The sequence below is a fragment of the Euleptes europaea genome, chromosome 8 (assembly GCF_029931775.1).
Source record: "Euleptes europaea isolate rEulEur1 chromosome 8, rEulEur1.hap1, whole genome shotgun sequence".
NCBI classification, from domain to species: Eukaryota; Metazoa; Chordata; class Lepidosauria; order Squamata; family Sphaerodactylidae; genus Euleptes; species Euleptes europaea.
This window is the reverse complement of record NC_079319.1, coordinates 11789091-12077448: the sequence shown is the minus strand read 5'-3', so window position 1 is coordinate 12077448 and position 288358 is coordinate 11789091.

The following is a 288358-nucleotide window of genomic DNA, read 5'->3' as shown; positions in this document are numbered from 1 at the left end:
ACGCTAGCGGCCTGAACTCTGAACATCTGTGTTGTGCCAATATGCATAGAATCATAGCGTTGGAAGGGGGCCATAGAGGCCATCTATTCCAACCCCCTGCTCAATGCAGGAACAGCCCAGAGCATCCCTGACAAGTGCTTGTCCAGCCTCTGCTTAAAGACTGCCATGCTGGGGAGGAGGCCCAAGCTATCCCGATCTCATCAGATCTCAGAACCTATGCAGGGTCGGTACTTGGATGGGAGACCGCCAAGGAAGGCTTTACGGGGAAGGCAATGGCGAATCACACCTTCTCACATGCCTGGAAAGCCCCTTGCTGGGATTGCCATAAGTTGGTTGCGACTTGACGGCGCTTACGTACCTACTACCAGCAAGCTTCTTCATGATGCAAAATGTGTATTCTGTGCCTTGAGTATGCAAAGGAGAACTCTGACAAATGCAACTTTCCTCACCGTTGCAGCAGAAAAGCTGCACGTGCCAAACCTCTAGGAACAGCAGCCACATTATCGTTGTACCAGGGCAGCAACTTGGCAAATGTCAGAAGAGCACTGCTGGCCAAATAACTTGTACAGAAGGGACCACTCGAAGTGCAGCCCTCTCCCGTTACGGCTGCAAAACCCTCTGCCCTCCCAGGAAGCATCTTGCATGCGGTGAACATAGAATCATAGAGTTGGAAGGGACCACCAGGGTCATCTAGTCCAACCCCCTGCACAATGCAGGAAATTCACAACTACCACCCTCCCCCCAGTGACCCCTACTCCATGCCCAGAAGATGGCCAAGATGCCCTCCCTCTCATGACCTGCCTAAGGTCATAGAATCAGCACTGCTGACAGATGGCCATCTAGCCTCTGCTTAAAAACCTCCAGGGAAGGAGCGCTTACCACCTCCTGAGGAAGCCTGTTCCACTAAGGAACCGCTCTAACATGCTTGCGTTGAAACCGCTTCAGCCCAAATCCAAAAAGAATCCCTCTCCATCCCGTTTCTCAACGTCCCCCATTTGGTGGAGCCGATTCTCAGCTTATTGATTCTCACCGCCTAAGATGAATCGGTTTCTTTTCCTCTTTGGGGGAAACGGTGGGTGTGGGTGGGTGATTGACAGGTTGCTTTTTGGACCTGTTCTCTAGGATCGCTGCCCGCCCTTGGCGGAGTCGGAGCGGCCGTTTCCCTCCCCTCCCTGTGATCTCTGTCAGCTTAGCCTGCTGAATTTCCAAGGGGAATCCTGAGAGAGCTGCTACCAGCTGGCAAGGGTTCCTCCTCTCTGCCTCCCCTCATTGGTATTCCTGGCACAGGGCGCGTTTGACAGACCACTGAGAGGAGTGTAAAAATAACCCAGCCTTAACTGCTAGCTGCACCACGTCGGTGTTTTCCTTCCTTCAAAGGCTGGGTTTTTTGTGTGGTCGGAATGGCTTTGTTTTCAGAGGACTTCTTTTTTTCCTTATCCTTCTCTTAGGGCATACCCGGCGGCCTGCTTTTTGCCCCTTATCTTCCGGGGTTCGTGGCCGGTCTGGAAATGTGCCCTGACTTTAGAGAGTCCATTTGAATATTCAGCAAGGCCTGCAGTAGATTCCCGGATACGCTTTCCGCCTTGGCTACTTCCAGACAAGCTAGGTTTCCGCATGCAGGGAAATTTTAACATGACTAAAGTTCTCAGCATGCAATCCAGCAATGTTTAGATTGTTAGACTAGGATCTGGGAAGCGCAGGTTTGAATCCTCCCTCCTCTGTGGAAGCTGGCTGAGTGACTTGAGTTACACCCGCTCAGCCTAACCTACCTCACAGGGTTGCTGTGAGAATTACGAGTGAGGCAGGGAGACTGGTGTAAGCTGCTTTGAGTCCTTACTGGGAGAAAAGTAGGGTATGAATAAGTACAGATGAATAGAATTCAGACGTGCATGTTCCACCAAGTATGTTTCAGGTGAGTCGGTGGCCATTAGGTAATACCCTCTGTGCCCTGCTGTGGGGTGGCAGTTAGGAAAGGGGATGGACTGTACTACTAAAGGCTGCAGGTGGGAGGATCACATTTGCGAACACTGTCCTGTGTAAAAACTCCCTGTAACTAGAAAACCAGCACAACAAGTTAAGAGGGGGTGGAACCTTCCTCCTTGCAGTGCTAGTTTTCTGTTTGCAGGGAGTTTTTTTAAAAATTAGATGCTTATACCCTATTTCCTCCCCCACACACACACAATGGGAACCTACAACAGCTTGCATCTTACTTTCCTCCATTTTATCCTCACGACAACCCTGTGGGGTAGGTTAGGCGCAGAGTGTGTGACTGGCCCAAGGCCCCACCGTGAGCTTTCATGGCACTTGTGGGAATTGGAACCCGGCTCCCTCCGATCCTAGTCCAACACTCTTAACCGTGATACCATTCTAAACCAAAACCCACCACTTCCGGTCTGAAGCAGTACAGTCCATTTATGACCACTGAGCCACCTTCTTTCTCTCATGTGTCTGGCCTTAGTTTTGTTTTACTGTTCAGGCATCACACATCAGCATCTCAGGTGATGATCTTAATGTTCAGTGTCAGGGAGGGGCCATGGCTCAGGGGTAGAGCATCTTATTGGCTTGCAGAAGGCCCCAGGTTCAGTCCCCGGCATCTCCAGTTAAAGGGACCAGGCAGGTAGGTGATGGGAAAGACCCCTGCCTGAGACCCTGGAGAGCCACTGCCGTTCTGAGTAGACAATACTGACTTTGATTGACCAAAGGTCTGATTCAGTATAAGGCAGCTTCATGCGCATAGGACTGCACATCTGCCCAGAAGACACTCAATGAACAGCAGTTGCAGGTAAGTGCAGCCCTGTTTTCTGGCTGGCTCATCTAGGGGAAGAGGGTCCTAGTGCCTTGAGACACTGTCAGCCTAACCTACCTCACAGGGTCGTTGTGAGGATGAAGTGGAAGGAGAGGGGAACGACGTGAGCCATTTGGGGTCCCCATTAGGGAGAAAGGAGGAGTATATTTTGAAAAGTAAATAAGTAAGTAAAAAACAAATGCCATCCTTGATCTCGTATAACACAAGTGAAAAGTCGGCTAAATTATAGTGGACCAGCCATTTCCTCCTTCTGCTCCAGCAACAGGCAAGTGTAGGGGTAGCAAACTCAGAGACGCTATCAGGGTTGTTGATGCTGCTTATAGGGTAACAGCAAATTACTTTATATAAGCAAGTAACTGTTGTGGCTTAAATAAAAATCCATATCCCATCAAACCATGGGAAGCTAACAACCAATTCTTTAAATCACAACCATATGCAAATGACAGCGGTTTAAGAAAGTACATCCAATGTCTTCCTGTCTACTGGGGTTGCCAACCTCCAGGTACTAGCTGGAGATCTCCTGCTATTACAACTGATCTCCAGCCGATAGAGATCAGTTCACCTGGAGAAAATGGCCGCTTTGGCCATTGGATTGTATGGCATTGGAATCCCTCTCCTCCCCAAACTTTGCACTCCTCAGGCTCTGCCCCAAAAATCTCCAGGTATTCCCCGACCCGAGGCTGGCAACCCTACTGTCTACCAATGGCTAAAACACCTTTCTTGTTCAAAAGTACCTTTTTTCAGGGCTTTCCCAAAGCTAGAAGGTGTGCCCTGCAGGCTTCCTCCAGAATTCTGTTCCAGAGAGCAGGGAGGATTGCTGAAAATGTTCTCCGGCTGGCTGAAGAGGTTCACACATGTCAGGCAGAAGGCACAGGTAGGAGAAGTTGCTTCCAGGAGCTGAGCAGGTGGGATTGCATAGGCAGAGAGCCGATATTGCAATAGTAGCATTGTGTTGCCCTAGCTCCTATGCTGCAGGCGGTACTTTGGATAATTCTTGGATAATTCTTGGAATAATTCACTACCCTTTGGATAATTCTTGGAATTAGTGTTCACTACTCACATTATGAGAAGACAAGAGTCACTGGAAAAGACCATCATGCTAGGAAAAGTTGAGGGCAGAAGGAAAAGAGGAAGAACCAACAAGAGATGAATTGTCTCTATAAAGGAAGCCATGGCCCTCAGTTTGCAAGATAGGATGTTTTGGAGGACTTTTCATAGGGTCGCCATGAGTCAGAAGCGGCTTGATGGCACACTCTGGGGTGCATTTAGACACCAAAGTCTAAGGCACAACAGGAGAGACGTCTCTCAAGGGAGTTGCCTGTGAAGACGAAGAGTTTCATACCCAAAACACATAAATCTGTCCACATCCTGCCGAGGGTTCCTTCCTTCCCCACAAGAAGGGGCTCATACCCAAAATGCATTCGGCTTTCCACACCCTGTTGAGGGTTCCTTCTCTTCTTATTTTCTCTGCTTTTTGGACTTATTCCCATCTGCATTCACGCGCCAGAATTTTGCGCACTTTTGGGTATTTGGATTGTGAACAGACTTCACATAATCGCAGGAAAGCGAAGCCTGTGGAGAGAACCTTGGAGACCCTGTTTGCTGGAAAGGGGGCATTAAAATATTCTGAATGAAAAAAATAAATTAACTGGAAACCTTCCCTGTTTTTGTGGTGGCAAAAGCACGTGGTAATCCCCCCCAGGGTTTCAACAAGAATGGTTGCCCTCTCTTTGTATCTGCAGTTCACTGTTGTCTGCATCTCCAGGTACTTGACACCTTGATCTGGGTATGTGTGTAAAGTACTGTCAAGTCCCAACTGATTTATGACAACCCAGTAGGGTTTTCAAGGCAAGAGACTAACAGGTGGTTTGCCGTTGCCTTCCTCTGCACAGCAACCTTGGTATTCCTCAGTAGTCTCCCATCCAAATACTAACTAGGGCCGACCCTGCTTAGCTTCTGAGACCTGACGTGATCAGGCTAGCCTGGGCCATCCAGATCAAGACACACCTTGATCTACCTCTCAGGTAAACCAAATTGTTTGAAGAAGAAGGGTTGGTTTTATACCCTGCTTTTCTCTACCAGTGTGGTGTAGTGGTTTAGAGCGATATTTTGGAGCAGTGGACTCTCATCCGGAGAACCAGGTTTGAGCGGCAGAGGCTAATCTGGTGGACTGGGTTGGTTTCCCTACTCCTTACACGTGAAAACAGCTCGATGAGCTTGGGCTAGACACAGTTCTTTTAGAGCTCTCTCAGCCCCACCTACCTCACAGGGTGTCTGTTGTAGGGAGGGGAAGGGAAAGTGATTGTAAGCCGGTTTGATTCTTCCTTAATGTGACACTTAAGTGGTAGAGAAAGTCAGCATATAAAAACCAACTCTTCTTCTACCTTTAAGGAATCTCAACGTGGCTTACAATCTCCTTCCCTTCCTCTCCCCACATCATTCTCCCTCAACCTAAACTACTTCGTAGGATTTCTCTTCTGTGCAGATGGATGTGGTACCTTCCATTAAGATAGTTTCATCTGGGCAGCCGTGTTGATTTGCCGGAGGAGAGCAAGAATCGAATCTAGTAGCACCTTAGAGACAAGCAACATTTCCAGGGTATAAGCTTTCGAGAGTCAAAGAGGTTTGCCGCACTAAGTGTCCCAGATGTTTTCTGGGCCTTTTAAACCCCACATTTTCAGCACTCACCGCACCTCCCACCCCCGGTTTGGTTGTGGAACCATTTTCAAAGCGCCGAGTAATCGTCCTTTCCGGAAACCTTTTCTGGCGATGTTTTTGAATGCTCTGTCTCCATGATGTCTTCTCCACAGGTGCGAAGGGCCGAGAACGTTGCTGCGAATCCCAGCGGCATCACCCACTTTCCCCATGCCCTCCAGTTTGTCTCAGTTTCCAGGCGGCCATTTCACTTCCTTCCGTCTCCTCCATAATTTATTTATTTTTTAACCGAACATTTGAGTCTACCACTGGGTGGAAAGGGACAAAAGGACGAAGGGACAAAAGGACGTTGGGCCATTGGCACAAAAAGTACAGCTGCACGATGTCTCAGTGCTCCCCTGTTCCTCCGCCCCCCCCCAAAAAAATGTTCTGCTCACCCTGGTGTGTTGGGGAAATGTTAGGTATTGGCGCTTGTGTTGAAAGTGTCAGTGGGGGAAAGTGCGGTGAGGATTTCCCTAAATGGTTTAAAGGGGTGGGTGGCAAGGACGCACAAATTTATTGGTGCGAGAACCCGCATTGTATCTGACACAAGGAGCTTTGACTCTTGACAGCTTATTCCCCGGAAAGCTTGTCGGTCTTTAAGGTACGTCTGGACTCAAATCGTTCTCTTCTTCTGCCGACTAGCATAGCTACCCACCTGAAACTACCTTGTAGGGGGTGGTTGTGAGGATCCAGTGCAGGACTGCACCACGTACGCTCCTCCTAGAAAGTATGGGATAGAAATCCAATGTAAATAAATGCTATCACATGCTCAATGATGTGGCCCTGTGTAAGCTGTGGGAATGTGTGGTCAGATGCTGAAAATGAGAACAGAAGAAAAGCCATGCTGGACCAGGCCAAGGTCCATCAAGTCCAGCAGTCTGTCCACACCAGGGGCCTCTAAGAAGTCCACAAACAAGACAACTGCAGCAGCATTGTCCTGTCTGTGTTCCACAGCACCCAATATATCTGGCATGCTCGTCTGATCCTGGAGAGAAGAGGTATGCATCATGGCTAGTATCCATTTTGACTAGTAGCCATGAATACCCTCTCCTCCATGAACAAGTCCACTCCCCTCTTAAAGCCTTCCAAGTTAGCAGCCATCAACACATCCCGTGGCAGGGAGTTCCACAATGTAACTATGCGCTGTGTGAAGAAATATTTCCTTTTATCTGTTTTGAATCTCTTGCCCTCCAGCTTCAGCAGGTGACCCCACGTTCTCGTATTATGAGAGAGGGAGAAACGCTTCTCCCTGTCCACTTTCTCCAAACCATGCATCATTTCATAGACCTCTATCATGGCTCCCCTTAACCGCCCATAGTAAAGGAAGGGGAAATGTTTGCTGGCGGAGCAATTGCACTCTTCGTATGACAAGCATCAACATAGGATTCAAAGGTACATTGACTGGCGTTTAACTCTGTTTACCAAGTCCTTGGAGGGCACAAAGGGTCACTTCTCTGAAGGCCGTGCGGGAGCAGAGAACAGGCGCATAAACACACAGAGACCGCACAGGCCTGTCACATTCCTTCATGAAAGGACCAAGTGTCTGCGATTGATGAAAATTTGACAGGGGTGCGGGGAGGAAAGATGAAAGGAAATAAACCCTGCTGGTTTCCCCCCCCTCCTTGTCTTGCCGTCTCTCTCCGGTGCCTACGCGTGCAACGGAGATGGCGGTCGCTTGCGAGAGCTGAGGCGGACGGGGAAGGAGGGAGAGGGATGGAAGACATCTTTTGAATGGATGCCAAGGTTGATTTAATTAGCTGCATTGAATTCATTAGCTGCTTTTTTCCTCCTAATGACGTGTCTGCTGTGAAGCGCAAATTAGAGGAGCTGGGAGCTGCTGACGGAGCCGCGCAAACGCTGACCTGCCAAAAGGCCCAGCAAAGCAGAAAGATTGACCTAGTTTTATCGACTCTGAAGGGATCGCCTTTTAAAGCTCTCCTCGGATAGACGCGCGTTTTCTCCCTCCTCTCCTTTCTTTTTGCTCAGGCACACCAGCCCTTTCTCTGCTTTTAATCTCCACCACTGCCTGAGGCAAAACCAGAAAATCCGCATCTCTGATCATCAAATGCAGCTAGGTTCCCCCCCATGTAGAGCTTACCGCATAGAAGCATAGAGTTGGAAGGGATCACGAGGGTCATCTAGTCCAACCCCCTGCACAATGCAGGAAATTCACAACTACCTCCCCACACACACACACCCAGTGAACCCTACTCCATGCCCAGAAGATGGCCAAGATGCCCTCTGTCTCATGAACTGCCTAAGGTCATAGAATCAGCATTGCTGACAGATGGCCATCTAATGCGCTGGCGCATAGAGTGTCTTTGCAAGTCAGCGGGTTGCGCTACAAGTTCAGGCACTGCCTCTGCAAAGCAGCCCTACTTCGACTGAGCCTGATTTCTTTTGGGGAGGGGCTGTGGCTCAGTGGTAGAGCGTCTGCTTGGCTTGCAGAAGGTCCCAGGTTCAGTCTCTGGCATCTCCAGTTAAGGGGACCAGGCAATCAGGTGATGTGAAAGACCTCAGCCAGAGACCCTGGAGAGCCGCTGCCGGTCTGAGTAGACAATAGTGACTTTGATGGACCAAGGGTCTGGTTCAGTATGAGGCAGCTTCATGTGTTCATGTGTTCCATCTCAAGCGCATGACAATGTTTTGGGCCGTTCCTAGAAGGCCTGTCCTGAGTTATATCTGCACCCAACAAAATGTCACATGCAGCATGCCCATTCATCTATCTACCTATACATTTTTTTCTTTCTCTTCCTCCAAGGAGTGCAGGAGGACATACACTGTTCTCCCTACCCCCCTTTTGCCCTCACAACAGCCCTGTCAGTTAGGTTAGGCTGACAAGTCAACTGGAGAGCCAGCGTGGTGTAGTGGTTAAGAGGGTGGTTTGGAGTGGTGGACTCTTCTCTGGAGAGCCGGGTTTGATTCCCCACTCTTCCACATGAGTGGCAGAGGCTAATCTAGTGAACAGGATTTGCTTCCCTACTACACACGAAGCCAGCTGGGTGACCTTGGGCTAGTCACAGCTCTCTTTGAGCTCTCTCAGCCTCACCTACCTCACAGGGTGTCTGTTGTGGGGAGGGGAAGGTGATTGTAAGCCAGTTTGAGCAGGGCCGGATTTAGGTTTGATGAGGACCTAAGCTATTGAAGGTAATGGGGCCCTTTATATGTCCAGAGTCCTTTGTCAACAACAAATTGTCGCTGTTTTTTGTGTTGAATATATGCTATATGGTAATTTATGGACCTAATAGGTATCTAAAGCCATTTGCACATAACAAAATATGTATTTTATCAAAGTAATTGTTGATTTTGGAAATGTACATCCAGTTTTTTTTCCTTTAATTTTTTTGGGGGGCCCCAAGAGAGTGGGGCCCTAAGCTAAAGCTTGTTTAGCTTATTCGTAAATCCGGCCCTGGGTTTGAGTCTCCCTTAAGTGGTAGAGAAAGTCAGCATATAAAAACCAACTCTTCTTCTTAGCCATCTGGAGAAGAGGAAAGGGGGGGGGGAGTGAACTCTCCTCAGTTGGGGCTTTGTGGACCAGTAAAGGGCAACACCTTCTCGGGGCAGACGCGACTTACACAGAAGAGCTGTTCCTAAGGGCCCATTATCGCTTCCTTTTTGGGAAGGCGGGTGGCACAGATGCCGGAGAGTTTTCCCCCAAACGCTTTGAGGTTTTGCGGCTCGCTTTACGAGCTGCTTCTTACAGGCGAGGTGGTTTTTCCCCCTTTTCATTTCTGACTTGGTCTGTTGACCGTCTCGTTCAAACGCCTCTGCCTCAAGCAGCCCTCTTTATTGCGTATGACTAACTGTGGTGCGGCGGCAGCAAAACAGCCCGATGGGGTGGCCCAGGCTTTCGCTACTGGTGCAGGCCTGATACACATAAAACACGGACGGATGCTGAAAAGCAGTGACGCCTTCTTGCGAGAAAAACCAAGGCCAGTTTTGTGTTCATGCACCACTGTTGTTTCTGCTTCTCAGACTGAACTTTTTCAATCGTAACCATCAAGGAATGCGCTTGGAGCTGTTCTCTTCGACACGTAGGGTTGCCAACCTCCAGGTAATGGAAATCTCAAACACTTATGGCAAGAAAACAATTACAGACAAAAATATGCTGTGAGGTCTATTCAAATTATAAAATGCACACACATTAATCTGTACAAAATCACAAGTGATGCAATAACATGCAGTACATGTGTAATTCCGTTTGGAGATGCATCAACTCGTCCGTGAAGCTCTAGGTCCTTGAAGATATGTAAGACTCTAGGTCCTGTAAGCTGCGTAGGTGAAAGCCAAAATAGATCTCCGGTAAAGTGTCCTATTTCGCAAGCTGCTTTTTCATTATTGGCAGTCCCCAGAAGCTAAACAACCAGAACATATGTTCCAGTGCAGGCACATAGCCTTCCTGTAAACCTGGATGGCAGGACAGCCTTACTGGCGCAGAGAAAGAAGACCTTTTGGATATTTGGAATAAGAATCAGTTTCCCATTGTTCTTAGGACTATTGGCATTTGAATGAATGAACTGCTGATGAAGCTGTCCTTGAAGGCGGTGAAAACGTTCGGGACATCCGGACCACGTTTCGATCTTGTTCTTCGATTCTATGCTTCCAATTGACTCTGAAAAGCAAAAAAAAAAAAAGATTTTGATATAGATATTTATATTTACCTTGAAACCCTGGACTTTGTTGCCTTGTAAAACATTGTAGCGTTTGTATTTAGCTACTTTGTGTAAACTCGTTCCTTGTATACTGTTTATATTTGTAAGTTTCCTTTGAAAATTACTTTCACTTGTTCACTTATACACTTTTCGAGCTTGGTATTATTCTTTCTACAACCTCCAGACAATAGCTGGAGATCTCCTGCTAATTCAACTGATCTCCAGCCGATAGAGATCAGTTCACCTGGAGAAAATGGACGCTTTGGCAATTGGACTCTATAGCACTGAAGTCCCTCTCCTCCCCAAACCCCGCCCTCCTCAGGCTCCGCCCAAAAAAACTCCCACTGGTGGCGAAGAGAGACCTGGCAACCCTATCAACACGTGTGGGGCTGAATATATTATGTGCCACAAATATGGGGGAAATCAGATTTTGTTTCAGGAAACACTGAATTTCGGTCCAAGAAGAGGAGGAGGAAGAAGAGTTGTTGTTGTTGGTGGTGGTGGTGGTGGTTTTTATATGCCGACTTTCGCTACCTTTTAAGTGAAATTCAACCGGCTTACAATCTCCTTCCCTTCCTCCCCCACAACAGGCACCTTGTGAGGTAGGTGGGGCTGAGAGAGTTCTGAGAGAACTGTGACTAGCCCAAAGTCACCCAGCTGGCTTCATGCGTAGGAGGGGGGAAACCAACCCGGTTCATCAGATTAGAATCCGCCGCTCTTAAATACTACACCACTCTGTATAAATTATACAATTCAGAAAATTTGCAATATGTTTTCATTTTGCATAATTTATTCTGCCTCTACTGTTTGGTGGGGGGGGGGGGGCTCCAGGAACTCTAGATGAAACCCAGTCCCTTCCAGCACCAAAAAGGCAATCCTGAACAAACTTAGCCATGAATTTAGAAGAGTGTAACTGTTCAGGATTGCATTTTTAGAGAGCCAGCGTGGTGTAGTGGTTAAGAGAGGTGGTTTGGAGCAGTGGAGTCTGATCTGGAGAACCGGGTTTGATTCCCAACTCCTCCACATGAATGGCGGAGGCTAATCTGGTGAACTGGATTTGTCCCCCCACTCCTCCACACGGAGCCAGCTGGGTGACCTTGGGTGAGTCACACTCTTTCGACCCCACCTACCTCACAGGGTGTCTGTTGTGGGGATGGGAAGGGAAGGTGGCTGTAAGCCGGTTTGATACTCCCTTAAGCAGCAGAAAAAGTTGGCATATAACAAACAACTGTTCCTCATTGCACGATGGTCTTCATAGACACACGGGGACTGTCTGGGGCAGAGCATGACCTCTGTCACTGAGCTGTTGGTCTTTTTTGAAAGACGCTTCCGAAGATCTGGGGAAAGATGTCGCTTGCAGACTGGATACGCATAGCAAAACGGACATTGTGGTGAGGGAGGGAATGGATTCTGGGTTCTATATATTACGCCTTTGTTAGAGGCCAAAAAACATGCCCCAATACGAATAATTTGTTTCTTTAAAAAACATATGCGGTCTTCGTAGCCTTGCCTTCGCACTGCCAGGCCTGCATCCCGTTCTGTCGTAACTGGTTATGCGCCATGTGTATAGCCATCCCTCGGGATGTGCCAACATAACTGGGGCTCAGCAGGGGACACGGTGTCTGCATTCCTCTCTGAACAGCCTCCTTTGCGTCCGATGGGCTGCATCCCCCAGCGTGCTGAAGGAAGGAGCCGAAGAAAGCTTGGTGTTAATTATGTTCTTACATTAACGACGGCTTCGCGAAAGCTTGTCCTTATTTTGGCTCCACAGCGCTTCCTTGTCAGAGGGGTCCAGTGAATTAACATATTGTAGCCTATCACCACTCGGGTAATTCCACACGCGGGACGCCTGCTGCCCAGACACAAAAATATCCTTCACCCTCTTTCAGACCGCACAATAAAATATCACCAAATACCCCTCGCTCGAGCAAAGGGCAGAGAAGAGCAGCATTGCTCACAGACGTGGGCCTGTTTACGGCTTTTCTAGGGAAACAGGCTGTCCTTGAGAAAAACTGATTAGCAATGGGAAATGGTTGCGTTCAGGAATGGGAGAACTTCAGCTCTGGAAGGCTCAGATCATTAAGTCAATATTCTTTGGAACTGTCGCTATATGTCCCTGTGATGTGCCTGGCCGCCTCTGAACAGCCAGCGGGATGTAGTGAAAAAGAAGAAGAGTTGGTTTTTATATGTTGACTTACTCTACCTTTTTTTTAAGGAGTTTCAAACCAGTTTATAATCTCCTTCCCTTCCTCTCCCCACAGCAGACACCTTGTGAGGTAGGTGGGGATGAGACAGTTCGGAGAGAACTATGGCTAGCCCAAGGTCACCCAGCTGGCTTCATGTTTGATTCTCCCTTGAGTGGTAGAGAAAGTCGGCATATAAAAACCAACTCCTACTCCTCCTCCTCCTTCTCCTCTTCCTTCTCCTTCTTTTTCTCCTCCTTTTCCTTCTTTTTCTCCTTCTCCTTCTCCTCCTCCTCCTCCTCCTTCTCCTCCTCCTCCTCCTCCTCCTCCTCCTCCTCCTCCTCCTTCTCCTCCTCCTCCCTCCCAGGGTGTTTGTTGTGGGGAGGGGAAGGTGATTGTAAGCCAGTTTGAGTCTCCCTTAAGTGGTAGAGAAAGTCGGCATATAAAAACCAACTCCTCCTCCTCCTCCTCCTCCTCCTCCTCCTTCTCCTCCTCCTCCTCCTCCTCCTCTTCTTCTTCTTCTTCTTCTTCTTCTTCTTCTTCTTCTTCTTCTTCTTCTTCTTCTTCCCTACTGTCCCATCCCCCTCCGGTGTCCAGGGGGAACCTGGCAACCCTATTGCCACCATAGCATCCAAATCTTCACTATGTGACCGAAGGAAAGCTGCAGCAGCCCCTTTGTGGCCTGCTCTGTTGTCCGCGGCAGCCCTTTTGGGGCTCTGCTCACCACACCGCATCAGAATTCCAGAGGTGTCCACAAGCTCAAAAGGGGGGGGCGGCGCTCTGGCTTAATACAATCAACTGGTTGGGACATCCAATAGACCATGCAAAAGGATTTGACTTGTAGAAATCTGGAACCAAGCAGAGATCAGAAACTATGGTGAAGTAAAGCAGAAGTATTGACACGACACATTAAACAAGGGGGGGATATAGTAGGAACCTACTTTCAGCAACAGATAGAATGAACTACATACAGTCCCTAACCCATTACCCTGATTACCCTGAAAGTTGAAAGGAAGAAAGTAGATTCCTTTGAAATGTGGTGTTGGAGGAGAGTGTTACGGATACCGTGGAGCGCCAAAAAAACAAATCAATGGGTTCTACCTCAAATCAAGCCTGATCTGACCCTAGAAGCTGAAATGACTAAACTGAGGCTGTCATACTTTGGTCACATTATGAGAAGACAAGAGTCACTGGAAAAGACAATCATGCTACGGAAAGTTGAGGGCAGCAGGAAAAGAGGAAGACCCAACAAGAGATGGATTGACTCAATAAAGGAAGCCACCGTCCTCAATTTGCAAGACCTGAGCAAAGCTGTTAAGGATAGGACATTTTGGAGGACATTGATTCATAGGGTCGCCATGAGTCGGAAGCAACTTGATGGCACTTAATACACACACAGCCTTTACCCCAAACTTCTTTCTATGCATTCTCTGGAAAGTGGAACTCTTGAGGACAGAGATACACCATTAAAACAGGAATTATTACTCTTTGGCCTTTAGCCACACACTTTCAAGCCTATCTTCACAATCTTTGGGATTTCTTTTTCTCCAAGTTTCTAGTCCTTAAACTGCCGCAAACTGTGTCTTTTGCCTTTGCTCCGTATTGAGCTTCTTGAACACATGAAGCTGCCTTATACTGAATTAGACCCTTGGTCCATCAAAGTCAGTATTGTCTACTCAGACCTGCAACGGCTCTCCAGGATCTCAGGATGAGGTCTTCCACATCACCTACTTGCCTGGTCCCTTTAATTGGAGTTGCCAGGGATTAAACCTGGGATCTTCTGCACGCCAAGCAGAGGGTCTACCACTGAGCCAAGGCAAAGCTGAGCTTTGCTTCCCTGGGCCTTCTTCCCAACTCAGTTGCTTGTTTTCTCGGATCCTTTTAGGCCCCAAGAAATTTGCAGTGGCTTTTTTAGCTGTTTGCTTTTGTTTTAGGAAAGGACTCTCCCCCCCCCCCCCTCTATTTCCATCATCTGAGCTGGCAATTGGTCATTTCCTGTCTTTCTCCCGGCAGTCTAATCATATTATTTTGACTGTAACAAAGACTTTGGGCAGAATTCCATCTTTGCCTCCCCAGACGTTCTGCAACTTCGCCCAACACGATATACTGATGTCTGCTCTGTGCAGAAAAGCTGCCTGCGCAGCCCAGCGTCAGACGAACAATGAATCACAGTGTGTGCATTTAACTAGGGCACATGTCCATCCTTATAGATGGCATGTTTGTAGGTTCTTACAATGGATTTTCAAAGTGTATTAGAAGTTACATGAACACATGAAGCTGCCTTCTACTGAATCAGACCCTTGGTCCATCAAAGTCAGTGTTGTCTACTCAGACCGGCAGTGGCTCTCCAGGGTCTCAGGCAGTGGTCTTTCACACCACCTACTTGCCTAGTCCCTTTAACTGGAGATGTCTGGCATTGAACCTGGGACCTTCTGCATGCCAAGCAGATGCTCTACCACTGAGCCACAGCCCCTCAAGTCAAAGAGGGCAATTAACCAGGATGGCTAAATACAACCTCCATATTTAGAAGAAGAAGAGTTGGTTTTTATATGGCGACTTTCTCTACCACTTAAGGAAGAATCAAACCAGCTTAGAGTCACCTTTCCCTCCCCACAACAGACACTTTGTGAGGTAGGTGGGGCTGAGAGAGCTCTAAGAGCTGTGACTAGCCCAAGGTCGCCCAGCTGGCTTCATGTGTAGGAGCAGGGAAACAAATCCAGTTCACCAGATTAGCATCCACCGCTCATGTGGAGAAGTGGGGAATCAAAGCTGGTTCTCCAGATCACAGTCCACCACTCCAAACCACCACTCTTAACCACTGTACAACGCTGGCTCTGCATATCTCTAAAAGCCCTGATCTGGATAGCCCCAGGCTAGCCGGATCTCATCAGATCTCAGAAGCTAAACTGGGTCAGCCCTGGTTAGTATTTGGATGGGCAACCTCCAAGGAACACCGGAGTCGTGATGTGGAGGCAGGCAATGTTGAACCACCTTTGAACGTCTCTTGCCTTGAAAACCCTACAGGTTGGCCAAAAGACAGCTTTGACTTGATGGCACAAATCTCTCTAAAACCTGGTTTTGCTGGTGACAATTATGTGGAGTGAACGTCATATCCAGTCTTTAGGGATCTCTCTTTCTGACCTAAAGGATCATGGCTTTGGCTTTCTGGAGGCAACACCCATGTGGGGGACAGGATGCTGTGCTAAATGGGCCTGTCCAATCCAGCAGCGCTTTTACTATGTGTATGAAATGCAGAATTTGAATTGCCAGTGTGGAAAGTGGTTGAATATTCAGTCCTATGTTTTATATGATGTTGGTATAGCTTTGGTCCAGCCGCTGGGGCTTTCCGTTTGATCGTCCACATAGTCCCTGAACTGGGGTAGTCAACCTCCAGGTGGTGCCTGGAGATCTTTTAGAATTATAGAAATCACTGGTTGAACGTTGTATCCAGTTTTTCGGAATCTCTCTTTCTGACCTAAATGATTGTGGGTCATCGGCAGCTCTTTCTTCAGTCCTGAGTAGGGTTGCCAGCTCCGGGTTGGGAAATGCCTGGAGATTTGGGGGGCGGAGCCTGAGGAGGGCAGGGTTTAGGGAGGGGAGGGACTTCAATGCCATAGAGTTCAATTTCCAAAGTGGCCATTTTCTCCAGGGGAACCGATCTCTATCGGCTGGAGATCAGTTGTACTAGCAGGAGATCTCCAGCCACCACCTGGAGGTTTTATTGTATTACAAAATCGACACCTCTGTGTACACAAGTGGTTACTCAAAAGCTGACACAGAAAAATTCAATAATGAAGATTGCAAAAGACACACCAACATTGATAACACATAGTGCTCATATCCAACAGTGCTGGTTAATCTAAATGCTCAGTACAAGCTGATGATTCTTTCTCTTCCCAACAGATGTGGGTAAGTTCCTGAGCAGGAACCTGTGAAAGATGGTTGCGGAAGGACTTTGGTGTATGCAGTAAACAACATAGAATATAGGTCCTTGAAGGGGAACTGAAGAAAATGTGAAACGATCGTCTTCCTCTTCACGTTTGGATCTTCCCGTCCTGGAGAAGAATACTTACCCACATCTTTTGGGAAGAGACAGAATCATCAGCTAGTGGACTGAGCATTCAGATTAACCAGCACTGTTGGATATGAGCACTATGTGTTATCAATGTTGGTGTTGTTAATGTGGATAAGAATATAGTGTGTGTCTTTTGCAATCTTTGTTATTGAATTTTTCTGTGTCACCTTTTTCATAACCACCTGGAGGTTGGCAACCCTAGTCCTGAGCTGCTTGCAAAAACTGGATTTCAGAAGCACTACAATAAGAGCAGGTAGAGTATGCTCACCTCTATACCTAGGTCTAAACTTGCCACAATCTCTCCCAATGTATTTTGATTTTCTGACAATCCCGTGGTACAGACTATTATTTATGTTGGCTGGACTAAATGCCATGCTATCTAGGGAGTTAACGGGTCATCTAAATAGGGTACCATATTGTGAAAAAGTATACCAATGTGGTTGTGGCCAGATAGACACTCTTCAGCATTCCTTGTTGAGTCTGTGTTGGTCATGGGAAAATTCCTGGGGAGATTCCTGGGGAAAACATGGACCCCCCATGATGAAAGACAAGTGGGATATAAATCTACATTTACATATATGCCCATAAATGCAGTGGAACCCATTTGGGACTTCTCCGGAATACCATAATACATAGGGTTACCAACCTCCAGGTGGTGGCTGGAGATCTCTTGGGATTATAACTGATCTCCTGGTAACAGAGATCAGTACACCTGGAGAAAATGGCTGCTTTGGAAGGTGGACTCTATGGCATTATATCCCACTGAAGCCCCTCCCCAAACCCTGTCCTCCTCTGGCTCCACCCCCAAAATCTCCAGGTATTTCCCAAGCCAGAGAAGAGAACATTAGCTTGAGAATCAAAATGACTAGGTGGGGCAAAGGAAACGCTGCTTCAGCTTTCTGTCCTGAGAAACTGGATATCACGACCCTGAGAGAAGAAAAGCATTTAGCTTGCGATGGGGGCAGAGCAGTCGACTCTACAGACCGGGGAGTCAAAGGGAGAGGATGCCAGATTCGGAGACGCAAACATGTCTGTGGTTCAGCTGATACGACGTGCTTCAAAGTCAAAGGGGAGCTTTCAAGGGGACACTGTGCGCTCAGAAATGCTAATTTATTTGAAGGGAAAGCTTCACACAGCACAGCCCTCACATGGCTTCCCGCAAAGGCTCAGTGGTTATAAACATTCCAGACATACCAGAGCCGTTTGTGTCAAGGATGAGCGGCCCTGTATTTATAGCTAGCCCTTGTGCCTGTGGCCACTTTCTCCTTCAGATCTGTTTCCTAAATCCAAAATCCTCCTGTGTCATTGAGAGGCCGTGGACTGGCAGATTTATTCCCCCTTGTTCTCTCATGGGGTTTCTGCTGGCCCTCTAATCCTGGTTTCTGGTGGCATTTGGCGGGGCGGGAGCCATCCTAAACCACTCCGTGACTTCCTCTTTAGTTTTCATAGAATCACAGAGTTGGAAGGGGCCATACAGGCCATCTAGTCCAACTCCCTTGCTCAATGCAGGAGCCGGCTAAAGCATCCCTAACAAGTGTTCGTCCAGCTGCTGCTGCCAGTGAGGGGGAGCTCACCACCTCCCTAGGTAGCTGTTTCCACTGCTGAACTACTTTTACTGTAAAATACTACTAATATACATCCGGTACCTTTCCGCCCTCAATTTAAAACCCATAATTGCGAGTCCTATCTTCTGCTGCCAACAGGAACATCTCCCTGCCCTCCTCAAAGTGACAGCCCTTCAAATACTTAAAGAAAGCCATCATGTCCCCCCCCCCCAACGTCCTCTTCTCCAGACTGAACATTCCCAACGCCTTCAGCCTTTCCTCGTAGGGCTTGGTCTCCAGGCCGCTGATCATCCTCATCGCTCTCCTCTGCACCTGCTCCATTCTGCCCACATCCTTTTTGAAGTGAGGCCTCCAGAACTGCACACAATACTCCAGGTGCGGCCTGACCAATGCGGTGTACAGAGGGACTATGACGTCTTGCGATTTGGATGTTATGCCTGTGTTGACACACCCCAAGAGCGCATTGGCCTTCTTTACCGCTGCATCACACTGGCTGTTCACATGTATCTTATTTAGTTATATTTAGTTTTGATAAAAGCGATGAGGCTGACAGATGTCACAGTTAGGACCCCTCGATCGCTCACCGGTTCTACTCATGTCCTATGTGCGAATGGCAGTTTTTCATCAGACCGTTTGTTTGTCAACCCATTTGTGACTGTTTGTCAGGCTGCTACAACTGTTCTTTCCTAATCGTACATGGCAATGCGGCTGGCTTGTTCCATATGTGCATTCTCATACAGTGCAATGGAGTTTTCCTCTGCCTGCTCCATGCTGGGCCACTGTTTCCCATGGCACGCAGTTGGACCCTGATGGCAGGCAGTTGGACTCTGATCTGGAGAACCGGGTTTGATTCCCCACTCCTCCACATGAGTGGCGGACACTAATCTGGAGAACCAGGTTGGTTTCCCCACTCCTACACACAAAGCCAGCTGGGTGACCTTGGGCAAGTTACAGCTCTGTTAGAGCTCTCTCAGCCCCACCTACCTCACAGAGTGTCTGTTGTGGGGAGGGGAAGGAACAGGTGATTGTAAGCTGGTTTGAGTCTCCGTTAAGTGGTAGAGAAAATTGGCATATAAAAACCAACTCTTCTTGTTGTTGTTGTTTAAATAGGGAGTTAAACCCGTCACAAATCATATAAATCAATTGTAAATAACATGCTGTGTGTTCTTTTTCAATCCTATCATTCAGTATTTGTCTCAACTGACATGTCTGTTTGGATCGGCACTGTTTTCACAAGAGGCCAATGCAAACCTGTTCAGCAGAACCTCACAGATGGTGGGGACCAGAAGAAGTACGAGAAGAATTGGTTTTTATACCCTGCTTTTCTCTATCAAAAGGAGTCTCAAAGCAGCTTACAATCACCTTCCCTTCCTCTCCCCACAACAGGCACCTTGTGAGGTAGGTGGAGCTGAGAGAGTTTGGAGAGAACTGTGACTAGCCCAAGGTCACCCAGCTAGCTTCATGTGTAGGAGTGGGGAAACAAACCCGGTTCACCAGATTAGAGCACGCCGCTCATATGGATTAGTGGGGAATCAAACCCGCTTCTCTAGTTTAGAGTCCGCTGCTCATGTGTAGGAGTGGGGAATCAAACCTGCTTCTCCAGATTAGAGTCCGCTGCTCTTAACCAATACGCCACACCAGCTCACCATCAGCCATGTTATGTTCGATTTGTTGAACCCATTTGCTGTTCAATTTGTGGCATCCCCGTTTTGGCACAAAGGCGGGCGCTTAAGTCATTTGGTGCCAGACCTGAACAGACACTGTGACAACCTCACGTCGGATGGGGGCAGTAAGTGTGACTGCCAAACACGCTAACAGGGACATTTGTGGCATCCCTATCCTCAACAGCAGTTGCCCTTCCTGGTACGTGAAAAACTGATGGGAGTTACTGCCCCTGGGTGTGGTCTGAAAACACAGGACGTGGCCTTCTGCCTGAAGCTAAGCAGGCCTGTGTTTGGGCAATCTCTGGATGGGAGACTGCTTTGGAAGCAGCCTTTACGTGTGCTGCCTTGAGCTCCGTGGTGGGAGAAAGGAATTAATAAATAAAACGCTTTGGCTAGGGCATGCCTCCCCCCAGTCATAATCCGCGCTGTTTAGATTGTCTAGTTTCCTTTAAAACTGATAACGAAATTCTGAATGTCTAACAGACATTCCCCGTAAGAAAGCTGGAATGCTGCAGTAGTAGAAGAAGAAGAGTTTATTTTTATATGCCGACTTTCTCTACCACTTAAGGAAGAATCAAACCGGCTTGCAATCACCCCCCGCCCCGCAACAGACACCCTGTGAGGTAGGTGGAGCTGAGAGAGCTGTGACTAGCCCGAGGTCACCCATCTGGCTTTGTGTGTAGGAGTGGGGAAACAAATCCAGTTCTCCAGATTAGCCTCCGCCGCTCATGTGGAGGAGAGGGGAATCGAACCCGGTTCTCCAGATCAAACTCCACCGCTCCAAACCACCGCTCTTAACCACTACACCATGCGGGTAGATCGTTTCAGAGGGTAGCTGGGTTGGTTTGCACGGTCAGAATCAAGAAGAGTCCAGCTGGCCTCTGGTTGGCCACTGTGTGAACAGACTGCTGGACTTGATGGGCCTCGGTCTAATCCAGCAGGGCCTTTCTTATGTTCTTATGTTCAGTATTCAAGTCTGGTAGCACAGGGCTGTCAAACTCATTTGTTATGAGGGCTGGATACGACATAAATGTCACTTGGTGGGACCATGTGTACCATAACATTTAATGCCAGGTACCAGAGATACACACAGAGCTCTGTGGCGCAGAATGGTAAGCTGCAGTACTGCAGTCCAAGCTCTGCTCACAACCTGAGTTCGATCCCAGCAGAAGTCGGTTTCAGGTAGCCGGCTCAAGGTTGACTCAGCTTTCCATCCTTCCGAGGTCGGTAAAATGAGTACCCAGCTTGCTGGGGGTAAAGTGTAGATGACTGAGGAAGGCACTGGCAAACCACCCCGTAAACATAGCCTGCCTAGTAAATGTCGGGATGTGACGTCACCCCATGAGTCAGGAATGACCCCGTGCTTGCACAGGGGACCTTTACCTTTTTTTTTACCAGAGATACAAACTTTATTGAAGACGCAGGCAAAGCCAGTTAATGATATTATTTTGTACTTTATTTTTACTTAAAACACAAGAATGCTTAAAACAATAACACTCTTACAGTATTTTGTTTTATTTAACAGTCTTTGGTTGTTGATGCATGGGAGTTTTACCTGAGGTTCGTTGCTCGCTGGACCCACACTTTCCTGTTGCGAATCTATGCACCAGCAGTCTCCAAGCTCAAATCTAGAAGCATTGGAGTCCCCGCCCCTTGAAACACTGCTTTGTAATTGGCTACAGTGAGAGAAAAATCCCCCCCAAACCCAATTGCCGCATAAAAAAGCATTTTAAGAAAAACAAAACAAAAACGGAGCTATCTGAAAGGAGGGAGGAGGAGAAACCCAAGCCTCGTTTTTAAAAGACTTTCTCATGCTCAGAAAGAACTCTGAGGAATCAGGAAGCATTTGAATCCCCGCCCCTTGACACGCTGCTTTGTAAGTAGCTGTAGTGATGTCTGTGAGATAAACTTCTTTCCCCCAAGCTTCTGTGTCCCGCGCTTTGCCTTATGCATGGGGATTTCACCTGAGCTGAGCTCGGGGGAGATGGAAGGTGGGGCCTGGAGATCTCCTGGAATCACCACTGGTCTCTGGGCTACAGAGATCAGTTCCCCTAGAGAAGACAACTACTTTGGAGGGTGGACTCTGGCATAATACCCCACTGAGGTCCCTCCCCTCCCCAAACTCCACCCCCAGGCTCCACCCCAAATCTCCAGGAATTTCCCAACCCAGAGCTGGCAACCCTAGCTATTTGCCACAGCCAAAAATAAAAAAGTCACATGCTGCTATGCGCTAAAATTTACTGTGATGGTACCAAATGGCTTTTCAAGCCAAACACAAGTTTGACCTTGCAGGAGTGTTTATCATTCTTAAACTATGTTGTAATTTTGAGGGCTGCTTGTAGCAACATAACTATATGTGTGTATGTGTGTGTGTGTGTGTGTGGTGTTTTTCCTTTGGAGAAATCTTGTTGCTTCTAACTGAGATGATCTTTTGTGCTTTTTAATTTTTTTTTTAGCGTGGAACAACAAGTGGACCTTGAATTGCATTTTAATGCCAGTTTTTGATGACGGGAATAGAACAAAACACCGGTAGGGAGAGAGATGTTCTTGGCCGCCTGGCTGACACGGCCTTGCTCTGTTTCCTTGCTTGAAAAATACCTCCGTTCTCTCTTGTTTTGTGAAAAAAGAGTCAGAAATAACACATTGTGTGTGGGCGCTGGAGATGCCCCCCCAGGTGGAAGCAGAAACTAAAGGGACAGGGAACGACTGGGAGCTTGCAGAACCAAGAGAAAATCCTACTGTACAGACAATAATAAGTGAAGAATCATAGAATCATAGAGTTGGAAGGGACCACCAGGGTCATCTAGTCCAACCCCCTGCACAATGCAAGAAACGCACAACTACCTCCCCCCCACACCCCTAGTGACCCCTACTCCATGCCCAGAAGATGGCCAAGATGCCCTCCCTCTCATCATCTGCTTAAGGTCATAGAATCAGCACTGCTGACAGATGGCCATCTAGCCTCTGCTTAAAAACCTCCAGGGAATGAGAGCTTACCCACCTCACGAGGAAGCCTGTTCCACTGAGGAACTGCTCTAACTGTTAGAAAATTCTTCCTAATGTCTAGATGGAAACTCTTTTGATTGAATTTCAACCCGTTGGTTCTGGTCCGACCTTCTGGGGCAACAGAAAACAACTAGGCACCCTCCTCTATATGACAGCCCTTCAAGTACTTGAAGATGGTTATCATATCCCCTCTCAGTCTTCTCCTCTCCAGGCTAAACATACCCAGCTCCTTCAACCTTTCCTCATAGGACTTGGCCTCCAGACCCCTTACCATGATGTGTGGGTTGTGGCAGAACAATGTTGCGTAGAACTTGTGGTAGGGAACGTTTTTGACCATCTGGGGGTGGTGCTGTGTGATGATGTCGAACAGGGGTCCTCAACTTTTTTGAAATTGTGGGCACCTTTGGAATTTTGACTGGGGGTGGGTGGGGGTGGGCATGACCACAAAATGGTTGCCACCAGAGGCAGAGCCAACCTCAAAATGGCCATCGCAGGAGCTGGAAACCAAACACACAGTAGAGTTGCCAACCTCCGGGTGGGGGCTGGAGATCTCCCAGAATTACAAATGATCCTCAGGTGACAGAGATCAATTCCCCTGGAGAAAATGGCTGCTTTGGAGGGTGGACTCTGCTGGGATCCCTCCCCAAACTCTACCCTTCCAAGGCTCCCCCCTGCCCAAATTTCAAGGTATTTCCCAACCATGAGCTGGCAAATCTAACACACGCAAAGGAAGTTCACATGAACACACAAAGCTCCCTTACACTGAATCAGACCCTTGGTCCATCGAAGTCAGTATTGTCTACTCTGACCGCCAGCGGCTCTCCGAGGTCTCAGGCAGAGGTCTTTCACATCATCTCCTTGCCTGGTTCCTTTAACTGGAGATGCCAGGGATTGAGCCTGGGACCTTCTGCATGCCAAGTAGATACTGTACCACTGAGCCACAGCTCAAGTGCGAAGGAAAAGAGGGGCACTTAAAAATACATTGGAAAAGAGGAGCAAGGGTGAGAGAAACCAACACTGGTGGTAGCTGCTGCCCAAATGTTGCTTTAATCTGCACAGCCAATCAGATCTCCAGTGGCCAATCAGAAGCCCTGCTGGGCAAGAGCCCCACCCATTTTATAAAAACACTTGGCAGGCACTGGGAAAGGTGTTGGTGGGTGCCACCGCACCCATAGGCACCATGTTGGGGACCTCAGCATAGAAAATACATAAATGTCCCAACTGCTCAGGGAAGAGCATTGTTATAGGAACTCAGATCCATCACCATGTTTCTAGAGCTGGAAGGATTTCCACCTGCGCAGCATGACTACCTCTACTCCCCCTCCTGCGGCAGGCTGAAATGCCTCATAAAATACAGTTCCAGGTAGTGCTGCCAGTTCCGGGCTGGGAAATACCTGGAGGTTTTTGGGGGTGGAGCCTGAGGAGGGCGGGGTTTGGGGAGGGGAGGAATTTCAATGCCATAGAGTCCAATTGCCAAAGTGGCTGTTTTCTCCAGGGGAGATAGGTTGTAATAGAAGAAGAAGAGCTGGTTTTTACAAGCCAACTTTCTCTACCACTTAAGGGAGACTCAAACGGGCTTACAATCACCTTCCCCTCCCCACAACAGACATGCACCACGGTCCTATTACTCAGAACTCCCACTGTATTCACTGGGTCATATAAGACTCTGGGGAACTGCTGCCAGTCAAAGTAGACAAAATTGACCTAGACAAGAAGAAGAAGGAAGAAGAAAGGAGGAGGAGGTTTTTATATGCCGACTTTCTCTACCATTTAAGGGAGACTCAAACTGGCTTACAATCACCTTCCTCTCCCCCCAACAAACACCCTGGGAGGTAGGTGGGGCTGAGAGTGTGTGACTACCCCAAGGTCACCCAGCTGGCTTCATGTGGAGGAGCGGGGAAACAAATCCAGTTCACCAGATTAGCCTCCACCGCTCATGTGGAGGAGTTGGGGAATCAAACCCGGTTCTCCAGATCAGAGCCCACCGCTCCAAACCACTGCTCTTAACCACTACACCAGGCTGGCTCCCAGTGGTCTGATTCAGTGTCAGGCCGTTTCATGGGTTTTATAACCTCTACAGAAGAGTTACGTAAGGCCATATTTTTAAGGGCCATATTTCTAAGAGCCTTTTGAAAGGAGAGCCAGCTGGATCCTGTGTCCCGCCCCCTCGCGGGAGTTGTGTTAGCGATTCTCTCTTTTGTTGCTCGTCCTTTGTACCTAAGGGCCGCTGTGCTTTCAATAGGGAGGGTGGAGGGGGGAAGCCCCAATTCAAAGGGAACGCTTAACATGTCACATTTATAATAGCAAAGTTTGGCAGGAGCCGAGAGCCAAGCCTGCCGCATAATGCTCATGCCACCCGGCTTGGCACACACGAGCCCGCGTAGAACGCACCGCAGGGGGTTGATTGCCCCAGTGAGATTTAATGAAACAGCTGCAGAATCGGGACAGGGAAACAAAGCCATTGTTCCCGATCCCCCACCCGACCCTTGAGTTTAGGCTATTTTTGAAGGGCCGCACACATATATTTTGAGTCAACAGCCAGCTGAAATTAGTCACTTGGAGTTCCTGTTCTATACCATCCGGACGAAGGAGGATTTCCATGAATGGACTGGAAACCCGTCGTAAGGTCACACGACTGCCGTAGTTGTTCAAATACGCACACCCTTGTTTGTGTTGGGTTTTTTTGTTCAGCCGCGTTGTTCTGTGTTGGCGATCTGGATCACTTCCTGGAATCACGAGGATTATGCTTTTGAATGGACTTGGCCTTTGGGTTTCACAGCCCTTGCGTAAACTGGCTCTCCTCTCTGCTCGTGGCCCACTCTGAATCTAGATGAGACGAACTCCTTTGTTAGAAAGTTTCCGATACAGAAGATCCTACGGGGACTGGGCTAGAGAAATTACAGATGCTTTTCAGAGAATTTTTTTATAAATTTCTGCTTCCCGTGCTAACCCTATGGGAAATTCCGAGAGAGAGAGAGATGATGATAGAAAGAAAGATAGAAAGATAGATGATAGATAGAGAGATGATAGAAAGATAGAAAGACAGATAGATAGAAAGATTAGATAGAAAGACAGAAAGAAAAAGATAGATAGATGATAGATGATAGATGATAGATGATAGATAGATAGATAGATAGATAGATAGATAGATAGATAGATAGATAGATAGATAGATAGATAGATAGATAGATAGATAGATGGAGTGATGGATGGATGGAGTGATGGAGTGATGGAGTGATAGATGACAGACAGACAGACAGACAGACAGATAGATAGATAGATAGATAGATAGATAGATAGATGATGGTTGCTTCATTTATACCCCACCTTTCTTCCCAATGGAGACCCAAGGTGGCTTACATAATTCTCCTTTCCCCCATTTTGTCCTCCCAACAACCCTGTGAGGTAGGTTAGGCTGATAATGAGCGACTGGTCCAATGTCACCCAGAAAGCTTCCATGGCAGAGTGAGGATTTGAACCTTGTTCTCCCAGATTCTAGGCCAACACTCTAACCACTACGCCGCACTGGCTCTCTGCATTAGTCTTATGTAATGCATTAGTCTTGCCACTGAAATTCAGGAGGTATTCAGTCAGGGACATGTGAATCTTCCTAGTGCTGACCTGTTTGCCAGGTACATTTCCATTCTGCCTTTCTTCTGAGGAGCTCAAGCCAGTGTGCATGGCTCTCTATTTTATCCTCACAACAGTCCTGTGAGGTAGGTTAGACTGAGAGTTTTTGAGTGGCCTGAGTCACCCAACAAGCTTTAATGCAAACTGGGATTGGAACCCAAGTCTCCCACCTCTTACTTCGCCGTTCCAACTGCTACGCCAAGGAATTGCGATTGCTGTTACAACAGTTCTTCGAAGTGGGGGTTGGGGAGGGGTGGAAAGACCTGCCTTCAGCAGCAGAACAGCGTTAGAAGACAGCTCAGTGTGTCCAAGAAGATCTGAAGAGATGTTCCATTTATTCTGTTTGAGACGTTAAGAGTTATAAATGGCCCTTCCGCACAAGCAATCCGCTTGATCCTGCCTTGCTTGGCTGCAGAGGACTCGTATGTGAAAGCCTTTATTGGCATTAAAGGGAAAATGTACAGTGGAGTTTACAGTAAAATCATGATATAAAGTATGCAGGTATCATATGGTAAAGTTTACTATAAAATCATTTTTATAAGAACATCCAAATCCCACTAGGCTGGTTATTTGGTTATTTAATCCTGAGTTAACCATTATATGGTGGAGAGTAGCAATCACGTTCTTTAATTACGAGCCAAAAAAACCCTGCCACCGAGTCAATAATTGTATCCTGCGTGATCATAGAATAGAATAATAGAATCATAGAGTTGGAAGGGACCACCAGGGCCATCAAGTCCAGCCCCCTGCACAATGCAGGAAATTTACAACTACCTCCCCCCTCCACACCCCTAGTGACCAGAAGATGGCCAAGATGCCCTCCCTCTCATCATCTGCCTAAGGTCACAGAATCAGCACTGCTGACAGATGGCCATCTAGCCTCTTCTTAAAAACCTCCAGGGAAGGAGAGCTTACCACCTCCCGAGGAAGCCCGTTCCACTGAGGAACCACTCTGTTAGAAAATTCTTCCTAAGATGGAAACTCTTTTGATTTAATTTCAACCCGTTGGTTCTGGTCTGACCTTCTTGAGCAACAGAAAACAACTCGGCACCCTCCTCTATGTGACAGCCCTTCAAGTACTTGAACAGGGTTATCATATCCCCTCTCATGTGGTAGGACACCTTTTAATTGGTAGGTAACCATTCCCTATCAGCAAGTTATGGGTCTATGAGACTGGAACGGCCCCTATTGTAGAGTGGACACTTAAGGAGGATATGTGAAACTGTTTCTATGTCGCCTTCTCCACGTGGGCAGACCCGATCCAGATATGGAACTTTATTAAATCTTCCATATAGTAATGCAGATTGTAATGCATTTAATCTAGCGAGCATATATGCTCTCCGCTGTTGGGGTACAGTTAGGCACATGAAGTGAACCAGACTCAAAAAGTATGGAACAAAGAATCCTACTGGATCAGACCAAATGCAGCGACGCAAGCATCACATGGACACATGAAGCAGCCGTATACTGAATCAGACCATCAAGGTCCATCAAAGTCAGTATTGTCTACTCAGACCGGCAGCGGCTCTCCAGGGTCTCAGGCGGAGGTCTTTCACATCGCCCAGTCCCTTTAACTGGAGATGCCGGGGATTGAACCTGGGAACCCCCTGCATCGCTTGCAGATGCTCTACCACTGAGCCACAGCCCCTCCCAATAAAAAAAAACATGCAAAAACAGCCCTCGCTGAACCATGCCAAGAATATCCATTCATATCAGAACAGGAGACATCATGTGCAATGCTGGGGAGCCAGTGTGATGTAGTGGTTAAGAGCAGTGGTTTGGAGCGGTAGAGTCTGATCTGGAGAACCGGGTTTAATTCCCCACTCCTCCACATGAGCGGCGGAGGCTAATCTGGTGAACCAGGTTGGTTTCCACACTCCTCCACACGAAGCCAGCTGGGTGACCTTGGGCTAGTCACTGCTCTCTCAGCCCCACCTACCTCACAGGGTGTCTGTTGTGGGGAGGGGAAGGGAAGGTGATTGCAAGCCGGTTTGAGTCTCCCTTAAGTGGTAGAGAAAGTCAGCGTATAAAAACCAACTCTCCTTCTTCCTCATCCTGTTTCCCACACTGGCCTCTCAGAAGAACACAAGAAGATCCTGAACACCTTGCTTTAGCTGCTGCTAAAGCAATGTTTTAAAATAATCTGCACAGCCAATCAAATCTCCAGTGTCCAATCTGCAGCCTTATTGGGGAAAATCCCCACTTGGTCCTGCCAGAGTGGGATAGTGGTTAAGAGTGGTGGTTTGGAGCTGTGGACTCAGTTCTCCAGATTAGCCTCCGCCACTCGTGTGGAGGAGTGGGGAATCAGACCCGATTCTCCAGATCAGACTCCAACACCCCAAACCACCGCTCTTAACCACTACACCAAGCTGCAAGGTAGAAAAGGATGGGGCCCTAAAATGCAGCAGTCTCTCGAAACTTCGGAGAAGGAAACGGGCACGGTGTCCAGGGCACGAAGGAAGTCAAAACATCTCCCGCGCCGTTCCAGCCAAGCGTGGAGGCTGGATCTTATCAGGGGGAGGTTGTCAGGTGTACCAAGTCTCCGCTTTCTTCTCTTTGTCAATACACCACTAGCAATTTTCTCCACTTCAAAGCCGGGGCAACCTGCCCAGGAGCACGCTGACCTTTGGCACAGTTATTTCTTTCCCCGAGTGGTCTAAAAATGGAGAAAATGTGACGTTGTGTTGCCTGGGTCATTTCGTCTGTCCTTTGGAAACGCTTGCTAAGGAGAGCGATCCGCTACCCGGCAAAATAAAGCCGGGCTGGCGTCAGTGGTTCGCAGCGCTGTCCTGCACAGAGCCTCTCCAGCCTGGGCTCTGCGATTTCACAGCACCATAGTCGGAAGGGGCCACACAGGCCATCTAGTCCAACCCCACAGCTCAATGCAGGACCAGCCTAGAGCATCCCTGACAAGTGTTTGTCCAGCCTCTGCTTAAAGCAGGGGTGGGGAACCTTTCTTCTGCCAAGGGCCATTTGGATATTTATAACATCATTCGCAGGCCATACAAAATTATCAGCTTAAAAATGAGCCGACCAAGCCCCAAGCGAGCATCTGCCCCAGATGGGCCCCCCTCCACGTGGGCAAGCAGGCAGGCATCCAACGAGTGGCGCACTCGCCCAGCTGGTGGCACAGGATGGTCTGTTGCACCAGCCAGGCATAGCCATCCAGCCGCATGCCAGAGATGCTCTTGCTCCGCATGGTCGGGGCCGGGTTCTACAGCCGGCTCCTGCTACCTCCGCCTGCAGGGATGAAATGAGGACACACTGGCTAAGCCCCCCCCCCGCATTCTGGCCCTGCCCTCTTTAACCCCTCTATTGTCGCCTCTTCTGCCCCCAGCCTTCTTGTAGTACAGAGGGAATACGTTTCTCCATGGCCCGGGTGGGAAAGGGTTTCTTGGGCGGTCCTAGCAGCTCCACAGCTAACAACTCTTCTGCAAGGGGGGAAAAGGTTCCTTTTCTCGGCAAAACAAACTCACATCTGCCTTGAATAGAGGCTATTCCTGTCCATGGGAGAGGGCGGATCGCCAGATCCTTCTGAGCTAGAGGTCTGCCAGGACCCAAGAAGGGCCAGACCAAATGAGTTTGCGGGCCTTAAGCGACCGTATCGTATTTCACATGACCAGCAGCTTTTCTGAGCATACCCCTACTGTCAAACTGTATACCTTTACAGTCTCAGTATCTGTTTTCTCCTTTGTCTACACGTTTTCATGAGTGCACAGAATTTGTAAACAGTGGAGATCTCCTGACAGCTCTACTAGAAGTCAAACAAAGAGGCGGCTGCCTTCCTCCTTTACAAAGCAAGTCCTGCATAATTATGTGTCACTTTGTGGCATGTGAAGTGCCGTCAAGTCGCAGCTGACTTGTGGCGACCCGGTAGGGTTTTCAAGGCAAGAGACGCTTAGAGGTGGTGTGCCATTGCCTGCTTCCACGTGGGCTGAGAGAGTTCTCAAAGAACTGTGATTGGCGCAAGGTCACTCAGCAAGTGTAGTGGTTAAGAGTGGTGGTTTGGAGCAGTGGACTCTGATCTGGGGAACCAGGTTTGATTCCCCCACTCCTCCACATGAGCGGCGGATGCTAATCTGGTGAACCGGATTTGTTTCCCCGCTCCTCCACATGAAGCCAGCTGGGTGACCTTGGGCTAGTCACAGCTCTCTTTGAGCTCTCACAGCCCCACCTACCTCACAGGGTGTCTGTTGTGGGGAAGGGAAGGGAAGGTGATCGTAAGCTGGTTTGATTCTCCCTTAAGTGGTAGAGAAAGTCGGCATATAAAAACCAACTCTTCTTCTTCTTCATGTGGAGGAGTGGGGAATCGAACCCGGTTTGACAGGTTAGAGTCGGCTGCTCTGAACCACCACACCACGCTGGCTCCCGTGTATCGCTTTAGACGTCTCCTTTAAGACTATGAATGAATGGTTTTATTTGCATTTAGCCATAGGCCATTACAAACATGTCAAGGAACCCTTTAAGACCATAGAAATGTGACGTTTATATTTATATGCTCTTATTTGGGACTGAAATGCAGATGTTACCAGTTTCCTACATTCTGTCCCTGTGGCAGCTGAATGTGGGGTTCTGCCTGATAGTCCTCACCCTAACTCTGAATGGCTGCTGTAGGAACAAGCCCCTGAGCCGCCCGGTAGACCAGAGATAGATCACGATGGGCCGCCATGTTAGTCTGTCAATAGTAGTAGAAAAGAGCAAGAGTCAAGCAGCACCGTAAAGACCCTTTCCCGCCCCCCCCCCATATATCTTGATAACTGAGTACTATAGGAGCCTAATATTATAAAGACAACTCTGGATGAAATACATACCAAACAAACTTTATACTTTACAATTTACAAATGTCAGCTTACTCAATCTAAGGGTTACAACTTTCTTATACATTCATGCATGTTCAAAATGGCACAGAATTGTATTATTTGGACCGCTGAAGAAGGCTTCACAGCCGAAACTCATATGGTCTGAGCTGTGATATTGTTTGGGTATATCGTCACACTGTTGTAATTTTGTGTTTTTATGTTTATTTGGCATGTTCAGCACAGATACATGGAGGCTAGAACAGGGCTACGCGCAAGTTGCTTATGTTTATATTAATTTTGTGTTTGTATTAAATTTGCTATATATTATTCACAAAATCACTTGTATCAATATTAGCCCATGATTTCATAGGATCATAGAAGCATAGAGTTGGAAGGGACCACCAGGGTCATCCAGTCCAACCCCCTGCACAATGCAAGAAATTCACAACTACCTCCCCCCCACACACACCCCAGTGCCCAGAAGATGGCCAAGATGCCCTCCCTCTCATCATCTGCCTAAGGCCATAGAATTCGTGTTGATTCCTTACATTTTGGGTACCTTATTCTAGTTTTATAGGGTTAAGTCCCCCCTTTTTTTGTTGTTGTTGCTAAGTCTTTAAGGTGCTACTGGACTCTTGCTCTTTTCTACTACTGTCGACCAGAGAGTCATAGTATGGAAGACAAAACAGTTCCGTTACTAAGCAACTTTTCTTTCTCCTCTGGTGCAATGTATTTCTTTGGGGCCTGCCATTAGGAAAAAGTCTCAACCAGTGGATCAACAACCCCTGAGGGAATCACCCCAAAGGGCATTTATCTTTTGGGTCACCACTGCCGGTCCCATGAGGGCAGGGCATCATTTTGACTGGGTTTCAGTGAAGATTTGTCTGGCTTCAGGTTTCAAATTTAAGACTTGGAATATCCATGTACATTTCTGCATGCAAATGTGAATGAAAATCCCCCACCTCCAAGCTCATGACTTTTTTAGTACTGGCTTCGCTGCCAGATGCTGGCAATGAACAGCAGAGAGTGGAAATTCCCATCATGCCCTCTTTGAAATAGGTGGATCTAAAAGGCTGTCAAGGCAGGATGGTAAGCCAAGATGGATCATTGTTCTAATCCATCCAGTGTGGTGTAGTGGTTAAGAACGGTGGACTCTAATCTGAAGAACAGGGTTGTTTCTTCACTCCTACACATGAAGCCAGCTGGGTGACCTTGGGCTAGTCACAGCTCTCTTAGAGCTCTCTCAGCCGCACCTACCTCACAGGGTGTCTGTTGTGGGAAGGGGAAAGGAAGGTGATTGTAAGCCAGTATGATTCTTCCTTAAGTGGTAGAGAAAGTCGGCATATAAAAACCAATTCTTCTTCTTCATTTGTTACGAGGGCTGGATATGACATAAATGTCACTTGGTCAGGCCATGTGTACCATAAAATTTAATGCCAGGTACCAAAGATACAAACTTTAGAGAAGACACAGGCAAAGGCAATTAATGATATTATTATTTTTAATTTATTCTATACTTGAAAGACAAACATGCTTAAAACAATAACACTCCTACAGTACTTTCTTTTATTTAACAGACTTTGATAATTGACACCTCAAGACTGGGGAAGATGGCTCCCTCGGCTGGCGAACCCACAGCTTGCTTGCCAACCCAAATCGGGACTGGGGGAGGTGGCTGCCTCGTGAGCTGGATAAGAGCCCTCAAGGGGCCAGATCCGGGCACTGGGCCTTATGTTTGACAGCCATGAGTTTGATACCTTTGCACTACAAGGTCACCATGGTCCTTTATGCATGGCCGTTTCACTCACCTTCACCCCTCCAGCGGCTTTGGGTCTTTGTTTCGATTATGCATGCCATTTCCGACTTTCAGAGGTCGCCTCGCTCTCCCCCTGTGTTTCCCCGCATTTTGCCCACGTGTTCACATTCGAGATAAAACAGGTCCCTCAAAACGCAAACAAAAGCCAGAGAAATGCAGGGGGAGAGCAAGATGACCTCTGACGATCAGAAATGGCATGAATAATCCAAACAAAGACCCAATGGAAGGAGAAGGAGAAGAAGAAGGAGAAGAAGAAGAAGAGTTGGTTTTTATATGCCGACTTTCTCTACCACTTAAGGGAGACTCAAACCAGCTTACAATCACATTCCCTTCTCCTCGCACAACAGACACCCTGTGAGATAGGTGAGGCTGAGAGAGCTCTAAGAGAGCTTTGACTAGCCCAAGGTCACCCAGCTGGCTTCGTATGTAACAGCGGGGAAACAAACCCGGTTCTCCAGATTAGCATCCCACTGCTCATGTGGAGGAGTGGGGAATCAAACCCTGTTTTCCAGGGTATCAGAGTCCACTGCTCCAAACCACCGCTCTTAACCACTACACCATCAGAGGGGTGACAGCAAGTGAAGCAGCCATGCATAAAAGACTGATGAGTCATCTACGGCTTGACAACACTTAAATGCATATGTAATAAAGTCCTCATTACTAAAATCAATCCTTCCATTCCTTCTTCTGAATGTTTTTTTAAAAGGATCATAGCATCACTGAGTCTCTTGACAAAATAATGAAAACATCATGTTGCCACGTGGACTTCCTTTTAAAGTGTCCAGCCGGGACCAGTGAGGAAGAATTCACACAAAGACCTCAAACGTTGGCAGAGCCTCAATCAGGGTTAAGCAAGCATGTTCTCGCTAATAATCTGTTCCGAAGGGATGTGATCTAGTGATCTTTTCATCCTTCTGGGAGTGCTGATTCACAAATGCCCAGACGTGGCCGGGTGACTCTCTTCTACATCTGTGATTCACGGCTTCTGTCCGTTAGAACGCCGGTTGCATAACCCTGCAGACAATAAGAGGCGAAAATGATTTTCATTATGCCCAGTTTCCTCCTTTTGTCTTCCGACTCAGGAGCAAGTCCAACAAGACTTTATTATATTTGTCTCAGTGAGGAAGGGGGTAATGATCCCTATTTTCTTGCCAGAGCATCCAAAGCACATAAAACGCATGGGGCACACATAAACTGCTAAACTTTACTTAATTTTAAACTAGTCCTACAACTCTTGTGTGTACTCAAACGTCTGTTACTTTTTCCCCAACCCATCTTTGAAAGGTTTTCTTTTTTGTGTGGGGTGTATTTAGAACAGTGGAAGAAAACCCTACAACCGAGAATTCATCCCAATCAATTATTATGACTGATCTCTGTTCAGTATCCGATATGGAACATCGAGAGAAGAATTGTAAGTGTATGTAAGCTGATTGCTACTATAAGGATCTTTTGTGGATGGAACAGATGAAGTTGGAAGACACAACTAGTCAAGGAAGAGGAAGATCTCAAAGAAGATCATCTTCCTCTTCTTTGAGAACACAACATGAGCATTTGGGAAAGATGTCTACTATACTAATACGTCTCCTTGGGACTGTTGCTTGCTGTTTTAGCGCTGACGTCTTGGAAGATATCCATCTCACTGACACTATTTAGGCTCCTCTTGAAATGATATTGTGAACGGCTTGTTGCAGTATTTATACGTAGATGTTGTGGATATATGACTTACCTGTGATGCAATGAATTGTTGAAGACATTGATTGGTTGTCACATTTTGCATGTTTTCTGGATTAATATTTTCTGTACTAATATATGAATTGGTGAGTTTTGGTCTACCTATGCTTGTTTGGGTTTCGCTGTCTGCATTGGGCATAGGAGTGTGATTTTGAGTACTGACCTCTATTCAAGGACAGGAGTCCTGCTGCAGAATTGTAGCGGAGAGAAGGGGATGAGGGGCTGGAGAGAGTAGCTGTCAAGCTCCCAGTACAGAGCATTCAATCTCTTAGTTATGTTAACAGTTTACTACCCCATCCCCTGCTAGTAAGTCTTTTTTTTTTTTTGGCCAACTTATGGCGACCCTGTAGGGTTTTCAGCGCTTTCACACACGCCAAATAATGCACTTTAAATCCACTTTTAGTGCACTCTGCAGCTGGATTTTACTGTGTGAAACGGCAAAATTCACTTGCAAATGTTTATTAAAGTGCATTGAAAGTTAATTGAAAGTGCATGAACACATGAAGCTGCCTTCTACTAACTCAGACCCTTGGTCCATCAAAGTCAATTCAGACCGGCAGCGGCTCTCCAGGGTCTCAGTTGGAAGGTCTTTCACATCATCTGCTTGCCTAGTCCCTTTAACAAGATGCCGGGGATTGAACCTGGGGCCTTTTGCATGCCAAGCAGATGCTCTGCCACTGAGCCATTATTCAATATGTGTGAAAGTGCCCAAGGCAAGAAACATTCAGAGGTGGTATGCCATTGCCTGACTCTGTGTCACGCCCCTGGTATTCCTTGGAGAGCTCTCATCCAAATATTTGCCAGAGTTGAGGCTGAGAGTGTATGACTGGCCCAAGGTCACCCAGTCGGTTGCCATGGCAGGGTGGGGGATTTGAACCTGGGTCTCCCATATCCTAGTCTGACACCTTAACCACTACACCATGCTGGCTCTCTAGTGAGTCACCAAGAGACTCCATCTTGACCACAAGTCAGGGGTCAGTGGAGAGGAGTCCCCACCTGGAGACCTAGGGGAATGATGAACCACATCTTCCTGAAACTGCAAGTAAAGCAGTTTCAAAGTTGGTACTGTCTACTCAGACTGGCAGCGGCTCTCCAGGGTCTCAGGCAGGGGTCTTTCACATCACCGACTTGCCTGCCTGATCCCTTTAACTGGAGAAGCCGGGGATTGAAACCTGGGACCTTCTGCATGCCAACCAGATTCTCTACCACTGAGACACAGCCCCTTCTCCAACTGGCAGTGGCTCTCCAGGGTCTCAGGCAGGGGTCTTTCACATCACCGACTTGCCTAGTCCCTTTAACTGGAGATGCCGGGGATTTAACCTGAGGCCTTCTCCATGCCAAGCAGATGCTCTGCCACTGAGCCACGGCCCCTCCTCACCTTTCTGTGCCAAAGAGCCATTGCCAGTTAGAGTGGGCAAGAATAAGCTGGTGGGACCAAATTGGTACAAGGCGGCTTCGTGTGTTCATAGGGACTGAGCTGGATTTCCCTCCTGTGGTCAGGTAAAGAGTTAACTGAAAGCCCACCGAATATGACTTTTCTATCCTGCATCTTTGCTATTCCATATTTTATTTAATGTTTAGGTTTGGAAAAATTACTTATAATTTCTGTTTTGGCTGGGCACCGTTCAATGGTGCATTTTCCCCCTCCGCCGCACGGTCCCTCCCTGCCGCATACCTCGACATGTTTGGCGCGCTGTCTCCTCGAGACACTTTATCACCCCCTTTTCCCCACAAGCCTCTGCGCCATCTGGCAGGGCAAGCGGCTGGAAATGAAAGGCCCGGTTCACGGCTTCTGGTGGCGCTGGATTTATATCTCTAAATAAGCCGGTTGTATGCGGAGGCTAATTTGTAAACACTTCCCAGATGATAAATTGCAGGCAGGGCCGGCTTTTAATGGGCACCTCTCGGGAAACGTCTCCATCAGGGCTGTCCTGGCAGGATGAAAATACATTGCAGGAGAGAAGGGCAGAGGAAGGAGGGCTTGGAAAGAGAGAGGCCCAGGAGGCACGGAGGAGGTTCCTTTATAGACCCGATCTGCTAAAAAGCCAGAGGGCTGGCCGTCCAGAGAACGGGGGCTCCAGCAATAGAGAAGTCACCAGCCCCCCTGAGCAGGAGAAAACTTTTAATAAGAGGACATCGATGTCCTTGCTAAAGATAAGAACATAAGGACATATTAAAAGCTATGCTGGATCAGGACAAGGTCCAGCAGTCTCTTAACTCTCATGAACTCTAGCATAAAAGTTTGGCACGGGTGTTTCTTTTCCTACCGAACACCCCTGTACTGAACTCCATGCCTTACCTGGGGGACTGCCAGGGTCAGAAATGGTTTTCTGCAGGGTGCAGGGGACAGAAGGAGAAGATGTCCTTCCAAAAGCCATTTACAGCTGGTATGGAGCATCAAATGGTCATGTGGGGAAAAAACGCCCTCCATCCATATTCCGAAGTGGTACAGTCAAGATACAAGTTTGTAACGGTTAGAGTACTGCTTAACTAGAGACTCAGTGGGGTTACCGCATTATGTATTCCCAGCGATGTATTAAGAGTTTGAAAATGTTATAAAAAATACTGTTCGCACATTCCCACTGATGTATTAAAAGTTTGAAACTGTTATAAAAAATACTGTTCGCACTTTGTTTGGCCCCTTTAGCTGTGAAGAGGTCTTCCAGCCACTTTTTAGCCGTGGCATCCAAAAACCCTTTCAAAGCGATGTTTTTATAACATTTTCAAACTCTTACTACATCGTTGGGAATACATAATGCGGTAACCCCCAATATCACCATTTATACTTACATTGGATGGCTCTAACCATCCATCCAAAGAACCAAACAAAATCTGCGTGTGTGTTCTCGGGAGAGCGGGCATTTGAAAAATGAGAATCTGAGATTCATTATGCAGAACTTCAGAGAAGATTTATGTCTCTGGAATGTGAATTCGGAATTCAGCCCTTTAAACATGAATCAGTATCAAAGTCACAGGGACATTAAGCCTTAAACAGTTCCTAAAATCATAATCCATGACAGTTGTTGCTGCTTTTGCATAAACAAACTAAACCCCAAACAGACGACTTTCCCATTCATTTCTTATCCCAAAATTGAGTTAGAGCCAAACTCTGGAGACGCAGTTCATGTATGAAGGGATAAAGGATTTTATTTTAAAATTGTATTTTAAAAGATGGTTTTATATCATAGAATCATAGGGTTACCGCACTTTGTATTCCCAGCGATGTATTAAGAGTTTGAAAATGTTGTAAAAAACATCGCTTTAAAAGGGTTTTTGGATACCACGGCTTATAAATGGTTGGAAGACGTCTTCAAAGCTAAAGGGGCCAAACAAAGTGCGAACAGTATTTTTTTTAACGTTTTCAAACTCTTAATACATCGGTGGGAATACATAGAAAGTGTGAACAGTATTTTTTAGAACATTTTCAAACTCTTAATACATCGCTGGGAATACAAGTGCGGTAACCCCCAGAGTTGGAAGGGATCACCAGGGTCATCTAGTCCAACCCCCTCCACAACTACATCCCCCACACACCCCCAGTGACCCCTACTCCATGCCCAGAAGATGGCCAAGGTGCCCTCCCTCTCAGATCTGCCTAAGGTCATAGAATCAGCATTGCTGACAGATGGCCATCTAACCTCTGCTTAAAAACCTCCAGGGAAGGAGAGCTCACCACCTCCCGAGGAAGCCTGTTCCACTGAGGAACCGCTCTGTTAGAAAATTCTTCCTGTCTAGACGGAAACTCATTTGATTTAATTTCAACCTGTTGGTTCTGGTCCGATCTTATATATAAAGAGAGCAGTGCATTCTAAGCATTGGTGGGTTTTTAGATTAATAACTGCTGTACCATGTCTCCCTATTTTTATATTCGAGAGCCAGCATGGTGTAGCGGTCAGTCTGTTGGACTAGCATCTGGGAGACTGATGTTCAAATCCCATCTCTGCCATGGAAGCTTGCTGGGCAACCTTGGGGCCAGCCACACACTCTCCGCCTAGCCTACCTCACAGGGTTGTTGTTATGAGGGTAAAATGGAGGAGAGGAGAATAATGTAGGCCACTTCAGGAAGAAAAGTGGTGTATAAAGACAGCACATTAATAATGGCACTTACCATGTTCACATAGAGCAACTGCCCTATGAGGAGCGGTTAAAACGCTTAGGGCTGGGAAAGAAAGCTGTTAAGGGGAGACATGATAGAGGTCTATAAAATTATGCATGGTTTGGAGAGAGTGGACAGGGAGAAATTTTTCTCCCTCTCCCATAATACTAGAACACGGGGTCATCTGCTAAAGCTGGAGGGTGAGAGAGTCAAAACTGATAAAAGCAAGTATTTCTTCACACAATGCATGGTTAAATTGTGGAACTCCCTGCCTCAGGATGTGGTGATGGCTGCCATCTTGGAAGGCTTTAAGAGGGAAGTAGACATGTTCATGGAGGAGAGGGCTATTCATGGCTACTAGTCAAAATAGAGACTAGTCATGATGTATGCCTGTTATTTCCAGGATCAGTACTCATGCCTATTATATTAGGTGCTGTGAAACACAGGCAGGACAATGCTGCTGCAGTCGTCTTGTTTGTGGGCTTCCTAGAGGCACCTGGTTGGCCAATGTGAGAACAGACTGCTGGACTTGATGGACCTTGGTCTGATCCAGCATGGCCTTTCTCATATTCTTATGAAATTGGGCTAGCCTGGGCTATCCATGTCAGGGCTGGCAACCTTATCCTAATGCTAGACAAGTTGCCAGAACCCAGCTGGTTGCCAAAGTAAAGCCAGATATTTTTGGAGCCAAAATCATCAGCAGCATCTTAATATAGGGTTGGATCCTATGACTCTTGTCTGTGAAGCTGGATGCTATGACTCTCCCCTGGCACTTCTTCCTCCCAGGGAGAAAGACTTCCTCTAATGGGAGAATGGCATTTCCTGGCGGAGAATAGCTTCCTCATTCTTTGTGGAAAGGAAGTCCTTCTTGTTTGGAGAAAGACTTGGTGAAAGGGGGGGTCACAGGATCCCACCCATAGGTTGCATGTGTGAGCTGTGCAACCCATATGCATGTGCTAAGGAGTCAGGTGGTTGTGTTCAGACCCAGCACGCTGAGCCATGTGAGGTTGCACCTGAGAGTCTGCAGAACGCTTCCTCCATATTCCCCCTTCGAATTCTGTTGAGTCAAAGCAGAAGAGTAGGTGTTGTCTTTACCTCATAGCATCGTAGAGTTGGAAGAGACCACCAGGGTCATCTAGTCCGACCCCCTGCAGGAAATTCACAACTACCTCTCCCCCACACCCCCAGTGACCCCTGCTCCATGCCCAAGATGCCCTCCCTCTCATGATCTGCCTAAGGTCACAGAATCAGCATTGCTGACAGGAAACCCAACAACATGCCATAGAGGCCGAGGCCTTCCTAGGGTTGCCAGGTCCCTCTTCGTCACCAGCAGGAGGTTTCTGGGGCAAAGCCTGAGGAAGGCGGGGTTTGGGGAGGGGAGGGACTTCAATGGCAAAGAGTCCAGTTGCCAAATTGGCCATTTTCTCCAGGTGAACTGATCTCTATTGGCTGGAGATCAGTTGTAACAGAAGAAGACTTGGTTTTTATATGCTGACTTTCTCTACCACTTAAGGTAGAATCAAACCAGCTTACAATCCCCTTCCCTTCTCCTCCCCACAACAGACACCCTGTGAGGTAGGTGGGGCTGAGAGAGTGTGACTAGCCCAAGGTCACCCAGCTGGCTTCATGTGGAGGAGTGAGGAAACAAATCCAGTTCACCAGATTAGCCTCCACTGCTCATGTGGAGGAGTGGGAATCAACCCCGGTTCTCCAGATCAGAGTCCACCGCTACAAACCACTGCTCAACCACTACACCAAGTGAGCTAATAGCAGGAGATCTCCCACTAGTACCTGGAAGTTGGCAACCATATATGTAATAAATGTCACATGGTCAGGCCGGGCCATGCCTCGCCAGCCCAGATCAAGATGGGAGGGGGATGGCTGGCTCTCGGGCCAGATAAGAGCTCTCAAGGGGCCGGATCCGGCCGACAGGCCTTATGTTTGACACCTCCGCAATACACCTGTGAATACAAATGGTTGGGTACCTGGACAGAGACGGCAGAGGGATTTGGCTTTTGTCCCCTTCTGGCTGGCTTTCCAAGGTAGGGTTGCCAGGTCCCTCTTTGCCACTGGCAGGAGGTTTTTGGGGTGGAGCCTGAGGAGTGCGGGGTTTGGGGAGGGGAGGGATTCAATGCCGTACAGTCCAATTGCCCAAGTGAGCTGATATCTCCAGGTGAGCTGATTTTTTCCAGGTGAGCTGATATCTATCGGCTGGAGAGCAGTTGTTATAGCAGGAGATCTCTGGATAGTACCTGGAGGTTGGCAACCCTATTCCAAGGGATTCTGATTGGTTACTGCAGGAAACCGGATGCTGTAATGGATGGACCACGGGCCTGATCCAGCAAGGCTCTTCTTCTGTTCCTGTTTCCTGTGACTATGAGGACAATTGGATGTGATAAGAAACTGCATGGTGAAGCTTTAAAATCTCCCAATTTGGAACATTTTTTTTTTGGGGGGGGGACCAGAGACAGGGGGCTTTAACTGGGTCCCAGCTTGCTTTTACCAGAGTCTGGCCTCCGTCGGCTGTTCTGGTCCCTTTCCATTTTTACAGTTCTGACATTCAACGAAGGCCCATCTGTTATAAAGCCAAAGGACAGTTCCAAGAACCTTTAAATAGATTCACCAGTCTTCCTTAAAAAAGAAGAAGAAGAGGAAATGAAAAATGTTTGGGCTCGATAGAACCAAATATCGTAGATACAGAGAAGGGGAGGGGGTTAATGAGTGGCCGGTTGCCTGTGAGTCAGCTGTGGGGTAGCGCACTGTAGGAAAATGTTACATTGTGGGATAAAACCAGAAGCCTTGTTTGTTCAGACAAGCCATACATTTTTGCTGCCTTCAGCATGAGTCCAGAGAAGGAACTGCGGAAAGAACATGCCAGTCACGTCTTTTGGGAATTTGGAAAGGGGATGAATGAGAATTGGAATGGCTACAAATTGAAACAGCCCCCAAAGAGGAGACCCTCGTATATCTGATGCTGGCAGTGGGACAGGGAGGTGGGTTGAAGTAGCAGTCAAGCAACCCAAGAGGTGATCTGGAAAGTTTCTGGTCAATAGGTGCACAGCCCTTTCTTTGCCATTCGTCCAGATCTCAAAAAACAGCAGGGCTCTTCTACACCCCCGCCCTTTCGCATTATGACCTCCCTTTAGAGTTGCCAACCTCCAGGTGGTGGCTGGAGATCTCCCGCTATACAACTGATCTCCAGGCAACAGAGATCAGTTCCTCTGGAGAAAATGGCCGCTGTGACAATTGGAGTCTATGGCATCAAAGTCCCTCCCCTCTCCAAACCCCACCCTCCTCAGGCTCCACCCCCAAAATCTCCAGGTATTTTCCAACCCAGAGCTGGCAACGGGACCTCCATTTCCAGCCCCCAGGAGTAGTGTCTGGACTTGGGGTTTGTGCACGGACACTAAAAACAGGGATGGTTCTTAGCTTTTGGAGGCCCTGAGCAGACAGTACCCAGACCCCCCCCCCCCACACACCTTTCTGTCTACCTCCCTTTAAAAAGGACGTGGACAGAATGGAGCAGGTGCAGAGGAGAGTGACAAGGATCATCAGGGTCCTGGAGACCAAGCCCTAGGAGGAAAGGAAGGCTGAAGGAGTTGGGAATGCTCAGTCTGAAGAAGAGGAGGTTGAAGGGGGACATGATTGCTCTCTTGAAGTGTTTGAAGGGCTGTCACTGAGAGGAGGGCAGGGAGCTGTTCCCGTTGGCAGCAGAGGATAGGACTCGCAATAATGGGTTTAAATTGCGGGTGGAAAGGTACCAGCTAGACATTAGGAAGAAATATTTTACAGTAAGCGTGGTTCAGCAGTGGAATCAGCTGCCTAGGGAGGCGGTGAGCTCCACCTTTCTGGCAGTCTTCAAGCAGCGGCTGGACGAACACTTGTCAGGGATGCTCTAGGCTGGTCCTGCATTAAGCAGGGCATTTGCCACTCTCTAGATCCACCTTTTCCCCACCTGAAGTCTCAAAACTCAAAAATAAAGCCCCCATGCAGTGTTTTGAGAATATGGATGGGAAAAATGTGCGTCTAGAGAGCAGCAATTCCAAGGTAAAACCGCCCATGCATCAATGTAGGGTTGCCAGCTCTGGGTTGTGAAGTACCTGGAGATTTTGGGGGAGAAACCTGAGGAGGGCAGGGTTTGAAGAGGGGAGGGACCTCAATGCCATAGAGTCTAATGACCCAAGCAGCCATTTTCTCCAGGCGAACTGATCTCTTATCGGCTGGAGATCAGTTGTAATAGCAGGAGATCTCCAGCCACCACCTGGAGGTTGGCAACCCTACATAAATGGCTCGTGAGTCTTCCTCTCACCTGGCTGGGCATCCTTCTCTGGCTCGCAGGCCCTCCCGCTGCGCATGCCCCATTACCTGCACACCCTTTCCCTGACCGCACTGGCCAGGGGATGCAGCTAATGCCACGGCTACCAAGAGGGCCTCCAGAGCACGCCACCTACAAGATGCTAGGCAGCGAAGCACTTTGAGCAAACAGGTGGGGAAAGGGATGGGGCAGGGTCGGGGACAATGGGTCCCACCGGCAGCCCTTTGTCCGGCAGTTGCCCCCTCCCAAGGCATGCTCCCAAGGCCCCCAATCAGGCCACGGGCAAATTGGCGCGAGGCGCTTTTCCCGAAAGCGGCTCAGAAGACGTCCTCCTCCTTCAGCAAGAATCTTCCCTGATGGTCTCCCGGCTTCGCGGAGGGCAGCTTGAGGTGGTTCATCTTGATTGGAAGTGACAGGCAGGTACACGGCGGGGATGAAAGGGGAGGCCGAGGCGCTCCACCTCGTCCTTTTCGCGCGCGTTACCTTGCCTGACAACAGGGCGAATGATTTGAAGAGAAGTGAAGGCGGGAGAGGGGAGGAGGACCCTTCTCCTTTTCCAAGAATAGAAAGCAAGAGAGAGAGAGAGAGACTTATTTAGGTCATGCACCACACTTCGTTTATTTCTGAATGCATCTTCCGCATCTTGACGTTTGAGCGGCAGACAGCAGTTGGGAAACGTGCCAAGTAAACTTCGTCCTTTGTGGTGCTCCCTGTAGTTTGCAAGGAAATCTTGTTTGTAGCATCCCTGGGTAAAAAGTCTGTCTAGCACATTTTTATTCTCTTCTATCCCAGCTTCGTCCAAGGATGGGGAGGGGCTGTGGATCGGTGGTACAGCCTCTGCTTGGCATGCAGAAGGCCCCAGGTTCAATCTCCAGCATCTCCAGTTAAAAGAACCAGGCAGTAGGTGATGTGAAAGACCTCTTCTTGGGACCCTGGAGATCCGCTGCCAGTAGGGTTGCCAACCTTCAGGTAATAGCTGGAGATCTCCTGCTCTGACAACTGATCTCCAGCCGATAGAAATCAGTTCCCCTGGAGAAAATGGCAGCTTTGGCAATTGGACTCTGTGGCACTGAAGTCCCTCCTCTCCCTAAACCCCGCCCTCCTCAGGCTCCAGCCCTAAAATCTCCAGATATTTCCCAACCAGGAGCTGGCAACCCAACTCCAGGTGGTGGCTCAGTTTGTAGGGCATCTGCTTGGCATGCAGAAGGGGCCCAGGTTCAATCCCCGGTATCTCCAGTTAAAGGGACTAGGCAAGTAGGTGATGTGAAAGACCTCTGCCTGAGACCCTGGAGAGCTGCTGCCAGTCTGAGTAGACAATGCTGACCTTGATGGACCAAGGGTCTGACTCAGTTTCAGGCAGCTTCATGTATTTTTCAAGCTGCTGGCTCTCCCAGGAGAGGTTAGGCTGAGGGAAATAGAGGGATGGGACCAAGGTCAGCCAGCAAGCTTCACAGCAGAGTTTCAATTTAGCACACTAACCACTCTGCAATATTGTCTCTCTGAACAGGCATTTAAAGCTGCCATTTTTAAGTAACATGCAAGAGTTATTGGAGACCCTGTGTAGAGTAGTTGAACTTTAGTAGGGTTGCCAACTCTGGGTTGCGAAATTCCTGGAGATTTGGGGGAGATGCCTTGTGGGGGGGGGAGTGGAGTTTGGGGAGGGAGCTCAGCAGGGATTTGATGCCACGGAGTCCACCCTCTGAAACACCATTTTCTCCAGGAGCACTGATTTCTGTAGTCTGGAGAGCAGTTATAATTCCGGGTGAACTCCTGCCACAAAGGGTTAACCTCTCAAAGTTGCAGACAGGCAGCCTCTGACCTCCCCCCCCCCCACCCACTATATACGCTTGGCTTCCCCATCCATTGTTTGGAGTAACCCTTCCTAGATTGACTGGGCTTCCTTTTGATGTCTGGCAGTGTTTGTTTATGAGCGCCACCGCTCTGGGTTTGCTCTCGGGGAAAGAGCTTTGGCTAAATCTCATCCTTGGCCTTTCCGTCCTCTTTTTCACGGGCTTGTGAGCCGATAAGATTTTGTTGCGGGCTTTCAAACTCCGAGGGGAAAGTTAGGCAGAAGCTCCTTCTCTCCACCTGCCTGCCTTCTTGGCAAATGGACCCTGTTAATTACGGTGTGGGGGGGAGAAAACCCAAAGAGAGAGCAGAGAAGAAGCTCTTTCCCTGGGCACAGTGGAGTGCTTTTTGTTTGGCAATAAACAAAAAAAAAACAAAGTGAAGGGGAAGATGTGTGTGTGTTCAGTGCCGTCAAGTCGCTTCCATCTCATGGTGAATGAAAGTCCTCCAAAATGTCCTATCTTTGACAGCCTTGCTCAGATCTTGCAAATTGAAGGCCGTGGCTTCCTTTATTGAGTCAATCCATCTCTTGTTGGGTCTTCCTCTTTTCCTGCTGCCCTCAACTTTTCCTAGCATGACTGTCTTTTCTAGTGACTCTTGCCTTCTCATGACGTGACCAAAATACGACAGCCTCAGTTTAGTCATTTTAGCTTCTAGGGTCAGTTCAGGCTTGATTTGATCTATAACCCACTGATTTGATTTTTTGGGCCGTCCACGGTATCCGTAACACCTCCAACACCACATTTCAAAGGAGTCTACTTTCTTCCTGTTAGCTTTCTTCATTATCCAGCTGGGAAGATACCCAGCCTAAAAAACCAAAATCTGGGTACCAAAGTTTCGGTGGAGAAGGTAAAATGATATAATAAAGAATGTTTTTTTTAATTATTATTTTAAGGCACTTATATCAGGGTTAAAAACATTTTAAAAGATAAAACAAAGCACAATAGCAACTCTAGGGTTGATAGACTTAAACCACATGCCATACGTGTTTCAGCCAACAGGCCTTCATCAGTGGTCAAATAAAATCCCATATAATGCACACACAAGTAATATACAAATGTATCACCATGTGTAAATAACTTTATACAAGCCCAGGTATGCATGTGGGGTGTATAATAAATTTCAATACCTGTAAATTGCTCTACCCTGGGCTGTATTAGTCTCTCATATAGAGTGTGCATGCTAGTATCAATAGGGTTGCCAGGTCCCACTTCCCCACCAGTGGGAGATTTTTGAAGTGGAGCCTGAGGAGGGCAGGGTTTGGGAAGGGGAGGGACTTCAATGCCATAGAGTCCAATGGCCAAAGCGGCCATTTTCTCCAGGGGAACTGATCTCTATCGGCTGGAGATCAGTTGTAATGGGAGATCTCCAGCTATTACCTGGAGGTTGGCCACCCTACGTATCAACCTGGTAAAACGGTGCTCACTTCTCGCTTCTCAGTTGGTGCCAGCGACTGGCAAACGTTGTGATTTGTCGTGGAGCATCAGGACAAGAAGTCAGATGGCCACCCAAATACTTGTCCTTAGGGATGGGGAACAGCTGGAGAGGAGGACTGGGGGATGAAGGAGAAATGAAGCATGAATCTCACACCTTTAACATCTGTCTGCCTTTAGCAGGGGCAGGCTCTCTTTTTCTGGTTCCCATACCGTGTAGACAAAAAGCAAAGGTGCAATTGTTTTATTGCTTGCATGGGACGCTTGAGCAGAGAATAGACCCCCCCTGAGGAAGCTTGTGCGAAACACATTGGGGTACTTTGTTTTTTAAAATTCTATTCCCTTGCACCAATTCGTTGCTTTTTGTTTCTGTTTTGTTTTGGTGTGCCCCCCCTTTTGTTTTGCTTGTCCTATACTAGGGTTGCCAACCTCCAGGTACTAGCTGGAGATTTCCTGCTATTACAACTGATCTCCAGGTGATAGAGATCAGTTCACCTGGAGAAAATTTCATTTCCCCTTTTTAAAGCGTGAAGTGGTTGATGGTTAGCCCGTGGCTGTTAAATCTAGGATGAATTTTCTCAGGTAACAAAGTTAGTGGCCAGGTTTTGTAGAATAGTAGTTAATCATAGGAAACCTAAATGTAAATAGGAATGAAAAGTTGTAGAGTGGAGTGATTGCTTAAGTTGTATCGTTGACCAACTGTTTTAACGAGGGTAACATTTTGTATAGTGTTTTAATTAAAATGTATTGTTTTATACTGCCGCTCTGGGTAGGGCAATGTTCCTGTAAATATTTTATGTTTGGTCAAAGGACCGTAATAAACAATTTATTATTATTATTATTAAATCTAGGGAAAGGAAACCTGGTTCTCCAGATTAGAGTCTGCCACTCTTAACCACTACACCACACTGGCTAAGCATGCTGCTCTACTTATACATGCATGTGCATGCACCATCCTGGAGAAAGGAATAAAGCATGCCTCTTTTGTGAAGCTCTCTTGGTGCTGGTGAGGCTAAAGTGATATAACAGAGGAAGCGTTCTTGGGTTTTTATTAACCCAGAGAAAAATGATTTCATAATTATTATGAGACTGCTTTTTCCTAAATCGTCCTGAGTCAGAGGTGATTAATCTGTAACTCTATACGATCCCTGCTGAAAATTATTTCGAAAGGCTTTTGTGCAAACATTTGGACAGAAAAGTCCTTCTGCATTCACATCCAGTTTTTTGTTGCTTAGTTCCCTTTACAACATGTGGAGGAGTGGGGAATCCAACCCGGTTCTCCAGATCAGAGTCCACCGCTCCAAACCACCGCTGTTAACCACTACACCACACGGGCTCTCTAAGTCCTCCACCATTCTGTTTTTTCTCTTTTTGGGCGATGTCAAATTGTTTTTCGAAATGGTTTTGAGAAGATCCTTTTGAGGCTTAGTCTACAACAAGCAGCAGAGCGAGATGCGAACGAGAGAGTAGACAGCCGGGGTGATAGAATGGATTTTTGTACTGCTTCAAAGGTAGGAGCAGGATTACATTTTGAAATTCCTTGGCAGAGAAATTCCCCCCCTTTTAATTTACAGGGAATTTTTAATATAGGATGCGTTAAGAATGGAACCACCTACCTGCAGGTTGAAGTGACTTCCCATTCTGCAACCTTGTCCCGCTGCCTGCGAATAACAATTTGAAGATCTGGCTGACCTCTTGAGTTAGATTTTAAATACCTGCTGCTTTTTAAAAAAATGTATACTATTGTAATTTCGCTGCATTTAATTTTTACACCGTTTAGAAACTGCCTCATGTATTAAGGTCATGGCTCAGTGGTAGAGCATCTGCTTGGCATGCAGAAGGTCCCAGGTTGGATCCCCGGCATCTCCAGTTAAAGGGGCTAGGCAAGTAGGTGATGTGAAAGACCTCAGCCTGAGACCCTGGAGAGCCGCTGCCGGTCTGAGTAGACAATACTGACTTCGATGGACCAAGGGTCTGATTCAGTATAAGGCAGCTTCATGTGTTCATGTGTTCGAGTAAATAAATAACAGCAGAATGTATGAGGAAGGAAAAAGGGCATGTTATTTTTTTTAAGTGAACTGACAAATGGCTAATTATGTTCTCTTCCAGTAGAAAAGAACAAGAGTCCAGTAGCACCTTAAAGACTAACAAAATTTCATGCAGGGGATGAGCTTTTGTGAGACTTCAGAGGAGTAACACTGAAGGACCCAACCCCTTTCTGACTATATATTACTCTTCCTACACACTTGACACTGAGAGACACTGTCCTTCAGTGTCTCTCCTCTGAAGATGCCTGCCACAGCTGCTGGCGAAACGTCAGGAAAGAAAATACCAAGACCACGGTCACACAGCCCGGATAACCTACAAGAACCAAATCCAGTATTATTTGTATTTCTTCTGGTTTACATTTTAGTTTTGAGGCGTTTCAGTTGTGATTGCTCTTTCAGTGTATATCTTGGTCACAAACTCCATCTAGGGGGAGCCTGTTACTCGGTGTAGCATTTCCTGTGGGGGTGGAGGCAGAGATAGAGTAACCACAAGATGCTTCCAGGCAAATGTCACTTTGTGGTAGCCCTTTCCTGTAACAAGTGACGGTGTAAACGGGCGGCTTTAATGGAGCCTTCTAAATATCCGCTCACCTGGCGGTTTGCAGCGAGAAGAACAGCGGGGTAGGCTTTCGTAAACCGGAAAAGTGCTGGCATCTCTAGCATCAGCATCTGCTTGGGCCCCTTTGCTCCAGCGTGGTATAGTGGTTAAGAGCGGTGGTTTGGAGCGGCGGAGTCTGGAGAACTGGGGTTGATTCCCCACTCCTCCACATGAGTGGCGGACGCTAATCTGGTGAACTGGATTTGTTTCCCCACTCCTGCACATGATGCCAGCTGGGTGACCTTGGGCTAGTCACAGCTCCCATAGAGCCCAAATGCCAAAGCGGCCATTTTCTCCAGGTGAACTGAACTCTATTGGCTGGAGATAAGTTGTAATAACAGGAGATGTTCAGCTAGTACCTGGAGGTTCAATATAAACAAAACAAAAGCACTCCCGTGCCTATACCATATGGTTTGGAAATTAGCACGGGTAAAAGGTACACAAATGCACAGAGCCAAGTAGCAAAAATGCAAATGTTAATAAGTGCAAAACATCAAAGACAGCAGTGTGAGACAAATAGACCTAACAGTAGTGACTATACAATGTACACTAACAGCAGTGTTAGTGTACATTGTATATTGTATACACAATGTATATATTGTACATTGTGTAGTCACTGCTGTTAGTGTACATTGTATAGTCACTACTGTTAGGTGTATTTGTCTCACACTGCTGTCTTTGATGTTTTGCACTTATTAACATTTGCATTTTTGCTACTTGGCTCTGTGCATTTGTGTACCTTTTACCAGTACCTGGAGGTTGGCAACCCTAGGTATAATTCTACAGAGTCCACCCCTGGAGGTTGGCAACACTATCAGGAAGGACAGCGGAGAAAGACCCCTCCCTAAAAACTCAAACAGCTATGACCTTCTATGACCTTAAGCAGATCATGAGAGGGGGAGCACGTTGGCCATCGTCTGGACATGAAGTATGGGTCACTGGGGATGTGGGAGGGAGGTAGTTTGGAATTCCTGCGTTGTGCAGGGGGTTGGACTAGATGACCCTTGTGGCCCCTTCCAACTGTATGATTCTATGAACTATTACGGATTTGCGTACCGAATCTTGGCTAGTTGGACCAAGTGTCTTCTAAAGCCGCCTCAATGCAAGCACTTTAAAGACCGTTTGATAACAAAATCAGTGGGGTCGACTGCTAACTTTGATTGGATCACCTCTTCTATCTGGGCTCCAACCAGCTGCTGCTTTCAAGATTGCAAGGATGATTTCATTGCAGGATAAGCAATTGTGATCCAATCACCCACAAGAGATTTCAAGCATCTCTTGAAAGCCACCACCAGAACTTCAACAACCAAAAAACCCTTCGGGGACTCCGATTGTCTTGGAATGCAGAGGCAATCCTATTATTTACTCCCTGGCTGCAGCTGGAATCTATTTACATAAGGTGTCTGAGCAGACAAGTTGCCTTTGAAGATGTTTACTAATTAAGATAGAAGAACTGTAGAAGGGAAAGGGAAATCGCTTCCCAAACCATCCCTTGGTGTCAACGATTTGGAGGAGTGTTCACATGAAGTTGCCTCATACTGAATCAGACCCTTGGTCCATCGAAGTCAGTATTGTCTACTCAGACCGGCAGCGGCTCTCCAGGGTCTCAGGCAGAGGTCTTTCACATCATCTCCTTGCCTGGTCCCTTAAACCGGAGATGCCGGGGATTGAACTTGGGGCCTTCTGCATGCCAAGCAGATGCTCTACCACTGAGTCACAGCCCCTTCCCAAGGGTTTGAGCTGGGAGCCCATATTTGACACCACCTCTTTCGAACACATGAAGCTGCCTTATATCGAATCAGACCCTTGGTCCATCGAAGTTAGTATTGTCTATTCACATAGGCAAGAGCCCAGTAGCACCTTAAAGACTAACAAAAATATTTTCTTGCATGGTATGAGCTTTCACACAGGCAGCGACTCTCCAGGGTCTCAGGCTGAGGTTTTTCAACATCACCTACTTGCCTAATCCCTTTAACTGGAGATGCTGGGGATGGAACCTGGGACTCTGTCTGTCTGTCTGTCTGTCTGTCTAATCTATCTGATTTGTGACCCACCCTAGGGTTACCAGGTCCCTCTTCACCACTGGTGGGAGGTTTTGGGGCAGAGCCTGAGGAGGGCAGGGTTTGGTGAGGGGAGGGACTTCAATGCCATAGAGTCCAATTGCCAAAGCGGCCATTTCCTCCAGGGGAACTGGTCCCGCCTCATTTTGAAAGCCAGTGCCTCTTTGGGCTCCTTGTTTATGTTTGAGTCGAGCATGACTGTGATTTCTTTTGGTTCTTGCATGATGCAATGCTTTATTTTGAATATATGTTTATGTGTTGAAATTCCAGTGTGGTTTATATTTTTGAGCCTCTCGTGCCGCCTATTTCTTTAACGACGTTAAATACGGCACAGGTGTATTGTATTATTGTAATTGTATTATTGTATTGTAAATATGGCACAGGTGTATTGTATCCAGGTAGTAGCTGGAGATCTCCTGCTATTACAACTGATCTCCAGCCGACAGAGATCAGTTCCCCTGGAGAAAATGGACACTTTGCCAATTGGACACTATGGCATTGAAGCACTTCTTCAAACCCCGCCCTCCTCAGGCTCCGCCCCAGAAATCTCCCACCGGTGGTGAAGAGGGATCTGGCAACCCTAGTCTTACAGATGCTCTACCATTGAGCCACAGCCCTTCCCCACCTCCCCACCCATGAAGACACAGGGGATCCTTCACACACACACCCCGCCCACTGCTCTGGGGCTGCTGTTTTGGGATCTTAACCAGTGTGGTGTAATGGTTAAGAGTGGTGGTTTGGAGCGGTGGAGTCTGATCTAGAGATTCTGGAGAACTGGATTTGATTCTCCTCTCCTCCACATGAGCAGCGGATGCTAATCTGGTGAACTGGATTTGTTTCCCCGCTCCTACACATGAAGCCAGCTGGGTGACCTTGAGCCAGTCACTCTCTCTTAGCCCCACCTACCTCACAGGGTGTCTGTTGTGGGGAGGGGAAGGTGATTGTAAGCTGGTTTGAGTCTTCCTTAAGCGGTAGAGGAAGTCGGCATATTAAAACTAACTCTTCTTCCTCATCATCATCTTTTCAAGGTGCTTCAGCAAAGAAACACACTAACAAGGTGGGTAACTCTGGACGGGGGGGTTGCTTAGGCTACTGCTTAGGGTTTGATTTATTAGGGCCCTGGCGGAGGCACAGGTGCCACTTGTGCAGGGCAGCCAGCTTCATTAGGTTTAATGAGCAGATCAGGTAATGAAGCCTTTGGTTAATTAATCAATTTGGGGGGGGGCAAATTTTAATTGGCGAGGCTAGAAGTTAAGGGCACATTCGTTATTATTTTCTCTTCATCCTGGATAACTGCTGTCACTGAGGTTGCCAACTTCCGAAAGGGGCAGCATGGAGATCTCCTGGGATTACAAGTGATCTCCAAACAGCAGAAATCAGTTCCCCTGGAGAAAATGTGTCCTTTGGAGGGAAGAGTCTATGGCGTTCTATCCTGCTGAGGCACCTCCCTACCCAAAACCCTGCCTTAACCTGGCTCCACCCTAAAATCTCCAGGAATTTCCCAGCTCAGAGTTGACAGCACATACTGTTTCAGAGTGCAAAAGAAAATACAAATCTTAGCAGGCCTGGTGATTGACTTGCTAGCCCCTAGTCCTACAGCCATGGCAGAATTCAGAAAATCTGGGTCTTAATTATTTGTTTATGAAATATATTGGTCAGCTACCAGAGGGTTAGCTGTGATAGTCTGTTTGCAGAAGAAACTAGCAAAGGAGTCACGTGGCACCTTAAAGACGAACGTGTTTATTGCAAGATAAGCTGCTGCGTGGGGCAGCCCTCTTTGTCCAATGCATAAAGTGTAGGTTGTCATATGAACATAGGAGTTCAGTCTGGAGATAAGAACCAACATACTAGGGTCCAAATACATGGTCCATCGTTTAATTCTCTGAAGAAGAAATGGCGAAACAGGTGTGAATACCGGATCCCTGTTAAAGGATGTTGATGGACGTGATGCTATCTCTAGTTGCAGTCCTGCCCTAGACAGGATTCTGATCTCAACTCTGCAGGGAGATCAGTGGATATATTCTCATTTATGGACTTTACATCATTTAGACCTTCATTTGACTTTTGTTCAGTCATTGTCTTGCAAGATTTGTTACTGGATATTTGTATGGGCTTTTCACAGTATTGTTATATTTATTGTGATATTCTATAGCACAATACAGATTCTGGCTGTTATCTACTTGTATACATTATTTATTGTTAGCCACGGTTGCTGTGATTTTGTTTGAACATCCTCATAACGGCACGAAATACCCCATTTGTTGGTTTTAGCAGCTGAAAGCTAGTAGGTATGTGGGGTGTTGGAGAAATGGGAGACTATTACTGGGGGGACAGCATTACGTCCCTTCCAGGGAAACCCCAGAAGAAATGTCACACCTCTATAGGAATAACTGGAAAGTCTATAGTTTTACCATAGAGTTTCCAGCGATTCCTAGAGAGATATTATGTCACTTTCTGGTTTAATCCGGAAGTGATGTAACACGGTCACAGCAACAACTATTTTTCATATTAATTTTTCTCCTGTTGGTGGGTAGGCCACTCCCCGGTCAGCAAATGGCAAGCCTAATGAGGTGTTACATTCATTTGGCAGAGATATAGGCCCAGAACTACAAAGGACAGAAGGGGGAAGCTATTAGAAAGAGAGGCCGGTTTTCCCATTTGTCATCTAAAAATTCTTCAGTGAGTGACACTCCGGCTCTTTGTTGCAGGAATTACTGCCTGCTTCAGACTTTCACAGAGCTCTTCGGCTGTTAAATTTGGCATTCTGATTCTTAAGAGGGCTTTTGCTTTGACTGTGATGCAAATTTAAGATCTAGTCTGAATTCTGTCGCCTAGGGTTGCCAGGTCCCTCTTCACCACCGGTGGGATTTTTTGGGACGGAGCCTGGGGAGGGCAGGGTTTGGGGAAGGACTTCAATGCCATAGAGTCCAATTGCCAAAGCGGCCATTTTCTCCAGGTGAACTTATCTCTGTCGGCTGCAAATCAGTTGTAATAGCAGGAGATCTCCAGTTAGTACCTGGAGGTTGGCAGCCCTACCTAGGCGCCTCCTTTTACTACTCCGGTTTCCTTCCGGTTAGATTGATCCAACCTTAACAGAAATAGCAGGAGAGACAGCCTGTGATGATTTAAATCCATGCCCTTCAGTTTAACTCAGATGAGGAAATAAGAAGTAGTGGAGATTTAAATCATGTCCTATGGAGGAAGCAGCCAAAGGCAAACACTATAAAATGTTCAAAGCCAAAAAGCGGTCAATGGATTTTCTCCCCTTTATTTGCTAATTTTAAACACGTTGTTTGTTGAAGGCCTGAAGCTTTCCAGTTTTTTTTTAAAGCCTTTGTTGCTTCAGCAAATAGGCCATGAATCCCGCACACCTACTCCCTGAGCAAACATTCCTCCCAATTATCTGGGGAATGAAGTGCATTTGAAAAAAGCATCCATCTTTCCCAGACAGATCACTGGGGGCCGTGGGAGCCTTCTGATTGTGCATGTCAGAGTCCTTGACCTCTGCCCTTCTTCTCTTCCTTTCAGGACCCCTGGAGAATGACCTTAAAGGATTTCTTCTGGGTCCCACCCCTGCCAGGGCAGCCACAGAGGGCTTATGTGCAAGCATGCGTTGTTGGCCCTGAGCCAGCTTTAATAACGTGCACGGATAGGTTTGCCAACCTCCAGGTACCAGCTGGAGATCTCCTGCTATTACAACTGATCTCCAGCTGATAGAGATCAATTCCCCTGGAGAAAACGGCCACTTTGGCAATTGGACTCCATGGCAGTGAAGTCCCTCCCCTCCCCAAACCCCACTCTCCTCAGGCTCCATCCCAAAAACCTCCCGCTGGTGGCGAAGAGTGACCTGGCAATACCTAAGCATGGAGGTATGGTCAGGAACCCTCTTTTAGGAGGGTTATGTATTCCCTCCCCATGAATGAGAATGAGAAGAAGAAGAAGAGTTGGTTTTTATACTTCAATTTTATCTACCTTTTAAGGAGAATCAAACCGGCTTACAATCACCTTCCCTTCCCCACAACAGACACCTTGTGAGTAGGGTTGCCAGCTCCGGGTTGGAAAATACCTGGAGATTTGGGGGGCGGAGCCTGAGGAGGGTGGGGTTTGGGGAGGGGAGGGACTTCAATGCCATCGAGTCCACTTTCCTAAGCAGCCATTTTCTCCAGGTGAACTGATCTCTATCGGCTGGAGATCAGTTGTAATAGCAGGTGATCTCCAGCTAGTACCTGGAGGTTGGCAGCCCTACCTAGGTGCCTCCTTTTACTACTCCGATTGTTATCCTCCAAGAATGTATCTAGTCCCTTTTTTAAATCTATCTTTGCTTGAGGCCATCGCTACATCCTCTGACAGTGAATTTCACATTGTAATCAATCGCTACTTCTTTTCGCCCTTCCCAAATCTATTGCCCATCTACTTCCTCGAGGTCACCTGATTAAGTTGTTGTGCGATAGAATCAGGATGGACAAAAGGACGTGATTGAAATGTGGGATTCACTGCCAGAAACGTAGATGGCTTTAAATGGGAACTAGATAAATTCACAGAGGATACGTCCATCAGTAGCTACTAGCCAAGTGGGGACTGAAGTGATCCTCCACATTAAATCTCACATCATTAAATCTCCACAGAGGCATTAAATCTCACATCAGTGCTAGATGCCAACGTCATGGGAAAACCTTGGTCTCTATGCCCTGATGTTGGCTGCAGGGTTACCATCCTCCAGGTGGGGCCTGGAAGTCTCCTGGAATAACAATAGATCTTCAGACTACACGATCAGTTCCCCTGGGGTAAATGGCTTCTTTGGAGGGTGGACTCTAGGCCATTACACACTGCTGAGGTCCCTCCTCTCTCCAAATCCTGCCCTCCCTGGGCTCCACCCCCAAATCTACAGGAATTTTCTATCCTGGAGTTGGCAACCCTGGTTGGCCCTCAAGAATAACTGGTTGGCCACTGATTGAGACAGGGTGCTGGACTAGAAGGGGCCCCTGGTATGACCCAGCAGGGCTCCTTTTATGTTCTTATTAAAGAAGCGAAATCCCAAGGATTTCTCCCATATGTTCCTGCCCAGGAATTAAGATCACAGGGAGAGGCCCTTCTGAGTATCCCATCAATCAAAGACACTTGTTTGGTGGGTACACAAGAGAGGGCCTTTTCGGTGGCTGCCCCATGGTTATGGAACGACTTCCCCAGGGAGGTGGACCTGGCCCCATCACTTTCGATCTTAGGAGGCAGTTGAAGACCGTTTTATTTAGGATGGCATTTGGTTAAGTTTAGTAGCAGTCCTGAGTAGTGCTTTTAAATATTGGTATTACGTTTTTAGTGTTTTTTATTTGTTGTGTTTTATCTATGTTTGTAAGCTGCCTTGAGCTCTGTAAGGAAGACTGTGAGCTAATAAATTATTCAAACAAACAAACAATGATTCCAATGACCATGTGAACCAAAAGCTGTATTGTAGCTGTGATTTATTGCCAAAATGCTATAAAGACAGCTATTATGTATATATGCATTTATTTAGGGATGCTGTCTCTCCAGAGCAAAAGCAATACCATGATATCATAAACATGTCGCAAAGAAACAAAACAAGCCATTAAAAACAAACTAAAGGCATCAAAACAGCATAAAACAGCCAGAGAACACCCCCAAATTATCCATAAAACAGACCTCAGACCGGAATCAGATGGGAATCCCTGCCCAACCACCTCATTGGATCCCTGGTTTGGCAGCTAACAAATCAAAGGCTGAGGATTACTGATCATTGCAAGCACTCGGTCCAGAGGAAGAGGCGACTGATTGGTTGTCACCCTGCCCAATCATGGGGGCTCACAGGTACACCATGCACAGGGAAGTCAGACATTGGGTTGGTCTTCTAGCAGCTGTGCCAACCTTAAGAAACTGACCCTTTTGAGAATGGTGGCTTTCCTGCTGAGCATTAAAACATCTTCTAGTGAATGAATGTTCAAGAGTGTGAAGATGACACACACACACACACAGAGTAATAATGGTAAGGCTTTTGAAAAAGGGAAAGCACCTTGCAGGGATCTTGCTGAAATAAAATGCGGCGTGCCAGTCAGCTGAAATTCATTCTGAAAATATTAAGATAACTCACTTCATCTTTTTCAAGTTTGAAACCAGGAGAGGGTTATTTCCTAGTAAAGCTGGACCCCCCCTTTTTTGGGGGGTAAGAGGAAAAGAAAGTTTGTTCAAAGCAAAACTCACCGTTTCACGAGCTGTCATTTTGTTGCCTGACAAAGTGAGTCTTTTGCAAACAGCCACATGCCTAAGGCTGTTTCCCCCCCACACACACACACCTTCTCATTTCTGTCTTTGGCCTAACCCAAACTGTCAAGCGCTGATCAACTGTGAGTGATTACAGGCAGAGATCCCTACTTGCTTTTCTCTCTGCTTCTAAGACAGGAGCTACATGGTGTTTGAGACTCATCTGACCAGCTTCTCAGCTGCTCCTGCCTTCAGCTGCCTTTTTTCTGATACCCTTTTCTCTGCCCAAAATCGTTACTGCCAAAATGACGGGGTGGGGCGGTGGGAAAAGAGCGCAGCCCCATGAGAAGAAGCACCCGCCGTGTATGCTTGGTAACTAGCAGCACATTCAAGGCTTAAGTGCCCCACATATTTTTTTTATTGCTTCATGCCGAACCATCATTCCAGAAGTCACTGCAAAGCCAGTGCATACCTGCTTTGCATTTCTTAAGAGCCCCTTTAGCACGACCTTTTGTATTTGCTCCGCCCCCACCTCAAAGCATTCACTGAAGGAACCATGAAGAATCACAGCCCCGGCTTAGCTATGCAAATGACAATCACTAATGGCTATGCAAACGAAGGAACCTAGGAGCAGGTGAGTGGGGTGTGTGTGGAATTTGTTTGACTTTCTCCTCTTGCATCAGGACCATGAATAGTCATTTTAAAGGTCGGATTTTAAAGAGCTTTGAGTGAGCATCAAAATCGACCCTGCATAAATGGCCACCATGTCTTTCATCCTACTTTTGTATTATCTGACAGCTACGGGTTGTCCTTTTCAAAAACGGAAATCAGATTTGCTGCTGATTTCTCCTCATAAGCATTCCCAAGCTTCCTAGCTTCACTCCCAAGCTTCACTCTGATCATATGCATATTTTCTCAAACATAAGTCCTATTAAGATAACAGGGATTACTCACTGGGAAGTGTGCTTATGATAGGGTTTGTGAGCCCAGGCCAATGAAGGGATCCAGAGGTCCCGCTCCACCCTGTGGCACCCGCCCCCACCCCACCACAGGCCCAGAACCCCAAGCAAATACAAGCGCAAATAGACATTACAAGAATACAAGAGCAACATGGATGGATTGAAACAGGGCACAACTTTATTAGCTACAACATTAGGCATTGGCAGGCATGGAGGCAGAATCCTGACATCAGGTGACCCGATGCCAGCTGATGTCACCTGCGCCATCCACCCTTGCTGGGCACAGCCTGAGATGGCAGGACCGATTTGGATGGCAGCCGCTGTGTGGTCCCCTGCCACCTGGGGAGGCCAACCCTTACAGCCCCCAGCTGGGCATGTCAAAATCTGGCCTCCCCCCAAACCCCTTATTGGGGTCCCCAGCCTGGGAAAAGGGGGCACGCAGGCCGGCTTTTCCCCAGACAGGGTAGGGTTTCTAACTCTGGGGTGGAAAATTCCTAGAGATTTGGAGGCGGAGCCTGGGAAGGGTGGAATTTGAGGAGGGGGAGGGAACTCAGCAGGGATGTGACATCATGGAGTTCACCCTCTGAAGATGCCATTTTCACAGGTCCTACCTCTGTGTGGGTGGGCCCTGGCCAAGCCTCACCCCTCTCCATACATGCATCTTCCACGAGTTGCTAGATCTGAGTCCAGTATCACCTTAGAGACCAACATGATTTAAGGATCGGTGGGTGGATATAAGCTTTCAAGAATCAAAGCTCAGGCCTTTGACTCATGAAAGAAGAAGAAGAAAAAGAAGAGTTGGTTTTTATATGTCGACTTTCTCTACCACTTAAGGGAGACTGGAAGCGGCTTCCCTTCCCTTCCCCTCCCCACAACAGACACCCTGTGAGGTCTGAGATCTCTATCAGAGTTGTGACTTGCCCAAGGTCACCCAGCTGGCTTCATGTGTAGGAGTGGGGAAACAAATCCAGTTCACCAGATTAGCCTCCGCCGTTCATGTGGAGGAGCGGGGAATCAAACCCGGTTCTCCAGATCAGAGTCCACCGCTCCAAAGCACTGCTCTTAACCACTACACCACGCTGGCTCATACCACCAAAACATGTTGATCTCTAAGGTGCTACTGGACTCAAATCTTTCTGGCTGCCCTCAGAAACTTCCAAGAGCTGGCAACCTTTCTTCGAAGCAGGTACTTTGGGTGCGTGGGGAAAGAAGGTTGGGCTCTCGTATCCACACCCAACAATGTTCAGGGGAGTGGGCTCTGTAAGTATCAGGGAGGTGAATGGCGAGAGGATGCTTAACTCCAGTTTTGTTGTTTTTCAGCTTACCATTTCCCACCCTAAGCGTGGTGTAGTGGTTAACAGCACTGGTTTGGAGAGGTGGGCTCTTATCTGGAGAACCGGGTTTGATTCCCCACTCCTCCACAGGAGTGAAGGAGTCTAATCTGGTGAACTGGATTTGTTTCCCCACTCCTACACACGAAGCCAGCTGAATGACTTTTGGTTAGTCACAGCTCTCTTAGAGCTCTCTCAGCCTCACCTACCTCACAAGGTGTCTGTTGTGGGGAGGGGAAAGGAAGGTGATTGTAAGCAGGTCTGAGTCTCCCTTAAGTGGTAGAGAAAGTCGGCATATAAAAACCAACCCTCCTCCTCCTCCTCCTTCTACCCAGCGTGGTGTACTGGTGTAGTGGTTAAGAGCAGTGGTTTGGACCAGTGGAGTCTTATCTGGAGAACAGGGTTTGATTCCCCACTCCTCCACATGAGTGGCGGACGCTAATCTGGTGAACTGGATTTGTTTCCCCACTCCTACACATGAAGCCAGCTGGGTGACCTTGGCCCAGTCACACTCTCTCAGCCCCACCGACCTCACAGGGTGTCTGTTGTGGGGTGAGGAAGGGAAGGTGATTGTAAGCCGGTTTGATTCTTCCTTAAGTGGTAGAGAAAGTCGGCATATAAAAACCAGCTCTTCTTCTTCTCCTTCTCCTTCTCCCATGCAATGGGAATACATAACCCTCTTTTTGCTTCATTTGAGTTTCACTGCCAAAAATCAAGAGTGTATCCATTGAAAAAGTTTAATACGCTCTATGATTTGTACCAACATTGCTCTTCTCTCTTTTTTTCCTTCCTATTTGGACAACACAGCCTGTCATTTCTGACATCTTCTGCATGGGCGGGCTGAAGATCAACATGCTCATGGTCTTGTGGCTTCTCATGTCCGATGCACTGAATGAACACACCCAAAACCAAATACAATAAAACCTCTGTGTGGAAACACCCTAAGAAGAGCCGCTGATAAATATAATTACTCTGCTTTTTTGTGGTCTCTCAAATCTGCTGAAGAATTTAGTAAAGTCTCTGTTTGCTGAGTCATAAAAACATAAGAAGAGCCCTGCTGGATCAGACTAGAGGTCTACCTAGTCCAGCATCCTGCCTCACACAGTGGCCAACAATAGGGCATAGAGGCGGAGGCCTTTTTCTGATATTGCCTCTTGGTACTGGTATTCAGAGGTTGACTGCCTCTGAACATGGAGGTTCCCTTTAGTCACCAGGGCTAGTAGCCGCTGATACACCTATCCTCCATGAATCTGTCTAATCCCCTTTTAAAGCTGTCTGTGCCTGTAGCCATCACTACATCCTTTGGCAGCAAATTCTAAATTTTTCTGACATGCTGTGGAAAGAAGTATTTCCTTTTGGCGGTCCTAAATCTACTGCCGATCAGTTTCATTGGATGCCCTTGAATTCTTGCTTTTTTGGAGAAGGAGAAAAATATGTATTCGTCAGCTCTCTCCACCCCATGCACAATTTTTATAAACCTCCATCATGTCTTCTCCTTAGCTGTGTCTTGTCTAAACTGAAAAGTCCCAGACTGTTCAGCCTTTCCTCATAGGGAAGGTGCTCCAACCCCCTAATCATCCCGATGCCAGCATGGGGTAGTGGTTAAGAGCGATGGACTCTAATCTGGAGAACCAGGTTTGATTCCCCACTCCTCCTCATGAGCAACGGACTTTAATCTGGTGAACTGGATTGGTTTCCCCGCTCCTCCACATGAAGCCTGCTGGGTGACCTTGGGCTAGTCACAGTTCACTCCGAAGTCTCTCAGCCCACCTACCTCACAAGGCATCTGTAGTGGGGAGAGGAAGGGAAGGAGATTGTAAACTGGTTTAATTCTCCTTTAAAAAGGTAGAGAAAATGGGCATATAAAAACCAATTCTTTTTCTTCTGGTTGCCCTCTTCTGTACTTTTTCCAGCTCTGCAATGTCCTTTTTGAGATATGGTGACCAGTACTGTCCACAGTATTCCAAATGAGGCCACATCATAGATCTATACAGGGGCATTATATTATTGGCTGTTTTATTTTCAGTCCCTTTCCTAATAATCCCTAGCATAGGATTTGCCTTTTTCACCGCTGCAGCACAGTGGGTCGACACTTTCATTGACCCATCTACTATGACCCCAGGATTTCCCCCTTCTCAATCTCAGCAAGTTCAGATCCCATTAGCTGGTAGCTGAAGTCGGGTTTTTTCGTCCCAACGCGCATCACCTTACAGTTCCCAATACTGAACTTCATTTGCCACATTGTCACCCGCCCATGCACTCAACTCTTGGAGCTCTTCACAGTCATCTTTGGTTTTCACCATCCAGAATAAATGTTTTTTTAAAAAAATAATAATTTTTAAATTATTTTTTAAACAAATACAACACAAATACAAATACACCAAACATGCGACTTACACTCCTCTTACAATACTTCTTACTTATAACAAGATCTCCCTGAGGTACCAGATATGAAAGGAGCTATTTCATACTATACAATCTAATATTACTCTTTAATTCTACCTATATGAATATTTCTTAGATTAGAATATTTCTTAGATCCCTAGTTTAAAGCTTTATTCTAAAATCTTCATCCAGTCTATGTATTACTAAACTTGTTTCATATAGTTATACATTCATATTTTAATACTTAATTCTGGATATTAATTCTAAACCTATCAATCAATATTTCTTATCTATTCATAATAATGCCTTATAGTTCTTCTTACCCAATCAGATATCTCTTCACCACCAGTGGGAGGTTTTTGGGGTGGAGCCTGAGGAGGGCAGGGTTTGGGGAGGGACTTCAATGCCATAGAGTCTAATGTCCAAAGTGGCCATTTTCTCCAGGGGAACTGATCTCTATCGGCTGGAGATCAGTTTTAATAGCAGGATATTTCCAGCTAGTACCTGGAGACAAGTCAATCGGCTTGTGATCATAGCAGAGAGAGAAACAGACTTCAAGCTAGTAAAGGGAAAGTGAAAGCTTTTCAAAGGAGCTTCGGGCCGTCCTTTGGCTTCCTGGGTTTGGAAACAGCCACACCTAGGGTTGCCAGCTCCGGGCTGGGAAACACCTGGAGATTTTATGGGCAGAGCCTGAGGAGGGCAGGGTTTGGGAGGGGACAGACTTCAATGCCATAGAGTCCAATTGCCAAAGCAGCCCTTTTCTCCAGGCGAACTGATCTCTATCGGCCGGAGATCAGTTGCAATAGCAGGAGATCTCCTGCCGCTACCCGGAAGTTGGCAACCCTACTCATGAACGACACACCTGGTGACTGGGACCAAAATGGAGCACAGACTCTTTCAAGGCCTTGCAGCAGCGAATGGCAGAGGAAGCACAAATGAATAGCTATCCGTCTCAATGGTTTGCCATTCTTCCCCCAAAGAAAAAGCAAAGCGTTACTCTCTAATTTCAAGCCACTGCTGCAGGGCTATTAAGGAACACAGTCTGGCAGGAGGGGGGTTAAATAGGCTTCCTTTTAATTATGCATAATGACAAGCATGCTTAATGAGATTGATGGAAAGGATCGGTTTGTTCACAGTGAGATTAAAAGCCACCTCCCTTCCAGCCCCACCCCCAAACTGGCAAGAAACATGAAACAGCAATCTGATTTGGGAGGGTGTGGGGATAGGGCATGTTTCAGGGTTAGCTCGAGAGGTGCCCGGCACTTGGCATGACTGGCCTGGACGCTGCGTACAAAATCCAGACATGGAACTAATCACGGCTGATGTTTTGTCTCATTATAACTATTTTTAAACCCCCAATTGTTTGAGCAGGATGAGCCTGGTGGCTTGGCCCAGATCTAGGCTTGCCAGCCTCCAGGTACTAGCTGGAGACCTCCTACTATTACAACTGATCTCCAGCCGACAGAGATCAGTTCCCCTGGAGAAAATGGCCTATTTGGCCATTGGACTCTGGCACTGAAGTCCCTCCCCTGGGTGGGGTAATCAGAACTATCTTTTTGTGGTGCTGAATCACATGCAATGTCTTTCCAGGAGTGGCATTGGGGGTTGGCATGGTGTGGCCCCAGACAAGGCCTGCCCTTAGCCAGAGGGTCTACTGCCCGCCAGAGAATAATTCCCACTGAGATTTTGATATTGCAGTGGTCCCTGGGGCAATTTCTCATTTCCTATTGGGAGAAGCACCTGGAGACAGTAAAGCCCAACTCTTCTGCATTCCCTTCAGCTTTGCCTAAAGGGTTTAAATCAGGGGTGGGGAACCTTTTTTCTGCCAAGGGCCATTTGGATATTTATAACATCATTCGCGGGCCATACAAAATTATCAACTTTACCTTGTGAAATTAATCTCTTGGCTGTGGGTTTTTGAGGGAGGCTGTGTGCATCTACAATAAGGCTGTATGGGACGACAGGATACTAGAGGGCATCTTATTTATTTTATTCCACTTGTACTCCACCCTCCTCAGACTCCGCTCCAAAGATCTCCAGGTATTTCCCAACCCGGAGCTGGCAACCCTAGGTGTGGCTGTTTCCAAACCCAGGAAGCCAAAGGAAATCCCAGGGGTGGTTTGCCATCGCCTTCCTGAACACATGAAGCTGCCTTATATGGAATCAGACCCCTGATCCATCAGTATTGGCTACTCACAGCGCATTCCTGACCGGAACGCCTGCACCGGGCTTAGGAGGCAATGCAGCGGTGCTGCCTCCTAAGGTTTCGGCCCAGCCAAAACCTCCGCCTGGCACCAAAAATCCATGCAACCCACATAGGGTTGCACTGGAGATGTGCCACCTAAATTTGGCATATCTCTGCAAAAATAAAAGGGGGCATTCCCAAGCCATAATGGCTTAGGAGGGTGCATAACAATGGCCCTGCCCCTGGCTGGCACTGTTATGCCCCGGGAACACCTCCCAGGTTGCCACCGCGGCCTTTGCCGGCATCCAGACGCCAGCAGCAGGCTCCGCCGGCATCCAGGCCTGGCACTGCTGCGGCAGTGGCCACAGACCAGCATCTGGCCCTGCAGGCCAGCGCTGGGGCCACAAATGCCAGCGTGCGCTGCCCAGACACTGGCGCTGTGGGCCCAGCGCCGGCAGAGGCCTTCGCAGGCCTCCAAAGGCCTTTGGGTCCACATGTCAAGAATGCGCTGTCAGACTGGCAGGAGCTCTCCAGGATCTCAATCAGTGATCTTTCACTTCACCTGTTGGCAGATCTGTTGAGATTCCAGGGATGGGACATTTTGCATGCCAAGCAGATGCTCTGCCACTGAGCCATGGCCCCTCCCCTGCAGAGTCTTCCTTGGTGGTCCCCCATCCAAGTACGAATCTGGCTTCGTTTCCAGAATCAGACAAAATCGGGCCATGCCATACTGTTCCACGTCTCTCAAACCCCAATGCTTCCATGTTAATCTCTTTTGTTACAGTTATTATTGCTCTGTGGCCACAGAAACATCCGTTCTCTTAGCCTCCTTTAGGAGGTCCTCTCACCCTTCAACAATTGTGGCTTGAAGATTTGTCCCAGTTTGTTATCCTTTTCAGCACACACAGATCTTCCGCTGCAGGTGGAGACAGCAGATGGTGTTTCGATGGCATCGTTCTGGAGGTGAAAGAGGTGCAAACGTTGGAGATCCATCACGTTGGCCATTTGGGCTGAATGACTTGCTGTTTCCCAGACCTGGAAGTCTCCCCACCCCCTTCTTGCAATAAAACAATCAGTGTAATACTCATTACCAAAACCACACATTTCCACCGCGGTTAACCCTGACTGAAGGCGATCAGTATTACTTGAGTGACTAAAATCTTGTTGCCAGGAGGGTTACACTTTCAGTTTATCTAATGAGTAACTTTTGACTTCTGGTTTCTGGAACTCATCTTCTCCCCTCCCCAGTCACGGAGCTCCCTTCCTAATCAACCAGAAAGTAGATCATAGAATCACAAAGTCGGAAGGGACCACCAGGGCCATCTAGTTCAACCCCCTGCACAATGCAGGGAATTCACAACTACCTCCCATCCACCCAACACACACAGTGACCCCTACTCCATGCCCAGAAGGTGGTCAAGATGCCCTCCCTCTCATGATCTGCCTAAGGTAATAGAATCAACATTGCTGACAGATGGACATCTAGCCTCTGCTTAAAAACCTCCTGGGAAGGTAGTTTATTGAGTTGGACTTTTCCCAGTAGCCTGCTCAGCAGACGTTGGGGTGTTGATTGGGACGGGAAAGTCAAGATGTGCACCAAAACTGCGCAGCAGAATGCTTGCAGCTCTCTTAGCAGGACACCTGAGGTCTTGAGCACACTAGCACCCGGTTCACACCTCTATCTGCCACAGCTGTCTTATTTCACACAACCCACCTCTGAAGGAAGCACTGTGTGGCTAAGTCTTTCGTTTCTCTTGCCTGGATCTCTCATTCATTTCTCTTCTCTGGGGATTGGTCACGCTGTAGCAAATGCAAGGCACCTGCCCCTTTCTTAGGCGTTCTAGCCATCTTTCCTCAGCTTCTGTCTCTTTAACCAGAGCATTCCTTAGAGCAGGGTTAAGTCAATCGGAAGGTGCATCCACTGAAATACATTTTGGCGGAACGATTAATGCAGCAAAGGTTCACAGCCTGATAAAAGTACAGATAAAGCTTTGTTCAACTAACTAACATACTTGATAGTGAAGAGACAGAGGGGGTGTCCAAACTACATCACTAGCTGAGATAGGCGGATTGAATGTGGAACTTCAAAGAAGAAGGAGGATGTTGCCCTCAAGAGTAGCAATCTGGAGACAGACAAGAATCAATGGGCGAAAACGCATGGTCGCTGTATCCTCCTTTAATCCCTGTTTTAGCCAGGATTGAACGCATATTAGGTGAAACACATGCGTTCAATTCTGGCTGAATCCTGGCTGAACCAGGGATTAAAGGAGGATAAAGCGACCATGCGTTTTTGCCCATAGAATCATAGAGTTGGAAGGGGCCATGCAGGCCATCTAGTCCAACCCCCTGTTCAATGCAGGATCAGCCTAGAGCATCCCTGACAAGTGTTTGTCCAGCCTCTGCTTAAAGACTGCCAATGAGGGGGAGCTCACCACCTCCCTAGTTAGCCGATTCCACTGTCCAACAACTCCTACTGTAATCCCCCCCCCCCCAATATCCAGCCGGTACCTTTCCTCCCGCAATTTAAACCTGTTATTGTCCTATCCTCTGCTGCCAACAGGAACAGCTCCCTGCCTGCCCTGCTCTAAGTGACAGCCCTTCAGCCTCCTCTTCTCCAGACTAAACATTCCCAACTCCCTCAGCCTTTCCTCGTAGGGCTTGGTCTCCAGGCCCCTGATCATCCTCATCGCTCTCCTCTGCACCCGCTCGATTCTGTCCCCATCTTTTTTGAATGACATTAAACAGGAGAGAAGGTGCTGACCTCACTATCCTGTCTGACTGCTGTCTTGCTGCCACCTGCAGGGTCTTCTTCTGTTTTTCTTTGTACACCAAAATTCTCTAAACTGTCTATGGGCCCGTCTTCGAATGGTGAAAGCCCCAGATAAACACAAAGGAGTATTATTATCACTAACATTTGCCCTTACAAACTCTGGATGGAGAATTCTGTACACACAAGAATGCACATGAAGTTGCCTTATACTGAATCAGACCCTTGGTCCATCGAAGTCAGTATTGTCTACTCAGACTGGCAGTGGCTCTCCAGGGTCTCAGGCAGGGGTCTTTCTCATCACCTACTTGCCTGATCCCTTTAACTGGAGATGCCGGGGATTGAACTTGGGACTTTTTGCATTCCAAGCAGATGCTCTGCCTCTGAGCCTGCCACCCCTCCCCAATGCTTCAATAACCTATTTGAATGGCCGCTACAGCAGGAAAGAGAAAACTGTGTATTCTTGGGGCTATCTGGCTGGCTGTTGTGGAAGTCAAGATGCTGGGCTAGGTGGACCTTTGGTCAGATGCAGCAGAGGTAATCTCAGGTTTGTATCCTGTGATGGCTTCATTTCATCTTCCAGCACCTGCAAAACAAAGCCGCAGATGTGTTCTTACTCTTACCGAGTCCAGGAAAGACTTAACAGTCCAGTCCTTTGCCAAGTGATGGGCTTGCAGGACTCTTCTGGATAAGGACAAAATGCCATCTTCGGTGATCTGATGCAAAACTCAGCAGTTGATCTGGAGGCTCAAATTAGTCTGAGATCCCCCCCTCCAATGCTGTCTAAAACGACATTAGCCAATTGTCCACTGTCCTGCAGGGTGAACTCATGTGCACCTTATTACTCATGGCAAAGCTCTAGCATTTTCTCATATGTTTGCCATACTCTCAGATACCCTATGTATGATGTTTCTTTCCCATGAGTTGCGTTTCTTATGTGTCCTTGTTGAACATCAGTGTGTTACTTTATGAATGACATGTCCCAAACATCTTGGAATTATGATGAACCTTAGATTCCTCCAAGTGGTATTTCTTTGTGATTCTAGATTCTCAAACCCCAGGATGACCCCCCCCCCACTCCCCAGGGAGGGAATGATAAGACCCCTAGAAAGGGGCATGAAATTCCAGGCAGAAAAGTAATTAACCGTGCATTCCTGAGGGGGGGGGCGAGTCCTTTTAGGAGGTGGCGTGACCTCGCCGCCAGCGTAAGTGCATGTCATCACGCATCAGGACGCACTTACGCTGGCGGCGAGGGCAGTTCCACCAGCGCCCGAGTGCTGCGGAACCATGCCTTGCCCCTCCACCGGTGCGGCCTCTCCATGGCGCAGGCCATGGCGGAGAATTGCCACTCTGGCGTGGGGGGTTTCCCGGGGCATTCCCAGGGTGGGCTGGGGGGAGGAGCTGCCGGTCAGTGGCTTCCTGTCCCTGTTTACCCCTTTATGCAGGCACCGGGAACAGCGTTGCTGCGCCTGCTTTTTCTAGGGAATGGGTGGTAAGTCTTCTTTCCCACCAGCTAAGCGTTACAGCTTCCCAGGAAGAGTCAAGAAGACTGCCTAGCAGAGTGATACTTGGAAGGAAATTCCAGAGAGTTGGGTGTGTTGAACAGCCGGTTCCTTTCATAAATAGGATTCTTGTGAACATGTCCAGAATGATTATGTCGTATGTTAGAATCGTGACACCAATCACAGCTGCAAGGACATTGTCTCATGGATTCTTTGGAGGACAAGCTGGCATTTTTTAATCAGACGCAGCTCATTCACACACTTACAAATGGATGTCTCCGTTTGATTGACAGGCCCTGTGAAAAGGGAGCGAAAGAAGAGAAGGTCTCTTCATGTCAAGCCCAAAAAAGGAGGATGAGAAATGGACTCGGGCAGAATGAAAATGTGGGTGGCCTCAGGAGCCGTAGGAAGTTCTTGGTTCGCCGGAAGTGGCTCTGGCAGGGAGATCTGTGATTCTGTGGGGCAGAACTCTGACAGCAACCCAAGGGCCCCCCGATTTGGTCATTTAATTCTACTCTTATTCCTCCATATCGTCTAATTGCCTGTATTTTGGAAAGGTGGGAGCCAGTACTCCTAGCAATGCCAAATCTTCGCTACCAGTATAGCTCTTTTCCAATGTTATGGTGCCAGCGTTGTGTAGTGTAGTGGAGGAGTGGGGAATCAAACCCGGTTCTCCAAATCAGATTCCACTGCTCTTAACCACTACACTAAGCTGCCTGTCAAGAGGGAATAGAGGCTGAGGCTGTCCCCTGAGGTTGCCTCTTGGCATAGGTATTCAGAGGTTTAGTGCTTCTGAATGTAATAGCAGGAGATCTCCAGCTATTACTTGGAGGTTGGCAACCCTATCCATTGGAGGGTGGTGGGAGGTGGATACCAATTTGAGCTGGGAGGTGAGGCCCTTACCCAAGGCTGTTTTTGTCTCCCAATCCTCCACCGGCTAGGGTTGCCAGGTCCCTCTTCGCCACCGGCGGGAGGTTTTTGGGGCGGAGCCTGAGGAGGGCGGTGTCGTCCAGATCAGACTCCACCGCTCCAAACCACTGCTCTTAACCACTACACCACACTGGCTCTCAAGCCCAGCATCCTGTCTCACACAGTGGCCAACCAGTTCCTTTGGAGGCCCAACAACATGATATAGAGGCTGAGGCCTTCCTAGGGTTGCCAGGTCCCTCTCCGCCACCAGTGGGATGTTTTAGAGGCGGAGCTTGAGGAGGATGGGGTTTGGGGAGGGGAGGGACTTCAATGCAATAGAGTCCAATTGCCAAGGCGGCCATTTTCTCCAGGTGAACTGATCTCTATCAGCTGGAGATCAATTGTAATAGCAGGAGATCTCCTGCTAGTACCTGGAAATTGGCAACCCTAGGCCTTTCCCTGATGCTGCCTCTTCCACTGGGATTCAGAGGTTTACTGCCTTTCAATGTGGAGGTTCCCTTTAATCACCATAGCTAGTAGCCACTGATAGCTCTATCCTCCATTAATCTGTCTAATCTAGGGTTACCAACCTCCAGGTGGTGGCTGGAGATCTCCTGCTGTTACAACTGATCTCCAGGCGACAGAAATCAGTTCCCTTGGAGCAAACGGCTGCTTTGGCAATTGGACTCTATGGCATTGAAGTCCCTCCCCTCTCCAAATCTCGCCCTCCTCAGACTCCACCCCCATAATCTCCAGGTATGTCCTAAACTGGAGCTGGCAACCCCAGTCTAATCCCCCTTTAAAGCTGTTTATGCCTGTGGCCATCACTACGTCCTCAGGAGGAACAACTTTCTTCTTTTGTCACCTTCCCCCACCCCCTCTATCAACCAGCCCAGGACCCAGTATTTCTTCCCTCACCTGAGGCTGGTGGGAAAAACTGGGGTTACATACATACATACATACATACATACATACATACATACAGTATTGTAAGCTGCCTTGAGCCAGGGAGAAAAGTGGAATATAAATGTTTTAATCAATAAAATAAAGGTATTTTGTTATTGCTCCTTAAATGAATCCCCGAGATTAACACCACTCAGTTGTGAGCTTCACATAAGCCAAGTTCAGAAGCATCTCTAGTGGGAGGGGCCGGGATTTAGCTTCCCTCACCCCGTGAAACCACCAGTTTTGGGCTCAGCCTGGGATCTCTCTCAGTTCAGCCTTCAACCTGCTGGCTTAGGCACAATGCAACTAGCAAGGAAGGGCATGGGCACATGAGTGCCCAGCTTAGCCCTGTGCCAGCCCAAGCAAGGAGCCATCTGTCACACCCAGGCCAGAGAAGTTGAGCACAAGCAAGGTGATGCTCCATCCCCAAATCTCCAGGAATTTACCAACCAGGAGTTGCAACTAGGGTTGCCAATCCCCAGGTGGTGGTTGGAGATCTCCCGCTATTACAATTGATCTCCAGGTGACAGAGATCAGGTCACCTGGAGAGAATGGTCGCTTTGGCAATTGGACTCTAAGGCATTGAAGTCCCTCCCCTCCCCAAACCCCGCCCTCCTCAGGCTCCGCCCCAAAAACTTCCCGCCAGTTGCGAAGAGGGACCTGTCAACCTTACTGAACCCCCTAATAAAACTAGGGTTGCCAGCTCCGGGTTAGGAAATACCTGGATATTGTGGAGGTGGAGCCTGATGAGGGTGGGCTTTGAAGAGGGGAGGGACTTCAGTGCCATAGAGTCCAACTGCCTAACCAGCCATTTTCTCCTGGTAGGGTTACCAGGTCCCTCTTCTCAACCGGCGGGAGATTTTGGGGGCAGAGCCTGAGGAGGGTGGGGTTTGGGGAGGGGAGAGACTTCAATGCCATAGTCCAATTGCCAAAGCGGCCATTTTTCTCCAGGTGTTCTGATCTCTATCAGCTGGAGATCAGTTGAATTAGCAGGAGATCTCCTGCTACTACCAGGCAGTTGGCAACCCTATATCCAGGGGAACTGATTTCTGTCGCCTGGAGATCAGTTATAATAGCAGGAGATCTCCAGCCACCACCTGGAAATTGGCAACCCTAAATAAAGCCTATCTTGAACCAGTCCTGCCTTACTACAGACTTCAAACTGAATTAATACCGCTGTCTTCTCCCAGAGAACCTTGGGAACTGTAGTCTTTCGACCTCTAGGGATTTCTAACAAAAAAAACCTCCCACAGCCCCTAAATTTCATTTCTCAGGATTCTTTGGGGGAAACAGAATAAACCCCAAATTACTTTATAGCATAGTCATGCTGTAAGCAAATATTCTTGTGATTCTCCGCTTTCAAAAGCATCGTAAACCTTTTCCATGTGGGCTGGGGTTTTTATAACACCACGATTAAGCTGTTAGAGGGGGGATTTCCCCCCAGTTACATTTTTAGCTGTTGGTTGTTTTCTTCTTTGCATCTACAGTCGCCCAGTATTAGTCACGGGGATGTTGCAGGTTAAATATTCAGTTTTTTTAAAAAATGAAATAAAATTAAGTAGGCCAAAGCTAAGCAAAATGGCCAATGCGTCGGGAAATCACGTTTTATTCTGATCGCGGCACAAGCGAACTTTCCCTGTGCCTTCCAACAAAGTGAGGCCAAGTAATGTTTCAGCTCCCAGGCAGGCTTTATAAAGTCTGGGGATATAATCCCTATCATCCCTGCTACGTGTGCGATCCTGGGATGGATTCTATCACCGGGGACAAGGTTTCTGAACTCCCAGTGGGCGATAAAAGCTTATCGCTTCTTGTGGAACGCCGGCCCAGGCTGCTGCATGGAGGCTTCTATCTCAGCCTTCCAGATGTTTCTTCCCTTTGCCTCAAAGTAAGAGGAATGTAAATAAAACAAGCCAACATGTGGATATCACATTATTTCAATGGGGACCGGAGGCCCTGGGGTGGACACCGCCTGGCCAGCTCTCAGCACAGGCGTGAATTCATCTGCTGGGAGCCAGCCTGGTATGGGAGCCAACGTGGTGTAGTGGTTAAGAGTGGTGGTTCGGAGAGGTGGACTCTGATCTGGAGAACTGGGTTTGATTCCCCACTCCTCCACATGAGAGGCGGAGGCTAATCTGGTGAACTGGATTGGTTTCCCCACTCCTACACACGAAGCCAGCTGGGTGACCTTGGGCTAGACACACTCTCTCAGCTCCACCAGGGAAAGAGAACTCCAGCTGTGATGTAAAAGTCCTCTGCCTGAGACCCTGGAGAGCCGCTGCCAGTCAGAGTTGATGATATTGACCTTGATGGACCATTGGTCAGATTCAATATAAAGCAGTTTTGTGTTCCCATGTGTCCATCAAAGTCAGGTATTGTCTACTCAGACAGGTAGCAGCTCTCCAGGGTCTCAGGCAGAGGTCTTTCACATCACCCACTTGCCTAGTCCCTTAACTGGAGATGCTGGGGGTTGAACCTGGGACCTTCTGCAGGCCGAGCAGATGCCCTACCACTGAGCCACAGCCCCTCCTCCTTATGGGATCAATGCCTTGATTCCAAATAAGGCAGCTGCAGATATCCAGACCACAGGTTCGGCAGCATTCCTCTTTCCATTTTCAACTTCCCCGGCCAAGTGACACATGTGTAGAGTAAGTGATGCTCTAGGTTCAAAGTGAAAAGCAATTTAAGGAAAGGCTGAATGACAACTGTACACGGGACACCACACACCATAGGAGATTATGGAAGCAGTTCTCTGGCGGGTGGGTCTTATTTTGACTCAGACATTTCCAAATGGCTTAGGTTACAACTGTCCCTTGGATACGTTGACGGAGCTGCCTTTGCTCTGGCACTAGGGTTGCCAACCTCCAGGTGGTACCTGGAGATCTCCCTCCATTACAACTGATCTCCAGATGATCTATATCAGTTTCCCTGGAGAAAATGGCTGCTCCGGAGGGTGGCCTCTATGGCATCGAAGTCCCATCTCCAAAACCCACCCTCCTCAGGCTCCGCCCCCAAAACCTCCCGCCAATAGTGAAGAGGGACCTGGCAACCCTAGCCCTAGGCAACCTCTTTCCAATGGGCTGGCGTGGCAGGAAGTCTGAACGAGCCGCCAAAATACCACGGCTGCTTCCGTCCCGTGACCTCAGCCCTCAATCCCACTTTGGCCAAGTTCACACATCCGTCCTCCCGAGGTGTCGAAAGGCCTCAAGGGAACACTCTTCGGACCCGAAAGGGACCGCTCACAAACCCAATGAAACGAGTACGGAAGAAAGAACAGCGAGATTTCGTCGTGAGCTTTAATTCCTTCCTCCTTTATGAAGAGACGTTCTCTTTCCGTTCCTTCGCGGACTCCGCTCGCCAGCCCCTTGGCTGACCTCCGCTTCATTCTTTCATCCGCAGGCCTAATCTTTTTCCTGCAAGCTACTGAGTCCTGTGTGGGTTTCCTCTCCTTTCTTCACTTCAAACAAACGCTCTTTATTACAGATCCTTTATTTCCTCCCCGCCCGCCCCCTTACACCAGGTCAGCAACTGAGGCTCTGGGTGATGTCACTCTACCTACATTTGGTTCCACGCATTTTTCATGTGTTGACACTGGGGACGCGGGTCAACACTTCCTTTGGTTGGGGGAGATAAAGACCCCCGGGGCCCCATCAGCAGCTCCAGGTAGGAAGGGCAACATAACTCTAGGCAAATATTTGGCCACTCTTCCTTTGGAACCCAGGTGATTTTAGAGTTCGTTTGAAAATGCTCGCAGCTGTTATGAACTGCGGGGCAAACGGCTGGTCTTGTGTGAGCATATTTGCCTGTGGTAGGGTTGCCAACCTCCAGGTGCGAGCTGGAGATCTCCTGCTGTTACAACCGATCTCCAGCCGATAGGGATCAGTTCCCTGGAGAAAATGGCGGCTTGAGCAATAGGACTCTATGGCATTGAAGTCCCTCCCCTCCCCAAACCCCATCCTCCTCAAGCTCCGCCTCTAAAACATCCCACTGGTGGAGGAGAGGGACCTGGCAACCCTAGGCAGGTTTCAGCCTCTATATCATGTTGTTGGGCCTCCAAAGGAACTGGTTGGCCACTGTGTGAGACAGGATCCTGGGCTTGAGAGCCAGCGTGGTGTAGTGGTTAAGAGCAGTGGTTTGGAGCGATGGAGTCTGATCTGGACGACCGGGTTTGATTCCCCACTCCTCCACATGAGCGGTGGAGGCTAATGTGGTGAACTGGATTTGTTTCCCCACTCCTGCACATGAGGCCAGCAGGGTGACCTTGGGCTAGTCACAGCTCTCTTAGAGCTCTCTCAGCTCCACCTACCTCACAGGGGGTCTGTTGTGGGGAGGGGAAGGGAAAGTGATCACAAGCCAGTTTGATTCTGCCTTAAATGGTAGAGAAAGTCGGCATATAAAAACCAGCTCTTCTTCTTCTTCTTCTTCTTCTTCTTCTTCTTCTTCTTCTCCTTCTTCTTCTTCTTCTTCCGCTGGTTTGAGCCAACAGTGCTCTTTTTATATTGTTATGTTCTTACTCCTACCGCAAACACCAACCTTCTGCTGTGAAAAAGACTTGCCTCTCTTTTGGGTGAAGGATGGGATTCTTCTGTCTTTACTGGAGTCAGTCCCCCGCCCCTAGTTCTTAGGATCCAGTTTTCAAACGCTGAGGAGCAGACCATCAAGGAAACCAAAATAGCAAAGCTCATGTAACATATATAGGTAAATGACGCACGTGGAGATCAATGGGATGGCTTCTGAGTGAATTTCTCCAGATATTATTAGACACTCCTGTCTGCAGCATTATTGTCTCCAGCTATTGAAAGGAGTGGAGTGGAAATTGGACACACATTTGAAAATGGTCAGCGTGAAAGAGGGGATAGTTAGCATTTTTCAGATTTCGCTTTCGGGATTTGACCTTGAAGGTCTCTGGTGAAGTGGAATATAAATTCCCTGGATACATTTGTGAATGTTTATATCTTAAGCCTTGTTAAGCCAGAGGTCATTTGTGATTGCCTTCTTCTGCAGAGCCTTCCTTGGTGGTCTCCCTTCCAAGTACTGAGTTCGCTTAGCTTCCGAGATCAGACTATACCATGCTGCCTTCCCTTCCAATCCACAACTATGTAGCTTCTAATATTCAAAAACGAGAGAATATTTTAGAATAGAAATCTGATTGTCGTCATTTGCTCCATCCATATCTATCTGTCTTGCATCCAGGTATTATGTGTGACTGTCGAGCCCTGTGTAATTTTTGAAATACTTTTTAAAAAAAATGGAAAATAGCCCCTGAGAGCTGCAATCCTGATGGCAGGGGGTGTTTCATCCTTTTCCAGCATGGGGGCCAGTGTGGTGAGAGCCAGCGTGGTGTAGTGGTTAAGAGGGGTGTTTTGGAGCAGCGGACTCTGATCTGGAGAACCGGGTTCGATTCCCCACTCCTCCACATGAGTGGCAGACTCTAATCTGGTGAACCGGGTTGGTTTCCCCACTCCTGCACAGGAGGCCAGCTGGGTGACCTTGGGCTAGTCACACTGTCTCGGCCCCACCTACCTCACAGGATGTCTGTTGTGGGGAGGGGAAAGGAAGGTGATTGTAAACCAGTTTGATTCTTCCTTAAGTGGTAGAGGAAGTCAGCATATAAAAACCAACTTTTCTTTCTTTCTTTCTTTCTTTCTTTCTTTCTTTCTTTCTTTCGTTCTTTCGTTCTTTCGTTCTTTCTTTCTTTCTTTCTCTTCATCTTCTTCTCCTTCTCCTTCTGCCATCCATTTTTCTTCTTAAAACAATCCCCTGGCAAATGAAACTAATCCATGGAGAAACAGTATGGTGGCTTCATTCATCTCCTGTCTACTCAACTCCACTCCAAATTGCAGCCTCCAGTGGCTGTTTTTCATTTTGGAAAGAATTTGGGGACATGAAGTTTGGCCATTGGAATGTAGGTAAGACCTGGGCACCGTGGATGCAGCAGACAAGCTCTGCTTTCGTTGTAAGCATGACAGGAAGGTGCATGTTCTTCTCCACTAGGTAGTGCAGATGGGGATTGCGTTGATGGACTTGCATGGGCACATCTGGTCCCCATTCATCTGTCCTCTTTTCATGCCCACCAGCCAGCTTTCCCATATGCAGAGCTGCTGACCAAGACATCTGGAAAGCAGACTGCTGGATCCTTTCATTCTATCAGACAGTAGGATTCTCCCACATACTTTCAAAGCATGAGCACATTCCTCCCGCCTTGTGCCTAAGGCACCTGCTCCAACTGGATGTAGTCTTTGTTTCCCAAGGAGAGCTGTCTTAATGTTGGCATGAAAGTGCCTCTTTGTGCGGTATGTCTTTCTTTCTTTCTTTCTTTCTTTCTTTCTTTCTTTCTTTCTTTCTTTCTTTCTTTCTTTCTTTCTTTCTTTCTTTCTTTCTTTCTTTCTTTCTTTCTTTCTTTCTTTCTTTCTTTCTTTCTAAAACCAGATCTAGTCAATGCCCTGAAATGTCACAACACTGGGGAAGGGGGGAGGGGAGGAGGGATTTATCCCTCCTTCAGGAGACCACAGGAGTGACACTTGGAAAAGCACGGCTTAATTAAGGATATCTAATATGGTGGCAGGAAAGGAAGGGCATGGCTCATTAACTTCCTGGAATCCTTTGAGGATATTGCTGCCAGGGGAGACAAAGGGCGAGCCAGCGTGGGCACAGCCCCGGTGATGTGACACTCCAGGGTATTCAACAAGTCAGAAGCTGATGCGCAGGAGAGGAATGTTGTGGAGTTCAATGGGGAGGGGGGCGTTCACAGCCGTGGCTTTCGCACTTGTGACCCCCGCTTGTTGAATTGCTTATCGAAAAATCCCTTTTCATCAGCCAAAGAATCTTTGCGCATTGCAGCAGGTTCTGGAGACATGTTCTCGGGCACATGCTCAGTTCAAGCGGACTGTTGGGGAGATCTAAAAGTCCCTTTTGGCTACGAAATTGCAAGGGAAGGTGGATTGGTGCTTTGGGGAACTCACACTTTATCTTCCTGTTTAAGAATAATACACAGCATGGCTTACAATAGGTACAAGTAAAGAAGACAAATCTGTAAGGCACCAACCCTAATAGCAGGAACAATGAATACAACCTATCAACCAATCAACATCACCCATGAAAACCAACAGATAATGGCAATATTTTAATTATTTTATTTTTTTAAACATTTATTTAATTATTTTAATTATTTTATCCCCGCCTTTGGGATCATAGAATCATAGAGTTGGAAGGGACCACCAGGGTCATCTAGTCCAACCCCCTGCTCAATGCAGGAAATTCACAATTACCTCCCCCCCCCACACCCCCAGTGACCCCCACTACATGCTCAGAAGATTACCAAGATGGGTCCTCTCTGCTTAAGGTTATAGAATCAGCATTGCTGACAGATGGCCATCTAACCTCTTCTTAAAAACATCCAGGGAAGGAGAGCTTACCACTTCCTGAGGAAGCCTGTTCCACTGAGGAACCGCTCTAACTGTTAGAAAATTCTTCCTAATGTCTTGACGGAAACTCTTTTGATTTAATTTCAACCCATTGGTTCTGGTCCGACCTTCTGGGGCAACAGAAAACAACTCAGCACCCTCCTCTATGTGACAGCCCTTCAAGTACTTGAAGATGGTTATCCTATCCCCTCTCAGTCTTCTCCTCTTCAGGCTAAACATACCCAGCTCCTTCAACCTTTCCTCATATGATTTGGTCTCCAGACCCCTCACCATCTTTGTTGCCCTCCTCTGGACACATTCCAGCTAGTCTACATCTTTCTTAAATTACGGTGGCCAAAACTGAACACAGTACTCTAGGTGAGGTCTAACCAGAGCAGAGTAAAGCGATACCAGCACTTCGCGTGATCTGGACACTATCTGGAATGGTATAGTAAAGCCCCCTCTCATCAGTTCTTGGAAGCTAAACAGGGTTGATACTTGGATGGGAGACCTCCAAGGAAGACTCTGCAGAGGAAGGCAATGGCAACCCCCCCCCCGCTGCTTAATCTTGGAAGCTTAATCTTGGCAGCCCACTGAAAAGAGTCTTCCAGTTGTTCGTTGGTTTGAAAACCACAGGTTGACCAGATATCATTCCATGGGCTTCAGCAACCAGTGTTGGAACTGCTTGTACCCGCTCCTAGATATTGGTTGATTCTATTGGGTTTTATGATTCTACTGGTGATAAACTTGTTATGTTTGTAAGAGATAACGCTACTAAATTCAGGAAACAATCACTTGTAATCTCATTTATAGATACCAAAGGATTTAAACCCAGCTTGACAGATGGCATAAGCCATTTAAAAGGCAAATCAATGCAGATAAGCCAGTCAAGGGCAGGATCAGAAGGGAGTGCAAGATCAAAATGGGTGAAATAATTCTGTACATATGAACTAGGGGGTAAGAGAATTCACAGTGGGTAGCCGTGTTAGTCTGTCTGCAGTAGTAGAAAAGAGCAAGAGTCCAGTAGCACCTTAAAGACTAACAAAAATATTTTCTGGCAGGGTATGAGCTTTCGTGAGCCACAGCTCACTTCTTCAGGGGGTAAGAGGTGATTTATGGGTGCTACTATTCATAGGAGGCTTTGGGCTGGGGGTATTCAAATAACCCTATGAAGAGAGAAACAGCCTGGGTGTGAGAAGGCGGCATCTCAACAGATGGAGGATGAGCATAATTTAATGTGGGGTAAAATCAGTAAGGCTTGGCCATTATGACTAGTTTCAGTTGGCATCTATATAGAACATTCTGAGCATGGCCCCAGAATGTGGATCAAAATATCAGCACAATGGAGCCATGTACAGAAAAGGGGGATTTTTCTACAAGCCCAGGGGAACCCCGAGGTTTGCATAAAAGACTAGACCTGGGAAACCAGGCGATGGGGACTTTAAAAAATCTGCAGTTACAGAAAAAAAAATGAGATCTTCCAACAGTTTATCATAAAATTTCAGCTGCTATATTGTGGACGACAAGAATCACTGGAAAAGACCGTCATGATAGGAAAAGTTGAGGGCAGCAGGAAAAGAGGAAGACCCAACAAGAGATGGATTGACTCAATAAAGGAAGCCACAGCCTTCAATTTGCAAGATCTGAGCAAGGCTGTCAGAGATAGGACATTTTGGAGGACTTTCATTCATAGGGTCGCCATGAGTCGGAAACGACTTGACGGCACTTAACACACACACATATTGTGGCCAATCAGCTCCCCCCTCCCACACCAAGACCTGCCAAGAACATAAGAATGGCCATGCTGGATCCGACCAAGGCCCATCAAGTCCAGCAGTCTGTTCACACAGTGGCCAACCAGGTGCCTCTAGGAAGCCCACAAACAAGACAACTGCAGCAATGTTATCCTGCCTGTGTTCCACAGCACCTAACATAATAGGCATGCCCATCCAATCTAGAGAGAATAGGTATGCATCATGACTAGTATCCATTTTTACTAGTAGCCATGAATACCCCTCTCCTCCATGAAAATGTCCACTCCCCTCTTAAAGCCTTCCAAGTTGGCAGTCATCACCACATCCTGGAGCAGGGAGTTCCGCAATTTAACTATGCGTTGTGTGAAGAAATACTTCCCTTTATCTGTTTTGAATATCTCGCCCTCCAGCTTCAGCAGATATCCCCATGTTCTAGTATTATGAGATAGGGAGAAAAGCTTCTCCCTGCCCACTCTCTCCATACCATGCATAATTTTATAGACCTCTATCATGTCTCCCCTTAACCGGCTTCTTTCCAAGGTGAACAGCCCTAAGCGTTTTAACCGCTCCTCATAGGGCAGTTGCTCTAGTCCCCTGATCATTTTGGTTGCTCTTTTCTACACCTTCTCAAGCTCTGCAATATCTTTTTTTAGGTGTGGTGGCCAGAACTGTACACAGTATTCCAAGTGTGGTTTCACCATAGATTTGTACAAGGGCAGTATGATAGCAACAGTTTTATTCCCCATTCCTGTTGGCAGAAAGGACTGGTCGAAGGTAGCAGCCATGTCCAAGGAGGGGGGAAAAAGGCTGGCCAAGGATGGAAAGCTCTGAGCAGTAGTGGGGTTTGGACTGGGAGTGTGGCTGGGTGGCTGTGGGCTTCTTTCCAGCCCAAACACTGCCAATGCTCCGCAGTCCCCATGATTTGTCAACAGAGATGGGGAGAGAAGGGAATGCCAGGAGACAGTGGGTGCAGGTGCTGTTGCCAAAAGTGAAAGAAGTCAGCCAAGGAGGATGTATGCTGAGTACCGGCAGTGTTTGGGCTAGGAGTAGGGGTGCCAGTCTCCAGGTGGCACCTGGAGATCTCTCGCTATCACAATTGACCTCCAGAGGACCAAGATCAGCTCCCCTGGAGAAAATGGCTGCTTGGGAGGGCAGAATCTATGGCATTGGACACTACTGAGGTCCCTATCCTCCCTATCCTCCCCAAATTCCGCCCTCCCCAGGCTCTACCCAAAAATCTCTGGATATTTCCCAATCCAGAGCTAACAACCCTAATGTGGACATTAAACATCCATGGAGCAAATGGAGCTATCATTATGCCAGAGTGGTGTAGTGGTTAAGAGTGGTGGTTTGGAGTGGTGGAGTCTGATGTGGAGAACCGGGTTTGATTCCCCACTCCTCCACATGAGTGGCGGATGCTAATCTGGTGAACCAGGTTGATTTCCCCACTCCTCCACATAAGGCCAGCTGGGTGACCTTGGGGTAGTCACAGCTCTCTCAGCCTCACCTACCTCACAGGGTGTCTGTTGTGGGGAGGGGAAGGGAAGGCGACCGTAAGCCAGTTTGATTCTTCCTTAAGTGGTAGAGAAAGTTGGCATATAAAAACCAACTCCTCCTCTTCTTCTTCTTCTTCTTCTTCTTCTTCTTCTTCTTCTTCTTCTTCTTCTTCTTCTTCTTCTTCTTCTTCTTTTTCTTCTTCTTCTTCTTCTTCTTCTTCTTCTTCTGTCAGGCCATCTGCAAACTCCTATGGTTGGAAGATGCCTCTGTCAGATTGTCTTCTGATTCATTCTGCCCCCTTCCTGCCCACCCCTCTGCCCTTACGTCATGCAACAGTGATAGGCAGGCAGAAGAACCATAGCCATTTAGGAAAATGTCTGGAGGTTACTGATTACTGTTTCTATAAATAACAACCGATTATCATTATTTATAGAAACAGGATATATTATCCTAGTGCCATTACGGAAATTGAATTGTTTGATTACGTAAGAACCAAATATACATCCTTAATTTAGATAAACTCAGTATATATTTTCCACGGGCCAGTTTGGGCAGGTGAATCAGCTCTCAGCCTTTGGCACTGTGAAGGCCAGAAGATTGCTTTTTTTTTCCCCTTTAAAAAGAAAGCTGAGATTTTTCTAAGTGTGCCCACATACCATATGTACAAGAAATGCCAAGCCTTGTTGCCTGGCATGTGTCATTTGTGAACTTTCTGATTTCCAGGCCCCCTAAATAATTTCATTGCTGTAATCTTGACCTTTCGTATTAAATCAGGCTATTTGATTCCGTACGGTTCCCCTCTCCCCACAAACAATATCTTCCCCCATTTTATTACCATCGAATATAAAAAAGAACACTGAAATACCATTTGTGAAGACCAACCCTTAAAAAAAAAAAAAGGATTGGCTATAGCAGTCAGCCATGACTTCAGCTGGGCCAGCCAACCCCACATAATTTATTAATTTATCACCCATTCCTTATGCAATTCGATAAAATTGCTGTCCGGGGTGGAATGGTCTTCCTGTTTAATTATTAATCCCGAAAGTAATTAGGAAACAGACCAATTGCCTGAGCCACTTATAGGAGAAATCTGTTTCCAGCCAATATAATTTGGAATGCTACTTACACCACCAGCCGGAGGGTTTATTTGCTGATAGGCTCCCTGCCGCTTTTGATGTGTGTGTGTGTGTTTGGGGGGGGGGGAGAAGAAACAGATAACAGAGGAGAGGTGATTCCTAAGACCGCTAGTGTATGAATGAGAAATCGCTACAGGGGTATGGCAGAACAATCACTGAGTCACGGGGCTATAAAAAAAGATACCACCAATTGCAGCGATACGCGGTGCCCCCCTCCCTCCGTCCAACACAGTGTTGATCTAGCAGCCAGCACTACTCAGGTGTAGTCTACCACAGGCAGGGGCGGACCTACATTTTTGGGACCCTGAAGCTTGAACTGTTATGGGGCCCCCTTCGCAACCAGCAACGAGGTCTGGGTATCCGCTGTTATCTTCTTCAGCGCTGTTGTCCTATGGCAGATGTGTTGGTTCTTAAGCTTCTTAAACTGTGGGTCACGTAACTGAATGTGGGGGTCGTGAAAAATTTGGCAACAGTAAAAGGTTTCTTTATGATTTATTATCAGTAAATATTTGAGTTGTTTACCTATTTTATATGCCTATATATCTGGGGTCGCGTAAAAATTTCTCGGGCAAAAAGGGGTCACGAGTGAAAAAAGTTTAAGAAGCCCTGCTGTAATAGAGAGGTAGAAGGTCATCAGTGGGGGATCGTTAGGATAAAGAGGTGAAAATCTGATTTTTGGTGTTAAAATGCACAAGCGAGACGAGTGCAGCCTGAATTGCGAATTCAGATGTCTTTTTATGGTTCCGGTTGGCTCTAGCCTAAGGGCTGAGCTATAGAACTATTGAGCCGTGCACCAACGAAGGATTCGAGGATCCAGCTGCCAAAATGTAGGCTATGAACAAAATCTGGCGAGCTCAGTGAGACCTTACAGCTGGGGGGTTCTGGCGCTGCAAGCCCCAGAGGAAATTTTGAAATTTGATCAATTACAGGGACATTCTGACTGAGGCCATATGAAATGGGTGATAGAGCATACCCTAAGGTCAGTATTAAGTACTTCGTCCCATTGGCTTATGCTTCTGTCACTAAAATAGTCTTATTTTAACAGCAAACACTTCAAAAAAAAAACCTCCATAAATTTTGTTGAAAAGTCCACTAATTAAAAAAAAAGTTGCTTCAGGGCCCCTCTGGGATTAGGGGCCTTGAAGCTTAAGCTTCATTAGTTTCATAGTAGATCCCCCACTGACCACAGGGGTCCCCAACCTTTTTGAGCCTGCAGGCACAGCGTGGTGGGCACCGCCACAAAATGGCTATCACAGCATGGCTGCTGCAGCTTACTTTCAATCATACAGCGAAGATCTTTGTGCGGTGGTGGCAGCTGCTGCCGAAGCAACGTTTTTTTTAACAATCTGCCCAGCCGATCAAATATCCAGTGGCCAATGAGAAGTCTTCCCGAGCTGATAAAGGTAAAGGTCCCCTGTGCAAGCACCGGGTCATTCCTGACCCATGGGGTGACGTCACATCCTGGCGTTTCCAAGGCAGACTTTGTTTGCGGGGTGGTTTGCCAGTGCCTTCCCCAGTCGTCTTCCCTTTACCCCCAGCAAGCTGGGTACTCATTTCACCGACCTTGGAAGGATGGGAGGCTGAGTCAACCTTGAGCCGGCTACCTGAAACCGACTTCCGTCGGGATCGAACTCAGGTCGTGAGCAGAGCTTTTGACTGCAGTACTGCAGCTTAACACTCTGCGCCACGGGGCTCCTTCCTGAGCTGATAGCAGACGATAAAGATCAGCTCGCCAGGAGAAAAGGGCCCTTTTGGCATTTGGACTCCATGGCATTGAAGCCCCTCCCCTCCCCAAACCCCGCCCTCCTCAGGCTCCACCTCCAAAATCTCCAGGTATTTCCCAACTTGGAGCTGGCACCAGGGAAAGTGTTTGCAGGTACCCTGTGGCCCACTGGAACCATGTTGGGGACACCGGTCTAGCAAAAGAAGCTGGAATTTCAGTCAGATGACTGGTGAGCAAGGGGTAGCCTAGGGCTGCCAGGTCCCGCTTTGCCATCGACAGGAGGTTTTTGGGGCAGAGCCTGAGAAGGGCGGGGTTTGGGGAGGGGAGGGACTTCAATGCCATAGAGTCCAATCGCCAAAGCGGCCATTTTCTCCAGGGGAACTGATCTCGGTCGGCGGGAGATCGGTGGTAATAGCAGGAGAAAACCAGCTGCACTATGTGATGTACTTTACTGACGTCTGATTGTAATTGCTTATACTTACCCTGTGTGGGAAGGAATGATGAATATGTAACAGCACTTTTGTATTAAGGACTGAAGAAAGATTTCCACTGCTGTGGATCTGAAACGGCCGTATCCATCGATGATTGTGGCTCTATATGAACTTTACACAAGGATTACAATATTAGCATTCATTTGGTACTCAGTTGAGACCTTTGGAAATTTCTCTACATTTTTTGTGTGAACTGTACATATTGTATATAATTGTGTTGTGTATATGTCACGTATATGGTCTATGTTTCACCTCAGTAGCTTATAAATATTTGCACTTTGTGTATATACAGTTTCCTGTACTGTTTTTCTAAACCTTTTGGTACGAGTACAGAGGTGCCATTTTTCTCCCCCCAACCTCCAGGTACTAGCTGGAGATCTCTCTCTATTACAACTGATCTCTAGCGGATAGAGATCTGTTCACCTGGAGAAAATGGCCACTTTGGCAATTGGACACTACGGCATTGAAGTCCCTCCTCTCCCCTAACCCCGCCCTCCTCAGGCTCCGCCCCCCATAATCTCCAGGTATTTCCCAATCCAGAGCTGGCAACCCTACTTTTGTAGAATGTATGAGTTTTCATCATCATGGTATCATTCCTAAACTTTTGCCTCCACTGGTGATTCTTTTGTCTTGCATCCAATATACGTTGCAATAAACACACACAAACAAACCCCTCTCACCAGCAACTGTATTTCGGTCCTTAGAGTCAATTACAAGACCCTGCAGTCCCCACAGACAGCGAGGGAAGCTGCTTTAATTCTCGTCCTGCCCTCCATCAATCAGTTTCCTGACGTCTCTGTTGGAGGCTCCATCCAGGGACACGCTCTGCTGGACCTTCGGCTCAGGGAGACAATGAATGGAAGTTGTCCCCCCCCCGCCGCCGCAATGAAAACATAACGCCTTTCCCAGAGACCCGATGTGGTTCCTAGGCTGTCTATATTTGAACAAAAGGACTGGCTTGCAGCCTCCTTAAAATCTTTCAGGATTCTCAACAGTTTAAAAGAATTGCTTGCAAGACTCTCTGTGATCGTATTTCTCTTGACACAGTGGGCTGGGACATTGCTCACAAGTAATTAATAATACTTAGTGTTTCCCAGCTGCTTTCCCTAAGTGCTGGAGACCATTAATACACGGTGGCTCAGTACTGTCTTCAACTGTAAGATAGGATAGTACTATTGCTCTCCCCACTGCCTGGAAACCGGCAGGAGGGTTGCGGTGAAGCAGTATCCTGGGAGAAAAATTCAAAACAAAATAAGGAGTGACAGGCATAGGGGTGGAGGATCCCCTGCACCCACTGGGGCTTAGCAGCCCTATCCAGCGTGGTCTAGTGTGGTTAAGAGCAGTGGGCTCTGATCTGGAGACCTGGGTTTGATTCCCCACTCCTCCCCATGAAGCCTGCTGGGTGACCTTGGGCTAGTCACAGCTCTCTTAGAGCTCCCTCAGCCTCACTTCACAAGGTGTCTGCTGTAGGGAGGGGAAGGGATGATTGTAAGCCACTTTAAGACTCCTTTCAGTAGAGAAAATTGGGGTATAAAAACCAACTCCTCCTACTCTTCTTCTTCTTCTTCTTCCAATATTGGAGTTAACCAACTAAGCGAATTCCTGGTTGAGGTGTGCAGAGAACATTCCCAGTTTAGAGCTCGTGCACATAACCCCTGTGTTACACCAGCTGAGATTCTTAGGAGGATAGACAATGTTATGAGCAGAGTTAGGGTTGCCAACCTCCAGGTACTAGCTGGAGATCTTCTGCTATGACATCTCCAGCTGATAGAGATCAGTTCACCTGGAGAAAATGGCCGCTTTGGTAATTGGACTCTATGGCATTGAAGTCCCTCCCCTCCCCAAACCCGTCCTCCAAAGCATCCATTTTCTCCAGGGAAACTGATCTCTGTAGTCTGCAGAGGAGCTGTACTTCCAGGGGACCCCTAGGTCCCTAGAGCTGACCATTGGCCTCAATCTACTGGCTTTCAACCTGGCTCTTCTCCTCATGCCAGATTTCCAAAGGCTCCATCCAGACCTGCCAATAGTGATCTCATTGAAGTTTGTGATTACTGCGTTTGGAGTATGAACTTGTCCAGTTTGTGGTGCTTGGATGCAGTTGGGCACCATTTCCCAGAGAACTCCTTCTCTGCCTAGTAAAACAAGATTGTGCTCATGTGCCTGGTAAAGGGGCATCACAATTGCTTTGTAGCATCATGCACAGGAACATGTTAGAATCACATATTTTTGCCCATCTCTGCCTGAACTTTGGTTAGTGTCCTGGATTATGAAAAGGGCTGGCAGTTGAAACGACTAGAGCAATACGATAAGGGGCAACCAATATTAGGAGCTCTAGGGGAATTCTCTTTTTAAAATATGAGCCTGTTTCTGAGAGTTCTCCGAGAAAGCTCCTAGCTATAGAGCTGATTCTGAATTCCAGAAAGTTTGCCTGCAGACCGTGTCCTAGCTCTGCTCTCTGCTCCCAGCCAGGAAATTAGCCTTTTAAGAAACCAAAAGTTGGCGGCCCTATGCACATATCAGAGAATTTGTGCGACACAAAGATACTCCGGGGATCAGATTGGAGTCAAGGTGAAATGGAAAACCGGAGAGGCTGGATGCGAGAAGCAGCTCCCACATTCTTGCGCGAATCCATTTCCATTCTGCGTCACACGTGTTACTGTGATTAGCATCACCAAATGTTTAAAGGACGAGCCCAGACCTTCCTGGATTGGTAGAGAAGGCTGAATTTTATGGCCACGGCGATAAAGGGGTGGGGGGGGGGAGACAGCCCTGATCACACAGGAGAAATGCCAAGGCCTGCACTTGTCTAGACTGTGCTTAGAATAACTGAACTTTTCAACTCTCCCTTGAGTGGCTCCTCTCATTATGCTCCTGCTACCTGACCTATTTTTCCCCCCGCGTATCCCTGAAGATATCGTAACATCTTTCCATATAGCCTCTAACAAAAGCAAACATAATTTTCACAATGCTGAATCAACAGGGACTGCTGAAAAGAGAGCAGCTGGCACAACATGCCATAATGCCAAAGTGGGTGATGAGGCTATGAGCGTTTGTGGGATGTGAGCATTTGCGCGATACGAGCATTGATGTGATGTGAGTGTTCGAATGACATAAACATTTGTGTGATGCGAGTTTTTGCGTGATATGAGCATTTGTGCGATGCAAGGTTTTGTGTGACATGAGTGTTTATGTGATAAGAGCATTTGCACGATACGAGCATTCATGCGATGCGAGGGTTCAAATGATATGAGTAATTGTGTGATATGAGCATTTGTGCGATATGAGCATTTGTGTGATACAAGGTTTTTTGTGATACGAGCGTTTATGTGATAAGAGCATTTGCACAATATGAACATTCATGTGATGCGAGTGTTAAAAAAATATGAGCATTTGTGTGATACAAGCATTTGGGTGATACAAGCATTTGGGTGATACAAGCATTTGGGTGATACAGACATTGGTGCAATACAAGTGTTTGTGTGATAAAACTGTTCATGTAATAATGATTAATTATTATTTGTAAACTGCCTTGAGCCAAGAGGAAAGACAGGTTATACATATTTTTAAAAATAAAATAAATAGTTACATCAACTTTCAGGATACCCACCAATAGTGGGAGAATCTGTATAGAGGACTATGGATCTCTGCATAATATGTGGTGTGTGTGTGTTCACATGAACACGTGAAGCTGCCTTATACTGAATCAGACCCTTGGTCCATCAAAGTCAGTATTGTCTACTCAGGCCGGCAGTGGCTCTCCAGGGTCTCCGGCAGGGGTCTTCCACATCACCTACCTGCCTAGTCCCTTTAACTGGAGATGCCAGGGATTGAACCTGGGACCTTCTGCATGCCAAGCAGATGCTCTACCGCTGAGCCATGGCCCCTCCCCTTCCACAGCTTACAATCCAGAAGAATGTGCCTCTTAGATCTAAATCTCAGATGGGTGACAACCCAGATCTGTACTACTTTAGACTCACATGATGGACCATACAAAAATACCCCCTCCAAACATCCCTCCGCATAGGAGATTAGCACATCAGGAAGATGGAGGTCAGCTGGAACTCTTCTTCCGGAAAAACTAGTGAAGGAATGCTTATCTTTACGGAAGACCATTCTGTCATGGGAGCCTCCAACCACTGTCTGAAGCGGTACAGGCCAGAAGGAGATTGACCACATCAAGGAAAACTAAGTTTCGGTTGCCCATCAAGGAAACAGAAGGGGCCGATTACATAATGTTTCAATACCTGCAGCTTGCTATTAGAACTAAGGATATTAAATAGAGGAAAGGGTGAAGGGAGCAGATTGGTCTACTGGATGCTGACGTCATCATGGCCAATGACTCCACCCTGAGAGTGAGAAACCCTTATCTTTGGTTGCAGTTTCTTAAGGGGTGGCTCATTTGGGGGAGGGAGCTATCTACCAGGTCCCCTAAACTGCAGTCCATTGCTTAACCAGCCCTCTCAGTCTTCTGAAGAGACTTCCATCTACCCAATTCAAAATATGCTGCAAACTGTTGAACAATGTTGTACACGGGCACCTTCCAACTTCTAGAGGTTTCAAAAGTTCTTGCACAAGAGACAAGAATGCCACATTTTAGTCTGGTAAATTATGGACAATTCAACCATTCACTATGTGGGCAAATGAAGTCAGACAAGGGACTGGTTTCACCTGCCTTTCCCCCCTTAAGCTGGCACAATATACAACCGTTTTGGACAAAGAGGGACTCAATTTTGGTGTCCTCCCCGCCCCCTGAAAATCTCCATGGCACAAATTTGTACTATTTTTTTCCCTGGGCCCAAATGGCATCAAAATAATGCGGGATTGATGCTGCATTACAACAGCAACAATGCTCTGGTTCAGTATAAGGCAGCTTCCTGTGTTCATGTGTGACCGTACTTATGCCAAAGATATGAGGAACCCATAGGGCTGAGTTGGCTGAACTGGAATTTACTGACAAATCTTATGCAATAGATGTGGAGGTTGGTTAAGTCACTGGAAATAATAATCATTTTACATGTGATGTCCTGGAAATAAAGTGCCATCCTTCTAGGATGAGGTGTGCCCAAGGACCCATCTGTGGATCTGATGACACACATGAACACAGGAAGCTGCCTTATACTGAATCAGACCCTTGGTCCATCAAAGTCATTATTGTCTCCAGTGACTCTCCAGAGTCTTGGGCAGAGGTCTTTCACATCATCTACTTGCCTAGTCCCTTTAATTGGAGATGCTGGGGATTGAACCTGGGACCTTCTGCATGCCAAACAGATGGTCTACCACTGAGCCATGACCTCTCCCAATTGAATCCCTTTTGCTCCAATGGATTAACTGAAAACTGGCCGCCCCCCACAGGCCTCCTTAGCACTTGACCCATGTGTGTGTGTGTGTGTGTGGGGGGTTTGTATATATATCATACACACATATATAACGTATGTTTGTATATATAACATACAAATCATCAAATTGCTTCTGACTCACGGTGACCCTATGAATCAATGTCCTCCAAAACATCCTATAATTAACAGCCTTGCTCAGGTTTTGCAAACTGAGGGCCGTGGCTTCCTTTACAGAATCAATCCATCTCCTGTTGGGTCTTCCTCTTTTCCTGCTGCCCTCAACTTTTCCTAGCATGTTTGTCTTCTCCAGTGACTCTTGTCTTCTCATAAAGTGACCAAAATACGATAGACTCAGTTTAGTCATTTTAGTTCTCGGGACAATTCAGGCTTGATTTGATCTAGAACCCACTGATTTGTCTTTTTGGTGGTCCACTGTATCCATAACACTCTCCTCCAACACCATATATATATATTCTCCTGCTGCAATACATGTGCCACCAAACCCTTTGACGCTTTCACTTCCCAAATTAATTTCCTCCTCTTGTATCTTTGCCCTTTCGTTCCCTGTATCATGTCCTCTACATCAGTTCAGTGATGTTCACAGTTCTTCTCCTTAAGGGGATGTTTCCACATTTATCTGTTACATCATTGGTGGAAAGGGCCATCAAGTCACAGCCAACTTATGATGACCCTGTAGGGTTTTCAGGGTAAGACGTCAGAGGTACTTTGCCATTGCCTGTCTCTGTGTAGCAACCCTGGACGTTCGTGGCTTCCCATCCACGTACTAATCAACGCTGACCCTGCTAAGCTTCTGAGATCTGACATTACAGCACTGTGTGTTACTGCTATGCGTTAAAGAGGCTTACGGCACATGGTCTAGGACCCTCTTACTGGTGAAGGATCCTGCAAAAATTGAATGAATGCCCAAACAAACCAACAAACCAACGAAGGAACGAATGTTCAAACGAACAAATGATTTGAGCTATTCTTCATTTATTTGTTTGTTCAAAGGAATGAATGAATAAATGAATGAACAAATGAATGAACGGACATTCATTCCTTCGAACAAACAAACAAACAAATGAAGGAAAACTCAATATCCAATTATTTTTCAGATGCAGGCTTTGTGATTTTGTTTCTATTCCATGCCTTGTTGATATGAAATACTGTATACATTAAGATAATAACAATTAGGATGTGCAAGAATGGGACAAAAGGGCTTGTTACACTAGGTGACGGCTTGGCTCTCTTTCAGGGAGAAAAGTTGAGCTGTACGTATATACGTATTTCAAGTAAGTAATTTGACACGACCACAGCTTCTCTCTCAGGGAGCCAGTTTGAAAAACCACTCAGGCTCCTCCTTTGGCAGGCGGATTCCCATCTTTTTTCACAGAAACCCCATCCTGTCAGGTGCCCTTTCTTTCCACCTGCCTCTCTTCACCCCAGACTACAACCCAAGAATCAGCAGCCGCGCTTTACGCCAAGGAGCCTTGCGAGACGGTTCCATGTTATTTCAATTCATTATTCATGCCAGCGCCGAAGTTCAGCTAAGCCAATTCCTAGCCTGACAAATTAGCTACCGGTGCCTTTCATAAGTAATTTATCACCAAGGCTTGTTAAAGCCGGCCCAGTTTTGCATATGAGAACATTGGCGTCAGATACCGGGCCTTCATTTGACTAATGGTGTTGGTCTGAGCAAAGGCATACATGGGGGTGATGTGGGTGTCTGTGGAGGGCCTCCAGTTTTGCTCCTTGAAGATTGCAGACTATATCATTTGCAGACATGAATACGAAGCCCACGCTAAACCAAAGCACATGCTGCTGCATTTACACATCTTTATCCCATGTTATCCCTGGTTTTAAGAACATAAGAAAGGCCATGCTGGATCAGACCAAGGTCCATCAAGTCCAGCAGTCTGTTCACACAGGGGCCGACCAGGTGCCTTTAGGAAGCCCACAAACACGACTGAAGCAGCATTGTCTTGCCTGTGTTCCCCAGCACCTAATATGATAGGCATGCTCCTCTGATACTAGAGAGAATAGGTATGCATCATGACTAGAATCCATTTTTACTAGTAGCCATGGATACCCCTCTCCTCCATGAACATGTCCACTCCCCTCTTCAAGCTTTCCAAGTTGGCAGTCATCACCACGTCCTGGGACAGGGAGCTCCACAATTGAACTATGCTCAGTGTGAAGAAATCCTTCCTTTTATCTGCTTTGAATCTCTCATCCTCCAGCTTCAGCAGATGACCTCGCGGTCTAGTGTTATGAGAGAGGGGATTTTCACTCTCCTTTCTTCTTTCCTTGTCTTCCTATTAACACATGACACAGGATGCTGCCTCATGAGTCAGACCCTTGGTCCATCCAAGTCAGTATTGTCTACTCAGACTGGCCGTGGCTCTCCAGGGTGCCAGGTAGAGGTCTATCACATTACCTTCTACGTGATTCTTTTAACTGGAGATGCTGGGGATTGATCCTGGGACCCAGGTTCAAATCCTCACTTCTACCATGGAAGCTCTCTGGGTGACCTTGGGCCCATCACAGACTCTCAGCCTGGCCGACCTGATTCTGTGACCTTAGGCAGATGATGAGAGGGAGGGCAGGAAGGTTTGCAGAAACACTATTCAAGTTTCTAGTCCTCATTTTAAAATTTCGACTCCTCTGTAGCCCCTTCCTCCCACACGCTTCTACCACAAGGGTACCAGTTCAGCAAGGAAAGGGTGGGCGAAATTCTCACTTGTGGTGCAAAGTGCCGTCAAGTCGCAGCTGACTCTCGGCAAGCCCATAGGTGTTTCAAGGCAAGAGACTAACATCCCATTCCTGAAAGCCCCCCCCCAAACCTCTTAGGAGGCGGCGTGACCCAGCCGCCAGCGTAAGTGCATGTAAAACTGTGATTACACGCACTTACGTTGGCGGGGAGACCAGTTCCGCTGGCGGCCGAGTGCCACGTGACCGTGCCTCGCCCCTCCACTGGCGTGACCTCTCTGTGGTGCAGGCCATGGCGTAGAGAGGCAGCGCCGGTGCAGGGGGGCGTTCCAGGGGCGGGCTGGGGGGAGGAGCCGCCGGTTAGGTGTCTTCCTATCCCAGTTACGACGGTTACGCCAGCGCCGGGAATGGCGGTGCTGCAGCTGCTTTTGAGCAGGCATAGCCTCGCTGTTTTCAATGGGGCTTTTAGCTCCAGTAAAACAAAAAAGCTGTGAAATGGCTTTATTTTTTGTTTTACAGCGTGCCCGAACCGGCGCTGCTGCGCCTCTTCCTCGCCGACTCCGCACAACGTTATTTCAGGAATGGGCTGTAACAGAAGAGGTCTGCCATTGCCTGCCTCTGTATAAAGGTAAAGGTCCCCTGTGCAAGCACCGGGTCATTCCTGACCCATGGGGTGACGTCACATCCCGACGTTTCCAAGGCAGACTTTGTTTGCGGGGTGGTTTGCCAGTGCCTTCCCCAGTCATCTTCCCTTTACCTCCAGCAAGCTGCCTCTGTATAGCAACCCCAGAATTCCTTCGTGGTCTCCCATCCTAGTACTAACCTGGGCCAACCCTGCTTAGCTTCCAAGATCTAATGGGATCGGGCTAGCCTGGGCCATCCAGCTGGCAACCCTAAGGGGAACTGATCTCTGTTGTCTGGAGATCAGTTGTAATCCCAGGAGATCTCCAACTATCACCTGGAGGTTGGCAACCCTACCTTAAATTGTGCATGCCACAGGCACAAAGCCATTATATAAACCCAGTGCTCCGCCCCCTACAATAAGTCAGAGGAAGGTTTGGCTCCCCTTGGGTCCTGGATTGCCTCCCTTGGAAATTGGGTGGGGTAGACTCTTTTCCCCAGCCAGACTGCTGGTTCACAGCCAGCCTGCTTTGTTTCGTTCACTCCCTCAAACCTTGGCTCCTTTAGAAATGATCTATTAACGGCACTGGCTAACTTCAAAATATCGCCCTGCCAACCATCAGCAGCGAAGGATGACGTGTGCACTGTAACTCCGAAAAGCGCCCTTGGAGTTGCAAAGTTTATTTAGCCTTTCAGAGGAGAGATTAGCTTGCGGAGAGTTTAATGACAGCCTTGGAAAGTGTAACCAGATTGTGTGTAGCTGGTGCATGCCTTCCGAGCTTTCACTAGCTGTACCAGCCCGTGATTTAATTATATGTGGGGCTTAGGCACGCCTATCCATTTCTTGCTGCGGACTTTTATGGCAGGAGAGGTGGGTTGGCTTGGGGTGCTGGTAAGAAAATAGCAACAGAAGTGCTGCTTCTGCCTCACAGCAAGCAGCCAGGCATGGAAAGGAGGGGAACAGCTAGTCTCTCAAGGAAAGGGGGTGGTGGGGTGGAAGTAGGGTTGCCAACCTCCAGGGGGTGGCTGGAGATCTCCCACTATTACAACTAGGGTTGCCAGGTCCCTCTTTGCCACTGGCGGAAGGTTTTTTGGGTGGAGCCTGAGGAGGGCAGGGTTTGGGGAGGGGAGGGACTTCAATGCCATAGAGTCCAATTGCCAATAGTGGCCATTTTCTCCAGGTAAACTGATCTCTATCGGGTGGAGATCAGTTGTAATAGCAGGAGATCTCCAGCTAGTAACTGGAGGTTGGCAACCCTAATTACAACTGATTTCCAAGTGACATAAATCAGTCCCCCTGGAGAAAATGGCCACTTTGGTCATTGGGCTCTATGGCAAGGAAGTCCCTCCCCTCCCCAAACCCCGCCCTCCTCAGGCCTTGCCCCTAAATTCTCCAGGTATTTCCCAACCCAGAGCTGGCAACCCTATATACCATGCCATCTTCCCCCCCTAAACCTCTTATTCAAAGAGAGCCAATGTGGTGTAGTGGTTAAGAAAGGTTGTTTGGAGCGGTGGAGTCTGATCTGGAGAACTGGCGGGTTTGATTCTCCACTCCTCCACATGAGTGGTGGGGGCTAATCTGGTGAACTGGATTTGTTTCCCCACTCCTATGCCTGAAGCCAGCTGGGTGACCTTGGGCTAGTCACAGCTCTTTCAGCCCCACCGACCTCACAGGGTGTCTGTTGTGGGGAGGGGAAAGTGATTGTAAGCTGGTTTGATTCTTTCTTAAGTGGTAGAGAAAGTCGGCATATAAAAACCAGTTCTTCTTCTTCTTCTTCTTCTTCTTCTTCTTCTTCTTCTTCTTCTTCTTCTTCTTCTTCTTCTTCTTCTTCTTCTTCTTCTTCTTCTGCTTCTTCTTCTGCTTCTGCTTCTGCTTCTGCTTCTGCTTCTATTACAAGCACCTAATCAAGACTGACAGGCAAATGTTCATTCCATTTGCAATTCATTTTAATGAGTTCAGTTAGTCCGACTTCCCAATCAATACAGAAGTATTATCGACACAGGTAAAAAAAAAACCTTTTTAAGAAAAACAGAGAGGTTTGTACCTCTTGCACACACATTGGTACATAGGACTATTTAGTTGTGTACAACTCTAGTATCTAAAGGCCTAATATGATGTGGGTACCTTTCTGCCCGTAATTTAAACCCATAATTGCGAGTCCTATCTTCTGCTGCCAACAGGAACATCTCCCTGCCCTCCTCTAAGTGACAGCCCTTCAAATACTTAAAGAGAGCAATCATGTCCCCCCTCAACCTCCTCTTCTCCAGACTGAAGATTCCCAAGTCCCTCAGCCTTTCCTAGTAGGGCTTGGTCTTCCTTCCTTCCTTCCTTCCTTCCTTCCTTCCTTCCTTCCTTCCTTCCTTCCTTCCTTCCTTCCTTCCTTCCTTCCTTCCTCTGACATCCTGCTCTTTGTTTCTTCTTCATGCCGTGAACTGTTTATTCTGTGCTGTGTTGAAAAAGACAGCATACTAATGTAATGGAATGGAATGGAATGGAATGAATGAATGAATGTGCTCTCTACAGACTCTATAACATTTTGTTTGAAATTTCACAGGGACATTCTGCTGGAAATCCCCGCCTTGGGACATGGTTTTGTATACATGCTGATCAGCCTCTTGAATATCCTAATCCATGACTTCAGAGGTGAAAAGTGCATGTTTGTAAGCCACCAAAAATTCCTCATCACAAAAATCTCTTTCTTCATTATTTGTGGAAAGGGGAAAACACACACACAATGCCTCCAATAGGAGTCATAGCAAAAATGTTTACTTCATATGGTAACCCATTGTGATTGCTATTGGCAGATGGCTAGAATAAATGCCCATGCAGATTTGATGGGAAACGAAGAAGAAGAAGAAGAAGAAGAAGAAGAAGAAGAGGAGGAGGAGGAGGAGGAGGAGGAGGAGGAGGAGCTGGTTTTTATATGCCGACTTTCTCTACCATTTAAGTCAGAATCAAACCAGCTTACAGTCACCTTCCCTTTCCCTCCCCACAACAGACTCCCTGTGAGGTAGGTGGGGCTGAGAGAGTGTGACTAGCCCAAGGTCACCCAGCTGGCTTCATGTGTATGGGTGGGGAAATCAATAAGTAAGTAAATAAATATATTTCTGCACACCTGGGGAGTCCTCTAAGTATAAAGAGACCCTGCCTATGCATGGCCCTGTTGTACAGTTTCCATTATCCACACTGGGGATACTGTAGTAATAATGGACTCTGTTATTCCATATCAGAACCAAAATGAGATATGAGAGTAGCAGATCAGAATTACCAATCCCTCCCTTGCTAGGTCTTCTTTTCTGCTGTACCAAACTCTGCTAAAAGGTAAGCTAATTCCACTGAATTTATTATATTCAAGACCTCTTCCTGATGTAATGGGTTAACAAAAGGCTGATTCCGGTTTTACCGGAGAGATTCTCCCCTCCCCTAAACTGGCAGTTGAACACTCTGCACTCTTTGACATTCAAAAGCTTGCAGGCAGCTAACCCTGCCAATTTTTTTATTTTTATTTTACTTTTTTGCCTTTGAACAATCTCCCTGCAATCTTAAATGAGAATACGAGCCCGCCGTGAGAACAGAGTGTAACGCACGCTCCTCCGTCTGGCTCCGAGCTGAAGCTGGCCAGGGCTACGGTTGGAAGACGGGAATCCACCTCTTCCATTAAAAGATAAGTGGGACATGCGAGAGAGGGACAGAAGTGTGGGGTTTTCAAAGAGTTTCGCCCGGGCTGCTTTCTTCAAGGGTGACTTGGCTGGGACGGCGAGGCTCGGATCGGAACAGACTCAACGTTCATGCTCTGCCCCGCCACGCAATTGATGTGACCCGTATGTGCTGAATGAAACGGAGGGAAATAAATATTTCAGCAGTTTCGGGGAGCACGAAGTGCTATTTTTATTAGTCCTCGGCTCAGGAGATGCCAAGCTATCTCGCATCGAAACACTTCTCTAGGGACCGGCGTCCAGAACACAGTGCCCCAGCTTTTAACCATGTCTGCTTGGTGTACTAGATATATTTCAGGACAGCTAAGTGCTGAAATGAATCCATCCCTGTCCACAGACTTGCCCCCAAATGATCCATTACTGGCAGGAAATAAATGGCACAAATTTAAAATCTAGCATTCACCAGTGGACAACCGATAACACAGTGTGCAGACAGGTTATTTTTTGAGCTAATATCAGTATACGATAGTCGGAACTTGATAGCCTATATTTAATGCAAAGCATGTGTTATACTATGCATGAGATTCAATGTTCAGAACATGATACTGTCCAGTGCTCCATGCTTAAACCTTGATAATCCATGGAGGGATGGCAAGAAGGAACCCCCCCCCCCCAGGCATATTGAACACATGAACACATGAAGCTGCCTTATACTGAATCAGACCCTTGGTCTATCAAAGTCAGTATTGTCTACTCAGACCGGCAGCGGCTCTCCAGGGTCTCAGGCAGAGAGGTCTTTCACATCACCTACTTGCCTAGTCCCTTTAACTCGAGATGCCGGGGATTGGACCTGGGACCTTCTGCATGTCAAGCAGATGATCTTCCACTGAGCCACAGGCCCTCTCCATGGCTCTCCAGGGTCTCAGGCAGAGAGGTCTTTCACATCACCTACTTGCCTAGTCCCTTGAACTGGAGATGCCGGGGATTGGACCTGGGATCTTCTGCAGAGCTGGCAACCCTAGGACACCTCCAATGTACAACAAATAGTGCAAAATGATTTTATTTGATTTATTTACTCGACCCTTCTTCCAATGAGCTCACATGGTTTCCCCTGCCTTCATTCTACCTTCATACAACTCTGTGAGGCTGGTTAGGCAAGGAGAGGGTTTCAATCCCCAGTTGACCATGGAACTCACTGGATGACTGGGGGAAGTCAACAAGGCTGTTGTGAGAAGAAGAGAACAAGGAGAAGGAGGAGGAGAAGAAGAAGAAGAGGAGGAGGAGGAGGAGGAGGGGGAAGGGAAGGGGTGGGGAGGGGAGGGGAAGGGAAGGTGATTATAAGCTTGTTTGATTCTCTTTAAAAGGTAAAGAAAGTCGGCATATAAAAACAACAACTCTTCTTCTTTGTCTTCTTCTTCTTGTAACTCCAGGAGATCTGCAGGCCTCACGTGGAGGTTGGCAACAATATGACCCCTGCACTTCCAACGCTTATAGTTAGAGAGGAGAAAAACTTGTGTTATATCTTCCCCCGCCCAACCAAAAGGCAGTCTGCAACCATATATGGCGGCCAGTGAAGGCCTCAATAATCCTTCTGCAGCAAATTAGGGAAGAATTCATCATAAAGGGCTGGTGAGATGCATCCAGCATGGTGGATAACAAGTTGTGCAGGACTGCCCTGGAGTGACCTGGATTTCCTGTCCATGGAGAATGTCTCCATTTTACATCTTGAAGGAAGTCGGATGAAGAGGGTTTGAGGGCCGTGACCTTTGGAGGAAGGAGCAGCTTATCTCTCCTGAGTGGCTTGCCCAAGAGGGAACTGTTTACAAAAGGGAAATCTTTATTGGGCTTTTAGTGAAATGTTACAAGGCAGATCTTGCCGGGTGAAAAGTTGGTGTGGTTTGGTGGGGAGTTGGGGAGGGCAACAGACCGAAGTAAAAAAGATCCCTCTAAATTTAAGGAAATCTTTAAGCTTGAGATATTGAACCCACATTCAAGACTCAACTCTGCAAACTTAGCAATGAAGCAGACATTAGAAGTGCACACATCTGTTCATACTTCATTTGCCTGCAGATTTTCTCAACAGTGCAGTTCCTTCATAATTTTTTGACTTCCAAGAGAATGAGTGGTGTAGTGGTTAAGAGTGGTGGTTTGGAGCGGTGGACTCTGATCTGGAGAACCGGATTTGATTCCCCATTCCTCCACATGAGCGACGGAGGCTAATCTGGTGAACTGGGTTGGTTTTCCCACTCCTACACACGAAGCCAGCTGGGTGACCTTGGGCTGGTCACAGCTCTCTCAGCCCCACCGACCTCACAGGGTGTCTGTTGTGGGGAGGGGAAGGGAAGGTGATTGTAAGCCGGTTTGATTCTTCCTTAACTGGTAGAGAAAGTCGGCATATAAAAACCAACACTTCTTCTTCCCTTTGTAAAGCACAATTAAGGCTGCACTTTCCTGGGAGTAAGCCCTATTGAATAAAACGGGATTTACATCTGAATATTATTTATTTACTTGTTGGAAAGGTGTAGTTAATGATATTAAAGAATTATTTGAGCACTGTGTTGCGCTAAAGGTTATGAACAATGATGCAAGATATTGCCTGCAAAGAACAGATAATTTATTTGGAGCTACAGAATACCTGTGTTATGGCATTAAAAGACATGTACACTATATGTACATAGAAGGGGACAAGACTGTGAGCTAGACCTGTGACTCTCCCAATGGGGCATGGATATCTTCTGGAAGTTTGAAAAGAGTAATAGAAAAAAAAGGACCTGGTTAGGCTTAACAATCTCCAGGTGGGACCTGGAGATCTCCCAGAATTACAGCTGATCTCCAGATGACAGAGATCAGTTCCCCTGGAGGAAATGGCTGCTTTGGAGGGTGGAATCTATGGAATTATATTCCGCTGACGTCTCTTGCCTTGAAAACCCCATTCCGTCACCAAATGTCAGCTGCGATTTGATGGCCCTTTCCTAGGGTTGCCAGCTCTGGGTTGGGATTTTGGGGGCGGAGCCTGAGGCGGGAGAGGTTTGGAGAGGGGAGGCTTCAATGCCATAGAGTCCAATTGCCAAAGTGGCCATTTGCTCCAGGGGAACTGATTTCTATCACCAGGAGATCAGTTGTAACAGCAGGAGATCTCCAGCCACCACCTAGAGGTTGGCAACCCTACCCTTTCCACCAGTGATGTAACAGATAAATGTGGAAATGCCCCCCTAAAGAGAAGAGATGTGAACATCACAGATGTAAAGGGCATGGTACAAGGAACAAAAGGGCAAAGATATGACAGGAAGAAATTAATTTGGGAAGCGAAAGCGACAAAGGCTTTGGTGGCACATGTATATTGCAGCAGGAGTATTCACGCACAGGAGTATATTTCATCGGTTGCATTGAAGTAGGCTATATATAAGTGTGTGTGTGCACATGTGATATATATATGGACACAGGTTTGATTCTCCTTAAAAAAAGGTAGAGCAAATCTGCATATAAAAACCAGTTCTTCTTCTTCTTCTGTGTTTCTTTGGGGCCCTGACCTGGATAGCCCAGGGAAGCTCGATCTCATCAGATCTTGGAAGCTAAACCAGGTCAGTCCTGGTTTGTACTTGAACACATGAGCATATGAAGCTGCCTTATACTGAATCAGACCCTTGGTCCATCAATGTCACTATTGTCTACTCAGACCAGCAGCGGCTCTTCAGGGTCTCAGGCAAGAGTCTTTCACATCACCTACTTGCCTAGTCTCTTTAACTGGAGATGTTGGGGATTGAACCTGGGACCTCCTGCATGCCAAGCAGATGCTCTACCACTGAGACACAGCCCCTCCACAACTGGCAGCGGCTCTCCAGGGTCTCAGGCAGAGGTCTTTCACATCACCTACTTGCCTAGTCCCTTTAGCGGGAGATGCCGGGGATTGAACCTGGGACCTTCTGCATGCCAAGCAGAGGCTCTGTCACTGAGCTACGGCCCTTCCCCATGCATTTGTGTGTGTGTTAGCCGAAATGCGCTTTGAATGGGGAATTAGCTGAGCATACGGTAACTATAATATTTATAAAGCGGGATGCAACCAACTATACCAGAGCACGTATCTGTGACCTTAGAATAACGACAGAGGCAAGGGATTCCAAATTAAGAGAGTTTATGTAGTTCAGGCATTCAATGTAGCAGTACACACATACATTCAAAGAATTTAGGAATAAAAGGTAGTAGGAAGAGACTTTTGCCATGTGACAGGTAGATGATGGGATATACTGCACCTTTCCTGTAGAGGAGATGTCCTGAGCTTCGTAGGCTAAGAGGAATAAAAAGGGGGCAGGGGGGGTCCCCTGCATGCTCGAGCATGGCTGTCCCCTTGGACAGAGTGGCAGTCAGTATGAAAGGGGAAGACCTAAGGGCCAGGGTATGGACTTTCGGGACCTCAGTTATACTCTTTCTGAGGGTGGGGGCTGATTGAATTACCCAGGTGGTTCCCAGTGTGACAAAAGGTGACAAAAGGGATTAATGATCGGCTACCGGGGTGAGGCGATGGGTAATTTTGTGATACTATACTATTTCCATGGAATTGTGCAACTCTGAGATGGCTGAGAATCTCTCGCAGATTGGATTAACGATCCTTCGTAATGACGCACATATCTGTCTCCGGGGCAAGTCACTTTGCATAGCTGGAGGGAAGCGGCTCTCTGGTGCTATCTTGACTTCTTACTCATGTTGATGAAGCGGGGAGGGTGTGTGTGTGGAGGATGCTGCATGCGTGGCCGCTCTCTGCGAGATGTCTTCTGCTGGAATGATGCATTCAGGAAATGGAGTCCCTCTGGTTCACTGGAGGGGTCGACCTGGCCTCGGTTCCCAGTCTGCCTGCCTCACGGGATGCACAGGATCCATCATGTCAGTTTCACTGGCTGGCGCGGGAGCCTTCCCTGTAGCGTTTGGGGCTAGGCTCGTACCAGAGGTGGCGGCTGCATATGTCGCTTTTGGGGTTGCCATAACCAGTCCGGGAGATTAGCAACCCTGTTTCATAACAGTGTTTTCCACCATATGTCCTTCCAGTTCAACATCAGTGTGTGAGTGGTATGCCAAGCTCTTTGATGCATTTTTTTATTGAAAATAATTTGCGAGTTTCTTCAGGGAGCAATTCTTGGTATGCACATCACTTGTCAGTAATACATCTGAATATACAATTTGGGCTGCTACATCTGCAATTAATTATCAGACGTTGCTGATAAATGTAACAAATTCAGCTGTCCTTCACGGCATGAATTTCAAACTGTTAACTAATGTTTGATACCAAGATTTAGTTTGGGCTGTATTGTTTGCCTGTCTTCCATATGTGGGAATGATTCTGGTAAAGGTGTCAAAAATGACGACTGATGGGAATTGTATTAGAATGTCCTGTAGCTCCCCCAGCAGTGGATTTCTACAAATCTATTTCATAGAATCATAGAGTTGGAAGGGGTCACACAGGCCATCTAGTCCAACCCCCTGCTCAATGCAGGATCAGCCTAGAGTATCCCTGACTAGTGTTTGTCCAGCCTCTGCTTAAAGACTGCCAGTGAGGGGGAGCTCACCACCTCCCTAGGGGGCAGATTCCACTGTCGAACAACTCTTACTGTAAAAAACTTTTTCCTAATATCCAACCTTTCCTCCTGCAATTTAAACCCATTATTATGAGTCCTATCCTATGCCGCCAACTGGAACAGCTCCCTGCCCTCCTTTAAGTGACAGCCCTTCAGATACTTCAAGAGAGCAATCATGTCCCCCCTCAACCTCCTCTTCTGCAGACTAAACATTCCCAACTCCCTCAGCCTTTAACCACTACGCCACACTGGATTGAATCTATAAAGGAAGCCAAGCCCCTCAGTTTGCAATACCTGAGCAAGGTTGTGGTGTAGTGGTTAAGAGCAATGGTTTGGAGTGGTGGACTCTGATCTGGAGAACCGGGTTTGATTCCCCACTCTTCCACATGAGCGGCGGAGGCTAATCTGGTGAACCGGGTTGGTTTCTCCACTCCTCCACATGAAGCCTGCTAGGTGACCTTGGACTAGTCACAGTTCTCTCCGAACTCTCACAGCCCCACCTACCTCACAAGGTGTCTTTTGTTGGGAGGGGAAGGGAAGGAGATTGTAAGCCAGTTTGATTCTTCCTTAAGTGGGAAAGTTAGCATATAAAAATTACTTCTTCTTCTTCTTCTTCTTCTTCTTCTTCTTCTTCTTCTTCTTCTTCTTCTTCTTCTTCTTCTTCTTCTTCGGCAGTGAAGCACCAATAGGGCTATCCAATGCAGAGTTACACCCTTCTAAGCCCACTGGCATCAATAGACTTAGAAGGATGTAACTTTGGTTAGGATCACATTGCAACCCAATTTTGGGGGGCATGAACAAGCAATGGGTTTGAAGAATGCAATATAGATTTCAGTTATGGATGCCTGTACAGGATATTACATTGCCTAGATAGACTTGAACATGTGATTCTGTATGTGTGTGTTAAGTGACTTCAAGTTGCTTCTGACTCATGACAACTGTATGGATTAATGTCCTCCAAAACGTCTTATTGTTAACAGCCTTGCTCAGGTCTTGCAAACTGAGGGCCATGGCTTCCTTTACAGAGTCAATCCATCTCACATTGGGTCTCCCTATTCTGAATGCTGACCCACTTTTAAAGAATTTTGGCAGCAAATCTACACTCATCCAGCACTAGTCCTAGGAGTAACAGTAGTACCAGATGTAACAATTTATGCTATTTAAAATATTTATAAACTTGCCATTCTCCTGGGCATCTCAGGACCTAAGGTGGGTGTCCTTGGTCTGGAACATACACCCTCTCCTCATCCATCCAGATACTTCAATGAGCTACAGAAGAGGTAGCGATGACTGATCAGGGCATCCATCCAGATGTTTATCTGTATGGGTTGCCTTAGGGTTGCCAACCTCCAGGTATGTCTGTATGTCTTGTAGCCTTTGTGGATCATTCAAATACACTTATCATAGAGTTATATATAGCCATAGTCTGTGCTTAGTTACTAACCTTAGGTATTGGTACAGAGGTGTCCTTTTGGATTGCTAACCTCCAGGTATTAGCTGGAGAGCTCCTGCTATTACAACTGATCTCCAGCCGATAGAGATCAGTTCCCCTGGAGAAAATGGCTGCTTTGGCCATTGAACTCTATGGCATTGAAGTTCCTCCCCTCCCCAAACCCCGCACTCCTCAGTCTCCACCCCAAAAACCTCCTGTCAGTGGTGAAGAGGGACCTGGCAACCCTAGGTTGCCTGCATAGAAGGCTACTGTTTGTGCGCACAGATCTCCCTTTCTGGATGAGGGTGCTAGCACGTAGACAGTTTAATATGGATTTGATCACACATTTCTTTGATATAGCATTTTTTGAAAGAAAAAAAATCAATTATGTAGCCAATATTTACTGGATAAGTGACTCCAAAGTGTCTGATTATTTAATTTATTTCTAATAAAGCAAATTAATACCTGCTGTTTCCAGATGAGTCATCATGGCTAATAAGCGATGCTTGATTACAAATGTGGATGTGCTGATTAATTTATCTTTTTCAGGCATTAGGAAGAGTTCACCGTAACGGCTACCTTTCCACTCTTGGGAAAATGGGGAGATTTGATGTAAAGCTATCCCTGATCCAGGAAATTAACCAAAGGCTCTGACTAATCATAGCCATTAGTGCATCCTAAATATGTAGGATCTCCAGGCCTGATCCCGGCAATCCTGGGAGCTTTTAGAGGTGGGGCATGGAGTGGGGGATCTTTGAGTTTTCCCAATCTCTATGCATTTACCATAGAGATTGGGGAAATTCCTAGAGCATCACATGATGCTCCCCCACTCTGTGCCCTACCTCTAAAAGATCCCCAGATTGCCGGGATCAGGCCTGGAGATCCTACATATTTAGGATGCACTTTTTGAAATGATCTCTGTCACCTGGAGATCAGTCATAATCCCAGGGGAATCTCCAGCCACTACCTGGAAGATGTCAACCCTAACTCTTACACATGTAACTCTTCAATGGGGGTTACACCTAAATGTGCATAGGATGTCTGTCTTGCTTTGCCCAAGTTCACAATTAGGGTTGCCACTTGCCAGGTCCCTCTTCGCCACCGGCGGGAGGCTATTGGGGTGGAGCCTGAGGAGGGTGGAGTTTGGGGAGTGAAGGGGCTTCAATGCCATAGAGTCCAATTGCCAAAGTGGCCATTTTCTCCAGGTGAACTGATCTCTATCGGCTGGAGATCAGTTGTAATCGCAGGAGTTCTCCAGCTAGTACCTGGGGGTTGGCAACTAGAGTTGCCAGGTCCCTCTTTGCCACCGGTGGGAGGTTTCTGGGGTGGAGCGTGAGGAGGGGAGGGCTTGGGGAGGGGAGGGACTTCAATGCCATAGAGTCCAATTGCCAAAGTGGCCATTTTCTATCGGCTGGAGATCAGTTGTAATAGCAGGAGATCTCCAGCTAGTACCTGGAGGTTGGCAACCCTATTCACAATACATGGCATGCTTACCTTAGTTGTCTTCAAGAGTTTGAAACAGCAGACAAAACTGCTATTTAGCAACATTTCTCTATGTGCAAGGCCTTTAAAAAAAGCGAATATTGCATTTATTAGCAAACCCGTCTAAAAGGCCTGCTTTATAGCTGCAGCATTTTAATTAAGTCCAGGGCTTATTAGGCTAAGCTTTGTCAGCTTGTAGATAAGGGTAAAGCCATTCATAGACTTCCAAGGCAGAGATACACATGACAAATGATATATTTTTCTCCTAACCTACCAACTGCCTAAACAGCCGCTGACTTTATCATTGAGTCAAGATTCGAATCGATGTCATCAGGACATTCGCGTTGCCGGCCGTTTGAAATCCAGGGTTTTCATCAGGGGTCCGCAAACAAAGGAGACCCTCAAGGAAGGCTCGGAAAGGCTACTCTCGAGGAATCCCCACTCTGTAAGACAGCTGCAAAGGAAAGTGATTAAATTACCCTTTGGTCATGTCTCTGTTTTTGCAAACAAAGATATCGCTTCCACACCATTTTTTTCCAGACTCGGTGAAATGCAGAAATTGGGTTTCTCGTCTGTGGAAGGGAAATGTCATATTGTCCATCCACCCCACCAATATTCCACCAGTTCCTTTCCTGCCTTCCCTTTTAATATCACCCAGACCGTTTAGCAATTCATCTTTTGTGCTGTGTCAGGCAGGTGCACAATTGTATGTCTAATTCCACCACCCATTAATCACTCCTGGATGACCCGGCCTGATTCTGATTAACTACGCCTTCTCTTTTTCTTCTGCGCTGGCTCGCCGGTGCTGTGCAAACAGTTTACTTTTCTCTCGGCGCAAGGTCTTGGCAAGTCCGAACAGGCTGTTCCCTCTGATCCCGAGCCAGCAAATGTGATAACATTTTTTCTGTTCCTAAAATCCGTAGGCAGAGCACGTTTCCCCCTTGAGCATTTTGGTGCGCTCAAGCATGGGAGACCCATGCGTGAGGCTCGAGCCAATGCAAATGGGATGCTCATTGGGTCCCCGTTGAATTCCACAGATGCGTTTCGCTGGGACAGAGATACATAATGTTCTTGTGTATGGCCGGTTGCGAGCAATTAAAGAAGACTGGAGCAAGACTGAAGCACAGGCGTGGGGACGGGAAAGTGAAAGCCAGCCATTCCAAAGCTGCTGTAGCTCAGTTCTAGGCATCCTTGAAGATCTAGGCTCGGTGGTGGGATAGACCTTGGCGTTACAGAGAGGGGGGGGAGGAGGAGGAGGAGAAGAAGAAGAGTTGGTTTTTATATGTCGACTTTCTCTACCTTTGAAAGAGAATTAACCCGGCTTACAATCGCCTTTCCTTCCCCTCCCCATAACAGACACCTTGTGAGGTTGGTGGGGCTGAGAGAGTTCAGAGAGAATTGTGACTAGCCCCAGGTCATCCAACTAGCTTCATGTGTAGGAGTGGGGAAACCAACCCGGTTCACCAGATTAGCCTCCGCCGCTCATGTGGAGGAGTGGGGAATCAAATCTGGTTCTCCAGATTACAGTCCACCGCTCTTAACCACTACACCACACCCATCGGTATTGCCAAATGGACCAATGGTTACACTCAGTAGCCCTGATCACAACTCACGACACACATACAATCCATGTACAGTGTTCTCTTGATTTTTCTTTATATATACATCAAGTCATTCTCGTGTTACATTCAGCTCATGGACAGTTGACTCTGTGATTTAAATGCCACATTAATCCAGGATCTGGACCCCAGTTTCATTTGTGAAATGAACACACAGGCTCTTTTCTATAAATAGGGTTGTCAAACTCCAGGTACTGAGAAACACTAGCACAAGGCTCAAAGATAAATGCAAATTCTATATTACAAAATCAACTATACAAAAGCCATAGTGAATGATGTGTCCATGGTGTATGGACACATCATTCACTATGTCTTTTGTATAGCTGATTTTGTAATATAGAATTTGCATTTATCTTTGAGCCTTGTGCTAGTGTTTCTCATTACCTTATTAGTATAGCATAGGTGTTAATTTCTCTCCAACCTCCAGGTATTAGCTGGAGATCTCCTGCTATTACAACTGATCTCCAGCCGATAGAGATCAGTTCCCTTAGAGAAAATGGCTGCTTTGGCAATTGGACTCTATGCCACTGAAGCCCCTCTCCTCCCCAACCCCCCCCTCCTCAGGCTCTGCCCCAAAAACCTCCTACCGGTGGTGAAGGGGGACCTGGCAACCCTACTTATAAACAAGCATATGCATGTATATCCAAGTTGTGCTTGTGTTCACTGTAACATGTGAACAGGGCTACGGATATATGCTGCTTAGGGCTTCCAGCTTCAGGTTGGAAAATACCTGGAGATTTTGGGGGTGGATCCAGAGGAGGGTGGGGAGAGGGGAGGGACTTTAATGGGGTTTAAGGCCATAGAGTCTACCTTCCAAAGCATCTGTTTTCTCCAGGTGAGCTGATCTCTGTCGCTGGAACAAGATGGCAGTTTTTATGTACATTTAAACCTGCTATCAGCCTAACTGTATACATTGCTTTGTGACCATCACATGGATATTAGAAATTGGCTAAGATTCTTGACCTTTGTATACCAAAAACCCATCTTCAACCCACCCCCCCATTTTAGAATTATTGGCTCTGGATGGAGAAATGCATGCATTACTCGTATTTATTATTGAATGGCAGGACAGTATTCTTCCAACAGTTTTATTCTTTTTACACACTGAATTATTCCTGCAAGCTACTTTTGCCTTTTAATAGGTGTGTTCCTCTAACAGGTATTGATTGAAGGGTATGCCACTGTATTTCATGTAAAGATTTCCTGACAATTCAAAATAAGAATCTGAAAGTGAAAACACTGCGTAGGCCTGGCATTTTAGCGATGTCTTATAGGTGAAGCAGTAATAAGAAGAAACCGGGAGAGTTCTGGAGAAGATTCATCAAAAAGAAATAAACTGGGGTTATTGCCGTTTTATAACTTTTAGTACCCAAAACTGCTTACAAACCCTTATTGTATCATCTTCAAAACAGCCTCTGGTAAACAATTCCTTAGGATTGAACACATGAAGCTGCCTTATACTGAATTGGACCATTAGTCCATCAAGATCAGGGGACTTGGAAAGAAGGTGGTTAAGGGGAGACATGATAGAGGTCTATAAAATTATGCATGGTATGGAGAGAGTGGACAGGGAGAAGCTTTTCTCCCTCTCTCATAATACTAGAACGTGGGGTCATCTGCTGAAGCTGGAGGGTGAGGGATTCAAAGCAGATAAAAGGAAGCATATCTTCACACAATGCATAGTTAAATTGTGGAACTCCTTGCCCCAGGATGTGGTGATGGCTGCCAACTTGGAAGGCTTTAAGAGGGGAGTAGACATGTTCATGGAGGAGAGGGCTATCCATGGCTACTAGTCAAAATGGATACTAGCCATGATGCATACCTATTCCCTCTAGGATCAGAGGAGCATGCCTATTATATTAGGTGCTTTGGAACACAGGCAGGATAATGCTGCAATCGTCTTGTTTGTGGGCTTCCTTGAGGCACCTGGCCGGCCACTGGGTGAACAGACTGCTGGACTTAGAATCATAGAATCATAGAGTTGGAAGGGACCACCAGGGACATCTAGTCCAACCCCCTGCACAATGCAGGAAATTAACAACTACCCCACATCCCCAGTGACCCAAACCCTCCCCCCACCATGCAGGATCCCACAATCAAAGCACTCCTGACAGATGGCCATCCAGCCTCTGCTTAAAGACCTTCAAAGACGGGGACTCCACCACCCTCTGAGGCAGGGCATTCCCTCACCGTCAGGAAGTTCTTCCTAATGTTTAGGTGGAATCGCTTTTCTAATAGTTTAAATCCATTACTCCGTGTCCTAGTCTCTGGAGCAACAGAGAACAAGCTAGTTCCCTCAGACTTGATGGGCCTTGGTCTGATCCAACATGGCCTTTCTATGTGCTTATGTCAATATTGTCAACTCAGACTGGCAACAGCTCTCCAGGATATATTTTTTTACATAGAGATCTTTCACATCACCTACTCTTTTTAAAAGGAGATTCCTGTGACCTTCTGCATGGAAAGATGAGGCTCTACTACTGAGCTGTGACCCTTTCCCTACTAGATTTGCCAATCTCCAGGTGGTGGCTGAAGATCTCTTGGGATTACAACTGACCCTGAGGCGAAAAAGATTTGCACACTTGGAGAAAATGGTTGATTTGAAAGGTGGACTCTATGGCTTTATACCCCATTGAAGTCTTCTCCTTCCCAAACTATGTCCTTCTCAGGCCCCACCCCCAACATCTCCAGGTATTTCCCAACCTGGAGCTGGCAACCCCATTTATGTCACTGCAGTATTCGAGGCGGCCACTGATTTTTGAACATACAGAGCTGGTTTTTACTAAGCCAGACCTTCAATGCACCTAGCTCAGACTTGTCTACCACAAGTGGTACATCCCCAGGGCCTCGTGCAGAGAATTTTTCCAGCACTCATAAGCACTGATACCAGGGACTGAATTGAGAACCTCCTTCCATCAAAATATATGCTGTACCTGTAAATTATGACCAGCACAGCAGAATGGGCATGGGAAGAGAAATTCAAAGTTAGGACTATACATGGAAATGGGGATTTGTCTCACTCTTCCCTAGAAGCAGAATTTAAATTCATTATAAAACAGCATCCTAGAACTGCGGGGAGAGAAGGAGACAAGAGCAAAGTGACTTCTAAAGGTTGGTAAAACCATGAATAATGCAAAGAAAGCCTTGAAGCAGTCCAGCAGGGATCCCAAGCTAAATACCCCTGCATAAATGGCTGCAGTTCTGGTATTACAGCTGATCTCTCGACTGGAGAGATCAGTTCTCCTGGAGGAAACAGCAGCTTTGGAGGGTGGACTCTATGGCATCACATCCCTGCTGAGTTCCCTCCCCAGGTGCCACCTCCAATTGTCTACGGATTCCCCAAGCATGAGTTAGTAACCCTAACTCTAGAGAACTTGGTCCCCCTTGGCTTTCGGCACTGTGTCTGTCTAGTTTGCTGAAGTATTTTCTGGTGACAGCTGGAAAATAACAGAGCAGTTTGTCTTTTTTCCCCTTTCCCCCCTTTGAAAATCTAGTATTAAAGCCAGCTGGGCTTGCTACCTGTTGGGATTCAGAAATAGTTTTCTGGGAATCCATTCAAGAGCTGTTCTTCTGCTGAGATACACCTGCATGGCTTTGTTTTTGTGTCAAAAACAGTGCCCGTTGCAGAGATTCTGGAGATGGAGAGATTTTCTAGAGTGAGTGCTCATGAATAGTGCTCATGAAGTGGGTGGAAGAGTGCAGGAGTAGATTGGCTCTTTAACTTTCCGGGAATGTTCTTAGCCACTTGGCTTAGATGTGGCCAGAGCATTGCTTATGGTTCACTCGTGGCTTCCTTTCATGCTGCCTCCAACTGGGTCTGAGCTAGGGATTCTGCAAATTTTGTTACAGACACGTTCGACGGTTGAACTTTCCGTGTTCAAGGTGTCGATCCGATGCAAGCCTATCCCCCAATCCGTTTGGTTTGTGCAGAACAGCTGTGAAAGCCTGCTCAACTGCTTTGCATTGGGTTTTCTTAAAACTGGGCATGGGAGAAGAAGAAGAAGAAGAAGAAGAAGAAGAAGAAGAAGAAGAAGAAGAAGAAGAAGAAGAAGAAGAAGAAGACGATGACACAAAAACAACAACAACAGTTGGTTTTTATATGCCGACTTTCTCTACTACTTAAGGGAGAATCAAACCGGCTTACAATCCCCTTCCCTCCCCACAACAGACACCCTGTGAGGTAGGTGAGGCTGAGAGAGTGTGACTAGCCCAAGGTCACCCAGCTGGCTTCATGTGGAGGAGTGGGGTAACAAATCCAGTTCACCAGATTAGCATCTGCCCCTCATGTGGAGGAGGGGATTGAACCTGGGACCTTCTGTATACCAAGCAGATGCTCAACAAACTGAGCCACAGCCCCTCCCACAGTAATGATGGACCAGCTGCCTTTTAGGAGAAGCTTGTTCTCCGTTGCAGATTTCCTCCTTGATGAACCCTTAGGCTAACTCCACCATCATCAGCTAACCGAAAAGGAGAAGATTCCATCCCCATTTTTTTAAAAAGAGCACTAGAATTTGCTTTAGCCATTATATTAAATTCGCAGCTAGCTATTAGGCAGTTAATAGTATCTTAAAACGTTTAATAGCTATGCGACATCTACGACGTTTAGATATTCTGGCACTTAACTTTTAATGCAGGGGCTGTGTAAATTAGTCAGTTCTGTATACAGCCATCAGAAAGTTCTAGTTCTGACTAATCTAGAGTATTAAAAGCAGGAATGTGATACAGGAAGTCTACGGGGACACAGAGTACACAGAGGAAGAAGGGCATTATCGGGATGCATGGATTCCTAATACTAAGAGTAGGATCCTGTTCATACCCAAAAAGGGAAGATGTATTTGTTGGAGGGGGAAAGTGCGAAGAGAATGATGACTGTCCACTAATAATTGAATATTGTGTTCTAGCGATCATTTGCCACTGGATTGAAAGATGCCCAGAAAAGGTCTTATGCTGTATGAAGTCTGCCTGTGTGTCAAATGCTGCAAAGCCACAGCCAATTTTTGGTGACCCTGTTGGGTTTTCAAGGCAAAAAGATGAGCAGAGGTGGTTTGCTATTGACCGAATGGGCTTAATGGCCAGCAAGAGAGCCAGTGTGGTGTAGTGGTTAAGAGCGGTGGTTTGGAGCGGTAGACTCTGATCTGGACAACCGGGTTTGATTCCCCACTCCTCCACATGAGCGGTGGACCCTAATCTGGTGAACTGGCTTTGTTTCCCCACTCCTCCACACGAAGCCAGCTGGGTGACCTTGGGATAGTCACAGTTCTCTCAGAACTCTCTCAGCCCCACTTACCTCACAGAGTATCTGTTGTAGGGAGGGGAAGGGAAGGTGATTGTAAGCCAGTTTGATTCTTCCTTAAGTGGTAGAGAAAGTCGGCATATAAAAACCAACTCTTCACTCTGTGTCTGTTGTGGGGAGAGGAAGGGAAGGCAATTGCAGGCTGGTTTGCTTCTCCTTAAGAGGTAGAGGAAATCGGCAACCAACTTCTTTTTACATAAGAAGAAACATAAGAAAGGCCCTGCTGGATCAGGCCAAGGTCCATCAAGTCCAGCAGTCTGTTCACACAGTGGCCAACCAGGTGCCTCTAGGAAGCCCATAAACAAGACAACTGAAGCAGCATTATCCTGCCTGCGTTCTTCTTCCTCCCTCTATGACATCAATTCCCCATGAAGCTGCTTTCCCTCCTCAAATTCTGCCCTTCCCAAGTACGATCCCCAAATTGCCAGGAATGTCCCAAGACACAGTTGGCAACCCTACCAGTGATAGCCTAGCACTGTTAGAAAAAGCACATTGTTGAGCAGATTGCACTGCATGGATTTCACAGTGCCTTTGGTAGGTTACATGTTCTGCCTTACCTCGCCAATGTGACCCTCGAAATCAAGGGATGCTGGGTAGGTCCAAGCCCTCCATCTCCAAATCTTGACTGATCTCCATTGCATTGTGGCTCCAGAAGCAGAGAGTGTAAGATGTGTCAGCTAGGAAAACACTCGCGTAATTATTTACATTCCAAAGCTGCTGTGAATTACAGGGTGTTTATCTGAAGTATCATGTTAACGGAACTACCAGGAAATCAATACAAGGATTGGGCCTGGGTACCATTTAATCTATTTTCTCTGGCCATACATCAGGGAACTTTATTTCTCTCTCCAGAACTGCACAAGCGTCTCAGGATTCAACTGCCAGGCATGCTGTTGTGCTTGTAATATTGTTAGAGCTGACGGGCATTGCGGTATTAGTCAAGAATCCACAAACACAGTGTATTCAGATTACCAGTTTACTCGCAAACACAGGAAGCTGCCCTTCTACCGAGTCATACCGTTGGTCTATCAGGGTCAGTATTGCCTGCTCTGACTGGCAGAGATTCTACAGCAGGATTACACAGAGTGTAATACCATCAACAGGATGGGGCATCCAATAGACATTGCAATCGGGTTTGGGTTGGAGAACCAACCCGAAATTTAAAAACAAACCAACCAGAACTGAAGCAAAGCAAATTGTTAACTTGGCTCATTAAATGAAGAAAAATGACACAGTAGGATCCAGCTTCCAGCAAACTATACACAATAGGGTCGACCGTAGTCCCTAATAATTTACCCAAGGAACTTTGTGAATCATTTCGTACAGTGCTAACCTATCATCTGCATAGAAAGCCCTCTTAAATCATTCCATTTGGCACCAGGAGAGTGGGAGCCTTCCTGATCTTCTCAGGCAGGCCACTCCACAAGATGGGGGCCACCACAGAGAAGGCATGTGCACGGGCAGTTGTTGGTTTTGGCCAGTTGTAGGATGGCATCTGCAGAAGGCCCTGCTCAGACGAGCCAAGCTGTCATGGCAAAGCATAGGGGGAGAGACGGTCTCACGGATATGAGGGTCCAAGGCCATGAAGGGCTTTGCATGTGAATTAGTATTTGGAATGTATTATATTGACTGCAGATTTGTGCTGATTTTGGCTTTACGAAGAGCATAACTCTCCACAGCTAGGGACCTCCATAACTGAAGTCATCCCTTCCAACCACCCCTTTCTGTGCCCTCCCAGGTATGATCTGTAGTGGCCCATTTTAGGGCATTTCCAGTATTTGCTCCAACTTTTTGGGGTGGTCATGATGCCTTTTGCATAGAAGCCCTCCGAGGACCCAGCTGATTTAAACTTATTTTTTGCTGGTGGTAAACAATATCCTCTTTTGGGGTGAGGGTGGTATACAGAGGCACAATTTCTTGGAAGGGACAGATTATATGGATCCATTTCAGTTTGGCTTCCCACCTGATCTTGGAATGGAAATTGCCTCGTTTGCCCCCAACATATGATCTTCAATGGGAGAGAAATAGGAATAAATTGATCCTGTTGATTCTCCTGAACCTATAAGCGCATTTAGATCTCATCAGCCATGGTATCCTGCTGACCCAGTTGGCTAAGAGAACTGGGGTTACCATAGAATCATAGAGTTGGAAGGTACCACCAGGGTCATCTAGTCCAACCCCCTGCACAATGCAGGAAATTCACAACTCCCCCCACCATGCCCAAAAGATTGCCAAGATGCCCTCCCTCTCATCATCTGACCAAGGTCATAGAATCAGCATTGCTGACAGATGGTCATCCAGCCTCTGCTTAAAAACCACCAGGGAAGGAGAGCTTACCACTTCCCGAAGAAGCCTGTTCCACTGAGGGACAGCTCTAACTGTTAGAAAGTTCTTCCTAATGTCTAGATGGAAACTCTTCTGATTTAATTTCAATCCATTGATTCTGGTCTGACCTTCTGGAGCAACAGAAAACAGCTCAGGACCATCCTCTATATGACAGCCCATCAAGTACTTTAAGATGGTTATCATATCCCCTCTCAGTCTTCTCCTCTCCAGGCTAAACATACCCAGCTCCTTCAACCTTTCCTCATAGGACTTGGTTTCCAGACCCCTCACCATCTTTGTTGCTCTCCCCTGGACACGTTCCAGCTTGTCTACATCCTTCTTGAATGGTGGTGGCCAGAACCATGTCCCAGTGGTTTCAGTCATATCAGAAGGTGGAGCTGGGGGGGGATAGTTCAGATTTGACCACCAATACTTGTGTTGTTGGTCCCTCAAGGTCCATCTTGTCCCCTGTGCTATTCAACATCTACATGCCACTGCTGAGAGACATCATCTAGAGATTTGGAACAAATTGTTATCAGCATGCTGATGACTTTTTTCCTGTTAGCTTTCTTCATCCACAGGAAGAAAGGCATTAGCGTACTGATAACAATTTGCTCCAAATCTCATTCATTTGAAATGTGGTGATGGAAAGTGAGACTGCAACCAAGCAATGAGAAAGAGATTGAAACTGGGAAGAAGAAGAGTTGGTTTTTATATGCCAACTTTCTCTACTACTTAAGGAAGAATCAAACTGGCTTACAATCACCTTCCCTTCCCCTCCCCACAATAGACACCTTGTGAGGTAGATAGGGCTGAGAGAGCTCTAAGAGCTGTGACTAGCCCAAGGTCACCCAGCTGGCTTCTGTGTAGGAGTGGGGAAACCAATCCAGTTCACCAGATTACTGTCCGCCGCTCATGTGGAGGAGTGGGGGATCAAACCTGGTTCTCCAGATCAGAGTCCACCGCTCCAAACCACTGCTCTTAACCACTACACCATGCTGGCTCCATGCAGAACAACCATGAAGGAGCTAGAAAAGATCCTGAAGTGTAAGGATGTGTTGCTAGTGACCAAGATCTAGATAATTCATGCCATAGTATTCCCCATTACTATGTATGGCCTGAACAATGAAGAAAGTTGACAGGATGAAAGTTGATTCATTCGAAATGTGGTGTTGGAGGACAGTTTTATAGATATCATGGACCACCAAAAAGACAAATAGGTGGGTTCTAGATCAAATCAAGCCTGAACTCTCTCTAGAAAACAGAATGACCAAGCAGAGGCGATCGAACTTTGATCACATTATTAGAAGGCTGATTTTGGCTGTGGCTCAGTGGTAGAGCATCCACTTGGCATGCAGAAGGCCCCAGGTTTAATCCCCGGCATCTTCTGTTAAAGAGATTAGGCAAATAGGTGATGTGAAAGACCTCTGTCTGAGATCCTGGAGAGCTGCTGCCAGTCTGAGTAGACAATACTGACTTTGATGGACCGACGGTCTGATTCAATAGAAGGCAGCTTCATGTGTTCAAGGCAAGAGTCAATGGAAAAGACAATAATGCTACGTAAAGTTAAAGGCAACAGGAAAAGAGAAAGACCCAACATGAGATGGAATGGCTCCATCAAGGAAGCCACGGCCATCGGTTTGCAAAACCTTAGCAAGGCTGTTAGTGATAGGGTGTTTTTGGAGGTCATTAATTCATAGGGTTGCCATAAGTCAGAAGAAGAAGAAGAAGAAGAAGAAGAAGAAGAAGAAGAAGAAGAAGAAGAAGAAGAAGAAGAAGAAGAAGAAGAAGAAAGCTTCTTTTATAAGTTGGAAACGACTTGGCAGCACTTAACACATACACACACACATGGTGATGACACTCAACTATCTTTCTGTTTGGCAGCTCCATCGGGTCAGCAGTGGATGTTCTGGTGTCTGGATGATGTCATGGACTGGAAGAGGACCAGTGAGCTGGCTTAACCCCGCCAAGACTGAGGTGCCGCTGGACAATTTTGCCTGCCAGGAACCAAGGAGTCTCTCTTGTGCTAGAAGGAATTGTATTCCCTATGAAAGAATACGGACGAAGCTGAAGGATATTATTAGACCAGTGCTTAGAGACAGGAGGATTCATATTCAACCATCAAGAAGGAAGTTGGCAGGGAATGAGGGGGAGGGAGAAAGGTTGCTTAGATGAAGAGTCTCGACAAAGGATTTGTGTCTGTTGTGGCTTTGATGATCACTGCACCATTGTGCCCTGGAAACCCTGAGGGCGACGAGGACCAAAAAGCAGCAGGCAATCGTGACAGAGATGGATTTCATATATTGATTTCAGCCAAGCAGTCAGTTCTTTGACTTCAGGCTTTTAGCCATATGCACACAGGAATCTCCCCAGTGTGTGTGTATCTGTATCTATTTGTATCTTGATATATACAAAACTGAAGAATGGATTGCTTCCTATGAAATTTCCACAAACTTTTAAAAAAAATTCCACTGGATATTAGCATGCAAGATTCTCAGTTTCCTCAAAATGTAGGATATTTCCTCCACTGGAAAAATAAAACAACGCTTTCAAAAAAATCTGTAGTCACTCTGTGGTCGTTTGTGCCTGGGAGTTTTACCTGAGGTTCGTTGCTCGCTGGACCCACACTTTCCTGTTGGGAGTCTATGCACCAGCAGTCTCCAAGCTCAAATCAAGTCCCTGCCCCTTTAAATGCTGCTTTGTAATTGGCTTACTTTGTAGAACTTGCTGTGAGAGAAAATTCCCTCCCCCCCAAAACCAATTGCTGCATAAAAAAGCATTTTAAGAACAACAAACAAACAAACAAACAAAAAACCCGGAGCAATCTGAAAGGGGGCGGGGAATCCATGCCTGGGTTTTAAAAAGCCTTTCTTCTGCTCAGAAAGAGCTCTGAGGAAGCAGGAAGCATTTAGATCCCCGCCTCTTTACACACTGCTTTGTAATTGGCTGTGAGAGAAACCAAGCTTGCATGTCCCACACTTTGCCTTATGCACAGGGATTTCACCCGGGCTGAACTCAGGGGAGAGGGAAGAATCAGGTTAACAGAGGAATGGGAAGTCCCAGGATTTGTGAGGGCTGGCAGTGAGGTCATCTCTAATGGACGGAAAACTCATGCATCAGAATCAGAATCAGATTTATTAGTACGTCATATGCCAATAAAACATTTGTACTATCTATACATGAGAAAAAAGATTGCATAGATGTTAAAAAGACAATACCTGGTTAAAATTCCTAATATTTGAGAAATGAAAATTCAGAAAATATTAAAAGAAAAAAATAATTAAAAAAATAATCTAGTTGCCATGACCCAACTTTAAGCAGCGGACTTTATATGTGACTGCTAATCAGATTTATGAATACGGCGAAGCCATTAAAATATTCATATCAATTACAAAATAGAATTAAAAGATACAGTATCTAAAACTATGGGATATATAATTCTTAAATAGATAGATAAATTAGCTAAAAGCCTCAGATTAAAATAACTCATGCATATCTCCAAGGAACAACTGAGACAAATTGGGGATGAACATGAGTGAAAGTACCCATACATAAATGACCTATATCTGTATTTTGCGACTTATTGGTTTATTCGAGACACCATCTTTATTTTTAAACTATAAATTCAGCAATATTTTGATTTTTGATACTGACATTAAGTGTTTAGGTATATTGCTCATTTTACCCATTTTATATGGTACACGGTTGCCAGCAGGTTTTTAAGGCCTCACACTGTGGCAGGAGACCTCCCACCGGCAACCTGCTCTTCCTGCCATTGCTCCAAGGGGTAGCAGGAGAAAAATAAACAAAATTGCTGTTGGTCCGCCAGTGTGATGTCGCTTCCGGGGAAAACCTGGAAGTGACGTTTTGCCTCTCTAGGAACTGCTGGAACTCTATGGTCTCTGGCAATTCCCAGAAAGGCATGACATGGTTTCCAGGTTTTCCAAGGAAATGATGTCGTGCAGTTGCCCATGTCCCCCACACCCTGGACTCTCATTCGTTGCAAGGCTTCTGCCTGCAACCCTTGGGAGATTTCTGCCGTGGCGTCTTGGAAGGGTTACGTCTGACTTGGAAGTGACTTCACTTTTTGGTGATACCCTAGGAAAACTTCCGAGATTTACCCAAACGTTAAGTCAGTTTTGGGTCAGACGTTGCCTTCCATTTTCTCTCACTGCACATATCAGAGGTGACAGGGATGCGAGTGTGGCAGGAGGGGATGGCCTTCTGGAAATGAGCACCTGGGAAGCCTGTGTGTGTGTCAAGTGCCGTCCAGTCGCAGCCGACTTGTGGCAACCCAGTAGGGTTTTCAAGGCAAGAGACTAACAGAGGTGGTTTGCCTCTGCATAGCAAAAATGGGAGTATTGTCAAGTTCCTGGCAGGCCACAATACATGGTTTGGTAGTTTGCATTCAGCTTAGTGTAAGCTTTATAGGCCTCCTCTAGATTCTTTTCCTGCCCTCATATAATTTTTGTATTGCTTATGAATATTTGAAAGGGACTAGGGACCAAAAACTGGACATTTCTGGAGAAAAAACACATTCTGAGCGTGTCCACCTCACTCTTCTGGGAAGCTCTTGCCCACCATCTGCAGAACTCCCTTCCCATAAACATCTTGGTTTGGGAATGGCTTCCATTTCTTGGAAAGTCTCCACCCTTGACGGTCTTCCTCGCAAACCTCTTGTGGAAAGAAGAGTGGAAACTGCAGATTCAGGAAGCACTTTAGTTTTCTTGGATGACGTCCTCTCTTGACATTCTCCAGCAAAAAAACCCACTGCGGACTTGCAGATTAGAGGACATGCTTCGTTTTCTTGGAAGGCATCTCCTTGATGCTATTTAGCGAAACAATCGGGGGAATGCATCGTGGAAATTGCAGGTAATTGCATTTGTTCGGCTGATTTGCAAAGCTTTTCCGAGAGAGCAGCTGTGGGCAAAGAGAGAGGGGACGTCTGCAGCTAGCGCTGAGGTCAGGGTTGGCTTTCACAGCCAAATGCAGCCACACTGGGCTTGGACAAAGTCTCTAGTGCTGCCTGGTGGTGCCTTCCCCATGACCACATGGTAGAGAAGAAGAAGGGTTGGTTTTTATATACTGACTTTCTGTACCACTTAAAGAAGAATCAAACCGCTTTGCAATCACCTTCCCTTCCCCTCCCCACAACAGACACCCTGTGAGGTAGGTGGGGCTGAGAGAGCTCTAAAAGAAGTGACTAGCCCAAAGTCACCCAGCTGGCTTCATAGGTAGGAGTGGGGAATCAAACCAGGTTCACCAGATTAGCCTCCGCCGCTCATGTGGAGGAGTGGGGAAACCAACCCGGTTGACCAGATGAGAGTCCACCACTCACGTGGAGGAGCAGGGAATCAAACCTGGTTCTCCGGATCAGAGTCCACCGCTCCAAACCACTGCTCTTAACCACTGCACCACGCTGGCTGTCGTGTGGGAAGGCCCGCGTGTGGGAAACAGAGGACAGGCCAAAAGGTCCGGCAGAACCTTGGGAGACAGAAGCGGCTGCCTCCCCTTCCAATTAGTATGAGAAAGATGTGCTCTTTGCGATTTCTCCTTTATGCTCATTTGAGGGAAAGGAGTTAATTTAGCTACAGTTAATTTCATGCCCTCCGTAATGGTCCCAATTATATCTTCCTAATTATTTCAAGGCCTCGTGTGCTTTGGTTGAGTGCCTTTTTCAGAAGGGGATATTAAATAACTATCATCTTCCTCATTAATACTACTCATCAGCATGTAATAAAGGGAAACAAGGAACGACTGGGGCAGGATGAAGAAACGGAAGGGCCGAGACCCTATTTGTTATATGGCTATGGAATAACAATCACTTATTTATGGAAAGCTGGACTTTTTGCCTGCGTGGGGGTGCAGTTGCCGGCATGTCAGATTGGGACTTGGCAGTGGACTTGTGTGCGAATAGGGTTGCCAGCTGTAGGTTGGGAAATACCTGGAGATTTTTGGGGTGGAGCCTGAGGGGGGCAGGGTTTGGGGAGGGGAGGGACTTCAGTGCCACAGAGTCCAATTGCCAAAGCGGCCATTTTCTCCAGGTGATCTGATCTCTATCGGCTGGAGATCAGCTGTAATAGCGGGAGGTCTCCAGCTATTACCTGGAGGTTGGCAACCCTATGGGGGAAGAAGAGAAAAGAAATGGGTCCTGGGTTCAAGCAATGAAGCTTATTGTGTAGCCTCGTATCACTCATCTCCTCGCACTGCCTCACCTTCCTCAGAGGGTATCAGACATATGCTGTTGCTAATTGGGTGTGGCAGAGCAGAAAGAAGACAAGGATGGGGAGGGGCTGTGGCTCAGTGGTAGAATCATAGAGTTGGAAGGGATCACCAGGGTCATCTAGTCCAGCCCCCTGCACAATGCAGGAAATTCACAACTACCTTTCCCCTCCACACCCCTAGTGACCAGAAGATGGCCAAGATGCCCTCCCTCTCATCATCTGCCTAAGGTCACAGAATCAGCATTGCTGACAGATGGCCATCTAACCTCTTCTTAAAAACCTCCAGGGCAGGAGAGCTCACCACCTCCCGAGGAAGCCTGTTCCACTGAGGAACCGCTCTAACTGTTAGAAAATTCTTCCTAATGTCTAGAGTATCTGGTAATGGTAGAGCATCTGCTTGGCTTGCAGAAGGTCCCAGGTTCAATCCCTGGCATTTCTCTCAGCCCCACCCACCTCACAGGGTGTCCTTTGTGGGGAGGGGAAGGGAAGGTGATTGCCAGCTGGTTTGATTCTTCCTTAAGTGGTAGAAAAAGTTGCCATATAAAAACCAACTTTTCTCCTTCTCCTTCTCTTTCTTTCTTTCTTTCTTTCTTTCTTTCTTTCTTTCTTTCTTTCTTTCTTTCTTTCTTTCTTTCTTTCTTTCTCTTTCTTTCTTTCTTTCTTTCTTTCTTTCTTTCTTTCTCTTTCTTTCTTTCTTTCTTTCTTTCTTTCTTTCTTTCTTTCTTTCTTTCTCTCTCTCTCTTTCTTTCTTTCTTTCTTTCTTTCTTTCTTTCTTTCTTTCTTTCTTTCTTTCTTTCTTTCTCTTCTTCTTTCTTTCTTTCTTTCTTTCTTTCTTTCTTTCTTTCTCTCTCTCTCTCTCTTTCTTTCTTTCTTTCTTTCTTTCTTTCTTTCTTTCTTTCTTTCTTTCTTTCTTTCTTTCTTTCTTTCTTTCTTTCTTTCTTTCTTGTAGTGGTTATGAGCTGCGGACTCTAATCTGGACAACCGGGTTTGATTCCCCATTCCTCCACATGAGTGGTGGATGCTAATCTGGTGAACCGGGTTGGTTTCCCCACTCCTCCACATGAAGCCAGCTGGGTGATCTTGGGCCAGCACAGCTCTCTTAGAGCTCTCTCAGCCCCACATACCTCACAGGGTGTCTGTGGTGGGGAGGGAAAGGGAAGGTGATTGTAAGCTGGTTTGATTCTGCCTTAAGTGGCAGAGAAAGTCGGCATACAAAAACCAAGTCGTCGTCTTCTTCTTCTTCTTCCCCTTCCCCTTCCCCTTCTCCTTCCTGTTCCTCTTCTTCTTCTTTCCCAGCTTGCTGGGGGTAAATTGTAGACAACTGGGGAAGGCAATGGCAAACCACCCTGTAAACACAGTCTGCCTAGTAAACGTCATGATGTGACGTCACCCCGTCTTGCACAGGGGATTACCTTTACCTTTTATAAACAAAGAACCATGGAAACTAGGTGCTAGTTTTCACATTAAAACCTTCGTTGCAAAAACCTGCTGCACCGTCTCCATTGAGAGGCACTGCGCCGGCGCGATTCTCCCGTAAAGGGGAGGAAAGACACTTTCCCACAGACCCCAAAGACTGCTGATGTAACAAAAAGAGAGCGCCCTTTCCCTCCCCGCCCTCCCCCCCAACTTGAGTAGGGTTTCAGGTCCCTCTTCACCACCGGCAGGAGGTTTTGGGGGGCGGATCCTGAGGAGGGCGGGGTTTGGGGAGGGGAGGGACTTCAATGCCATAGAGTCCAATTGCCACAGCGGCCATTTTCTCCTGGTGAACTGACCTCAATCGGCTGGAGATCAGCTGTAATAGCAGGAGATCTCCAGCTAGTACCTGGCAGTTGGCAACCCTAATATTGAGCTATCTTTGGCACGCTGCATCAATCCAGTAAGGAAGGGCAGCCGTGACGGCAACCCCCTCATCACTCACAAGTAGAACCGGAGCCTAATCTGGATCGGAGCTTAGCTCCGGGAACCGTGCCAAATGCATTTCACGGATGAAGTGCCAGCCCCCGCCTCCTTCACCTGGTAGGGGCAGTCTATTTTTTGCGCCTGTCACTGCTCGGTGGTACAGCAGGTGCTCGGCTGATGAAACATCCTGTAAATGGCACCCCCCCATTAAAGAAGCCACTGTTCCCAGGGACAGGCCCTTCACTGATGGCGTGTGTCTCCCCCTCCCCCCAGCCTCGATGCTCTCCATACGTCCTCTCCCTCGGGACTGTCACCCCTCGTCTTTTTAACGTTGTTTTGTTGTTGTTGTTGCCAGTCCAATAGATCGTCTCCTTGCCTTTCTTCCCAGGCTGGAAGGAAACGGCCCTGCCAGCGTGCAGACACAAGACTGCTTGCTGATGCTTGCATCAGAGAAGGGCCGCGTGTTCGTCTGCTGACAACTTGCATAAGGAGGGAGGGAGTGCCAAAAAAGTGACTCAGCGAAAAAATAAAAACCCTCCCCTGGCCTTTTTGGGACTCTGCAAATGGGCACAAAAGAGAAGCTTTAAGAACATAAGAAAACCCATGCTGGATCAGACCAAGGCCCATCAAGTCCAGCTGTCTGTTCACACAGTGGTCAACCAGGTGCCTCTAGGAAGCCCACTAACAAGACGACTGCAGCATCTTTACCCTGCCTGTGTCCCACACCACCTAATATAACAGGCATGCTCCTCTGATCCTGGAGAGAATAGTTTTGCATCATGACTAGTATCCATTATTACTAGCAGCCATGGATAGCCCTCTCCTCCATGAACATGTCCCACTCCCCTCATCAAGCCTTCCAAGTTGGCAGACAGCCATCACCGCATCCCAGGGTAGGGAGTTCCACAATTTAGCAATTCACGGGTGGATTGCTCCTGGCCAGGGAAGCTCCACCGGTCCCCTCACTGTGCCTCCCCCAGGCGCCGCCTCTGCCGCTCCTCCTCCTGCTCTTCCGGAGCCCAGTCCCGGTCCCTCCTTCTCCTCCCCCGCCGCTTCCTTCTCCCACGAGGGCTGCTCCAGGCTCCGTCTCCTTCGCCCAGCTCCATGCTGGGCGGCAAGCCGGGTGGGGGGGCAAGCTTTTTCAAAGCTGGTCAGAGCACTAAACAGGGGAGTAATGCTAAGGTTGCCAAATGCCTGGGAATCAGCTGGAATTTCAACTGATCTCCAGACGACAGAGATCAATTCCTCTGGAGGAAATTGCTAGGGGTGGGGGAGCTCTATGGCTTTATACCCCACTGAGCTCGCTCCCCTCCCCAAATCCTCCTGAGGGCTCCTTCCCGAAATCTCCAGGAATTTCCCAACCTGGAGTTGGCAACCCTAATTCATACTGTTACGAATTGTATAGCCACAAGAGGCAACAGCCAACCTAAGTAGGGTTGCCAGGTCCCCCTTCGCCACCGGTGGGAGGTTTTTGGGGTGGAGCCTGAGGAGGGTGGGGTTTGGGGAGGGGAGGGACTTCAATGCCATAGAGTCAATTGCCAAAGCCGTCATTTTCTCCAGGTGAACTGATCTCTATTGGCTGGAGATCAGTTGTAATATTAGGAGATCTCCAGGTAGTACCTGGAGGTGAGCAACCCTACTACCAGGAGATATTTTTTAAAAAATGCTAATGGAGCTAGATGCGAGTCCATTAGCATCTGTAAATAATTCATACATTTCGGTGTGTGTATGTGTGTGTGTGTGTGTGTGTGTGTGTGTGGATAGGGAGGAGGCTGTTGGCGACGGTGACATCATTTCCAGAAAAACCCAGAAGTGATATCATGCCTCCCTAGGAATCATCAGAAACTCTATGGTTTCACAAGCAATTCTTAGAGATGATTGATGTCACTTCCAGGTTTTGCAAGAAGTGACATCATCACATCACTGGCCTAATGGGCCATTTTAAATTTTTTCTACCACTGCTGCTTGGATCAGTGGTGGGAAACACCTGGTGCAGGGAATCACTCACAAGGGGGCTGGCAACCCTACCCATAGCTAGGGTTGCCAACTTCCAGGTACTAGCTGGAGATCTCCAGCTATTACAACTGATCTCCAGCCGATAGAGATCAGATCGCCTGGAGAAAATGGTCGCTTTGCCAATTGGACTCTATGGCATTGAAGTCCCTCCCCTCCCCAAACCCCGCCCTCCTCAGGCTCCACCCCCAAAACCTCCAGGTATTTCCCAATCTGGATCTGGCAACCCTACCCATAGCAGTCAGGTAAATTTATACAGAAATAGGCAGTCCTTAAATTACGCTGGCCGCAAATTGTCTAAGGCTTTAAAGGTCAACGCCAGGACCTTGAATTGCACCTCGAAACAAACTGGGAGCCAGTGTAGATAGGGTTGGCAGGTCCCCCCTCTCGATGGGCGGGAGGTTTTAGGAGACGGGGCTGGGGCAATAGGATATGAGTGCTAAAGAAGCCGCGGCAATGCGGCAATTCCAGGAACAAGCCCGGAAGTGATGCAATCACACGTGTGTGGCCGCGCACTCACGTGATTGCCACTCCCGATCGATCGGCCATGTGGATGGTTGGGCAATTGCCCGCCAAAACCACCCACCTGGCAACCCGAAGTGTCGATGAACGAAGAATGCCGTGTTCTCTAATTGTGTAATGCCGTTTTATTACTCTGTCGGTTGTAGGCATTATGCCACTCTTACTGCATCGATTTTCCTGCATGTAATCTCTGCTTTGAATCTCGGCGAGAAAGGCAGGCTATAAACGAAGTCGATATATAAATAAATGTCAGACCATAACGGAGGAAAGCTTGGAGGCTAAAGAGGTAACGGACGCAGCACGTTGGCCTCCACGCTGGGCATTACGGCCCTGTCATGCCATCCCCAGAGGACAAGTGACATGACTCAACCATCTGGGAAACTGGAAACGCCACCCCGGAGAACGGGCTGGACAATATGTTACCAGTAACAGTGTCATCGTCTCCCCTCTCGGAGGAGCGCGACACAGAGACAGGCCTTGTTTCTATTAATATTTCATGTCGCCAGCTGGTACCGCAGGAAGGAGCCAATCCTAATGAACTTCGGTTTTAACCCCCCCTCCTTTTATTAGCTTATAAACGCGATCAGGTTGATAGGTACGATTTAATGGAGCCTTTCCTCCGGCCCACGCCCATCTCTCCCTCCCCCCCTTCCCCTTCCTGCTGCTCCTCTCCCAATTCCTGACATTCATACATCGAGGAGGTCACTCATTTGCATCCAGCCGAGGAGCAGCTCGGCTTTAATGAAATGATTTGTAAATCTCCGGCACCGCACTGCGGTAGTGTTCTGAGAGAGAAGCACGCTCCGAAGCTGGCGCTGATACCCGAGCTTGGAGAGAGGGAGAGAGAGAGAGGGAGAGAGGCAGTGGGAGGTATGAAGCCAGCGTTCCCGAGATCAGAAAATGGAAGTCAAGATGGTCTGGCGTAAGGAGATTAATGCAATGTAATGTAATCGCACCAGGCTTGGCTGACGCAAGCCGGTGCAACTGCTGTCTCCTGGCATTGGGCAGGCGGCCCAGGCTGTTCTCGTTTTAACCTTCCGCTCTTTCGAATAAGCATCTGCGTTCAGCAGGAGCAAACGTTGGAAGCTTTGCTTTGGGCTCGGTGTGTGGCAGGGTTGCCAGCCTCCAGGCGGGGCCTGGGGTTCTTCTGGAATTACAACTGATCTCCAGACGACAGAGATCAGTTCCCCGGAGCAAATGGTTGCTCTGGAGAGTGGACGTTGTGGCATTATATTCCACTGAAGTCCCTCTGGAAACCCTCCTGCTTTGGAGGGTAGACTGTATGGCATTATGCCCTACTGAGGTTCTACAAACCCTGCCCTCCATAGGCTCCACCCCCAAATCTCCAGGAATTTCCCAACCCAGACTTGGCAATAGGGTTGCCAGGTCCTTCTTTGGCTCTGGTGGGAGGTTTTCCTGCTATTACAACTTATCTCTAGCGGAGAGAGATCAGTTCACCTGGAGAAAATGCTAATCGGACTCTATGGCATTGAAGTCCCTCCCCTCCCCAAACCCCACCCTCCTCAGGCTCCACACCAAAAATCTCCAAGCATTTCCCAACCCAGAGCTGAATCTATGGTTCAGACCAGCGGTCCATCTAGTCCAGCATCCTGCTCACAGTGGCCAACCAATTAGGTTGGGAGGCTAAGGACAGGACCTAGAGGCCTTCACTTGAAGTTGCCTTATCGCACTGGTATTCAGCACTGTTGCCTTTCTAGGAGGAGGTTCCCTTGAGTCACCATGGCTAGTAGCCATTGAGAGTAGAATATCTTTCTTAAAGTAACCTTGCCTTTCTGACTGCCCCCTACCATATTGCGTAGCCAGTTTTCTGATTTCAGAGAGAAATGGAGGAGTGCCCAGTAGATAGACAAAGACGGGGAAGGAAGAGAGACAGAGACGGAGGTCGTTTCACTGGAAGAAGACGCAGCCTGTTTCCTGTGCTAGGCGGCACCCTTATTGTAAATTACTCCATGACATGCACTCTCTGCCTGAGCATGAAACGATCATTACGAATCACCGCATAAATAATACATGCTAAAATGCTTCCATGCGCCATCAATATTGACCTTGCTTAATTATTGATGACAGGAATGTTCCCTTGAAACACTGCCGAAGGAAGAACCCCCTCCTCCTGTTTCCACTGGGGTCTTCTGTCGTGATTTGCTGAAAGCAGGGAGCATATTCTCCTTTGCCACAACAAGCAGATTCTTTGGGGCGGTGTAGGCCACTGTGAACCCTTTTAATTGGGATCTTTTTCTCCTGGAGGTTGTACGAATACAGCAATGCAGGCTGGCATGAAATAGATAGACCAATGCATCATATGGTAACAAGAGATTTTGAAAGTAGTTCATAAGCGTCCGTGACTCATATCTCCCAAAGGTTATGGATTGTGGTTTCATCCCATGGTTATAGCTGTTTGTGTGTGTGTTTATGTATATGTATGTGTGGCCCCTTCCCTGAGATCCGGCTTGTTTTTAAAAAGTAGATTTCTGGCCCTTGCAGAGATGAAGAAGGAGGAGAAGAAGGAGAAGGAGAAGAAGAAGTAGTAGTTAGTTTTTATATGTCAACTTTCTCTACCATTTAAAAAGAATCAAACTAGCTTACAATCCCCTTCCCTTCCCCTCCCCACAACAGACACCCTGTGAGGTAGGTGGGGCTGAGAGAGCTCTAACAGAGCTGTGACTAGCCCAAGGTCACCCAGCTGGCTTTATGTGGAGGAGTGGGGAATCAAACCCGGTTCTCCAGATCAGAGTCCACTGCTCCAAACCACCGCTCTTAACCACTACACCACACTGGCTGAACTAGATGATATGTTGTAAAGGTCCAAGAAAGGATCTTCCCAACATTTATTCACTAGAAATAGCAGCTGTGTGGGACTTCAGTTTGGGTTTTTCGTGGGCCAAAAACTAATGACAGATGTTGTGTGTAGGTGGATGAATAAAGAGTTGAATCCATTTGTGCTGGAAGATCTATACCTAATCTTCCTCTTCCATGCAATCCTAAGCCTGCCTCCTGGGAAGTAAGTCCCACTGTAGAAAAGAGCAACCAAAATGTTCAGGGGGCTAGAGCAACTGCCCTACGAGGAGCAGTTGAAATGCTTAGGGCTGTTTAGCTTGGAAAGAAGGCGGTTAAGGGGAGATATGACAGAGGTCTACAAAATTATGCATGGTATGGACGGAGAGAAACTTTTCTCTCTCTCTCATAATACTACAACGCGGGGTCACCTGCTGAAGTTGGAGGGTGAGAAATTCAAATAGATAAAAAGAAGTATTTCTTCACACAACACATAGTTAAATTGCGGAACTCCCTGCCCCAGGATGTGGTGATGACTGCCAACTTGGAAGGCTTTAAGAGGGGACAAGTTCATGGAGGATACGGATATCCATGGCTACTAGTCAAAATGGATACTAGCCATGATGCATACCTGTTCTCTCTAGTATCACAGGAGGTAGGATAATGCTGCTGCTGCAGTCGTCTTGTTTGTGGGCTTCCTAGAGGCACCTGGTTGGCCAATGTGTGAACAGTTAGCTGGACTTGATGGGCCTTGGTCTGATCCAGCATTGCTTTTCTTATGTTCCCAAGTAAACACGCATAGGAAACTGCAGTGACAGCCAGCCAAAAGACTTCCCTGTCCCATATTTAACACAACAAGAAGCTTCCAGGGGAGTGATGCCTCATTTCAAATTGATCTTTGTGCCCCAGGCCTGGGGAACGTGATGATCAGCCGTCCTTGCTAGGGGCTATGATGCAAGATCCAGTAATAATATTTTTCCAAAGGACATCTTGCTGGCAACGGAGCAGTGTGTGCTTTTGAATGACTCTCCAGTTGGCATGTGATTAATGAAATCGCCACCTTTCTCCATCCTGGCGCATGCGAAAGACAGCCAAAGGGGAAGGCATCTTCCCAGCCCTGGATCCATTTCCAGTCCAAACTGTTAGCAGCTTGTGGCAGGTTGGCAGTGTCACTAAAATGGTTGGCAGGGTGGTGGCGGCATCCGGGCATTTAATTGCCCATTTCAAAACCGCCAGGGAGTTATATTCTCTCCAGGATCAGTATATTGGGTGCAGTGGAACACAGGCAGGATGGTGCTGCTGTGGTTGTCTTGTTTGTGGGCTTCCTAGAGGCACCTGGTTGGCCACTGTGTGAACAGGCTGCTGGACTTGATGGGCCTTGGTCTGATCCAGCAGGGCTTTTCTTATGTTCTTATGTCCATCAAAGTCAGTATTGTCTACACAGACTAGCAGCGGCTCTCCAGGGTCTCAGGTAGAGATCTTTCACATCACCTGCTTGCCTAGTCTCTTTAACTGGATTAAACCTGGGACCTTCTGCATGCCAAACAGATGTTCTACCGCTGAGCCATGGACCCTCCTTTAAATGTGGTGATGGCTGCCAACTTGGAAGGCTTTAAGAGGGGAGTGGGCATGTTCATGGCGGATACGGATTAAACTTGAAGGCATTTGGATCACTTCTAATGCATTATTCTGGGGTCTGACATTATTGGTTCCACCAATCGACCTTTAGGCAGGGAGATGATCGCTTTCCTCAAAACTTTGCAGTAGAAACAGTCTTTTCGAACGACATATGGATGCTTCGCGGCACAGCGGCCTCTAGATTAGAGGAAACCAACAAAATGGACAATGCATCAGTTAACTGAAGAACTCTGCTGCTGGATGGATTTGGTTTTCCTCTGCTGAAACTGTACCACTTCAGAGCTGAAATGCATCAAGGATCAGTCACCAGATTCCCCAATGTATAATTTAGCTTCAAAAAGCAGCCACTCAAAACCTGCTGCAGACTGGGGCTTTGATGCTGGGGACGGGCATTTAACTTTCCCCGTATGCTGTTTGTCCAACTGGCAATTGACCCTGGGCTGTTTTAAACATCAGTAAAGAAAAAAAAATACAGGCACAATTTGTTTATCTATGGCCGTTTATGCAGGGTTGATTCTGCTCCTCACTCAATGCTGATTTTTTAAATCCCACCTTTAAAATGACTATTCACGGTCCCGATGCAATAGCAGAAAATCAAACAAATTCTGCTCCCCACTCGCCTGCTCCTTCGTTCCTTCGTTTGCATAACCATTAGCAATAGTCGTTGGCATAGCTAAGCCGCGGCTGGGATTCTGCATGCTTCCTTCAGTGAATGCTTCGGTGCGGGGGCGGAGCAAATACGAAAGGTCGCGTTAAAGGGGCTTTTAAGAAATGCGAAGCAGGTATGCACTGGCTTTGCAGTGACATCTGAAATGATGGTTCAACATGAAAAAATAAAAAAAATGTGGGGCACTTCAGCCTGGAATGCGCTGCTAATTACCAAGCATAAATGGCCTACATTTCTCTGTCAGTGAGTGCAGTGTGTGTGTGTGTGGGGGGGGGTGGGGCGGTGGGATATGTTTGATAGGGGAAACCTAGCTGGAAATATTCGGCTCTCCTTTTTTCATCACCATGGCCCCAATCAGTATCTAGCTCTTTGCAGCTTTCAAAATTTTCGGTCTCACCTACTGCCTTTTTTAAGTAGGAAAAGTTCCTTCTGCTGGTGACCAGATGATGTAATAACTTTCTAAATACTTTCAGCTGTGCATGCATGTCTTCCTCACTTTCAGCTGTGCACGTGCTTTTTCCTCACCCAAGTTGTGATTGTACAGAACTATGGCCTTGGATTTCAAAGCAACTTCAAGAAGGAGCCATGGCTGAGTGGTAGAATATTTGCTTTGTGTTGCACAAGTTCTCAGGTTCAATCCCTGGCATCTCCACTTAAAAGCCATAGGTGATGTGAAAGATTTTCACCTAAAACCCTGGAGAACTGCTGCCAGTCAGAGTAGACAATACTGATCTTGGTAGGCCAATGGCCCGACTCCGTATGCTTCACATGCTCACGGCTTTAGCTTGGCCTTTCAGGCACTGCCGAGCAAACACGAGAGCACGCCGTTTTAATTGATATGACAGTCCGAACTTTCTCACTTATTTCTCCTTGTCCTCTTCCACGAAAATGAAATCTTAAATATTCTGCCCCTGACCTTTGGCGGAAGAGGGATTTAATTACTTCTACAGTTTACATAAATTACACGACCTGTTTGTCTAAAATTAATCCTGCCGGGAGAGATCGATACAACCGGGGAGCCGTCCAGAGAAAATGGCTCCTTGGAAATGCCACCAAAGGTCATAAGAATCTTTCAGTACAAAGGGCAAGGGGACGAGAGAGACAGCCCATGACACATTTTTGTCTTCAGCACCCTGGTCTATGTTCCTCCTTCTGTCTGCTTTCTCCTGCCACAGAATGATTTATCAGTGGTTCGAGGACACAGAATACAGACCCAAGCTGGAGCTAAATGAATTAGACCATCTGAACACTGAATATGGTAGTAGAACAATCGGGAATGAGGAGACCATGATAGAACTTGAGCTGCTCATTCATTCTTCTACAAATGAATCTGACAATGTAACAAAAAATATCACTTTTAAAAAAATTGTTTTTGACCCTCCTGGAGAAATCTTCACACCCTTTTATATTGCCCTGGTTTGCTCCCATTTTTAGTTGACTTCCTCTGCCCTCAGTGACATTATTTGCTACGTTGCACAGTGATATGATGCTCTTACTATCTGACTGGCTAGGAATTCCCATGTGACTGATCATGGAAATTGTTCCCTCCTTCTCCACTGACTCCCTTCGCTTCAGTGACATCATCACGTCACCAGATCTGATTGGTTCTGTAACATCTAGAGATGATTGTGCTCACAACATTATCCATGATTGGTTGGGATCATCTGTGCAACTAATCCAGTTGTGCAAAAAAGACATGCACCTGCAAACAGGGGGGGAAATATGGCGTTGAAGCAGTAATAACCAGAGGAATCAATGACAATAAACAGAATTTCTTCTTCTCCTAGAAGAGTTGATTTTTATATGCCGACTTTTTCTGTCTTTTAAGGACAATCAAACTGGCTTGCAATCTCCTTCCTCGCCCCACAACAGGGAGAGAGTTCAGAGAGAACTGTGACTAGCCCAAGGTCACCCAGCAAGCTGCATGTGGAGGAGTGAGGAAACCAACCTGGTTCACCACATTAGAGTCCATGTAGAGGAGTAGGGAATCAAACCTGGTTCTCCAGCTTGGAGTCCACCACTCTTAACCACTACACCACACTGGCTCTTCTTCTTCTTCTTCTTCTTCTTCTTCTTCTTCTTCTTCTTCTTCATCATCATCATCATCATCATCATCAACATCATGGTGCCCAGTAATGATGCCAGTTCAAGAGCCAACACCAGTTTTAGGTTTAGTTCAAATGATATTGGAGAATTTTGATTGCTGATTACCTCTGTTTTCTTCCCATGTTGTCTTGAGACTTAGAGACTTGCTTTAAAAAAATGAAGAGAGAAAGATTTGATAGGAAGTTTAATTCTTATTCTAGTACTGAACTCTGTGATCAGAGACCCTCAGTGATCCATTTTGAATCCCATGTTCAGATTATTCATAGAGCGAAGGTTGTGAAGTGATAGTTCCTAGCTGTTGGGGTGTTTTGTTTGCCTTTGCTACAACCCTCTCCTTTTCACACAGTTTTCTCTCCTGTGGTCCCGATCTCATCAGCTCTTCCCCAGACAACTTTCTTTTCCTCTCCGCCATCTAGTTTTGCAACTGGTTACTGCTTTAATGACAGGGACAGCTGTTCCACTTTCTTCGGTGGCTGCTGTAGCTGACAACATCTGCCCCTCCACCCTAGCCCCTGCTGCGTGAGTATATCAGCATGTGGGCCAGCCTTTTGCCTGCAAGGAACCTTGCGGGGGACATTGGATACAGCTGGCATATGGGCCCGAGAAGCAATTACTTTGAACTTGCTCGTTGGACTTTTATGACTGTTCATTGATTTTTAATGGTACTTTCGAGCACCCAATAGAAAGGTAGCCCTCGGGGTCAAGCTGAAGCCTCCCCCCCCACACACACTTGCATTGTTTTCGTACCGCTCCTCAAAAGGAACATGGTCAATGTGGGTTGTTCAGGGGTCAGCCTATGCTACCATGCTGCAATCTGATGCTCTCATGCTCAAGAGCAAGGCCTATTGAATACAATGTCTTGTCTTCCCTGGGAAAAGTGCATCGATTTGTAACTGAGCAGGGGTTCTTGCTGCTAGTGGTGTAGCGGTCAAGAGCGGTGGACTCTAATCTGGTGAACTGGGTGGTTTCTCCACTCCTCCATATGAGTGGTGGACTCTAATCTGTAGAACTGGGATGGATTCCCTACTCTTCTACATGAGCGGTGGATTCTAATCTGGTGAACCAGGTTGGTTTCCCCACTCCTACGCATGAAGCCAGTGGGGTGGCCTTGGGCTAGTCACAGTTTTCTTTGAACTCTCTCAGCCCCACCTACTTCACAAGGCATCTGTTGTGGACAGAGGAAGGGAAGGCGATCATAAGCCGGTTTGATTCTCCTTGAAAGGTAGAGAAAGTTGGCATATAAAAACCAACTCTCCTTCTTCTTCTATATCTGCAGATTAATTGCTCTACTCTGGGTTATTAGCCACTGGATTAATAGATTATTTATAAATCTGTAAACTGAATTATCATGGCTTTATCTTGAGATCTTCTAAATTATGATGTATTTTAATTTCTTCTTTGAAAATTTGTGGAAACGTCTTGTTTTTATTTTGATGGAATCACTGTGTTGTTGCTACGGATTATTTGTGGATGCAATAAAGACGGAGGGTTTTTCCACATGCTCGATTTACGCCTGATTTTCTTGACAGTTGATCCACAAGCACTGGAATCAGTTTTGGCATGGCTCTTCTACACGTCTGCCCTCCCTCTGCATTTTTGTGGTTGTGGAGTCAGTTTGTGGAGTCAGTTTTCTTCCGCATGTGGCTTAAATAATCAGGATTTTCAAGGGAGGGGGCTGTCATCATTGGTTGTGTCATCGGTTGCATCACAGCACCCCCCTTTTCATTTTTTGTGCATATTTATATCAATATATCGATATAATGACTGCAGTTTTTAAAAAGAAGATGGCACTGAGGATCTCCTAAAATGACAGCTCATCTCCGGACCACAGGGATTAGTTCTCCAGGAGAAATGAATTCTTTGGAGGATGAACTCTACAACACTGTACCCCGCTAAGTTCCCTGTCCTCTCCAGGCTCCACCTAGAATTGCCAGGTCCCTCTTCACCACCGTTGGGAGGGTTTGGGGGCGGAGCCCAAGGAAGGCAGGGTTTGGGGAAGGGAGGGACTTCAATGCCATAGAGTCCAATTGCCAAAGCAACCATTTTCTCCAGATGAAGTGACCTCTATCGGCTGGAGATCAGCTGTAATAGCGAGACATCTCCAGCTAGTACCTGGAGGTTGGCAACCCTAGCTCCACCCCCAAATCTCCAGCAGTTTCCCAACCTGGAACTGGCAACCTTACATCCCCTGTCCTCCGTTGGTAGCCAGGATTAACCTGACAACTCTAGGTCACCCCAATGAAACAATGCGATTTGCAGTTTGAGCTGGAGTTTTTCATATTATTATGAAGGTCTCCATTTGTTGCAGCAGAAAGAATGGGAAATATCAATATTACCTTATTCCCCCCCTCCCCCCTCCCCGAGATCTTGTTTTCTTGTGACATTTGCTGGCTTCTTAGATGAGCTCATATTTCCATATACATTGCATGCTTGCTTTAGGCAACTTTTTTTAATCGTCCCTTTGGTCTGGATTCCCTCTCTTGCTGTAATGCCCTCCCCCTCAAATCTTTCTGACAGATGTTATCTATATTGTTCAGGAGGTCTGTGCCTCCCTTTGTGACATTTAAAAGGAACCCAAAGCCTATCCATGTTCACTTTGAGGGTCGCTCTGACTGAGGAGCAGAAGCAGCTGACCTTGAGATAGCTTGCGTGCAAGAGGCAATAAATGTTACTTTCTCCACCAGAGCAATAGCCCTGACAGGCCCTTTCCCCCCACAATTCTGTTCTCTTCTCATAGCTGCCTGTACCATGATGTTAGGCAGGGGCCTCAGGTGGCAGATTTTGGAGGGCATCTTCCTCCAATGCTGCCACCACCTTCGGTAATGCATGCCACCACCTGGAAGCTGCAGTGGATTGCGGTTAGGATGCCAGCCTCCAGGTGGGACCTGGGGGTCCCCTGGAATGACAGCTCATCTCCAGACTACAGAGATCAGTTCCTCTAGAACGCGGGGTCACCTGCTGAAGCTGGAGGGTGTCATGCCCTTTTGGAATGCCGCTTTTATGAGGAACTTCGATCACATTATATTTCCCCCCTTTTAACATACAAATCTAATGCCTCTGTGTCTGACATAATGCCTTTTCTACTAAGCGATAGGGATCCCAAGGCTACATATCAGTGGCAAGATTTGTTTCAGTCCTTATATCCCTCAAACACTAGATATATGCTGCTCAAGATCAATGGATCAAGGAGCTTCTAAGGGATAAAAGGAAAGGAAAGGAAGCTGGAGGGTGAGAGATTCAAAACAGAGAAAAGGAAGTATTTCTTCACACAACACATCGTTAAATTGTGGAAGTTCCCTGACCCAGGATGTGGTGATGGCTGCCAGCTTGGAAGGCTTTAAGAGGGGAGTGGACATATTCATGGAGGAAAGGAGTATTCATGGCTGTTCGTAAAAATGGATACTAGTCATGATGCCTACCTATTCTTTCCAAGACCTGAGGAGCATGCCGAATATATTAGGTGCTGTGGAACACAGGCAGGAGAATGCAGCTGCAGTCATCTAGTTTGTGGGCTTCCTACAGGCACCTGGTTGGCCACTGTGTGATCAGACTGCTGGGCTTGATGGGCCTCGGTCTGATCCAGCATGGCTTTTCTTATGTTCTTATGGATGCTATGGAGGGTGGGCTCTATGGCATTGTACCCCACTGAGGTCCCTGCCCTTCCCAGGCTCCCCCCAAATCTCCAGGGGTTTCCTAGCCTAGAGCTGGCAACCCTACCCCCACTGGCGGCCAAGGAGGACTTGGCAATCCTAGCTGAATGTTATGCTGAAGGGAAATAGTGATTCTCAGGGTCGCCATCTGGCAAGCCTCTTCCCCCCCCCCACTTGAACAGACCCCAGAGAAGAGCTAAAGGGTGAAGCTTTGAGCACTATTAATAAGAGGGATGGAATCAGCCCCCCCCCCTTCTCCGATGACTAGATACCAAGGATGGGACGTCACCTGTTCCTGTCGCCTGTGCCCAAGAGAAAATGACTGGCTAAGTACTGAAGCACCAGATTCTTTTGTTGTATTTAAATGTATCTGATGACTAAGAATGACTAATATCCTCCCCCCCCCCCCCCAGGATGCAGAGCAGGTCAGTGATGCCTAATATCAGCTGCTAGGGGAGGATGTTGTCTTTGCTGGCTTCAAGTAAGCGGCATAGTTTGGCAGTGATGCTTTCTGGCATCTCTGGGTATCCAAGCGTACATTCCAGAGTGCAAATGGAGAGGTTGTGCGCATCGGAAAAGATGACTGGGCCCCATTCTTAGCTCTACTTATCTGTTTTTTTGTTTTGTTTTGTTTTGTCAAGCAGGTATCACCACCATTGGGAGTGGCAAGCTGCGGAATGGTTGCGGTGACCTTAGGAAATCCACTTCCTCTCCACCTTCAACCTTTCCCGACTATCTTTGCCTTCCTTTTTTTCTTGCTTCCTTTGCAAAACTCGGTAACACCCCCACAACTAACCCAAAGGGTTTTTGCAGACCACTTGCAAGAGAAGACCATGAACTCATGAAGCTGCCTTCTATTGAATCAGACCCTTGGTCCATCAAAGTCAGTATTGTCTACTCAGACCAGCAGCAGGTCTCCAGGGTCTCGGGCAGAGGTCTTTCACATCACCTACTTGCCTAGTTCCTTTAATAAACACATGAACACATGAAGCTGCCTTATACTGAATCAGACCCTTGGTCCATCCAAGTCAGCACTGTCTACTCAAACCAGCAGCAGCTCTCCAGGGTCTCGGGCAGAGGTCTTTCACATCACCTCCTTGCCTGGTCCCTTTAACTGGAGATGCCAGGGATTGAACCTGGGACCTTCTGCATGCCAAACAGATGCTCTACCATTGAGCCACAGCCCCTCCTCAATATATATGCAATAAATAGCTGTGAAATAAACAGCACAGGGCCAACCATTCTCGTCAATGGTTCTCGTCAATAGTTTCAGCAGTCAAAGGCCCTCCTTAGAAAGATATAGGAGCTTCATGAAAAATACAAGACTGTCAGCTAGCTTGGAGTCTTGGTAGGAATTTCCCTAGCGAAGGTGCCACCACCAAGAAAGCCCTTATCTTGGCAGCCTTTTCACTGAGCTTCAGGTCGTGAGGGTATGATCTTCAGCATGGTCTCCCTGGCAGATCTCATGTGCTCCAAGTGCCCTATTGTCCAAGGATAGTCCCTGTTTCCTGCTACCCTTTTCCCGGCATCTATTACCATTTGTGGCTGTACCATGTGGATCAACAAATCTGCACAATGGCTAAGGTAGAGATTTCTGCAAACCAAGAGACCTCTCCATTTTTGTCCTCCCCGGGCTCCATCCCCAAATCTCCAGGAGTTTCCCAACCTGAATCTGGCCACTCTACCTCCCCCATCCACAGCCGGTGGCCAGGGGGACCTGGCAACCTTAATTTCGCATGCTGCTGCTGCTGCTGTAGCGTAGTCAGAACTGCTGATAATCAGTGGTAGAATAATTATGTTTCTCAAGCACGTCTTTTAACCCAAAGAACCAACAGCCATCTTGGCTTTGAAATCGACAGAGAACAGCTCTTCCCCTGCGGAGTCAGCCTGCGGCTGAAGATGAAGTTGCTTCTACAGTGTGTGCTAGTGGAAGAGGCAGCCTCACCAAGGGGATCCTTCGAAAGCACCTCTCTGTTTCCAACTGTGAAAATACTAATGAGGATGTGATCTTAAGACGCCATAAAGAACACTTGGAAGTGCTCTTTTGAAGTCTCTGGACCCGGACCACGTCGAAATGTCCAGCTTCCAACACACTTTGAATCGAGCAGAGGAACCAACTGGTTGCTCTGTAAGAACTGGCGTTAAAACCGGTGTCAAAACTGCTCCCATGGCATATACCATTTTTTATGTGTTTGTCTGGGGGAGGCTCTGCTGCCCCCCCTCTCTAAGAAAGGGTTTCAGTAGACACGATACGACCACATCACATTGGGAATGGCATTTGTGCTGGGTATGAACCAAGCCACACAGATACTTCACCCATTACTTTAAATCACTGAAAATGAATTCTGAAGCATTGGTGAGATACCACATAGTGATCTTGGGGACACCACGGAATAGAGCTGAACCTGGCAAGGCAGAACAGGGTATTTTTAAAAAAAAGTTAGGAGAAGATTAGCCACACCCAAGGTTCAGGAGGGAGATCTAATCAGAATCCTGTTTTCAACAGTAATGCAAGGCCACTCAAAAGCATTCAACCCTGGGCAATCAGTCTACAGCTTACCATAGATAGTCTCACGTGGCATTTGAGGATGGGCAGGAAGACAGCATGCATGAGTGGTGTAAGCAGGAGTAAAGTGGAGGAGCGTGTCCCCTCCTGATTCAGAATAGTTCTGATGGAAACAGGTTAATTGGAGGACAGCTTTTCTGGATACTTGAAATTAATCCTATTCCAGATGGGACCCATTCCAAATCAGCACGGAAGTTAGGCCCCTCTGTGCTCTTGACGACAGCATCAGGATAAATTTACCTGCCCCTGGGCTCCAGCTCCTGCCCTTGGCCAGTAGAGTAGCAAGAGCCAAAATAGGGGTGGTGGCGTTGCTCGATCCCATGATGTCACTTCTGACTGAGAATCTGGAGGTGACATCAAAGCATCCTGCAGCATTCTAGGAATCCCCCTGATGTTTATGGGTTTTACCACAGAGCTTGGAGAAATTCTTAGAGTGTTGCGCGATGCCATTTTCCCCAGCCTCTGCCCCCACATGCTCCCAGCTGACCACCTTGCATAAGAAGCAGGATTGGAGCGTCAACCCTCCAACCTGAACCCACATGAGCCTTTCTCAAGACCCCCTTCCTTTTTGAAATTGGAAAGTATCAGCAGTGAAACAGGGAACCAAGAAACCTCCAGGCAACAGCTGAGCACGGAAACAGGTCATAAGAACATAAGAAAAGCCCTGCTGGATCAGACCAAGGCCCATCAAGTCCAGCAGGCTGTTCACACAGTGGCCAACCAGGTGCCTCTAGGAAGCCACAATCAAGACGACTGCAGCAGCACCATCCTGCCTGTGTTCCACTGCACCCAAAATAATAGGCATGCTCCTCTGATACTAGAGAGAATAGGTATGCAGCATGACTAGTATCCATTCTAAATAACAGCCATTAATACCCCTCTCCTCCATGAATATGTCCACTCCCCTCTTAAAGCCCTCCAAGCTGGCAGCCATCACCACATCCTGGGGCAGAGGGTTCCACAATTTAACTAAGCGTTGTGTGAAAAAATACTTCCTTTTATCTGTTTTGAATCTCTCACCCTCCAGCTTTAGCGGATGACCCCGTATTCTAGTATTATGGGAGAGGGAGAAAAACGTCTCCCTGTCCACTCTCTCCAAACCATAATTTGCATAATTTTATAGACCTCTATCATGTCTCCCTTCAGCCGCCTTCTTTCCAAGCTAAACAACTCAGGAAGCCCACTAACAAGATGACTGTAGCAGGACCATCCTGCCTGTGTTCCACAGCACCTAAGATAATAGGCACGCTCCTCTCGATTTTTGAATCAGCCCACAATCTGGAGGGGTCTGAGTCAGATTCGGAATTGATCTTCGTGGCAGACCTGCACATAAATCCAAATGTCTGGACCTTTGACTTATTTCCAGGTTCCTTGTTGAAGCAGAAACGCAGAAGAGACAGCCAAGGAGGAAGCATTGGCATTTCCCTCCAACAGAGCCTCTGCTGCTAGCCTGGTGTCTCTGACGCCCCACCGAAAAAATCTCCTTCCTCTCCGTTTCAGGAAGAGGCCCATGACAGATTTAAGCAGCAGATTTCCATTTGTGAAAGGTCACATCTCTATCGAGTGGCTGCACTCGGGTACGCCGAGGCCGCGTCCCCCCTCAGCCCTGCAGTCCGCTCCGTGATCAATATCTCAGTCTAGACTCGAATGTCTTCAGAATCTTATTGCAGCTTAATTTCCCACCAGATCAGCTGGCCTGGCCAAAAGCGCTCGTGATAGGTGGCCGCGAGAATGAGGAGACGGAGCGGTGGATGCCTTGGCAGCACAATTTGCACAGGCGAACACCCCGCTCTTGCAGGGTGAAGTTTTCCTTGCTTTTAGGGATGCATTAGCCTGTCTGGTTTGTATTTTGTCTGCCACATTTAAAGACCAAAAGAAAGGCTGTTGCAACAAAAGAGAGTCTGTTTTGGGGCACCGCAATTTAAGAAGGATGTAGACAAACTGGAAAGTGTCCAGAGGAGGGCAACAAAGATGGTGAGGGGTCTGGAGACCAAGTCCTGTGAGGAAAGGCTGAAGGAGCTGGGTACGTTTAGCCTGAAGAGGAGAAGACTGAGAGGGGATATGATAACCATCTTCAAGGACTTGAAGGGCTGTCATATAGAGGAGGGTGCCGAGTTGTTTTCTGTTGCCCCAGAAGGTTGGACCAGAACCAGTGGGTTGAAATTAAATCAAAAGAGTTTCCGTCTAGACGTTAGGAATAATTTCCCAACAGAGTGGTTCCTCAGAGGAACAGGCTTTCCTCAGGAGGTGGTAAGCTCTCCTTCCCTGGAGGTTTTGAAGCAGGGGTTAGATGGCCATCTGTCAACAATGCTGATTTTATGACCTTAGGCAGATCATGCAAGGGAGGCCATCTTGGCCATCTTCTGGGCATGGAGTAGGGGTCACTGGGTGTGTGGGGGGGGAGGTAGTTGAGAATTTCCTGCATTGTGCAGGGGGTTGGACTAGATGATCCTGGTAGTTCCTTCCAACTCTATGATTCTATGAACAGACTCATATTGGGTTGTAATAGCAGGAGATCTTCAGCTACTACCTGGAGGTTGGCAGCTCGAGGGGGGAGGATGGGGAGACCAACAATGATGTAAAACTTGAGGCTGCTCTCAGTTATAGGCCGGGCAGAATAGTTCCATTTTACAATCCCTGCGGAACTCATTAAGGTCCCACAGGGCCCTGATGTTACTAGGAAGACTATTCTACCAGGCCCGGGCCAGGGCCAAAATACCACTGGCCCTCATTGAAGACAACCGCACACTCCTCGGGCCGGGGCCACCAGTACATTATGATTCATAGAGTGTAGAACTCTGAGGTAGGGCTGCCAGGTCCCTCTTCACCACCAGCGTGAGGTTTTTGGGGTGGAGCCTAAGGAGGACAGAGTTTGGGGAGGGACTTCAATGCCATATAGGCCATTTATGCAGGGTCAAATTTGATGCTCGCTCAAAGCTCTTTTTAAAAATGCAACCTTTAAAATGCCTATTCACGGTTCCGATGCAAAAGGAGAAATTCTACCCCCCTCTTGCCTGCTCCTTCGCTCCTTTGTTTGCATAGCCATTGGCAATGGTCGTTTGCATAGCTAAGCCGTGTTTGTGATTTTTCATGTTTCTTTCAGTAAATGCTTCGGTGCGGGGGCAGAGCAAACACAAAAGGTCATGTTAAAGGGGCTCTTAAGAAATGCGAAGCAGGTATGGGCTGGCTTCGCAGTCATTTCCTGAATGATGGTTCAGCATGAAAAACTCAAAAAAATATGCGGGGCACTTCAGCCTGGAATGCACTGTAAATTACCAAGCATAAATGGCCATAGAGTCCAATGGCCAAAGTGGACATTTAATCCAGGTGAACTGATCTCTGTCGGCTGCAGATCAGTTGTAATAGCGTGAGATCTCCAGCTAGTACCTGGAGGTTGGCAACCCTACTCTGGGGGGTATTCCAGGAGAGGTGGTCCCATAGGTTCGAAGGCCCTAGACCTTCCTCATATATAAGGGTTGGAGAATGCTCAGGAGGCAACGTGTTTCGGATTAGGGCGTCAGAGCGGCGTCCACCTTGAACTTTCTGTACCCAAATGCCTTTCAGATTCATGGGAGTTAAAATTCACATGTACCCATTGAATGACAGCAAAGGACTTGTTCTTCCAAGACCAACAAATTAAGCCCAAGATTAGTTTAGTGTTATTTATCTATAGATACACATCTGAAATTTGGAAGCATGCCTGCAAAACACAAAGGGACCCTTGTCAAGAGGAAGGAACATTATCTCCATGGGCAACATTCTCATGGCTTACATATCCTTCTGCTTCCCACATCCTCTGGTCTCTGCAAACAGCTCAGCTTCACCCATTCCAGAGAAATTCTTCTAAGGAGGAGTCATTGCTGGATTTTTTCTCTCCTTGCATGCTAAATGCAAATGCTAAACAGTTGGGCCCCCTTTAATTTACAGCTCAAATAAACATATGACACAAACATTCTAAAGCAAATTTCCCTAATCAGGATGGAGTTGAATGTTCGTGGGTTTGAATATTTGCATTTTGAAGGGGAGAATTTTTCATCAATACATATGTACAATGGGCGAAAACGCATGGTCGCTTTAGCCTCCTTTATTCCCTGTTTCAGCCAGGATTCAGCCAGGATTGAACGCACATTCAGCGAAATGCATGCGTTCGATCCTGGCTGAATCCTGGCTGAAACAGGGAATAAAGGAGGCTAAAGCGACCATGCGTTTCCGCCCAATGACTCCTTTCCACTAAGTCTGGATGTAGAAAGAAGATGGAGAAAAGCCTCCTCCAGAGCGACAGAAGGACTTCCATTCTCCATTGGAGGAAGAAAAATGGACCCCACCCTGGGAACATGTAGACTAGATCCCACATGGGGCTGTCCTTGAAGACTATATGGAAGCTACCATCAGTACAGAATGCTGCGGTCACAATGTTGACTGGAGTGGGACATGACCATATCAGTCCAGAATTGGTATATCTATACTGGCACCCAATTTGCTTCCAAGCTCAATCCAAGGGGCTGGTATTGACCATTAAAACCCTATACCAGGGGTATCAAATATAAGGCCTGCAGGCTGTCTCCGGCCCCATGACAGCTCTTATCTGGCCCACGAGGCAGCCCTCTCCACTTGATCTAGGTTGGCATGGCCTGGCCCGACCAAGTGACATTGATGTCATATCCAACCCTTGTAACAATTGAGTTCGATACCCCTGCCCTATGTGGTTCGAGATCAGCATACCTAAAGCATCGCTTTCTCTCCTATGAACCTACCTGTCCACCCTGCTCATGTTCAGAGGCCCTGCTTCAGTTGCTCCCACCATCTGAGACTAGAGAGGTGGCAATCTGAGCAAGGCCTTCTCAGTTTGATTCCCCACTCCTCCATATGAGCGGCAGACTCTAATCTGAGGAACTGGGTTTGATTCCCCACTCCTCCACATCAGCAGCGGACTCTAATCTGGAGAACCGGGTTGGTTTCCCCACTCCTACACATGAAGCCTGCTGGGTGACCTTGGGCTAGTCACAGTTCTCTCTGAACTCTCTCAGCCCCACCTGCCTCACAAGGTGTCATAGAATCATAGAGTTGGAAGGGACCACCAGGGTCATCTAGTCCAACCCCCTGCACAATGCAAAAAAATTACAACTACCCTCCCCCCACACCTCCAGTGACCCCCACTACATGCCTAGAAGATAACCAAGATGCGTTCCCTCTCATCTGTTGTGGGAAGAGGAAGGGAAGGCTATTTTAAGTCAGTTTGATTCTTCCTTAAGTGGTAGAGAAAGTTGGCATATTACAACCAACTCTTCTTCTTCTTCTTCTTCTTCTTCTTCTTCTTCTTCTTCTTCTTCTTCTTCTTCTTCTTCTTCGTCGTCGTCGTCGTCGTCGTCGTCGTCGTCTCCCATCCAAATAGCAGGGCTGACCTGATTAGTTTCCAAGATCTGACAAGAGCGGGCTAGCCTGGGCTATCCAGGTCAACCCTAATGCTAGAATATAACTTTCTTAGCCTTTAAGGTGCTCCAAGACTCCTGTTTCTCTTCTGCATTTGTTATCCTTCCTTCTGCTTCCTTCTAGCCATCATCTTTTCTGTGCTGAAAATTAGCGCTTGCTGTGCAAGGACTTATTTTTGTGTGTGTGGCTTTCTCCCCTGTTGTGCTGTATAATACAGTGCCATGTACGTTTATGCTAATAATAACAATTTTTTAAAATGCAAGACTAGCAGCAGAGATTACTCAATGATTTTTTAAAAAGAAAAATCAGCATAATGAAAATGGGAAGTCACCCACTTACCTCTGTGAACGTAACATTCCATCATCTTTTATAAAAAGGAATATGGTACACTATTATTTCCTTAATGGGAGCTATCTTTCCAGAGGCTGGGATTACTTTCTCTCTCTCTCTCTCTCTCTCTCTTTTTTTTATTTAAAGAAAGAGCTTATAAAGGGCAAACTGCAGAGAAAATTTACTGCTGCGTCGTCACCACTTTCTTCATGAAGGTTTACACGCCTTCAGGCACACACCCAAAACGCTCTTGGTATTATGGATCTGTAATATGCAAAACGTGCAGCATCATTAATATGCATTTCCTGCAGATACCCTCTCTAATGGGGGGATGGCGCAGGAATGCAAATGAAAGGCAAGACGTCCGAGTCAGCAAAATCTTAATGGGCCTTTGTAGGTGCCAACCCTTATTCAAAGAGGTTTTGCCCCTCTACGGCATCCTTTTCACTCAGTTCTTGCTTGTTTTATTGGCTGCAGACCTGATTGGAAAGTGTAAAAAGCCCTGAACTATAAGCATTGTTTAATTTCTGCCTTTGGTGGAAAATGTTGGAGCAAGAAAGATGGGCAGGAGAAGGTGTTTTTCAAATTTTGCGGAGGGGGATGTAAGGATTTTCTTCCGATCTGTAATCACTTGCTCATTCTCTCCCTCTCTCTCTCATGCACGTGCACGCGTGTGCACACACACACACACACACACACAACTATAACAATGATTCTCTAGTCCAGCACCTTGTTTCCCACACTGGACAATTAGCTGGCCCATAAGCAAGGAGCACAGAACCCAAAGGCGCCCGCTATCATTGCTCCCCAGAAACCGCTTTTCAAAGGTACCCTCTTCAGGATGTGGAGGTTCCATCATAACTAATAGCCCTTAATGGACCTCTCCTTTACAAATGAGAGCCAGCGTGGTGTAGTGGTTAAGAGCGATGGTTTGGAGCGGTGGACTCTGATCTGGAGAACTGTGTTTGATTCCCCACTCCTCTGTGTGAGCGGTGGAGGCTAATCTGGTGAACTGGATTTGTTTCCCCACTCCTGCACATGAAGCCAGCTGGGTGACCTTGGGCAAGTTACAGTTCTATTAAGAGCTCTCTCAGCCCCACTTACCTCAAAGGGTGTCTGTTGTGGGGAGGGGAGGGGAAGGTGACTGTAAGCTGGTTTGAGTCTCCCTTAAGAGAGAAAGTCTTAGAGAAAGTCAGCATATAAAAACCAACTCTTCTTCTAATCATTTTTTTAAAAACAAAAGGACATCACTCCATCCTGTAGCAGTGAGTCTGGAAATATTTGGAAAATTAGGTACAGTGCTGGTGGCCGAGTCTCAAAAAGGATTTTGCAGAGCTGGGAAAAATTCCAGAAGAAGACAGCCAAAATGATTAAGGGGTTGACACACCTTTCCTAAGAGGGAAGGATTAAAAGCCTGGGACTTTTCTGTTTAGAAAAAAGAAGACTAAGGGTGGGCGGGGGTGGGGAACTGATAGAGGTTTATAAAATTGTGCATGAAGTGAAGAGAGCAGATCGAAAGAACTTTTTCTCCCTCTCATAATACTAGAATTCAGGGGCATCCGGTTAAGTTGATGGGCAATCAGTTCAGGACAGACAAAAGGAGATACTTCTTTACTCCATGAGTAACTGGATTGTGGATATCCTCACAGCAACCCTGTGAGGTAGACAGGGCTGGTTCCAGGATTCCAGGGGCCCCGGGCAGAAAGCTCCCAGGGTCCCTTCTCCTCTTCTACCCCCACCAGACCCCACACATGCCCCCCTTCCCTTCTACCCCCACCAGACCCCACACATGCCCCCCTTCCCTTCCCCCATATACCTCCCACCTGCCTGCGTATCCTTACCTTGCCCGCATGTGAGCTCTCCCACTACTCATGCTCACCCACTGCCTAGAGCACTTGTCCTGGTGGCACTGAGCATGGAATGTAGATGGGAGCATAGTGGAGCACTAGCAAATTAGTGGGAGGGGGTCAACAGCAGTGGGCCCTGGCAGAACCTCCACCTTTGAGTATGCTGATGTTGGCCCTGGAGGTAGATTAGGCTGAGAGCATACAACAGGTCTCCTTCTGGATGCACTCCTTAATGTGGTGAGGGGGTTTGTGTGTGTCAGCAAAGCTGGGAGCAATACCGTATGGGGTCTAGACTCTGACAAGAGATTAGACTCCCAGCAGAGTCACTCGAGACAGAATGGTCACAGCCGAGGCACCAGACGAAGATGCGTCCACCCACTTCAGGGATCAGTGGCCACAACTGCAGAAGATAACAGGCAGAGGAATCCTTGAAGGTTAGCTACTGGGCAACAGCAGTAGTGGAAGGTGACACTGGCAGAGGATCTTTCGTAGACAACGGCAGTGCCACTATGGCTAACCCTGGTTACTACAGCGCAGAAAAAGGCAATGGTAAACCACTTCTGACCAACCTTTACCTTGAAAACCCTATGATGAGACACTCCAAAATGAAAAAAATATATATAATGCTGGAAGATGAGAGCCCCAGGTCAGAAGGCACTCAATCATCTACTGGGGAAGAGTGGAGGGCAAGTACGAGTAGTGCTGATCTTAATGACGCAACTGGAATAAAGCCAAAAGCACGTTCAGTGGTTGACGTGAATGGATGCAAAAGGAAAGTCCAAAATTGTTTGTCGCATTTTTGATCTAAGCAAGGCTGTTAAGGATAGGGCACTTTGGAGGACATTGATCCATAGGGTCGCCATGAGTCGGAAACGACTTGACGGCACTTAATACACCCACAAACAATGGGCCCAAGGCCGAGAAGATACAATTGGCCTGATTACAAAACCATGCACCAGCGTGCCCATCCTTTTAATCGGGGGCTTTTGAATTTAGGTCCAGGAGAACACATGCTGTTGTAGCCTCATTGGAAGAGCTAGACTCAGGCGGCCTGTTCACACTGGACATGTCAATCAAATCCCCTTGAAGGCCAACCCCCCACGTACGTTTGCAGGGACACTGGGAGGTTTGCCAAAAGACCACCGACTGCGGCAGGTGTGTAAGGCTTCTAGTCAAAGGGTTCCACCACAATGATGGGTCTGAGGAAACAGTGCTGATCTTTGGGAGGTAGAGCGTGGGGGGAACTACAGAGTCTCTGTAAGATGCTAAGATGGGGTCCCCAAGCCTTTAGAGCCTGAGGGCACCTTTGAAATTCTTACACAACACGATGGGCACCAAACGCCTGTCACAAAATGGGTGCTACTGGAGGCGGAGCCAGCCACAAAAAGGCTGCCACGGCTGACCTTCAACCACGCAGTGAACAGCCTTGTGCTGTGGTGTAACACAGTGCCAAAGCAACATTTAAAAAAAATCTGCACAGCCAATCCAATCCCCAGTGGCCAATCAGAAGCCTTGCTGGGCAAGAGCCCCACTTGACCCCGCCCAACACTTTCTAAAAAAAAAAAATACTTGACAAGCACCAGGAAAGGTGTTGGTGCCCAGAGGTCCCACCTTGGGGACCCCTGCTCTAAAATCTGGCCATGACCACCTTCTGCTTCTGACCATCGTTGGAGCCAATTGGCAGCCTCGGGGCTGTCCATGGTGCTGAAGACCAAATCCTGCTGCCTGCTCCACTGTTGATGCCATGTGGTAGGTCCTGGCCCTTGAAAGCTTTCCTTTGCCTATTCATCAAGAGGTCAGGACACAAGGACTCTCTCACACACCACCAACAACAACATGGCCAGCTACCAATTTTGCACAGCAGCCATATTATGAAGGGAGCAGGAACTATAGAATCATAGAGATGGAAGGGAGCACCAGGGTCATCTACTCCAACCCCCTGCACAAAGCAGGAAATTCACAACTACCTCCCCACCACTACCTCCCCCCCAGTGACCAGAAGATGGCCAAGAAGCCGTCCCTCTCATCATCTGCCTAAGGTCACAGAATCAGCATTGCTGACAGATGGCCATCTAACCTCTTCTTAAAAACCTCCAGGGAAGGAGAGCTTACCACCTCCCAAGGAAGCCTGTTCCACTGAGGAACTGCTCTAACTGTTAGAAAATTCTTCCTAAAGTCTAGATGGAAACTCTTTTGATTAAATTTTAACCCGTTGGTATACAGCCCCCAAAGACCGGCTGCACCAAGAGAGTCCCACCAAAACCAAGACCCTGGCAAAATGTATCTCTGCATCTACAGAAGAAGAAGAAGAGTTGGTTTTTATAAGCTGACTTTCTCTACCACTGAGGGAAGAATCAAACTGGTTTTCAATCAACTTCCCTCCCCCTCCCTACAACAGACACCCTGTGAGGTAGCTGGGACTGAGAGAGCTCTAAGAGAGCTGTGACTGGCCCAAGGTCACCCAGCTGGCTTCATGTGGAGGAGTGGGGAATCAAACCTGATTCTCCAGATTAGAGTCCACCGCTCCAAACCACTGCTCTTAACAACTACACCCAGCCAGATTAAAAACAACAACACAGACACCGAAGTTCTGAAGATGTTAACCTCTGTGTCTCATTTGACACATACGGATATACAGAATAAATACCATCCCTTGTGAAATTTGCAATTCCATAGGAACTATTAATCTTTTAATTTTTTGCACGAATATGATTTTATTTCTCTCAATCCCCAGAAAAAAAACAACCAAATATAAATTCTCTCTCACTCTGCCTCTCTCTTTCATGCACACTTTTATCTTGTCCTTTCTCCAGGGACCTCAGGGCAGAGTATAATTCTCCTGTCTTCCATTTCAGCCTTATAGCAACCCTGTAAGTTAGGCACAAAAGTGAGTGCCTGGCCCAGGTTCACGCAGTGACCTTAAAGGTAGTGTGGGTGACTTGAACCCAGGCCTCCCCAATTAAGCATTTCAAGCACTGCACTATGGTGACTCCACAACAAGTTACACGATAAAAGACGTAGATCAATGATCAACAGATTGAAACAAGCTCTTCCCTTTAGTTCCTCCCAAAACAAAACCTACCATGGCCTTCCACCTTCTCTTCTAGTCATAAAAACATCAGAAGAGCTTTGCTGGATCAGGCTAGTGGCCCATCTAGTCCAGCATCCTGTCTCACATGGTGGCCAACCAGTCCTTCTGGAGGTCCAACTATGGGGCATACAGGCTGAGGCCTTCCCCTGATGTTGCCTCCTGGCTCTGATATTCAGAGGGTGATGGCCTCTGATTGTGGTGGTTCTCTTTAGTCACCATGGCTAGTAGCCACTGATAGACCTATCCTCTATGAATCTATCCAATGACTATTTAAAGAAGAAGAAGAAGAGAAGCTAGTTTCTATACCATGCTTTTCTCTACCGCTTTCCTCTCCCAACAACAGACACCTTGTGAGGTGGCGGGGGGTGAGAGAGTTTGGAGAGAACTGTGACTAGCCCAAGGACACCCAGCTGGCTTCATGTCTAGGCGTGTGGAAACCAACCAGGTCCCCCAGATTAGAACCTGCTGCGCATGCGGAAGAGTGGGGAATCAAGCCCGGTTCTCCAGATTAGAGTCCGCCGCTCCTAATCACGACACCACTACTGTCTATGCCTGTCCTTCAGTCAAAGTGAATGGATCCTCAGCCAAATTGCTTTATCTTAGGGTGGCATATCTCAGAGCAAATGCTTGGAATGTACACTGAATTCCCTACATTCCAGTCTGGATGTTAGGGGGTGTGGCTCTGAATAACCCCTGCCTGAGATCTTGGTGAGCCACTGCCAATATTGGGCCATCGGGACCAATGGTCAGGCTCCAGATAAGGATGTTCAGTGCCTTTACACCATCAGGGCTTTTGCGCCACTGAGATTACTTGCTACTAATAGCTCCTCCGTGAGTTTTACTTGAGGTTTTTGCTGCCTGGCTGCTTTTCCCTCCTCCTTTGTGGGCCCATAAAGCACTCAACCTCCCCACCCATGTATTATTTTTCTCCTTTTTATATTTCCCCACAGTGAGTTAGGTGGAGAGTGATAGGAAGTGCTTCACCTTTTCAGAGCATGAATTCAGAAGAATCTGGCCATCGTGAAGGCTTTCTGTCCCCCCTCTCATAGATGTGTGATGCATTTGATTGCAAGGATATGACGAACATAGATTTCTGACACAGCAACCTAAAGCTACTTAGGACGGTTCTGCTCCCAGCAACTGCTAATCAGGAATTCACGTTGGCTTCAGCCACGCAGAAGTCATGAATGATCTAAAGCCTGTGGGTATTTTAGCCAGGAGAAGACGCATGGGATCCTTCAGTTCTGCCGTGATTCAGCATGAGCTCAGCATGTGGTAATGGGCCATTAAAGCAAGGCACAGTCAGTCGGCTTGTTTTGATAAGTCACTTGAGAGGCAAGCAGGAGACACGGCTGGAGGAAAGTGAAGGTCTCATGCTATGGCACCCGACTGGGCTGACTGTCAACATGGCCCGACGACTGAGTGACTCACTACTTTGTTTCAAAACAAACTTGCGTCACACAGAAGGCATGGCTTGTTTGCAGGATCAGGCCCATCAGAGGGGTCTAGGATCGGGAAATAGATAGTACGAGGGAATGAGAAAGGGTTAGGAGTAAGAAACCAGATTAGCGTCTAAGGATAGGGCAGGGTTAACCACATGAGTCAAAGTGAACTGCCTTGTGCTGAATCTGAACGTTGTTCTACCAAGGTCACTGTGGTCTTATGCTGATTTGCATTGGTTCTCCAGGGTCTTGTTCACATCTCCTACCACCTGATTCTTTAGAAGAAGATGGAGGAGGAGGACAAGGAAGACGAGGAAGAGGAGGTAGAAGAAGAATGGATTTTTATATGCTGACTTTTTCCACCTTTTAAGGAGAATCATACCAGCTTACAATCACCTTCCCTTCCCCTCCTGACAACAGACACCCTGTGAGGGGAGACATGATAGAGGTCTATACAATTATGCATAGTTTGGAGAGAGTGGACCGGGAGACGTTTTTCTCCCTCTCCCATAATACTAGAACACGGGGTCATCTGCTAAAGCTGGAGGGTGAGAGATTCAAAACAGATAAAAGGAAGTATTTTTTCACACAATGCATAGTTAAATTGTGGAACTCCCTGCCCCAGGATGTGGTGATGGCTGCCAGCTTGGAGGGCTTTAAGAGGGAGTGGACATATTCATGGAGGAGAGGGGTATTCATGGCTATTAGTTAGAATGGATACTAGTCATGCTGCATACCTATTCTCTCTAGTATCAGAGGAACATGCCTATTATTTTGGGTGCGGTGGAACACAGGCAGGATGGTGCTGCTGCAGTCGTCTTGTTTGTGGCTTCCTAGAGGCACCTGGTTGGCCACTGTGTGAACAGACAGCTGGACTTGATGGGCCTTGGTCTAATCCAGAAGGGCCTTTCTTATGTTCTTATGTTCTTATGAGGTAGCTGGGGCTGAGAGAGCTCTAAGAGAACTGTGACTAGCCCAAGGTTACCCAGATGGCTTCGTGTGTCGGTGGGGAAACCAACCTAGTTCACCAGATTAGAGTCTATGGCACATGTGGAGGAGTGAAGAATCAAACCCAGTTCTCCAGATTAGAATCCATTGGTCTTAACCGCTACACCACACTGGCTCTAGTGATGGCAGGGATTGAACCTGGGGCCATTTACAGGCAAAGCGGATGCTCTACCATTGAACTGTGGCCCCTCCCTCCTACTTAGTTCTGTTCTAAGCAGAACACGGATTGGAAACCTTGGTTCTAATTGGGACATAAACATTTCTTGTGCAAAAGCAGGATTTCTCTGGCAGAACCTGTCCTGATCTACTCCAGAAATAAGAAGGTGGGATTATCAAAGTCAAAGTTTTGTTTCACCCCTGACCTGGATAGCCCAGGCTAGCTTAATCTCATCACATCTCAGAAGCTAAGTAGGCCCCTGGTTAATAGTTGGATGGGAGACCACCAAGGAAGTTTAGGATTGCTATGCAGAGACACACACCTTTTGGATACACAACTTAACGTGGTGAGGGGGTTTGTTTATGTCAGCGAAGCTGGGAGTAATACCGTATGGGAGGAAAGTGTTACGGATACCATGGACTGCCAAAAAACAAATCAGCGGGTTATAGATCAAATCAAGCCTGAACTGACCCTAGAAGCTAGAATGACTAAACTGAGGCTGTTGTGCTTTGGTCACATTATGAGAAGACAAGAGTCACTAGAAAAGAGAGTCATGCTAGGAAAAGTTGAGGGCAGCAGGAAAAGAGGAAGACCCAACAAGAGATGGATTGACTCTGTAAAGGAAACCACAGCCCTCAATTTGCCAAACCTGAGCAAGGCTGTTAAGGATAAAACATTTTGGAGGACATTGATTCATGGGGTCCCCATGAGTCGGAAGTGACTTGATGGCACTTCACACACACACATGCAGAGACAGTCAAGGGCAAATGACCTCTGTTCATCTCTTGCCTTGAAAACCCGTGGGATCACCATAAGTTGACTTGATGGCACTTTCCACCACCGGTTTTGTATCAGAACCAAAGCGTGCGGCAACAAAGAGAATCCAAGGGCAAAGATCTCCTCATAGGCTGCAGTTGGCTGGATTTGAACAGATCTGCCCCTCCTCCATAACAACAAGGTTAACACTGCAGTTACCCAGCTGCTAGAGTGGCAAGGGTCCAAGCTCCTGCAGCACCAATGGTCAAAGGTGAGCCAAACTTCTGCAATGTGTTGGCATGCTCCTAATTTTATTGCCCCAAGCAATTGAGATGTTACAGTTCAGGAGTGCTGATGTTTTGTAAAAGGTAGGTAAAGGTAGTCCCCTGTGCAAGCACTGGGTCATGACTCATGATGACGTCATATCACAACAACGGCCCTATGAGGAGCAGTTAAATCGTTTAGGGCTGTTTAGCTTGGAATGAAGGCGATTAAGGGGAGACATGATAAAGGTCTATAAAATTATGTATGGTCTGGAGAGAGTGGACAGGGAGAAGCTTTTCTCCCTCTCTCATAATACTAGAACACGGGGTCATCTGCTGAAGATGGTGAGAGATTCAATACTGATAAAAGGAAGTATTTCTTCATACAATGCATAGTTCAATTGTGGAACTCCCTGCCCCAGAATGGGGTGGTGGCTGCCAACTTGGAAGGCTTTAAGAGGAGAGTGGACATGCTCATGGAGGAGAGGGCTGTCCATGGCTACTAGTAAAAATCGATCCTAGTCATGATGCATACCTATTCTCTCCAGTATCAGAGGAACGTGCCTATTATATTAGGTGCTTTGGAACACAGGCAGGATGGTGCTGCTGCAGTCATCTTGTTTGTGGGCTTCCTGGAGGCACCTGGTTGGCCACTGTGTGAACAGACTGCTGGACTTGATGGGCCTTGGTCTGATCCAGCATGGCCTTTCTTATGATCATTTACTAGGCAGGCTCTGTTTACGGGTTGGTTTGCCATTGCCTTCCCCACTTGTCTACACTTTACCCCCAGCAAACTGGGTACTGATGTTTTGGGGTTGTTGTATATTGGTATTATAACACCTTTTTCAAAAGTAAACTTCCCTGCATTCACCATGAGGTTAAGTAAGGTGGTACAGAAATGTCAGAATCAAGCAAGCAAGCTTTTATTTACTCAAGATAGGCATTCATTATAAGTCATTAAAAGCTTCAGAACTTCAAAAGGTATTATGCAAGTTATATGTTTGTAATGATTCAGAGATAATAAACTACACACTGGAAACAACTCTAATCGGGAGTTACTTGGGAGTAATTCTCATGGAGTAGATACAGACTAATTGCCCAAAGCTTAATCCCAGTTAGGCAGAAGTGCTACTGGTGAGGGGAAAGTCTGACCCAGGATTTAAGGATCCCCAATTCTGGATGGGGTTACAGTCCCCTTGAAGGAAGAAGAAGAAGAAGAGTCGGTTTTTATACCCTGATTTTCTCTACCTTTAAGGAGTCTCAGACCGGCTGTAAACTCTTCCTCTTTGTGCAACAGACACCTTGTGAGGTAGGTGGGACTGAGAGAAGTCAGAGAGAACTGTGTCTAGCCCAAGGACACCCAGCAGGGCTGCATGTTTGATTCCCCACTCCTCCACATGAGTGGTAGACTCTAATCGGGTGAACCAGGTTTGATTCCCCACTCATACACATGAATCCAGCTGGGTGACCTTGGGCCAGTCACAGTTCTCTCTGAACTCTCACAGCCCCACCTACCTCACAAGGTGTCTGTTGTGGGGAGAGGAAGGGAAGGTGATTGTAAGCCACTTTGAGACCCCTTAATGGTAGAGAAAAGTGGGGTATAAAAACCAACTCTTCTTCCTCTTCTTCTTCTACATGAGTATATCTGTTTGAAAGAGCCAACACCCATTCACTTGACAATTAAACTAGGAACCAGTGCTCAGAAAAAAATGTGCAGTTTCCATCTCATTTGGTATGTCATGAGAATTGCACGCCACATGTACAACAAAAGCTCAGTTGTGTGCTCTACGTGGATTGTAGGGTATTTGCTGGAACTTGAGAACAGGGTTCTTTGGGAAAGCCGCCGAGGAGCACGAGATATGTGTCACAAAATTCCCAAAGATCACTGCTCACTTGGGCTATTTTTCAGAGGGAAACAATTAATTTATCAGTGTCGTTATGAGCCTGGCAGAAACTCGGCTAGATTTCCCATCCAGATGGATCCAACTGTGTCAAAAGTTATGTGAACAACCGCTCGACGCCTTTGAAATATAAGCACCAGCTGCTGTGTGTTTTTTATCGCCCAAACTACAAAGAGAGTCAAGAAGAATGATATCGATCCAAGAATGAGGAGATAAGCTTGAAGGGCATTTGGTTTTGTGTTTGTTTTTAACCTGTACACCTCGGGTTAGCCAGGGTTCCTACTAACCTCCAGAGCGCTGTAAAGAAAACAAAAAACCCAGTGGTCCCGGCGCCAAACAGTAAATACAATAAAACTCTACCATTTGTTGCTGTTGCTGATAGAATCTGACTTTACCATGGATTTGATAACCACATGGAGAAATATTGACCTGGGGTGTGTGTGTGTTACCCATGCCCGCATCACCTGAAATGTGCACTTCATGAGGTTGCCTTTGAAAAGTTCTTGGAAATTTCAATTGGTTCAAAGGGAGGGGCTGTGGCTCAGAGGTAGAGCATCTTCTTGGAATGGAAGCTCCCAGGTTCAATCCCCGGCATCTCCAGGCAAGTAGGTGATGTGAAAGACCTCTAGTTCAGACCCTGGAGAGCCGCTGCCGGTCTGAGTAGACAATACTGACTTCGATGGACCAAGGGTCTGATTCAGTAGAAGGCAGCTTCATGTGTTCAAAGCATGGCTGCCCAATTGCGGTCTGGTGTGTGGTGCAGTGACGTTACCACATCTATTCTGCTCCAGTTCCATTGGGCATACACTCATTCCCAGAAGTCCTTGTACTGATCTTTAAAACCAAAATAAGTCCAGAACATCCAAAGGACAGCCTTCTCTAGCACATGCCAACCCAGAGAAAGAGGTGCAAGCTGGACACTACAACAGCTGGACTCTGATATTTGCACAGCCAAATGCGACTTCAGTGCACCAAAGTGCCCCGCTGTACCATGGCCCAATTTAGCTTGGGACCACAGCATGGGTGTGGGAGGTGGGGGGTCACCCTTCCTTCCCACACCCCTTTCTCAAGTGAAACAGCCTTGGGGGCACTATTGGCCCTACTGCTGGGCTTCTCATGCAGTGTTCAGTGCTCATGAAGAATTGTAGACGGGCAAATAGGCACCCCCTTTCAACTTGGGAAAATGGCACAGAGAGGAAGAAGAAGAAGGAAAAAGAGAAGGAGAAGGAGAAGAAGAAGGAAAAGAAGAGTTGATTTTTATATGTCGACTTTCTCTACCACTTAAGGAAGAATCAAACCGGCTTACAATCACCATCCTCTCTCCTTCCCTCCCCACAACAGACACCCTCTGAGGTAGGTGGGGCTGAGAGAGCTCTAACAAAGCTGTGTCTAGCCAAAGGTCACCCAGCTGGCTTCATGTGTAGGAGTGAGGAAACAAATCCAGTTCACCAGATTAGCCTCTGCCGCTCATGTGGAGGAGTGGGGGATCAATCCCGGCTCTCCAGATAAGAGTCCACCTCTCCAAAAGACTGCTCTTAACCACTACACCACACTGGCTCTCATACAACTTTATTGCATTCCTCTGGCAACACTTTGTTGCCGTTGTGCAGAAAAAGACCAGCGCCCCTAGCTTACATTCTCCATTGCACGTTGGAAGCAGAGCTCCATTTCCCAGGTGGCCTTGGCTCATTTCTTCATTTCTGGGTTTACATAAGGGCATATTTTTTCTGTGGCATACATTCCTGCCCTGTTTTGGGTGACTTAGCAATGCCAGATTTGGATTCTGGGAAAGCATCTTCTGGTAAATCATTTCATTGGCAGTACACTACGGTCCTTTTGCTTCCACCTTCTATGATTCTCGGGCCATTGTACTTAAAAGACATTCCATGAACAGTTGGATCAAGACTTTTGAAGAAAATTGAATTCGTTTTTTTAAAAAAATAAATAAATAACCAGACTGGCATTTCTCATGTTTTGAAATTGAGTGATGGGTGGGCCTCTCCGTAAGATAGCAAGCGCTTTGTGTGTTTTCGGAACAGTTTGGGAACACATGAATAAAAGTCTTCAAGATGGCATATTCTGGGCAGCGTTCTTTCCCCGAAGCTCTGGGCAGCAGTAAGGGCATCTATGTACTCCAAACACAAAGAAGGCCCTTCCATCTTATTGCCTGGAAGAAATGAGGAGCAAAGAAAAACACCTGAGGCCTTTGGTCTTCAAAACACGAACTTCAGAGAATCTGGAAGCCTATTCAATGTAAGACAAAAGGCGGCAGCAGCAGGACATAGTCCAACGTTTCAAGGTCTCATCACGCTTACTACTCTAAACCAAAAAGAGGAGCTGCGAAGATCTACCCTCCGAAATTAAAACAAAGCAAAATCCTTCTCTAGATAACCTAAGATGGAACAGCACTATTACCCAAACAATACAGGCAGACTGGAACACTTGAAGCGGCCTTAGATTGAGTTAGACCACTGGTCCATCAAGGTCAGAATTATCTACACTCACTTAAGCTCAGGTAAAGGTCTTTCTCATCACCTAGGACCTGATCTTTTTAAGTGGAGTTGCCAGGGATTGAACCTGGGACCTTCGGCATTCAAAGCAGAGGCCGTTCCTCTGAGCCACGGCCCTTCTCCTTATCAAGAGTACACAAAGAGGCCTTATACTGAGCTGGGCTACTTGTCTATCAAGGTCAGTCTTGTCTCCTCTGACTGGTGATTTCCTTGGTTGATTCAGAGCAATTCAGGCCAGGGCAGAGCCCTGATCAATGCAGCTTCTGTACTTTAAGAAATGTCTGTGATTTTTTACAGTCCTGGAGTGGAACTTGACTGTGCTATGGATCGGTGCAATTGAGGCTGCATTCCCATGTGCTTTTATTAAGAAGTTTCACTGAAGTCAAGGGGAATGACTGAAAACTTAAAGACAATATGTTGTAGAGTATAAGACGTTGAACCTGAACCTGGGAGACTTGGGTTCAAACGATTGCTAGGGTTGCCAACCTCCAGGTACTGTATGCTACAATAACAAACACACCTGTGCCGTATTTAACTGCGTTAAAGAAAATGGCGGCACGAGGGCTCAAATACAAAACCACACTGGGAATTGAACAAAGGTCATATATTATGCTGAACTGCATTCACTCATGCATACAGTACAAAACAGAAATAAATATAAACATGCTCAGCACAAAAAAGAAACCACAACGAAAATAAGGGAGAAAGCTCCCAATGTAGCCAATAACAATCAAGTACAAACGGGAAATTCCCGTCATCTAAGTCCAAGTCACTAGTTCAAAAGGTCCGTAGTGACAAACTAAAGTCCAACAAACGGAAACAAGGGAGAACGTGTGGCTAGTCGTTGGTGCACGTTTCAAAGGCTTTCTTCAGCTCCAAATTATAAGGCAACTAAAGCTTTTAATCCAAATTTGGTGATAAGCAAGTTGTCTCGAAGACCGTCAGCTTCTTCTTCCTCTTCTTCCTCTTCTCCCTCTTCGTCGTCGTCTTCTTCTGTTCCTCAGACACCCAGTGTGGTCTAGGAGCTGGCTGAACAAGCTCTTAGCTCACTTATAAAGGTGGATGGCGAATCTGCGTCATCAGAAGAGGCATCTGGCTACCCTAATGATTGCTCAGCCCTAAGTATGGTAAGGGTATTTTGCTACCTAGCCTGCCTCACATGATTGTTTTGAGGACAAAAGGGGGGATATCCTAGTAACTTGTATTTTTATTTAACATTTTAGCCTATTGTTTGCTTTTGGAATGATAATGAAGGATTGTTGTTTTTTAAGCAACAACAGACGCTGACCTTTCTCTGGTTTTCTGGTGAGGTTTAACTTCTCTAAGTTTGGTGCAGATTTTTTTATTCTCCCCATGATGCAGGCAGGCTTTTGCATATTTACCTATTTAAACATTTATTTCGTGCCTTACATGCCAGCGTGGTGTAGTGGTTAAGAGCAGTGGTTTGGAGTGGTGGACTCTGATCTGGAGAACCGGGTTTGATTCCCCACTCCTCCACATGAGCGGCGGAGGCTAATCTGGTGAACTGGATTTGTTTCGCCGCTCCTCCACATGAAGACAGCTGGGTGACCTTGGGCTAGTCACACTCTCTCAGCCCCACCTTCCTCACAGCGTGTCTGTTGTGGGGAGGGGATGGGAAGGTGATTGTAAGCCAGTTTGATTCTTCCTTTAGTGGTAGAGAAAGTTGGCATATAAAAAACAACTCTTTTTCTTCTTCTTTTAGAAAACCCAGCCGTTTCCTTTTATGTCTTATTCAGAGAGGGGTGTGTCTTTGTGATTGCTGCAAGAGCCATCCAATCAGCACTTAGCACAGCTAAATGGGAAGGCAGCTTTAAGACAATCACACGTGCCAGCCAATCAGCATGCTGCACATCTGGCGCCTCCTGGAAACAGGACGAGCCAGTTCGCCTTTGAATCTGATTCAGTTTGGATGTGCATACATCTGTCAGGGCAGATGCACAGTGGGCTCCCCGCACAAGCTGTGTGTGACGGCCGTCACTCTCTCCCTTCCTCGGTCCGTTCCGCAGGCGCCCCTGACCTAGCTGGCACACATCCTCTGTGGTTTCGGCTTCTGACAAGGAAGCATTAAGCTCAGATGTGCCGTAAAAATGTTGGGAGCCATCCACATCCCGCTGCAGTAAATGAGCCACGGTTTCGACAGCAGATGATTGAATGTTCCCGTGTTGATAAATTACGCACTGCTTTTACAAGTCAAACGATGGGGAAACTGGGGCCTGTTAGGACAAAGGCCAAGTCGATTTCATAAATATGAAAGATGCTTTTCTCCCCCCTTCCCTGTTTGCAAAATGTCTGCAAGTAAACATCTACGTGCGGTCGTATTTTTGTGGGGAAACAATGCAAGAGTTATAGACATTGCCATTTCAGCTTGTAGAATTTTGGCAGTTTGTTGCCAATAGAAGAAGAAGAAGAAGAGTTGGTTTTTATATGCCGACTTTCTCTACCACTTAAGGGAGACTCAAACCACCTTACGATAACCTTCCCCTCCCCTCCCCACAACAGACTCCCTGTGAGGTAGGTGGGGCTGAGAGAGCTCTAACAGAGCTGCGACTTGCCCAAGGTCACCCAGGTGCCTTTGTGTGTAGGAGTGGGGGAACAAATCCGGTTCACCAGATTAGCCTCCGTCGACCGACGCTTATGTGGAGGAGTGGGGAATCACACCGGGTTCTCCAGATAAGAGTCCACCGCTCCAATACTTGACTGTTTCTTCCACCCTGGCCAGCTGTGCAGGCTGTGTGGCATGCTCTTTTTCTTGGGAACCAGGACTTGAACCTGGAACTTCAGGGTCTGAGGCTGCCTCTTAAATTAATCAGGAGTATGTGTGCTTGGGTACCAGAGTTAGTTAATTTCATGAACATCAGTGCATATATGTAAAGATTCTGCAGTGCAATCTTATATCAGAGAAAACAATCTGAGTCTTAGAATCACAGAGTTGGAAGGGAGCACCAAGGTCATCTAGTCCAACCCCCTGCACAATGCAGGAAATTCACAACTACCTTTCCCCCCCACACCCAGTGACCTTACTGCATGCCCAGAAGATGGCCAAGATGCTCTCCCTCTCATGATCTGCCTAAGATCATAGAATCAGCATTGCTGACAGATGGCCATCTAGCCTCTGCTTAAAAACCTCCAGGAAAGGAGCACCCACCACCTCTCAAGGAAGCCTGTTCCACTGAGGAACCGCTGTAACTGTTAGAAAAGTCTTCCTAATGTCTAGATGGAAACTCTTTTGATTTAATTCAACCCACTGGTTCTAGTCCGACTTTGTGGGGCAACAGAAAACAACTCGGCACCATCCTCTATATGACAGCCCTTCAAGTATTTGAAGATGGTTATCATACCATCTTGAATATACCTCATAAGAAATTCATTGCATTTGTTTCCATGACTCCTGACGCTCTTCACATAATTTGTCTTGCTGACTCACCGACTTCTGACGTTTGTCTCGATTAGTCTTAGGATCAAAATGACTTTTGCCGGTAATAGACTCTGATCCTTTCTATTCCCCATAATAGTGTCTGTTGGGGGGGGGGGACGGGAACGGGTCCCTCTCACGCCCCAAATCAAAACATTTTGGGAGGAAAATAAAATAACTTGTCAAGTGATTTCATACGTAGACCAGGAAAAGGAGTCATCAGCATGAAAAGCAAATATATTTTGACTGAAGGGAAGTGACCAGGGTAGAAACATGGCTTATGGGGTTTCCAAGAAAGAGACACTGCTTATGAGGTAGGTTTCCTAATCCTTACTGCTCCGTATTACCCACAATGTGGTTTCCATTTATCCAGAGTAGAGGTCCCCAACCTTTTTGAGCCTGCGAGCATTCGGACATGGCATGGTGACCTCAACAACAAAATGGCTGCCTCAAAATTAGGGTTGCCAGGTCCCTCTCCGCCACCAACAGGAGATTTTAAGGGCAAAGCCTGAGGAGGGTTTGGGCAGGGTTTGGGGAGGGGAGGGGCTCCTGGAATTGCAGCTCATCTCCAGTTTACAAGGATCAGTTCCCCTGGAAAAAAAAAGGATTCTTTGGAGAGTGGACTCTATGTCATCAAACCCTACTGAGGTTCCATCCCTCCCCAGGCTCCACTCCCAAATTTCCAGCAATTTCCCAACCTGGAGCTGGCAACCCTACCCCTTTACCCCCACCAGTGGTCAGGGGGACCACCTGGCATCCTGATGCGGATGAAGCAGTCCATTTGAATTAGGGAGAGTGCTGAGAATACTGTGGCCATCACATTTGGCCAGTGGAGATAGGATGTTCGACAGCCATGATCACTCATGAGCCAAGCCTCAGATTTGTTCACTTCGGTGTAGGGTTGCCAGGTCCCTCTTTGCCACCGGCGGGAGGTTTTTGGGGCGGAGCCTGAGGAGGGCGGGGTTTGGGGAGGGATTTCAGTGCCATAGAGTCCAATGGACAAAGCGGCCATTCTCTCCAGGTGAACGGATCTCAATCGGCTGGAGATAAGTTGTAATAGCAGGAGATTTCCAGCCACCACCTGGAGGTTGGGAGAAAGTAAGTACCAATCAACAACAATAAGAATCAACAACTTTGGGAATGCAAACACAACTTTAGTGCAAGTGAGAAATGGTGCAAAAGTGAAACGAAACAACAAACATCACAATACAATTCTAGAATACGTTGCTCCCAAGGAGTCTTCAATAAAGTCGTCTAGATATTATTACGTAAGTCACGAAGACTTCATACGTAAAATTTCAATAGGAAGACGGTGGAAATAAACAGGTCGGGTTGAACAAACAGGTCGGGTTGCAACGCAGTCCGGATTAACTTAACGTTTTCACCGCCGTTTTTACGTAAATTTTACGTATGAAGTCTTCGTGACTTATGTAATAATATCTAGACGACTTTATTGAAGACTCCTTGTGAGCAACGTATTCTAGAATTGTATTGTGATGTTTGTTGTTTCGTTTCACTTTTGCACCATTTCTCACTTGCACTAAAGTTGTGTTTGCATTCCAAAAGTTGTTGATTCTTATTGTTGTTGACTGGTACTTACTTTCTCCCGATTTCCTTCAAAGCACCAAGTGCCTTTTTTCTCCAGCACCACCTGGAGGTTGGCAATCCTACTGGGGTGCCATCTGAGTTGAGCCGCTGTCAGGTGGTTTTGTGGCTGTGCCGTAGCTGTGATGACGTTTCATTTCTGTGTGGTGGTGAAGTTTCGTTTCCTTGCCTGGAGGGTCCTTTGGCACCTGCAGAAGAGATGAAATTGATTCTCCCTCAGGGTCATCTGATCAAATCATGCGTGCGTGCACGTGGGAGAACAACGTCTTCCCTCAGACGGTGTGAAAATGCCCGTGCATGAAATGAGTGTAGACCTAACTGAACACCTAGCGGTAAGACTTAAAAGAAAGGAAAAGAAACCCTCAGTTTTCTAATTACTGGCTTACTGATTGATCTGTTCACTATTTCTATGACTGGCTGCAGAGTAGGTCGCAGTGATATTTGGTCAGTTATGGAAGGGGAAACGGGAATTCCATGCTGTGTGAGAACATGAATGTGTGAAACACTACTGGTTGTGTGGCACTACATGAATACACAAAATGGGTTTGAATGGCTCATGAACTGCCAGACTGGTTGACGAAAAACCAGCTCCCTATTCACGACTGCCAAACAGAATGCGAATCCAGCCAGCGGGTGTTCTAGTATCCCTAAACTAAATATTTCCCCCCAGGGTCAGATCTTATATTTTAAAATGAAAGCATTTTAACTTCACCGGATATTAAATGGGCATTGCAGCATTCCAGAAACTGTTAGTTCAGAAACTGCTAAGTTGAAATTCACCTGCAGATTTGGTACTATCAGACTTGGACTCAGTAGGGACCAAGGCTGGCTAAAAAGGTAAAGGTCCCCTGTGCAAGCACCGGATCATTCCTGACCCATGGCGTGATGTCACATCCCAACGTTTACTAGGCAGACTATGTGTACAGGGTGGTTTGCCAGTGTCTTCCCCAGTCATCTTTCCTTTACCCTCAGCAAGCTGGGTACTCATTTGACCGACCTCGGAAGGATGGAAGGCTGAGTCAAACTTGAGCCGGCTACCTGAAACCAACTTCCGTTGGGTTAGCTCTGCACAAAAAATAAATGTCCCTCACATGAACACATGAAGCTGCCTTCTACTGAATCAGGCCCTTGGTCCATCAAAGTCAGTATTGTCTACTCAGACTGGCAGCGGCTCTCCAGGGTCTCAGGCAGGGGTCTTGCACGTCACCTACTTGCCGTGTCCCTTTAACTGGAGATGCCGGGGATTGGACCTGGGGCCTTCTGCATGCCAAGCAGAGGCTCTACCACTGAGCCACAGCCCCTCCTCCTTACAGTTTATGTCTGGATTTGCTCATTCATTGTGAGTGATCCAAGCCTGCTTGGCATGATTTACTGTAACCTGTAAGTTACGTAGCCACACAAATACAGATGCACACACACTCACACACACTAGTATGGTTACAAAACACAGGCTGAAACCTCTCCATGCATCCCGAGATATATTACCTCTAAACCAGGAGGTTCCATGTAACCTTAGGTGGACTTTTTTTTTTTGCCATCAAGTTGTAGATGACTTACAGTGACCACACTGGGTTTTCAAGACTAGAGATAAACAGAGGTAGTTTGGCATTGCCTGCCTTTGCACAGCAACCCTGGATTTCCTTGGCGGTCTCTCATCCAGGTACTAACCGGAGCCAAACCTGCTTAGCTTCTGAGATCTGATGAGAGCAAGCTGGCCTGGTCTCCATGAATTTGCACAGCCCTCCTTTAAAGCTGTTTGAGGACTCTTTGTGTGGAGAGTGCCATCGAGACGCAGCTGACTTACGGCAACCCAATAGGGTTTTCAAAGCAAGAGAGGTTCGGAGGTGGTTTGCCGTTGCCTTTCTCCACATCACGACCCTGCCATTCCTTGGAGGTTGCCCCTCCAAATACTAACCAGGACTGACCCTGCTTAGCTTCTGAGATCTGGCGAGATCAGGCTAGCCTGGGCCACCCAGGTAGGGTTGCCAGGTCCCTCTTCGCCACCGGCAGGAGGGTTTTGGGGCGGAGCCTGAGGAGGGCATGGATTGGGGAGGGACTTCGATGCCATAGAGTCCAATTGCCAATGCGGCCATTTTCTCCAGGTGAACTGATCTCTGTCGGCTGGAGATCAGTTGTAATCGCAGGAGATCTCCAACTAGTACTTGGAGGTTGGTAACCCTACACCCAGGTCAGGGCTTTGAGGACTCTATCAACCTAAACTAATACAGAAAAGCCCCATTGCTTTCAATGGGAGAGAAGTAAACAAATGCTTAATTTCCCCTCTAAAACTAGCGGGACTTGTTTTTGGCTGGGTCGGGTCCTGTGGTTCTTCTAGCAAAACGTAATTAAATGAACAGAATTTATCATTCCCTCCTTCCTTTCTTCCCTCCTTCCTTTTCCTACCTCTTCAGCCTTCCCCCCCCCCTCGTGTCCATCCTAATGGACCTTCTGTCTGTCACACGCTGATCTGGGATCGCTTGCCAGCCCTTCAGAACCGTCCCCGTCATTCCGGCGTCTTATTTCCATATTGCATCCGTGAAAGGGCAGCAATTATTTCCCCCCTGGAACCGGCTTTAGAGTCGCAGCATTGATTAATCAGCAAAGGTTACTAGAAAGGAAAACAGTCGACATTTTCATTGCCTCCTGACACAGAAAAAAGAGCGGATTTTTAATATATGGGACCTGGTTGGGGGGAAAGAGAGAGGTAACATTCTTGCATACTCTCAGACCCGCAATCCTCCGGACCAGTTCATAGCAGCAGAGGTCTACATGACAAATGATTGGGGGACGGGAGATTCAGATTGCTCAGTTGTATTTGATTTGTGGGGGGGGGGGAGCCAGAAAGCAGTTGCAAAATAAGAAACTTGGACAGGAATCATTTTATTGCTATAACTCCTACCGAGCCTCTGATTGTGACTAGGAGAGCAAGCGGAGTGTACTGGTTAAGAGCGGTGGTTTGGAGCGGTGGGCTCTGATCTGGAGAACCGGGTTTGATTCCCCACTCCACATGAGCAGCGGAGGCTAATCTGGTGAACCAGGCTGGTTTCCCCACTCCTACACATTGGGCTAGTCACAGCTCTTAGAGCTCACTCAGCCTCACCTACCTCACAGGGTGTCTGTTGTGGGGAGGGGAAGGGAAGGTGATTGTAAGCCGGTTTGATTCTTCCTTAAGTGGTAGAGAAAGTCGGCATATAAAAACCAACTCTTCTTCTTCTTTTTCTAGAGTTGCCACTTACCAGGTGATCGCTGGTAATTAGGGTTGCCAACCTCCAGGTAGTGGCTGGAGATGGCCGCTTTGGACGGTGGACTCTATGGCATTATACCCTATTGAAATCCCTCCCCTTTCCAAATCCTGCCCTCTTCAGGCTCTACCGCCAAAATCTCCAGGTATTTCCCAACCTGGAGCTGGCAATCAGTTTAGGATTACACGGTTAGTCACTGTGCATGTATTTGCAAACATATATTTGTCTACTTCAGGTGATATTTCTTCAGGGTAAACAGCAAAGAATACCATTTTTATCAGACATTTTAGGGAACTGAGCCCATGGAAGTTTTTACAGTTTCCTATGCTATTTTACTTATAAAAATATGTAAATGTGTAAATAAGAATGTAAGAATATAAGAAAAGCCATACTGGATCAGACCAAGGTCCATCAAGTCCAGCAGTCTGTTTACACAATGGCCAAACACGTATCATACTCTGCTTTCTTTCTGCTGTTACACTCTTTCACATGGAACTAGGGTTGCCAATCTCTGGGTGGATCCTAGAGATCTCTCGCTATTACAATTGATCTCCAGACAACCAAGATCAGGTCCCCTGGAGAAAATGGCTGCTTTGGAGGCTGGACTGTATCACATTATACCCTACCGAGTTTGCTCCCCTTCACAAACCCTGCCTACCTCGGGCTCTGCCCCCAAAATCTAGGTATTTCCCAACCCAGATCTGACAATCCTACATGGAACCCAAACAGGGTTGCCAACCTCCAGGTGGTGGCTGCAGATGTCCTGCTATTACAACTGATTTCCAGGTGACAGGGATCAGTTCCCCTGGAGAAAATGGCCGCTTTGGCAATTGGACTCTATGGCATGTAGGGTTGCCAGGACCCTGTTCGCCTCTGGTGGGAGATTTTTGGGGTGGAGCCTGAGGAAGTCGGGGTTTGGGGAAGGGAGGGGCTTCAATGCTATAGAGTCCAATTGCCAAACCAGCCATTTTCTCCAGGTGAACTGATCTCTATTGGCTGGAGGTCAGTTGTAATAGCACGAGATCTTCAGCAGCTACCTGGAGGTTGGCAACCCTAACTCTATGGCATTGACATCCCTCCCCTCTCCAAACCTCACCCTCCTCAGGCTCCACCCCAAAATTTCCCAGCCCAGAGTTGGCAACCATAAACCCAAAGTGGCTTCCATACCAGAATAAGAACAAACATCACTGAATCATAATAGTTCTATAATAACTGGAATGAAATGAGCCTGCCTAAAAAACTGCATAGTGAAAAAAGAATGAGTCAGTCAGCCCACAGAAGAAGTGAGCCAAAAAAGCCCAGTTTTCCTAGGCGATGAAAAAAAAAATAGCAGCGAAGTTTCCAGTGTACACATCTGGTTTTGAGCAGGTGGCTTTTTCCAGCAGAAAAACGGCCGGAGAGGAAAGAGTTAAAGTTCTCCTCTCCCTTGATAAAGCAACCCGAGGCTGCAGCTGCAAAAGACAACTGCATTGTTTATAGGGTTGCCAACCTCCAGGTAGTAGCTGGAGATCTCCTGCTATTACAACTAATCTCCAGCCGATCGAGATCAGTTCTCCTGGAGAAAACGGCTGCTTTGGCAATTGGACTCTAGGGTGTTGAAGTCCCGCCCCTCCCCAAACCCCGCCCTCCTCAGGCTCCGCCCCTAAAACCTCCTGCCGTTGACCAAGAGGGACCTGGCAACCCTCGTTGTTTATATTGCAACAGTGTGGTGGAGCTCCCAGAGCCCATTCAGAAGAGAGTACTTTCCCCTTCTTTCATTATTCTCTCTTCTCAAACATATGGAAGGCAGAGAGGCTCCAAACCCTGCAGCCTCAAAGCAAATGCACACTAATTTGCCTAATATATCTAATTAGATCCCGATGCTGAGTTTCAGCTGTCTGGTCTCACGGTTTAGGGGGTTTGCATGTTGAATTTCCCTCGCTTCTCCACTCCATCATCTTCTGCTTCACATTCATGTTATCGACCTCCTGCCTTCCTTGTCAGCCCACAAGCTGCAATTCCCCACACGTGTGAGCCACCGCATCAACAACCTTCTGACTGCTGACTCTGAGTATCCTCTGTTCCCTTCAGGCTTCTCCTGGGTAGACAGCTGGGGCCACTGGTGGAAGTGGCATTTTGCAGAGAGCTATTAAAAATAATAATACCTAGGCTGATTAGTAGGGTTGCCAACCTCCAGGTACTATCTGGAGATATTCTGCTATTACATCTGTTCTCCAGCCAATAGAGATCAGCTCACCCGGAGAAAATGGCCACTTTGGCAATTGGAGTCTATGGCATTGAAGTCCCGCTCCATCCCAACCACCTGGAAGGTAGCCAACCCTACCCATCTGGAGGTTAGCAACCCTACAAAAATCTCCAATAATGGGACCCAACAGCGCTGGATTTAAAATGCAGGTAACAAATAGCCTGTGAATATTGGAGAAATCTTTAAATACATGGCCGAAATCCAAAAGAAAAATGGGCAGACTGAATTTTTCCAGGGAATTTGGGATGGGGAGTAATTCATTCAATTATATTCTTGCCAGAGCAGCTACTATGGCATATTAATACAACAGCAACCCGTCTGCTCTAGAAGTGGCATGCCGAGAGCCAGGCCGAGCTGCCCTTCCGCTAACAACTGCACCATCTGTGCCAGCGATTTGCAAAGCATAAGGCATTTGCACAGGGAGCGGAGGCAGTGCCCACAGCTTCTGGGTGAAGGAAAACCGAGGGTGGAGGATGCGGCAGATGGAATGCGGCACACGGCAGATCTGCAGATCCCTGCCCGGTTTCCACGAGCAGTGGCTTTAAACCGCAGTTGCATTTTCACGCTGGAAAGCAGGGCTTGGAAACTTCTGTCCCTTGCTGAGAGTGCCTCCGAAAGCAGATGCAAGCCTTGTACTGGAATCTGGAATTTTAAGCATTAAAGAGTTCACGTATTCATAGCGTTGCCAGGTCCCTCTTTGCCACCAGCGGGAGGTTTTTTGGGCGGAGTCTGAGGAGGGTGGGGTTTGGGGAGGGGAGGGACTTCAATGCCATAGAGTTCAATTGCCAAAGCAGCCATTTTCTCCAGGTGATCTGATCTCTATCAGCTGGGGATCAGCTGTAATAGCAGGGGATCTCCAGCTACTACCTGGAGGTTGGCAACCCTACGTATTCACCAACTAGAGTCCAGTTGCCAAAGCGGCCATTTTCTCCAGGGGAACTGATTTCTATTGCCTGGTGAACAGTTGTAATAGCGGGAGATCTCTAGCCACCACCTGGAGGTTGGCAACCTTAGCGCCAGCTATGTAAGGTTGCCAGCCTCCAGGTGGGGCCAGGAGATCTCTGCTCTATTGTACATACTCATAAAGCTTTTAATGTGTTACTAAAATGTAACTTTTATTAATGATTGTCATCCGGTTTTGTGGTGTTTTATTTTGTGTTTATTTTTTTGTAACAGCCATGGGCCAATTGCAATAAAAAACTGATCTGATCTGAACTGAAGTCTATGGTAGAAGCTGTTTGTAGCATAGATTTTTTTGTCCAAATACCATTGTCCCCACACGCCACCAGTGACATGATGACATCACTTCTGGTGCAGCTGGAAGTGATGTCAACGCATCCCTGATGACTAGGGTGGCCAACCTCCAGGTAATAGCAGAAGATCTCCTGCTATTACAACTGATCTCCATCCGATGGAGATCAGATCACCTGGAAAAAATGGCCGCTTTGGCCACTGGTCTCTATGGCAATAAAGTCCCCCCCCCAAAACCCCGCCCTCCTCAGTTCCTCCCCCCCACACACAAATCATCCCGCCGGTGGCAAAGAGGGACCTGGCAACGCTAATTACAACTGATCTCCAGCTGATAGAGATCATCAGTTCACCTGGAGAAAATGGCCGCTTTGGCAATTGGACTCTATGGCATTGAAGTCCCTCCCCTCCCCAAAACCCGCCCTCCTCTGGCTCTGCCCCAAAAACCTCCTGCTGATGGCGAATAGGGACCTGGTAACTAGGGTTGCCAACTGCCAGGTAGTAGCAAGAGATCTCCTGCTAATTCAACTGATCTCCAGCCGATAGAGATCAGATCACCTGGAGAAAAATGGCCGCTTTGGCAATTGAACTCTATGGCATTGAAGTCCCTCCCCTCCCCAAGCCCCACCCTCCCCAGGCTCCACCCCCAAAAATTTCCCGCCGGTTGCGAAGAGGGACCTGGCAACCCTACTGGTAACCCTACTGTTGACAGAGGCCTAGGCCTCAGTTTGCTGCTGGTAAGTCTCCCAGCCAGCCAGCTGAACAGCGCTGGGGTAGGGTTGCCAACCTCCAGGTACTAGCTGGAGATCTCCTGCTATTACAACTGATCTCCAGCCGATAGAGATCAGTTCCCCTGGAGAAAATGGCCACTTTGGCAATTGGACTAGCTGGCATTGAAATCCCTCCCCTCCCCAAACCCCACCTTCCACAGACTCTGCCCCAAAAAACGTCCCACCAGTGTTGAAGGGGGACCTGGCAACCCTACCCTGGGGGGAGGGCCCCCAAAGTGGGGGATTCCTCACCCACAGTGGGGGTCTGACAACTCTAATACAGACTTTCTGACATAATGCCTTTTTTACTAAGCAATAGGGACCCCAAGGCTACATTGTCAGTGGCAAGATTTGTTTCAATCCTTATATCCCTCCAATACTAGATAGATGCTGCTCAAGATCAATTGATCAAGGAACTTCTAAGGGATAAAAGGAAAGGAATACAGACTTTGTTGGGGGGTTGATGTGATGCGTATTTTTTTCTCACAGACTTGTAGGTGTCCTCCTGATGTCCTTTGGAATGCCCTCCTTTAGATGCTTGCCTGACATCTACTTTATTTTAGGTGGCAGGCCAAAACACATCTTTTGACCTAGGAAGTTAATTATAGATTTTATCTTAACAGCTTTTTAAGGGTCTGTTTCAGCTTGATGGATAGTTTTTATGCTGCTTATGTCTAAGGTTGCCAACCTCCAGGTGGTGGCTGGAGATCTTCCACTATTACAGCTGATCTCCAGGGGATGAAGATCAGTTCCCCTGGAGAAAATGGCCACTTTGGAAAGTGGACTGTATGGCATTGAAGTCCCTCCCCTCTCCAAGCCCTACCTTCCTCAGGCTCCACCCCCAAACTCGCCAGGTATTTCCCATCCCAGAGCTGGCAACCCTACTTATGTCAAAGCCTTGTTTTTAATGGTTTATTTTTTAATTGTATTTTTTAATTGTAAGCCACCCAAAGCAAGATTCTGAAGAGGCAGTATAGAAATATCCTAAATAATAAATAAATAAGTGTGTATGTGTGTGTGTGTGTGTGTGTGTGTGTGTGTGTGTGTGTGTGTGAGAGAGAGAGAGAGAGAGAGAGAGAGAGAGGTTGTATTAGCATTTTAGCAGTTAGAAATTTTTTACCTCTTTTCCACAAAGACAATTGATTCTGATAAGAAAATGTTCAAGCCAGAGGGAAGAAAATGGCAGGGAGGAGAAAGACAGAAATCTTTAAATGTGTAAAAGCATTTTTAAAAAACCCACATTTTTACTTGTTCAGCCGCAGCCCTAAAAGGGTAATGACATTTATAGTGGTCATAAAACCTCTGATTTCTCTTTTAAAACGTTTGTGAGAACATTAAAAAAGAAAAAGGAAGGAATTAAGTTCCCGAACTGAGAAAATCAGAGCATAGAATGAAGGGGTTTGGACACAGCTGTCCGATTTCTAGTAAATCATCCGCAAACATGACTGCTTCGCTGTGCCTACACTGACTCTATCATTATGAATAACTTGATTGGCAATGAACCCAGGACAAATTTGTGGGTCACCCCACTACTTATTTTTCTTCATTGTAAAAATTTGTGTTTGTATTCCTACCCTTTGCATCCTGTTCACTTGTCCACAAAAGAGTACATCTCCTCCTGTCTTCAGACTGCTAGGTTAATGACAGGATTATTTTAGTGGTGGAGGCCAAATGTAGCAAAACAAGCAGGTACTATTGTCAAAAAGGTTCTATTGTCAAAAGCTTTTGTAAATCCAAGGTTCTCATCTCTACAGGATCACCCTCATCCACTTGCTTGTTTATGCACTCAAAGAACTCCAGACATCCCCAAGGCAAGATATTCCTTTGCAGCATCATTTGTAGGGTTGCCAACCTCCAGGTACTGCAACAAAAATAAACCAGCACTAGACGAAACCTCTCAACATGTATTGTATATCTTCAATTACAATGTGCAAACACTTACAACATACAACCTATAAACACACTATACACATAAGAAAACCTACTCTTACAACAATACAAAGCAAAAGAAATAAGTCCATACAGATCCTCTGTTTCAATAAACTTGAACAACTAGCATTTTATCATTTAAATAAACTCCCGACTGGTTTATTTTTGTTGCATAGCCTACATACAGCACTGGTGAATTATTCTTTTGAACCTCCAGGTACTAGCTGGAGATCTCCTGCTATTACAACTGATCTTCAGTCGATAGAGATCAATTCACCTGGAGAAAATGGCTGCTTTGGCAATTGGACTCTATGGCATTGGAATCCCTCCCCTCCCCAAACCCCACCCTCCTTAGGCTCTGCCCCAAAAATCTCCAGGTACTTCCCAACCAGGAGCTGGCAACCCTACCTGGAGAAAATGGCCGCTTTGGCAATTGGACTCTATGGCATTGAAGTCCCTCCCCTCCCCTCCCCTCCCCAAACCCCGCCCTCCTCAGGCTCCGGTGGCAAAGAGGGGCCTGGCAACCCCACTCATTTGAGATGGGCATTGGCTGGCCAGGCCCCTTTTCACCACCAGCAGGAGGTTTTCCATTTTCTCCAGGGGAACTCTATTGCCTGGAGATCAGTTGTAATAGCAGGAGATCTCCAGATAAGTACCTGGAGGTTATAATAAAGCAGCAGCACTGGCCAAACAACACAATAAAGAATTCACACAGGTGTGTATAATTCACTAAAGTACCAATCACACAATAAGAGTATATTAACACTGGCAATACATCATCATTAAAGCACTCATTAGTACCTGGAGGTTGGTAACCCTAGGTGTACCAAGGGGGGAAGAAGCCCAGGGCCCAAGCAAACCTGAAATCTGCTCTGGGCTGGGGGCTGGTAATAACTGCCCTCAGTGAGTAAATGTGAGGCTTAGTACCCTCCACAAATTCCATCTTCAGGTACCATGTTCTGAAGCTGCAAACAGGTAGGGCAGTTTCTGGGGCCCAAGGTTTTGGGCAGAGGCCACTGCTGCCAACTTGCCCACCCCATTCCCCAGCCACCTGCCCATGCACCCTTCCAGTATGGAAGAAAACTTTCCCCCCGCAACCTTCTCTTCCCGCCACCTCTCAGAGAAAAAAAACAACAACTAAAAGAACTGCCACCAGGCCAATGGCAGGACATCACTCCTCTCTAGGAATCGCTGGAAAGTTGATTGTTTTCCTATAGAGATTCCAGCAATTCCTTCACAGGCATGAGGTCACTTCCAGGTTTTCCCTGGAAGTGACATCATATTGTTGCCAACAGCGCCCCCCATGTCACTGTCCTCCCCCAGACTCCGGCTAGGGATGCCAGCCTCTAGGTGGGACCTGGAGATACCCCCAAATTACAGCTCATCTCCAGACTACAGAGATCAGTTCCCCTGGAGAAAATGGATGCTTTGGAGGGTGGATGTGGTGGCATTGTACCCCACTGAGATCCCTGCCCTCCCCAGGCTCCATTCCCCAAATTTCCAGGAGATTCCTAACCTGGACCTGGCAGGCCTAACTTCCACTGGTTGCCAGGCCCAACCCTTTCCATATCTGCTCACCTGCAAGGACTCTACCATCTGTGCTACCAGCTGCACACACTACCTAGCAACATTGGGGAAAGGGGTTGCAAGTGGTGAAGGAAGCTGTGAGCATGGCTGAGGAGGTCTTACAAGTGGGCAGGGGAAGGATGCACAGGCTGAAGAGCATGTGCATGGGTGGACTAGAAGGGAAGCATGAGCAGGAGGCCTGGTGGTGGGCAGAAGATTGGAGGGGGTTACCAGGAACATTCTGCGTGGGGTTCCCCCAAACCTGGAACCGAGCCTGGCTACAAAATGCACATGTTGCCCTTTTCATAGGGTTGCCAACCTCCCGGTACTAGCTGGAGATCTCCTGCTATTACAACTGATCTCAAACCAATAGAGACCAGTTTACTTGGAGAAAATGGCCACCTTGGCAATTGGATTCTATGGCACTGAAGTCCTTCCCCTCCCCAAACCCCGCACTCCTTAGCTTCTGCCCCCAAAACCTCCCACCAGTGGAAAAGAGGGACCTGGCAACCCTACCTTTTCAGCCAAAATGACAATCACATTTACTGAGATGAGTGTGTGTCGTTTGCTCTTGTGGTACCTGGGATCAGAGCTTCAGAAACACAGTTCCTGAAAACGGTTATTTGTGTGTCTCCGATCTTGCCTCCTTCAAAGCAATAATGCCGTGCAAATGCTGTGCCGCTCAAGGACAAAACAGCGTCAAACGCTGTGTCTAAAACGACCGTATGGAAATGGTGGAAATCATCCAGGCCTTTTCTCACTTGTTGCAGTAAATTCACCACTGTGTCATCACATATGTGCACGTCCTTCGTGCCTTATTCAATGCAGCTGAAAGATGCGTCCGCAGCAGTATCAGAGATTCCCTGCATCAGCATTTCTTATTTGATAATGTTTGCAAAGGGATTTGAAATAAAAGACCCAGTGAAGGTCAACCCCCCGTGCTCTATATTTTCTCAGCCTACGAAAACACGTGCCTTTTGAATCATAATGGCTTGGCTCCCATATAGATTTCTGCAGGTCGTAGGTGGACAATTCTGCCTCCCGTGGCAGCCTGGGCCCAAACACACCCTGAAATATTGCTTCTGGGAGATGGGGGGACCCTCAGGAATAGTATGGGCCAATAGAAGCTCTTTTGAAGGAGGGGCTATCTATCTATCTGGAGGAAGGGAGGGAGAGAGAGATGGATGGATGGATGGATGGATAGATGGATGGATAGATAGATAGATAGATAGATAGATAGATAGATAGATAGATAGATAGATGGCTCTGTAAGACAAACAGCTCTGTAGATAGACAGACAGAGCAGGCAGATGGCTCTGTAGATAGACAGACAGATGGACGAACAGCTCTGTAGATGGATGGATGAACACAAGAACACATGAAGCTGCCTTCTACTGAGTCAGACCCTTGGCAGCAACAGACCAAGAAAGGGATCTTGGGGTGGTAGTGGATAGCTCAATGAAGATGTCAACCCAGTGTGCAGCTGCTGTAAAAAAGGCAAATTCCATGCTGGCCATAATTAGACGAGGAATAGAGAATAAAACTGCTGATATCATACTGCCCTTGTACAAATCTATGGTGAGACCACACTTGGAATACTATGTACAGTTCTGGTCACCACACCTAAAAAAAGGATATTACAGAGCTTGAGAAGGTGCAGAAAAGAGCAACCAAAATGATTAGGGGACTAGAGCAACTGTCCTATGGGAAGCGGTTAAGACGCTTAGGGCTGTTTAGCTTGGAAAGAAGGCGGCTAAGGGGAGACATGGTAGAAGTCTATAAAATTATGCATGGTTTGGAGAGAGTGGACAGGGAGAAGTTTTTCTCCCTCTCCCATAATACTAGAACACGGGGTCATCTGCTAAAGCTGGAGGTTGATTCAAAACAGATAAAAGGAAGAATTTTTTCACACAACGCATAGTTAAATTGTGGAACTCCCTGCCCCAGTATGTGGCGATGGCTGCCAGCTTGGAGGGCTTTAAGAGGGGAGTGGACATATTCATGGAGGAGAGGGGTATTCATGGCTGTTAGTTAGAATGGATACTAGTCATGCTGCTTACCTATTCTCTCTAGTATCAGAGGAGCATGCCTATTATTTTGGGTGCGGTGGAACACAGGCGGGATGGTGCTGCTGCACTCGTTTTAGCAGGGTGGATTTCATTTAAGTCAAATTCTAGTCAGTAAGACTACATTTAAGTCATGGTTTTCTACACTCTTTTAAGGCCTGCTATTATTATAGATTTTCTCCTCCAGGGAGTGAATATACTATACTAAACCTCAGGCTATATACACAAAGATCCCAACACTTGTGGAGTATTCCTAGAGGCACCTGGTTGGCCACTGTGTGAACAGACTGCTGGACTTGATGGGCCTTGTTCTGATCCAGCAGGGCCTTTCTTATGTTCTTATCAAAGTCCGTATTGTCAACTCAGTCTGTCAGCAGCTCTCCAGGGTCTCAGGCAGAGGTCTTTCACATCACCTGCTTGCCTAGTCTCTTTAACAGGAGATGCCAGGGATTGATCCTGGGACCTTCTGCATGCCAAAGCAGATGCTCTACCACTGAGCCACAGCTCAATGGAAGGACGGATGGACGGATGGACGGATGGATGGATGGAAGGAAGGAAGGAAGGAAGGAAGGAAGGAAGGAAGGAAGGAAGGAAGGAAGGAAGGAAGGAAGGGTGGGTGGCTCTGTTGCCAGGATGAGCAACCTAGCCCAGATGATGGAGGTGAGGATGTGGTAGAGGTAGGCGAAGAGATAAGCAGGAGCACCTCAGGGACCAACAAGATTTTGGGGGTATATACTTCGAGAGTTAAAGCTCCCTTTGTCAGATATAAGCAAGATTATCTTCTCTAACTCCGGGGTGGAATCTGTGGAAGGGAATGAGGCAGAGGACATGGCAAATACGAGCAGGTAATAGAAGAGGTTTCTGTCCCCCAAATCCACCCCCTGAGACCAGGAAGAGAAACTTTTCTTACTAGGGTTGCCAACCTCCAGGTACTAGCTGGAGATCTCTATTGGCGTGTGTTAGAAGTTCTATCCAGCCCAATAGCAAGTGAAAACAGCAGACTCAGCACGTATAAACCAGTGCTCTTTTATTTACAGTGAAAGTGCTCCGCTTAGCATCTCCATTCCACAACTCCAAACCTATACAAGTACTGTACAGAATATATACACATCTGGCTCTGTCCAGCAGCCAATCACCAGTAAGCTGCCTAGTTGCCAGGACTTAACCTGCACAGACCAGTTCGACCCAGATTTACTGCCAAGTCACTGAGCAGTCATGTGATGCCAGCTGTCACCTGGCTGTCACATAGATTACAGCAATCTACTTGCTATGAGTAGTCTGAACTTCCAACAATCTCCTGCTCTTACAACTGATCTTCAGCCAACAGAGATCAGTTCACCTGGAGAAAATGGCCACTTTGGCAATTGGACACTATGACATTGAAGTCCCTCCCCTCAAACCCTGCCCTCCTCAGGCTCCACCCCAAAAATCTCCAGGTATTTTCCAACCTGGAGCTGGCAACCTTGTTTCTCACACTTGTGCGTAGGCTGAATGTTTTCTCTCGGCGTTCTCCTTCTTTCTTCCATGGGCAACTGCTGAACAGAAGATCAATGGATATCAGAGGTGGTTGCTGTCGAAATTCTGATGGGTGATGAGACACTCCGCTTGTTGACTGGAGCAATTCCTGGGGGCATCTCCTAGCCTAGCTCATAAGGAAGTGTTTATAGCACATGGCTCAAGTGTCAAATGTGGTGACCTTCAAAATGAAAAAAAGAGTGTTTCATTTTCTTTAGGGACTTTCCTACTTTGTGGAGAAAGATTGCACAGAAGAGAGCAAGTCCTCTAGGAAACTAAGACTAAGAACCAATAAGACTCTCCTGTTTCCAGTGATATGATTGGGGGAGGGTGGAGGGGGAGCTACGCTTCTGCTGCCTCGTTCAAATACTCCAAGCCATTTATCAGCGAAAATCATTTTGGGGAGGGTGGGGGGATTAGTAGCTGCAGCATTTCTCATTCTTGCAGCTCTGTGCTACACCTGTTGAATTTCTGCTGACCATGCCACTCTTAAAAGCACAGAGCCTTGATCAGGAAAAAGGACCATGCAGGGCTGGCCACGCGGTGGCTCTCTGATAGCTGTGTGCTATTTATTAGTTATTTAATTTTTAATGTTTTAAAATGTATATCCCTCTTTTCTCCCTGACTGGGAACACAAAGCCTAGGGTTGCCAGGTCCCTCTTCGCCACCAGCGGGAGGTTTTTGGGGCGGAGCCTGAGGAGAGTGGGGTTTGGGGAGGGGAGGGACTTCAATGCCATAGAGTCCAATTGCCAAAGCAGCCATTTTCTCCAGGTGAACTGATCTCTATTGGCGGGAGACCAGTTGTAATAGCAGATCTCCAGCTAGTACCTGGAGGTTGGCAACCCTACCAAAGCCACTTTTCATATTCTCCACTTCCCCACTGAACAGCCTTGTGAACGTAGGTGAAGCCAAGAGATTGTGTTGGGCCCATAGTCACCTGGCAGGCTTCCATAGTTGAGCAATAGATTCAAATCCAATTGTCCTAGGTCCTAGTCTGATACTGTAACCACTATGCCATACCAGGCCTTTCTTGCTATGAAGAAATTCAACTGGTGCAGCTGTTTTAGTAGCTCAATTCCTTCTAAGGTTGCCAGCTCTTTGCTGGGAAATCCCTGGAGATTTGGGGATGGAGCCTGGGGAGGGCAGTTTGGGGAGGGACTTCAGCAGGGCATAATACGATAGAGTCCACCCTCCAAAGCAGCCATTTTCTCCAGGGGAACTGATCTCTATAGTCTGGAGATCCGTAATCATTCTAGGAGATGCCTAGGTCCCACCTGAAGGTTGGCAACCCTAATTTTTTTTGCTTCCCATCATGCACTTTTCAAGACACTGTCTCTTTGTACAGTAAGGTTTGCCAACCTCCAGGTACTAGCTTAGGGTTGCCAATCTCCAGGTACTAGCTGGAGAACTCCTGCTATTACAACTAATCTCCAGCCGATAGAGATCAGTTCACCTGGAGAAAATGGCCGCTTTGGCAATTGGACTCTATGGCATTGAAGTCTCTCCCCTCCCCAAACCCCACCCTCCTCAGACTCCACCCGCCAAATCTCCAGGCATTTCCCAACCCGGAGGTGGCAACCCTATACTAGCTGGAGATCTCCTGCTATTACAACCAATCTCTAGCCAATAAGAGATCCATTCCCCTGGAGAAAATGGCTGCTTTGGCAATTGGACTCTATGGCATAGAATTCCCTCCCCTCCCCAAACCCCGCCCACCTCAGGCTCCACCCCCAAAATCTCCAGGTATTCCCCAATCCAGAGCTGGCAACCCTACTAGGCATCCAGATGCCTCCCACCAGCGGCGAAGAGAGACCTGGCAACCCTATGATGGCTGGAGATCTCCTGCTGTTACAACCGATCTCTAGCCAATAGAGATCAGTTCCCCTGGAGAAAATGGCCGCTTTGGCAATTGGACTCTATGGCATAGAATTCCCTCCCTTCCCCAAACCCCGCCCTCCTCAGGCTCTGCCAGTGGCTAAGAGGGACCTGGCAACCCTATCGTACGGCGACCTGTTTGCCACAGCTTGGATAACAAAGAAGAATTTATGTTTTTCTATTTGGCAGCCCTCAATATATGCAGTGTGGCTGGCAGGAATTCTTTTATAGCCATGCAATGTATCTAATGCACTGGGTCTATCTCCCCAAGCAATGTTCCCTGGTTTTGAATGCTTTGCACCCAATGCCAGATGGCACACACATCCGGAGATCTTTTCCTCAGATTCATTTTACTTCTTTTTCTGAAGGTCTTAGGGGCGGTCTGTCGGGGAGAACGCTATTTCGAAATGGTGGCACTGCTCGATCGCGTCGAAGTGAGGTTCCGTAGTATCACGCTGGCAACTATTTCATAAACATATGTCAGCCACTTAGAAGAGATGTGGTTTATTTATACATTAATTATACTGACACTCTGGGAAAATATTTGTGTACTGAGAGCTATTTAAACAGACAAGTGTGAAGCGTGCCTGCTATTAAATAAAACAGCTCTTGCCATTAAGCTAAAAATAAAATCTCTGGATATGGAGAAGTCTTTCTTGGCCATGTGTCCAGTCCCTGCAAAATCAATACTGGGAAAGGTGCTGTTCATTAATACTGACTGGAGGATGCTGATTTTAATCACAATTAGATACATACTGAAAGCAAAGCCCCCCCCCCCCCCGCCTCAAAATCCAAAGTATCAGACAATGAAGAAGAAGAGTTGGTTTTTATATGCCAACTTTCTATACCTTTTAAGGAGACTCAAACCAGCTTGCAATCTCCTTCTCTTCCTCTCCCCACACCTTGTAAGGTAGGTGAGGCTGAGAGAGCTCTGAGAGAACTGTGACTAGCCCAAGGTCACCAAAGTGGCTTCATGTGTAGGAGTGGGGAAACCAACTCCGTTCACCAGATTAGAGTCCACCACTCAGGTGGAGGAGTGGGGAATCGAACCCGGTTCTCCAGATTAGATTTCACCGCTTTTAGCCACTACACCATGCTGCCTCTCCAGGCCCCACCTGAAGGCTGGAAACCCTAGCTGTTAGGGATAGTACAAAGACACAATGAACACAGGGTTGCCAACCTCATGGTGGAGCCTGGAAATCTCTTGGAATTACAACTGATCTGAAGAAGAAGAAGAAGAAGAAGGAGAGGAGGAGGAGGAGGAGAAGGAGAAGAAGAAGAGAAGGAGAAGGAGTTGGTTTTTATACCCTGATTTTCTCTACGTGTAAGGAGTCTCAAACCAGCTTACAATCACTTGCCCTTCTCCTCTCCACAACAGGCACCTTGTGAGGGAGGTGGGGCTGAGAGAGCTCTAAGGGAGCTGTGACTAGCCCGAGGTCACCCAGTTGGCTTCATGTGTAGGAGTGGGGAAACCAACCCAGTCCACCAGATTAGAGTCCACCGCTCATGTGGAGGAGTGGGGAATCAAACCAGGTTCTCCAGATTAGAGTCCACGCCTCCTAATCACTACACCACGCTGGCCTTCCTACTGGTTACAATTTGATGCAGTATTGAGTTGCCATTGTGTACTTGGTGTAAAAGCTCTGCAAAATCCTGATGTCAGTTTGTCTAGATATGCTTATGCTTTTGCCTGTGAAGTTGCCAGCATCTTGGACCTTCTTAGGAATAGATGCTTACCTTGATCATGATCACTCAATACATAAAAGAGTTTAGTTATTAGTGATCTGGACCCCTTCTTTGAACTCACTTAAAATGTATAATATCCCCATCAGCCTACCTCACAGGGTTGTTGTTGTGGGAAAATGAAGGAAGGGAGAACGATGTTCATAAAGCCGAACTGGGGAGAAGAGCAGGATCGAAATGCATCATCCTCCTTCCTCCCTATTAAGGTCGGATATGGAGCTGAAGAGCTGCTACTTCCACTTTTCAGTACTGCCTAGCAGTGTCTGCCTAATGGCAGCTAATGGCAGAGCACATAAAAAGTCCCAAGGTTCCATCTCTGCCACCTCTAGTGAAAGTGTCCCAGGTCATAGGGCTAAGAAAGACACACACATGAACACACATGAAGCTGCCTTCTACTGAATCAGACCCTTGGCCCACCAAAGTCAGTATTGTCTACTCAGACCGGCAACAGCTCTCCAGGGTCTCAGGCAGACGTCTTTCACATCACCTGCTTGCCTAGTCCCTTTAACTGGAGATGATGGGGATTGAACCTGGGACCTTCTGGAAGGCAAACAGATGCTCTACCATTGAGCCACAGCTCAATGGATGGATTGATGGATGGATGGAAGGAAGGAAGGAAGGAAGGAAGGAAGGAAGGAAGGAAGGAAGGAAGGAAGGAAGGAAGGAAGGAAGGAAGGAAGGAAGGAAGGGTGGCTCTTTGGCCAGGATGAACAACCTAGCCCAAATGATGGAGGTAGGGATGTGGTAGAGGCAGACGAAGAGCTAAGGAGGAGCACCTTAGAGACCAACAAGATTTTTGGGGGTATAAGCTTTCGAGAGTCAAAGCTCCCTTTGTCAGATATGAGTTGGAGTGGAGAATCCCAGCCAGAAGGTGGGAGGAGTGTTTCAGAGAAAGAGGTCAGGGTATCAGGTAGACCTTAGAAAGCCTTTGCTAAACACAATAGACGGTACTGGGCCTGATCGACCAATGGTCTGACTCAATACAAGCCCTCTTCCCATGGTCATATTATGTTAACATGACTCCATCCTTCAGCTCACAGATGTAACCAGCACCTGTGTAAATCACTCCCTTGGGCTATATTCAGACATAGATTCTGCCTCTGTGCCTCTTCTCAAGTTTCCAGACCCATACTGGTCATCTTAACTGCATTGGAAGGGTCTCTGTTGGTACCTCTGGGACCAAAGTGGTCACCATAGGGTTGCCAACCTCCAGGTGCTAGCTGGAGATCTCCTGCTATTACAACTGATCTCCAGCCGATAGAGATCAGATCACCTGGAGAAAATGGCCGCTTTGGCAACTGGAGTCCCTCCCCTCCCCAAACCCCGCCCTCCTCAGGCTCCGTCCCAAAAACCTCTCACTGGCGGCGAAGACGAACCTGGCAACCCTAGGTCATCACTATCTATACCAGGAATGATTTAACTGGCAACATGGGTTCTGCTAAGATGCACATGGTACACATGTTAGCTTTGATGCCAAATATCAGCATAAGTCCTTGATCTACAAAGAGCCTCTCTTAAGACTCAGAGTGCTGTAGATACCGCTAAGATCAGAGAAAGCACTCAGCACCTTGCCCAGAGTAAGCTTTAAGGGCTGTTTTATCCATCAGAAATCTCCTTAAAGCCTCCCCCCCCTTTCCTCTCAGCTCTTCCCTGGATTTTAACTCGAGCTTCCAAAGTCAGCAAAATATCATATTAGAGGGTAAAACACGTATCTTTCATAGATGTTGAGATTTGTGTGGCTCAACAGATTCACACCTTTGAAGAATTATCTACAAAATGTGAAATTTATTACTGGAGCTGTTGGCTTCCAGAAAAGTTCAGGATACTTCCACTGGTGTCCATGTCATCTTCCAAAATTTGATGTACCATCATCCATGCAGTTCATATTTGAATTGGACAACATCTCAAATCCTCAAGAATTCCGCCTTGAAGTCCATTTTGCTCCATCACAGCCTCTGATATCCATGGCAAATCCATCTGTTCTGTCAAATATGATCTATTCCCAATTTGGATCGTCATAACAGATGATATGTAACTTCATACAGTGCGCAGATGTTTTTAACCCAAAATGTTATTACTTTACACTTAGGTCTCAAACATATGCGAATCTGAGACAGCCATGATTAGATCTTCATAGTATTTTAAAGTAGTGGTAATATAAATTGTTAGAGTGGTTCCTCAGTGGAACAGGCTTCCTCGGGAGGTGGTAAACTCTCCTTCCCTTGAGGTTTTGAAGCAGAGGTTAGATGGCCATCTGTCAGCAGTGCTGATTCTATGACCTTAGGCAGATTATGAGAGGGAGGGCATCTTGGCCATCTTCTGGGCATGGAGTAGGGGTCACTGGGTGTGTGTGTGTGGGGGAAGTAGTTGTGATTTCCTGCATTGTGCAGGGGGTTGGACTAGATGACCCTGGTGATCCCTTCCAACTCTATGATTATAGGAGTCTACTTGCTTTAGAAAAAATTCAAGGCATTTTTTTCATGGTGGAAAGATCATATTGGTCATTTATGCATGATCGCTTTAACCTCCTTTATTCCCTGTTTCAGCCAGGATCAAATTTTTTAGTATGCACGCTATCTCATTCCTTGGAAGCTCAACGCTGTTTCGACGCAAAATGAACCTAGCTTTTCCCATTCCTCTTCTGGCCCAAATTAAACCATTCATCCTGGCTCATTCCGGAGTCACAGAACGTGCATACTGCATTAGGGGAAAACACAGAAGATTGGCTTCTCTCACAGCCAATCACAAAGCAGTGTGTAAAGGCAGGGATTCAAGTGCTTCCTGCTACCTCGGAGCTCTTTCTGAGCAAAAGAAAGGCTTTTTAAAAACAAGGCTTGGATTTCTCTCCCCCGCCTTTCAGATTGCTCCGGTTTTTGTTTTTTGTTCTTAAAATGCTTTTTTATGCAGCAGTTGGGTTTGGGGGGAAGGAAATCTTCTCTGCGAGGTAAGCCAATTACAGAGCAGCATTTATAGGGGTGGGACTTGATTTGAACTTGGGAGACTGCTTTTCTGTATTCATGGCTGGATTAGCACACAGTTTCGTCCCTGATCATTCAAGCCAATGCATACAGTTTCCCCAACCCGGGTTACTTTAATGTGTGATGAACCCAGCTCCAAGCAGGGAGATCCAGCCCATGCATAAAAGACCATTGTAATGCTTCCACCTGTAGCCTGATGTAGCACGGCCCATTCTGCCACCTCCAAATTGAACCATCTGCTGCAGGTGTTCACCTGGCCTTGGAGAACCACAGGGGGGAGATAGCATTTTTGGGAAGGAAGCAACAGCAAGGAATGGACTCAGCATCTCTTCCTCCCTCCCCCATGGGTGCTAAGTTGTTTCTTCCCCCTTCCATTTTCTAAGAATTCAGGTGACAACCCAGTTCTTTCTGACACCTGGTTCCTTGCTGTCACGCCTAGTTTGACCTTGATTTTGCTCATGAAAAGACTGTTCTGCAAAAGCCTTTCAAGACCGAGTGACAGGAAAGAATTCGTGCTTACCAACACAGGAACGGAAGTCGCTCTGATTCAAAGAACACCGAAGTATTTTAGGAAACCACAAGAACAGGTAAGAGAGCGTGTTTCTTTTCTGGTGCCTCCCATCAAGGCGGCCGCGAGAGAAGTTTCACCCACATCCTGTTTTAGGTGCTAAGAGAACATCTCAGCTCTGCTATCCTCAGGTGACCTATAGGTGAGAAGGATAAATGTGAAATGCCAGGTTTTCTCCCAAAGAAAAAGGCCTCAGACAGCAGCATTAGTTAGAAGGGTTCAGGTAGGGATGACAATGTCCAGGTGAGGGCTGGAGATCTCCTGGAATTACAACTGATCTCCAGACTACAGACGATTGGTTCCCCTGGAGAAAATGGCTGCTTTGAAGAATAAGAATAAGAATAGTTGGCTTTTATATACTGACTTTCACTACCACTTGAGGGAGAATCAAACCGGCTTACGATCACCTTCCCTTCCCCTCCCCACAACAGACACCCTGTGAGGTAGCTGGGGCTGAGAGAGCTCTAAGAGAACTGTGACTAGCCCAAGATCACCGAGTGGGCTTCATGTGGAGTGGGGAACCGAATCCTGTTCTCCAGATTAGAGTCCACTGCTCCAAACCACTGCCCTGAACCCCTACACCACACTGGCTCTCTTCATTTCAGGCAGAACAGTATTTAACTCCACTGAGGTCCCTCCACTCTTAAAACCCTGTGCTCCCCAAGCTGTATCCCCAAATGTCCAGGAATTTCCCAACCTGGATCTGGTAACCGGCCTGGATTCTATGGAAACGGCAGTGTGGCGTAGTGCTTAGAGTGTGTCAGACTAAAATCTGGGCGACCGAGGTTTCAACCCCCAATCTGCTATGGGAACTTGCTGTGTGATCTTGGGATGGTTGTAATGGCGTAGTGGTGAAGAGCGGTGGTTTGGAGCGGTGGAGTCTGATCTGGAGAACCGGGTTTGATTCCGCACTCTTCCACTTTAGCGGCGGAGGCTAATCTGGTGAACTAGATCTGTTCCCCCACTCCTACACATGAAGCCAGCTGGGTGACCTTGGGCAGGTTACAGCTCTGTTAGAGCTCTCTCAGCCCCACCTACCTCACAGGGTGTCTGTTGTGGGGAGGGGAAGAGAAGATGATTGTAAACCGGTTTGAGTCTCCCTTAAGTGGTAGAGAAAGTCGGCATATAAAAACCAACTCTTCTGCTTCTGCTTCTAAAATGCCGCTGTAAAACAAAATGTGGGTCACTAGCCCGTGCCAGGCCCGCAACTGGATAGCCACCTGGGAAAGGGGAAGCAGCCCAGTTGGGCCAGGGCTAGGAGCAAGGGGAGATGGGCCAGTGGAAGAGGGCAGAGGATTGGTCCTGAGGGGGCAGAGCTGGGCTTATCAGGGTTACTAGGGCTTCTTCCATAAGGAAGAAAGTGAGCTAATCAATGTTTTAAATAAATGGCCTGTTCTGATCACTGAATGATGGGGTGGGGGACATCATGCTCCGGTTAGACCTCACCTAGAGTACTGTGTTCAGTTTTGGGCACCGCATTTAAGAAAGATGTAGACAAGCTGGAACGTGTCCAGAGGAGGGCAACAAAGATGATGAGGGGTCTGGAGACCAAGTCCTATGAGGAAAGATTGAAGGCGCTGGGTATGTTTAACCTGAAGAGGAGAAGACTGAGAGGGGATAGGATAACCATCTTCAAGTACTTGAAGGGCTGTCATGTAGAGGATGGTGCTGAATTGTTTTCTATTGCTCCAGAAGGTTGGACCAGAACCAACAGGTTGAAATTAAATCAAAAGAGTTTCCGTCTCGACATTAGGAAGAATTTTCCAACAGTTAGAGCAGTTCCTCAGTGGAACAGGCTTCCTCGGGAGGTGGTAAGTTCTCCTTTCCTGGAGGTTTTTAAGCAGAGGCTAGATGGCCATCTGTCAGCAATGCTGATTGTATGACCTTAGGCAGATCATGAGAGGGAGGGCATATTGGCTATCTTCTGGGCATGGAGTAGGGGTCACTGGGTGTGTGTGTGGGGGAAGTAGTTGTGAATTTCCTGCATTGTGCAGGGGGTTGGACTAGATGACCCTGGTGGTCCCTTCCAACTCTATGATTCTATGCATAACTCCAATGAAGAACCGAGTCAGACCGGGGGAGGACATGAGGCAAAGTTCCCATGCATAAAAGGCCAGAGGAGCATTAGAGGTTCATTGAAATGGTCCAAAAGAAAGCTGAGCTGAGCAGCTCACCCCCCCCTTCAACCCCCAAGCCTAGAATCGTAATGTCTTCATCCCTATCTTTTATTCCCTTTAAAAAAAGGAAAGAAAGAAAGGGATGACAAAATACACTTACAAAATTAGGGTTGGAACGTGTGATCAAAGTGGAATTTACATCCCAGGATGACTTTAAATGCCCTCCAAGCATTTAAATACTGCTGGAATCACTTGGGTTACTCATGCCAAAACTGTCTCATTCCTTTGGCATATCCTGTTCAATGAAATGGGAAGTGGTTTTACAGATTTCCTTATATAGGGATACAAGTTTTTAAAGTCTCACAGTGTTTTTTTTAATCAGAACTATGGTAAGAAATGGGAAGGCGTGTTTACATGTTCTTGAGACGATATGCTTTTGTGAAGGAAAGAAACTTTACTTCTCTTTGAAGAACAAGCAGTTAGAATCCTATGACTAGCCATGTTGGATCACAGCAATCGATGGTCTATCTAACCTCATCTTCTGCTTCCAGTCGGATGGGGGAAATTGAAAATCCATAAGAACATAAGAAAAGTCATGCTGGATCAGATCAAGGTCCATTAAACCAAGCAGTTTTTTCACACAGTGGCCAGCCAGGTGCCTCTAGCAAGCCCACAAACAAGAGGACTGCAGCAGCGTCCTGCCTGTGTTCCACAGCACCTAATATAATGGGCATGCTCCTCTGATATTGGAGAGAAGAGGTATGCATCATGACTAGTATCCATTTTTACTGGTAGTCATGGATAATCCTATCCTCCATGAACTTGTCCACTCCCCTCTTAAAGCCTTCCAAGTTGGCAGCCATCAGCGCATCCTGGGGCAGGGAGTTCCACAATTTAACCATGTGTTGTGTGAAGAAATATTTTCTTTTATCTGTTTTGAATCTCTCACACTCCAGCTTCAGCTTATGACCCCACATTCTGGTATTATGAGAGAGAGAAAAAAGCTTCTCTCCCTGTCCACTCTCTCCATACCATCCACTCAGTTGTCAAAGTGTAACACTGCTAGAATAAACACTGAAATTAGTTTTAATAGTGGCGAAAATCCCAGAGCACCATTTGGGGTTGTCTCAGTCATTAGAAGCATTCCTGGCAAGGAATATTCCTGATTTCTGAGAGTTCTCTCTCAGTTTATAGTGTTTGAGCATGTACATTCATGAATTTGATAGTATTGTTCTCTGGGACTTGCTATTTCTAGTACCAGCAGAGGTAGTTAGCTAGCTCCTGGAATATTAAACCATCCCTTCTCCCACAACTCAGTTGTAGTTGTAGGGAGGTAGTTGTGAATTTCTTGCATTGTGCAGGGGGTTGGACTGGATGACCCTGGTGGTCCCTTCCAACTCTATGATTTTATGAATTTCAGATCAGTATGGAAGGACAGAGTAAATGCATAAACATATTAGTTAGAAACTAAGCTAGAAAAATTTGATCCTGGCTGAAACAGGGAATAAAGGAGGCTACAGCGACCATGCGTAAATGACCATATTATCAGCCTGGTAGCTGATAGCACTGGTGTTCCATTGGGAAAGGGGAAAAAACCCTCTTTGATCTAGAAGCCACAAGAGATAAGAAAATAAGATCATAAGAAAGGCCCTGCTGGATCAGACCAAGGCCCATCAAGTCCAGCAGTCTGTTCACACAGTGGCCAACCAGGTGCCTCCAGGAAGCCACAAACAAGACGACTGCAGCAGCACCATCCTGCCTGTGTTCCACTGCACCCAAAATAATAGGCATGCTCCTCTGATACTAGAGAGAATAGGTATGCAGCATGACTAGTATCCATTCTAACCAATAGCCATGAATACCCCTCTCCTCCATGAATATGTCCACTCCCCTCTTAAAGCCCTCCAGGCTGGCAGCCATCACCACATCCTGGGGCAGGGAGTTCCACAATTTAACTATGCGTTGTGTGAGAAAATACTTCCTTTATCTGTTTATCTGTTTTGAATCTCTCGCCCTCCAGCTTTAGCAGATGACCCCGTGTTCTAGTATTATAGGAGAGGGAGAAAAACTTCTCCCTGTCCACTCTCTCCAAACCATACATAATTTTATAGACCTCTATCATGTCTCCCCTTAGCCACCTTCTTTCCAAGCTAAACAGCCCTAAGCATCCTAACCACTCCCCATAGGACAGTTGCTCTAGTCCCCTAATCATTTTGGTTGCTCTTTTCTGCACCTTCTCAAGCTCTGTAATATCCTTTTTTAGGTGTGGTGACCAGAACTGTACACAGTATTCCAAGTGTGGTCTCACCATAGATTTGTACAAGGGCAGTATGATATCAGCAGTTTTATTCTCTATTCCTCGTCTAATTATGGCCAGCATGGAATTTGCCTTTTTTACAGCAGCCGCACACTGGGTTGATATCTTCATTGAGCTATCCACTACCACCCCAAGATCCCTTTCTTGGTCTGTCGCTGCCAGCACAGATCCCATCAGTGTATATGTGAAGTTGGCATTTTTTGCCCCAATATGCATCACTTTACACTTACTCACATTGAATCTCATTTGCCATTTTAATGCCCATTCTTCCAGTATGCAGAGATCCTTCTGGAGCTCTTCACAGTCTGATTTTGTTTTAACCACCCTAAATAATTTGGTGTCATCTGCAAACTTGGCTACTTCACTGTTTAATCCCAACTCCAGGTCATTGATGAACAGGTTGAAAAGCACCGGTCCCAACACAGATCCCTGAGGCACCCCACTGCTCACATCCCGCCATTGGGAGAACTGACCATTGATTCCTACTCTCTGCTTCCTATTTTTCAGCCAGCTCTCAATCCATAAGAGGACTTGTCCTCTTATCCCATGACTATGAAGTTTGCTTAGCAGTCTTTGGTGGGGGACTTTGTCAACAGCTTTTTGGAAATCCAAATACACAATATCCACAGGCTCATTCCTGTCCACATGCTTACTGACGCTTTCAAAAAAACTCTAATAGGTTAGTGAGACAGGACCTACCCTTACAGAAGCCATGTTGGGTTTTGCCCAGCAGACCTTGCCCTTCTATATGCTTGACAATTCTATCTTTAATAATGCTTTCCACTAATTTACCCAGAACAGACGTTAAGCTAACTGGCCTGTAATTTCCTAGGTCCCTCCTGGAACCTTTTTTATAAATGGGTGTTACATTGGCCATTCTCCAGTCCTCTGGTACAGAGGCTGATTGAAGGGACATATTACATATCTTTGTTAGAAGTTCAGCAATTTCCCATTTGAGTTCTTGAAGAACTCTAGGATGAATACCGTCTGGTCCCTGTGACTTGTTAGTTTGAAGTTTGTCGAGACGTTCTAGGACTTTCTGCCTTGTTACCACTATTTGCCTGAGTGCCTCATTTTCCCCTCTCCAAAATCTCTGTTCAGGAGAAGGAATCTGCCCTGTATCTTCAACAGTGAAGACAGATGAGAAGAATTCATTTAGTTTTTCAGCAATCGCTTTATCCTCCCTTACAGTTCCTTTACTCCCATTGTCATCCAATGGTCCAACCGCTTCCCTAGCTGGTTTCCTACTCCTAATATACTTAAAGAATTTCTTCTTGTTTTGTTTTGATGTGTTTAGCAATAAGCCCCTCAAAATATTTTTTTGCATCTCTAATTATCTGCTTGCACTTCCTTTGTGCAAGTTTGTGTTTGCTTCTGTTAGCCTCATTTGGGCAAACCTTCCATTGTTGCCACTCCCCCCCCCCCACTGAGAACAGTCATGCTCTTACAGCTGAAATCAGCTGGAAAACCTTTGGCTGGAAGCCTGTAGACCTTGGCCCAAGAGTGTAGAGGGAAAATCAGCACCTGGTTAGTCACAAACGCATCCCACGGGAGCTGCGTTGCTGTTTGTTAAACAAGATCGGCTAATAGCGGCGGGGACTTCAAAGTATAAGGTAGAGCTAACACAGGTTTTTGAAAAGGTTGTATCTCCGCTGGAGCCTTGGACTTTGAGTCCAGGGATTCAGGTCTCTGGATCTCTTGTTTATGAAGTTCTCTAACAGAAAGCTGTTGGGTGCATGGGGTTTCTCTAGATGTTGGTCACACCAAGGTAGATCACATGAACACACGAAGCTGCCTTCTACTGAATCAGACCCTTGGCCCATCAAAGTCAGTATTGTCTACTTGTACTGGCAGTGGCTCTCCAGGGTCTCAGGCAGGGGTCTTTCACATCACCGACTCGCCTGGAGATGCCGGGGACTGAACCTTTAACTGGAGATGCCGGGGACTGAACCTGGGACCTTCTGCATGCCAAGCAAAGGCTCTACCACTGAGCCACGGCCCCTCCCAAGATCAGAAAGAATGTTACTGAAACAACAGGCTTTATTCACTGATCTGGAATTTGCCACGAGATGAGTACGATCTGTTGAAGTTGCCCAGTTTGGGTTCTGACTACGTTTTCGATATGACCCAAAGGCCTTCTTGATCCAGTTGCTCTGAGGTCATCACTTCGGGTTTTGAATCCCACGTCTAGAGTTCCAGATGAATCACTGACCCACTGATTCAGTATCAAAGCTGCAGCACCAAAGTACAGTTGGCCAGATACCAGTAAGCGAGGTGCTTTTTAAAAAAAACTAAACAAAAGGCTGTAGTTGATTTGGGTGGCTTTTTTGCTCGGGAAACCGAGGTCCTACACCAAGGATAGCCAATTTTGCAGCCTCAGGGTGCGAAGTTAGCAGTTTGAATAGACATCACCCGCGACCGCATTTAACCGTTTCCCAGTTTTTCACTGACCTATGAACACATGGTTTCCATTCCATTCCTTTCATATCCAAAGAGCTTTTCTGTGGCCAGAACCACACTGTGTGAAAGTAGTGATCAGCCTGGCTTGCGTTTTCATCAAGACTATTATTAGCCCAAGTTTGCGCACCCTACATTTCCTTGATGAGCGCTGGAACTTCCCATGCACAAAAAGTCATCTTTGATGCCCTTAAAAAAAAAAAAAAACCCTTTCGAAACCACCTTCACCATCTATACTTTATTCGGAGCTCCTTTCGCTGTTGCCAGATTTTTTTTTTTCCAGAGTAGTAAAAACAAATATTTCATTCATGAACAAGTAGCTTAGTCATCTGATTCTCAGTACCGATCCGATCTTTGGGAACAATGGCTGGCTGCCATTCTGTCTGCTGCTAGGAGACTGGTTCTCTTTATAATCTCCCCCCCCTCTCTTTTTTTTTTTTTAATATCCTTGACTTTATCATGGAAATTGATTTGCTCAATGTACACCTGGTATGTTTCCTCTTAGGGAAAGCAAGCAAGCAAGAAAGATATAGATTCTTTCTGGGCAAACAATAATAGATTTGTAAGGTATGGAAGCGGGGAGACATTTCAGTGCTCCGAGCAGAAAAGCAATGGGTTCAGAAAAGCATCTCTGTTCCTTTCTGACCTAATGACTATGTAGCCACTATTCATAGACCACAGTTCCATGAAAGAATCCACATGTGGTGCTCATCCTGACGAAGAAGAAGAAGAAGTTGGTTTTTATATGCTTTCTCTACCATATAAGGAAGAATCAAACTGGCTTGCAATCACTTTCCCTTCCCCTCCTCACAACAAACACCCTGTGAGTTAGGTGGGGCTGAGAGAGTGTGACCAGCCCAAGGTCACCCAGCAGGCTTCAGGTGGAGGAGCGGGGAAATAAATCCAGTTCACCAGATTAGCTACTGCCGCTCATGCAGGAGTGGGGAATCAAACCTGGTTCTCCAGATCAGAGTCCACCACTCCAAGCCTCCACACTCTTAACGCGGCTTTGAGCAGTTAACAGCAGTGGTTTGGACTGGATTTGTTTCCCCACTCCTCCACATGAAGCCAGCTGGGTGACCTTGGGCAGTCACTCTCTCTCAGCCCCACCTACCTCACAGGGTGTCTGTTGTGGGGAGGGGAAGGGAAGGTGATTGTAAGCCAGTTTGAGTCTCCCTTAAGTGATAGAAAAAGTCAGCATATAAAAACCAACTCTTCTTCTTCTTCTATGGTTTTTATCATGTTTCAGTTTGTAAACTGCTCCGAGCGGGTTTTCTGGAGAGCTAGTGTAGAAAATGTCTAAGTAAATAAATAATGGAAAGGGGCATGACTCTCCACAAAGAAGCTGTTTTTCCGCCCTGGCTCACAAAGTGTTCATTCTGAGATGGTTTGTCTGGCTGTCATGGTTAGAGTAGCTTCTGATAGATTAGATGCAAAATTTATATTTTTCATTGGAAGCAGACCTACAATGATGTCAAAACCATAGATTATTTAAAAAAACAAACCCAAAAACATTCACTTGGAAATCTGCCTCTAGGCAAGTATCCCACTTGATTGACAGCTGACTAGCCAGCGATCAAAAAAGGATTGCCTACAAATTGGGGACATTGTTTAAGCCCCAGAGAAATGCCCCGAGTCCTCCAGCATTAAAATCAAAACGTGCTGCCGTTTCTTTGCCATTTGTGTTTCTTGTTATGACCTCAGGAGTTTGCTTAAGGGAAATACTTCCCTGCTCGCTGAACAGCATGCAGGTTTCTACAATTGTACAGTTTGCTGAAAATGTGATATATATTTCATGTCGGCACGAGATTTGAGACTCATGACGCCTCCCCCAGAAAAGATCAGTGAACTACAGATGTTGCTTCTCTCTAATTCAGATGGCCCACTCTCCTGTTGTCTGTCATTATGGAAATCACAACCTCTAGTTTCATGGTTGGAGTCATCTCTCATACTCTTACCAAACCAGCGTGTGGGAACAGTGACAGGAGTGCCTTTCGCAGCTTCAGGATGGAGCACGTGATTCATCATTATGTCCTGCTCAGAAATTGGTAAACCGGGGGTGGGGGTAAAACCCCAAGTACTGTGGGCTAAGAGACTTGGTAGGTTACAGTGTACTAAGAACATAAGAAAAGCCCTGCTGGATCAGACCAAGGCTCATCAAGTCCAGCTGTCTGTTCACACAGGGGCCAACCAGGTGCCTCCAGGAAGCCCCCAAACAAGACGACTGCAGCAGCACCATCCTGCCTGTGTTTCATAGCACCTACTATAATAGGCATGCTCCTCTGATCCTGGAGGGAATAGGTATGCATCATGACTAGTATCCATTTTAACTAGTAGCCATGAATACCCCTTTCCTCCATTAACATGCCCACTCCTCTCTTAAAGCCTTCCAAGTTGGCAGCCATTCTATGTTCTAGCTCACCAGGGAACTCTGTTAACTGAACTCAAATGGGTGGAACTGCTTCTGACAAATATGGTACATTCAGCCAGGGGATGTTAACCCCGAAAAACATCCTCAAGTTGAAACATCCCTTTTCCCAGCATAACATGTAGGGTTGCTGTCTTGAGATCATGATATCTTTAGGTCTATTTCAGCCATCCAGATAGGGCTGCCAACCTCCAGGCACTAGCTGGAGATCACCTGCTATTACAACTGATCTCCAGCCGATAGAGATCAGTTCACCTGGAGAAAATGGCCGCTTTGGCAACTGGACTCCATGGCATTGAACTCCCTCCCCTCCCCAAATCCCGCTCTCCTCAGGTTCCGCCCTCAAAATCTCCAAGTATTTCTCAGCCCGGAGCTGGCAACCCTACATCCAGATCAGGCTGCCAACTCCCCCCCCCCCAACCCACACACGAGTTCCCATTGCCTGGTGCCCCTTGGAGTGCTGGCAGGGTATCAATTAGAAATTAAAATTTAACTCACTGGTGTCACAAGTGTGATGCCGTCACTTCTGGGTACAACCCGGAAGTGACAATGGGTAGCTCTAGGAATCACGAGAAACTCTATGGTAAAGAGCCTAGTTAGAAAAACCACAGGGTATTGTGCCTTGAGAGATGCAGAGTTCTCCATGTAAATGGTCATATCCGGAAGCGATGTCATCACTCTCATGATGATGCCCATGAAATCATGTTCCTGCAACCCACCCTACTCCACAGTGGGTAGCTGTGTTAGTCTGTCTGCAGTAGTAGAAAAGGGCAAGAGTCCAGTAGCACCTTAAAGACTAACAAAAATATTTTCTGGTAGGGTATGAGCTTTCGTGAGCCACAGCTCACTTCTTCAGATATCTGTGGCTCACGAAAGCTCATACCCTACCAGAAAATATTTTTGTTAGTCTTTAAGGTGCTACTGGACTCTTGCCCTTTTCTACCACCCTACTGCAGTTAAGCTCCTCTTCCCGAGCTCGGTTCCCTATGTCCGCGCCTGGAGAACTGTTGAGACCAATTCAGAATGACCCCAGCCATGTACCCTGGCCCCAGACAAGGATGCAGAAAGGTTATGCTTGGTGAACACACATCTTAGAAGTGAAGAGTTCCAGGCAACAGAATCAACTTAAACATTCAAATAGGCCTGAAAACAAGCCCATTGGCAGAGAAAGCCAAAGGCACAGCTGGTTGGATAAATCAGCCTATCATAGAGTATTTCAATCAAGTTTTGGAATCTGATGTGAATGTAAGGCAAGGATAATCTCACCTGTGGACTAGACCTGGAATACACATTCCCCTGCCTGGGCACACACACATGCACACGGACACACCACCAGCTGGAGTTAGGGTTGCCAGGTCCCTCTTTGCCACTGGCGAGAGGTTTTGGGGATCGAGCCTGAGGGGGCAAGGTCTGGGGAGGGGAGGGATTTCAATACCATAGAGTCCAATTGCCAAAGTGGCCATTTTCTCCAGGTGAACTGACCTCTGTTGACTGGAGATCAGTTGTAATAGCAGGAGACCTCCAGCTACCACCTGGAGGTTGGCAACCCTAGCTGGAGTGGGGAAGCTTTGTGGCAGTAGACAAGCCAGAACTGGTGAAATTTTGCTGGTCAAGCATTAACCTCCTACCAATAAAACCTAGTAGCATAACAGCCCCAAGCATGTATTCCAGCCACGATACATGGAATGGATGATCCATGTTCCAGTGGTCATTGGTGACGAGAATTGGAACCAAGGTGCCTTGAATTAATAAGCCTTACGGTCATAGTCTAAGTGAATGCGGCCTTTACGGGCATAGTTAGAAAAACCACAGGATATTGTGCCTTGGGAGATGCAAACTTCTCCATGTAAGTGGTCAATGTCTGTGGTTAGCTACTCCCACACTCTTTGTTTGCACAGCTGTTAGCATTTACGACACTCACACTTTCAGTAAGGAGGGGCAGCTTATCCAGGTTTGGCTGGAACTCCCATATTCAGCACAATGCAGTAATTTGTATGGTTGTTTTTTTTTTTTAATGATGGCTAAATGTAGGGTTGCCAACCTCCAGGCACTAGCGGGAGATCTCCTGCTATTACAACTGATCTCCAGCCGATAGAGATCAGTTCACCTGGAGAAAATGGCCGCTTTGGTAATTGGACTCTATGGCATTGTAGTTCCTCCCCTCCCCAAACCCCGCCATCCCAAGGCTCCGCCACACAATCTCCTGCCAGTGGTGAAGAGGGACCTAGCAACCCCAGCTACAAGAATAAAGGAAATGGCCTCTTCTATATGTAAATATGAGTTGAGACAATCGAATATACAGGACAAATAATTCCTGCCTTACCTTTGTAGATACCTCGGGGCTCAGTGTTTCATTATCCTTAGGTTCCTAGACAGCGATTGGCTGGTCAGCTCTGATGTCACAGTGAGGCATGGCAAGAAGTTGTGCTATGGCCCCTCCCTCTGCCATGGGCTTAGCTGCTGTGATGTCACAGAAGTTCCCTTGTATGATGAGCAGGAAGGGGGAGTTTTTAGAACTGGAATTTCAAGCGCATGGAGAATTTTTTGTTGTTGTTAAATTAAACAATGCAAGTATTGCCCACACCCGGAAACATCTCTTTCCCATGCCAAGGTCCAACCCGAGAGCATCTGCAGTAAGACCAGCTGCTGGTACATTACAGCAGGAGTACAGAACATTTCTTTCCTTGCTGAGAAGCCACAGATATTATCCATACGTAGGGTTGCCAACCTCCAGGTAATAGCAGAAGATCTCCTGCCGATAGAGATCAGTTCACCTGAAGAAAACGGCCGCTTTGGCCATTGGACTCTATGGCATTGAAGTCCCTCCCCTCTCCAAACCCTGCCCTCCTCAGGCTCCGCCCCAAAAACCTCCCACCAGTGGGGAAGGGAAGGTGATTGTAAGCCAGTTTGAGTCTCCCTTAAGTGGTAGAGAAAGTCGGCATATAAAAGCCAACTCTTCTTGCTCCTGCTCCTCCTCCTCCTCCTCCTTCTTCTTCTTTTCCCTTCTTAAAGATAAAGAGAATCTATCTTTGAGAGGACCCCTGAAAAGTTTCCTCTTTTCCCCAAAGGTTTGTGTTATCTTCTCTTCAGACAGGAATGGCATCTGGAGGGGAAATGCACACATGGCACATCAAATGAGAGCAGAGAAGGAGACGAGATCAATGCACCAAGCCGTGTTTATTTTCACAAGCATGTTGGTAAACAGCCTTCTCTTTCTCCTGCTGCCCTTCGCGGGCTGACCCTTTCAATCACTCATTATCACCCAGTGGAGGGAAGTCAGGGCTTCTGCACTGAGCCCAGCTAACTTTCTGCCCACCGAGGAGTCTTTGTTTACTCTGCAGCTTCTCGTCCTGACCCCCCCCCCCCGCTTTAAATGCCCCTCACTACTGTCGCTGTCAGGACAAGAAGTTAAAACAGAGACCGTAACCATAGCAGCGACGATGGCATTAAAGGAAGCAGCCGCACTTTGGACTCTGAAGCATCCCTTAATGGGTCACGTTCTTGGCATCGAGATGAGACCAAAAATACGGGCTTCTTGTAGCCTACGAGATAGAGCAATAACCATGAGACGGGATCATAGAGTTGGAAGGGGCCATAGAGGCCACCGGCGGGAGGCTTTTGGGGCGGAGCCTGAGGAGAGCAGGGTTTGGGGAGGGGACTTCAATGCCATAGAGTCCAATTGCCCAAAGCGGCCATTTTCTCCAGGGGGACTGATCTCTATTGGCTGGAGATCAGCTGTAATCGCAGATCTCCAGCTAGTACCTGGAGGTTGGCAACCCTAATTGTAAAAGGGACACCATACCTCAGCGGGGAAATAGAAATATTGCGGGATTGCCTCTGAAGAATATTAGGAACTAAAACAGGACTGGTATACGACAGCCAGGTTTTTAATTGGCCGTTGCTGTAATGAACACATCCCTATGGCAACCAGCGGGTTTCCAGGCATAATTCTGGTTCTGATCTAAATATCATCCCCAGGATTGGCGTATGTGAAGCACCATCTCCTATAAGAACCTTCCGACACCCTGAAGTCATCTGCTGAGCGTTTCACCCTTTAGAGATGAGTTGGGTGGGAGGCTGCTGGGGGAAAGTCCTTCTTTTACTTTGCACTTGGACTATGCAATGCTCTCCCCAGTCCCATGTGCTTAGCACTCGCTTGCATTTCTTTCAGGCTCCAGTTAGACACGATATTTTTAACACGCTGGGCTGAAAGGCTTGCTTTCCCTGCAGGCAGACAGCTGGGGTCCACTTATGACTGGGACCACAACTAGGGTTGCCTGCTCCCCACTTACCTTTGGCAGGAGGTTTCTGTTGGGGGGGCCGGCGCGCCACTTCCGGTTGTAGCTCGCTCCACGAAGGGCGAGGGAAGACTCCCGCTGGCATGCGCTGCTGCAGCAGGCAGCCCGCTCGCCCCGGGAAGGGCGAGGGAAGGGTTCCCACTGGCGTGCGCAGGCCTATGCATGCACGATTGCCCGCCGACCCTCAGCTGGTCGGCGGGCAAAGGGGCACTTTACCAGGGGTTTGCCCACCACCAGCGGGCACCTGGCAACCCTAACCACAACACAAGGGGGAAAGGCTTTCAGCCTTCCCCACCTGTGCTGTTTTCCCAATCCAAAGCAACCTAGGGGAGGTTATTTGCCTTGTTGGGAGGTGTAGTCCGACCCCACACATGGCCCAGTGGCAGAGCATCTGCTCGGCATGCCGAAGGTCCCAGGTTCATTCCCCGGCATCTCCAGTTAAAGGGACAAGAAGCTGATGTAAAAGACCTCTGCCGGAGACCCTGGAGAGCCGCTGCCGGTCTGAGTAGACAATACTGACTTGGATGGACCAAGGGTCTGATTCAGCATAAGGCAGCTTCATGTGTTCATGTGTATTTGATAGGGCCATCCACATGACCCTGAGGGAAAATAAGTTTCACCTACTGAGCAAAAGGCCCCATGAGGAACCTGACCTCCACCACGAGCAAATGAAACTCTACCACCACCGCTACAAAGCTGTTCGTTCTGAGTCTCAGATCAATCAGACGACATTTGACTACCCAACATGTTTGCTGCAAATTCTGTGCATTCCTAGTTCTACATACATAACTTGGCGCCATTAAGGATAGGGTTGCCAGGTCCCTCTTCACCACCGGTAGGAGGTTTTGGGGGTGGAGCCTGAGGAGGGCGGGGCTTGGGGAGGGGAGGGACTTCAATGCCACTGAGTCCAATTGCCAAAGCGACCATTTTCTCCAGGTGAACTGAACTCTATCGGCTGGAGATCAGTTGTAATAGCAGGAGATCTCCAGCTAGTGTCAAGAAGTTGAGGTCTCTCAATTTCTTGGATTGCATGATTTTTTGGTTCAGGCCTGGGAGGCCTATGAATTTTGTGTTATTGGGATTTTAGACCAGAAAAATAAGTTTCCTTTGGAAAACTGCTTCAGTGGAGGGAGTAAGCCCCAGCTGGTGCTAGTTAACCTTTCCCCTTTCTGGAATGCAAGGCCGTGCATTGCCCTAGTAACCAATCGGTCAGCCATCATGACAATGTCCAGGTGCAGGTAGTTCTGCAGGCTTCCTCACCTGAACACATCTGAGTGAGTCAGCAATTCTGACCAAGTGATTAATTAACAGCTAAGTGCTTGCGTTTTCTCAATTGGCCTCTATGAGCTCATGCCACTGAGAAAACGAATATAAGGACAAACCAACCCTTGAGAAAACTATGCATGCTTTGGGGGTACAGCAGGAAGGCTGTGCTGGCTGCATCACAACCCATTTGATTTTGGCCCTACGGGGAAACTCTGGTCAACTTGACCTGCTTGGAGAAACCTTTGGACAACCTTTTGAAACTTTTGAATGCTGGAAGCATCTTTGGAAGTTGGTAACTATAAACCTGATGCAAGAAACCTTTGCCAATCCTTTTGAACCAAAAAGGCTTTTGAATGTATTAGCTAGTTATGCTAAATAGTTTATTGCTTTCTTGCTTAACACTTCATGACTTTTCTTTCCTGTAAACCAGCTTGAATCTTATAAATAAATTGTTAGCCTTTAAATGGCTTGTGTCTGTGATTTTGGGATTCCAAGCCTAAATTCTAAGTGCCTTGTGTGAGTGTAAAACCACCTACCAAAAACCTAAGACATTTTGGGAGTGTAATCTTTCCCTGGCAGGCCTCTACCTTGCAGGGTAAGCGTTACACTCAATTTTGGAGTGAGTTGGGAGAGGATTGCCCTTATCTTCCCCCTGGAGCTCAATCTTTTGAAAGGGCTGGTGGCAGCTACTCCTTGGACTTGGGGCGAAAGCCTGGAGTTCAAGATTTTGTCTTTTGGAAAACTTTTGACCAAACCAAAGCAGCCTCCAACTGGTGGAGACAGGTTGGGGAGCTCTTTGACAGCTAGTACCTGGAGGTTGGCAACCCTAGGCCATGCCTTGATTTTAATACCTGAAACAGGAAGAGAAACAGAAGTTTGGCCTTGATCTTCTGCCATTGGCAGACCTGGTCCCTAGATTCCCCTCACTGCTTTCTCTACTATTTTTATGGTTATAATTGAAACAGTATTTTATAGTGTGTGTGTGTGTGTTTTTTTTTTTTTTTAAACTTTTATTGGTCTGTTAGCCAGTTTACTAGTTGAAGAGTAAGGATACAAATGCTTGAAGCAAGTAAATGAAATCGGTAGGCTTCATACAAAGTGTAAGAACTCCGGCAAAGCTTTTGTGATCACAGCAAACCTTTCTCTTCTCTAACATCCTGTAATACATCTCGGTGGTGGCAGCTGCTGCCAAAGCAATGTTTTAAAAAATCTGTACAGCCAATCAAATAGCCAATGGCTAGGTTGCTAGCTCTGGGTTGGGAAATACCTGGAGATTTTTGGGGTGGAGCCTGAGGAGGGCGGGGTTTGGAGTGTGGATGGACTTCAATGCCATGGAGTCCAATTTCCAAAGCGGCCATTTTCTCCAGGTGAACTGATCTCTATCGGCTGGAGATCAGTTGTAATAGCAGGAGATCTCCAGCTAGTGCCTGGAGGTTGGCAACCCTACCAATGGCCAATCAGAAGCCCAGCTGAGTAAATGTCCCACCTGGCTCCACCCACTTTGTAAAAACACTTGGTGGGCATCAGAGAATGTGTGGGCAGGCACCATGGCACCCACGGGCACCACGTCGGGGACCCCTATTGTAACCCTTCTTGGGGGAAGAAGCATGACCTGCCCAAATCCCCCACCCCTGGCACGTGGTCACTGTTATCTGCAGTGGGAAGGAGAGCCTCGTCTGTTTTTTCCATTGTAGCCAATCCAAACAGATCAATACTCTATTCATTTGGATGGGAGAAAGTAAATATAGCCAGCCTTATTGTCAGGTTTATTATAATTACTGTGTTATAGTTTAAATGTTATGAGGAGGGGAATGCAATGCAGCCCAATTTCTTTTAAAACAGAGCACGGATCGTATAGATCCGTTTTATTCTGTTTGGTAACACTGTCTGTACAGTTTGCCATGAGCATTAAGTATTTGCCATCTAAATCCTCTTCTTCTTCTTGATGACTCATTCCACATAGCAAATGCATTCTGTTCTAGCACTAGGGTAGCCAGGTCCCTCTTCACCACTGGTGGGAGGTTTTGGGGGCGGAGCCTGAGGAGGGCGGGGTTTGGGGAGGGGATGGACTTCAATGCCATAGACTAGAGTCCAATTGGCAAAGAGGCCATTTTCTCCAGGTGAACTGATCAATATTGGTGGGAGATCAGGTAATAGCAGGAGATCTCCAGCTAGTAGGGTTGGTAACCCTACAGATATTACAGTTACACATACCTGTGTGTGTGCGTGAGTACATACTAAGTGCTATCAACTCATTTCCAACTTATGGCGACCCTATGAATGAATGACCTCCCAAACCTGCTAGTGACCTGGTTGGGCCACTGTGTGAGCAGACTGCTGGACTTGATGGGCCTTGGTCTGATCCAGCAGGGCCTTTCTTATGTTCTTATGTTAGTGTTAACAGCCTGCAGGGCTGTGGCTTCCTTGATTGAGTCAATCCATCTCATGTTGGGTCTTCTTATTTTCTTGCTGCCTTCAACTTTTCCTCACATTGTTGTCTTTTTCACAGGTTGCATTGAATTCTGTCATCTGATTTTCAAACTTCCTGTGTTCGTGTGTTAAGTGTTGTCAAGTCGCTTTCGACATATGGCGACCCCATGAATTAATGTCCTCCAAAACGTCCTATCTTTGACAGCCTTGCTCAGGTCTTGCAAATTGAGGGCTGTGGCTTCCTTGATTGAGTCAATTCATCTCCTGTTGGGTCTTCTTCTTTTCCTCCTGCCTTCAACTTTTCCTGGTGTGCACAAAAGAAACATCAGAAAAGGGCTTCTGCCTTGCCTTGAGCATAGAGCTGGGGTAACTGGGGGCATGGGGGAGAGGAGTTGTAAATTTCCTGTGTGCAGGGGGTTGAACTAGATGACCTTTGAGATCACTTCCAGCTCTGTGTTTCTATGTTTCTAGTCCACGAATGTTTGTGCAAGAAAAAAGAACAGAGTAAAAACAAAAAAACAAACTACTTATGCACATGGCTCACTTTTAAAAAAAATATTAGGGTCAGATGAAGGTGATCTTGAATTTCTCATCTCTGCTATTTTGGCCAGAGAATCCCAATTTCATTTTCATCTTTCCCTTGTGGGAACTGCACTTATGTTTTGTGTCGTCTCTGATAGCTTGCACTGAATTTCCCCCATAAAACATGTGCTGTTTTTAATGTTACTTCTCTCTCAATAAACCAGCATTACATGTTTACCATGTATACAAATAACATATACTTCATGTCTAAGTACCATATAAATTGCATATAGGGGCAGTACAACATGCATACACAGTGCAAACAAAGCCGAAGGTGGAGACCGTGGACCAAATGGAGCTAGCGTGGCATAGTGGTTAAGAGCGGTGGTTTGGAGTAGTGGACTCTGATCTGGAGAACCAGGTTTGATTCCCCACTCCTCCGCATGAGCGGCAGGAGGCTAATCTGGTGAACTGGATTTGTTTCCCCATTCCTACATATGAAGCCAGCTGGGTGACCTTGGGCAAGTTACAGCTCTGTTAGAGCTCTCTCAGCTCCACCTACCTCACAGGGTGTCTGTTGTGAGGAGGGGAAGGGAAGGTGATTGTAAGCCGGTTTGAGTCTCCCTTAAGTGGTAGAGAAAGGGCAAAAATGCATGGTCGCTTTAGCCTCCTTTGTTCCCTGTTGCAGCCAGGATTCAGCCAGGATCGAACGCACGTTCAGCGAAACACATGTGTTCGATCCTGGCTGAATCCTGGCTGAAACGGAATGTGTGTGTGTAAAGTGCCTTCAAGTCGCAGACCGACTTATGGCGACCCCTTTTTGGGGTTTTCATGGCAAGAGACTAACAGAGGTGGTTTGCCAGTGCCTTCCTCTGCACAGCAACCCTGGACTTCCTTGGTGGTCCCCCATCCAAGTACTAACCAGGGCTGGAATAAAGGAGGCTAAAGTGACCATGCGTTTTTGCCCAAAGTCAGCATATAAAAACCAACTCTTCTTCTTCTCCTCCTCCTCCTCCTCGTAAACCAATTTAAAAAGCAACAAAATGGGGGATATCCACTCAACCCCAGAGCCAACATGTTTTTCCTGTCCCCAATTAAGCCATCCTTCTATACAATACAGTTCTTTAAAAGGCATTTATTTTGATAACATGGTTATAGAGGATAATGGGGACCTTTTGTGACACTAATGATCCAGTTGATAATTGCACCATAAATTTTTAACCTGTGCATTTCGCCTTCCCCCCCCCCCAAAAGAAAAAAACACACAATTGATCTCCATGGAATAGCGGCCTTTTCCCCCCGTGCCTTTCTAATCATAGCACTGGCAAAGTGAAAATTGCACCTCTCATTTTGCAGCTTATGACTGACATATTTCACTGCATAATCAGATTGCTCCCGCTAAATTAATGTTGGCTCCATGCTGCCTCTTTCAATTTGCGAGGCATTAATGAATAAATTTAAGGCTACAGATGGCATGGTTCTAAATGAGCTCAAGGAATAAACATATCTACATTCATAAATATATATCAACAGAAAGATTTATATTTCTCTCTTCGATGGGCATGCAACGCTGTCCCCATTAGCATTAATGGACGGTAATGAAGGGGTGTTGAGAGCTGAAGCCCAGCTTCCTTGAAGATGGCATCGTTATTTCTCTGTGTTTGATGCTGTGACTCGATTTCATGTTGGTTGCCAGCATGTACCATGCAGATTCATAATTCCTATGTCCCCAGCTTGGCCCGTCCCTAAACCTCTGGCCAACTCTGGGCATTTTAAGACTGCTTTCCTAAACACGCCTATTTGAAAGAAAGTTACAATAATCTCAACAGGACTTGCTTATGAGTGACTTATCTAGTTTATGAAGTGGCCCTACATCTTTTGAGTGTGAGTAATACAGATTAACAGTTTTGGAAATTACATTTTTAAATTTTATAAATGGCTCACACAATAATCTAAATGAATCTTCTTCTTCTTCTTCTTCTTCTTTCTTCTTCTTCTTCTAGAGCCAGCATGGTGTAGTGGTTAAGAGCGATGGTTTGGAATGGTGGAGTCTGATCTGGCGAACTGGGTTTGATTCCCCACTCCTCCACATGAGCAGCAGACGCTAATCTGGTGAACCGGGTTGGTTTCTCCTCTCCTACACATGAAGCCAACTAGGTGACCTTGGGCAAGTCACAGTTCTCTCTCAACTCTCTCAGCCTCACCTACCTCACAAGGAGGGGAAGGGAAGGTGATTGTAAGCCACTTTGAGACTCCTTAATGGTAGAGAAAAGCGGGTTATAAAAACCAACTCTTCTTCTTTTTCTTCTTTCCTTTCCTTTTATCCCTTAGAAGCTCCTTGATCAATTGATCTTGAGCAGCATATATCTAGTGTTGGAGGGATATAAGGATTGAAACAAATCTTGCCACTGACAATGTAGCCTTGGGGTCCCTATCGCTTAGTAAAAAAGGCATTTCTTCTTTCCACAAAGCCAAGGACTTCCCTGTTACATCCACAGGGACTCCCCACAGTATCAAATTGTTTCTTCTAGCTTTATTTTTGAAATGTTCAACTTGGAGTTCATTTCAAGGGTCTGAGCAGATCCTGATGATCGGCTGATGGATGAGGTAAATCTCTTTCTCTGCAATTCAGAATTCTGCCTTTGCTGGTCAAAACACGACCCAAATCTACTAAGAGGTTACTAAAAAGCTCAGCTAACAGGACCCTGAAAGATGGAAGAAGGGGATATTTTTTTTGGCAGGCAGAGGAATGTAGGCTGCTTTGGTTTTCAGAAACCAACCCTAAATCCTATCACACTAATAGATTCATTCCTTTGTAGAAGCGCAGATCCAATGCATGTTGCTTATTTTTCTTGCCTTCCTCTGGGATTCGGTATATATTTCTTTAATATAACAGATTGCTGTTTTGTTTAATGGGCTCTGATCTCTCATGAAAGAGTGAGCTAGTAGCTGCCACATTGCTCTCTGGGGAAACATATGCAAACACGATGACTGAGAATCTCTTGGCTGCAGTGCAAACACTTCTCATTTGAAAAATTAGCCTGCAATTTTGTGCAGGGGGAAAAATCCATCTCTCTGGGTTCCGTCTTTGCGAAATGTCATGCATGCAGAATGCTTCCTTCAGATATTAAACTGGCATAATAACAGACAGGTGTACAAATGCTCGCCATTTTTCTTTTGCTGTCTTTGATTCTTGACATGAAATCCCCTTTCAAGGGGCCAAATTGTTCAATAGATGAAAAGCTACTGATCATTTTGAAAAAATCATTTTTAAAACGTTGAATTTAGTTGATCTCAGTTTAACGTCTGGCACTATTTTTCTGTTGCTATTCCAACGGTGCTCCGAATTCGGGTTTTTTTTTAACCAACATTGCAGTATCTCATGCCTAGTGATTCTCCAAGATGCTTAGAGAGCCAGCATGGTGTAGTGGTTAAGAGTGGTGGTTGGGAGCAGTGGACTCTAATCTGGAGAACCGGGTTTGATTCCCCACTCCTTCACATGAGCGGCGGACACTAATCTGGTGGACCAGGTTGGTTTCCCGACTCCTACACATGAAGCCAGCTGAGTGACCTTGGGCTAGTCACAGCTCTCTCAGCCCCACCTACCTCACAGTGTCTGTTGTGGGTAGGGAAAGGGAAGGTGATTGTAAGCCGGTTTGAGTCTCCCTTAAGTGGTAGAGAAAGTCAGCATATAAAAACCAACTCTTCTCCTCCTCCTTTTTCTTCTCCTCCTCCTTCTCCTCCTCCTCCTCCTCCTCCTCCTTCTTCTCCTCTTTCTCCTCCTTTTCCTCCTCCTCCTCCTCCTCCACCTTCTGCAGCAATCAAACCAAAGTCAGCTTATAAAAACCAACTCTTCTCCTCCTCCTCCTCCTCCTCCTCCTCCTTCTCCTCCTTCTCTTTCTCCTCCTTTTGCTCCTCCTCCTCCTTCTGCAGCAATCAAACCAAATAATTTGCTTGAACTTCTGCCACCAGTCAAGGCTGGTGTTGCTATCCTTAAACAGTGTTATGTAATAACAGATAATAAGGTTCAGTGCTGGAATTGTTACGCTATGCAGGGCATAGTGACATTTGGACAGCCATATCATCATTTGGGCCAAAGCAGAAAATTAGGGAGCCTGCCGGCTTTATTATAGAATTACCATCTATCACATGATTTCCCTGCCAGGATGCACAACCAATTTCAAGTGGCTTCTTTTTCTTTTCATAGAGAAAAAGGGACTTGATTTTTGCAATCGAGGAAAACAAACTGAACAGGTTCGGCTCGGTCCTTACGTTTCACTGTAATGCATGAATGCTGCCGTTGTATCCTGTCTCACCACGCTTTGCAAAATGGAAAACAGATGTTAGGGAGAAAAAAATGCAGACAAGGATCAGATGTTGGTGAGGTTAACCCTGCAGGAAAGGTTAGGGAGGCTGTTATTTCACAGACGGATCACCTGTTTCCATTAAAGCCCTTCCCAAATGCTGTGGAAATGTCTGTTCAGTGAAGTGTTCCCACTCACAATTGGTCTACGTCATTCCTTTGGAATGTTCCACTCCGGGGAAGAGGGAAGAGAGGGGAAGACGAGGAGGATGAAACTCCAAAGGATTTGGGAAAAAGGTTAGCAGCTAATAGTTTTAACATACGGCTAAGCTCTGCCACGAAAGGCCTGAAAATATGCCATATTTTTTTTGGGGGGGGGGGTAGGGTTGCCAGGTCCCTCTTCTCAACCGGCGGGAGATTTTGGAGGCGGAGCCTGAGGAAGACAGAGTTTGGGGAGGGGAGGGGACTTCAATGCCATAGAGTTCAATTGCAAAGTGGCCATTTTTCTCCAGGTGATCTGATCTCTATCGGCTGAAGATCAGTTGAATTAGCAGGAGATCTCCTGCTACTACCTGGCAGTTGGCAACCCGGGGGGGGGGATCCATGGGTAGACTATGTTAAGGAGTTCAGCACTTCCCAGGCATGCACAAGCCTGATTTTGGATTGAGTCGCCATTTCTCAAGCTGACCTGAGGATATCTCCACGAAAAATGTAACTTAGTTGGGCTAGAATTACCAGCTCTGGACTGGAAAACCCCTGGAAATTTTGAGGGTGGAGCCTTAGGAGGGCAGGGTTTAGGGAGGGGAGGGACCTCAGCAGAGTATAATGCCATAGAGCCCACCCGCCAAAGCAGCCATTTTCTCCAGGGAAACTGATCTTGGTCACCTGGAGATCAACTGTAATAGCGGGAGATCTCCCGGTGCCACCTGGAGGCTGGCAATTCTAAGTTGGGCCCTTAGAATTCATTGCTACAATGACACATTAAAAATAGGACCCAACAAGGCCTTTTTCACAATAGTAGAAGCCCAATTTACAGTTCCAACTAGAGGGTCAATATAAGTTGGGCACCACAATTTAGGAAAGATGTACACAAGTTGGAACGTGTCCAGAGGAGGGCAACAAAGATGGTGAGGGGTCTGGAGACCAAGGTTGGAGGAAAGGTTGAAGGAGCTGGGTATGTTTATCCTGAAAAGGAGAAGACTGAGAGGGGGATATGATAACCATCTTCAAGTACTTGAAGGGCTGTCATATAGAGGAGGGTCCCGAGTTGTTTTCTGTTGCCCCAGAAGGTCGGACCAGAACCAACGGGTTAAAATTAAATCAAAAGAGTTTCCATCTAGACATTAGGAAGACGTTTCTAACAGTTAGAGCGGTTCCTCGGTGGAACAGGCTTCCTCGGGAGGTGGTAAGCGCTCCTTCCCTGGAGGTTTTTAAGCAGAGGCTAGATGGCCATCTGTCAGCAATGCTGATTCTGTGACCTTAGGCAGATCATGAGAGGGAGGGCATCTTGGCCATCTTCTGGGCTTGGAGTAGGGGTCACTGGGGGTGTGGGGAGGAGGTAGTTGTGAAATTCCTGCATTGTGCAAGGGGTTGGACTTGATGACCCTGGTGGTCCCTTCCAACTCTATGATTCTAAGAGAATTTTGGATATCTATGCACCCTTGATAACTATCTTGGAGTGAAATGGTAATGAACCATTCCATGTCACAATGCACAGAGAGGCTAAAATGCCCCTCTGTATCATTTTAATGACGCTGAATTGCCCAGTAAGAAGAAACAGCCCTGCAAAAGGAATTACGAGGAAGGTGATATATTAATCTCTGCCGCATCTTATATTTCCCTGAAAATCTCACCGATGTAATAATGAACTTCCTGCCCTATTTCTCTGCCAAAGCAATTTTCAGGAAGTCTAATAGTAGGTGAACACTGCTAATCTTTCATGTAGGGAAAATAATAATGAAGACTGGCAATTTGCTCACCGGATCATCCATTCTGAAGTGACGACAGCTTTTGAAATTGGGAACAGCGGACATGCTGTAGGACGTTGATCCCTCTTTTTATCTTGATGGGGATCCCTGTGGTTACAACACTCCTTAGCAGTTCCAATGTTTGGAGACTGGGTGCTGACCACAGGGATGCGTTTGTTGCCAAATGAAGGGGGAGGGAGGGAGAGAAGGAGAAGGGAGGGTCAGCATGGTGTAGTGGTTAAGAGCGGTGGTTTGGAGCGGGGGACTCTGATCTGGAGAGCCGGGTTTTATTCCCTACTCCTCCACATGAGCGGCGGAAGCTAATCTGGTGAACTGGATTTGTTTCCCCGCTCTTACACATGATGCCAGCTGGGTGACCTTGGGCTAGTCACACTCTCTCAGCCCCACCTACCTCCCAGGGTGTCTGTTGTGGGGAGGGGAAGGGAAGGTGATTGTAAGCCGGTTTGATTCTTCCTTAAGTGGTAGAGAAAGTCGGTATATAAAAACCAGCCCTTCTTCTTCTTCTTTCCCTATGTTTGCAAAGAAGGGTTTTGGAATGACCGCCGCACTCATCCCCAGATTTGGCAGCATGTATTAAGTAAGGTTGCCAGCCTCCAGGTGGTGGCTGGAGATCTCCCACTATTACATTTGACCTCCAGGTGACAGATCTCAGTTCACCTGACCTCAGGTGGAGCCTGAGAAGGGCGGGGTTTGGAGAGGGGAGAGACTTCAATGCCATAGAGTTCAATTGCCAAAGCGGCCATTTTCTCCAGTAGGGTTGTGCATAGTGATAAACCCGAACTGAAAATAAACCCAAAATTAGCCGTTCTGGTAATATTCGAGTTTCAGTTTTACTGAATACCAAAACCTGGGAATAAAGCCAAAGCCAGATAGCCAATTGTCGAATCAGCCAAATCGGTATTCGGCTTTTTTCAACTTCGGCTTTCCCCAGCCTTTCCCTATGGGATTTTTGAAAATGAACTCTGGGGGAGGCATTTTTGGAGGTAGAGTTCCCAAATTTTCAAGGTAATTTCAATCGACTCTCCTTGCATGAACTGCAAAGTTCAGTGAAGATTGGGCCAGGGGGTCTGATTTTATGGGGTCCAGAAAGGGTCGCCCCCACTCCTCCATAGAGAAGCATTGTAAAGTTTACAATGTTTCTCTATGGAGGAGGGGACGACCCCTTCAAGACCCCATAACATCAGACACACTGTCCCAAACTTTGAAGTTCATGCAAGGAGAGTCCCTTGAAGCTGCACTGTGATTTTGGTGACTCTACAAGGGACTCTTCTTGCATGAACCCCAAAGTTTGGTGAAGATTGGATCAGGGGGTCCAATTGTATGGTGTCCCAATGGGTTCACCCCCTCCTCCATAGAGAAGCAAATGCTTCTCTATGGAGGAGGGGGTTGACCCATTTGGGACCCCATAACATTGTACCCCCTGTCCCAAACTTTACCAAACTTTGTGGTTCATGCAAGGAGAGTCTCTTGCAGCTACCCTAAAAATTTGGGAATTCTACTTCCAAAAATGCCCCCACAGGAGCTTCAAAAAAAAGTCCCCATAGACTATAATGGACCTAATTTTTTTATTTTTTATTTTTGTAAACCTGGAAATAAAGCTGAAATACTCCTTTGCCGATATGGGTATTCAGCTTATTCTGAGTTTACTGGGGGGGGGGGGAAATCAGGCATAATAAACCCAAATCTAAATTTATTTATTTATTTAAAAAATTGTCCAACCCTAATTCCCACAAATGCCCCTTATCCTTTGTTTATCCCTGTCTCCTCCTTATGCCTGAAAGTGGCTGTCTGGGAAGGAAAGCTATCCAAGGCTCTTATGTTGTCAAGCCTCCCGTCTTCCCTTAAAAGCCGACGTCTGCTTCGAGACCTGGCAAATCACTCAGCCTTTCTGCGGCAAGCCCTGTTTATTGCATTGATCACAGACAGTCTCACGACTACCTCATATAAACAATCAATAGCGAGTAAATATATAAATCATTGCGGGATGCTGTCAAGAGATCAAAATATGACCCGAGAAGCTACTGCCGACTGTTATCGCAGATTTTTTTTGTCGTGTTTTCTCGGCACGGTGGGTAAAAACGCTTCTGCTTTTTCTATCACAGAGTAAGACATGCCCATGGCGTTGGGTGGAAATTAGGATTGCCAACTCTGGCCTGGGAAATCATTGAGATTGGGGGTGGTACCTGTGGAGGGGGGATTGGGGGAGGGATTTCACCCAGAACCTGTGATATACCATAGAGCCTGCCCTCTAAGCTGCCATTTTCTCCAGGTGAACTGGCTTGCTGTAGTCTGGAGATCAGTTGCAATTCCGGTAAAACTCCTAGGTTCACTTGGAGGTGGGCAAACCTAGTGGGATTGGATTTGTAGCCTATCACTAGATGCAGAGATTTCTAGGATAATCCTCTGGCTAAATCACTGTTAGTGGGTTAATCACCTGCCTTTTAACCTATTTCTTGGTTAATCAGATGAAGAGATTTGGGAAAAATTGCAAATTACTGAATCCAGAGAACTGAACGAGGGAGAGCTTGCCTAACACACAGACTTCTCTGCAACTCCACTTCTAGGCAAGAGCCATAGTTCAGTGATAGAAAGGGTTCTCAGTTGCCCAGTAATGGCAGGTAATTGCCTATCAATTCATGGGGCTTCTTACCGACCCTCAGCTGGTTGGTGGGTGGAAGCAGGTCAGCGGAATGGGGGGAGCGATCTGTATGCCCAGTGCAATGAGTTTTGGGGGGAAGAGTGCTAGAGCATCCCTCCCGCGATGCTGGTAGCTTCTGCATCAACCTGAAAGTGATGTCCGTACTGGACACACAGATTGCTCCCCGAGCTCCACCCCCATGAAGCTCCCGCCAGTTGCCAGGAGGGACCTGGCAACCTTAGTGGTAAAGTACCAGATTTGCCTGCATGCCATGAGTTTGATCCCTGGTATCTCCAGGTAAACTTTGGTATCTGGGTATGTGGTCACAGTATATGGTGCTGGATTTGATGGACTCCTAGAATCAAAGAGTTGGAAGGGCCATCTAGTCCAACCCCCTACCCAATGCAGGATCAGTCTAGAGCATCCCTGACAAGAGTTAACTCCCATTCCCCTATGCAATGGCCAGGTTGAATCTTGTGTCTATTAGCCCTCTGCCCCCAGAGCTTCCCTTGTGCAAGGAGATTCTGAGGGTTGTGGGGTCCAATCCTGTCTCTCCAATATGATGGTTTGGCCCTGCCTGCACATTTTGAGCATCCACGATTTTACTCTGCTCTCTCTTTCTCTGCAAAAGATTGCAAATGTTTTCTTCCAGCCTTACCTCCTTTCCCTGGCTGCTGCTCACCTTGTCTGGTTTTGTTTCTTGTTTATATGGTTTATTTATTTATTTTGAAAGCCAGACCATCCTAATAGACAGCACAATTCATCAGCTTCTCTGGTTCCTTTTAATAGAATAGCTTTCAACACAGCAGAAGTAAAAAAAAAAAAAAAGGCAAAATGTGGTTGCATAAAGGACAGAGATGTTATCAATGGTATTCGCCAAAGAGGACTTCTCCCAGGCCCTTCTTCTAGGAGCATCACTTTTTCAGACTTTATTTCAAACATCTTTTTTTTTTCTCTGCACGTCTTTCCCATGCCAGAGTCTGGCTGCCCTCCTCTGGCCTTTCCATACCTTCACAGGCAAGAGTGTCAGCAGAAAGGAAAGGGAGTGAGTGACTCCTGGATCGGTCCAGAGTTTGCGGAAGTGGGATCTGAAACGGGAAGCACCACAGAGTCAGCATGGTGTAGTGGTTAAGAGAGGTGGACACTAATCTGGTGAATCGGGTTGGTTTCCCCACTCCTGCACATGAAGCCTGCTGGGTGACCTTGGGCTCGTCACAGTTCTCTTAGAACTCTCTCAGCCCCACCTACCTCACAAGGGGTCTGTTGTTAGGAGAGGAAGGGATGGTGATTGTAAGCCGTTTTGATTTTTCCTAAAGTGGTAGAGAAAATCGGCATATAAAAACCAGCTCTTCTTCTTTTTCTTCTTTTTTTCTCATGTAAGGGAACCTGATCCAAATGTACAGCTTTCTAGAGGCTCACGTAGTTGTGGCTAAGCTAGCCAGCATGGTATAGTGGTTAAGAGCGGTGGTTTGGACCGGTGGACTCTGATCTGGAGAACCGGGTTTGATTCCCCACTCCTCCACATGAGCCGTGGAGGCTAATATGGTGAACTCGATTTGTTTCCCCACTCCTCCACATGAAGCCAGCTGGGTGACCTTGGGCCAGACACAGCTCTCCCTGCCCCATCTATCTCACAGTGTCCCTGTGTGCGGAGGGGAAGGGATGGTGATTGTAAGCCGGTTTGATTCTTCCTAAAGTGGTAGAGAAAGTTGGCATATAAAAACCAACTCTTCTCCTCCCCCTCCTCCTTTTGTCCTCTCTGTCAGCATGGGATGCTCTTCTATCTTCTGCCACATTACCTGCACACCATGGAATCTCTTGTAGATGCTCTCCTGTTTTTTTCTTTTTCTTTTTTGGTTAGTTTTTCACATTAATTACATCATCCACTAATCACCTTTAAATTGCAAAATCTACTAATTAGCAGAAAGATTGATTCCAAACAATGCATAAACTCATAACAGCACACCATACAGAATATTAGCGACTAGAGATTAAAAATGCCATGCAATTATCGTATTATAGCAAACAAAACGTTCACCATGCAAGATATCCATCCAAGGATAATCATAGGTTGATTACTCATAAAGTACACATTTATCCCATTGCTTCCTGAGAGTATAGCAACTCTTCTCTAAGCTTTAAGATCTGGTGTCAGCATCCTTTGATCTGACAGCCAATGGCTGGCCCCTGTGCCGATCTTTCAAAACTCTTCGTTCAGCTAATAACAATCTTTTGGTGGTCCCCAGCCCAAGGAGTGTCCAGCTGGCCTCGACCAGGGCCAGGGCTTTTTCTACCCTGGCCCCGGCCTGGTGGAATAGCCTCTCTAGCAAGGCCACGGCCCTGCGGGACCTCAAAGAGTACCGCAGGGCCTGTAAAACAGAGCTATTCCGCCAGGCTTAAGGTTGAGGTCAGCTACGGTTCCTATATATAAATGCTTACCTCCCTAACCTCCCCATTGCGGTTAACACCTTTTATTCCATCTGGTGCCTTCCCTCTGCTCGCCTAGCTGGGTTGTTGTATTGTGACTCGTATGTTACAGGCACCTAGGTAAATTAGTATAATGGTTATAATTTTATAGGGTTAATTTAAAATGTTTTAATGCTTTTATTAATTAATATGACTTTTATATTCTGTAAGCCGCTCTGAGCCTGGCTTTGGCCGAGAAGAGCGGGGTAACAAATGGAAATAATAAATAAATAACTAAATAAAACCTTGTGCAATGGGGTTAGCCATGGGTACACTTTAGAGTTTTGCAAAACTGGAAAGAACCCTGGGCTTACATATTGTGTGTGTGTGTGTGTGTGTGTGTGTGTGTGTGTGTGTGTAAAGTGCCATCAAGTCGCAGCCAACTTATGGCGACCCCTTATGGGGTTTTCAAGGCAAGAGACTAACAGGTGGTTTGCCAGTGCCTTCCTCTGCACAGCAACCCTAGCATTCCTTGGTGGTCTCCTATCCAAATACTAACCAGGGCTGACCCTGCTTAGCTTCTGAGATCTGACGAGATCAGGCTAGCCTGGGCCATCCAGGTCAGGGGGCTGTAAAACAGGTCTGACTCATTTCTGAAAGCACACTTCGTGTTTGCAATTTAAGTAATGAATAGGGTTGCCAACCTCCAGGTGGTGAGCAACCAAAATAAACACCACTGTACTGTTACCAAAGGTTAGGAAATAAGCACAGAGTATGGCTGAAGAAACTTACAATCACTATATGAAGCAAAGTGTATTAAAGTGCATGAGGTGACTATAAATAAATAAATAAATACATATATACAATTTCACTAAACAGTCCAAAAGGTACAAGTATCAAAGTTCATAAGTAGAAGCTGGAACGATGTCTTCATGTATATTTGTTGTTGCAGGGGGACGATCGTTTCATTTCTTCCTCAGCCCCATTTCATTGAGAATCACTTCACATGCATGGTTCCTTATGCAGGCATTAAAGATATTTTCAATTCTCCCGTTGGGATGAAAAAAGCAACTTAAGTATATTATAAGTCTTCAGTTCCACAAGGGATACATCAATTCACATACATAGTTGCACAGACGATTCTAGACTTTCCCAAAGGGATACAAATGTTAACTGCTGAGACGGTACTACTGACCTCCAGGTGGTGGCTGGAGATCTTCTGGGACTACATCTGATCTTCAGGCGACAGAGATCACTTCACCTGGAGAAAGTGGCTGCTTTGGAAGGTGGACTCTTTAGCATTATACCCCATTGAAGTACCTCCCCTCCTCAAACCCCACCTTCCTCAGGCTCCATCCCCAAAATCTCCAGGTATTTTCCCAACCCGGAGCTGGCAACCATAGTCATGAATGTATCCAAGAGAAGGCATTGAGACTGTACTAAATCTAGGGTTGCCAACCTCCAGGTAGTACCTGGAGATCTCCTGCTATTACAACTGATCTCCAGCCGGTAGAGATCAGTTCACCTGGAGAAAATGGCCGCTTTGGCAATTGGACACTATGGCCTTGAGGTCCTTCCCCTCCCCAAACCCCGCCCTCCTCAGGCTCTGCCCCAAAAACCTCCCATTGGTGGCGAAGACGGACATGGCAACCCTAACTGAATCTTGTCGAAGGCTTTCACAGTCAGAGTTCATCTGTTCTTGTAGGTTATCCGGGCTGTGTGACAGTGGTCTTGGTATTTTCTCCAGGAAAGAAAATACCAAGACCACCGTCACACAGCCCGGATAACCTACAAGAACCGACCTAACTGAATCCCTTGCCCCTTTCTAAAATTTCTGGTCATACCCCCCTCCAGTCCTTATGGGAATCTTTTAAAAAGCATTCCTGAGTCTATGCTCCTACAAAGCTCCCTCTCCCTCTTCGCTTTAACTTATTATATAACATTTGAACGGAAACAAAATTGTAAATAAAACAAAATTAAACCGTTTTGTTTGGGTTTTTCTTTGGAAAGCTATATATAAATATATATATATATACACACTGTGTGTTTTCAATAAGAGAGGGGTTTTTTTTCCTGTTAGAAAACCTCTGTTTCCTGTCTTCTGAACACCACCTCCTCTGCTGTCTAATATACTACATATTACTAGCAAGAGGTTACGCTTTCATCTTCCAACGTGTATCATTCTCTGAGGTTGCAACTCCGGTCCTTCTGGTTTATGCTCTGTGCCCTGTAGCTAAACAGATTCGCTTAGGAGCAAAACCCACTCATTTGGGAATCTACTTCTGATGGAGTTATTTCCAAGAAAACACAGTAAGGATGGGGTGTGTGTGCTAATTCTGAGCTGTCTCAGAGAAAATCACAAGGGCGCAACACCAGCAAGTTCTAAAATGCCTTCTTCTACTCCAGTTTCACTTCCCCCTTTTCTCCGCAGGTGATATCAATACCGTCCAGCCCAGTACATTCTGCTTCCTGTGGCTGGCAGCAACATTTTCAGGGTTTCAGACAGGTCTTTTCCAGCGTTGACATCTCAGATCTTTTCATCTGAAGGTATCTGAATAGGGTTGCCAGGTCCCTCTTCGCCACTGGCGAGAGGTTTTTGGGGCGGAGCCGGAGGAGGGCGGGGTTTGGGGAGGGGAGGGACTTCAATGCCATAGAGTCCCATGGGCAAAGCGGCCATTTTCTCCAGGCAAACTGAACTCTATTGACTGGAGGTCAGTTGTAATAGTGGGAGATCTCCAGCCAGCCACTACCTGGAGGTTGAGGAGGAGAAAATAGACACCACTGTACTTGTATCAAAGGATAATAAATTCAGTACAGGAGCGAAGAATACTTATAAGTGCAAACAAATATTTATATGCTACCGTGTCTAATACAATACGCACTTCATAAATATACAAAAAGAACCATTCATACAGTTGTAACACACATACACAAAATCATCTCTAGGATGGTGGTGAATGGAAAAAGTTCAATAAAAGGTGCAGTTTCTCTCAAGATATGCTCAACAGTCTTCTGTATTCATTCCATGCAGGTAAGTAGAGGTAATAAATATTAATTCAGGAGGAATAACTTCATGGAGAATTTGAAACGGCCGTATCCTTCATGGAGAATTTGAAACTGCACCTTTTATTGAACTTTTATTGAACTTTTTCTATTCACCACCATCCTAGAGATGATTTTGTGTATGTGTGTTACAACTGTATGAATGGTTCTTTTTGTATATTTATGAAGTGCGTATTGTATTAGACACGGTAGCATATAAATATTTGTTTGCACTTATAAGTATTCTTCGCTCCTGTACTACCTGGAGGTTGGCAACCCTAATCACCATGGCCAGCAACACTGAACCAGATCATGTTTATCCCCATATTAGCTTGACCTACTGCATTTGTGACTGATGTCAGATTGGTACTGGAGACTCCCCAGACGCTCTTAGTTTTTCCAGAGTGAGTACCCTCTCTTGGCCTGTCTTTTTCCCTTCCAGGCGAACAAAACTTTGGGAAGTTTCAATAGGGAGAAAGCCCATGTAGGGACAGTTAACACCCCACCCACCGACCCACACTTTGGTCATTTATACATGGGTACTTCCACTCACGTTCACTCCTGTCTGTCTTGGTTGTTCCTTGGAGTTAAGCATGAGTTGTCCCTCCATTAGAGATGACCTCGCTGCCAGCTTTCTCAAATCCCGGGACTTCCCGTCCCTCTGTTAACCCGATTCTTCCCTATCCCCTGAGCTCAGCCCAGGTGAAATCTCCATGCATAAGACAAAGCGCGGGACACGCAAGCTGGGTTTCTCTCACAGCCAATTACAAATAGCATGTCCAGAGGCAGGGATTCACATGAACACATGAACCTGCCTTATACTGAATCAGACCCTTGGTCCATTAGAGTCAGTATTGTCTGCTCAGACCGGCAGCTGCTCTCCAGGGTCTCAGGCAGAGGTCTTTCCCATCACCTACTTGCCTAGTCCCTTTAACTGGAGATGCCAGGAATTGAAGCTGGCACCTTCTGCATGCCAAGCAGATGCTCTACCACTGAGCCGCGGCCCCTCCTCAAATACTTCTTGCTTCCTGCTTCCTTGGAGCTCTAAGAAAGGCTTTTTAAAACCGAGGCTTGGATTTTTCTCCCCCCCCCTTCTTTTCAGATTGCTCTGGTTTTTGTTTTATGTTCTTAAAATGCTTTTTTATGCGGCAATTGGGCTTGGTGGGGAGGGAACTTTCCTCTCACTACAGCCAATTATGAAGCAGCATTTCAAGGGGCAGGGATTCAAATACTTCCTGATTTGAGCTTGAAGACTTTTGAAGCATAGACTCCCAACTGGAAAGTGTAGGTCCAGTGAGCAACGAACGTCAGGTGAAACTCCCAGGCATATACAACCTTTGTTCCCCATGCAAATCAGGGTTAACTTTCTATTTTAAAAAAATAACTCAGATATCAATTTCTGGATCCCTAAGCATCTGACCTAGTTCAACTCCCAGACAGACAATAAGGCCTAAATGTTAGAAGAAGAAGAAGAGTTGGTTTTTATATGCCAACTTTCTCTACCACTTAAGGAAGAATCAAACCAGCTTACAATTGCCTTCCCCTCCCCACAACAGACGCCCTGGGAAGTAGGTGGGGCTGAGAGCTCTAAGAGAGCTGTGACTAGCCCAAGGTCACCCAGCAGGCTTCATGTGTAAGAGTGGGGAAACCCACCCAGTTCACCAGATTAGTGTCCACTGCTTGTGTGGAAGAGTGGGGAATCAAACCCGGTTCTCCAGATCAGAGTCCACAGCTCTAAACCACCACTCTTAACCACTACACCACACTGGTTCGGCGGGGGGGGGGGGTCACTATCCATGGCAGGAGGTCTGTGTTTAACTGGGTTGCTTGTAAATTGTGTGCAGGGCTGTCCCAAAGGTTGGCTGAATTTTGGATTATAGAGGCAGAATATCTCCTAACCTTGTTTAGAAATATGCTTTCTTTGTTCACACTGTGCTGAAGAAAGACGCTCAAAGACCAATTTGACAAGCTCATGGGCGGTACTTCTGATTCTGCATCAGCAATTCATTAGGCCGTGTGGGGGATTTCCTATTCACTTCCGCTGTGGGGCGGGTGGGGGGGGGGAGAGGTATTCAAAGCCCTTCACACAGGAGACTCTATTAACCAGCAGCCTTTCCCTCCACCTCATCCCCAAGAATTCCCCTTTAAGACAAAAGGAAGTTTCCTTTTCATTCCCGACTTGATTCAGTCTTATTCCGGCCATTCCATAATCCAAGGCTGTGAAAACACATGCCGGTTTCCATTAGCATTTGCAAACAATCCGGTTTTGTTTGGCCAATGCTAAAGCTGAGCAGTTTAGAAAAAGTTACACGTTTTCCCTGTCTGTCTACTTAGGTCTTAATTTTCAGACACCTGGATCGAGTTCCAGCTGCTATTGACTTCTGTGCAAACTGGGCATTGAAAGAATGTCTATCTAGAGAGATTAGGAGAGAAAGCGGGGTGGGGGGGTGGGTGGGGGGAGAGAAGTCAGGTTTGGATCGGAATTGTAAATTTTGCAGCTGTGAAAGGCAAACGGAATGGACTCAACACCCCTAACCTAAGCTGTGCTGGCAAATCAATACGTTTGAACAGGGTGTGTTGAATTCTGACATGTGGTTTCCGAACTTTCTCTCTCTCTGTGTGTTAAACGCTGTCAAGTAGATTTCGACGTATGGTGAACCTATGAATTAATGACCTCCCAAACGTTTGATCATTAACCGCCTTGCCCAGGTCATCCAAATTGAGGGCTGTGGCTTCCTTGATTGAGTCAATCCATCTGATATTGGGTCTTCCTCTATTAGGGTCGCCAACCTCCAGGTACTAGCTGGAGAGCTCTGACTATTACAACTGATCTCCAGCCGACCGAGATCAGTTCATCTGGAGAAATGGCTGCTTTGGCAATTGGACTCTATGGAATTGAAGCACCTTGGTGCTATTATTATTATTATTACTACTACTACTACTACTACTATTACTATTAACAATAACTTCATTGATAGATCACCAAGAGTCCATATAGTCCAGCAGCTGGCTTACAACTAAGGTTGCCAGGTCCCTTTTTGCCACCGGTGGGAGGTTTTTGGGATGTAGACTGAGGAGGGTGGGGTTTAGGGAGGGTGGGGTTTGGGGAGGGTTCTAGATCAAATCAAGCCTGAGCTGACCCTAGAAGCTAAAATGACTACACTGAGGCTGTCATACTTTGGTCGCATTATGAGAAGACAAGAGTCACTGGGAAAGACAATCATGCTAGGAAAAGCGGAAGGCAGCAGGGAAAGAGGAAGACCCAACAAGACATGGATTGACTCTATAAAGGAAGCCATGGCCCTCAATTTGCAAGACCTGAGCAAGGCTGTTAAGTAAGGTTGCCAGGTCCCTCTTCACTACCAGTGGAAGGTTTTGGGGGCGGAGCCTGAGGAGGGCAAGGTTTGGGGAGGGGAGGGACTTTATGGCCAATGGCCAAATGTGGCTATTTTCACCAGGCAAACTGATCTTTATCGGCTGGAGTTCAGTTCTAATAGCAGGAGATCTCTAGCTAGTACCTGGAGATTGGCAAACCTACTGTTAAGGATAGGACGTTTTGGAGGACATTGATTTATAGGGGCGCCATGAGTCGGAAGCAACTTGACAGCTCTTAAACATACACACAAACTATTGTAATCCACCACTGGATTTCTTTTTATAACTCTGACCCTGAGAAAGATGGCAGAGAGTGGTAAAATGTCTAGGCATTCCTGCCATTTATGACCATAATTATCCCACAAAAAAGAGGTCTACTTCGAGGTAGGATGAATGTGGCCAGTTGGGGAACGTGAACACATGAAGCTGCCTTATACTGAATCAGACCTTTGGTCCATCAACGCCAGAGGCAGACCGGCAGTGGCTCTCCAAGGTCTCAGGCTGGGGTCTTTCACATCACCTACTTGCCTGGTCCCTTTAACTGGAGATGCTGGGGATTGAACCTGGGACCTTCTGCATGCCAAGCAGATGCTCTACCACTGAGCCACAGCCCCTCCCCAAACATCTAGCATGGGACTGTCCATACACATGTATGTTCCACAAATCAGTTAAGGATCTAAATATTGAACATGAAAGGCTGTTCATTTCTATTAGATCTGTCAGATCATCGACATGGATGGGTAACTAAGCTTCAGAGGGGAATTAAGAATGTATGTCAGTATCATAGCCTGAATTCTCATAGCCCGATGGTAAGTAAGATATTTTTGGTTCTGTCTAAATCATAGTAGACTACTAATGGCTTAAACGTACATATTATGTACAAATAAAAGATGGCCAAGTAAATAAAATTTGCTTTGTTGGGGAAAATGGCCTCTTTTATATTATATTGTGAATGAAAGGAGTTCCATGGAAAGGTTGATTGCATCTCTCTGACATGTAATAACTACCAGACAGATTTTTTTAAAGCTCTAAATAGGATTTTTAGCAGTCCAGATCCTAAGATACACATAAGCCCTTTCTGCAAATATGCCTTATTTTCTCACAATCTTTCCATTTCTTACTGCACCCTCAAATAATATTTCAGTTTTTTAAAAAAATCCAGCAAGTGTTGTACATTGAAAGGCATTTTATTTATTGAAGCCTTTCAGATCTGGAGACTCAACACAGCTTACAAAATACACGCACAAACACATGCAAACTACAAAATCCAGAGTTCCTGAGAGGATGCTGTGTTAGAACATAAGAAAGGTCCATCAAATCGAGCAGTCTGTTCACACAGTGGCCAACCAGGTGCCTCTAGGAAGCCCACAAACAAGAAAACAGCAGCACCATCCTGCCTGTGTTCCACAGCACCCAATATATTTGGCATGCTTCTCTGATCCTGGAGAGAATAGGTATGCATCATGACTAGTATCCATTTTAACTAGTAGCCACGAATACCATGAATAGACATGGATAGCCCTCTCCTCCATGAACATGTCCACTCCCCTCTTCAAGCCTTCCATGTTGGCAGCCATCCCCACATCCTGGGGAAGGGAGTTCCATAATTTAACTATGTGTTGGGTGAAGAAATATTTCCTTTGATCTGTTTTGAATCTCTCACCCTCCAGCTTCAGCAGATGATCCTGCACTCTAGTATTATGAGAGCGGGAGAAAAGCTTCTCCCTGTCCACTCTCCATACCATGCATAATTGTATAGACCTCTATCATGTCTCCCCTTCCGTAGTCCGGGTCACTCAGAGCCACAAGGGAGAAGCTGTGGGGCTAAAAGCCAAAGGCTACATCCTCACACAGCTCATAGAGGTAGAGCCATGGCTCAGTGCTTTGCAAGCAGAAGGCCCTAAGTTCAACGTCCGGTTAACAAAAGATGACGGCTTTGAAGACCTGTCCCTGAGACCTTGGAGAGCGGCTGCTAGTCAGAGCAGACTGAACTGACCTTAAAATAATTAATTTAGGACTCAACTGTACATGGTGGCACTCCTGAGCCCACCACAGGCTCACCTTTGCCACTATGAGAAGAAAAGCCATGCTGGGTCAGACCGAGGCCCATCAAGTCCAGCAGTGGCCAACCAGGTGCCTCTAGAAATCCCACAAGTATTATTCTGCCTGTGCTCCACAGCACCTAATATAATAGGCATGTTCCTCTGATACTGGAGAGAATCGGCACAAGCATAAGAACATAAGGAAAGCCCTGCTGGATCAGACCAAGGCCCATCAAGTCCAGCAGTCTGTTCACACAGTGGCCAACCAGGTGCCTCTAGGAAGCCCCCAAACAAGACGACTACAGCAGCATTGTCCTGCTGCTTAAAAGGATGAAATTCCCACTGTTTACAAATGCTGTGAGGGCGTAATTCTGATCAAGACCAAGCCACGGGGGTGGAGGTACAGTTGCCGGGTCCCTTTTTGCCATCGGCAGGAGGTTTTTAGGGCAGAGGCTGTGAGGGCAGGGTTTGCGGAGGGACTTCAATGCCATAGAGTCCAATTACCAAAGCGGCCATTTTCTCCAGATGAACTGATTTCTATCACCTGGAGATAGAAATAGCAGGAGTAACAGCAGGAGATCTCCAGCTAGTACCTGGAGGTTGGCAACCCTAGGTGGAGGCGTGCCTGCATCGCCTGCCAACATGCCATTTTAAGAGGGTTGTCACTCAGTCCCCCGTGGCCACTGGTGGGGGATGGGGGAATAGGGTTGCCAGTTCCAGGTTGGGATGATGCTGTGTTCTGTAGACTAGGTCACTCAGAGCCACGAGGGGGAAGCTGTGGGGCTAAGAGCCAAAGGCGACATCATCATACAGCTCATAGAGGTAGAGCCATGGCTCAGTTCTTTGCAAGCGGAAGGCCCCAAGTTCATTATCCTGCTGCTTGAAAGGATGAAATACCCTCTGTTTACAAATGGTGTGAGGGCATAATCCTGATCAAGACCTTGCCATGGTGTGTGTGTGTGTGTGCACCTGCTTCACCTGCCCACGTGCCATTTTTATGAGTTGCCAGTCCCCAGTGGCCACCAATGGGGGATAGGGGGGTAGGGTTGCCAGATCCAGGATGGGAACCTCTTGGAGATTTGGGGATGGAGCCGGGGAAGGACAGGGACCTAGGCGGGAGGAACTTCAATGCCATAGAGTCCAATTGCCAAGGTAAAGGCAAAGGTCCCCTGTGCAAGCACCGGGTCATTCCTGACCCATGGGGTGACGTCACATCCCGATGTTTCCAAGGCAGACTTTGTTTACGGGATGGTTTGCCAGTGCCTTCCCCAGTCATCTCCCCTTTACCCCCAGCAAGGTGGGTACTCATTTTACCGACCTCGGAAGGATGGAAGGCTGAGTCCACCTTGAGCCGGCTACCTGAAACCGACTTCCGTTGGGACTGAAGTCAGGTCGTGAGCAGAGCTTGGGCTGCAGTACTGCAGCTTACCACTCTGCGCCACAGGGCTCCCAATTGCCAAAGTGGCCATTTTATCCAGGGGAACTGATCTCTATTGCCTGGAGATCAGTTGTACTAGCGGGAGATCTCCTGCCACCACCTGGAGAAGAAGAAGAAGAGTTGGTTTTCATATGCCGACTTTCTCTTCCACTTAAGGGAGAATCAAACCGGTTTACAATCATCTTCCCTTCCCCTCCACACAACAGACACCCTGTGAGGTAGGTGGGGCTGAGAGAGTGTGACTAGCTCAAGGTCATCCTGCTGGCTTCGTGTGGAGGAGTGGGGAAACCAATCCAGTTCACCAGGTTAGCCTCCGCCACTCATGTGGAGGAGTGGGGGATCAAACCCAGTTCTCCAGATCAGAATCCATCATAGGGTTATTCTTCCTCCTCTCTCCTCCACCTTCAAGCCAACTCTTACCAGCCATGAAGCTCTGGCGGTACTAATGAGAACCTGAGAATTTACAGTTGGTGTTGCACTGATGGGAACCTGAGTGTTATTAATGGTATTGTGTGTGGGTGCCCATCTAATTTCAAATAAAGCCATCCATCCCGGAGCATCTGCCGGTGATGCGGAGACGGAGCTAAAGTAAGATGTGACTCTTAGTCAGGCACTGAGGCTTTATTGTGTAGGAGGGCCAGAAGAGCCCTTTGCGCGAGTGATCCTTCCCATAAATCTGCCAGTTATCTAACAGATACGCCGCCAGCCGCTGCGAAATACGTGCCGCAGTCCGTGTGCTGCTGGTGTTGGGTGGAGAGTACACATCACACGTCGGTAATTTATACCAAGGTGGAAGGCAAATCTATTAATGAGAACAAACCTCCCTTTTATTTTATATTCTTCCCAGACGCCTCCTTCTTCTCGGCCCAGTGACGTGCTCACTTTATCAAATCCTCGGCTTTCTGCATGAATGACAGACCAGGTGGCTATTTTCAGGTGCAGGGAGAGTAGGTATATTCATGGGGTGCGCTGTTGGAGCATGGAATCTGATCTCTAGGGCCTGCTTATGTCAGCACCTTGAAAAGGTTTTAAAATGAGGTTTCTAGCCCCTGGGGTGGGAGGCCTTGATGATGATGATGATGATGATGATGATGATGATGATGATGATGATGATGAAGAAGAAGAAGAAGAAGAAGAAGAAGAAGAAGAAGAGTTGGTTTTTATATGCCGACTTTCTCTGCCACTTAAGGAAGAATCAAACCGGCTTACAATCACCTTTCCTTCCCCTCCCCACAACAGACACCCTGTGAGGTAGGTGGGGATGAGAGAGTGTGACTAGCCCAAGGTCACCCAGCTGGCTTCATGTGGAGGAGTGGGGAATCAACCCCGGTTCTCCCGATCAGAGTCCCCCACTCCAAACCACTGCTCTTAACCACTACACCACACTGGCTTCATTTATAGCTTATCTTTCTCCCTGAGACTCAAGACGGATTACAAAAGATGTTTTAGAAAATAAGTTAGCATAAAACAGCCAATAGACAATGCAGTAAGGATTACAGAACTGAAAACCAATGCCAACTAGGGTTGCCAACCTCTAGGTGGTGTTTGGATATAATCTCCTGCTATTACAACTGATTTCCAGGTAACAGAGATCAGTTCCCCTGGAGAAAATGGCCACTTTGGCCATTGAACTCTGTGGACTGAAGTCCCTCCCCTATCTAAACCTCACCCTCCTCAGGCTCCACCCACAAAATCTCCAGGTATTTCCTAACTCAGAGCTGGCAACCATATTGCCAACCCCTCCCCCCCCAAGTAGGGTTGCCAGGTCCCACTTCGCCACCGGTGGGAGGTTTTTGGGGTGGAGACTGAAGAGGGCGGGTGTTTGGGGAGGGACTTCAATGTCATAGAATCCAATTGCCCAAGCGGCCATTTTCTCCAGGGGAACTGATCTCTGTGACATGGAGATCAGCTGTAATAACAAGAGATCTCTAGCCACTACCTGGCTGTTGGCAACCCTATAAATTATGCAAAGCAAAAGCAACTGTGTCATTCTGTTTTGTCTGTATAATTTATGCAGGTTGCAGAAGTCAGCTGGCTTCTAGCTGCAGAGTTTGGGTGCAGAATTTCAAGTTCCTTGTTCAGCCAGTTCAGCCCCCTCTGCAGTGCTTCACCAGCAATTAAACGGGACACCAAACGAGAGGGTTGCAAATAGGGTTGCCAACCTCCAGGTACTAGCTGGAGATCTCCTGCTGTTACAACTGATCTCCAGCTGATAGAGATCAGTTCAGCTGGAGAAAATGGCCGCTTTGGCCATTGGACTCTATGACACTGAAGTCCCTCCCCTCCCCAAACCCCGCCCTTCTCAGATTTCACCACCAAAACCTCCCGCCAGTGGCGAAGAGGTAGGGTTGGCAGGTCCCTCTTCACCACCGGTGGGAGGTTTTGGGGGTGGAGCCTGAGGAGGGCAGGGTTTGGGGAGGGACTTCAATGCCATTGAGTCCAATGGCCAAAATGGCCATTTTCTCCAGCTGAACTGAACCCTATTGGCTGGAGATCAGCTGTAATAGCAGGAGATCTCCAGCTAGCACCTGGAGGTTGGCAACCCCACGGAGAGGGACCTGGCAACCCTCGTTGCAAACAACAGAGGGGAAAGGGGTGGGCGTGGAAAGAGAGAGAGAAAGCAAGAGAGCGCCTTCTCTTCCTTCCTTGCCAAAGAGCCTTATTCTTTCCAAAGAGGAAATTCCACAAATGGACCCATGACATCACCAGGAAGGGCCCATTTGCTCATTCTCTGGGATGTGACAAAAGGGAAGAATTAAGGCCCGTTCCTGCCACTTGTCAGATCCGGCACGCTCCGGCCAACAGCTGGTGGAGGCAACTCATTAGCCCTCCGCTCATCTCGCAGCCTCCGAGTGCAGCTTTCATTGGCAAAGAAAGGCTGGCCGCCCCGGCCCCTTTCCCCTCTCCTTATTAACCGAGGCCTGCGCCGTCAGATTACCTTGGCCGGGGGCCAAGGCCGACATGTCCCTTGCCTGCCTGGTCTTCTCCATGGGAACGGGGATGCTCGCCTCTGCCAAAGCAGCAGCTGGTAGATGGTTGGTAGATTACCTGCCAAGCAGATTTACTAGCTGCACGGTGCAGCCGGCCTCTAGGATGGGTTAAATAAAGACCGAGGGGCGGAGGGGAAGCGGGAGGCATGGAGGGAGGATTTTTTTTTTTTTTGGCAACAAAAAGATCCTTATCCCTATTTAAACATTTTTTTTCTCCCCTCTTAAAGGTTTCCAGACACCCAGCTGCTGATTTGTGGGCAGATCACATCCCCATTCTTCTGAGTATGAAAGGCATTAAACAAATTAGGCTTTATCTTAATTTCAAGTCCCCCTTGGGCTTTAATTCTACAAGCCAGAGAGAGAGAGAGAGAGAGAGAGTCCTCTCCTATTTTCTACAACTGATTTCCATAACTGGATGCCTTTTCCTAGTTCTGGCTGACATCTGTTTCCTTTTTTCTTTGGAGCCTCTATTTCAGTTTGGTTTGCTCAGTCGCTACCAATGCTTCCTGCCAGGAATTGGGCTTACTGCTGCCAATAAGAACCTGACATCAGCCTAGGCTGTGTGGATAGCACCATTAAATAGATTATTCAGGCAACCAAATTAAGATACAAGCTGGACTCCTAAAAAGGGGAGATAGGGAGTCCGGTTCCCTTTTTGCCACCGGTGGGAGGTTTTTGGGGCAGAGCCTGAAGAGGGTGGGGTTTGGGGAGGGGAAGGACTTCAATGCCATAGAGTACAATTGCCTAAGAGGCCTTTTTTTTTTCCAGGTGAACTGATCTCTATTGGCCTGGAGATCAGTTGTAATGGTGGGAGATCTCCAGCTAGTACCTGGAGATTGGCAACCCTAAGGGGAGATTTTGGCACGAGAGGGGAAGAGGACGTCGCAGGATGCAGATGGACCCACCAGCATCCGTCTTGTAAAGGTACATAATGCACCTGGATGTAACAATTTACATATACATGTTTCAGAGGGTGGCCACATTGGTCTGATGTTGAACAGCTACATTCAAGTCTGGTAGCACTAGAGACCAACAAGATTTTTGGGTAGAGGTTTTCAAGAATCAAAGCCCCCTAAGAGAGCCAGCGTGGTGTAGTGGTTAAGAGCGGTGGTTTGGAGTGGTGGACTCTGATCTGGAGAACTGAGTTTGATTCCACACTCCTCCACATGAACGGCGGAGCCTAATCTGGTGAACTGGGTTGGTTTCCCCACTCCTACACATGAAGCCAGCTGGGTGACTTTGGGCTAGTCGCAGCTCTCTTGGAGCTCTCTCAGCCCCACCTGCCTCCCAGGGTGTCTGTTGTGGGGAGGGGAAGGGAAGGCGATTGTAAGCCAGTTTGAGTCTTCCTTAAGAGTGTCGGCATATAGAGAGTGTCGGCATATAAAAACCAGCTCTTCTTCTTCTTCGAAGTCAGACCAGCTTGTCAGCTTTGACTCTCAAAAGCTTATACCCCAAAAATCTTGTTGGTCTCTAAGGTGCTGCATACAGATGTGGAAACTTGTGGATGAACAAGCAAACATTCCCGATTTGAGGAATGTTCAGATTTCCTTCGCTGTCTTCCTTTTGTTGATTCTGAATCTTATTCTGCACGGTCTTTCTCCCTGAATTCCAATTTACAGGGTTGACAACCTCCAGGTGGTGGCTGGAGATCTCCCACTATTACAACAGATCTCCCGGTGATAGAAATCGGTCCCCCTGCAGAATATAGCCATTTTGGCAATTGGACTGTATGGCATTGAAGTCCCTCCCCTCCCCAAACCCCAACCTCCTCAGGCTCCGCCCCCAAAATCTCCAAGTATTTCCCAGCCCAGAGCTGACAACCCTACCAATTTAACTAGGAGAATTCCTAAAATTTAGTCACATATTGCTGCAATAAAGATGTCCAACCCCCCCCCCCCTTCATGTGGTGGAAATCCCCGCCCCGCTGCTCCCATTGCCAGCTACCACTTGGTGGTGGGAGATTTAAAAAACACAAACCCACAACTCCACCTGCATCGTCCTGTCACTTCTGGTAAAAACCCAGGAGTGACATTGGGTAGCTCTAGGAATACCTGGAAACTCTACTGGTAAAATCATAGAGTTTCTGGCTATTCCTAGAGGTACCTGGGTCACTTCTGGTGTTTTACCAGCAGTGACATAACATCACAGCCAGCATCTCAGGACCCCCCTTATCCTTACCCACAACCCTCCCGCTGGTTGTCAGGCAGTGGCAACCCTATGCCACAATGCTCTAGCAATCTACAAAAACTTGGGGGGATTTTGGGATTGCTAGGTTTGCAGCCCTGACCTCAATAGCCCCAGGCTAGCCTGATCTTGTAAGGTCTCGGAAGCTAAACAGGGTTGGCCCTGGTTAGTATTTGGATAGGCAACCTCCAAAGAACACTAGAGTCATGACGCAGAGGCAGGCAATGGCAAACCGCCTCCAAATGTAGGGTTGCCAACCTCCAGGTACTAGCTGGAGATCTCCTGCTATTACAACTGATCTCGAGCCGATAGGGATCAGTTCCCCTGGAGAAAATGGCCGCTTTGGCAATTGGACTCTATGGCACTGAAGCTCCTCCCCTCCCCAAACCCCGCCCTCCTCAGGCCTCGCCCCAAAAATCTCCAAGTATTTCCCAACCTGGAGCTGGCAACCCTATCCAGATGTCTCTTACCTTGAAAACACTACGAGGTCGCCAAAAGTCAGCTGTGACATGACGGCCCTTTCCACCATCAGGTTTGCAGTGATGTTGTGACATCACTTCTGGTTATGCACAACTCTTGCCATGCTCTTAAAAACTCCCTAGAAACCGGGGTAGTGTTGCCAGGTCCCTCTTCGCCACAATGAGAGGTTTTTGGGTTTGGACCTGAGGAGAACGGGGTTTGGGGAGGGGAGGGACTTCAATTCCATAGAGCCCAATTGCCAAAGCTGCCATTTTCTCCAGGTGAACTATCAGCTGGAGATCTGTTGTAATAGCAGGAGATCTCCTGCTGGTACCTGGAGATTGAATCCTTACCTAACGTGGAAGGAATTCAATACCTTACCCCTTTTGGGGAAGCATACTGCACTTTAATTTTGAAAATGGTATTCATTTGAAACCAGATATCATAGATGGTGATGTATAACTGCGTGCATTGGATTTTTGAAGAACTGAGGAAGAATTGGGCTTCGTGCTCCGAAACGATCGTTTTCTCCTTCAATACGTATTCTGCTGCTGCAAAGAAAGAAACACATCTTACAGGACAATTTCAAGTGGACTTTGTTGTAATAACTTACCTGATAAAGGAAGCTTCTGAGTGACTTACTCGTTGAGATATAATATAAATATGCATAAAAATACACAGGTCTGTTGATGGTATTTGTGGCTGGTGGACATATTACCACATACTGTAAAAATATAGCCATAATATAGTTGGCATTGTTTACAGCTGTATTCCTGTATTGAATTTCTCATCTGTTGATACATATACAGTGGTGTCTGTTTTTCTCTTCACTGGTACCTGGAGATTGGCATCCCTAAACCAGGCCTGAAGAACTCGAAGAAAGGGTGGACAGGGTGTACCGACAGGAGACTCCAGGAGCCGCAGCAGGAAGGGATTCTTGTAGCTTGTGTATCCGTGAAAAAGAACCAGGCAAATTATTTCCCCCGGAGGCTTCATTTAAAACAGTTATATTGGTTGCTTCCTGTTCTTGGCTAGGTACGGCAGATGGCGGAGACACCTGTCCTTCTCAGACCAGCTTTTGGCATCGCCTTGGCCAGCTTCTGGCCCAAAGATTACGTGTTGGTTTGTTCTGAATGGAAGCTCTCCTCCAAGATGGGATTAGCATCAGAGAATGGGGCTCGTTTTTAAAACAACAACAAAAACCCACCCCTCCCCAAACATCCCATCGCCCCATCGGGTGGGGAACGTCAGGCCCGGGGGCCGTTTAAGGCCCGCGAAATCATTTGGTCTGGCCCTTTGTGGGTCCTGGTAGATCTCTAGCTCAGAAGGATCTAAGACTGGTGATCCACACCCTCCTGCGAACAGCAATAGCCTCTATTCAAGGCAGATGTGAGTTTGTTTTGCCGAGAAAAGGAACATTTTCCCCCCTTGCAGAAGAGTCGTTAGCTATGGAGCTGCTAGGACCACCCAAGAAACTGTGTTAACCCTTTCCCACCTGGGCCATGGAGAAACGTATTGATCGGCTTATTTTTAAGTTGATAATTTTGTATGGCCTGCGAATGATGTTATAAATATCCAAATGGCCCTTGGTGGAAAAAAGGTTCCCCACCCCTGCTTTAGAACAACGTCCAAAGTCACCCCCGGCGCCTCCTGGCTGGGTAAACAAACACCGCTTCTTCAAGATGTTCTCTCCAACGGACTGCAGGGCCCGGCTTCGGACAGCTTCATCGATCCATCTGCCTCAATCGTCCTGCTCCCGGGCCTTGCAAGAGAGAGAGACAAAGGAAGAATGCTAAACGGTGCACCCCCTCCCAGCCCCATCCTTCCCCTTCTGGGAAATGGAAGTTTAAGGAGCAAAAGCAGAGAAGGGATTCATTCCAGCGAGGGGCTTTCTTATTAGCGTGCCGGTGGCGTGCCAGCTCGGGCGCCTTTCTCGCGGAGGCCTCCGTTGTCAAGGTCGGGCCTTAATTACTTACCGTTTGGGGTGGGAGAGGAGAGAGAGGGGTCATCGCTCCAATGTCAAGATGAAATCCCAAAGGGTCCCCCGTAAGAGGCCGGAGCTGTACAATATTTATGAACATGACAATGTGTCGTTTTTAATGGTCCGGGAAGAGTTAAGAACATAAGAACATAAGTTGGGTGGTGGTTTTTTTTGGGGGGGGTGGTCCAGTTCCTTGGATCCTGGAGGCTTCTGATTTGTCTGATGGGGGTTTAATTGGTACATCCATCAACTTGCGTTCTAAATTCCCACTTGAAATTTGACCGCCGTTTAATTGCTGCTGTGTTCCTCCCACCCCCTTCCTGCCAAGTGTAGCTACCTCAGCAGTCTCCTAGGGTTGCCAACCTCCTGGTGGGGCCCAGAGATCTCCCAGAATTACAATTACAGAATTACAACTGATCTCCAGGTCACAGAGATCAGTTCCCCTGGAGGAAATGGCTGCCCTTCCCATGGTCCATCCCCAATCTCAAAGAATTTCCCCACCCAGAGCTGGCAACCCTACATCTAGGGTTGCCAGGTCCCTCTTCACCCCTGGCGGGAGATTTTGGGGGCGGAGCCTGAGTAGGGTGGGGTTTGGAGAGGGACTTCAATGCCAAAGAGTCCAATTGCCAAAGTGGCCATTTTCTCCAGGTGACCTGATCTCTATCGGCTGGAGTTCAGTTCTAATAGCAGGAGATCTCCAGCTAGTACCTGGAGGTTGGCAACCCTGCCTACATCCTTGGGCCTATTCTGAAACAAACAGTACCTTTTTGTATAGTTTGGACCTCAAAGCAATCAGATTTTTCACACTGACACTCAGAAGCTGTTCTGCCTTTCCGTCTAACAATGAGAACCACAAGGCAACAGCTTCTGTTCAACTCAACGTCTGTGCAGCATTTAGATTTGGATATTCCACGGCTCTGATGGGATTTGGGGCCGTTCATTCTTTTACAAGTCATTTGTGACTCGTGTTTTAGTGTAAATGGGTAATACGTATCCCCAAACCAATGAAAAACAACATGCTAAAGACAGATCCCGATGGAAGTCAGTTGCAGGTAGCCGGCTCAAGGTTGACTCAGCCTTCCATCCTTCTGAGGTCAGTAACATGAGTACCCAGCTTGCTGAGCCTCATGGAACATGCTGAGGAAGTTCACTTTCAATCAGGGGAAAAATGCAGGGCAAAACTGTAGACCCAGATTGGAAAGTGATGTGACTGTACATAAGCGTTTGCCTGCATGTCCCTGCCCCCAGACCTCCCACCAGTTGCTGGCCACAGCGTGGCAGCCCCACTCCTGTTTGACCAGGAGTTTGTGTGATCAGTAGTTCATGCACAAGGCCTGATTCCTTGAGCGGAATTATGCGCAGGAGTTTTTCCAGGTACTCAAAGATGCCGCCAGCACATTAAACTGTGAATCAGATCAATGTCGCCATGCCTTTATCCTAGGGGACAACTGAGCATTTAAAGGTACTCTAGCCCACCATTATTCCACTTCCTGGGGGAAATGGCTAACATGCCTCAAAATCCAGCTGTTGTCAGTACAGCGCAGTAGACGACATCCAGATTCTTTTGCTTGGCATCCGGCTATTCTGAGAGCGAGGGAGTGTAATAAAGATCATAAAACACTTTGCAAATAAATAAATAAAAAAGTGTTACACGAATGGTTTATATGGTAACAGCAGCATGTTTGGAAAGTAGTCCGAAAGCCCCAGCAGCTATTAGAAAGGTTTCAGGTCAGGCGCTGCAATCTCCGAGACTTATTGTTGGCCTTTAGAAAGGTCCTTAAAAAGCGGCATTGTGCATTGTTACCATGGTGTTATGCGTGTCCTCGACGCTGCTGTTTAATTACATGAGAGGCAGTTAATCAGGTCAGAGATCCCTCTTAATAACTGATAACCACGGAGAAAATATGATTGAAATTAATTACAGGGAGGAAAGCGGCCGAGGGGTTTTTTCTCGGCGGTTCTGAGAATGCCGAGGAGAAGGAATTCCTGGAAGTTATTAATGCCGCTGCCAACCAGAGAGGCACCCCAAAGGCACCAGCACAGAGCTGCGTTTTGTAGAGGTGACATCTGTAATGCAAGCTAGACATCTGTATCTTGAAGTGCTGGGAGAGGGATGCTTTTATTCGATTCTTTAACCTAAGCAGTCTCTGCCGGCCATTTGTTTATTGTGTTTAAGACAGGCCTGCCTGTAGGCATGAAGACGCGAAGCTGCCTTATACTGAACCAGACCCTTGGTCCATCAAAGTCAGTATTGTCTACTCAGACTGGCAGCAGCTCTCCAGGGTCTCAGGCAGAGGTCTTTCACATCACCTTCTTGCCTGATCCCTTTAACTGGAGATGCCGGGGATTGAACCTGGGACTTTCTGCATGCCAAGCAGATGCTCTACCACTGAGCCACGGCCCCTTCCCAGCAACCTCTGACTCTCCAGAAGTCCCCAACCTTTCTGAGCCTGTGGATGCCTTTGGGAATTCTGACACAGGTAGGGTTGCCAACCTCCAGGTACTAGCTGGAGACCTCCTCCTATTACAACTGATCTCCAGCCAACAGAGATCAGTTCCCCTAGAGAAAATGGCCGCTTGGGCAATTGGACTCTATGGCATTGAAATCTCTCCCCTCCCCAAACCCCGCCCTCCTCAGGCTCCACCCCCAAAACCGCCCAGCGGTGGCAAAGAGGGACCTGGCAACCCTAGACACAGGGTAGTGGGTGGAGCCACAAAATGGCTGCAACAAAATGGCTGCTGTAGGAAGTGCAGCCAGACGCAAAATGGCTGCCATGGCTTACTTTCAGTCACAAAGTGAACATCCTTGTGCTGTGGTAGCAGCTGCAGTCAAAGCAACGTTTTTAAAAATCTGCATGGCTGATCCAATCTCCAATGGCCAATCAGAAGCCTCGCTCCACCTGGCCCCACTAGGGTTGCCTGGTCCCTCTTCACCACCGGTGGGAGGTTTTTGGGGTGGAGCCTGGGGAGGCAGGGGTTTAGGGAGGGGAGAGACTTCAATGCCATAAAGTCCAATTGCCAGAGCCGCCATTTTCTCCAGGTGAATTGATCTCTATTAGCTGGAGATCAGTTGCAATAGCAGGGGATCTCCAGCTACTACCTGGAGGTTGGCAACCCTAGGTCCCACCCATTTTAAAAAAAACCTTGGCAGGCACCAGGGAATGTGTCGTTGGGCTCCCTGATGCCCATAGACATAGGGTTGCCAGCTCTGGGTTGGGAAATACCTGGAGATTTTTGGGCAGAGCCTGAGGAGGGTGAGGTGTGGGGAGGGGAGAGACTTCAATGCCATAGAGTCCAATTGCCAAAGTGGCCATTTTCTCCAGGGGAACTTATCTCTATTGGCTGGAGTTCAGTTGTAATAGTGGGAGATCTTCAGCTACTACCGGGAAGTTTTCAATATAGTAAACTCAACTGTAATTATGAGTAGTAGTCAAAAAATACAGTTGTAGGCCAATATTAACACAATCAATCTCTGTATTATAGCAGCAATTAATATTTGTATTATAACATACTATATATAGCAACCCAATTATCATCTACTGTTATGTTACACTATTTATATCATAGTGCAGCAAGGCACAAGTATGATGTAGGTCAATAAGTATGTCCAAATAAAGTCCATGAAAATAAAGTCAACAGAAAAATCTTTGTTTCCTTGTTCCTTGTTTGCAAGATTTCCTTTTTTCTTCAAAAGCTGATTGGTTATGTCCTTATAATTTGTAGGATAAGACAGGATGCCGGTAACTAGCCTGTTTCAAGTTTTTTTCTTCAGCCACCCCAAAGGGACATAGAGCCTGATTCAGCGTCTGGATATTATTATATATTCTCAGAACGCTCCACTGTTGACATAAACATTGCAATTAGTAACTATTAACAATTCCAGAATGTGAAATTCAGTTACAGAAATTAATCATCATACTTATATAGTTGTATGTACATTCAAGCACAGTAACATGCGAGGTGTGGACCTGACAAGGTTTCTTTCTTGTTCTCAGTCAAATAATACAAGTTAAACACCTTACTTAAATGCATAAGAGAAACGATCCCAGGTGAAATGAGCAAGTTACAAAAAAGAGGTGAGGTCATTTGACATATTTAACCCTTTGGGTGTAACACAATCAAAGAGTTGCCCCGGGAAGTTGGCAACCATACATGGACACCACATTGTGGCCCGTGGAATAGGGTATTAAATCAGCTCTATATCTGAGATATATGTGGCTTCTGCAGTTCAAGCTGGATCTCCAGCTGGCATTGGGTTGGATCCAACCAGGATTTCCTGTGGTGAAAAGGGAAAGCAGGACTCCTTTCTGATCACCAAAAAGGCTGTGCTTGGGATCATGGGCCCTGCATGAAAAAAAGCCAAGAGGGACAGGCTCTGAAATCGTGAGATTGAGTGAACCTCTGGATCCAATCCACTGTCTGTGATGAATTAGGACTTTCTATTATCTCATTACTGACCAAAAAAAACCCCCACCCTGATAGGTATCATGGAATTTTATGTCCAAATGCTCATTCAATGCTAATCGTATAAGTCCATAAAGGATTTTTTGGGTGGTCTCAAGGGAGAGCATTGCTGTGTAAGAACATTGGGGAGGGGCTGTGGCCTAGTGGCAGAGCATCTGCCTGGCATGAAGAAGGTCCTGGGTTTAATCCCTGGCATCTCCAGTGTAGGATCAGGTCAAAGTTGATGTGAAAGATCTCTGCCCGAGACTCTGGAGAGCTGCTGCCAGTCTGAGTAGACAATACTTTGATGGACCAGTGGTTGGACTCAGTATAAGGCAGCTTCATGTATTCCTGTGCCCTGTCTACTTCCTGGAGCCAGCGTGGTGTAGTGGTAAAGAGCAGTGGACTCTGATCTGGAGAACCGGGTGACCTTGGGCTAGTCACATTCTCTCAGCCCCACCTTCCTCACAGCATGTCTGTTGTGGGGAGGGGAAGGGAAGGTGATTGTAAGCCAGTTTGATTCTTCCTTAAGTGGTAGAGAAAGTCTGCATATAAAAACCAACTCTTCTTCTTCGATCAATTATAACATGGTCAGGGCCTTCTTAGACATGCCCCCTACCTTGTGGTTCTCTGTTCCCATTCAAGTCTGCTCCAGTCCTTCTCTGCAGATTTTTGCAAGAAGATTTTTCTTTACAGGATAGGCTTGGAGCTATATGAATTCAGCTTTCCTCGATGTGATGTTTGTAAAAAACTTATTGTATTGATTTCATTTTTTATTAGAGGTTTTATTTCCCAACCTGGAACTGGCAACCCTAGTGTGGAGTATGGTAGTGGAGAAAACATGTTGCGCAGCTCTGGGTTGAAAAATACCTGGGTATTTTGGGGGTGGAACCTGAGGAGGGTGGGGTTTAGGGAGGGGAGGCCTTTCATTGGGGTATAATGCCATAGAGTCCACCTTCCAAAGTGGCCATTTTCTCCACGGAAACTGATCTCTCTCAGCTGGAGATCTGTTGTAATAGCTGGTGTTCTCCAGCTACCACCAGGAGGTTGGCAACCCTACTGTGACATCCCAATGCATAGCTCTTAAAAGACTTCAGTGCAAATAAAGAAGAAAGTGCCATGTTTTTGAAGCTGGTATACTGAACTCTAGTCTTATATGTCATCTTTCTAAGCTCGCTGGAGTTCCGGTTTGCTCACAAAGTAAGTCGCAGTGAAGTGCATGAAAAGCAGGTTCTGGTGAATAACTAAGATTTCATCATCTGAGCAGGCAGTAGGCTGGAGCTGATCTGCCAGACGTTGCATAAATCGTGGAGAAAAATGACTGACTTTGCATGCCAATTGGAGTCCTCCGATGGTAAATCTCCATTTTGATAGAGATTTATTAATAAATCAATGCAGGAAGCAGAGTGGAGACATGAAACTCAAGAGCAATTAGCTAAGCACAAAGCTGTGATCCACCATGGAGTTTTTAAAGGCATGGCACTGTAAATTCCACAGCTTTCCTCCTGGCCAGAAGTGATGGGAAAACAAATCTACCTTCCTTTACCCCTGCCCCCCTGGTTGATGTTTCTTGTCATTAAAGTGTATCAAAAGGGTGAAATAACAGCAATTTGTAGCAATGGCCAAATCCATTTAATATAGACATCTGATGCCATTCTGAAACAAGAAGAAGAAGAAGAAGAAGAAGAAGAAGAAGAAGAAGAAGAAGAAGACTTTCTCTACCACTTAAGGAAGTGCATGGCTTACTGGCTTAAGGAAGTGCATGGCAAACTGGCTTACAATCACCTTCCCTTCCCCTTCCACAACAGACACCCTGTGAGGTAGGTGGGGCTGAGAGAGCTCTAAGAGCTGTGACTACCCCAAGGTCGCCCAGCTGGCTTTATGCATAGGAGCTGGAAAACAAATTCAGTTCACCAGATTAGCCACAGCCCTCAGTTTGCAAGACCTGAGCAAGGCTGTCAAAGATAGGACGTTTTGGAGGACATTGATTCATAGGGTCGCCATGAGTTGGAAGTGACTTGACGGCACTTCACACACATACAACTCTTTATAGGATTGCACTGTAATCTTCTTTACAGAGTTGTCGAGGGGATCAAATGGAGGTGGGGAGAACCATGTCTGCCACCCTGAGCTCCTTGGAGGAGCTGCTGGGTAAAAAAAATATATGCAGTAGATAGAACAACCATCTTTCCATGACAGCTAATGGAACCTCCATGTTCAAAGGCGTAGGAAGACAAAACAAAGGAGGGGCAATACTTTTATGTCCTTCTTAGGAGTTTCTAGAGACATCAGGCTGCCTGGTGGGGGAAGAAGAAATTGTGACAAAGTTGCTTTTGATCTGATTTCTTAACGGTTCTGAGACGTTAGGCCATTGAAGTCCATTGAGTCCATTGAAGCTAGAGTTGCCAGGTCCCTCTTCGCCACTGGCAGGAGGTTTTTGGGGTGGAGCCTGAGGAGGGCCAGGTTCGGGGAGGGGAGGGACTTCAATGTCATAGAGTCCAATGGCCAAAGCAGCCCTTTTCTCCAGGGGAACTGATCTCTATCAGCTGGAGATCAGTTGTAATAGCAGATCTCCAGCTAGTACCTGGAGGTTGGCAACCCTAGTTGAAGCGTAAAAGTGGGCCGTAAGGACATGCGGTTTTGCTTTAAATTTTTTAAAATTACAGTCTTTGTTGATATTATTGTTGTTTTAACCAGAAAGCACTACTCCCTTTTCTCCCCCCCCCATTGAAATAATGCAGGAAAACATTTTGAATAACAGGAGATCTGCAATTAGACCTGGTTCCCACCCCCACTCCACCGGGTAATCCTTGCTGTGGCTCCACTCCAGGTATATTGCTGCGAGCTCCCTTCGGCCTTTTGTGAGTCGGACAGTAATGAGCTCTTCTTTCTCAAAGCCCCTGCCCCCCTCCCCTCAGCCCCCCTCCCCATTGTAGACCTCTGAACTTCCTGTGAGGTCTCTTTGGCAACCCCCCAGGGACCTCGCCTTCACCATATGGAGGAAATCTTTATCATCCCGGCCTGGCCCCCCCCTCCCGCCACCCCACAATAGCAAATGGGGCTGCCTTTGGAGATAAGCATCTGTCGAGATGTCCCGCTGGCCAAACGGGCGTCCTTAATGACCACAAACCACTTAGTGGGACTCTGGGAAAGATCCACATGTGATGAATTTGCTCATCGGAGATGCTGTCAATCCCCCATTTATTTATTTATTTATTTTATTGCATTTCCACCCCGCTCTCCCCAACCCGAAGGTCAGGCTCAGAGCAGCTTACACAATCTAGAACATAATACAATTAACAATAACACATCTAAAAATATAATTTAAAACGCAATTTAAAATAGCCCAATAATGACCCCTCAATGGCGCTAAAATCCCCAAAATAGCAATCTGCAGCAGGGTTGCCAGAACCCTCTTTGCCACCAGCAGGAGGTTTTTGGGGTGGAGCCTAATGAGGGGAGGGACTTCAATGCCATAGAGTCCCAATTGCCAAAGCGGCCATTTTCTCCAGGTGAATTGATCTCTATCCGCTGGAGATCAGTTGTGATAGCAGGAGACCTCCAGCTAGTACCTGGAGGTTTAGAAAAACAGTACAGGGAACTGTATATACACAAAGTGCAAATATTTATAAGCTACTGAGGTGAAACATAGACCATATACTTGACATATACACAACACAATTATATACAATATGTACAGTTCACACAAAAAATGTAGAGAAATTTCCAAAGGTCTCAACTGAGTACCAAAAATATATAGAGGAAGTTCCAAAGGTCTCAACTGAGTACCAAATGAATGCTAATATTGTAATCCTTGTGTAAAGTTCATATAGAGCCACAATCATCGATGGATACGGCCATTTCAGATCCACAGCAGTGGAAATCTTTCTTCAGTCCTTAATACAAAAGTGCTGTTACATATTCATCATTCCTTCCCACACAGGGACGAGTACAGAGGTGCCATTTTTCTCCCCAGTACCTGGAGGTTGGCAACCTTAATCTGCAGGCGGCGGATGAATCTAACCACCTCCCAAGATGGTATAGCAGGAGTGGTGCTCAGCAGTGGGAAAGGGGGGGGAGGACTAGGGGGGCCAGTAATTATAACGACAACCGTTGCTGGCCTCAACCTTAAGCCTGGCGGAATAGCTCCATCTTGCAGGCCCTGCGGATTTCCTGAAGGAACCCTGAAGGTCCTTTGCGTGGCCCGTTCAAATCGCTCGGACTCAGAAGTGCTCAGGTTCGGCATCATGTGGTCATGGTGGAGCCGAATTCTAATAGCCTAGAACAGATGCTTCGGATGGACCGCGGATTCTGTACTGACAGTCAACATTTGGATGCACATAAGAACATAAGAAAGGCCCTGCTGGATCAGACCAAGGCCCATCAAGTCCAGCAGTCTGTTCACACAGTGGCCAACCAGGGGCCTCCAGGAAGCCCCCAAACAAAATGACTGCAGCAGCACCATCCTGCCTGTGTTCCACCGCACCCAAAATAATAGGCATGCTCCTCTGATACTAGAGAGAATAGGTATGCAGCATGACTAGTATCCATTCTAACTAACAGCCATGAATACCCCTCTCCTCCATGAATATGTCCACTCCCCTCTCAAAGCCCTCCAAGCTGGCAGCCATCACCACATCCTGAGGCAGGGAGTTCCACAATTTAACTATGCGTTGTGTGAAAAAATACTTCCTTTTATCTGTTTTGAATCTCTCACCCTCCAGCTTTAGCAGATGACCCCGAGTTCTAGTATTATGGGAGAGGGAGAAAAACGTGCCCCCCTCCATTCCACAGAGGCCCAAACAGCACAATTCTCTCCCCCCCCCCGCAAATGTATACATAGGGTTGCCAGGTCCCTCTTTGACCCCGGCGGGAGGGATTTGGGGCAGAGCCTGAGGAGGGAGGAGTTTGGGGAGGGGAGGGACTTCAATGCCAAAGAGTCCAATTGCCAAAGCGGCCATTTTCTCCAAGTGAACTGATCTCTACTGGCTGGAGATCAGTTGTAATAGCAGGAGATCTCCAGCTAGTACCTGGTGGTTGACAACCCTACAGTGATGACCCCTCCAGTCCAGCATCAGTTTCACACAGTGGCCAACCAGTTGCCCCATAGACAGGGCATAGAGGCCAACGCCTTCCCCGATGTTGCTTCCTGGCACTTACATTCAGAGGTTTGTGTGTGTGTAAAGTGCTGGCAAGTTAGATCAACTTAAAGCAACCCCCATAGAGCAGGGGTGTCAAACATAAGGCCCGCAGGCTGGATCTAGCCCCCTGAGAGCTCTTATCCGGCCCTTGAGCCAGCAGAAGAAGCCACCTCCCCCCAGTCCCGATTTGGACAAGGCGTGGCCCGGCCCAACCAAATGACATTTATGTAATATCCTGCCCTTGTAACAAATTAGTTCAACAACCCTGCCATAGAGTTTTCAAGTAGGGTTGCCAGCCTCCAGGTACTAGCTGGAGATCTCCCTCTATTACAACTGATCTCCAGCCGATAGGGATCAGTTCACCTGGAGAAAAGGGCCACTTTGGCAATTGGACTTGATGGCATTGAAGTCACTCCCCTCCCCAAACCCCGCCCTCCTCAGGCTCCGCCCCAAAAACCTTCCACCGGTGGTGAAGAGAGACCTGGCAAACCCTATTTTCAAGACAAGAGAGGTTCAGAGGTAGTTTGCCATTGCCTGTCTCCATGTCATGACCCTGGTCTTCCTTGGTGGTCTCCCATCCAGATACTAAACAGGGCCAGCCCTGCTTAGCTTCTGAGATCCAATGAGATCAGTCTAGCTTGGGCCATCCAGGTCCGGGCATTCAGAGGTTTACTACTGCTGAATATGAAGACTCCCTTCAGTCACCATGACTAGTCGTCATTGACGGGCCTTGATGGTGTCTCCTTCAGTGGTGTCTCTCTGCTAAAGGCAAATTAAAACACACTTAAATCCCCCCAATTAAAAAACCCTTTAGTTCAGAAAAAAAGCATTTACAGATCTTCTCTACTCCCTAATATCACAATAACGTTTGTTTTCTATTGATGGTTTGGTTCCCCCTCGCCTTTCCTTTTTTCCCTCCATGGCAAATTTCCCTTTCTAGAAGGAGCGAAAATTCCATGGCAATGAGGAAGCTAAGAAGGTATGAACCTGACCCGTATTCAGACATGAGATTATCAGCAGTGCCACTCCAAGTCTTCCAGTGGGATACAAGGATAGTAGGGTTGGCAGGTTCCTCTTCACCACCAGTGGGAGGTTTTGGGGGTGGAGGCTGAGGAGGGTGGGGTTTGGGGAGGGGAGGGACTTCAATGCCATAGAGTCCAGTGGCCAAAGCAGCCATTTTCTCCAGGTGAACCGATCTCTATCGCTGGAGATCAGTTGTAATAGCAGGAGATCTCTGGCTAGTACCTGGAGGTTGGCAACTCTACAGTGACCCCTCTAGTCCAGCATCGTTGGGCTACTAACCCTAAAGGATAGCCAATAGGGAAATACTAGTTCAAGCGGGAGAATTCTGACTGGAATATAGGCCTGCAAATTTAATTTTTGTCCACGAATTTTATTTTCCACATTTTGACCCTCACAGGATTCAACTCGGCCAAGGAAAAGACGGACATACCAATATTTTAAACAAATAAACAAACACAAATCAGATAGAGGAGAAACTCCTATGAACTCAGTGGAGGCTGAAATTCACTTCACCAGACATAAAGGGGGGTATTTCTTTCTCCAATGAACAACGCCGCTTCAGTTGATGCAACTTAACCCCCAGGTCTGTTGCCGGTAAACTAATCCCCCCTTGTCTTCTTTCAAACCGAAGGAAATGTCTCATGTTTTCAGCTTCCATTTAGTTTAGAAACCTTCCTCTCTCGGGGCCTGCGTGGACTTTGAAGGCCCACATTCCATGGGGCTTTTTGTCTTGCTAATGACCTGGGGCCCAGTTCGATGTCCAACTGTGCCTCTCTATTTCTTGCATGGCGAGGGACCAATCTTGCCCACAGAGGGAGAGCCGACAGTAACAATGCAGTCCTAGGGGAGCCCTCCTTCTTGGGATATGGAGGTCATACGCAGCTTCTCGGTAACATTCCCCCGGCCCATTTAAGGCCCGGGATGGGAAATGGGAAACAATTGGCATTCACAATGGGATGAAAGGCATTCTCCAGAGCCACTAAACTGTGAGGAAATGATTAGGGTCACCAATTGTGGCCCACACAAAGGATTAAGGGGCATGAAGTGGGAAGCCACACTATGAAGGGACGCCAATTATAAAGTAATGAACCTTGCGTGTGTTCCTTCCGCGAAGGGCCTGCACTTGTGGGGCGCATGGAACAAGGCGAGGGGAAAAGGCTCACGAAGACGAGTTGGAGAACAGTCTGTCATGGTGCATTCACTCAGACTCCGTACTGTTAGGTTCAGCCCTTCATCGTCGTCAAGGAAGGGAATGGCTAATGATCACATCCTGAGGAAGAGGAGGAGGAGGAGGAGGAGAAAGGCAACTGGCAGGAGACTCATTGGAGGTGGGGCTCACCATAATGACATCACTGGTAATGTGCTGATGTTACTTCTGGTGCAACCAGAAATGACGTCAGCATGTCCCTGGTGATTCTCTAAAATTTGGCCCAAACTCTGTGGTTTAACCATAGTTTAACTCTAGTTTAACTCTTTTTTAAATGTATTTTAAAATTTATTTATGTTATCTACAGTCCACCTTTCTCACTTGGACTCATGGTGGATCATAACACAATGAGTCAATACAATCAACAGAATGGGACATTCAGTGAACAATGCAGTAAGACGTAGGGTTGTAGAACCAACCAGAAGTCTAAAACAGAACTGAAGCAAAGCATAAGTATTGACGTGACACATTCAACTATGCAAAAATTACCTAGTAGGATCCTAGTTTCAGCAAGCTAAACGCAATAGTATTGACCACAGTCCCTAATAATTTATCCAAGTAACTTTGTGAAACATTTAGTACAGTGTTACTGCAGTGTACATTTAGTACAGTGCAGTTTAACCATAGAGTTTTGGTCAAATGGTAGAGTGTGACTGGCTACATGGTGACTGGCAACTCAGACTTCCGGCTGAGCTGGAAGTGACGTTGGTGTGTTGGGACACTGCTGATTGCCCCTCCTACTTCCCCCAATTTTCTCTTGCTGTCCAGCTGAATGGCATGAGGAAGATCCCTCTGGAGGCAGGGATCATCTGCCCCCAATGGGAACTTTTTGATTTGTCAGCGCCTTCGTGCCATGATGATCCGAGTCCTCCCGGTCTCCTTGCCGCCACTGGGACTCCTTGCTTTATAGCGCTCTGCGCTTGCACTATCTGGGTCTCCCGGCTCCTGCTGCCGGGACTTTCCAATTCGTGCGCTGACGTTCTACACGCTGCACGCATCGTCTCCTAGCTACCTTGATACGCCGTTGCGCATGCAGCCTGTGCCCTGCCGCGGCAGCCCTCGCTGCGCACGCCACTTCTTTCATCACTGCCTAGCCGGGACTGTAAGGTCTTTTTTTTTTTGGTTTTCATCCACACGTTCACTTACCTGGATTGGGATCTGTTTATCTCATGAAGTCTTCTGATGGTGACTGTAAAAAAAATTGTATTTAATACTGTGTTCATATAGATTAGAACTGCTAAAGACTTATGTATATAAATTGTGCTGATTAATGTTTGTATTTGTATATTATCTCACAGTATTTTGAAGCTGAGTACAGCTATTTATTTTTCATTTGAGCTCTGTGCTGTTTTTCTTCTTTGCTGCTTCCAGTTACAGCACAGGTGTTCAAAAGGGGCAAGAGTCCAGTAGCACCTTAGAGACTAACAAAAATATTTTCTGGTAGGGTATGAGCTTTCGTGAGCACAGGTGTTGTTTGTTAGGTTTCCCAATGGCAACTTGGCAAGTCTAACACTATGACATCACATCCCCTCTGAACTCCCTCCCCTCCCCAAACTCCAACCTTTCCAGGCACCCCCCCCCCAAAGAGTAGGCAACCCTACCTGTGTAGCATAAGCCAGCCAAAGTGAATCTACCAGTAGATTGTAGTGGTCTGTTTTTACATCTGTGGTTAGTCAGCAAAGTTTAGCAAGCGTCCAGTGGCCTATCTTACATTGGAAGGTAGATTTCAAAAACCATCTGGTTCAGTTTTAATATCTCCATTTTGATTTTGATGTTCTGTTGTGACAGACAGACATCCCAGTCTTCTTTTTTCCCACCAGCTTCTCCTGCCTTGTACTGAATTCTACAAATTAGTCCACATCATTTTAAGTCAATTACATACAAGGGGGTAAAATGCTTAAATGGGGCAAAATGGCTATACAGTGTGTAAATGGCATTTTAAAATTATAATTTTTCTTGGAAAGAAATGGAAAAGTAAAAATATTACAAAGTTATATATCACAAGAGGTCACCTGAACGGCATTAGAACTATATGGTGTAATAACAGTGTTAAAGTGGCGCAAAAGAAGCAGAAGAATCGTCAAAAGCAGCAACAAAATTGAGGCAACTTAATCTGATGACAACGACCAATCCGGCATGCAAAATGAGGGACCTGGCAACCCTACCAATAGTATGCTAGGTATTATATGTTGCCCAAAGCCACACAAACCTACAGTGGCGTGGTTGCTGCCTCAATAGGGTTGCCATACCACTCCTTCAGTTTTAGGTAGGCTAATGTGCATATCATTCCTTCAAAAACTCTATGGTTTCCATAGAGCATCCCTGACACTTGTGGGGTAAACCTGGAAGTGATGTTAATAGCCATTACCTGGTATCTGGCAACCCTACTTATTTATAAACCAAAAAGACAATACACCATGATTAAAACACACACACACACACACACACACACAAATTAAGAGTTATTTACTACACCAAAGATTGAACAAGTAACAAACACAAATCTACAAGAATTACAAAATACAGCCAAATAGTTAGGGTTGCCAGGCCCCTCTTCGCCACCGGCGGGAGGTTTTGGGGGCAGAGCCTGAGGAAGGCGGGGTTTGCGGAGGGGAGGAACTTGAATGCCATAGAGTCCAATTACCAAAGTGACCATTTTCTCTGGGTGAACTGATCTCTATCGGATGGAGATCCATTGTAGTAGCAGGAGATCTCCCAAACACACACAAACACACGAAGCTGCCTTATACTGAATCAGACCCTTGGTCCATCAAAATCAGTATTGCCTACTCAGACTGGCAGTGGCTCTCCAGGATCCCAGGCAGAGGTCTTTCACATCACCTGGAGATGCCGGGGACTGAACCTGGGACCTTCTACATGCCAAGCAGAGGCTCTACCACTGAGCCACAGTCCCTCTCCAGCTAGTACCTGGAGGTTGGTAACCCTACAAATAATAAATAGCCAAAATGTTAATAGTAAGACAAAATGGTTTCAGGAATAGGTTCAGGAATCTGGATGTAATCCCGTTTCGAAAAACTTCATCAACCAGAGCTTAATTCTTGATATACTGAACGAGTATCTTAAGATGTAAGAAGGCAGCTCTACCAGCCTAACTGCTTATGAAGATTTGATAACAGGAAGGAGCACAAATTTAGCAAGCACAAAAGCTGACTAAGCTCCTTCAATATATCAAGAATTGAGCTCCAGCTGATGAAGATTTTTGAAAGGGATTACATCCAGATTCCTGTGCCTTCTACCACAAATATTTTGTCTTACGGTTGTAAACACTGTTGTTAACATTGTAGCTATTTACTATTTGGCCGTATTTTGTAATTCTTATAGACATTTGCTTGTTAATTGTTCAATCTTTGGCGTAGTAAATAATTGTTAATGAGGTTTTTTTTATCATGGTGTATTGTGTTTCTGGCATTTATTTATTCATAGGATTTCTATGCTGCCTGACTTAGGTGGCTCATGATGAAAATGAAATAAATTAATAGCTGCTATGGCAACCAGCTGCCTTAATTCTACTCCTGTCACCTGAAGAAATACCTTTTTATCCGACAGTTTATTTGTTTATACTAAGAGATCCTCATGTCCTTCAACAGACAACAACTGTGTTTGTTCATTAAGAACCCGCCTATCCCATAGTTTCTGGCATTAGGATGTGTGTCAATCATAGTTATTACTTCTCGCATTGGCTAGAACAATGGAAGGTGAGAGTAGGTGTGTTTCTTATAGTTGAATGGTTGGGCAGAATATCTTGTGTACCTTTTGCCTAATATAAGAACATAAGAAAGGCCTTGCTGGATCAGACCAAGGTCCATTAAGTCCAGCAGTCTGTTCACACAGTGGCCAACCAGGGGCCTCTAGGAAGCCCGCAAACAAGACGACTGCAGCAGCACCATCCTGCCTGTGTTCCACAGCACCTAAGTTAATAGGCATGCTCCTCTCCTCTGATCCTTGGGAGAATAGGGTTTGCATCATGACTAGGATCTATTTTTACTAGTAGCCATGGATAGCCCTCTCCTCCATGAACATGTCCACTCCCCTCTTAAAGGCTTCCAAGTTGGTAGCCATCACCACATCCTGGGGCAGGGAGTTCCACAACTTAACTATGCGCCGTGTGAAGAAATACTTTATTTTATCTGTTTTGAATCTGTCACCTTCCACTTCAGCAGATGACCCTGCATTCTGGTATTATCTCTGCATCTACAAGAATTATTGGCATCTAAAAATAAAAGCTAGGGATCTGGGCCAACTAATGGCTTACAGCAGAGCTGGTTTTATGTACATCGGATTGCCAACTCTGGCCTGGGAAATTTCTGGATTTTCCTTTCCTCCATTTTGTCCTGACAACAACCTTGTGAGGTAGGTTATACTGAGAAGGTGTGAGTGGCCCAAGGTCACCCAGCAAGCTCCCATGGCAGAGGGGGGATTCGAACCTGGGTCTCCCAGGTCTCTGTCGGACACTTATGCTCACTGGATCTCCAGAGGGTAGGGTTGCCAGGTCCCTCTTCATCACCGGTGGGAGGGTTTTGGGGCAGAGACTGAGGAGAGCAGGGTTAGGGGAGGGGAGGGACTTCAATTGCCAAAGTGGCCATTTTCTCCAGGTGAACACTCTCTCTCTCTCTCTCTCTCTCTCTCTCTCTCTCTCTCTCTCTCTCTCTCTCTCTCTCTCTCTCGATGTCTATCTGTCAAGCTATCTATCGGCTGGAGATCAGTTGTAATAGCAGGAGATCTCCATCTAGTACCTGGAAGATGGCAACCCTAAGCCCAAACATTTAATAAAGGCAAATTTAGGGGGCATAGACCCATCAGTTGTTATTAGCCATGATGGCTAAATGAAACTTCCAAAGGCAATATACCAGTGGTGTCTAACTCAATTGTTACGAGGGCCAAATAAATCATTAGGGTTGCCAGGTCCCTCTTCACCACCAGTGGGAGGTTTTTGGGGCAGAGCCTGAGGAGGGTGGGGTTTGGGGAGGGACTTCAATGCCTTTGGAGTCCAATTGCCAAAGCGGCCATGTTCTCCAGGGGAACTGATCTCTTTCGGCTGGAGATCAGTTGTAATAGCAGGAAATCTCCAGCTATTACCGGGAGGCTGGCAACCCTATGAGAGGGGGGGAAGTGGCTGTGAAGGAGTGAGGGGAGCCACAGCTCTGAGAGGGGGACAAAGGGACTGTGACGGAGCTACCTATGGACACCCTGAGCCCCTGACCCATGAAACCCTGCAGCCATTCCTGTTGTTTGCTGTTGAGCTTCTGTGGCACGGAGGTCACGAAAAAGGATGTAAGAAAGGAGACTTTGGCGGGGGGGGGGGAACCCTCCAGGAGCTGCAATTAAAGCATCATGGCGAGGACCCCTTGGTTTCGAGCAAATTAGTCCAGAAAAAGGAGTCTGAAGACTGCCGCCGCAACATCCTTTATCGTTCAAGCTTCTGCTTTGCTGCAGGCAAACGTCTCTGCTCAGCGCAGGGGCATAGTTTCTTTTTCCCCCTGTTGTGACTTGACACAGATCAGTGGGAAAGGACACGATTTTAATGTCTTCCATGTGGCACCGTCACCCTTCCTTCGGCTCCTTCCCTCCCCCTTCTCTAATTTAACGCGGGTTTGTGGCCGAGGAGTTAAAAGGCCTAATTAGGGTTCATGTCAAAAACAAGGAGAGGGACAACTCAATTGATTCCTTCTGACAGAATAAAAATTCCTTTCTTCCCCCAGGCTTCCTCTTTGCCCGAGTATCAAATAGCTGGCCCTTTCAGGATGGGTTTGAGGAACTGTTCGCCTTGGGATATCTGGCCACACCGTGATTAATTTGAGCCAGGGCTTTCGCTGAGACTCGGTCCCAGAACCTATTTCCACATCTGTGTGAACCCCCAGTAAAGAAGAAGAATGAGAATGTACCAAATATCCTCTCCCTGCCTAGGGTTGCCAGGTCCCTCTTCGTCATCGGTGGGGTGGAGCCTGAGGAGGGTGGGGTTTGGGGAGGGGAGGGACTTCAATGCCATAGAGTCCAATGGCCGAAGTGACCTTTTTCTCCAGGGGAACTGATCTCTATCAGCTGGAGATCAGTTGTAATAGCGGGGGATCTCCAGCTAGTACCTGGAGGTTGGCAAGTGGCAACCCTATCCCTGTCATTGAGTATGGAAGAAAGGCCTACATCAGAGATGTCAAACATATGCCCATGAGCTGGATCAGGCCCCTTTAAAGTTCTTATCCAGCCGAAGAAGAAGAAGAAGAAGAAGGAGGAGGAGGAGGAGGAGAAGGAGGAGAAGGAGAAGGAGAAGGAGAGGAGGAGGAGGAGGAGGAGGAGGAGAAGAAGAATATTAGGAAGCATGGTTTTCCATGGCAGTGCCATGAAGGAGCAGTGCTCAGTCAAATAAATTTAGTTTGGTACAATGTCCATGAGAATCTTCTGATGAAGACGAATTCTTGAAACAGGATAATTTCTACCAGAGACCTGTTAAGGAGCATGAAGAATATATTAGACATGGACTTGTACTTATCATGTGTTAAATAAGTGGATACTGGATACTTACCTTTCACCACACGGGACAGTTTCTTTTCTGTGTGAACGTGCCCTAAGTGGTTGCATATGGAGATATTTGTATTTGAATGTCACATGTGACTTTTGTTGGTATATTTATGTTTGTGGACACATTGTAAGAGCTTAATGAATTTCTCTTTATAACAGTCTAGTTACAGTTGCAGTTGCCTGAGTGGCTTTGTTTTTTGTTGATTTCATATACTAAGCAGCTGAGTTCTACCCCTTTTGGTTGTTACCCCCTGGAGGTTGGCAACCCTACTGTCAGGGAGCGGTATGAAAAAATGGAAGCCATGCAAACAGATGTACTTGGCAGACGGGAGAGTTGGCAAGAAAGTAAGCCAGCGAGTCGAGGAAAAAAATAGGGGCCATCTGCTGTCTGCTTCGACTTTATTCAATTTACCCAAACCTGAAGAGTCAGAACAGAGAAAGAGGCTTTCTAGGGTAAGATGAAACCCCATTGGTCCCTCATATGTGTAAGGTTGCCAACCTCCAGGTACTAGCTGGGAATCTCCTGCTATTTCAACTGATCTCCAGCCGATATAGATCAGTTCCCCTGGAGAAAATGGCTGCTTTGGCAATTGGACTCTATAGCATTGAAGTCCCTCCCCTCCCCAGACCCTGTCTCCTCAGGCTTCGCCCCACAAATCTTCAGGTATTTCCCAACCTGGAGCTGGCAGCCCTAGCCGCTGGAGATCCCAGAGGTGCCTTAATGACTGCCTAGCAAGTTTCAAGGCCCTCCTAGTCTTCAAGAACCAAGCCAGCCCAGGGATGTCAAAGTGCCATGATTAGGGTTGCCAGGTCCCTCTTCACCACTGACAGGAGGTTTTGGGGGTGGAGCCAGAGGAGGGTGGGGTTTGGGGAGGGACTCCAATGACATAGAGTCCAATTGCCAAAGCGGCCATTTTCTCCAGAGGAACTTGTCTCTATCGGCTGGAGATTAATTGTAATAACAGGAGATCTCCAGCTAGTACCCGGAGGTTGGCAACCCTAGCCATGATACCCTACTGCAGGATTGGCTTCTCGAAACAAGGCAACTACGGTAGGGAGGAGAAACTTCATTAGGAGAGCAAGGAAGGCTTTACAAGCTAATTCCTGCTTTGGTGGCTGGAAAAACAAACATGTGGTCAGGATTCCATGTGTGAATTTTACCACTAGCATTTAACCCCCTCTCTCTTTCCCTCCCCTCTTCTTTATTGAGCTGAGTTAAATGGTTTTTCTTGCGGATGCTTGTTTTCTCAGCCCACCTTCTCCTCCCCGTTGCCTCAGTTGACAGCCGGATAAATAGAGGAGGTTTTTCTTCCTGCTATAGTTACACCCCACACACCCTGCCTGGTAATTGTTTTTAGATTTATGGGCACCGGGATGCCATCGTTCAGCTTTTATTGGATAAACATTCTGTAAATAATCTGAGGGGAGGGTGGGGGTGATGAGACATATTTTGGTGGGTGCAAAACACCATCTTTGTTTTAACAGAGCCTCCTATTCGCCAAGAAGGAAGCAGTTCCATGAGGAACAACGATCAGGAGTCAGTCATAAGAACATAAGAAAGGCCATGTTGGATCAGACCAAGGTCCATCAAGTCCAGCAGTCTGTTCACACAGTGGCCAACCAGGTGCCTCTAGGAAGCCCACAAGCAAGACGACTGCAGCAGCATTATCCTGCCTGGGTTTCACAGCACCTAATACAATAGGCATGTTCCTCTGACACTGGAGAAAATAGTTATGCATCATGACTAGTAGCCATGAATACCCGTCTCCTCTATGAACATGTCCACTCCCCTCTTAAAGCCTTCCAAGCTGGCAGCCATCACCACACCATGATTAGCAATGTGCATGGAATGGATATGAAATCTGAAGATCTGTCTGATGAGCTGGGTCCAAAAGATCATGCCTCACATAGGATGGATCATGGGGTGACTGATTAACCTTACAATTTGCTCAGCTGTTGCCAGCAAACCCCTGTCTCTACTCTCTGTTCCCCTGCACTTGCTCAATGGAGCAGGAGGAGGAGATGGTGTGTGTATGGGGGGGGGGAGATCACAGCATTGAGCGACACTCTAGGAATTCCCCTGATTTCTATGGCCTTTACCATAGAGACTGGGGAAATTCCTAGAGTGTCGCTCAAAGTGCTGGCATTGCTTCCAAGTCTTCCACCGGAAGTAATGTCAGTGTTCAATGTCAGTGTGCACCCCTCCCCATGACCCACCACCCAAAACTCCTGAGATTGCTAGGCACAGGCCTGACAATCCTATAACTGGTTCAATTCGTGGTGCACCAGAAAATGTCATGCTGCAAAAGCAACAACAACAAAGGAAAGTGTATTCACTTAGGAGGAGGTGCCAGGGTCCACTCCTTCACTACCACTCCTTCGCTACCACAAATGAAAGACAGCTTTGAGATTCTGTACGAGGTTCGGATGCAGAGAGTGGGACGGGGGACAGAGATAGATGTACCAGTGCAGTGGTCCCCAGTGTGGAAGCCATAGCACTCACTTCTTCCCCAAAGCAACTCTTCCCCCAAAGCAAAGAGCTATTCCTGGCTTTCCTCCACCACATTGAAGGAAAAGATGCTTCAGAAGATCCCAGAGTGCATCACTTCTCGGGGTGTTTGGGGAATATCCATTCAGAACACTTGGCTTGAAAGCTCCCCAAATTCTGTGATCGACCTCAGTCCCCCTTGCGGTCACTTTGTGGTCCTCTCCCCCCAGATATTGTGTGGAGACATTCAATACTTGTTTTCAAAATTCCTAAGTGCCTACACTAGGGTTGCCAATCTCCAGGCGGTTGCAACAAATAGATACTTCTGTGCAAATGCTAGTACAACCCAAATGCACACAGAAAAAACAGATGCTCCGCCACTGAGCCTTGGCCCAACAAACTCAGTATTGTCTTCTTAGACCGGCAGCGGCTCTCCAGGGTCTCAGGCAGGGGTCTTTCACATCACCTACTTGCCTAGTCTCTTTTACTGGAGAGGCCGGGGACTGAACTTGGAACCGTCTGCATGCCAAGCAGATGCTCTACCACTGAGCCACGGCCCCTTACCTCTGTTAGTCTCTTGCCTTGAAAACCCAACTGGGCTGCCATAAGTCAGCTGCGACTTGACGGCACATTACACATGCCCAGGAAAACGTGGGCTCTACGTTGTGGGTTTCATAAGCAGTACAGCTCATCTCTGCGTAGCATCTTAGATCCCAGAGGACTGCAAAGTGCTTTCCTCCCCTAACATACGGAGGTGTACTTAGCTCCGGAGAACTGCCGTCATGCAATCGGGAGACTTAAAAGCTTCTTCTTTTGAAACTACAGCTGCCGGCTAATCCACTTACTTTGATAAGTGATAATATATTAGCTTGATGTGGGTTGGGGAGGGGGTGCTTACGATGGTTTGCCATGACAAATGGCGCACATCGGCAATTAACAAATATCGATCTCCATCGCATTCAGGTGTTGCCTTGCTAATTGAATACTTTTGCCTCATTTTTAACAGGTCGTTCAGGGCATTTCAAGTTTCCCCCATGGACTACGGTGTTTTATTCATTTTACTTTCCTTTCAGGAGAAAGAGCTCCATTGAATTGAATGGGGACCCTGTGCTTACCCAGGATATCCATGCCTGCAGTAGAGGTAGGACTGGCAACCTGATAGATACAAACAGAAATCATACATATATCCATTTTGTATAAAGGAAGTAATGGTGTAGTGGTTAAGAGCGGTGGTTTGGAGCGGTGGACTCTGATCTGGAGAACCAGGTTTGATTCCCCACTCTTCCACATGAGCGGCAGAGGCTAATCTGGTGAACTGGATTGGTTTCCCCACCCCTACACATGAAGCCAGCTGGGTGACCTTGGGCTAGTCACACTCTCTCAGACCCACCTACCTCACAGGGTATCTGTTGTGGGGAGGGGAAGGTGATTGTAAGCCGGTTTGATTCTTCCTTAAGTGGGAGAGAAAGTCAGCATATAAAAACCAACTCTTCTTCTGCAGAGGCCTCTGTGGGACTCTTCCATTTCTGTCTAGGAGGTCACCCATAGAAAGATTACATTACAGATAACTCCAGGGGATTTCCCATTTGTGTAGGGTTGCCAATCTCTAGGTAATAGCTGGAGATCGCCTGCTATTACAACTGATCTCTTGCCAATAGAGATCAGTTCACCTGGAGAAAATGGCCGCTTTGGCAATTGGACACTATGGGGTCCTCTTGGATTCCTGATAGCTGTCCACTCATGCTGATCTAGGGTTCCCAACAGTGCATCAGCAAATGCTTGGAGATTTGGCGCCAGTGCCTGGAGAGAGTGGAGTTTGGGGAGGATGTAATGTCACTTATGGGTGATGTTCTAGCCTGTCTTCCCTGGTCTCCACAGTCTTTACCATAAAGACTAGGAGAAATTCCCAGAGCATCACTATGCGGAGGCCATTTTTATCTCAATTCCTCTGGGGCAGGAAATTGGGTTTGGAGCTGGTAAATCTCCACCCCAGGTGAGTACATGGGAGGTCCATGCTGATACCTAATCCTGGCGGTGTCCAAACTCCTTACCCCCAGCCTGACTCTAATATCTAAAAAAAAAACCAACATAGAGTTTCTGGCAATTCCTAGAGCTACCCGTTGTCACTTCTGGGTTGTACATGGAAGTGGTATACCAACACAGAGGCCAGCAGTGATTTTAATTTTTCTCCTGATTGTAGTGAGGCCTCCCACTATAGCATGAGGCCTAGCAATGCTACAATATCAAAGATGAGAAAAGGTCCTAGAGTGGTAGATTAATGGGTGGCAATGTAGGGAGGAGGGAACGATTCGATTCTCTTCAACCGTATGGCCCTTTTGGTGTTAACTAAGACACCAGCACCCCCTCATGTGACAAGGACAGACATTTGACTAATCCATTATGGCAATGATGGTTATATCAAGAGTGTCCTTCGTTTTCACTGAATTGCAAACTTTCTATTGGATATTGGAAATACCTGTTCATCTGTTCGATACCTGTTCTTTTACTAACATCTGTTCGATAAGCTGTTCATTTGCTGTCTGTGAAATCAATTTATGGTAATTTCTGATTGATTTTACTTAATTCAATGGGCTGCTTTGTGCCATTTAGTAGGCAGTACTTGGCATGGTCAGCAACAAAATTGCCATCCACCTTCAGTCCAGATTGGTTTGTGAAACTCATTGTTCTGTTCTTGCTTTGTTTTTCCAGTAGCATGTAGCTTTGCCTCCTGTTTATACCATCTGGATTATTTTACTAACCTATGGCTTACCTGCAGGAATCTCTAGCAGGGTGCCTCTTTACTCTGTCTTACCATTTGTAGCAATTTCAGAATGAATGGTGTGGACTAAATCTAGAGGGAAGCTTCATTTCTTGTGCAGATGTGGGGTAGGCAATCTGAAGGATTCTGTTTAAGGCCTGATCTAAATGATACACTTTCCACATGGTGTTTTATGTGTTCCCATTACATATTTGTTTCTTTGTAATGCTTCCCACACTCACCTGAGGAATCCACCTAGGGTTGCCAGCTCTGGGTTGGGAAATACCTGGAGATTTTGGGGGTGGAGTCTGAGAAGATCAGGGTTTAGAGAGAGGAAGGACTTCCATGCCATAGAGTCCAATTGCCAAAGCGGCCATTTTCTCCAGGGGAATGGATCTCTTATTGGCTAGAGATTGGTTGTAATAGCAGGAGGTATTCAGCCATCACCTGGAGGTTGGCAACCCTAAATCCACCTCAAGAATGTTGTGATGATTTGAACTTCCGGCAAGATGGCTGATCTGATCGCAACTTCTCTCAAGAGCTCTTGAGAGAACCAGGAGGCGCTTTGGAAACGAGCCAGTGACTCAACCATGTTCCTAAAAGGTGGAATGTGGAGCAGGCAGTTCCTGCTGCCAACCAGTGCGGTTTGACTCCCAAACTCTCCCCCGGGAACGTACCCCGGGGGAGTTTGGATGCTGTCCCGCTCGGCTGAGGGAGGACCATCGCTTCGAGCACCTCTAATGGAATCGGGACCAGATCTCCTCTACCAAATACCAGCTATTGAATTATTTTAATCATCAGAAACCCCAACATCTGAGACCTGTAAGTGCCAAGAACTTCTTTTGTTTGCTTTAAAAAAAGAGAGAGACGGAGGAGTTTCTTTAAACTAGCTGTACACCCGCATCCCCCCCTCCCAAGACCATGAGATAACTTGATAATAAGCAAGTAAAATCACCAACCGGACTGAGGATTATAAATCTTTCTTGCAGGTAGACATAACAACTAAGGATTTGAGTGATGTTGCACGCAGCAACTGAAGACTCCGAGGCAGAAAGGGGAGGGAAGAAGTTTTATCTCCGATTTGAAATACTTTCACTTTTGAGCCTTCCTGCAACGTTTCATTGTGAGAACGAGGAGACTCAGTGAGAAATACCGGATGTAACTAGAAGACTCTTGAAACTCGATGGTGAGTGTTACATCAATACTGACCGCCTATACAACTAATTCTACAGGGAACCATGGATTACAAAAGAGTGGAGGAACTTTTGATGCACCAAACTGAAACACTTAACAAGCAAATCCAACATCAAACACAGCATATGACTCAACTACTTGACCAGAAACTTGACAATCTTATGAATGAGATTAAGTCAATTAAAGAACAAGTGAAGGTATTAAAAATAGACATAAAGAACAAGTGAAGGTATTAAAAATAGACATGAATAAGATGGAAATTACCATAACAAAAGTGGAGGAGGAACAAAAGGAAATTTACAAGGAAACCAAAGATAATGAGAAACAAATTGGAGACCTACAAATACAAGGAGAGATTCTGAAGGACCAGATAGCACTTTTGGATATGAAATCGAGAGAATCAAATCTACAATTATGCAGTCTTGCGGAAAAATATGGGGACACCAGAGAGACTATGATAAAATCACTTGCTGACATTTTCCATTTAAATGATCAAAAATTAAACTATGCAATAGACAAAATATACAGAGTTCCCCTGTCACCAAAAATACAGAAACCCACACCTAGAGAGATTGTGATTGCCTTTTTTGATCTCAAAATGAGGAATACAATCATGCAAATCCAATATTAGTCCTCTTTCGGTAGATGGATTACCATTAATAATGCTGAAAGATATACCTCGCCACTTAGTTGCAAAGAGAAATGCTTACAAATTCACAATGATATTGAGGAAAAATGGAATAAAGTATGCCTGGTTAATACCACAAGGACTCACGTTCATCTATAAACAAAGCAGATGTGCGGTCAATTCACCAGTTGAGGCTGAAAGATTTCTATTAAGCCACAAAGAACTGACAGATCCAATTAAAGGAAGAGACCAAGAAGAAATGCAACGGGATGAAGACTCAACTGGGCAAGATGTAGCAACTGGACACCATGGATTTCAAGAGACTACACCAGGAAAGCTAGAAAAGAACAATAGAAACCCTCGACAGAAAAAGTCTTTTAAAAAGAAGGGATGAAGGGTTGGAGGGTATTAAAACAATGGGAATAAGGGGAGGTGTAGGGAAATAATAATAATAAAAGTTTAATTTACATGATAATGTTATGTATGTGTAGTTCTATCCTAGTTTTTGGAATAATTTATACCCCATTAACATTTTTATTTATTTTTAATGTTAACTAATCATATCAAATAGGGTTACAAAGTTATGGAGTTTGTATGGATATTAGAAAGAAATAGATAAATAAAAATAAATATATAATGTTTTAGAAGGATAGACAAAGAATGATACAAAGAAGTGACCGGATTAAGAATGGGTTAGAGGAAGTTGGGGGGGAAGTTCAAATTGTTATATGTATTTTACTATGAAGATATCCATTCAGCATTGTATTATTATTGTTTATATATGGAAAAATAAGCTAGATGGCATATCGAATGGGATTATTGTATCAACTTTATGGAAAAAGCAATAAAAAATTTCTATATAAAAAAAGAATGTTGTGTTGGTTTGAAGTGATCTTTTTGGTCCATAGCATTTTGACTGTTTATACTTATGGGGGACAAGTGTTTTTATTTGTATCCAGCTAGGGATTATGTTCTGATTCCAGCTTGTCTAAAAGAATGGGGATGTTCTGTGTGTCTATGGTTCAAAACATTGGCTTCTACAATTTCTTTTAGAAAGTGAGCAGTGACTCATAGGATAGAAAACCTCCAGACCTCTGAGGCAGGAATGAGAAAGGTGTTTTTTTTTTAATGTTGTCTGTAGCTATCAATACACAGGGCAAGTACACATATCACAAATCACCTCATCAACCAGGGACATGGTAATTACCAAGTTTAGATCAAACCTTTGAGTGTTAACAATAGGAGTGAACACAAGCAAATGACCATCCACATCACTGAGGACTTCTTCACACATTGATTCTAATCAATTACATGCCAATCAATTCTTCGGGAAATCATTACTAACTAAGGCCTTGTTAATTGCAATGGGCCTTACACCCGATTAACAGTTTACCTTGCTTGCAATGTCCATTTTCTGCCAAGTCAAGCACTTCTTATGACAGCCTTAACAATTGGTGCATACTGCAAAATCAACAGCACTTAGTTGTTTTGTGTCTGCGTAGTGACAACATTTGCTATGGTGGATGTCTGGGGAGTTGCAGTTGATGCATGCCAACCATTTACTTGGATTACGAATGCCCCTGGGTCATCATGGGCAAAATCAACAACTGCTCGTACATGTGCCTTCTCCATTGCAGCCCCCCACCTTGTGGAACAGCCTGCCTGAGGAGGTCACAAAGGCTCCCACTCTCCTGGCTTTCTGCAAATGACACAAAACTGAATTATTCAACAGGGTTTTTCTATGCAGGCAATGGGGTAGCACTGTACTAAATGATTCACAAAGTTACTTAGAAAAATTATTAGAGACTGTGGTCTATACTACTGTGTATAGCATGGAGAGCCAGCGTGGTGTAGCATTGAAGTCCCTCCCCTCCCCAAACCCTGCCCTCCTCAGGCTCCACCCCAAAATCCTCCCGCCGGTGGCAAAGAGGGACCTGGCAACCCTATTTAAGGTGCTAGCAAATCTCGAGGAATTTCCTAGCCTGGGATTGGCAACCCCACCTGTGCTAGCCTATCTGGACCAGCTGTGAGTACGGCAGCTTCATATGTAACCCACTAAGGCATCCTTAGGCTTTTGCCTAGGCTGTATGTATCTCTGTTTGTACCAATCTCACATTGCGGGGCCTGTATTAAATCCGGGCATCCTTGCTATCCACTCTCATTAGGCCCTGGGTAATGTCCCAGCAAAGTGGCAGTCATGCAGCGTGTAGCAATTTAGCGGATTATACCATCCTGTAAATGGATAATGCATTGCCCTGGGGAGCGTTACTGTAGTTTAGACGCTGCTGTAAATATATACCGCTGTGCTGGAACGAGCTGTATCATATATGGTAAAACAAATGACAACCCAGAGCTGTGTTTAGGCCATGCGCCCGGCTGTCTTCTTCTCTGAGTAAACACTTTACTTTTCTCTGCTTCCAGTCCACAACCAAAATAGGAGAGCTCTGTCTAAAATTAACCAAGGCTCTTTCATCTTCAAGACGTTTGGATTTGTAATTTCAAGCAAGCCCCCCCCCTTTTAATATAAGAAGAGAGATGGTGTTTTTCTCCCTCTTGAAACAGACTCCCAGGAATTTCTGGGCTAGCTGCCCTTAGCCGGATCAACAGGAGGCCTTCGTAAGTGGGAAATGTTGTGTTGGTTTTTTTTTTTTTTTAATCTCAGTTCATCCACTTTTTCTGTAATTTTCAAAACACACTAGCAGAAGTTCCATTTGTCAAAGTCTATAACAAACCCCCTTTTAAGGGTTTGGGTAGCTAATAATACACCGGAGCTGAACAGGAGTTTCCCTACGGTGTAGAATCGCAAACGGACTTTGATTGCAGCGCAGTGGAAAGATCAGATCATTTCAGACAATAAAGGGGATTTCCAGAATATTACCTTGAACAGGCGTAAGTTATGCTTCCTTAGAAGAACTTTCAATTACTGCTTCAGTTGGATAGTCTGTATAAAACCTCTGTTTTGTCTTCTCAGTTGTTGCTGGGCCAGGGGCACCCTATAGGGAAAAGGTAACTGTCGGCCCTTGGGCAAGCCACAAAATGTTCAGCCTTTACCATGAATGTGAGCTTTTCCCTGAACTTCTCGTTTCTGTGTTCATCGCCCCTATTCCTATGCAGGCTGCAGATTGTGGGCTTTGAATGTTTCATTGAGAGTTACCTGCAGGCAAGGGGGCCAGGAGAGGAGCCATAGGTACCTCTGACTGGCCCGCAGAAGGGCCTCAAGTAGGGTTTCCATATGCCCACTACGGGTGGGAAATCTTCCGCCCCTAGCGGGCCTTGCCCACCAGCACATCAATAGCCAGTGGGAGAAAACAAATGTTGTCAGCAACAGCGTGACATCACTTCTGGGAAAACCCAGAAGTGACATCAGTCAGCTCTAGGAATCACTGGAAACGATGGGTTTACCTTAGAGTTTCCAGTGATACCTAGAGAAGCCTGATGTGATTTCCAAGTTTTCCCAGAAGTGACAACACATAGTCGCTGCTGGGGGGCCCATGCCGTGCCCGACCGGGTCTCCCACAGGTTTCCAGGCTGGGCCAGGCAACCCTAGCCATGCAATCATGTTTTGCCATGTTTCTTTGTGCACAGAACAATGTTATTGTGCTTTAGAATGATGAGAATGAACAAATTCAATGGACACCCTTTAAGGATCCGCTCCTGTCCATGTACCTCACACAATACTGTGCTCATAATGCAGGCAGGAGGTGACCTTAATCGCTCTTAAGATATTATTACTAGCATTGTGCAGTGGTTAGAGTGTATGACGAGGAGAGACCCAGGTTCAAACCCTTGCTCTGCCGTGGGGAAACTAACTGAGTAGGGTTGCCAGGTTCCCCTCGCCACCGGGGGGGGGTATTGTGGTGGGGCTGTGGGGATGGTTGGTGCAATAACATCACTTCCAGGGTAAACCCAGAAGGGACGGGGACACTCTAGCACATTCCTCCAAAAACTCTGTTTCCCATAGGGTTTTTGGAGGAATTTGCTAGGCATTGCCCGGCCCAACCAAGTGACATTTATGACATATCTGGCCCTCGTAACAATTGAGTACAACACCCCTGAATTCAACTGTTACGAGAGCCAGATATGTCATAAACGTCACTTGGTTGGGCCGGGCAATGCCTCGCCAGCCCAGTTCAAGAGTGGGAGGGGGGGCTGCCTTGGCTGGCTCACAGGACGGATAAGAGCTCTCAAAGGCTCAGATCTGGCTCGCGGGCCTTACGTTTGACACCCCTGTGCTAGAGCATCCCTGTCACCTCCAGGGTAATCCAGACGTGATGTTAATTGCCCCCCTTCAGCTGACCTGCTTCCGCCCACCGACCAGCTGAGGGGCAGCGGGCAGCCCCCTTAATTGACGGGAAATTGCCCACCATTACCTGGTATCTGGCAACCCTATCACAGAGTGACCGTGGGCCAGTCACATGATCTCAGCCTAACATACCTCAAAGGGTTGCTGTGAGGATAAAATGGAGGAGAGGATAACACTATCATTGGAGAGAAAGACGGGATATAAATGAAATGAATAAAATAAAATAATCAACAAAAACGACGACAATTGTTATCGTTATATGATCCTTGTTTTGCGGATGTATGGCAAGGTAATTTTGAGGGAGGGTCTTGGATGGACCCAGCTGTCTCTTCCTCTGTGTGGATCTGCCTGAAGATTCCAAAGTTGTCATCACAACAATTGTTGAATCCTTTCAGGTGACACAACCCACCCCATTCCTGCATCTATCAGCCTTTTGGACTGAACCCTCTTCTCCTTATGCCATTTGCCACTTGGCTTGCTGTTGCCTCCTAAGGAGAGAGGGATGCAGGCCCTCAACAGGCCCTCACTGACTTGTCTCTGTTTCCACCAGGGCCTAGTTTGGCCCCTTTCACTTCCCCAGATACTTGCTGCAAGCTTTGGAAGGGACCTTACAAAACAGCGCTGTTAACCTGGGAGAGGGAAGTCACTATGCTGTGTGAACAAAGCTACTGTACACATTTACCATACACAGAAAGCTTTGATCAATGCAAACTGACCACTAGGTTTTTCAGGGTTTGTGTTTGCACATACTGATGCTGTCCTTCCATAGTAATTGTGTGTGTTTTCTTTGGTTGCACAACATGGCGACCAGTTGTTTAGAGAGGGTTATGGATAGGTTTGCCAACCTCCGGGTACTAGCTGGAGATCTCCTGCTGTTACCACTGATCTCCAGCCGATAGAGATCAGTTCACTTGGAGAAAATGGCCGCTTTGGCAATTGGTCTCTATGGCATTGAAGTCCCTCCCCTCCTCATACCCTACCCTCCTCAGGCTCCACCTTAAAAACCTTCCGCCAGTAGTGAAGAGGGACCTGGCAACCCTAGTTATGGGTAGGTGGGCTCCTGATACACATGATTGTAATGTCTGAAAAGGGGTACCGATTAGAAGCCAATCTATATCACATTTGCAAATCTCTGCAAATCCTTTACTGAATTCTGTAAATTAGTACTTCATTTGGATATTGATGTTTATACTTATTTCTTTTTAATTTAATTAAAAATGTGTGTTGCAATTTGCATATTATCTGACGTCTTGGCTATTATTCATTGTGTTTGGTAAAAAAAAATACTAAACTGGGGAGTTAGCGGAGGATGTATAAGAGAAGTCTGGGATTGGGTTGCATGAAGGAGGGAAATGCAGAAGGAGGCGCTTTGACTGCCTCAAGCTTACAGGGAAGAAGACGGCATGAAAGGAAACAAACAAATCAATAAATAAGGAAATGTGTCTCTGCAGGAAAGTGTTAGTTTGAGTTGAGGTTTTTCTTTTTTTTTCCTTTTTTTGGCCGAGTGCCCGGGATGGAATGAACTTTCCCCTAGAAGCACCACCGCCGGAACTTTTACGCACAGTGTCATGCTGTCAATTTACCGCTGGAAAGGAAGAACCGTCTAGTCCTTTTGGCAGGAATTACCAGTGTTTGTTCTGGTGACATTATTATGCTGGGGTGTTATCTTTGATTTGCAAAAACCGCTGTGTTCTCTTCCCAGCAATTGAAGAGAGAGGGTGAAATCCCTTGCGTTTCCTCCTGAAGTCAAGCTGCTAAGCTTTTTTTTTTTCTCCCTCCCCGTCCCCCACATCTTATTGGCAGCTATGACAGATGTCTCCCTGCTTTGGTGTTTGCTGACACCTGCTGATCGTCACCCGGCGAGGCTAAATTCATTTAAGGTTTGCAGCTGAGCCCAGAGTTACTCTACTGACCTAAAGAGCGGGGGGGGGGGGGGGAACGGGACGATGGTGCAGAACACAGATCCTGCCATTGTTTGCATGGCTGCAAGACAATGGACTGCAACTGATCATCATGAAATGGGGTTTTCAGCTGTGCTCTGCAGTTATCATGGGCTGTGCCGAATTTTCGTGGGGTTTTCCCTGCAAAATGTCTAGCATTTTTTCTCCAAAAGAGCAGCACCGAACTGGGAGGGGAACCCTTTTGCTGAATGGTCACTGCCCCATCTTTTGGCTAAGGACAGTAAAACCATAGAGTTTCCCACAATTCCTAGACCGACCCCATGACCCTTCCAGGTTTTTACCGAACGTCATGCAGTGCCACTTTTTTTTTTCTTTGTCCCACTACCACCTGGAGTGGTGGTGGGCAACGGAGGCAGAGAATCCCTAGTGCAAGCCATGGGTGTACTTTGATTTGCAGTGTCAGCATCTAAATTTAAGGGGTAAAATTGAAGCAATCTGCATCGTAAGGCATGTTACGGGCCTTCTTAACGAGCGAGCGACAGAGTTCATGCCCTAGCATGAGTCCCCTCGAGAAGAAAGGCTTGCTAAATTTATCCAGAGGGTCGTGGGCGGCCACAGGGAGCCCCTGTTGAATGAAAGGCTCAGCTGTGCGCCGTCATACCAGGAGGATCCGAGCATGAAGGATCATTTGCGCCTGCTCCCATCTCAAAGCATCCACAAGGCATCTCCTTATGACATGGGGACAACCCATACCCCAGCAGGTGTTTGTGGTGCTTTGGCCAGGCAGCGTTGCAAGATGCTAAGTGGGAAGGTGATCTTTTTTATGGGAGCTGCTTCTTGTTGGAGAAGCAGCCTGGAAAACATTTGAGCCTCTAGACTAACTGGTTGCCCCCTGGGGACCTGTTTTTAGGAACACAGCTTTGTAGCAATCAGCTGACAGAAAGGTTACTAGCAGTACCTCTGTTGAAATGGCTCTTGGCATTGAGTGCCTGCAATTGTAAAACTTATGAACATCGTTCTTATGAATAAGAACATGCACAAGAACACATGTATGACAGTCTTATTTCTCAAGCAACTGAAGAAGGGAGCTTGGTGGCTCGAAAGGGACTTAGAAGCCGGCCTTACCCTTTTGCGTCTTTAATGGACCGTCATCCCTGATTATTTGCCTATGTTAGTTCAAATGTTCTGTATTGTTCTAATTTGTATCTGTCCCTTTAAATGCCATTACATTTGGTGCCTTGTTAATTTTGTGGGACTTATATGACAGCTGGAATCGCACGCCCTTTTTTGTACGTGCTGCACTGTTTCTACTTAATATTTGTCCCCTTAATGCCATTACATTTGGCTTCTTGTTATTTTGTGGGATTTGAATTTATACAACAGCTGCATTTGTATGTTGCTGCTCATACCTTTTGGGCGAAAACGCAGGGTTGCTTTAGCCTCCTTTATTCCTTGTTTCAGCCAGGATTCAGCCAGTCTCGAACACACATTTGGCGAAATGCATGCATTTGATCCTGGCTGAATCCTGGCTGAAACAGGGAATAAAGGAGGCTAAAGTGACCATGCGTTTTCGCCCTTTGTTATTCTTATGCATGCATATGACTTCATATTAGCATAGTACATTTAATCAACTTGGCCACCGTGCAGTGCTTTCTTTTTTGATCGGCAGCACCTGGAGGTTGGCAACCCTACTGTTAATGGTAGAGCAACCTCTGCAAGATTTTGCAAAGCTGAAGGGCAGCAGGGCTCCATCCCTGGGACGGAAATCTGCACTGCTTGGTGTGTGTTTTAAAGTGTTCATCCATACACACAAACCAAGCTTATAAGGTCTTGCATTCCTTATTTTGAACACATCTTTTCAGGAAGGCTTGGTAGAAAAACTGAAGGCGAGGGGGAGGGGGGCTTCCAAACCACACACACGGCGCTCAGAGCACATTCCAGATCTGGTCATTAAAGTCTAATTGGTACCATGCTGAGCCTGGTGTTGCCCTTTAACTACTCCGTGTTTCCTAGGTCAGGTCACTTCAAGATGTTCTTTGCCCTCTGGGCTTTCTATCGCCCTGCCCTTCTGAACTCTTAATCCTGCTCCTGAAGAAAAAAGCCTTTGCCGCTCTGCTGGCTCTTAACACGACTAGAATTTCCCTCCTTCTTGGACTTCCCCCCCCCCCTCCACGTGTGTAATTTCTCCCTGGTTTCCTTCCTCCCTCAGTCATTATTCAAGGTTGTCCTCTGGGGAGACAAACTGAAGGGTAAACAGATAGGGCCCTGGCATTTGGTGATGAAACCATCACCCTTGGTCAATGTTATTAGGCCTTACCTTCTAAGGGGTTGTAATCTCTCTCTCTCTCTCTCTCTTGGCCATCCATCTGCCATCTTCTTGAGAAATGAAGACCTTGGGTCTGTTCTTTGTCCCTACCTTGCTTTATTCGCACGCAGACCACATTTGCATCAGCAGTGAAAGTTCATAAAGGAGCTGATCAAAGGGACCCTATTTGGAGGCTAGAATGTTGATTGACTTTATTTGTAGCTAGGGTTGCCAACCTCCAGGTACTAGCTGGAGGTCTCCTGCTATTACAACTGATCTCCAGCCGATAGAGATCAGTTCCCCTGGAGGAGATGGCCACTTTGGCAATGGGACTGTATGGCATTGAAGTCCTTCCCCTCCCCAAACCCTGCCCTCCTCAGGCTCCGCCCCCAAAAAACCTCCTGCAGGTGGCAAAGATGGACCTGGCAACTCTAGTTGTCAGCCACCAGGTACTAGCTGGAGATCTCCTGCTATTACAACTGATCTCCAGCTGATAGGGATCAGTTCACCTGGAGAAAATGGCCTCATTGGCAATTGGACTCTATGGCATTGAAGTCCCTCCCCAAACCCTGCCCTCCTTAGGCTCTGTTTCAAAAACCTTCCACTGGTGGCGAAGAAAGACCTGGCAATCCTATTTATATCCCAGCTTTCTCCCCAATGGGGACCCAAGGTGAACACATGAAGCTGCCTTATGCTGAATCAGACCCTTGGTCCATCAAAGTCAGTATTGTCTACTCAAACCAGCAGCAGCTCTCCAGGGTCTCAGGCGGAGATCTTTCACATCACTTACTTGCCTAGTCCCTTTAACTGGAGACGTCAGGGATTGAACCTGGGACCTTCAGCATGCCAAGCAGATGCTCAACCACTGAGCCACAGCCCCACCCCTAAGGTGGCTTACATAATTCTCCCCTCCTCCATTGTCTCGTCACAGCAACCCTGTGAAGTAAGTGAGGCTGAGAGGGTGTGAGTGGCCCAAGGGCAGCCAGTAAGCTTCCAGGGCTTGAGTGAGGATTTGAACCTGGGTCTCCCAGATCCTAGTCTGACACTCTAACATTACACCGCACTGGCTCTCCAGAATCTCCAAATCAGAAATTAAAAAGAAGCAGAGGTGGCATAGAAGTGTTATTGTTAGATGATAGATGACGGGGTCACCATACGTTGGCAGTGAGCTGACACCTTTCACCACCACAGTTAGTTTTGTGACCCACTCTCATTCTTCTGAGTAGGGTTGCCAGTCACATAGTCTCAGCCTCTTCACCACCGGCAGAAGGTTTTTGGGGCGAAGCCTGAGGAAGGCAGGGTTTGGAGAGGGGAGGGACTTCAATGCCATAGAGTCCAATGGCCAAAGCAGCCATTTTCTCCTGGTGAATGGATCTCTATCGGCTGGAGATCAGATGTAATAGCAGGAGAGCTCCAGCTAGTACCTGGAAGTTGGCAACCCTACTTCTGAGTGGGTTCACAAACTGCATATTACAAATGTTGTGCAGGATACTCGGAGAGCTAAGAGACCAGCATAAACTTGTGGTCGTCAGACATAGTCAAAAGAGTCCTGCTGGTGAGTAGGAATGTTCGACCGTCTGCCCGTTTGGCTCACAGCCATGTTTAGCAGTTGGGACGAGGGAGTCAATTTTTCAACAGACTGTTCATCAACCTGTTTGTGGCTGTTAGTTCAACTGCTTCGACATATTCCATCCTAGTACGTGTCAATGTAATTGGCTTTTGGGTCATCTGCATGATCAAAAAAAAATTCTGATGGTGTTCTACTTCTCTCCTTGTTGTTGGCCGTGTCGTTCTTTAAAAAGTTGTTTAAATAGACACTTAAATCAGACACAAATACTTCATTTACATTATTTATTTTCCGCCTTTCTCACAGACGCTCAAGGCTGATGACACAGTGTTAAGTCAATATAATCAACAGGATGGGACAACCAATAAACAATGCAATAAGATGAGGAGGGCAGAAATCTGAAACAAAGCATAAGTATTAACACCATGTAGGCCATTTATGCAGGGAGGTTCCCTTGTGGTCACCCCGCCGACTGCTCCAGTGCTTCGTTTTGATCATGCATGCCTTTTCTGTCCATCAGCGGTCACCTCGCTCTCCCCATGAATTTCTAACAGTTTTCTAACAGTTAGAGCGGTTACTCAGCGGAACAGGCTTCCTGGGGAGGTGGTGAGCTCTCCTTCCCTGGAGGTTTTTAAGAAGGGGTTAGATGGCCATCTGTCAGCAATGCTGATTCTTTGACCTTAAGCAGATAATGAGAGGGAGGGCATCTTGGCCATCTTGTGGACATGGAGTAGGAGTCACTGGAGGTGTGTGGGGGGGAGGCAGTTGTGAATTTCCTGCATTGTGCCAGGGTTTGGACTAGATCACCCTGGTGGTCCCTTCCAACTCTATGATTCTATGATTCTGCGCATTTTCCCCAGATGCTGCGAGAATCTGGAAACGGTGAGCTAAACATGAAGAAATGCACGGGAAGAGCAAGGTGACCTCTGATGGTCAGGAAAGGCATGCATAATCAAAATGAAAAAGAAGAGTTGGTTTTTATATGCCAACTTTCTCTACCACTTAAGGAACAATCAAACCGGCTTACAATCACCTTCCCTTCCCCTCCCCACAATAGACATCTTGTGAGGTAGGTGGGGCTGAGAGAGCTCTAAGAGAGCTGTGACTAGCCCATGGTCACCCAGCAGGCTTCAAGTGGAGGAGTGGGGAAACCAACCCGGTTCACCAGATTAGGGTCTGCCGCTGATGTGGAATCAAACCTAGTTCTCCAGATCAGAGTCCGCTCCAAACCACCATTCTTAATCACTACACCACGCTGACTCCCAGTCACTGGAGCAGTTGGCAGGGGTGACCACAGGAAAATAGCCCTGCATAAATGGCCATAATATCATAAACTGGACACAAATAAATGCAGGGTTCGTTTTTTTTTTTTTTTTAAACCTTGCTGTTTGGAATTTATCTAAGTTGTCAGTGACGTTACTAATCTGCTTGGCTCAGCAGCGCTTTTGCAAACCTGTTCGGCAGGCTTTAAATTGTTCAGCGCCAAACCAAACAGACCCGATGGTCGGCTCACATTTGAGCGCCAGAGTCAGACACAACTGCCAAATACATTCACTGCAAAATTCATAGCATCCCTAGTAGTGAAATGGCGCTTTTTGGAACATGAGGCACAGCTGTGACCCCCTTCTGAAGTATAAGAGATACGTGGCTTGGCGACAATAGTTCCTCACTGTACATACAGGACAAGCTATTATACATAGAGAGAACCAGTGTGGTAAAGTGGTTAAGGTGTTGGCCTAGGATTTGGAAAACTCAGGTTCGAATCCCAACTCTGCAATGTAAACCTTTTGGGCCAAGGACACACTCTCAATTCAATTTATTTACAGTCAAAGACCAGCAAAATCCGATATAATAAAAAAGTGTTTAAACTATCAGATATTATGACTACATTAAAAGAACTCTAAAATGATAAATCCCTCATTTAAATACATGGCTACTAAGTCCTACTCTAACATTACAGACATACACACACACACATATATATGTGTATGTGTGTGTGTGTGTGTGTGTGTATATATATATATATATATATATATATATATATATATTCACACACACACCGTATTTTTCGCTCCATTAGATGCACTGGACCATAAAACGCCCCCCCCCCCCAGCTGGCCGTCGGGGCGGGGAACACTGGCTCGCGTCGTTCTGGTGCTGCCAGCTGCTCTGTGCGCCCCCCGCCTCCCAGCTGGCCGTCGGGGCGGGGAACGCCGGCTCGCGTCGTTCTGGTGTGCCCAGCCACTCTGTGCGCCCCCCATCTCCCAGCTGGCCGTCGGGGCGGGGAACGCCGGCTCGCATCGTTCTGGTGGGCGGGGCGCACAGAGCTGGGCATGCCAGAACGACGCGAGCCGGCGTTCCCTGCCCTGATGGCCAGCTGGAAGGCGGGGGGCAAACAGAGCGGGCCCGCCCGCCTCCCAGCTGGCCGTCGGGGCGGGGAACGCTGGCTCGTGTCGTTCTGCCGCGCCCAGCCAGTTCTGTGCTCCCCGTCTGCCTTCCTTCCAAGCTAGAATGTGCGTCTTATGGACTGGGCTAGGGTCCATAAGATGCACATTCACTCCATAAGACGCACCCACATTTCCCCTCACTTTTGAGGAGGAAAAAAGTGCGTCTTATGGAGCGAAAAATACGGTATATATATTTGTATGTAAGTAGGTATGTATGTGGATATGTTTATGTCTGGACAGACAGACAGACAGACAGACAGACAGACAGACAGACAGACAGACAGACAGACAGACAGACAGATAGATAGATAGATAGATAGATAGATAGATAGATAGATAGATGGTCTTTACCATAGAGATGAGGGGAAATTCCTAGAGCATCGCTGTGGGGAGACCATTCTTTCTCCTGCTACTCAGTTCTTGGGGGTGGGAAAGGGGAGATGGTAATTCCCTAGCCCTGGTAGGTAAAGGCCTACACGATCTTTCATAGTTGAATAGTTGCTGAATCTGAGGGCTTTTGTGAAATTCTGAAAACAGGTAGTGGGCATCTTCACAAAAACAGTTGCCATGGAAGGAAACAGCATCTCAGAAAATTGCTGTCATGGGGGCTGTAGCCAATCACAGTATGTTGGGAGGTTCCCAGACAAGCATCCTTTTTTAATGGAGGCAGCTGTTTCGGAAGGGGTGCATGCTCCCTGCAGACACAAAGGTAATGCCTCAGCTGCTCTTATGAAATGCTTCCTTCTCCATTGAGGAGAAAAACAAGAATTGGCTTTTTGCTTTGGAGCAGAGTGGCTTATGGGGAGAAAAAATGAGGTGCAAGGAAACCTAGTGGAGGCCACCACCATGCTCAGAGACAACCACCCTGAGGATCGCTGGCTTAGAGGGTATGTATTTTTGTATGGGCTTGATTGGGACCAACTCCATATCATGTAGTCATGTAGCAACCGAAGTGGGCTGTGATTCAGGTTTTCAACAAGGGTTGCCATCCTTCAGGTGGTGGCTGGATTTCTCCTGGGAGTATAACTGATCTCCCAGCAACACCGATCAGTACATCTGGAGGAAAATGGCCACTTTGGAAGTGGACTCTATGGCATTATACCCTGCTGAGGTCTCTCCCTTCCCCGAACCCCACCCTCCTCTGGCTCCACCCCCAAAATCTCCAGGTATTTCCCAACCTGGAGCTGGAAACCCTGCTTGCAACATAAATGCCTTGATCCAGCCCAACTGGATACCACCCAGTAGCATGTGTAATCACTAGGCTTGCCAGGTCCCTCTTTGCCATTGGTGGGAGGTTTTTGGGGCAGAGCCTGAGGAAGGCATGCTTTGGGGAGGGGAGGGACTTCAATGCTATAGAGTCCAATTGCCAAAGCAGCCATTTTCTCCAGGTGAACTGATCTCTATTGGTTGGGGATCAGTTGTAATAGCAGGAGATCTCCTGCTACTACCTGGCAGTTGGCAACCCTAGTTCCACAGCACCGAATGTAATAGGCATGTTTCTCTGATCCTGGAGAGAGTAGGTATACACTATGACTAGTTTCCATTTTGACTAGCAGCCATGGATAGCCCTATCCTCCATGAATATGTCCACTCCCCTCTTAAAGCCTTCCAAGTTGACAGCCATCACCACATCCTGGGGCAGGGAGTTCCACAATTTAACTATGCGTTAAACTATCTCTATTGGCTGGAGATCAGTTGTATTAGCAGGCGATTGCCAGCTAGTACCTGGAGGTTGGCAACCCTAGTCTTCACTGAGGCCATCAGAGAGGACAGGTTAAGGCAAATCCATTGTGCCTGGTTCAGCTCCAACAGAGAACCTCTCTGCTTGGTTAGTGTTCCTCGCCCTGAGACTTATCAGAGAGAGGGCAAGTGAATGCTGGATATTCCCCCTTTCTTCCCACACCCAACTCCAGCAGTGACCCATTTCCCCCCTCTTGCATTATTTGGCATTGCATCTTCATAGCTGTTTAATATGTGTGTTGTATGTTGTGCCGTCAAGTCGCTTCCAACTCATGGCAACCCTATGAATGAAAGTCCTCCAAAATGTCCTATCTTTGACAGCCTTGCTCAGATCTTCCAAACTGAGGGTCGTGGCTTTCTTTATAGAGTCAATCCATCTCTTGTTGGGTCTTCCTCTTTTCCTGCTGCCCTCAACCTTTCCTAGCATGACTGTTTATAGTGGATTTTATAGTTTTATAGTTGCTGTTTATAGTGGATTTTAATTGCCACAAGTCACTTTTGGGCTGAAAAGCAGGATAGAACACAATCAGGGAGATAAATCGCTCCGAGGAAATGCTTGCCCATTCTGACCGGAGAGGGAACAGTGCGTCTCATCAGAGATCTGCCAGAGGAGCAGAATTGGATGACGGCCCTTGACAATGTCGCTGCTCTCAAGTCCCTTCCTTGAAACGGTGGCCGATCCCGCCATCGAGTTGGTTTTCTCACCTTCTGAGAACCACTTGTTTGCTTCCTAGAAGCTGTCCGCACAATGCGCATGTCAAGTTGCGCACCAGAACTGCATCAGGGAAAGGACGATGAGAGATCTGATATGTGCAGGTGGAAAAAGATAAAGCAAACATAGTCAGGGGAGAAAATATCCCATGGAAGATTCAGCAGTGGAGATATTTTACTTCATTTCCCCCCCGTCAGTATAAGACCCTGATTTTGGTCCACACTCTGAGCTGGGAAACATGAGATCTGCCTGGTCAGTGCTGCTAGGCTTGGCATGGCGCTTCTAGAAATAGAATGAAGATACGATGACTACGTCTTGCTCTTGAAGAAATCTGTTCAAGTATAAAATGGGAGTCTGGCATGGGGACTTACGTTAGGGTAGTCATGTTGGTCTACTGCAAAAAACAACCACAATAACAACAACAATTTTGGAATAATTTTCTAACTGTTAGAGTGATTCCTCAGTGGAAAAGGCTTCCTCTGGAGGTGGTGAGCTCTCCTTCCCTGGAGGTTTTTAAGCAGAGGCTAGATGGCCATCTGTCAGCAATGCTGATTCTATGACCTTAGGCAGATCTTGAGAAGGAGGGCATTTTGACCATCTTCTGGGCGTGGAGTAGGGGTCACTGGGGGGGTGGGGGGAGGTAGCTGTGAATTTCCTGCATTGTGCAGGGGGTTGGACTAGATGACCCTGGTGGTCCCTTCCAACTCTTTGATTCTATTATTCTAACCAGAAGTGCACGAGCACCTTAAGGGCTGATGACATTTGTTCCGATGTGAGTTTTTGTGAGTCAGGGATCACTTCCTTCAATATAATGGGAAGACAGTACAACTACACCTGTGTGTGGAAAGAACCGTCCAGTCACAGCTAAATAGTCCTATGAACCGATGAACGTGCAAGAGGTACAAACCTTTTTGTTTGTTTGTTTTTAAAAAGTTTGGTTTTGACCTGTGTCGATAATACTTCTGTATTGATAGGGAAATAAGACTAATCAAGGTCATTAAAATGAACTGCAAATGGAACGAATGTTTGCCTGTGAGTCTTGATTAGGTGCTTCTAATAAGAAGTTTAGGGAGAGAAGGTGGCATGGTATATTGGGTTGCCAGCTCTGGGTTGGGAAATACTTGGAGGTTTTGGGGGCGACCCCTGAGGAGGGCGGGCTTGGGGGAGGGGAGGGACTTCAACGCCATAGGGTCCAATGGCCAAAGTTGCCATTTTCTCCAGGTGAACTGATCTCTGTCGGCTGGAGATCAGTTGTAATAGCAGGAGATCTCCAGCTAGTACCTAGAGGTTGGCCACCCTAGGATAAAGCCTCAGGAGGGTGGAGTTTGGGGAGTGGAGGGACCTCAGGGAAGTACTGCCATGCTGTTTACATCTCTTACTTCCCTTGCGCTTCCTTCTCCCAGCTTTAGGCGAGCGCATGGACGTGTTGTCTGAAACGGTGTGTTTCCCATTAGTGACTTGGGCCTCGCACGTAAGGCGTTGCCAGCGACTCTACACAGATCTTTCCCAGCAGGTTGTAAACTTGGCACTGACGGAAGGCCCGGAGAATTCGCGCCAGCGAACACTTGACTCAACTTCTGATGCTGAGCCATGGCAGGAGCCGGGCCAGGCACGTCGAGTAGCCAATCCAGCTGCGGGCTCGTACTTATACAGTGGCGATGAATTGCCAGAATTAGCTTCTCCCTTTGCCCAGACATCCGAGGCATGCGAGGCATCCGCTTTCCCCTCTTCTTGCCAGTGGCCGCAGATGAACTTTGGACTTGAGTGACATCTTGCAGCTGGGGGAGCTATTTATTCAAGGCTTTCCAAGAAGGGAGATTGGAACCGGTTTGCCGTTCCTCATTGGCGCCGTTTGCGAATCAAAATGGCCAAGAAGGCGATTTTATAATAAATATTTACATAATCAGAGACTCAAACAAAACGGGAAGTGAATTTGAGTTGCTTCTGGCTACTGCCGTTGATTTTCATCCTGCTCTTCTTTCAATGAGGTTACCCCATTCTGTTCTCAAAACAACCCTATAAGGTGGGTTATACCCAAACATGGTGATTTCAGGGGGTAGGGTTGCCAGGTCCCTCTTCACCACCAGCAGGAGGTTTTTGGGGCAGAGCCTGAGGAGGGTGTGGTTTGGAGAGGGGAGGGATTGATAGGGTTGCCAACCTCCAGGTACTAGCTGGAGATCTCCTGCTATTACAACTGATCTCCAGCCGATAGGCATCAGTTCACCTGGAGAAAATGGCCGCTTTGGCCATTGGACTCTATGGCATTGAAGTCCCTCCCCTCCCCAAAACCCCACCCTCCTCAGGCTCCACCCTGAAAACCTCCTGCCAGTGGCGAAGAGGAACCTGGCAACCCTATCCTGCTTCTACTCCATATTCATAAGCCAGGGCCTTTTCGGTTCTGGCTCCGGCCTGGTGGAATGCTCTGTCTGGTGACATCAGGGCCCCGCGGGACCTTAAAGAGTTCTGCATGGCCTGCAAGACAGAGCTATTCAGCCAGGCCTATAGTTGAGGGCAGCCGCAGGTATTAGATCTGCAAGCCTCCCTACCCCTCCCTTTCCAGGTTATATACCACATCAACTGAGGGGGTGGCCTGCCGCCTATCTTGGTCAATATGATTGACTGGAATGTAGGCACCATCTGGGATTCTTGGGGTTTATTTTAAATTAGGATTTTGCTGTTTTAAATTCAGAAATTAACTTTTAATGTTATTGTTTTGATATGGCTGATGTGTTTTAAATGATGTCACCCGCCCTGGGCCTGGCTTTGGCTGGGGAGGAAGGGCTACGGATCGCAGAAACAAACAAACAAACAAACAAACAAACAAATAAATAAATAAATAAAATGACCTTGCAACCAATAAGGAGACAGAAAAACACATCACATGGAAGTCAAAGTTTGAGGGTTATTTGATCTCCATGTTAACTGAGTTGGGGGAGGAACTCGAGATGGGGCTGCTACTTAAAGTAACAGCCCTGTACTATTTGTCAAGTTTAATTTCCTCCAAAGTAAATGACACTTTAGACTTATCACCCACTTCTGTGTGATGCAGTGAAATCCTGTGAGGAGTGACGCATGTCTAAGCCCCTTGATTTCCATGGGCTTAGATTGGAGCCAGTTTACATAGGATTGCATTATTATTGTACCAGATGACATGCCTGTCAGTCCAAGCTCTGTTCACGACCTGAGTTGTTTTCAGGTAGCCGGCTCAAGGTTGACTCAGCCTTCCATCCTTCTGAGGTCGGTAAAATGAGTACCCAGCTTGTTGGGGGTAAAGTGTAGATGACTGGGGAAGGCAATGGCAAACCACCCCCTAAAACATAGTCTGCCTAGTAAACGTCGGGATGTGATGTCACCCCATGGGTCAGGAATGATCTGATGCTCACACAGGGGACCACCTTTATCTTTAGATGCCATGCCATGCCATGATACATGGCATGTCATGCCTTCAGGACATTTCTTTCAGGCTTCCTCGTGTGGTAAACATCAAGATTTACCAAGGCTGGTAATTCATATAACTGTACGTACCTTGTTTTTCTTTTTATTCGCTTTGAGTGGTAACAGTTATTGTAGTAAAAATTATGATTCTAGAAAAACTTTATTTAGTATGCTAACAGAAAAAAATAGACTAAATATATATAATCTATACTAAACAAGTACTATAGGCTTAAAAATAATATAGATATAATTCGTGGGAGAAATAATATCAATAGTTTTATACAGATGTTTAAGAATTATAGATTTGGTAAGAAGCTTCATCTATTTCAATGCAGAATTAAATTCAAGCTTAATGGTTAACTGTAAATGCTTAGCTTGGAGAAAATAAGAAATAATGCTGAATAGATGGTAGAAATATAAACGGATTGAATAGAAGATTGATTTAGGATAAAGTAAGGCACATTTGGTAATATGTTATGTGTAATGTAGGATGTCTGCTATGTCTTATTTTGTAGGTTATGTATTTGTAATTGTAAGTTTTAAAAATATATTTTTTAACCAAGGCTGCATCTATAATGATTGGATATTGCACAGTTATTGCACACAGCATTCATTGGCAACTGGATTTCCCCGTGTAGATATGCCAATCCATTTGCTGTAGAGCAACAGTAGTGCAATATCCAGTGATGTGTGAATGCAGCCCTGACACTTGCAGATGACAGACGGACAGAAAGGCAAGCAGGCAGAGAGATATGGTGCTATATTATCTTGTTTTCTGGTACAAAAAGCTCTTTTTGTCAAGTAGGTTAAGAAAGTAGATTACACCTTTGGGCCTCAGTGGCTTTTAATGATTAGCACTGCAATGTCTCTGTAAGAATAATAACGTTGGTCTCTTCTAGCTGAGATAACAACTGGTTTTAATGTAGCTGTGACATCTGGAAAGGCCACTCACTCCATCTCGGTAGCAACAGAGACTGTGATCCTAAGCAACCTTCCTCGGAAACAAATTAAACTGAAAAAAAGGGTACTTGCTTCTAATTATTGCATTTCACCCAACCCTTCCTCTAAGAAACACAGGGCAATGTATACATTTCTCCCCTTGGCTATATTTTGTTCTGAAAACTACTCTGTGACTGGACCAAGTTCATCCCTTGAGCTTCATGGCAGAGCGGAGATTCCCTACTCCCCATCTGAGATTTTAACCATTACACAACATTGAAATTCAAATTCTATGTTTGGTGTTCAGGATCTGGGTTCCAGTTGCCTTCGAAACATACTAAGACAGAGAGAACTCCACCAATCATTTCTCTCAGCCCCACCTACCTCACAGGGTATCTGTCGTGGGGAAGTGAAGGTAAGGTGATTGTAAGCCAATTTGATTCTTCCTTAAGTAGTAGAGAAAGTCGGCATATAAAAACCAACTCTTCTTGTTCTTCCACAATTGCTGAGTAATCCCTGAGGACTGCCCTGCCGCTATTCAGTTCACTCAATGTTTGCTCCCAACAAAACAAGGTGAAAGATCTGCTTTTGCTCTGTTTGTTTGTTGGGCATGGCTGGAAATAAATTAATTTATCCCTATCCCACCTTGTGCCTCAGTTAGGACCCTGAAAACAGTTTTCCGTAAAAGGTCATTAAAAATCATAAAGCCAAATGCTAAGACGATCCAGTAACAAACCACGCTGGAGTTAATAGGTGTGGGTTTCAGTTTATGAACCCAATCTTGCTTATTCAGCATGATGGAAACATACTTGAAAATCCATTGGAGAGTGTCTTTACTTGGGAAACAGCTGCTTTGTTTGCCCTTCTGTCTGGTGGAAGAAAACTGGCAGATGGCTAAGTGTGTGCCAAAGAACAATAACCGTAAACTGCAGCTTGCTATGGCACCTATAGAATTTGCAGAAAGAGACTGTTAGGGAATACTTATAACAAAAGAATGAGCCTGCCATTAGCTCCAAGTGGAGCTCATCAGCCTACGCTGATGTCATGAAGCATTTTCTCATGGAAAGATGGTGACTGGTCTGTTGCTGGACGAGTAACTACGCTGGGAAAAGGCCTTGACCCAATAGCTGAAGGATGAAGGATGTAATGGGGTGGGGAGAGAGATGTACCCCATGGGCAAGGCAGCAGCGTTTCAGAGTATGGAGGGGAGATGTTCATTAAATGTGCTTTTACTACATTTTGGCTGAGAATTAAGCTGACAGAATAGTAGCTTTACTAATAAAGTTTGGGTCGACTATCCCATTTACCTTTTAAACCACTATACAACACCAGCTCTCTTTTATTTATTTCTGCTTCACCTTAATAGAGCTAATAGGAGGTCTCATCTGAATGATATATTTACCCCATTCCAGGCGGGTTATGTGGTGTCTGCCAAGAGTATTTGCCAAGAGTGTTGTTAATCTGCAGAACATAGTGTAAAGGACTTTAAAACAAAAACAAACCAACAAAATTTTCCTCCAAATGTTGGGGGTTTGTTCATAGGTCATTGAAAGCTTACTAAAGGAAGTTGAAGAGCCAGTGCTTTGAAAGGAGAATCATAGACACAGATGGCTAGATAGTTCTCATTGTTCCAAATGGTTTGGAATCAGAACTCTATGGCCAACCAATCTTGTAAGCCTCCTTTCCTGGGATTATAATGCAAATAATCAGAACACCATGGTACAAAAAGATCATGGGAAACCATCAAAGAACTGTTGAACTGGATTCCAGAGGTGACTAGCTACCAAATCAGCATGCCGAATGGAAAGTCCTATAAGTGAACAATATGTCATAGGAAAACAGAAATGTTCCATGGTGTCTGCATAATACAGTTGAGGCCTTAGTCAAGTGTAAACAAGGGAATGAAGCTTGAAAAAGATAATGGGAAACCATCAAAGAACTGTCGAAGGCTTTCACATGTTACTTCAGTGTTACTCCTCTGATGATGCCTGCCACAGCTGCTGGCGAAATGTCAGGAAAGAAAATACCAAGAAGACCACGGTTACACAGCCCGGATAACCTACAAGAACCATCAAAGAACTGTTGAACTGGATTCCAGAAGTGACTAGCTACCAACTCAACATGCTAAATGCATATGGAAAGTCTTATAAATGAACACGATGTCACAGGAAAACAGAAATGTTCCTGTGGTGTCTGCATAATGCAGATGAGACCTTAGTCAAGTGTAAGCAAGGGGATGAAGCTTGAAACACTATCCTTCTTTAATCACATGGGATGCATTTCTTGATATTGTTTTATTTCCCTAGGTAGGTGTTAGGGCAGCATTAGGAACCAGAAAAGAGGGGTGAGAAGGCTGTGACTTTGTGGGATTTTGGCTGCCAAAGGTCCCAGGCTAAGCCCCTCTAGGTTCTCTAGCTGGGAACCTAGATCATAAATGTTGGGAAGTTGGAGAAGACCATGTTGGGACTGATGGACTAATGTTCTGAACTGGCTTTAGGAAGGCTCATAGGAGCAGCCAACAGTCCTTGGTCATTTATACATGGGTACTTTCACTCACGTTCGCCCCAGGTCTGTTTCAGTTGTTCCTTAGAGTTAAGCATGAGTTTTCCATCCATTAGAGATGACCTCACTGCCAGTCCTCACAATGTCCGGGCCTTCCCATTCCTCTTTTAACCCGACTTCCATGTTCCCTGAGCAAAGCCTGGGTGAAATCCCCCTGCATAAGGCAAAGTGCAGGGCACCCAGACTTGGTTTCATTCCCAGCCAATTACAAAGCAGCATGTCCAGAGGTGGAGATTGATATACTTTCTGCTTCCTGCTTCCTCAGAGCTCCTTCTGAGCAGAAGAAAATATTTTAAAAACCGAGGCTTGGATTTCTCCCCTCCCCCTTCCTTTCAGATTGCTCTGTTTTTTTATGTTGTTCTTAAAATGCTTTTTTACGTGGCAATTGGGTTGGGGGGGATTTTCTCTCACAGTGAGCACTGTGAGCAAGCCAATTACAAAGCAGCATTTCAAGGGGCAGGACTTGATTTGAGCTTGGAGACTGCTGGTGCAGAGATTCCCAACAGGAAAGTGTGGATCCAGCGAGCAACGAACCTCAGGTAAAAATTTCTATGCCTAAATGACCTATGAGAGAGACAGAAGAGGGCAAGCGGTGCTGAAAAAAAGCAAAACAATCGACTTCAATGTACGGTACAGTCTCCCTTTAAGTGAAGACCTGCAAATGCAGAGGAAGACAGCTGAACGGGTATCTCCAAGGAAATGTACTTCAGGGTAAAATCAGTGCACTGGTTAACGAGCAGCTATGGATTAACGTGTATCCATTTAAGAGGGGAAGTGCTTATAATCCATTTAAAAATACATTCACGCCTCCACTAAGGTCGCTGCCTTTGGTGGCAACAAGTGTCTTTTCCTGATGATAACATATAATACTAAGGAAAAAATGCCGTAATCCAATATATAGCAGACAGACTCCACTTAGAGGGTTGTTGTTTTTTACCCCTCTGACTTCCTTCCATTCTCAAGGCTGCTTGCAAGCATGGATGATCCTTTCAGAGGCCAGGGTTTTGTGCCTCCTGTCCCCCCACCCCCATGCATATTTATATATGCTGGGGAACAGTCTGTAACTGCAGAGATGACCTGCAGAGACAAATTCAGCCCGTCATCAGCTGGGCATTGCGGCCTGTCCGATGTTTGGCGATTTACCCTTCCCCAATTTTTGCAATCCCGGGCAGACAGCAAAACCCAAGATTGATTGAAGCCCTTTCATTCTGTATAGGGGCAGGGAAATGACCCAGGAAAAGGGCCCACCGGGATCCACCCCAGCACTCTTCCCCCAATTTTGTCCCCCAAAAGGAGGGAAGAAGGGAGGGTGAACGAGCCAGCCATCCAGCCTGTTTTTTTCCCTTTCTCTCCTTTGGCAAGATAGGTTTGACTTTGATGATTGGTAAGCTGTCTCTTCTATGTCAGTTTCATATCTCCTGATCTCTCCTGACTTTCTCATTCTACCCGGAACTGGGAGAACACATTCATCCATTGTCTCTTTCATTTGTTTTGGCCCAGGCTAGCCTGATCTCGTCAGATCTCAGAAGCTAAGCAGGGTCAGCCCTGGTTAGTATTTGGATGGGAGACCACCAAGGAAGACCAGGGTTGCTGTGCAGAGGAAGGCACTGGCAAACCACCTCTGTTAGTCTCTTGCCATGAAAACCCCAAAAGGGGTAGCCATAAGTCGGCTGCGACTTGACACTTTACACACACACAACAAACACAGCCAATGGGGCTTTATCAGTGTGACTTTGCATTCGTTGGCAATGAACACATGCCCCTGTTCTCTTAATGACTGGAAATCTCTTCCAAGGTTAGTTTTATATCTCTTGATGTTTCCTAACTCTCCCTCTAACTAGGCACCAAGGGAAGTGATTCGATCAAATGACATTAGTCCACTTGTTATTATTTCCCTTCGATTTCATTTCTCCAACATATGCCATTAAGGGGACTGCTTGATTGCTGGTTAAGAGCAGTGGTTTGGAGCGGTGGAGTCTGATCTGGAGAACCGGGTTTGATTCCCCACTCCTCCACATGAGCTGCTGAGGCTAATCTGGTGAACTGGATTTGGTTCCCCGCTCCTACACACGAAGCCAGCTGGGTGACCTTGGGCAAGTTACAGCTATGTTAGAGCTCTCTCAGCCCCCACCTACCTCACAAGGTTTCTGTTGTGGGGAGGGGAAGGGAAGGTGACTGTAAGCCAGTTTGCTCTCCCTTAAGTGGTAGAGAAAGTCGACATATAAAAACCAACTTTTCTTCTCCTCCTCCTCCTCCTCTTCCTCCTTCTCCTCTAACTAGGCACCAAGGGAAATGATCCAAACAAATGACTTTAGTCCACTTGTTACTATTTCCCTTCAATTTCATTTCTCTATCACATGTGATTAAAGGGACTGCTAGGTTGGTTTAGGGGTTGTTTTGTATGAGTTTGGAAACAAATGTGTATTATCCCTGTGACTGGGTGCAAATGTGAGCAAAAACATGTGCGATACACGTTCAGAAAAGGTCAGAGCAATAGTAGCGCAAAGCCTTGTAGGGCAGGGATGTTGGAAAGAAGGCCGTACCGGCAAGGATGCGGGTCCTAAGGAAGCATACATCTTTGCTGACAACCCACCTTTGTGTCCACTGCTGAGTTAGCAAAAGTCTCCCTACTTCCTTGGGTCCTACGCACAGCATCCTAAAGATGAATAAAATCCCCCTCCCACCAAAAGTCATTGATGTCAACATCCCAAATCATTCCTCTTTATCTGAGTCAGCAGTTCCGCTGGCGTGACAGGCTGTCTCAGGGAACAAACCAAATTGTTTATTTATGAGCTGGCTTCTCAACGGGGACCCAACTTTATGGTGAAAATTAGTTAATTGCCTCCCCAACCCCCCCACCCCCAGCCCCATCCTTGTTCTCCTGCGATCAATTTCTCCTTCAAGTAGAGGTCATTGCTTGCTCCGAAGGAAAAGATTTACCAGGGGGTGGGGGCGGGGATGTCGCATTTGAAACTAAGCAAAGCTAGGTCGTGGAGGAATCCTGCAGTGGCGGGAATGCTGAACGTTCTTCCCTTTCTCTGATCCGGGTGACTCATACTCTGGGAGTTGTGACAGAGAAATCTCTACTCTCGGAGGCAGACAGTACATTATCCACTCCAGCCTTTGCCTTTTATAGATGGATGTGTGCGCTAACACATGGACTGAAATTAAGTCAGGCGCATCTTCCTTATCTCCTCTTTTGTTTGATGTATTGATTCTGAGTTTCCTGAGATACCGGACAATGTACATCAGTGTTTTGGGGCAGGAGACATTGTAATTACTTCAAGGAAAACAGCCTCTTGCATCCACCACATTATTTATTAAATTTGTATTAAGTTTATTGTTAATACCCTTTATTAAAAACAAGGTCTTTCTATCCTATTTTGGGGAGGTGAGGCAGCAGGGTATACCCCAATCTCATCAGATCTCGGAAGCTAAGCAGGGTCGTACTTGGATGGGGGACTAACACAGAAAGCTTGGCAGAACAAGGCAATGGCAAACCACCCCTGCTTCTCGCTTGCCTTGACAACCCCTTGCTGGGGTCACCAGAAGTTGGTTATGACTTGATTGGGGAAGGGGTGGGGGGTCTTTCCAGGCTTAAGATGAGGCCTAGGCCTCAATGTTACTGGTGCGATCACTAGGGTTGCCAGCTCCAGGTTGGGAAATACCTGGAGTTTTTTTTGACAGAGCCTGGGGAAGGCGTGGTCTGGGGTGGGGAGGGACTTCAATGCCATAGAGTCCAATTGCCAAAGCGGACATTTTCTCCAGGGGGACTGATCTCTGTTGGCTGGAGATCATTTGTAATAGCAGGAGATCTCCAGCCACCACCTAGAGGTTGGCAACCCTAGTGATCACATCACTTCTGGAAGTGATGTCATCATGTTGGCGATGACGAAGAAGACATTCTGGTGTTTGGGCAAAAACTTTATGGTAGAAGCTGTTTTTTACCATAGAGTTTTACCCAAATACATAGTGTCTCTCTCATCATTGGTGATCTCCTGCTATTACAACTGATCTCCAGCTGATAGAGATCAGTTCACCTGCAGAAAATAGCCACTTTGGCAATTGGACTCTATGGCATTGAAGTCCCTCCCCTCCCCAAACGCTGCCCTCCTCAGGCTCTGCCCCAAAAACCTCCGGCCAGTGGCAAAGAAAGTGGCAACCTTAACCAGACAATCCAGACTGTTTACAAATCAGGTACCAACATCACAAATGAAATAAGAAGAATGTGTCCAGAAAGGGTTGGGGGAGATCCCAATTTACCTAACCTGAGCTACAATGGAACTGAATGTACAACTGGGCATTCCTTGGTACACTTGCATTTATTTATTTATTTTGCTAGCGGGAAAGTTAAAGGCCTGGTGATAGAAAAAAAAAACCCTATTTATTAATCTCAATAAATGCCTTGAGGAAAGAGGGCGAGCCCAGCGTCATTTAGCATCTTTATTAATGATCTCAGGGTACAAGCAAAGAACATATCCATGAATCCCCCCTGAGTCAGCTCCGAGAGGAGGTACCGCAAGGAATACCAGGGAGGCTGTCGACGGAGCAAGGAGGGAATCCGATTGTAAAATACTTGAGTTGGCAATGCATAAGTAAAATTGATTAGAAGGGGGAGAAGGGAGGGGGAATGTGTGCCAGCTGGGAAAGGGACTCTGCGCTTTATTTAGAAGAGAAGAAACCATGGAAACGGTCACGTTGAAAAAGCAACGGGTTGATGAGGATGATAGGGCACCCACCAAAAGCAGCACGGGAATTAGATCCTCCTTTATGTGCCCAGCAGGTGGGTAAGCCCCAGAGAGAGGGCCTTCTCAGTTTTGGCTCCTAACTGGCAGACGTCCCTTCCCATAGAGATTCACTTGTCATCCACGGAGAGCCAGCGTGGTGTAGTTGTTAAGAGCTGTGGTTTGGAGAGGTAGACTCTAATCTGGAGAACCGGGTTTGATTCCCCATTCCTCCACATGAGCGGTGGATGCTAATCTGGTGGACAGGGTTGGTTTCCCCACTCCTCCACATGAAGCCAGCTGGGTGATCTTAGGCTACTCACAGCTCTCTTAGAGGTCTCTCAGTCCCACCTACCTCACAGGGTGTTTGTTGTAGGGAGAGGAAGGGAAAGAGATTGTAAGCTGTTTTGATTCTTCCTTAAGTGGTAGAGAAAATTCGCATATAAAGACCAACTTTTCTTCTTCTTCTTCTTCTTCTTCTTCTTCTTCTTCATGGTGGTTAGGAGCGGTGGACTCTAATCTGGAGAACCAGGTTTGATTCCCCACTCCTCCACATGAAGCCAGCTGGGTGACTTGGGGCTAGTCACAGTTCCCCTATAGCTTTCTCAGCTCCTCCTACCTCACAGGGTGTCTGTTGTGGGGAGGGGAAGGGAAGGTAATTGTAAGTTTGATTCTTCCTCCTCCTCCTCCTCCTCCTCCTTTTCTTCTTCTTCTTCTTCTTCTTCTTCTTCTTCTTCTTCTTCTTCTTCTTCTATAGGTGACTGGAGGACCCCCCCCCATTTTCTCAACTGTTCTTGTTGTTTTTGATTTTGGTTGGTTGAGATTTTAGTAGGGATGTACACACCCAGCCTCAAAAAGATTCGCATAGGGTAACTTTAAAAGTGAAAGGGAACGGCTCCTATGTTAGTTAATGTGAAAACTTTGCGGGGCTCTGAGTTGGGGCTATTTTTTAAGGTAGAGGTACCAAATTTGCAGTGTACCTGCTGGTGTCTCCCCTAACAAGAACCCCCAGGTTTGGTGAAGATTGGGCAGGGGTTCCAATTTTATGGGCCCCCCAAATTTTCCTCCATTCTTTCCAATAGAAGATTGATGAGGCTCCCTCTTTTGGGGCCCATAAAATTAGACCCCCTGACCCAATCTTTACCAAACTTGGGGGTTCTTGTAAAGAGAGTCTCCTTCAGCTACATTGCATATTTGGTGGTTCTACATCAAAAGACCGGACCCCTCCACCAGAGCCCTGCAAAGGTAATGTACCTGAAAAAGCCGGGGAAAATCCGAAAAATCAGCATTTTTCGATTTTGCCTTTTCGGTACCATTAAAACAGTGCCTCTTTTTTCCGTTCAGCATATCTCAATGCACACCCCTAGTTGGCTCTTGTATGCTTTGTGTGTGCGTGTGTTCATTGCTTAAAATATATTTCATGTTTTATTATTTTTATTCTTTAATAAAACCATATTTTAATTATACAACTGCCTGCTCATTTGAGAGTTTTCACCCAGGACTATCCTGGTATACATAGGTTATCGATCCTAGTTACCCCCTCTTGCTCTCTGTCTCCACCTACAGTAATTCCCCCAACTAGATGGAGACTGCTTACTTAGAGTAACAGATCCAAAACAGAGAGTTGAATATATTTTCATACAGTAAAAACGAAAATCTTAAAGACAACAGATTTTTTAAAAGTCAGCAAAAGAAGCATAAAACAATCATACTCACATTAAACTATCATCCACATTTGGATTTTTAGAAACTAAACTCAGAAGAAGAAGAGGATTTGGTTTTTAAATGCCAACTTTCCCTACCACTTAAGGAAGAATCAAACTAGCTTACAATCACCTTATCTTCCTTTCCCCACAACAGACACCCTCGGAGATAGGTGGGGCTGAGAGAGTGTGACTAACCCAATGTCACCCAGCTGGCTTCATGAGTAGGAGTGGGGAAACAAATCCAGTTCACCAGATCCTCCGCACTTGTGGAGGAGCGGGGAATCAAACCCGGTTCTCCAGATCAGACTCCACCACTCTTAACCACTACACCATGCTGGCTCTCTGAGAGCCAGCATGGTATAGTGGTTAAGAGTTGCAGACTCTAATCTGGAGAACCGGGTTAGACTCCCCATTCTTCCATATGAAGCCTGCTGGGTCACCTTGGTCCAGTCACAGTTCTTTCGGAACTCTCTCAGCCCATACAGAGGCAAGCAATAGCAAACCAACTCCGAATGCTGCTTGACAGCACACACACACACACACACACACACAAACTCAAAGAGGGATAAATCTGGATTCATCAAACCAGAAAGAACTGAAATTTGACAGTACAGAGGTGCTATTTGTGGATTTTGATTCTATTCTGACTGACACTGGTGAAATATTAACCTAAGACCTTACATAGTGATCTTTTGATCCACAGGATGGTCAAGTTATGTGCATTTCCAGCATAGCGCAGACTGTAGATAGCAAGAGCTTTCATAAACTTCAGCATTAGCAACATAAGCAGAAAGTACGATGGCGTGAACATAAAGAGCATATAAAATATGAAAGAGGCTTGTCAACTTGGATTAACTGTTCTTTTTTTATTCTTTGTTGTCAGGGCAAGACAGAGGGCCACAGGGCAGTGCTTGGCAAATGTCTCGGTTTTGTTAATGCAACTGCAGGCTAAAGTATCCCCACTTGCTTCTAGTGAAAAATCCATAAGAAGGTGGTGGAGACTCAGTTGACTTGACTCAGACTCTAGAAAGGGTTTGTACTCTAATCTAGGGATGTGCAGTTTGTTTTTGCATTTTTTTGGCATTGATTGTTGCATTAACTTTATTTTATTTGTTATTACCATTTGTACTAGATTTCGTTTCCTTCCCATTGGTCTCAAGAAAGGGCCCCATTTTGTTAGCTGTTTAAATTAAAAGCTTGTGGACCTAAGCCCAAGTTAGATGTGTGTGTGTACTTGTGAGTGTATGTGGCAGAGCAGTCAAAGACAGGCACCGGGCATGCTCAGAAGGCAAGGAGCGTGACAGAGTGGTTGGGAAGGGCACTCAACAACCTGAAAAAGGTCAGGTATTTGACCAACTAGCAGACAGCAAATCACATTTGGTGCCCCAGGAAGGCAAGCAGCAGGGCAGAGAAGGTGTGAGCACTTAACATTTTAACATATATAGAAAACTCACAATTTGTACACCTTTCAATCAGTACACACAGAGAAAGAGACTTAAAATAACTATTATGAATATTATGATGATGCCAGAAATCATTTAATTACTCCCCTGCTATGTCGGTTTGTGCCCTGACCTGGATGGCCCAGGCTAGCCTGATCTTGTCAGATCTCAGAAGCTAAGCAGGGTCAGCCCTGGCTAGTATTTGGATGGGAGACCACTAAGGAAGACCAGGGTTGCTGTGCAGAGGAAGGCACTGGCAAACCACCTCTCCGTTAGTCTCTTGCCATGAAAACCCCAAAAAGGGGTCGCCATTAGTTGGCTGCGACTTGACGGCACTTTACACACACACACATCTCGGTTTGTACACTCTTACACCCCTGAGGCCTCTTTGGTGGAATATTTATTGGAAGACAGGGTGGGTCTTATTTTGCACTCTGTAGCAAAATTTTGCTTCTATGCCGGTTGAAAACAGAAAGCATTAACGATGAATAAAGGTCTAGCGGGTTCAGATTAATCAGCACGGATGAGACACTATAAGCAGGAATTGTATAATTTTATCATAGGATGTATATTTTATATTTTTTTTCTGGCCTTTAGCTGTAATAAAGATGATGATGATGATAAAATAACTACTAAGAAAAAGGGACTGGATGAAGCATCCTCACAGTGGCAAATAGCAGAGCATCAAAAATAATTTGGATGAACTGTCAGCTTCAAGTCTACTAGCACTTTAGAGATCAACAAGATTTTCGGGGTATAAGCTTTTGAGAGTCAAATCTCCCTTCATCAGATACTTTCACTCTCTAAAGCTTATACCCTGAAAATCTTGGTCTCTAAAGTGCTACTGGACTCAAATGTAACTGTTCAACCACAGACAGGCTTACCAGGTCCCTCTTCTTCTACGGCGGAAACTCCCAGTTTGAGTGGTAAAGGCCTGTTGCGATACGGCATTTCCAGGTGTAAAATGCACCACAAGGGGCCGTTTTCCACTCAAATGGCCCCTTGTGATGCGTTTTACACCCGGAAGTGCCATATCGCAACAGGCCTTTACCACTCAAACTGGGAGTTTGAGTGGAAACTGTCCCTTTGCAATGTAGCACTTCCAGATGTGAATCGGAAGTGACCTGTCCCTGCCTGCACAGATTGCCCCCCGACCCTCAGCTGGTCAGCGGGCAGCCAGGTGGATTTTCGGGGGTTTGCCCGCCACCACCTGGCACTTAGCAACCCTAACAAGAGACCAACATGGCTCCTTCTGAAACGATCTTCATGAAAAAACTGAGACTCAAGGAAAACGAAAGTAGGTCAGGCAAAGAGTGAGGGTGTGTGTGTGTGTGTGTGGGGGGGGGGGGTCTAGTCACTGCTGTTGATACAGAATAAAAAATGTCTTCCTGACACCATGGAGCCTAGAATGACTGGCAAGAAAGAGTCAACTATCAACACAATCTTTTTTTGTTTGCAAGATCTGTTAGAGTTTGATAACTGACAACCTTTATGTCCATTTCATAGCTACTGAGTTTCCCTAATTTCCCACCTCCAAACTCCTTGAACTCACTAAACCAGACTACCAGGCACCAGGGGGAAAGAATAAAATGAATGACATCCATTCACTATACTGTTTGTTTTTATTACCCTATCAAACATAACAAATGGAGGTTGGGGTTCATTTTTCACCTTTTATCATATCTAGAATCTATATTGTCTGTTCACGGCCCTAATCTCTGGATTTAAGTATTCATAGATGAAGCTATGTTGAGAATTAGAAATATTGGTGATGTGAGGTAGTTTACAACTACAGCTCATTCTTGCAAATAAAAGTAATTCTCACATTTTCATTTATATTCCCTTTTGCAAAAACTCACCAGACCAAGAATATCACAAAAGAATAAACAAGCGTGCCCTTCAACCTTAGCCTGTGATTTAAATTTTCTTGTTCTAACAAATCTGTTAAAGCTGTTGATGAGTGATCTACCAATTAAAATCTATTGATGCTGAAAAGAGTTTGCATTCAATATTCATGTATTTTGTAGTATTAATGAAAAGAATAATGCCACTCTATTCATATAATCCATGTGATTTGCATATTTTATTGAGAATTTATCTTCCCAGAAACTGTTAAGGATTTGAACTTGTATGAGTAGGGGTCCCTGCCCATGAATATATACACATGGATAAATCTTTAGAGTAGAACTGAGTCATACCTTTATGTCCAGGAAGCAATAAATAAAAGTCCTGGCTTTGAGGGGCAGATATTTCCTAATAAGAAACAGAAAGCTGTTACGAGGAATGGCAAACCACAAGGATTGTGCAGGTTAACAAATGGTTCTGGTGGCAGCTTGTGCATTTGGAAAGCACTTTTCCCCACAGTTCTCTGTTTCTCCGATGAACAGCTGTGTGTTTTCATCTGAACCAGTGTGAGAAGTAGGCTTGGAAACTCAAGTTTGGACCCATGCCTTGGGCTGAACTCAAGGTAGGCAGCTTTGGTTGAACTCTGAAGACATGTCAGAGGAAACAGAAAAACTGGGACACCTGAAATACTAACAAACTTCTAGGCCGAGCTGCCAATATAAATCTTTGTGGACTAGAACACGCTTCATCAGATGTTCCAATCCATGAAAGCTTCTA